The sequence below is a fragment of the Ambystoma mexicanum genome, chromosome 3p, assembly GCF_040938575.1.
Source record: "Ambystoma mexicanum isolate Mex_15411 chromosome 3p, UKY_AmexF1_1, whole genome shotgun sequence".
NCBI classification, from domain to species: domain Eukaryota; kingdom Metazoa; phylum Chordata; class Amphibia; order Caudata; family Ambystomatidae; genus Ambystoma; species Ambystoma mexicanum.
The window spans coordinates 408,994,952-409,283,309 of NC_090925.1; the positions used below are offsets into that span (position 1 = coordinate 408,994,952).

A 288,358-nucleotide genomic window follows, 5' to 3' on the forward strand; every position below is an offset into this window, starting at 1 on the left:
TACCAAAAAACGGAATCGTTGAAACAAAATAACATTACAATGCATTAAAGGGGCCACAATGCAATCAATATGTTTTGCAGGATGATCTCACACCAACTGCCTGCAACATCCCTGAAGGTTTTCATGTACAGTTTTCAAATATTTCTTTTTAAAATGTTACATGTACACAGTCTTCGACTTTATGTCAATACTAATTTAAATATTTTAATCAGACAATTAACAATATATTGCAAGGTCCACAATCGTTAAATAAACTTTTTCAAGATGCACTTTGTGAGATCAAAGGTGTTAACATTAAATTGTTTAACAATTTAATCAATGTGCTTTGAATTTGTTATGTACAAGGACTGTACTACTGAAGCGGTTGAAATTGAAGAGACCCATGGACAAGAGGTATACATAAGATATTGTAAAATATCATTTATCATCCACTTTAACTGTGATGTAACATTTAATATGTTCTAATGGTTTCCATAGTGACATTTTGTTATATATGTATATATTATTAAGCAGAAGAGCACATTTCAAGGTTTTCATACAACTTCAAAATGCTGTCTTTCAGCTTGACCTAATGGTCGGCAAATCCAATTTGACTGTTTCAAGGGAAAAAAGGGTACATAACAAAAGGTTATTAAAATAAAAATGTGTTGTTTATCAGTTGATTGATATTACATTTTCATGTTGTAATTCATATATTCTGTATGTGTGCTATAAATTATGCAAGTTGTTCTCTTCAATTAGAAGCCTAGGAAGAAGAGGAGCTTTCAGACAACAAACTAATGAGGTTGCTTGCCAACCCATTGTCACACGGGAGCAACTACATTTCGGGGCTCAGCATAGTCCTTGCAAGATTCAGTGTCATGATGCAGATGTCCAGTGGCTGGAATTCGAATTGAATGTCAGCAGTGACCCATGGAAAGCAACCCTGGTTCATTGTTACAGCACATAACGTGACTCAAAATAAACAGACAACCCAGAAGATGTTTCAGAATTGCTTGCAGAACCACTCATACAATCCTCACTCTCCAAAAAAAAGGAAATCTAAGAAAACATTCTTGGTTTCTCCTTTCCCCAATACGTGTGGACAAATCAGAAATGTCACACACAGAAATAACCTAAGCATCTTCGCTACTGATTGACGATTGTGCTTGTGATATGGAAACCACTCTTCCCAGTGTTGAGGACTTATCCACCACCATGGAATTGCCAAGTCAGTATACTTGTGCACGATTGGCTATTAAAGGAACAAACCAAAATACATTGTATTCGACTGCTGCCTGATCAAGATTATGAAAATGATTAAATGTGATCATAAATTGCGTAGGGGGATTTGTGGGGAGCCATTGGTGAAGTTCTCGTGTAGTCAAAAGCACCAACCTGAAGATCAAGGGTAGCTTCGTACTCCACCATAACTCATTTACATGGTCTGCTCAACCTATACTTGGAAAAGTGCCTGCTGGAAATGTACTTTGTCATCTGCTTTGTTGTTTAGCAGATCAGCATACAGTACAATTTCAGGTTTTTCTAACTTTGTGGGACTCGAGTTACTTTAAAAAACCCAGTACTACAAATATCAGAAGGATTTCTTGTTCCCCGCTATTAGCCAGGCATGGACACTCAAATAGATGTCAACAGACAATGCTCTGGCTTGCTGGTGATGGACAGCGTGACAGTCCAGGTTGTTCTGCTAAATACTGCACTTAGCACTTCCAAGACCTGCAAATCAAAAGAATAGTGAGTTCAGTCATTATGCAAGTATCTGAATGTACATCTTCTGTTGCCATGGAAAAATATGGTTTCATTAAATCCAATCACCTTCTGCAATCCAGAGGAATGCAAATAGACCTGAAAAGCACTGACAGGCAATAGCAAAGGCCATGTGAGAGCAGTCCCCAGACAAAACATCAATATGATGTATGGCATGTCGCAAAATCTATTCCGAAACAAATTACAGCTTGCTAGAAAACAAAGGCTACAGAAAACATTTTAAATTGGTGACAGTCTATCAGCAACCATCTTTGGTAGAGTTCAAAACCTTGTGATGTATCTGTTGATATTCTGCTTGAAGAATGGCGTTCATTGATACACCATTGTTCTAACATACACTCTTGGTTAGAAAAACATTTCCACAAAGGTGCACATGGACCATTGAGCAAGGCACACAAGAGTAGGAAAAGGTGGTTGGTTCCAGGCTCTGCTCCTCACAGAGCACCGAGAAGAGTGTGTATGACAAAACATTTTTGAGAGACAGGAGAGGACTCTCCAAGTTCTGCCACACTGGACATTTGGAGGTGTTCCATAATATGTGCCTAAAGTACAGGCCTAAAAGGTTGCATTTTGGCATAGACGGTATGGCGGACAGAACAGGACTGGCTGTACTTGCACACAACGAGAATGTTGGAAGGGAACAAGCAAAAACTGCAGAAATGTTCAGGGTGCCTTGCTACAACAAGGAGTTTGCCAAAAGAAGCAAATAGTGGGTGGAAAAGCCAATCTTCCAGAAGATGGATTTTGAATTTGTGAAAGATCCGACATTGAATGTGCTGGCCATGCAAACGCATGGAATTGATGCAGATTTTTTTTCCAGGGCCCAGTCTACGCCACGGAACATTGCAAACGAGGAATCATGATAAGTGGCTGCAGATAGCAATAAACCGAAGATTTATGTGCCACAGTGTTATGAACATGTGCCTGTGGCCTTTGCACATTTACATCTTACTGTGGAGGACAACCAGTCGCGCATGCATCAATGCAGAAATCGATATGATTGCTGGAATAGACCTACACAGAAGCCAGTAAGCCTTAGTCATTCGAGGCATGCTGGAATTTAAGTGATGTAAACTTTTTTTTCTTTTTATTGTTGCTCATTGCACGTGTTGTCCTGGCTGCAACAGTCCACCCAGCCTGGTGTGAAATTGCCTCTCCCCATCTCCCTTCCCAGTCAGACCGTGCCGTCTCTATATATTAACCTACCTGTTTTGTATTCAAGTTCTGTTTATATCAGAAAAGAAGTGGCCCACTTTGACCAAAAGAAACGGCCACACACTATTATTTTGGCATTTTTTCCAGACATTGCCCTATTGAAGCATAGGGAAATGAATACAGAGCCCGTCTGCACCTCACCTAAGGTCATCTTTGAAAGAATATGTAAATGTTGTCGGACCAGGCACATTGATAGTGTTCAAATGGAAGTTAATATTTTCATAAGTGAGATACTTGAAATATTTTGTTGTTTTTTTGTGGCATGTGTTTCCAAAACTAAACTCTCTCTGGCATTGTGGATGAAGGATTGCATTGTCAGTCATCCTTGAATCCACTGCACTAACAATTTGAAGGCCAACATGTGTTGAATATCCACAAAGGACTGATAAGATTCACTATATTGAAAGCTTATGTAGCAAAGTTAAGTTTCTATTACTGAAATCTGTCTTTCGAAGCGGTTGGTCATCCGCACCATAGGGAGAATAGAAACAAAAGACAAAATGTAAGCAAAGTTTTAGATAATATTTATGCAAGTGAGGATGGCAAGTGTGCTGTATGCTACATGATTAATGCTGTGACGGATGAATGTTCAATTTCACACAAATAATAGATATCATACATGTTAATTGTAATATAAATTGATAGTTAACATAAACATCTACTTTTTATATACAATTATAAATTGGGTACTGAAATATATTTTTGCATTTTCGATGTTACATAGTCATTTTATACAGATGTGCGCCTGTCATGGGTACAGTTTGCGCCGGTAATGGGTACAGTTTACAGGCAACTGCTTCTTCAACCGTAAAAGGACAATCATCATCAACAATGCATCAGTGATAACCATTATCTGGGACAATCGCCAGACACCAATCTGTCCTTTTGTGGTTGCAGTAATAAGGAGCAACATGGCAGCCTATAGGTTTTGAAAAGGTGCGGATGTGAAAGTGTTGCATTTGAAATATAAACCACTTCTTCTCTGTAATGGGACCATGTGCGTCAATCAGAAATCGGTGATGGAAGATAATAACTTTCTGTTAAGAATGTAAAGACTGGGATTAATCGATCGATGAACGGAATCAGCATTTTAAGAACACCATTCACAGTTAAATAGAAAATGAGAACCATGCGATGTTCGCTAGCTATAACCTCTATTGGAAAAAGTTACCCATGTTTTCATGGACTTAATGATCTCTTTTCAGCATTAAGTTAAAATTAAAAGTACTTGTTATGCTCCCGACTATTACTGTTTGTTTCCGTTTTTATCATTTTTGTGAAAAGAAACAAAAAGTTTGCATCTGTTGTGGAGGTGTGGGTTTATGTTCCTGATTCTGCGTTAGAGAACTTTATGATGTTGGTGATGACAGGGTACGTTTGGCTACGCTGTCCACTAACATCATTAAAATAGGTGAAGCTCATTGTGAGCTTCTAGTCATGTCAGCATTAGGGGCAGGTGATCTGAATTAGTGCTGTGAGCGCACCTGAATTTACGGCGATGGATCAACGGATAAGATTAGCACAAGATGGCAGTACCCGACCCATCGTTTTCGAGAAAAACCTGGGTAAATTGCATTGGAATTTTTTTTTATGAACAATCAATGTATGTTCTAAAATACACACCTGATCAATTGGGCCAATAATATTTCTGACCGAACTACCCCTTTAACAGCACAGAGAAATGTAAAGTGAAGCTATATAAAACATAAAAAAATAGCAATACAAATACAGATGTAACAAATGCTTAGCCATGTGCATTAAACAATCAAAGATGCAGAGACACACGGAACAAGCCGTGTACACACAATATACAGCGTTCTATATAGGATGTGTAACATACACAGGAATTTGCACAATCTCATTGAAAAGCTTTAATACAGGAGCAGTGCTTCATAATTAATCTGTAGTGGCAAGACAATACCTGTCTCCAGAGGGAAACTGCATTGCCTTCTCACGGCTGCCAACCCCAGTAGGCATACACTGAAGACGGACATGGAGGATAAAGACTTGCAATTTATAAAAAGACTCCCTTGTGAAACACATGATCTTGTCTTCGCTGATTCCCCCATCGCTTCCATGCTATGCTATCGATACTTGCACTGGGCAGAACTCAATGTGCGCAGCATCCGAATAGTGTCTTTAACATGTTATATGTGAGGGCCCAATCTTGAGGGCATCATCAGGGGGCTGGTCTCTCTGGACACAGGGAGCAAGGCGTAGACAGCTGGTTCCCCATCTCACTTCGGCAATCCCCACCTATCCTCCACTAAGAATGAAAAAAGCCAAATAGCTGTACTCTATTTGTATTACTTTTAAGGGTCATTTGTATTACTCAACATTGCATCACTTGACCATCAACAGGCCACAGACTGCAAAATGTCAGAGTGCATGACATCCCGATCTCGTGCGGTCACTTAGCCTGCCGTGTGTACTCACCTGGCCCACTACGTCCTTTCCCTGCTACCATTTTTAAAACTGCCACACATGTATTTATAAAAGAACATCTAAATGACAGAATTCTCAAACAGTGTCGGCCTTGAGCAGCACGTTCACGTCATTGGTCACCGTCCAGTTAATGCATTTGCAACCGTGAGCGGCTTGAAGTCTCCAGGCGAAAGGTTTTTTTGTTTTTGCGTTGGATAGCTTACCACAAGTGGTAGCACATTCCTAAACACTCGGCCGAAGGCAGTGCGTAGGGTGGTGGGGGGATAATTATTCACATTAAGAAGAATACGGGTTTTTCTCTTTATTTAAATTAAGCAATCTCTAATTGCATTCAAAGAGTAGGTAAAGACTGCAGCATACGACGTCTGCAATCAAAGACCCCCAAATACATTGTCTTGTTACCCTACCTCAACCTTCAACTTACCCCAAAATCAATACCCCACTGCTCTAGTCCTCCATCATCATGAAGTATAAACGTTTCACGTTTAAAATTCAAGAAGAGGCAACGTCCTGAAATGGTATAACAGCTAATTGTTAGAAAGTTGCAATAACCACTCCCATGTATAATTACTTATACCTACTTATGCTAAAGAAAAATGAATACTGCTGTAAAAACTACAAATGATAGCGTTACCGGTTTTTGTCATCCAGGAGTGTCCCATACATAGGTTCAAACAATACTCATTACCTACACATCCATTTTCCTCGTCCCAGTACTTACCTCTGAGGCCCCACCTCCCACACATGAACCCTTTTTGTTCTTCCTTGGAGGTGTATTACCTCCTACTTATCCACAATCTACGTTTTTTAAAGTCTTGTCGCCCGACAGGAACTGGTTTTGTGCCCAAGCAGGGCTCTGGGGAGCTTCACAGTGTCCCCTACACAAAGGTTCTCCAGCAGGGCAGCAAGGCTCTGTCATGTCCTGAGGGTGGCTCCAGCAGTCCCTGTGGGGCAGGGGCAGTCAGTTGAGCCAAAGTCCCGACCGCATTCAACCCTCTCGCCCCCCCACGCCTCAGATCCACTGAGGGCACGGCCTCAGCGTTAAGGCCCAGGCCATCGGGTCCAGGTATGGGAGGCGCACCATGGTGATTGTAGGACAGTTGCAGTTGGGTGTCAGATGCGGGGCTCCGGCAGACGCTCCTAGTTGCATGTGAAGGGGGTTTGGTGGGACCGCCTCCCCTCCATTATGTTTTGGCAGCCGTTCCGCTCTGAGGCTTGTTCGGTGTCCTTTCCGGTTGCTTGGTGCCAGTTCGGCCACTCACTGTCTATCCCCCTGCTAGCAGAAGCTGCTTGGTGCTGCTATCCTTTCTTGGCGTCTTGGTCCGTTGCCTGTAGAGGCCTGTTGCAGTGTCCTTGCTGTGGTCTTCTTCCGGAGGGAGTATGTAAGGCTAGCTGACTCTAGGGGAGTTCCTCCTTGCCGTGGGATTCTCAGAATTATGGACAGCTGAAATGAGTGGTTTGGATGCATTTGTGTTGAGGTTGGCCTCCATCGCTTGCAGAGTAGATCCAGTGTCGGTGGATACACATTCCCACAGGATCGAAAAGCCCTGAACGTTACAGTACTCCTGCAACCCACCTTGTGCATATGGTGGTTATTACCCTCTTACAGCGAGCCTTCCAGGAACATGTGGGTTTTAAAAGGTGGCTGAAGACCCTGTCTGGTTCCTCTTCATCTTCTGCGATGGACTCCACATCCTCTTCTTCTGTCCCATCTCGGACTGTGTTGTGGTGGAGTGGAGTGGAATGCCCGGAGGACAGGGTGGTTGCAGTGTTGTTGCAGGTCTGGGATTGCTTGTGGTGCTTAGTACCAGTGGTGGGGGGCAGGGTTGTCTGACCCTGCATTGGCAATATGTGCACACCACCCCTGGTGGTTGTTCCTTTCCGTCGGACATGAGACACGGAGTGATACCGAGCATATTGCCATGCTCTGGTTCATGGCTACCTCATATCCACTGCAAGGCACTGAGCCTTTTTCTCGACACGGGCCGGTTGCTGCCTTCCTGGCCAGTTTGGCTGGCAGGTCTTCCGTGGAGGCGGATGTGGCTGCAGTTTTGGGTCCAGGTTGCCGTTGGCATGTTCTGCTTGGACTGGTCTGTTTGAGTTTGCTGCTGGCTATCTGAGCAACTGTCTATGGTTCCTCTGGGGGGGGAACCTGTGCTTGGTGGGTTAACGAGTTGGCTCAGATTATGCATCCAGCACCCTACTGTGCTTTACCGAGTAGGCCTCTTCGCACACTTGTCAGTTGCCGGGGTGCGCAGCACAGCCATAGCAATGGAGACAGGCATCTCTAGCCGAGTGTGATTTCCATCTACATGGCTGGTTCTCAGAAGTTTCCTTAGGGACTTTGGAGTTACTGATCCCATTTTCAGGATTCAAAATCTTCTGTGGTACCCTGGAGGAGGGAGCCTCAAAGTGTTTGGCGGCCACATGTGCCAAAAGTTTAAGGCACCAGTCTTCCTCTTCTGTCAGTTGCAAATCTGTTGGAGCTCTCCACTGGGGGGCTTGGCGGGTGACATGGCCAGGTATTTTTGTTTTGTTCACACATAGAGAGGCGGAACCCTCGCCACTGCATTTACAGTCGGACACATTGCAGTCGAAGTTTATTTTCACAAGTATTCCTGGTTCCCATACCCTCAGAATAGTTCAGGTTCCTCAAGGCCCTATATGCCCTTGATATGTTTGTGACAGGAGTGCACTTCTGTAGGGACATACTACAGGAATGTATTCCCTTACTGCGGTGTGGGGTTTGGTTCGTGGCACTAGTTCTACAGGTTGCCTGCTCCTATGTGGCCATCCTCCTGTCTCACCAGCGATCTCTCTGGTTTAAGGTGGTGGTTGGCTGTTTGCTGTTCCAGGTTCTGACCTTTGGGTGCAGGATAGTTCGGAGTGGGTTTAAAATGTGGTGGCTTCTCTGGTTTGCTCATCTCCATTTATGGCAGATGCAACCTATCCCGATGGCTTCTCGAGTTGGTTCTCAGGGGTTCTGTGCAGGACTGTCTCCTGCAGGCCTGTATGTTGCATGAGCTTTGGGCATCACCTTTGGCCAATATTGGTAGTCCATCGGCGCAGGGCATCCTGTGCTTCCTTGTCCCTTGGGCTCGAATCATTCGTCCTTTGAGGGTGCATCTCGTAAGGCGTGGGTTCCCTCCTCCAAATCATTTGGTCCTCCCTTCCCTATATCCCATGGTTTCTGGCATGGTGGTCACGTGTGGGGTCCATGTGATGGGGTTTGGTTTAGCTCTCTCCTCGTTGCTCATCCTTCCCTCAGATACCAGAGGACTGGGGGGCTTCTCTGGAGTCTGTGCCAGTTCTGGGATACTGGGTTTGGGTGGACCTCCGATGATCCTCAAATTGAAGGGAATTGGCAGTCTTTTGCAAAGCTCTGCTATGTTACACCCAATGGCTCGCTGGCTGGGCTGTGCAAGGTCGTACAGACAATTTGTCTGCGATGGCCTATGTCACCCGGCAAACGGGGTGGTGGGGGGTTCAGTGGTGGGAAGCCCTGCATGCCTTGGCAGGAGCTTAGGATGCTGGTTGTTGCACCTTCTCTTGCCATTGGGGTGGTTCATGTTCGAGGGTGGCGACTCCCGTGGCGGACCGCATCTTCTGGGTTCTTCCCCAGGTCTCGGGAGATGGTCCAGTAAGGACGTTCTCGGAGCTCCAACTGATGTAAGGGGCTCCTGGTACTTCATTGGGCTGCCTGGCTTTAAATGGGTGTGGTTGCCAGGGTTGAGCATCTCAGACCAAGTGGCTGCAGCCATCTTCTTCTCGAATGGTCTGTCTCTCTGCCAGCTTATGGCGGTCCCTGGATGCATTTCATGACATGGTGTACAGGTTCTCACCTCCCCCCTCTTCTATGTGGGATTAGTGGCCACATAACGAGAGTTGAGCTGGTGAGAAGATTCCTGATGGGCGTGGCTTCTTCTCTGACCCCTCCTTGTGGGAGTTCTTCCTCCTTGCGATTGGCACCTGCTCTTCTGTTTCCTTCTGACTACTCCCGTTTTGCCCATTGCCCCCTTGTCTTTAGCCTCCTTCTCTTGGAACGCTTTTCTGTTCACTGTTGGTTTGGCTTGAAGGTCGGAGGACCTTGGGAGCTTTTGTGTGGGCCTCCCGTTCTTCTGATTTTGCATATTGCTCTGGTGGGGCGTTGTGGCCCAAGTTTCCACTCAAAATGGTGTCAAAATTCTTTTTGTATCAAGATAAGGTTCTTCCTGCTTTTCGGGGGCCCATACGCCTGGGGTGGAGGCCTGGCCCGCCATTGATGTGCGATGATCGGTATTGGTCAACCTTTCTTGAACTGAGCGATTTAGGAGATCGGGCGATCTCCTGGTGGCATTTGGAACTGCAGGGGCTGGGCGGTCGGCTTCTGTGGTGTCAATCGGTCGTTGGTTTATGACCGTTTTATAATGGCTTCTGTGTTGGCTGGATTGATGGTCCTTTGGCATGTTCAGGGGCATTTCGCAGAGGGTAGGGATTCCTCCTGGACAGCCACCAGAGTTTATTTTGGGGGCTCTGTTAAGCTGCATCCTGGGCTGACCCCAAAGCTTTGTGCCGCAGTACAGACTGTGTGCCGATAATCCCAGGGGTGGTTCCTTTGGGGTGGGGATTTTGTCATTAGGCAGATTGTAGCCTTGGGGTGGTTTCCTTCTGCATTGTGAGTTGGTTGTGGTTGCTGCTTCAGTAAGCCATCGTAGTGCATAACAAGCCCTTCCTCATGAGTTAGGCTTGGGTACACCTCAGATGTAAGTACTGGGATAAGGAAGAGGGACGTGGAGGTCATGCCCTGATCACTTACCGGTACCCTTTATTACTCCCAGTCCTAATCTTCCTCCTCACAGTACAGACGGCCCATCGCATCTGCTCGGGGTGTGGATGGTCTCATGATCTGACTTGGAAATATGAACACTGAGGATTGTGGGTAAGGAGGAAAAAAAAAAAAGGTGTTGGAGACGGGGCCTCAGAGTTAAGTACAGTGACGAGGAAGAGTAGGACTTGAAGTAACGAAGATTACTGTTAAGTCATCCGGGCATTACTGTGGTACGCAGTGCACAGATCTTTGAGAAAAGCTTAATTTACGATACTCTGATGCAAGTGTAAAAAAAAAATATATATAAAAAAATGCATAAGCATAAGGATTCATGCAGGTTTTACCCCAATTTGCGAGGAACTCACAAAGCTTTCCCTACAACTGACTCTGCCACCTCGTACTCTCTACGCGCCACATGCTGTGGTTGTCCCACAATTAGCATTTTTCTGTCCCAATCCCCAGCACCCTGTCAGTATACTATGTGTTTGCACAATCCAGCTTGTGATTATGCACCTCTATTGTACTTCTACCTGCTTCCAAAAGTGTTACCAACTCTGCACCCCCTCTGCCTGCTCCATTTCACATGGGCCATACCTGGGATTTTTTGCATTGACCCAGAATCTGTGGATTTTGGGGGTAATCTCTGACGAGGGTAATCTTCTCACAGCCTGGGTATATGCAACTTATTTGGTTACCCGTTGCAGGTTTTGAACACAGATCAATTATTGTTTCACATGATCTGTGATTACTAGGAATAACATACACAGCTAATACACTGATAGATTTTTCATACAAACTATGACTACGTGCATGGCTTCCACACCTCAGTGGGATATAAATCTAAAACGTCCGTCTAGGGTTCTATGTCCCACCCACAAACGACCCTTGCCATACCTTCTAATCAGGGAGTGGGGGAATTGGGCCAGAACAAGATGCACTCTGGCAAAAATGGTCTTTCGGAGCACCATTGTCTGTAGACAGAAGGTCCCATATTGAAGAAGCTCTCTGCCATTGACTGTAGAGAGTATCCCACAGACTGCATCCGAAAGTGTCCTTTGCTCAACAGCCCAAACTATGAAACTGTCCAAAGTTTTACACATTTTTCAGGCTGACTATTCTGACCAAGGAACTCAGCACCATAACAAGTGTGCATTGCATGCTCAGAAGGAATGAACACTTTAATTACCATAGCTCTCAACTCACCCGCTTTTGGCAGGTGTCACCCGCAAAAAGCATCCAGACACCCACCCATCCGCCAGCTCACCTGTTTCACCCGCCTCAGAGCCACAGACTCTGTTGCATACCTCACACAGGCTCAGTCTTACTAAATGAGCCAGCGCACAAGCTGTAAGCACAGAAGAAAGCCAAACGGAAATGTAGGGAACAGCCACACAGACGCAAGTCTACCAAGTCAGCAATGATAAACTTCAATTTTCTATGTTGTGTTTATTTAGCCTCATGTGCTAAAGTATGTTTTAGTATCTAAATATAATATGAGATTAATTTGTAACAAAAACATCACTCTTTACAATCAGCTGTCTCACTTGTCAAGCCCCCTGTACGCCCATTCACTTGAATGGGCTCTCAACCCCCCCCCCCAAAAAAAAAGGTTGAGAGCTATGAATTACTAACAGAATGTTTGATAAACTGGCCATTCTTATGTTCCCAAAATGCCTATATGAGGGCATGCACAACTTCGTTCCACCCCAGTCCCACCCACACCTACACCACAGGCAACCCTCCTCCAAACCCCTCGTAGGGAGGAGATCCCGGGTACATTTTGTCAATTACCAGCGCGGCTTCTAATCAACCACCAATTTGACAGAGTTCAAACACATGGCATGATTTAAAAACGGATCTCGCCGCACAACCCGGCTCCTCCCATATTGTTCCTCCCTTCCCAAAACGGTCTTTCGCTGCCTTAGGCAACTCGGACTCTTCCTCAACCATTGCCCCATCTCTCTGCCTGCCAGTGCCGTAACACAAAGCACCCTCTGCTATGCGCCGACTTCGCACAATCGAACACTGTCTCTTTAAGGTGGAGGGCAGCGGGTGGTAGAGCCGTTCCATTCCTTTATGACGACGCTGGGTCACCCTGAGGTCGCTCATTCCCCGGAGGCGGCAATGCCGCAGGGAGCGGCCCAGAAACGCCAGGCTAAATAAACGGTGTCCTGTATACAACGCAACTCAGAGACATCACGTGACATGTCTCACTCGTTCCCCTTACACGTGGGTCACCCATTCCCAACCAATCAGAACTTCATAGTGGCGTTGATAGAAACTTTTCATTAGCCGTTCTAGTTGTCACTCAGAGCGTTCTGTGATTTGGTAGTGGGAAGGTAGTGCCAGACAGGGCGTAACTCACGCATGACGTTATGTCTGGCACGCCCCGTTATCGTGGTTAGTAACGGGGCGTGCCAGACACAGTGGGAGCATGAAGATTTAAAGGGGCCGCGCTGTGAACTCGATAGACTCTGAATGTGCGCCATACATCAAGGTGAGAACCACAGGACAATTGGTGCGCTGTGTTTCCGATAGCTAACACAGCACTTTACCCATTGTTGTTATAATGAAATTGAGTAATTTTAAGCGATAACAGTAGTGTGCAGCTTACTGCCAATACAGGCAGTAGACTTTAATATGGGTATAATGAGAGCTCTCAAGTTCCCCAATGGCATCCAGTCCTGTTTTGGTTGGAATTCGGGGACTTGTAGATTTCCTACCTGTAAAAAGCGACACAAAAACTACAAGTGCCAGAATCCAAGTTGAAAAAAACAGCACTAGGTACCTTGACAGCCAACGCGAGTACTATGCCTTTGAACAATGAATGCTTCCCCCAATCAAATCCTGCTTCTGTTATGCGCATTAAACAACATATAACACATAGCTCTCAACTCACCCGCCTTGCAAAGGGCTGACTCACCCGCCAAGCCTCCTGCACGCCCATTCTTTCCAATGGGCGTCTCACCCGCCAAAAACAAAATCGGGTGATTTCACCCGCCTTTGCGAGACAAATGGTTGAGAGGTATGATAAGAGGCACCCACTTTTAATCAGGGTGGCCGTCAGAATGAAATGACCAGGAAAGTAGAGCCCTTTGGATGAACTGAAAGTAAAAATGTATTTAAGCTTCTTTGGTATGAAACAAACATGTCCCTATAGACATTTATGAGGCAACCCATACACAAAGGTGATATATAATTATAAACATGAATAAATAATCATATTCTCTATCTTTTGTGTTTGTAACGTGTTGTGCCTACTATGTGGAAGAATGGGGTATTTAATTCTTTTCTGGAATGTCGAATGTCAAATAGTTGAAAGTGAGTTTTTTTTAAAAACAAGGAAAAAACTCTGCACACTTACCTGATTTTGGCAATGCAGAGTAGTTTCAATGGTTGCCATTGGTTGTTGATTGTACATTTCAAAGTAAGGTGTACTCTGGAGTTTTCAATGGGGCTGTTCTGTGGAGGGCTCTATGGATGATGCAGACTGCTTCTAATTTAACCCGTTTGGCAATGGGCGTCTGTGAAGAGCAGACAAGGCGGGTGAGGTGTGCTTCCTGTAAGCAACTTGCATGAAGAGGCAACATGCATTGATGTACTGCTTGAAAACCCAAGTGATTGTTGTGGCCAACATTGGCTTTAGGGCAGTGCAGGTCCATCCTTGGCGGCCGTCGAGGCTCAATAATCAAGGCTGGCATATTGCGAAGCAAAAATGTTCACCATGCATAGCGGGCGGAAACATTTCTTTTCGCAGAAGCTGGCAAAAATCCTCGATTTAAATGTAGCTGATGAAGCATTTGCAGCTGACACCATTCCTGGGAAAGATGGAAAAAAATGCAACAGATGGTTTGAAGTGGGGTTAACAAGGGGCTAGAATGTTGCTTACTGTGGAGAAGAGCAACAATTTGTGGTTGATCATGAAATCTATGTCTTTTTCTGATTAGCGGAGGATAAGGAGCAAGTCTAAGGAAGGCGGCTAAAAAGCTTGCACAATACGTGGAGGCCTCTAGCTGGAATTACCTCAGCCGAGAGGGTTCTGTGGTGTGCATACAGTCGTTCATTCACTGGTGATAGTCAAGGATGAGTGGTTCCAGGCAGAATTTACTTTCCAGGCAGAGGGGGACTGAGGTGTCATCACCATAAGGGCATGAAAACAATGGAAGGCTAGTGGTTTGAATCTGAGGTAGACAAGAGGAACAGATTGAAAGAATTAGAGACAGGGCAGGCTATTGCGGAACGGGACAGGTAATAGGAATGGGGGTAGAGGAGAAAGGGGAGAGTGGAATGCTTTGGCACCTGTGAGTGAGGATAAAGGTTAGCCAGTGGTGGGTTTGATGCCAGTCATAGACAAAGCGCAATCCAAGAGGAGCTGCTGGTGATTGGTAATGAAGCCAGAAGTAAGATCGAGCAGGACGATGGTGTTAACAGTGTCCACATCAGTGGACGTCAGTGCTGGAAATTGTTTTTATTACCGGGGATCCCAACATATGCCAGTGGAAGGGCAAGAAAGTCAGGGGGGTGGGAGAGGTCCGTCCGGGGACGACCATTATGCTCACCATGCCACCCCAACTTTCAGCCTCGCTGAATATTAATCATGAACACCTGGAAAATAGTCCAGTAAAAAAAAAAAATTCCTAAGCATAAAAAGCTGTACTTAAATATTTCCTGTAGGGAGCAGTCTTAATAAGGGTTTTCACAGGAGTCCCTCTCAGAGTCTCATTTTGCCTTTTGGTTAAATATCTCAGTCCTGATCCTAAAGACCAGGGTTCTAAGCCTGGGACAGCAGGAGGAAAATAAAAGTGTAAATGGATTTCCCTGAATCTACAAGCTGTATGCAGAGAGACATTCCTTGCCGCATCAGGGAAGATCCGACCCAATGCTAGCACTGGTGGACACCCTAAGGCAACCATGATAGAAACCCCTGCCTTTCTAGCCCCATCTTCCCCCTTCATCTTATTTCAGTGCTTTCACCGAGAGTAAGAACCTTTTGCACACCGGTATTCCTCAATTCCCCTTATCCTTCAGCCCTATATTCTGGATGGAGAGCATAACAGCAACTGCTTGTCTGGGGCATCAAATGAAGCCATATCTGCGTCCCTATTTTACTTCTGGGCTATGCAAAAGGTAGTATTCCCCATTCCCTACTTTATTTGCACTAGAGAGATGTGCTTGATGTATAAATGGATGAAGGCTCGAGTGATAAACTACAGGATCTTTTCATGCTGTTTTGTATATATGTGATCGTTTCTGAGACCAGCATTGCACAGTTTCCTTGTGTGTGCAACATGCCATATCGGTGCTACAAAATATAGAGTTGATGTACAAGACTTAAAAGTAACTTCTCTGAGAACAATGCACTAGCCGTGTATGTGTGCGTATACAGTTCTGCAGCAAATCCATGTTAAATGTGGGATTCAAGAAATATAATTTTTACCATAACATAAACTAGCGCATTTAAGTTTACATTATGTTTTACATCCATTAATAATAACTCAAAATGTAGTGATTTTAAAAGGAAAGGAGCACTTTGAACCCAGAGCTTAACAGTATGTACATTTGAAAGAAAGTGAATGAATGGGTGTCCGTTCAGTATTTTGTGGGTGTGCTCAGCACACACAACTTCTGAGGCATTATACTTCCAAAAAAGCACAGAAGGTGTAAAGTTAATCACATTACATCATTCTGCATAGTTTAAAAAAAAGTTAATCACATATGAGATTCCCAAATAGCCAATATGGGTCTAATGTCACATGGGCATACTTGTCTGTTACCAGAGTCAAAAGTAGTTGTCTGTGTTAAGGTAACCAGACTCTCCTGAGCTACAAGCATATGGCCAATAGCTGCTTCTCTCATTTATATCATTCCTTGCATATGCATGTTTACGTACGTAAAAGAGTCGATTGAGCCACAGTTTACAAAGTCTTCTCTTTGTGAGGGCTTTTTCTCAGGTTTTTGAGTACACCCTGTCATCCATACTTATCTTATGACACAGCTCACCTCTCAACAAGCAAATATGTTCTGCCATCTAGTTGATGCTCCAGGAGTTCTTGACCATGTCCAGTGCACAAAGAATTCCTTGTAGAACTGGCATACCCAATCAAAGTAAATAAGCCTCCACTGAGCCGGAATAGTCTTTTAAATTCTGGAGGCCAGACCTTCAGAATTACTGAAACAGATGATTGACATTTCTCTGCTCGAATCACTATGGTATTTCATGAATGAATAGAAATTAGAAAATACAAAGGTCCGCAGGCAAGCTACTGTAAACGTACAAGATCTGGACCAGAATTAACATGAAGAAAAACACACTAACGTAAAGGTCTATCTGACATCAACTTTTTATTGCATAAAAGTATAAAACATAATCAACCAATCAGATTTTACAATGAAGTGGAACCAAATACATCTGATGTAAACATAATAATAAGAACAAACTACCAAACTGTAACCAATCAATGAATTCAAAAAGAAGATATACAGAAAAGGGACAAGAAAGTAAAGAAAATAGAGAAATTAGACTTAGTATAGAGAACCAATAAGCAATTTCTATTCATAATCATTACTCTTAATAAGGTAGCATATGACGACACCAAACTGTAGAAATATGAACGCATTAGCCACATTGATGGTCTTTCCCCAGAGACACTACAACCCAAATCTAAAATCCACATCACCCATAAACCTCTGGAAAACTTCCCCAAATGGCCCACAACTTTTCAATGTCTCCTGCATTCTTGTAGATGGCTTTCTCATAGGTTGAGACAGTAAGAGGTTCCCCCACCCATTCATCAATATTGAAGGAGCTGCTTGACTTCCAAGATCTTAGAATCATTCTCTTGGAGATCATACAGGCACGGGGCAACCAAGTAATCCTGCCAAAGGGGATTTCATCCAACACAGATATATCTCCTAGAATTGGTAAAGAGGCTGATAGGGGAACTGTACAGTTAAAGACCAATCCTAATCTTTTACAAATACTCTCCCAAAACTGCCTTGCCTTTGTGCAGAACCACATTAGATGACTGAGGGATCCTCTTGTTCTGTTCCACTTCCATCAGATTACATTCTGTATGAGTTGTCTCTTATATCATTTTACTTGTGTGCAGTAAGCTCTAAAGGTCTATCTGGTAAATGGTGGCTTAGTACCCAACCAGACATTATGAAACAAAGGTATCTTATGAAACCCGGATCGACTGGGATTGTTGAGGATGCATGCATCGGAAAATGAGCTATCTAGGAAGTGATGTCACAAAATCCAGAAAGACATCATCAGACTAAGAGACATTCTGGAATCCTCACTGGCTAAATGGTTGATGTATTCGAGGGCAATTGGGAAGCAATGTCACAAACCCTAGAGGGACAACATTAAACAATGAGGCATTCTGGAATCCACGTAGGCTGTGACTGTTGAGGATGGATGAATGGGATAGTTAGGAAGCAGTATCACAATGTCCAGAAAATAATATCTAAGGGGCGCCTGGCAGAGTCCTGATATGCCCAGGAGGGTACTTGTATAAATATAAAAAAAATCAGGATGTGAGACCCTCAGACAGTTAAACAGTTTTGGACATATTTATTTCAATCTCAATTCTCCCATTCCCAGGACTGTTACCAGGAATGCCTACAGCACAGCTACTCCGCCTTACTTCTGTCGGACGATAACACCCACGGACAGACCCACTCAACAAGTCTCCCCTGATGAAGGCCACTGCAATAACAAGCTCTAATCAAGCCCGAAACACTACAGTGTCGATGACCTGTGAGACAACTGTCTAAACCCTGTTTTGTATGTTTCTATATAGTGTTGTGTACACCATTTGTTAGATATACCCGGACTGAATAGCAGCCTCGGGCAGCACTTACTCGAACTATCTCACACCCAATCATTGTACTCACTTGTGTAATCTGTTAGGGAACTCTTCATCCACACTTTTGAGGTGGGTGCACAGTTGTACTTCCCTTTGTTGTATGAAATTTGTCTGTGTTACTTTCGTGCTTAGCGAAAGCAATGTAAATGTCTAAAAACTGTTTTGAAATTGAAATATGTCCAAAACGGTTTAGCTGTATGAGGGTCTCACAACCTGATTGTTTTTGATATTTATACAATGTCCTGAAAGACACCATTAAACTATGGGTCATTCTACAATCCACATTGGCTATGACTTTTGAAGATGCATGCACAGGTGCATGGGCTATCTAGGAAGTGATGTATCAAAATCCAGAAAGACATCAACAAACAAGGAAACTTTCTGCAATCCTCAATTATTGTCTTTCTTGATGATGAATACATGTTAAATAGGAAATCTGAGAGGTGATGTCAGAAAATCCAGAAAGACATCATCAAACAAAGAGACATTCTGAAACCCTCATTGGCTGCGACTGTTGAAGATACATGCATGGCTACATGGGCTCTCTATGAAGCAATGTCAAAAATCCAGAAATACATTATCAAACACTGGGACATTCTGGAATCCTCACTGGCTATGACTGTTGCAGATGCATGCATGGGTACGTGGGCGTTCTAGAAAATGATGTAACAAAATTCAGAAAGACATCAACAAACAATGGGACATTCTAGAATCCTCAATGACTGTGTTACTTGAAGATGAATACATGGTAAATCTAGGAGGCTGTGTCACAAAATCCAGAAATACATTATCAAACAATGGGACATCCTCATTGACTGTATTGCTTTATGACGCATGCATGAGGAAATACTCTGTTTAGTACACATTGTCTCAAAGTTCAGAAAGACATCATCACACAATTGGACAATCTGGAATTCTCATTTCCTGTGACTGTTGAGGATACATGCATGGTTAAATGGGCTATCTAGGAAGCAATGTCAAACATCCAGAAATATATTATTAAACAATGGGTGTGGTGGCAGAACAATAAATCCAGAAAGACGTAATCAAACTATGGGACATTCGGGAATACTCGTTGTACATGATTGATGAGAATGCATGCATGCATAAATGGGATATCTACGAAGCAATGTCAGTAAATCCAGAAAGACATCATCAAACAAGTGGGCATTCTGAAATCCTCATTCGCCCTGACTATTGAGGATACATGCCTGGGTACATGGGCTATCTAGTAAGCAATGTCAAACATTCAGAAATACATTATTAAACAATGGCACGTTCTGGCATTCTAATTTACTCTGATGGTTCTGGGTGTATGCAGGGTAGGCGTAAGTGTACTTCTTAGGCAGCATGTCACAAATTCCAGAAAGACATTGTGAAACAATGACACATTCTGGAATCCTCATTGTTGGTGAATGTTAATGATGCAGATAGGAGTAAAGAGAGATGGAATTGTTTGGTTTTACTCGATAGTGCCTTTGAACTTAACATCGCTTGGGTGTGGTGGCAGAACAATAAATGCTATGGCTGCACTGGTAAAGAAAGAGAAAGCACAATGTGCAATTGGGGCCATCAACAGCTACTCAGACATTGAGAACACTGCAATCTCATCCCAATGTAATGCTGTTCTTGTGTATGCATGTGCTATGGCATAATTGACTCACATCTTGGGTGTGCTGTTCTGTTTGCACGGATGTTGCTATGTCTGGAAAAGATCCGGGGGTACGCTAATATCAGAACTGTTGGGATCAGGGCTAGCTAGCCTTTTGGTTGTTGCCCCTGAGCTTCTATCCAGGGTCTTTCAACCTGTGCAGTTGATATGGGCCCCAAACCCTTGAGCACCTCCCTTTGACTCCATGAAAACGCAACAGCTTTTAGGAGGTCATTTGGGGTTCCAGCATCTTCTGCTTCTTGCAATGGCTGCTTTCCTTTGTAATGTTGTGCAAAGGCCAACAAAGTTGACACTAATAATCTGCAGCCACGCTGTCTCTTCCCCCTCCCTCGCTGTACCTAAGATGTAACTACAGAATGAAGCCTAAGGTGGAGTTCATGGTGTGCACGTATTTCCCTAGTGAGGCATCTGTGTTCAGACTCTATGTGTGACATTGAACATGCTGTTTCTGACCAATGGCTGACCTCTCCAAAAGGTGTTCAATATTTACAGAAATGTTGTACCCTGCTTTCGGCGCTTTGGCATGGGCCAGCAGGGAGAGTCAGAGTGGGCCAGCGGGGATAGTCAGTGTGTGCCAGCAGAGAGAGAGAGTGTGGGCCAGCAGAGGGAGTCCGTGTGGGCCAGCGGAGAGGGTCCGTGTGGGCCGGCAGAGAGGGTCCGTGTGGGCCGGCAGAGAGGGTCCGTGTGGGCCAGCAGAGAGGGTCAGTGTGGGCCAGCGGAGAGAGTCAGTGTGGGCCAGCGGAGAGAGTCAGTGTGGGCCAGCGGAGAGAGTCAGTGTGGGCCAGTGGTGAGGATCAGTGTGGGCCAGTGGAGAGGATCAGTGTGAGCCAGCGGAGAGGGTCAGTTTGGGCCAGCGGAGAGGGTCAGTTTGGGCCAGCGGAGAGGGTCAGTGTGGGCCAGCGGAGAGAGTCGGTGTGGGCCAGTGGAGAGAGTCAGTGTGGGCCAGTGGAGAGGGTCAGTTTGGGCCAGCGGAGAGGGTCGGTGTGGGCCAGCGGAGAGAGTGTGGACCAGTGGATATGGTTGGAGATTAATGAGATTCAGGGTGGGGCAAATATTATGCAAGAACAATGGTGAAAACAGGGCAATCAGCCCTTGAATTTGCATCAAGAAACATTCTCCATTATAATGTATGCACCACAGCTTTCCTCTAGTGCCCTGACTTCATTCTTCCACTTCCAGTATATTAGGCCTGTGTGATAAGAAATGTGCCCCTGGGGTACAAAAATGCACAGACTGGAACCGTTTATGCGCCTAAAACACATACTTCGCATTTTTCCCACTCACCTTTTGCGTTTGAAAACCTTAAACCACACCAGCTCTGTGTATTCTTGTTATTAACATGTGCAGGCAGTTTCCCCCAGCTGTAAAGGGGACCCAGGCGTAATTTTGCAATGCCCCACCCCCGCCCTGAGCATCTTCGGCCGGCCCTGTCCATAGGGTGTGGTGGGTCCACACTTGCTTCCACGCGCGGCGCGCTCCTTCCGAGCCCACCTCGGACTAAAGAATTAGGCACAGAATGGGGCCGCTCGGCCAGGGCTTTATAAGCTCGGGAACTGGAGCCCGCCACCCGCTGCGCGGGGCAGTATTGGCGCAGCGCTGAGTTTAGAAGGCGAAGTGTCCTGCGTAGAGGCATCCGCCGCGGGGCTTTGAGCGCCTCGGGGCATAACACGAACTAACACGCACGCACTTTATTCTCTCCAGCCATTCTGCCCCCCTAGAGTTAGAAGAACAAAACACTACTAGAATTGGTGTACTAGTTCATCGCCAGAAAACGTGTGGGGCGTAAAGAAATGAGTGTGTGCGTGTGGATGTAAGGATGTGTGCATCTCGATATACACGTGTGTGTTTTCACATTTTATGTCACTGAACTGCAAGCAATGACTCTGTATATCCATTTGGGATTTCTGGACGTTGCTGTGACCAATTGACGCTGGCACGGCTCTTGCTTTTGATCGCGAGTATTTAAGTGTGAGTAGTTGCGACTCAGAGAACAGCTCGCGGCCGTTTGTCACTTTCCACCGGGCGTCGTACTGAGCAAGCGCCCAGAGGTCTCGAGCTCCTGGAAGCGCTTGAATCTTCAAGGTCGGGAAGTTTGTGAGCATTTGTGTCTAGACTACTTTTAAATCTACAAGACCGGGATTCGTTTAGTTGTACGTAGGGTTGCAGACACGGGGGCAAATCGGAAAACCTGTTTTTCGTTCCCGTGAATTAATGCTATTGGGTAATCACTAGAAAGAGATTTCTGTTAAAAAAAAAAAAAAGCGAGAGAGCGCGAGCCGTGCTGGCTGCAAACCCCCAAAGTAACCGCTGCGTGAGGTAAGAAAAGACAGCTTTCTTTGTGTGGAGTTTGTCTCCGGGGTTACTTGAGGTTCCAGTCCTGGAGTTTCAGAAACAAAATAGAGGTTTTGAGGTCTGCGTCTTGAGGTCCAGTCTTACAGCCCCTCTCCACTAGCCTCGACAACTGGACACCGCCGAGGCTGAGTTCTTTCCGAGCTGTGACTGGAGGCGCAGGTGAGCGGGTGGGCAGGGGGCTTGGGAAGGAGGGGCAATTTCGCGTTGGAACCTTGGTTTAAGGTGAGTCAGAAGGGCGATTTAGATGCGTGACTGGAGAGACATGGGGAAGAGCGATTTGACATAGGCTGGTGGGGGAGGGGGGCAGGGTGGGTAATTAAATACTGCAGTCTGCAAAGATAAAACAGACTGAACGCAACGCCCCGGTTCGGGCTTGTGGACTGCCCCCCATCCCATACACACCCATTATTGACGACCCCCTTTCATGCGACTGTACAGACGCAATATCCCGCCACCCCACCCAGTGGCTATTCAGGTCGCGTGCGCCCAGACGGCACCCCCCACACACATACACACAGGGGGCTGTGGGTACCAAGTGTCCACTAGTGCAGACAGACTGTTCACCCCCCCCCCCACCAAACTTGGAGGTGTTCAGACTAAGTGCCCGCGCACCCCCACTGGGTCATTGCAGATTGCGCCCCCCACAGCCCTGTGTGCACATTGATTTTACCCCGTTTTCGCGCTGCAGAACGAGGGTCTCCCGAGGCACTGTACAGACTACATTCCAACTCCCGCCCCCTGCCCACATACCCCCCCCCCCTCAGGTGTAGCTAGCACTGACCGATCGCCCCCTCTCTGGAGCAGCACAGAATGACCCCGATAGGTGCCCGCGGTTCCGCAATCACCATAGGGCGCTGCAGGGTCCTGCCCCCTCCCACGAAGGCAACCCCGCGCCTATGCTCTGTGATGTCCCCACTGCTCCCTGCACCTGCCTGACATCCCGGAGGCAGAATCACAGCGGATGAACGCGGTGAGCTGGGGGGGGCGGGGTTTGGGGGCAATCACAAGGTCAGTCGGTCACTGTTGTGGGTTGTGGGGGCGGGGGGTCCGTTCCCAGACAGCAGCTCTTGTATGAAGCAGTACTGGGTGCAGTTCCATTGCACAGCGGGGGGCTTGGCACGCCACAGCAAGGGGGGCTGCATCCACGCACTTTCCGAGTTGATTTATCTGTCAAGCCTGTGTCTTTAGGGCGAAATGACATCACGTCTGACTAGCGTGTGTGTCTATACGCTTGTTTGTGTGCCTTTCATCTAGTCTATGGGGATTTACTTGTACGCCTGTCTGTTTAATGGACTTCAACCAAAAAAAAGTGTTGGGTGGAAGGTTTTGAATGAATCTGAACCACTGACACTGTTCTGGGCAACCTTCTACACCACCGTGTTTTAGCCCGTCTGCACCATTGTTATATGGACTTCATCAGGCAGGCTACCCAGCTGGTTTGTTTGTCTCTCTGTCCATCTACTAGACTGCCGATGTCTCTATGTGTCTATGTATCGGTCCATCTGTCTGGCTATTTTGTTTCTGTTTTTCCAACTTCCTACAGTCATCTGCTTGAGTTTCTATTTGCTGATCTGCACATCTATGTGCCCCTATGCCGCCCGTCTCTCTATCTGTATGTCTCTCTCTGTCTTTCTTTCTGATGTCTGTGTGCCTGCATTGGCGTCTGTCTATCTCCTTGCACATAGTCTGCCACTCTATTTTTCTTTCTGGTGCCTGTATGCCTGCATATCTATCTATCTATCTATCTATCTATCTATCTATCTATCTATCTATCTATCTATCTATCTATCTATCTATCTATCTATCTATCTATCTATCGTGTATTTTTTTCACCCTGCATATCTATTTACCTATCTATCTCTCTATATATCTATGTATTGTGTATGTCTTTCACCCTACATATCTATCTAGATATCTTAGTTTTGTGTATGTTGTTCACCCTATCTGTCTGCCCGTCCCTCTTTCTGTCCATATAGCTATGTCTGTATGTCGCTGTATGTCTCCTTTCTCTGTTTCTCGATCACTTTGTCTGTATTAATGTCCTAGACAGGGTTATCCAAGGGAACACTCTCTTTATATCTATGCCTAGCCAGCTTGCCTGCTTGTTTTTCCCCCTGTGTGGCTATCTGTCTGTGGCAGTCTGTTTATATGCCTGCCATCTCTTTATATGTTAGCAAGACTGCCTGAATATGTGTGTGTTTGTTTTTCTCCCTAGGTGTATACCTGCTTGCATCTGTTTCTCTACCAATCTGTGCTTTATAAATAATCCCTCTCACTGAATGTCTTTTAATCCATCTGTCTTTTATGCCCCTCTCAGTCTTTTTCGCTGCCTTACAGGAAGGTAGCAGAGAAGATAGCCCAGCAAGTTAAGCGCTCACCTCTAACATCTGTGTTCAACCTCCAGTTATCAAGTTCAAATCCCAGCAGGGACAACTCAAACTCTCATCCTCCTGAGCTGGAGACATTGGGGACCATTAACTTGGGTAATAAATAATAAAACCAGTCATTACAGTGCTAAGAAGCAGGAGGATTTCAGCATGCAGCCCTATTTGAATGTGTGATAGGGTTATGCTTAAGAGTCTGCATGTCATGTATGTCAGTGTAACTGCTTTTCTATGTCGGTCATATGTATCTATCGGCTATCTTTCCCTCCCTTTCTCTTGCCACACACGTGTCAGTATTTAACTGTCTTTCTGCTTATTTGCCTGCCTGCCTGCCTGCCTCTCTCTTGTACGTAAATCTGTCTGCTTTTCTCTCACGTTGTCTCTCTCCATTCCTCGGTCTGCCTCGCAGTCTAGCTACCTGCCTGCTTTCTCTGTATAGTATTCAACTGTCTTTCTGCTTATTTGCCTGCCTGCCTGCCTCTCTCGTGTACATAAATCTGTCTGCTTTTCTCTCACGTTGTCTCTCTCCATTCCTCGGTCTGCCTCGCAGTCTAGCTACCTGCCTGCTTTCTCTGTATCCCTCTACCTTTTTGACGGGCAGAAAAATATACACATTTCCAAAAGAGGCACTCTCGCAACATGTGTGAAAACTTTTCTAACGCTGCCTGCTAATGGTAGAGTTATTCCGCTGCTTTGTATCCTGGTGTCATGCCAGAAGGAAACGTGTCCCCAACCCCCCGCCCCCTTACATGAGAGTCCCGAGGAAGCACACTTGTAGATCGCAGCCCATGGAGCACGCACGGGAGCCGCCAGCCGTCTGACATGATGCAGGCAGATCCCAATGGGCGCGCACTCCGCACGCAGGGCGCGCGCAGGTTCACTTCCCGTTCTCTAACGAAGCTGAGTTAGCGAGGTGCACTCAAGCTCCAAGTGCTGTGAACAGCAAGGCAAGTGGCAGACACTGGCATCCGAGGAAAGCAGAGCACCGCCGCCCATCGTCTCAAGGGCGCCCGCCCGGGTTCCAGCCGCCGGGATTTCCACAGACTTGCCGAAAGCGGGCATCCCCGACTCTACCTCGGACGGATGAAAGGCGGAGCCAGGACGGCGTGCAGTCTATGCCCTTAAGGTTGCATGATGATAATTTCTGCCGCAGACGCATTAATTAACCGAAAGAGGTAGCTTGCCACCCGCCCCTTCCGATGACTTCTGTTCCTTTAATAACCCCTCCTCTTTGTGACAGGCAGTTTGCCGAAAGAATTACGCATTCGCTCTCCAACTAAGCCAGGGTGGGCATACAGTGGTCTATCTAGTCTTCTGTGCGCTTCCAAGTATCTCAATGCAATGCTGGCTATCTGTGGTGCTGTGTTCACATGCCTTCCTACTGAGCCGCATTGCCACCTGAGTTTCAGAGCGCCTAGGCCTGTCCGTGTACTGGAGTGCTGTGACAGCGCATGCGGTAGTGTTATTTGACACATGGAGAGGACAGCATTTTCATAGAGTGGCTGCCTTCCCCATCAGCCCTCCCCCGCCCCAAAAATCCTCTTCTAAAACACTATCCATGTAAATCGTCAACGCCCTATGCACCAATGGCCCATGCATGAAGTGTAGTCATATCTAACATATTTGAGGACCGCACCCGGTGACATTTGGGCTCAGCGTCAGGGCGATGTAACTGCTCATTGAAAGGGTTACTTCATTTTGCCCCCCTAGAGGCCCGTGCCACGACTTCACTGACACAGTGCATGCAGTTCGTCGGCAATCACTCGAAACACTGACCTCTTCCCAATCGCCACAAGGTCATGCACGAGATAGAGGGGCGCATTAGAAGTCTTCCACAGTGGTACCATGCATCGCGGCAAATGGGCAATGTTTTAGGGGGAACGAGCAAAGACGCGAGAAGACTCGTGGATAGGGAGACAAGGGATAGAGCGCTTGAAAAAAGCAGTTGGGATTTAGGTTGCCCATGGCTGATCTTTAATGCCCAGTTGCAATCAGAAAAAAAGAGCAGACGTTGCTGGCAATTCAATTTCAGGCAGTGGCGGTGCACGTCTCTGATCCAAGAGCACTGCGTAGGTCTGCGGGAACAGAGAGGGTGGGAATTTAAATAGCTTCCTGGCCTAAACTTGAAACTTTTAACAAAGGGAAGGGGGAGGCGGCTCTGCTCCTGGCGGATACCCAAGCCCTTCACCCTCCCCCTCCCGCACCCCCTCTCCTGGGTCGTTGTGAAGTTAAGTCAGTCTCCAGCAGCGTCCCCTTTAAGAGCCGGAGTCTGCCGGTGAGTGGCAGACGGGTCCTCCACTGGGCGGGCAGGAGGCGGGCCCGCCGGTCCTCGCACGTCACGGGCCGCAAGTCTGCCTCGCACATCCCCTTCTATGAAGCGGAATCTCCTTGGACTTGAATGAGGGGGAAGCAGAGCAGGACGGACACGGGGCGCAGGCACAAAGTAGCGAGGGCTCAGGCTGCCCGTTCTCCCCACCTGCCGAGGGGGTGCAGGCGTCGTCTCCGCTCGACTGAGAGGACACCCCGCATCACGGGAAGCCCCGCTCATTGCTCCCAGGACCGGGGAGGGGGGACAGTACATCCAAGAAAGCGCTGGCCGTTGTGCCCCGAACTGAAAGGGCACCGGGGACAGCCCTGGTCAGAGCTCTGTCTAGACTCGAGAGACACAGCGAAGCAAGGGCAGCCCCGGCGCCAGAGTGCACCCCTGCCCAGGGGCACACAGTGAGTCAGGGGCAGCGCTGGCGCTTTTTTTTTTTTTACCCAAGGACTGAGAGTCGCCGTGTGCCAGGGCTGGCCCATGCCCCAGCTTCCCCGGGGCCCCTGCTTCCCCTTCCGTTGGTGATGCAGGGGTCGCGCCCTTTCTGATGTGCTGCTGCTGCTGCCTCTCGGGCTCCGAAGACCTCCCGGCTGCTCCGCGAAAACTTCCCTTCTCGCCTCCCCGCCTCTTAAATGTATAACTTGATGGGTATGAACAGCACAGCCGCTGCCATTCAGCCCAATGTATCCTGTACCTGCAACTGCAAGCGCTCCCTGTTCCAGACCATGGAGATCAGTGAGTACCAACCCCTCCTATATGCCTGCATGGGGCTGTGTCTGAACGGGGGGCGGGAGGGGGTGATCTTCTTTCAGCTCAATGTCTTGCTGGCTCTTGGCCCTGAAAAAACTTTCCTACTTCTTCGAATGTTCTCTTCGGTAGTTTCCTCCGCAGCCTTGTCTTGGGATGGGGGCGCTACGCGGCGCTAGAACCGCAGAGAACTTGGTTCTGGGCGACGCGCTTTTTGTATTACTGGGTCTAGTTCACTTTTCCATTCTGCACTGGAAAATGCTTTATATCACCCATTCGGCTGATATTGTATTTGTTATTTAACCCTTGAAATTGAAGCGCGTCTAGAATCCCCCGAAATAAAACTTTCCCTGGGTCAAAGTGTGTTTTTGAGGGGCAGTCAGGAGAATGTGCTTTTGGAAGAGGGGGGGAAGGGGGTGTTCAAGGTTGCCTGTAGGATCCATGTTGGAAAGTACGTGTTTCAAGACCTTGAAGGAAAGCGCCTTTGTATCTAGTAGTTCGTCTGCACTTTTAAAGTTCAGAACACTCAAGCATTTTCTAGCCGTGCCATTTCTCTTCCGAGAATCCCCCAGTTTGCCCGAAGGGCTCAAGTCTACTCCACGGGGGGAGGCTGCCGGTGGTAAATGTGTGCCCCGGAGCTGCGTCGCGTTTGCGCCTCCTGATGGGTGTCTGCTGGCACTTTGCTGGGCTGGTCAGGTCGTTAAAAGTTATATGTACGGTCCCAGCGCTCGCGGGCAGCTGTGCGCCTTTGCAGCCTGTGTGTTGTGTTGGGGGCGAGACGGCGGGTCATTTGGTCAGGTTCACCGTGGGGTGAGCTGGTCAGCTTGATCCTGGGGCGTGGTCACCTGCCCTCTGTCAGTTTCAGGATTGGGGGAGGGGGCACCGCTCGCTGGTCACTTCCTGATTGGGGAATCGCTGTCTCTGGTCAGTGTTGGCACGTGTAGCGCGCGGCTCCGGTTGGTTTTAGGGCAGGGCTTCGCTTCATGTCCTTGCTAGTTGCCTGCTGCCCGAGCGCCGCGGGCAGTTTTTGTCCGAGTTGGGTTTTCTCTGGTCACTTACCGCACGGCATGATGTGCCCTTTTCTTAGCCTGGATAGCGTCCCGTCTTTCTTCAGAATTATATAGTAGGCCATGTCACCCCCTCCGTCCCCCATTTCCCGACATATTCCCTAGTAGCCCAGTTTAGAAGCATTGCCATTCCTAGTTTAGGCTGGCAGCCGGTGTCCCGTCTTGCCCGGTGTAGTTGCTATCCTCCCTGCTGGCACGGGTAATGATGTCGCATGCAGATTACCCTGATCGCGTAATGGTTCAGTTAACGGCCTTCCTTCTTTCTATCCCAGGTTATTATTAGTCTCTCCCCCTCCTACTTCCTAACCCGGGTGAGCAGCATTTACCTCCTGGAGGGCCGTTTTTAGCTGCCAGCCCTACTCATTCCTAGACCGGGTTAGTAACCCTTGCCTTTTTCAGCTTTGGCTAGCGCCAACCTCCCTGAACCCGATTTGGGCGCCTTCCTAGCGCTTGTCATCCCTGGTCAGCAGCCCTCTGCATCCCTGAGCTTTAGGTGGAAGCCTAGACCCTCGAGCAGGTGGAGTCATTGTATTCGCACAGGACCACGCTGCCCTGTCCCAACCCCAGTGGCACTTTATATATCCCTACCACCGCCCCCGGGTCCACACCAGAAGGGAACCCTTCGCTCGTGTCTCCTAGACTGCCTGCCCCCTTCCATTTAGTCCTCGCCAAACGCCGGCTTTCGGCGCTAAGCAACCGCACAGAAGTGCTTTCTATGTAAATAGTCCTTCCACGGCACGGTCTCGCCACTTCCAAGAATGTCCCCTCCCCCCAGTCTAGCCAGCCCGCAGCGCGAGCTGGAAGGCGGCGGGGGTGACTCACACGAGTGGTGATGAGATAAGAGAGTCCCGTCTGGTGCTCCGGGAAACAACACTGTGTCACCCGTGCACGGTTGTCGTGAAGAGGGATGCCCCGCCTGCGGGGCGGGCAATAGGTGCCGCAGGGTCCAACAGGTCGGATGAGAGCCCGTCTGGCCTCCGTGCACTTGCAAGTGCAACCCCAAAGTCAAGTTGCGGTCAGCCTCAGCGCGCCGCAGCACTGCGCCTCCTTCCCGTTTTCTGCGTGTCTGAAAAGCAACAATGTGTGCATGTCCGCGAGGCACACTGAATCGGGTGAACGCAGAAACGGACATGCAATCTCCACGTCACTGAAAACAAGACGCATCTCCCTTTCCCCTTGCTGGAGTTGGAAGTAACTCGCACAAGTGCGTTTTAATGCACATGTGTGACTGAGCGGCAATTAATTATAGCTTTGAGGTGTCCTTGGACGCAGCGGCAGGACAATGGGCCAACTTGCCAAATGGTGTTTGCCACAGGATAGACAACCCCAGCAATCTCTCTAATCCCAAGGGGGCCTCTCCAATGTACGGTACTTCATTGTTTCCTTGCTGGGATGCGTTTTACAATTCCTATATATTCAGCATTATGTAACAGCCGGTGACAACCCCGCCCTCCACTCGTCTCCCTTCGATCGACAGAGCCCCCTACCGCGTCAGCGAGACTTTGGTCCATCTGAGGGGTTATTTTCTGGAGAACCAACACCGCTGAATGGGGACTGGGGCAATCGCAGAGGACCGTGATGGAAGAAGAAAGATAATACACACACATTTCAGTGTTAAGACTCTGGGACCGCCACTCCAAATCGACCCTTTTTCCCACTTTCTGAAAAACTTGCACCACAGCCCGTGCAGAATTGCAGCCCCCAGTTTCCGCCTGGGCAACTAAACCCAATGGAATCTCTTGGACTCTTGAGAGGGGTCAGGTCATATCTGTCACAAGTGGGTAATGCTGTTGTTTTTTCACTGCACCGTATTTTATTACAGAGACAGTTTATTTTTTTATTTTTAGTATAGCTCCATGGCAACGCGTTCGTCTTGGAAGCAAGACCACGCAGACACAACACAGATTCGAATCCCGGGTCCGCGCTTAGAAACCTCTTTGGTATTAGGTGCGTTATAAAAAAAAAACAAATAGTTACACCATGATGGTGTGTTGAATTGACAAACCAAATGTTGGGGTATACACGTATAGTGGTGGTTTTGGATCACCAAAGCAGTGTGTCCAAGGGGAAAGAGACACCAGTTATCTAGCAGCCTGAAGCTGCACCTTATGGTCAATTGGCGCACCACTCTATGGCTTGTCGGGATGACCATCTAAATCCGCAGCATTCATTGCTGCCACACGCATTTGCAGTCTCCTCACTGTGCCCAGCAGTCAAGCAATAGTGCCGGATGAAGCCCACTGCCAGGCAATACCAGAGCAAGTCCTTTTCGTCCCTAAATCATGTGACCAAGGATGGCAAGGTTGCTCTATGCTCTCTGGTATCCCCTGGCATATATTTTGCCATGTCATTGAGTCTGTCGATGATGCCCTCGATCACCCTTTATCCCATGAGAACAGAGTGCCATGTCCCAAAGATCACCAATCTCATGAGTTACACCATCCCGTTCACAAAATCGGGGAGAACCTCTTCTAAGCCCTCACACGCCCCCAAGCAGACCGTATATTTGCAGTGTTCTGCTATACAGCCATTACATTTATATATTTAATGTGCATTTGTAAGGCGCTTCTACATCAAGAAATTGTTTCAAAGCGCCCACTGGTGGGAACAAGGGAACACATAGGCAAATCTACAACACTGATGGACAAGAGCGAGGCAGTCCTACTAGGCCTTGTGAGCATTTGGAGCGAGCAAGTGCAGAGAGCGAGCAGGGGAGGGAAAGGGGATGCTAGAGGTCCCCAGGGGGGGAAGTGCCAGTCAGGTGAAGATGGCAGTTGGGGTGTCTGGCAGAGATCACTTAGTAAAGAGTGATCATCTTTACCACTACAATAAGTGCAGGCCTGTGGGACTAACAGACCAGTTAGTGCTGGAGGGCAAGTGCTGGGAGAGGGTGCAGGCTGAAGGTGATTGGACGGAAGGCCAGTATTCATAAGGGACACACCCCTTTTGTTATCCTTTGAAAATATTGTCTTGCATTTCTCTGTGGTCATCCTTTTTTGAGACCCTCGAAGGCAAACCTTTTAGACCGAGTCATGTGTATACAACCCCTGCTCCTATATATCTTTAAATTAGCCTATTGAAGTTGCAATATTTAGAAATCAAGATTTTTAGTTTTGAGTTTTGGCTTTTGGCTATTAGGTGGTCACCTATAATCTGAAACTTGCATTACAGTACACCTCGGGAGAAATGGCATATGAGGGGGTGGGGCGGCACACACCGCTTGTACATGCTTTATTTACCCACCCATTGACTGCTCTTGACCATGTTATACCCTGCGGCTGTTCCCACCCACTTCCTGCCCATCCCCTCACAAAACGCACCCTCTTGGGGTCTCTTTGATCTAGCTTTATCCAAGCTTTACCATGAAACTTTGCGTGATCAAAGTGTCTGTCAGTGTTTTTTCAAAGCAATCTTCTGCGAGTTAATGACTTAATTGCAGCTGTAAACTCGATACTGCTGTAATGTCAATCGGGTCTGCCTTCAGCCACTTAATTTATAATCGCTATGCATGTCCTTGACTATAGTCCTGTTAAAAACAAACATTGGGAAATCCAATAGTTTTGGCTTGTGGTTAAGTATTATGCGTTTGCCAGGCACTGCTATCATATGCCCAGCTACTTGCACTGTTTCGCAGCTGCCACCATCGATGGCCAGTTAAATACTACTATGGCAGTGCCTGGCAAATATCTACACAAACGCCAAAACGGGTGGCATTGCCAGGGCTTGTTTCTAATAGCCATGGGCATGTGGGTTTTTCCAAAGCGTCCTTTCGCTCTAGGCGGTTTGGAAAGAAAGGCGAGGTTTGTGGTCTCTACTTCGCTATGCTCTTTGCTGAATAACTTAATCTCCCTCGCATAACCTGTTGCCATCTTCCCTGTAGGGCACAGTGCGATGGATTGTATGCATGCGCCTGTAAAAGAGTAAGCCCTGTGTGCCGCTGGCAGACATAAACTCCATTTAACCCCAGTTCTGTTCAGGCAAAGCTGGGCTGCATGTAGCCTCATTTTTGGATCCCTGATGAATGGGGCTTTTATGCTCTTGGCTGGGGCTGTAAAATGTTTCCATGCTGCCCCCCCCCGCCTAGCCCGCAGACCCTCCAGCCTACCACTGTACCAGACGTATTCATTCACCCGAGCCAGGAGGCTGCTGGGAACACATCATGAGCCCACACGTGTGCAAGCTGCATTAGAACATACCTCTCAAAACCTTACAGCCTCGGACTTCGTAAGAAGACTTTCCTTGCCGTGCACTCTTGTTCTGAACCCTCTGCCAAGCTGTGGCATACGGTTTTAGCAGAAGGGCACAACCTTCAGTGTGAAGTGTCGCATTGCATAGTCGCTGGAGGTTGGGAGAGGAGTGTTGTGGAAATGTATACATCCAGCTACCAGTGAAAAGTTGTTGGGTAGTGACTTAATTGAGGAATTTGTCTCCAAAAGACTTGAGCTCGTATCCCGCTCACCCATCTTACCCTAGTGTGTGCTCTTGTTCAAAACACCTCATCTCTCTGTGCCTCTGTTTCTATACCTGCAAACAATGAAACTACATCTAAACCGGACAAACGGTAGATTTACCTTAGCTGTACCCTAACTTGGCGTTAACATTTATGACCAAACTCTAACCATTGCTTGTGTAATAAAATCCTGCAGCTGGCACACTTTAACGCCTCACACTGTGGTGGAAATTACTCTCTCGCCGAGTGGAGAAAGTGCATCACCTAGGCTGGACAATGTGCATCAACGAGGGAAGGGGAGGTGGATGAGGGTGGAGACGGTGCACCACCGGGAGTGTGGGGGGTGCACCACTGAGGGAGGTGAAGAAGATGCACTGCCGAGAGAGGTGGATTTGTACAACAGAGTGGTGGATGGGAGTGGCGATGGTGCACCACCAACGGGGTGGGGGGGAGAAGGTGCAGCACAGAGGGAGAGGTGGAGGTGAGTGGAGCATGTGCCCCACCAAGAGAGATGAATGTGCACTATCCAGAGAGGTGGAGAATGTGCCCGGTTGAGAGAGGTGGAGGGTAAGTGGCAAATGTGCGTCACTGAGGGAGGTGGATGTGCACCGTCGAGAGAGGTGGCATGTGCCCAACCGAGACGAGGTGAGTGGATAATGTGCACCACAGAGGGGGGTGAATGTGCCCCGCTGAGAGAGGTGGAGAATGTGCCCCGCTGAGAGAGGTGGAGAATGTGCCCCGCTGAGGGAGGTGGTGAATGTGCACCACCGAAAGAGGTGGAGGTGAGTGGAGCATGTGCACCATCGAGAGAGGTGGAGGTGAGTGGAGAATGTGCCCCGCCTAGGAAGGTGGAGGTGAGTGGAGAATGTGCCCCGCTGAGGGAGGTGGAGTTGAGTGGAGAATGTGCCCCGCTGAGGGAGGTGGAGGTGAGTGGAGAATGTGCCCCGCTGAGGGAGGTGGAGGTGAGTGGAGAATGTGCCCCGCTGAGGGAGGTGAATGTGCACCGTCGAGAGAGGTGGAGAATGTGCCCCGCTGAGAGGTGGAGGTGAGTGGAGAATGTGCCCCGCTGAGGGAGGTGGAGGTGAGCGGAGAATGTGCCCCGCTTAGAGAGGTGGAGGTGAGTGGAGAATGTGCACCGTCGAGCGAGGTGGAGAATGTGCGCCACCCAGAGGTGGAGGTGCACGCTGGTGTATTAATGGTACGAGGCATCGAGCTGCGTTTCCAGAGCCACTCCTCGGAGCAGACCGGCTCGTACGTCTGCAACCTACTGTATGAAGTTTGTCCGTCGAGGTTCTGTCGAGGGCTAGACTGATGCGACGTGTGTTTTTGGTGGGAGCAGTCGCCGAATCCTTTTGCAGGAGCACGCACTTTATTTGTAGGCCAGGCGCCGTCGGCCGAGTATGATGCAAAAATGAACGAAATAAACCCATATATTTAGGAAACTGCTGCCATGAAGAGACCTGACTAACAAAGCCCCGGATTGCCTTAATTAACCAGCTGAAAGCGATACATTTTAAGATAATTAACTTTACAAGTGATGGGGTTGGGGGAGGAGTGTTTATTCCCATAATGCCTTCTAGTGTGCTGGGACTTGGCCTCCGCAGTGATTTCCCCCCCTCCCCCCCGCCCCCTTTCCTCCAGTGGGGATTACAGAGGGAGCGCACAGTGGGCTTTTTGTTCGGGCTTGAATGGCCTGGCTGGGCCATTGACTGTGGAGGGGTGTCTGACTTGCTGCCTCGCCAGCTCACAGAAGGTCCATATGAAGCGCGCCAGACGACAGCCCCCAGCAGCCAGACATGGCCCAGTGCGGGTCAGGGGTGAGTCTGGTGTTTGCCCAATCTGGCCGTGGCTCATTATGCCACTCTGAAACAATGCCAGGCGAGACTTCACTTTACCACACACACGATGTGTTTTCCGATCGCTCTGCTAATTCGCGGACCCGTGAGCTCCCATCGCCCCCTCCCGCATTTACTTGCGGAGATGCGCCTCGCTCCAGCCCCCATGCTTAATCATAGCGCGGGCGACTGTGGGCTTGCGGCAAAGGAAAATGCCTCCCAGAATAAACCGCTATTTATAGCCGGGCTTGAGAGGTCCACATATTTTTTTTTTTGGAAGGAGCCTTGTGAATGTCCCCCTGGGCACGTGTCTTTCCCCTTCCCTGTTCTGAGAGGTGTTTGACTTTTTTTTTCTGAGTCCACGAGATATCTCCGGTGCGCAGTTGTGTCCAAAAGGCGTTGAGCATTTGAGTGGGTTGAGTGCGCTGCCTGGTAGTCTAAAAACGGAGTATCCTCCCGAATGTGCAACTGGTCAACCACGCGTTATTTGGACGTTAAAATCACTCCGTGTTTTAATGACCACACGTTGTCAACCCGACATGTTTCTGAAAGGCACGACGATGGAATTATTTCTGGTGTATTTTATTTCTAAACGTGATATGCCACCATGGCCATTCTCCCGCTCTTGCCCAGGGTCCATCTTCAATGTCCTACTTTTTTTTCTCCCTTTGTCTGATCCCAGAGAGCTCTTTTAAAGTGGCATCATCGGTCATCACGACTATATGCCCCATGTCCACCCCCCACTCCCCATGAACCTACCTTCTTTTTTCAGCCTTTACTATTAACCCCTGGTGCTAAGTAGCATGCTCGGAGCAGCATAAATGACAGAGAAGCACAGCCCCATTCAGTGTGATATCAGTGACGGCCGGCCCTGTGTGTGGGCTGTTATTGACTTCCCTTTGCATTGTAGGTTCCACCTTAACACTGCGGCTACTATGAGTGGAGTCCCACTTTATGCCCCATTTGCTATGATTTTGATCATTTCTGCAGCACAAAGCACATGTTCTTAGAAATTACATGTTATGGTCCAGGGGTGCTTATTTCTGTCAAGTTCGGACGGGCGAAAGGCAGAGTTAAACGTGACCTGAATACCCAGATCTGAGGAGTGGTTTTTCAACCCCTTGCAAGAGGTTGTCATAAAAGGCCTATTGAAAGCTGAAGTAACCAAATGGCTTATAGGACAGTGGATCAGCCAAAACCAAAAAACGTGTTGGACGGAATGTTTGGAATTAACCATGCCTACTGGTAGCAAGGCCAAAACATGTCTCTTGTTGCTTGTGTTCTTGTACATCAGTGATGTGGCAAAGAAGTTCAGCCTGGGCTGCTGCTCTAGCCTTGCTGGTGTATGGTTTCGCTATAGTAACTGCCCAGAAGAATGGAATGCACCGCTACCCAGAGCAATGGCTGTCATTAACTGAACCTTCCAACAATTACTCTTCAATGTTGCATGTTACCCTGTGTGACCTGGGTATGTCCAGACTTGGAACGCAAGCGTCCTCTGCCTACGGTCCTAAGCCACACCTCATCTCTCAGGATGTGCAAACATGCGTGGGTTGCTTGTGATCTCGTGCAGAAGGGATGGCTGCAAGCTGCTTGACTGCTTCTTTTGGTGTGGGACCAAGCCAGACTTGCAAATAATGCTACACCAAGCTGGAAAAGCTATGCAATGGAAGGCTGCCCAGAGCAGTTGCCAATAGCTATGATAATTCAGAACTTTCCATCCATCACATAGGGTTTTTAGGGTACGGCACAAGCCTCTGTGATCACTGTAAAGAGTGGAAGTTCCTTTTTTTTTTCTTCTTTTTTTTTTCAGGAGTTAAAGCCAGTAACTCCATGTTCTTATGTGAAGATTAGGGTGCTATAAAGAGGGACAGAGCTGTTGGTTGATGAAAGGTTGTGTGCTGTGGATAGATCTGGTTTCTCCCATTGGGCAATATTCCCCAGCTGTGAAAGATCATTTGGGGGTACAGTTAGTCCTTGGTGAACGTTTCATTGTAGCCAGCCTCATGTCTGATGGATATTTGCGGTCGCTTCCACTGGGCATTGCCCCAAAAGATAGTAGTCCAATGGTTCAACCTGTGCGCCACCTGTTCTGATGTGCAACAGGCTTGTACAACCCATCTGCCGGAAACGCCTTTTACACTGAAAACTGCCAGCCCTATGCACTTACGAAATCTGCACCAATCTCAGCATTGCACGCCACCAAGAAAACTCTGGCTGCAGCACCACTAATGCTGTTACTCCCATGTTGAAGTCACCCCTGTTGAGAAACTGGCGCTGCCCAAATGACATCATGGGTGCTGGCATGGCATGCTCCTCCAAGAAAAGCTTTTCCGGCACCAGACCTTCTAAAAACATGGACCCAGCACGCTGCTGGTTCGTACTTGGATCCTACCTGTGCCCTGCCTGTTCCGATGTGGGCATGCAGTAATGCACAACATGTGCTAAGTGACACTAGAGCATTTGTTGAAGGGTACTGCAAGTGCGCTGGCCATTGTAGCCGAGCAGATTGGCGACCTGCCAAACCGAGCATCCGGTTGGCTGAATGTTCGTCGCAGATGGATATTCGTGCAAACAGCGATTTGTTTCTTGCTGTGCCCAAGAGAAATGTCTTGGTGTTCGCTCCAATGGAAGTTTTATCAGACGTAACAAAAATGTAGACCACAGGCTACTGCAGCTTTTGTGGGAATCGTCCACTTCAGTTACTAAAACTAATCGGGTGCGATCTAGCCTCTTCCCATTTAAATTGTGTTAATTTTATTGGTTTTTTATAACGTACCGGAGTTCGGTTTCTGATGCGGGATTCGAACCTCTGTTGCTCTCCATGCTCTTGCTTTCAAGACCAGCGCGTTGCCCCTGTGCTATCCTTCGTTCACTGTCCGTTGTCTCATCCCCACGCTCTCTTTTCAGGCAACCCCTCTCTAAGTAAATCTGTACCCCTAAATCACAGTGGAGACCTTGCACAAGAACCCTGGCATCATCACACACCCCTCCAGACAGAAGCTGTGTGGTGTGGGAACTTCTGACCTTATGCCATTGGCTTCATTTCAGCACCCAACCACATACTGAAGCCATCGGGTGATCTGTACTGGCTCCACCCCATCCCCCAAAAGCCTAATTTATGTCAGAGGATGCCACGGGATGGCTTCTGCAGACACTTTTCCAGGGTAAATGCTGAAGGCATTAGATTAAATTAAGTGCCATTCACGAATGCGTGAATTGATGTATTTCTGTAGGGATTCACCCAAACAAAATGTTCAGGAAAAAAAATATACTGAGCGTGTGATTTGGCTGAATTTCGGGCGTTAGAAAATTCGAATTGCTGAAAAGTTCGACCAAATCACGCAAAAGGGCTGCAGGGGTGTCCCTGCACCCTTGCTCAATATATTGTGAGCGGAGGTTGCGGGGGGGGGAGGGGTGGAGCACCCTGTGGCACAGGTTCCCGATCATGGAAGTGAAAGGGAACAAGTGTTGCTGGGCCCAGCGAGTTGGAAGAAAGGTAAGTAGGGGGATGGGGGGTGTGACTAGGTGTGTGAAGTCAGAAATGTTAAGGGGAGGAAAGACAGAAGGTTATTTTGAAAGAATAATCCCTCAAACATTCCTACCTTGGTCTTTCAACCCCAATCCTTTCTGAACATTTATTGTTTATTCTTGCCAGTGATGCATGGCAAGACTAACAAGTCTGTGCAACGTGGGGTCACAGGTTCAATTCCTGGCGAAGACTGACTCCCTTTCCAGTCCCGTTGAGTATGCTTCCAGTGCTTCGAATAATCCAGGGATCAAAATAAGGATTTGATGTGCAGGAGCTGAAAGCAGCTCCTGGGTGTTCGGCATCACGGATTAAGCGGGAGCTACCTCTGGGGGGTCCAGGTGCTGTAGTATAGCGTTCTTCAAATGAAACTCCCATATAAGTTGAAAACGATAACTCTGTCAATTATCTGTCAATTATATAATAACCAGTTATGCTTTAAATGTCTGCTGATTCGATATGCTGGACTGGGGCTACATAGGGGAAACACTGCAACACTACGGGATTGGGCCAAACGTCCGGAAATGGACACTGGCAAACTACCAGCACCCCACCACAAGCCTGAGGATCAACAGAGTAATGTCCTCCAGGATCAAGATCACCAGAGGCACCCGTCAGGGCGGCCCCCCTGTCACCACTTATCTTCACCCTATCAATGGAGCCATTCGCCACAAGGATCCGGCAGAGCCCTGCAGCCCAGGGTCTCAAGTTCAAGAACAACACTAACAAAGCGGCCCTATACGCCGATGACTTATTGCTGACACTATCCCATCCAGACACATCCCTGGCAGCGCTATGGGTAGAGCTGAACAAATTCAAAGCGGCCTCTGGGTTCTCAATCAACCTCAAATCAGTAGCATTGGCCATCAACATTCCGAGAGCAGTCTCCCAATCCTATGGGCCAGATCCCACCTAAACTACCTAGGCATCCGCCTAGCTAAGCGAGCAGAACGTACCAACAAGCTGAACTTCCCGCTCCTGCTGAAAGACCTGCAGTCGGATATGTCTCACTGGCAAGACCAAGTGATATCCTGACTGGGAGGATCACAACACTCAAAATGAACTTGATCCCCAGACTACTCTACCACTGCCAGGCCCTCCCCGTAGCTATCCCCAAAAAAGCTAAACAAAAACTTCAAGCGAGAATGCTAAAATTCATCATGGGGGAGCAAGAAGCCCCGGGCGACCAAGAAGGTCTTACTCAGAAACCCCGGGTCGGGCGGCCTGGGAATCCCCGATGTCGAGAGGTATTGCCTAGCCGCACAGCTCACAGCGGCATTCACGTGGCAACAAGGCACCAACATACCCCGTTGGTTGAAGCTGGAGAGGATTGGAGCCAGCACCCGTTAGAAGCCCTCCCACACATCACATGGCCAAAGCACCCTCTAAACGGCAGACCCCCTATCGTCCACGAGAAATACGCTAAACTTTTGGAATTGGGCAGCCAGGAGGTGGAAATGCAGAGGCACAGTAGGCCCTCTCTCTCTGGTCTGGGGGAACCTGGACTTTACCCCAGGAAAGGGGCAAAACACCTTTCCCAAATGGAAAGCAGGGGGCCTGAAGCATGTAGCAGATTTTTATGAGGGGGACACCCTACTCGCCTTCTAGCACTGTAAAAGGAAATTCCAGGTACCAGAGGGCGAGCGGTTCCACTACGCCCAAATTCGACACTGGCTATCTCACGACACAATGAGGACGCATGGGCACAGGGAACTCACAGCTCTGGAACAAACGCTAACAGCAACCCCACCCAAGGGGGAAGATCTCAACCCTATACAGGTACTGGACAGATCAGACCCCGAAGCCAAGGAACCCTACATGAAACGGTGGGAAAGAGGTCTGGGCGAGACACAGGAGAAGGTCAGTTCCCATTGACTGGCAACCTGGCGGATCTCTCTGCACGCACCTGCTAATGGCAGCCAAAATTTCAATCGCAAAACTATGGAAACTTCCGGAGGGCCCAGCAACCCCGGTGTGGTGGGTAAAGTGCTGTGACATTGTGGTAGCGTAGAAAATCACCTCCATCCGCCAGGGTAATAATATCTGGGACCCCTTCTTTGACTTTGTACATAAATTCCTAGGCATCGCCAGACAACCACTGTCGCTTCGATGGCTGACAAACGGACTAAGACTAATTTCACCGCAGCCCATCTACACGGTGGCCCGACCAACCGCGCTCCTTGAATTAATGCCCTGGAACACTGACACGAGATGGCTGCAATCCCCCCAGACCACCCCGGAACTCCCCCACCCCCCACAGTGTTTATTTTCACCTCAGTTGAGGTTTTGTTAATTTTCTTGTTATGTTACACCTTAACAGCATGACACAAAATATAAAAAACTGTTAGATATGTTGAAAAAAAAAATGTCTGCTGATGTGCCGTAATACGGTGTACACATTCCCAGAGTTAATGTCACATAGTTATGTTTTCATGGCACCAGTTGGCCTGGGGAGCCAAAAGTAGCTCTGGGTTGCTATTGGGATCAAGCCAATCATTCTCTTCTAGACTGTAACTAGGAGCTAAATGGCTCCCAGAAATGTTGAACCCTGCAATCGTAGAATACCTGCTCATTCTCCATTTGAAATGGGGGCAGGTTCTGGGTACTGAATGCCTTTTTTAGGGCCTCCAAAGAGGGCCCTATAAGACTGAACCTGCACCACACCACTCTCCCCCGCCACCACTTCCCGGTATGAGTGTGCACACTTTCTGAATAGTACAAGCTGTCCTTGTCATTTGATGACCACCTCTTCCCTGGTCACTGCCCATGTATCAATTTGGCACTGATAACTGGCTTGGCTCTTTTCTGCTTCATCAGATGTCTGGGCAGAGGTAAGATGCTCTAGTTTTGCAGAGATCACTAAATGAACTCGGATCAGCCCACACTTTCATGCAAAGGGGAACTTGCTTTATGGCATTAAACGCTGCATACCTTCGCCCCACCTGATGAAGGCCCCTGCCAGATCCCAAAGTAGAAACTTTCTGTTCCCTGCTCTTAGTCGCTTGGCAGGGCAGTGAACCCGCCCGAAAGATGACCGGATCAGCGCATGGCCCAGGATGCTCTCATGTCCAGGGGTGGACTGGCACATTGGGAACTCTGGCGATTTCCCGGTAGGCTTCTGCATCCCGGGCTTGCTGAAAATGTATAACATGGGGCCACTTTGAAAATTATTTCTAGGGTCTCTTTTGGTTCCAGTCTACCCCTGCTCGCGCCGGTTAAAGGGGCAGAGAGAAAGGGACATTAAGATGGGGCTTGCAATCTGTGGAATGTGAAACTCCTTCACCCTGCACACTTTGCAGTCTGCAAAAAACGTTTTGTTGTTGTGGACTTTCACGAATCACAGCTCCCAACTAGTGCCATCTCATGCTTGATGCCAGGATTTATGACTATGGGGGAAAGTCTAATATCGCACGTGAAATGCAGCCACTTGGCACCTGTGCAGGCCCATCCTTCTGCCTGCTGCAGATCTCAGCTCCTAGTGGCGGGGAGCATGCATTTTCAGATTACTGTTTTCAAATACAGGATCGAAGCCAGATTTTGCTCTGTGCAGACCGACGAGCCAATGTATTAACCCACTGCTTGGTGCTGGATGCTGTTGGTCATTAGTGGGCTCAGCTGGTGGCAGTGGGCAAGGGCGGAAGTAACACTTGACACACTTCTTTGGATTTATCTGGCCACATTTATTTACAGATTGTAAACGCAACGAATCTTTAAATGTGACCCTTCAACATTAGAATCCGAAATAAACACCCAAGCACTAATATTTGCAAGCCTTACGCTTTCCACCCCCTGGGCAGTGAATGGTGTTGAGGCCCTCGGCCCTGCCTGGCCTCCCCATGCCCTCTTTTGGGGGCAGTAGCAGGAGGCCCTTGCTCGTGTCCATACCAACTTCCTCCTGACCCCGGCCCCTGAGATCCCTACCAGCCCGAAACACCCCCCTCCCCCATTCCTCTCCCCAGTGAAAGGCAGCCAGCCTTCACCACTGGCCTGTACCGGGGTCCCTGGAAAGGGCAAATCACTGTCCATATGCCCCCCCCCCATACCGTTCATGTAAGGTGGGTGGATGAAAACCTTATCACTTCCAGCGGTGCTGTGGTGGGAGTGGAGTAGGGACTGGCAACGGGTATCTCGTGGAAGAGGAAGCTGATACTGCCCCTCCCACCCCCAGGCTGCTTTTTAAGGTGCAGATCTCCCGCTGCCAGACCCCCTCCCCACCTGCAAAAAGGTGTCCATCTGCCCCTACAACCCTGCCTCCATCCTGGTGCGCCAAGCTGCTTCCGGCCAGACTCCCCGCGTCACAGCGGTGCACCGCAGAGTGAGGGCAATGTCTGGACCCCGATACTGGGGGGTGGGCCTGCCCATACAGCCCACCGTTGCCACTACCTCCCGCCCAACCCAGCAGCCCCTCCATTTTGGAGGGGTCTTGCCTTCGTGGGCTCAGCAGGTGGCAGCGTGCAAGGATGGAATCTGGCCACATCTATTTACAAACTGGAAGTACAACCAATCTTTAAATTTGACCCGTCAACGTTCAAATCAGAAAAAACACCCACGCACAAATGTATGAAAAGATTACATTTCTGACTGCATACTTTCCGCCCCGCCCCCCTGGGCAGTGCATGGCGTGAAACCCCCCCATCCCCAGTGAGAGGCAGCCAGCCCTCCCCTCTGGCCCATCTCGGCCACAGGAGTCTCTGGAGTCCCTGGAAGGGGAAAATCACTGTCCATGTGGTGCAACACCCGCTCCTCCCCGCCCCCCAACCCAACCTGCGACAGGGGCCCGGACCTCCCCATACAGAGAGAATGAAAGACATGGAGTTCTTGCAGAAAAGTTCGATACCCTGGTATGACGGGTGTACCCCATCCTGGTGAACTTATCATGGGCCCCTCACAAGTCAATTGGCCACATTTCTAAATCGTCTGAAGCAGGATGCCAGGCAGGCCAGTTAATTGTTTAGCTTCTTGCTGAAATATTCAATGGGTGTGCTGACCCAGGTAAACCCCACCTTGTCCGTGGGATGATCTGCGATCATGCTATTGTTACTCGTGAGCAGAACCGGGACATCCACAAATACGGCGACACCAAACTCTCCCTCCATTCTTTGCACCCTAAGGAGACCAGATTGTTGCCCCCAATTCCAGGTCGGGCAGCTGGCGTTTTGTTCTTTGCCTGGTTATGAAATGCTGGCCCTGTGAGACTTGCAGCCCCCACACACCCTCATACTGATCCAACTAGCGGTGGCATCTGGGCACTTCAGTAAATAAAATAGGGCTGTGGTAGTCCGTCTGTGTGCTGGCCGGCCTGTGCCACATTGAGCATTGCCCCATCTGCCGGCTGGTCTCTCTGTAAGAACGACACCCAGCGTCGCCCAGCCCAATGGAATCCCTGAAGTACTGCTCTGCAGACCTGCTTCACACTGCTGCCCCAGGTGTAATGGCCCCGCAGTGGGGTGGGGGGGGGTGACTGGGGCACACCACAGTTGACCCGGAGGGGTGGGGGGGTGGAGCGCTGTTGCGGCCACATTTTGTGCTACTGTTGACAGTGGGCCTGTTCCCTGCTCCACCAGATGCCAAGGCTCAAGGTACCACAGTTTCGCTTAAGACCAGTGAGGCCCCTCCTGCCCCCACTGTACCTGTAGAAAGCATGTTACGACCCTGGTGCCCCTGACGTGTCGCCTCCCACCTCTGCACCTACTGGAGGGACCCATCCTCTCCCTCGACTCGTCTGCAGCGTTGCTGGAATTACAATTAATATGGACTGTTTGGCTGCTGTGGCTTCCCTGCCACCCCCCACCCCTCGCCCCCTTCTTCCCTACCTTCCTTTTCTTTAATTAAGGAAATGCCTCTCTGGGAGGATCCGGGGCTGGCCATCCCAGCCCGACAGTTGTAGCATTTTCTCCAGGCGCACCCCTCTCGCCCCCTGTTACAGTCTGCCTGCTTCCCGTTGGGACATTACCCTAACTAGGCCTCTATACTGTTTATTTGAAAACTGAGAGCTGCAAACCATGCAGCGTCCATCTTCCTTTACAATACTAATCCCAACTACCAAATGAACTCAACCCAACTATTGCCAGTCCCCCTTCCCCCCACAACCCCCTTAATTAATCCCTTTGCACAAAGTAACTATTACACTGGGCATATGTAAATCACAGCAATCGGGGTGAGAGGTCACACATTCATTTCATATTGTTTGGCAGCAAAGTACCAACAATGTTTCTTAGGTAGCAACGAAAGTCAATTACAAAGTGTTTTAGACCCTTTGGGTTTAATTCACGTATTTATAACAAATGTGGGGATAGAGTACCCAGAGATATTCAAATTCAGTATCTAAAATATGCAATACAGGTAAGTACAACCCAGTCAAGTGGACTGGATTTCGATCAATAAACATATTTTGCTTTCATTCAACGACCTTTTGTGTTTTACAAATACAATGTGAACACAGAACAAATTTCAGCGAACATATCAAACGTGTATCAGTGTGTAGAGTCAACACTGACTCAGTAATGGGATCGTCGACACAATGGTGTTTCAGCCCAGAGACCAGCTGTTCAGTGAAGCTTATGTATAAAGGCCTTCATCAGGACGTGTGGTCGATGGTAAATCAAAATCCTGTGTTCTCTATCGTAGACTATCCTGTGCTATGGTAAGTCTGGTGTTCACTCTTACGTGGATAACAACTGGCATGTGAGTTGCCAAAAAGCAAAAATGGTTGTGAAAGGGAGATAATTACCTCCGGATTCTACTTCTGGTGTGAGTCTTGTACGGGTATCTGGTTCCCGAAGTAGTGGAAAAAGGCAGATGTTCCAAATATCTGCTGTTGACGTACGAAATTGATTCATGAGAAGTGACGTTCGTCCTGCTGTCTGCCGTGAGCGCACTGAATGCAGTCAAGAATTACACTGGGGACATGACCTAAGAAACAGTTCAAAGCCTTCTTTCTACTTGATAACACAACTGCTGTATTCCTGAGTCCACAACCCTGTCTACTCCCCTACCTGTATTGTGTCCATGATCTGGGGCTTGGACTGAAAACCAGGAAATGGCACCCTTCCCCCGGTCCAGGGATCTATGATCGGGGAGGATGCAGTATGTCTGGGTAGGCAGCACGGCGGCAAGGCAAAGCAGAGCAGGGAGGCAGGGATCAAACAATGATCCCTTGAGGCGGGTGTAGTGCAGGAACTGGCGACCAGTATCCGGAGGAGGAAGACCATGCTTTCCCCATACTCGGGCCGCCCCTTAAATCGCAGATCTCCTGCCGCCGGTCCACCACCCTGATGCCCCACATCATAAAGGCATGCTGCAGAGGGGGGTAGGGTGCGATGTCCGGATCCACATACGGGGGAATGGGCATGCCGTGCAGCCCGCCTTCATCCCTCCTGCCGTTGCCACCATTAACCGGTAGCCCCTCTATTTTGGAGGGGTCTTGCCTTTGGAACCTCTGGTAGTGAATTCTTAGCATCCCCATGCAGTGATCCGTGCAGAACTCCCATGCAGGCTGAAGAGCCCTGCAATTGTGCTGGAAAGTCCCACCCTCCCGCTTCTCTCATTATTTTTTCTTTCCTAAAAGTAGCTTCTTGCCCTGAAAAACTATGAAATGCTCTGCTCTTGGGGATTATGGGCCAATACTGCTTATTGAATTCTGCTGGTTTGCTTCCATTGAATGGCCACTTTAAGAGCCAAGCCTAATTTCATGAATGAACGCCTTGAAATAGGTTAACTACCAGCCTCTGCGCAACCAGAGATGTGCATTATTATCTTGCAAATGGTCCTTAAGCAACCTGCTGCCTGAGTTTTGAAGTACCTGAAATGTGCAAGTAACCAGACAATCTTTATCCCATGGCACTATCCACCCCGGCATTGGACTCTGCGTACTCTACGGCTATTTTATATAAAGTTTTTCTTTTTTCTTATTGCTTTCTGCGCTATTTCTGGCATTTTTTGTAATGAATGATGCCATCCATCTTTTTTTCAACATTCAATGCAGACCGCATCTGATTTCATGAGACAAACTAGCCAAAAGTTGTACTCAGGTTCGCATACAGCTTAAGCCCTTATTTATTTTGACTTTAAAAAAAATATATATATATATAAAATGGCTTTGAGGCCTTCTGGTAGAGGAGTTTTAGAGCAGTTACCCCTGTAGGTACAAAATGTTACTGGTGGCCTTGATGCCTGTCTTTTCTCTGTAAGCATATATGGATTGGAACCCCATGTGGTGGAGAGTTAAGCAACTACTGATTATCTGACACTTGATCAAGGCCCATGTTCACCCGTCGAAATGCAGGCAGACCGAATTAAGCAGGGGACACGTATTGCCAGCAAGCATGGGTTTGAAATAATTGATGTCTTGAACTACAAACCCCATCGGCCCTAGTCAGCATGGTCAGTGGAAGAGGTTATCTGAGCTGCAGTGGAAAACGTACGGAGAGCCACAGATTGCCTTCGGCTGCCAGAGAGTATGGAAAATAGGCAAAGATTCCACAGCTTACCCAACGCATAGGTCACCTGATGAAGGCTCGTGGTCTACTTCCGAAACCTGTTAACACATTATCGTCTTGTCACTCTTCCTGTCAAGAGTTACGTGTTTTACCTGCAAACGTATCAAAGAAAAGTGTTATAAAAGACGTTGGGCCAATCATTGGCTTCCGTATGACTGGGACGGCGCCTGCGTTTCCGCGAGCCCAGGCGGAATTCATATTTAGTCATTCTGTAAACTGATGAATCGACTTTGCATGACTTCGGGCAGCCCGAGCCAGCAGTTGCTTTGTTCGTTTCATTTTCCTTTGTAATTGGAGTCTAAGAGCCCAAAGGTTTGGCTGCGTGGAAAGCATGATTCATTTATTGGTGTCTGTGCGGCCCAGTTATCTCCCAGCGATCCCAGAGCGCCGCAGACAGTCACGTGATTCATACCCGACTACGCATGCAAACCAAGAGCGAGGGACAAGAAGCCTAAAAAGAGAAATGGGACTTGGCAACAAGTGAACCAAGATGGAGGGGACGGGGAAGAGAAACTCTTCATAGAAGTGGTGACCGCACGTATGCAGTCCCTCGCTTTGACCTAGTAGTGCGGCCGCTCAGTGGGTTGTTTCCGTAAAATGCTGATCACACGTTCAGATCCCCGTAAGCAAATACTGCCATCACCTTTCATCTTTTGCAGTTGGTAATGTGTACCCGTGAATGTCTGGGTGATGAGCATATCCATTAAACCTGTTCATTTTGTGTTGTGCTCGATGTATCTGGTGAATAGTAATGTTGAGCAAGTCTCTGTACTTGACGGCAGTCCCCGTATCGAGCCAGAGAGATCTCTTAACTTTTTTTTTTAAATCATAGGTGCTGTTTAACATGCCCTCATGGTTCCATGAGCCTGACCTACCTACCCATGACCACCTCCGAGGCCCTGCCTGTAATTGTACTTGTGCCATTGATTGCAGTCTAAAGAGATCCTCTAGTCCCGGCTTCTCTGAATTGTTAAATTGGGAAACTTGCCCTCGAATGTGGGGAGCGCAGCCGACCCCATCATTAGACGGTACTATATAAAATCGTTATATTTATGAATGCATTTCTGCTGACTGCGACCAAACTAATTTAAAAAAAAAGGCAGTGTGATAAGGTGCTGCAATGGTGTCGCTCCTCCTGAATTGCACTGGGCCAGCTATTCGGTACCTCTGTTGTTCTATGTTGTCTGTCTACGATTCTGCTGGAAACCCTTGCAAAGTGTCCCATTAGACACTATGTAAATATGACAGTTCAGCCATGCTCTTTGCCGAGGACTAATCTGGACACAAACCGCATTTGACATGGTTCGTGTCTGAGTCTGCAGCCAGTAGCCTTTGATGTCTGCATCATGGGGTTTGTGCCAGACAGACCGCAAGGGACCAGGTCTCTGGTGAATAAAAAAATAAAAACTGTCATAAGCTTGCGATTCGTGCCTAAAATCATGTGGGTTTGCGTCCAATGCTTACCAAGCCCAACCTTCTCCCTCGCCTCAATGTTGTCTACCTCGGTTGGCGGTGAACTTGTGTCTTAGGAATCGCAAGCACTGGTGGTATCAAATCTTGAAAACAATTAGTTGTCTCCTTAATTCCTTCCAGTGATTTGAGCTTTGTTCGGTCGTGTTGGGGATTTTTGTTCCTTGTCTCGCATCTTCCAACTGTTTCAGAATAAGAAAAAAGCTATTCCCTACAGGCGAAAAGGGGTGTGTGGTGTTAATAGGCTCATTTTTGTGCCAGGTGGTTGTAGAGATTTGCCAAGAACCTATCAACCACCACTGTTTTGACTCCTCTCAACCTCGGATGGCTCTATTCCTCAAGGCATGGGCTTTGTATCCGATTGTGGCCGGTTTTGTTGCACCAGCAAAAATGTGACCTAATCTGGGTAAAGGCATGGAATAGGTAGTTGTGTTGGTTGCCACTCTTTCAATAATGGCCGTTGCCATTGTAGACATCTGCTGTGTGTGGACTGTGTTTTAAATGGCACTGGAAAGGTGGTTGGTGGGCTGTAACCTTTAAATTCCAAGATACTTGAATAATCTTGTACATTTTGTGATCCTGGGCAAATTACTTCATCTCACTGTCAAAGTTCAATAACTGCAAATAACGAAAGCATGTTGAGTAGCAACGTGTTCGAAGGAGCACAATCTCATAATTTGAATTGCCCATATTGACACTAAATCCGAATTTTTATACCTTAGTGGGCCAACTTTAATCTGCTGACGTGGCACAAAGCATTAGCTTTCAAAGTCCCATAGACCTTATATCAAATGGTGGTCACCAAGCAAGCTAGCTGGTAATGTATCTTTTAGACCATCATCAGACCGCAGCTGTAGAGCTATGGGACTTTGAAAGGCAACACGTTGCTATATTTTAGCCTAATATTTTAATTTAGCCAAATGAAAGAGATCAATATTTCAAATTTTGGGGATTTTCAAACTGGATTAACATGGCATCAAACCTTTCTTTGCACACATTTCTTTCCCTACTTGAACCCGGCCCCAGCCAGGCCCCACCTGAAGTCAACAGACAAACATGCAATGGTTGGAGATTTTGAGTAACTAGATCTACCCAACTATCTAGAGATAACTACTCGCATTGCGACCCTACAGTCCCATACATATTCTATGGGTAGGAAATGGGGATGGCCGATGAGTGCTCAAAGCCAATACTTGATCATTGATGGCATTGAACAAGAATCACACAGACCCTGGCATCACATCAACGCACCCAACAGATGGGTGATGGGGCAGACTTATAGGTCTTGGCCTGAGGCCGCCTCCCCCGTCTGTTAAATGATGTATACTTGGAGGGCACCCACACTTGTCTCTGCAGTATGATAGGCTGACAGTAAGTTGCCACACGAGTGCAGTGATCTGCCCAGGATTTTAATGGGGCAGGGCGTTTTTTTCACATTTGCAGGGCACTCAAATTTGGAAGGCAAATTGTACTTGAAGGGGCAAAGTGCTGCCCCCTGTGTTGGGGGTCATTGGCAGGTCACTGGGTGTACCTAGTTTCTTTTCCTGAGCAGACACGGGCACATATTGCATAAACCATGGGTTTGCCTAAGGCAAGAGTGCTTAGCTCCTTAATTTTCTATTTCTTAATTTTTCCGCTATCCCTTCTGGAACCCTCCATTCTACACCGTGCGTGTGAAGGGAAGGCACTTGGCTGGCATGTAGGTCAATAGCCTGTGGAAAAGAACCTTTACACCCATTGTGACCATTTGGCAGGGTTCTTGGCGTTGCCTTTAGGCCCTTGTTTCCTAGATCTTGATGCCCCAAGTACCACCCCAGTGGTTGAGGTACTCCCCCCCCCCCCCCCATTTTTTCAGACCCCTAAATAAATAAATAAAAGTTCAAATGGGATGCAGCTCTACAGATAAGGGCTGTATCGGCCACGTTTACTCCCTAAAATATTGGCAAATACTTGCTAAACATAGGGTGTAAAAATGGTTGCAACAACAAATGGGAAAGACGTGTAGAATCTTGCACCCTTGCTTTCACCCTCACAGCTACATGGATAGGTTTTTACCAGTAGTGCACGTATGCCCACAGGAAGAAAGTACTCTTTTAACTGCCTGATTGTAAGAAGTGTAAACGTATATCTCTTTAATGTGCATGAATAACTAGATGCAAAGAGATGCATATTAAAAAAAACATTGTTTTTCAGTTAAAACATATTTTTACTCGCTGCTTATAAAATACTCTCAGTCGGAATTGGACTTGCATTTTTACTCATCATTTTACTCCTAACTTTAAAAAATAGGGAGTAAAATACTTCCACTTCCAAATCGTTAGCACAGATGGGAAGTTACAAACCCTGTCCATGAGCTCGAGACTCGATGGTTTTGGGCCAAATACTCTTGTCGCTGTTGACCCTTGTAACGAAAAGTAGAGCAGAGCAGCAACAAGTTAATGCCAGCATAATTTTGTTTCAATACGTTGCGCACTGCAAGAACCAAGGCCAGATGTGCTGCCCCTAACTCCCAAAGAAGACAAAAGACTGGTAACCAGTATATCTGCTGTCTTGCTCCTCATTCTGGCTGCCAACCGTAACACTTAATAACATTCGAAAACCATAGAAGCAACAGCCCACACTTGTTCCTTTGGTAAACTTCCAGGAATGTTGCTGTTACCAATCACTTAAGCCCCAAACATGCACTCTGTGTGGATGATTCAGCAGCTTCAATCCTCACCAGTTATCGAACACACACACATGATTTTGAGTGAGTAGCGCGCAGGCCGCGCTTGCTTTATTAAGCTGCTGCTATATTCTAGGTCATCCATAACTGCAAATTAACAGCATTATATTTATTTTGCATTTGGTGCGTGCGAGCCCACAGGCCACTGGTTACATTTGATGACCATGAGGGTAGCAAGTATCAATGAAGCGTCAAGTTGCAATGTCAGGGCGCCATGGCGGGATAAAGGAGTCAAAGTGTCATGGCAAGTGGAGGAATAGTCAGTTGAAAAGCCACGTCTCAAATTGTTTCCTGAAGTATTTGTAAGCAGGTCCTGTTTTGAGTATGTTCTGAGTATCTATTTTCTGTGCTGAGCTGGCATACTAGCTGCATCCCAAGTAAGGAATACGTTATTATTCTTTGCTCCCGGTTCCAAAACTATATGTCACTTAAACATCACTCCCCACACCCCCTTTTTTACTTATCACTTTTATTTGACTCTCTCACGTGTTTATTTTTTGGGACACTTCTTTCTGTGGCTGGAGAGAGTTCAAGCCCTCCCACCCCACACCCTCTGTCTCACCCCCTCAACGTTCCATTGCATCACTGAGGTACTTTACTCATGAGTGCCATTTCTAAGCTAGTGGCTGTGCTTCACCCATGTGGTTTCTGACAGCACCTTCTTATTGAATGCACCCTGTAACTCCCCTACTATTGCCCTAAAATGGGGGAAGAAGGGAACAAAGACAGAAATTATTACAGTTAGAATAAACAAATTACCACATTGCTTTTGATTAAACTTGCTTTAGGGTGGGTGGGGTCTCAAAAGAAATACCACAGCCCCGAAAACTAGGTTCTGGGTCCACAAGACCTTTTTTTAAAGTGGCCTTGCAGCCCCTCCCATACCTGCAAGAGTCATCACCTGATTACACCACATCTGGATACTCCCCAGGACCTCATTATATTCTGGCCACTTCTTCACCCTTCCACGCCCTCCCCTTTTAATGAAACAGGACGTGGGAACAGTGCCTCCGGTAGAGGGCTACACTGATAATATTGTTGACCACCATAGCTATTTATTTAATTCAGGCAGCATTCCGAGACCATGCATATTTCAATCCGGGTTTGGGATCCCGCTGATGGTGGTTCTGTTAATTGAAAAGATTTTTTCCTGCAGGTGCGTTATTTTATGCCTTCATTGACGTTTGTCTTCCCTTTCCCATTCAAATAACCTGAAGGACTGCGACTTTCTTTATTTATTTATTTTATTTATTTATTTTTGCTGTCATCCCCTCATTTGATCTCAAGATCATTACTGTGATCAAAAATGCTTACATGTGACTGGTGTAAGACTTTAGGGTGGTGGATGTTTGGCTGAATGCGTGAGTTTTATGTGGTTAGCAGCTGATTTTTAATTTTTTATTTTTGTGTTCCAGAATCACTTGTATGGTTGCAAAATCTAATGGAGTGGTGGCCCAATGGTGGACCAGGTGCACACCATAAATGGCTGTTTGCCTATTCTGAAGCACTATTTCCTTCTAATGGTGGGCTTGCTTCAGATGTTGTGCCCCACTAATGGAGACCATTCTCATGGGTGTGTCGACGCATTGGTGAGGAACGTCTTCCTACAGTACAGCTCCTCCACAATTTGGGTAGACCAGGCCTCTCTTGGGTGTAGGAGTGGGAGTGCTCTGGGGGAGACTAGGTGTTGCAAGTTGTTTTATTTTTTTTGGTTCATCCATTTGTGGAGGTGGCACGATTTCTGTCTCTACATTCAGCAGTCTCTGATGCAGCCTACATTCAGCAGTCTCTGATGCAGCAGTACTAAGGTGAATTGAGGTCCGCGGGGAAGAGTAGGGCAGGGCTCAAAATTGAGGGGTGGTAACTGGAGGAATGGCCCTAAGTACGTCAGGGCTATGAGCTAGTTCAACACGATACAAGGGGTAGAGGGGTTGTCCTGACGACTGTATTTCTAAGGTTTACTTTCTTAATGCTGTAAACCTGCAGTTATTCTGTCATGTAACATACATTCCAATTCATTCTGTATGCAATAGTACTCGAGCAATTGAGAGCGCAGACAAAAATGGAAAATAAGTGGGGGGGGAATCCAGTTTACTAAAGGTGGTTTGTTTCTGACCTTCAAAAATCTTTAGTAGCTGAATTGGCAACAAAATGTAATTATACAAAGCTAAAACCAGATTTGTGCTTTGAAATTTATGTATAACCACCGCCTATAGTGACTAGTGATAGTTCATATACAAGATACAACCAAACAGAAGGCCATTAGTAGTGTCGCAATTGGTTGTATATAGCCAGGCTAGAGGGTGACCTAACACATGGTCTGAGGGGAGCTTGGAGCTCCTGCTTGTAGCCTAGAAGAGCCTGTTTAGCTTGACACGAATAGCTACTAGGAGCTACTTTTGGTTCCCCAGGCCAAGTGATGCAGACCAAACGCACCTATGTGTTTAACTGTGCATTTAGGAAGATCTATAAATTAGCATTAGGACTCAACTATATGACATTTAAAGGGACAAATGTGTGAGAGCTATAAACTCAATATCCTTTACCTGAGGGGTGGACAATGTTTTCAATGGCAGACAAACTACTAAAAATTCTGTTCTGAATGTCTGCTGCATGCAGGCTACAAGAGTGAGCATTTCGGACAATCCAGAGGAATTTTGTGAGTGCTGCAATTGGCTGAAATGCCAGCCTTTGCAGCCAATAACAGCACTTACAATGTTCCTGCCTCCTGTTTGCCACAATGTTTGCATGCTGGAATTTTGTGTTGCTTGAATTTCTGTCATCCGATTGGGTAAAACTCAGTTCACATCTAAAGGTGGATGCGGGGCTCATACCCATATTCTCCGCTACTTGGAATCCGCCATTTGTAGCAAGGGTGTGCAAAATGGGATTTTGACTCCATCCTACCTTTTTACTGAAATGGTGTCCCATACGAAAGGGTGAACAGGCAAATCCAACCAAACGTACAGTTCAGGATAGATATACAAAGAATATGGTGTCCTAATGTTGGGACTCCCCTGTCCCCTGCACACCTTTGTGCTGTTTAAACAGGCAACAGTTAAATCTCAGTATCCAGATGTCAATTTATTTGAGTTCGGGATGTAATGATTCACGCTGTAGGCTTTAGAATTTGTGTAAGCTTCTTTACTTGTGTAGAACACAGCCCTACGTTTTTCAGGGGGAGGGGCTTCTTCAGGAGCATAAACTGTAAACGTATTACATTTTCATTCCATTAATGTTTAGAAAAGGTCAGGACAAGTTTACAAATAGGGACACATTTACATGCCAACCGACAGCCCATCTTAATGGTACTAAAATCGGCAGTGTCGCAAACAAAAAGAGGTAAATCACCATGTGTAGAAAGTCACACTATTGGTCACACCACCATTAGTGGGAATAGATTGCACCTGTGAATTTCATACCAAACATCCGAGAGGCAGCCTAACACCAGCTCCCCTTACAGAGAAAGGGGTATCCCTAGTATGTTAATTCGGAGCCCATACCCTAATATTAGATCCATGTAGTCCCTAATCGAGAAAATAAAGTGGAAGGCAAGGGTCCAGAGACGATATCTGTTCAATAAAAAATAACTGACTGAAGAACAAAATCCATGACAATAGATCCAGTGATGGGGCACCAATTGACCCAACAACTATAGTAAACCAGGAGAGAAAAACCTAAACGCAGAGTTTTCCTAGAATGTGCACCTGGTGGATTCCAATGATAACCTAAAATTCAGCAGTTCTTGCCCTTCACACAGGGAACACACGTGAACCACACGTGAATCAGGATGGATAGCCAGTTTTCCATCATGTGTCTGCCATTATTACATAATGGAGCCACCAGAGCAGAGACTCCAAAGTACTCAATACTCTATTCTGAAGCTGCACACAATAGAATATGTTCTGTGCCGTGTGTGTTAATTATGCAGGCTGTATATGACCATGAATCAATGCAGCTTTTTATTCTCTCCCCATGATTCCGGGAAAGTGTGTGCTAATTTGTACACCAAAGGCTCAAGTGTTCTATTTCAGGCCAGCTCAAACCCTGTGCACCGCATATGTGTGTGGGGCTTCTGCTGTGATTTGTGCTACAAATTGCATCTTTTCAGATATGAAAGGTCTAAGCCCCCACCCACAACAAGGGAAATTGGCTGTCCAATCCGCGAGGCTTGTTGGCCGCGGTTTGTCGAAAATGCCAAATTCAGGATATGTCAATGCAAGCTTCCAAAAAAAGAAGCAGCCCTTCATGCAGCAACTTGCTGTGGATGTGAAATCAGCCAGAGATGACTCAGAGTGAAGCCCATCAGGCAGCTTTTTTGTGTTTATTTTTTTTATTTTATTTTTTGGTATTTATTTTTGGATGTGCGCAGGCGGGGCAGGGAGTTTACCAGCAGCTTGAGTGTATGCTTCTTGGACCTAGTTAGTCCCTTACCCATGCAGCCATGTGCAACTTCAAACACATTCCCCCCCCCCCCCCCCGTCTCAGCCCCAGAAGGAAACCCGCCTGCGATAATAAACTGGAGTACCCCAGCCAGCCTGGGTGAGGGAGGACATGCTGCCTCTTCACAAATACCCCTTGTCCCTCACACAAAAGGTACATATTTTTGGAAGGTAGTTCACCATAAAGGAATAGCGATGGCACAGAGCAGGTACATCTGTAGCAGTCTTGGACTTTTTTTTTCTTTTGTCTTTTCCTAATTTCTCACCCTTTCAATTTGTCTGCCTGTTCTTGTTTGGTCTTTATTTTTCTCTTTGTTTTCTTCCTTCCACCTCTGTTTTGCTTCTGGCCCGCATTCTCATCGCTCTCGCACCCCTCTCAAATGGTTTTAGCAGGCATTGTACATGTTCCTGCTCTGGTGCCTTATGCAGGAAGGTCCCATCAAGTAGAAAAAAAGCACCCGCTGCTTGCACCCCCCTGCCCCCCCCCCCCGCTTGAAACTGTCACCTTTCTTGGGACCAAAAGTTGACAGCTCTATGAAGGTTTTAAATGTCAGTGTGGAAACGGTATGTGTGACTTTCATGTTTCCCAAATGTATTTTTCACCTTGCACTGCATATGATTGTATATTCACCACACTGGACGTCGCCCTTCAGATTGTATATTCACCACACTGGACGTCGCCCTTCATTGACATTGTGTCTTTAGTGTGTGTCTGCTATTGGGTTTAGTCCACTCTGTTCCCTGCAGCACCTGAGGTATAGGTGTGTGGGAGGAGGGCTTGTGGAATTCCTCCAGTCCTGGGAAAGTACTCCAAACACAGCTAAACCTCTTACCTCCAGCTACCAGAATTACAGAGCTAACAATCTGGTCTGACCTTTCTACCCACTTTTCCTACCCTGTAATATCCATCCCCACTTTGTCCTCCTCACTGGGCCCTGCAAAAAGTTCCACTTGTGTCCATCATGGGGGTGGGTAGGCCCTGGAAAGCTACTTGTCCCACAACCAACAATTAACCTCCCCTTTGGGCCCAACTGCCCAGCACTACTTGTCCTGGCCTGGCAAAATCCAAAAGAAAACACTTGCCTTCGGGTCTGGCCCTGAAGGGGGTCAGTAACCGCCTTATATAAGCCGGTGGAGAGAGGGCTGGAGGTGGTTGGTTACTGGCGGTGGTGTGCTGATGGGGAAGGATGTGGGGGCGATGACAGCAGAGCTCAGGAGGCACCTTCCTCAAGTACCCTTGTCTTCCCCCCAAACCCCACCCCCCCCCCGACTGTCCTCCACCTGCTCTATTTTCCCACCAGTGGGGCTCCTGGCCTGTCTTGCGCCTCCCCCGTCCGTCTGCATACACATGCACCCCCACGGGGTCTGTTGACTCCCTGGTCCAAAACTGTGGCTCTGACTGGTATCTCCCCGACATCCTCCCCTTTTTGGCCTGGCTCCCACTCCAGTGTCAACTGTAACCCCTACTAACCATTTGGCACTGGAAAGAAAGTTTGTAAGACTACAATTTTACCCACATTCACTGCAGGCAGCCGACGCGAGGTAAAGCCCATCCGGGCCCTGCACACCTCTATTGGTGGCAACTAGGCCCCCAGACCCCCGGCGCATCCCTCTCCCACCCCGCACCCTCTTCCGGATTCCCGCTCCCCTCCCGCCTCCCAACCCGCCCATCCCCGCTCTGATTGGGCCGTGAGCCCTGGCCCAAAGGGTCTAGCGACCCTCCTCGCGCCGGCCCCTGCATTCACTGCAGGCAGCCGACGCGAGGTAAGAAAGCCCATCCGGGCCCTGCACACCTCTATTGGTGGCAACTAGGCCTCCAGACCCCCGGCGCATCCCTCTCCCACCCCGCACCCTCTTCCGGATTCCCGCTCCCCTCCCACCTCCCAACCCGCCCATCCCCGCTCTGATTGGCCCGTGAACCCTTCATCACTGGTCCTCCCAGGGCAGCCCTCTGCCCGGCAGCCCCAGCAGCTAAGGGCGGATCCAACAGAGGCGGCTCCAGGAAGTGTCAGCAGGTGTCCGCAGGGGACGCCAAGGAAGCCAGCAACCAACAGACACCACCAAAACCGTGAGTGTGGATGGGTAGGGGAGTAGAGCAATCACTCCACTCCAGAAAGCCCACGCCACTCTATCTTACCACCAAATAACATAGATTGCCATAATGTTAGCATGTCCACTCCTAGACAGAATTTGTGAAAGTTAGCATGTCCACTCTAGAACTGTGCAAGTTAGCATGTCCACTCCTAGACGGAATTTGTGAAAGTTAGCATGTCCACTCTAGAACTGTGCAAGTTAGCATGTCCACTCCTAGACGGAATTGTGAAAGTTGGCATGTCCACTCCTAGATGGAATTGTGAAAGTTGGCATGTCCACTCCTAGACGGAATTGTGAAAGTTGGCATGTCCACTCCTAGACGGAATTGTGAAAGTTAGCATGTCCACTCCTAGACGGAATTGTGAAAGTTGGCATGTCCACTTCTAGACGGAATTGTGAAAGTTGGCATGTCCACTCCTAGACGGAATTGTGAAAGTTGGCATGTCCACTCCTAGACGGAATTGTGAAAGTTAGCATGTCCACTCCTAGACGGAATTGTGAAAGTTAGCATGTCCACTCCTAGACGGAATTGTGAAAGTTAGCATGTCCACTCTAGAACTGTGCAAGTTAGCATGTCCACTCCTAGACGGAATTGTGAAAGTTACCATGTCCACTCCTAGACGGAATTATGAAAGTTAGCATGTCCACTCTAAAACTGTGAAAGTTGGCATGTCCACTCCTAGACGGAATTGTGAAAGTTAACATGTCCACTCTAAAACTGTGAAAGTTGGCATGTCCACTCCTAGACGGAATTGTGAAAGTTAGCATGTCCACTCTAAAACTGTGAAAGTTAGCATGTCCACTCCTAGACGGAATTGTGAAAGCTAGCATGTCCACTCCTAGACGGAATTGTGAAAGTTCGCATGTCCACTCTAGAACTGTGAAAGTTAGCATGTCCACTCCTAGACGGAATTGTGAAAGCTAGCATGTCCACTCCTAGACGAAATTGTTAAAGTTGGCATGTCCACCCCTAGATGGAATTGTGAAAGTTAGCATGTCCACTCTAGAACTGTGAAAGCTAGCATGTCCACTCCTAGACGAAATTGTTAAAGTTGGCATGTCCACCCCTAGATGGAATTGTGAAAGTTAGCATGTCCACTCTAGAACTGTGAAAGTTAGCATGTCCACTCTAGAACTGTGAAAGTTAGCATGTCCACTCCTAGACGGAATTGTGAAAGTTAGCATGTCCACTCCTAGACGGAATTTGTGAAAGTTAGCATGTCCACTCTAGAACTGTGAAAGTTAGCATGTCCACTCTAGAACTGTGAAAGTTAGCATGTCCACTCCTAGACGGAATTGTGAAAGTTAGCATGTCCACTCTAAAACTGTGAAAGTTGGCATGTCCACTCCTTGGCGGAATTGTGAAAGTTAGCATGTAAAAGTTGCATTTAGAAAGTGTGCCCTACAGCCTCTCCGTCAAGCTTAGAAATGTGCCCAATAGCCTCTCTGGTAAATTGAATTTAGATGTGTGCCCAAGATCCTCTGTGAAAGATGCATTTAGAAATGAGCCCAATAGCCACTCTATGAAAATTGCATTCAGTAGTGTGCCCAATAGACACTCTGGAAAGCCGCATTTAGAAATGAACCCAATAGACACTCTGGAAAGTTCCATTAGAAGTGTGCCCAATAACCTCGCTGTGAATTTAGTAGTGTTCCCAATAACCACTCTGTGAAAGTTGCTTTCAGAAGTGTGCCCAACAACCCCTCTGTGAAATTTAGAGGTGTACCCATTAGCCGCAATGAGTTACATTTAGAGGTGTGCCCAATAGCCTCCCTGGTAAATTGAATTTAGAAATGTTCCTAATAGCCTCGCTGGAAAACTGAATTTGGAAGTATCCCCAATAGCCTCGCTGGAAAATGTAGTTAATAGTGCGCCCAGTAGCCTCTCTGCGGAAAATTGAATTTAGATATGGGCCCAATATCCTCTGTGAAAGCTGCATCTAGAAGTGTGCCCATTAGCCACACTGTGAAAGCTGCATTTAGAAGTGCTACCAATAGCATCCGTGAAAGTTGATTATAGAAGTGTATCCAATAGACACCCTGGAAAGTCTCAAGTAGAAGTTTGCCCAATAACCTCTCTGGAAAATTGAACTTAGAAATGTAGCCCAGTAGACGCTCTGTGAAAATTTGCATTTAGAAGTGTACCCAATAGCCTCCGCGAGTGTTACACTTAGAAGTGTGCCTAGTAGCCTCGCTGATAAACTGAATTTAGAAACGTTCCCAATAGCCTCTGTATGGAAAATTATACTTAGAAGTTCGCCCGGTAGCCTCTCTGTGAAAGTGATTTTAGAAGTTTGCACATTGAAAGAGCATATAACCATTCTTACCACACCCCACGCTTACTCTCTCCTTTACATCACCACTCAACTAGAACACAGAGATACTATGACACCATTCGGTATAACTGTTCCCATACGAACATCCACCGCTTACTCCACATCATTCTATGTAAACACTGCTGGTCTCACACCCCCAGCCAGGCGTTCTCCTCAGGCCTAACGCAGCCACATCCGTTCCGGATAAATCCTGCCAGAACGAACACATTCTCCTGATCTCTCAACCACCACACCTACCAATAAGAATCAGCTATTACTTTGTGTACCGCACGAGCTGCACACATATCCGGTGCACACACGCACCTTTTGACTCTCCCTACTCTCTCTACTGATCTGAACTTCGGTTCCCAAGGGCGTTCAACCTACCAGCGCCTTCAGACCATACCAATGGTATATAAGGCGCTATATAAGTGCAAAATAACAATAACAATAACATCCATGATCTGTTTTTAATTAAATTGAACAATAGTCTATTTGGAAGCAGTAGGCCTATTTTACGGTTCCAAGACCCTAGAGCCTCCTCCTCGTCAGCCTCAAATCTTCCTCATTGCTTCTTGAGTTCAGGAAGGAACTCAAGACCCCCCCCCTCTTCAAGGAATGGCCCCACGCTAACACCTAGGTCCACACTACCTGAGACTGGGTGATCTGATCCCCACTGTTTCCTCCCCTGGTTGCTTGTAGACTCCTTGCTAACAAATTGCCCACTCCATCCCATGTTAGCTCCCACTCCCTCGTTTCTCTGCTCCCCCCCCACCATGTTCTTCACCCTATGATTGTAAAGTGCTCTGTTGCTTCTCAAAGCTAGGTCTGTGCTCAATAAATTCCCAAATAATTATATTTTAATTGTTTTGAGCCATACGGTAAGTTAGTTTTGTCTGTCTCTATGGAGGTCCGGATGCCGCTGGTCAAAGTTGACCAAGGGGTTCTGATTTAATGGAGCATGAGATTCAACAATATGTGATGCATGTGTTATATATGCCATGTGCTGCAGTACACCCATATAAACTCGAGAGTCTGTATTATCGGATCTCTCCCATCATTTTTTGGTACTGACCTCTTAACTGCAGTATCTTCCTGCATGGCAGTGCAGAGGTTCTTTTCATGCCATGTCACGACACACCCACAGATCATAATCCAATCGTATATTTCGCATGGGATCAGTTGGGGGGGGGGGGGGGGGCACGAGCTATGTTTTGAACTGGCAGAGGTGTTGTGCATTTAGAATATGTCACTACCAAACCCTTTCATGATCTGAATATGGCACATGGTCTTGCAGTTCTGTAGGATATTTCCGGCTTATGTTTCAAAAACTCCAATAATCTTCACCAAAAACAAGGACAGCAATAAAGTTTGCAAGTTTAATTGAAAAAAGGTATACTTAACAAAAAACTCCTGTACACTTCAACCAAAAAGTAGAGCAAAACTAGTACAGTTCGTTCATTAACAGCAGGGGTACCAACCCTCCCCCTCATCCCCCCCCCCCCCGCAGAATGTTCACATTTCATCAGAGGTCAGTGTCAGGAGCACAGACAGTTCGCTACAGCAGATGTCTATCCGTATAGATTTCCTTTCTACCATTAGCCATACCAGGAGTCCCTGAAGCCAAAGCCTAATGGGTGCAAAAAAAGTTACAATTTTCTATTTGTGCAATTGCATCGAAGTCCATTGGCATCCTGCAGAGAAAGAGCTGGCATTGTGCATGGCGGTCGCGAGAGCCAGAGGTGATATTGCACAGTATGTTGGCTAAAGCAGGTGTTAAAGGGTTTATTTTGGAGTGATGGCTGCTTTTTAGCTGATCTCCACGGTTCTCAGACCCTGGAACCCAAGTCTTTCAGAATCTGGATGTTAGTTCCAGGAGGCTTGCGCGGAAGGACTCTATGCCGCCATATGACGGGAAGAGCAGACCTGCTGCAGTTTACAAAATAGGAAGTCCCTCTGTCCTTTTGTCTATACTAATCCCCCGAGACCCATAATCCAGTGTTTCAGTTTGAGTGGCTGGGTGCACCAAGTAGACCATGCAAAATAGTTTGTGTTTTTACAGCCTGTCTGGAGATGCAGGCATGTGATTTATGTAATGGAACCCTTGAAGACTGGGTGCCTGAGAGAAATGAGCACATGAATTTCTCGCAAAAAAAAAAAAATTCAAATAAAGCTTGAAACAAAGTTGCATTTTCTAGTTTGTCTGTGAAAAAAAAATGTTGGCTAGCAATACAATGGAAAGTTAAGAAACGTGCTTGCGGAAACAGCAGGAGTCTGCTAATTTTCTGTTTGCAAACAATGGGCGGGGATGTTCACACTGCACTGTAGGGTGGGCCAACAGTGGGGTCAGACATGGCAGATCCCCCTATTCCTGGAGTTTTAGCAAAGGTGCAAAGAAACTGTTTGCACTTTTAAATAAGTGCACAGGGCATGGGGGAGCCACAGTATGCCTTTATTTAACAGTCACCAACATTGTTGCAGTGGGGTGTGCAGTATCTGCTTCCATGTTTCTACTCCTCCTAGCCTGCGAGTTTCTGGGCCTGTCGTGTTATATTGTTACACCTTCTTCATGATGATGATGCAACATGTCCTTCTTGTTCGCCCCGGTATCCCAGGTTGGCATTGCAAGGTGCTAGACATTTCCCAGTGCAGTATTTAAAATCTGGGGATTCAAATCTGACTTCTGTGTTTTTTACTGTCAAAACGATAATCTGGTGGTGGTTCCATGACCAGCCCTAAACTTAATCTGAATGGATCGTACAAACTCTGACAAGCATTGCAACAGTAATGGGATGATTGTAGACTATTGTTCTCCATGCGTCCCCTAAACTGTATTTCCCTTCTCCAGCTAGTGCTCTTGGGTTCATTCTGTGCCAACTGCTTTATGACTTACCCAGTAGTAGGAAGGCTTACCAATTGCAAAAAAAGGTTCCATTCAAACCTATCAACATGGACAAATTTGCCCCTGAAATGACTAGACCTGCACCAAAGTTTCTATGAACAAAAATATTGTGGGGATGGTGGGGGGGGAGTTGAAGTTGAAGTGTATGTAATATTGGCTTTGCATGCCCCATTCCTATCAATGCCCGTCAAATACTTTGCCGAATCGACATGCCTTTTACTCTGGTCCTCTGCTCTTGCCTGCCGGATCTCGGGTGTCTTTGGCAGGTCTTCCCTTCTCCACTGTTGTCCACATATCTCTCCTCCCAGGACTCTCCTGCACATCCCCTTCCCTGGTCCTTGCTTCTTTCATCATAGGATTCTGTGTCACATTTCCATCCTTTTTGCCCCTCATACAAGGACACGCTGCTACCCATCAGCATCCTTTCACCCCAGGTCCCGCCTCATTAGGAATTCTAAGCTACACCTCAGCACCCCCCTGACCCTGGTCCTTGCTTATTTCATCAGTAGACTCTTCACTTAACATCCCTCTGTCCTGACCATTGCTTCTTTATCTCCACTTCACATCTGCATTCTCTCAGCCTGGTCCTTGCTGCTTCCATCTTAGAAGTCTCCCCTTCACATCCCCCTTGCCTCTCTAATGCTCGGACAGTGTTTCACATCAGCGCCTTCTCCGAGGTCCCGTCTCCCCTATTTCGGCTGCCTGATTCACCACACCGTTCCTCCACCCAGTTCTTGCCTCTCACATGCTGAATCTGCTTCACTGTCCACCCAGGTCACTGCCTCTCATCCTGGGACCCCTGTTCTCATAATGTTTTGCCCTTGCTACTTTCCATCTGATTTAAAAGTAATATTGATATCCTTGAAGGAGACGCACAATTCTTCAACAAATCGAATGGGACAGTTTAGAAGGTAAGAAACCGTGAAAATAAAATGGTGCGTTGGGTTGCTATATTGGCAGGGGAAAACAAATACCGTTTTAATATCCTGTAGACTCAGAGCGGTGCGCACTAGTTACAGGGCCTCGGAGGAACTAAATCGAGTCCAGGCATATGGTCCATTTGGCGTGTCAACAGCCCAACACACCATTGGGGTACTTTAAGACTCGGCCTGGAATAGCTGCTCCTGTTATGTGGTGACATCCTATGCCTGCAGTGTGCGTTTTCATTTTTTTTTCTGCAAGACCATCACCTGCCTCCAACTTCTTAGACCGTATAGTATCTAATTCTGATATTGTGGAGGTTGCATAAGTGCTACTCGCTCAAAGGCCGAGATGTGTTTGGTTTTAAAAAAAAAAATGTTTTTCCTCCCACAGTTTACGTAAGAAGCTGTAGTACTGTAACCGCCCCTCTGGCCTTCCGCAACCACTTCCTGCAATTGTGGAGTTTTTTGTGTCATTTGCAAGTTTGGCATCCTGGATGCAACCTTTTTTTATTTTGGGTGATTCTAGCAGGTTGAGAGACTGGTTTTGTGAGTAGGCAGAAGGGGAACAAGGTGAGATTTCACAATGTGACAGTTAGTTGCAACTGCAATACAAACATGTGCCAAACATATTTTTTCTGCTGTTAGATTGCTGCCAGCTGCATAAAGACTTCCCAACTCGGAAACTGTCGCCAAGGTGGAATTGTGCAGCATTTAAAACCCTTCAGTTTGTCTGCCCCTGGTCACTGTGTTGGGGGATGAGGGGGGACCCAACATCTTTGTAAAGCAATATGTAAACCGTGACCACAATGTTTCCTATTCGTGGGCTCTCCCTTTGGAATCTTTCAAAACCATAGATGGTCTGTTTTGGCCTGAAGCGGTAGTGCTAGGGCTTTCGGCAGTGCAAAGCCTGCTCCGGAGCATAGCTAGATAGTTTGGAGTAGTTGGGTACTGCTTGAAAATGAGGGACTTTCTATTAGGCTCTGGAACCCTCAGCTAGAGTCTTGTCAGGTTGTGTGGATTGCATTTTAGTTGGGCGGGGATGGGGTTGGGGCAGTGGTTCTAATGTTTCTCATGATATCCTGCCCGTATGAAAACTTTGGGTGTTATTTTTCTTTGGATGCCAATGTATTTTGTATTGCACAGTTTAGATTCTCTCACCTTGAGCAACCTGGTTGCATGTGTTAAGGAATGCTTTGGAGAAGACTTGTTTCAAGGTCTCGGAGGAGGATTGTTGCCACTTTGTCTGCTCTGCTGGCTGGTGTCCACCCATTTTCTTTTCACCAGTGTGAAGAACCGTTTGGATTCCTTAGCATAGCTGTGAAAACCTACCTAAACTCTGGCAAATGGTCGTGACCAGACTGCTTAGGCGTGGTTAGGAGATTTGTGGAAACAGTGTCCAGTGTGCACTTGTGTATTCTGTTTGGAGTATTCCTGGAACTCCATAGCACCGACATGTGTTCTTCCCGGTGCCTCTGAGTGCTATGGTTGGTAGATAATGGTTGATCGTACAAGAAGTTCAGAGATTTGTCAAAAATTGCCATATTTGCCATGTCCCCCACAAGTCTGGTCAAAGGACCCCCCAACAACACTGTGTCCCATTCACTGCTTTTAGCTTAACATGGCTATCAAAACTGTCTCTTGACAAAGTGTTCCTTTTTTTGTTTTTCTGTAAAAAAACAGTGCTCCAGATAAGATTTAAAAATGGGAGTATTTGACAGTTTTAAGTTGGGTGTAAAATCATTTTTTAGTCGATTCCCGATGTGAGTAGTTTATAAGCGAGTTAAAACGTTTAACTGTAAATCAAAGGTTTTTGCGCTAAATATTTCTTTGCACCTAGTTTTTCATGTACGTTAAAAGATACTTTTTTACCTCTTCAGATAAGGCAGTAATAATGTTTTTTCCTCTTGCATTCTGCATGCTACTGGTCCAAACCTATCCATGGAGCTTGCTTTCTAGGTGAAAGCAGAGGCACACGCTCCATCGTTTTCCTTTTTTCCTTTTCTCTTTTTGTTTGGCGGTTGGGGAGGGGGGGGTTATTTGCTTATTTTTAGTTTGTAAAAGTGACCGCTACTCCCCTTATCTGTAGGGCTGGTAATAACGTGCGCTAAATCTCGAATAATGGTGAGGGGAGGAGTACACATGTTGAGGAGTTCAGAGAATGAAATGTGTGGCCCACTTTCTCACGAAATTCCATAGGAACCAAGATCGAGAAAAGGGGGGGGGGTGGTGTCATATGAATGCTAAATAGCTGTTAAATGTTCAATAGAAATAGATTAAACTCCACCAACCTGAGTCAAGATGCAGCAACTGCAGTCCGAAGGGGGCCGAAAGAACCCCCCTCCCCCCCCGACACCCTGCAACCCCAAGTCTAATTAAATGACACGAAGGAGCTGCGCACCCAGGGAAACCCTCTGGGGAAGAAAACCCTGGTTCTTGGGTGATAACAGCAGTATCCCCGGGATGTTGCGTGAAGACGGGAGTCTGCCGTCTGGGGTTCCCTTTAGTATAGCAGTAGAATTGCAGCGTGGGGATGCTGGAGACTGTTAGCTGTCATATGGATTAATCTGAAGGAATCTGGAAAGCCGGTACTGTAGAAAAGTGATATAGACAGTTTTAGTTCAGGAATAAGCTGTGATAGATGAATAGTCTCTAGGAAATGGCATCAAGAATAACCTGTAGAAAGGGTTCTGGGTGGCTCAATAATGCAGAGTAGCGACTTGAGCTCGATTTCCCCCAAGCTCTTGTATTTGTGAGAGATGTTCCAAAATGCATGCCCTGGCTGCAATTTCGAGGAAACGTTACTATGGTCCGCCCAGTCCATCGGGCCAAAACTAAAGAAAAGCCACAAGCCCTTACCAAAGGCGGGTAGTAAGAATCCCGTCCAGATTTGGAAAACCAACGTAGCAATACCTCTCGGAAATGACTGATCAAACACAAGGAACAACACGTACCCGTCTGCACACAGGACGCAGGTAAAGGAGTCAAAGGCACTACGAGGACAAAGGTAAGTACAATCACAGAAAGGTACAGAGGAAAAGACTCCAGGATCACACTAGCATCGTACTTACTGACTTCTATGAATGTAAAAGTAGCGACGCGTCCTGTTGCAGGCATCCGTTGCTGATATGCTGGCCACACAGACTGCTGGGACGAAAAAACGAGTGCGCGCACAGAACCAGAAGGAACCAAAGCAGCGGCCATTTTGGGAGAAACAGGAACAGGAGAACCATGAAAGCAAAAAGCATCACAAGTGGGCACACAGGCCCGTAGCAGACCACGTCCCTTTCTGCAGGGAACCATGAAAGGGGGGAGCCTTCAACAGATTATAGAGTCCTGAGCAAGTTAGTTTATTCAAAATGGCTGACCATTTTTTAACCAGTGAAGCATCTTTTCTCATTTTAAATCGGCCCATAGATAAGTTTGGCCTGCAGGTCAAATGTTTGAAAAGGATCACCTCATCCTTTTAAGATTGACTTATGTACCATTTAGTTGGCTAACTGGATTCAATTGGATTTTTGTGTGGTGTTTTGTGTCTGAAATATGCTGTGCTCTGACTGACCTCCCCAGGTACAACTGGACCCTTTTCTCTCCACCTGTACAGTCCCTCAAGGCTCTATCCCCTCACCCTGACTTTTCAACATCTACCTGACCCCTCTAACCCATCTGATCTCCGTCACTCCTAACTTCCAGTGTTATGCAAATGACACTCTGCTCTCCTTCAAGCTTCCCTCCTCTGCCTCTCTCATTCCTGACTGCTTGTCTGCCATTCAGACATGGTGCACTGCAAACGATCTCTGCCTTAATGCCAGTAAGACAGAGATCCTTCTCAATGGGACCCCTGCTCCCTCTTCCCCTCCCACACTCTGGCAGCCCTCCATGGGCCCTCTCACCTTACCCTCCTGTGAAGCAAAAAAAAAACCTTGGTTTCATCTTGACTCCCCTCTCTCCTCACATCACAGACCTTGAAATTCCATGTCTCCAGAGCTCTGGTCCTCTCCTGGCTGGGCTACTGCAACAGCCTCTTTCTTAATCTGCCTAACTTCTCCCTTCGCCCCCTAAAACAAACCTGTAATAGTACTGAGATTTATCCTTGCCTCAAGACAGGGACTGCATCTATCCAGCCCTAAAATATCTCCACTGGCTCCCGGTTCCTGCAAGGATCCAGTTCAAGACCCTCTGCATCATCTACAAGGCTTTGTGGAGCCTGGCACCCCTCTACATCCAACTCGCTCCCCCTAAACCTCACTCCTAAAACCCTTTGGTATTCTAGCTCCAACTCTCTGCAGATCAGGTGCTTTTCCAACAGAGAATGGAGGTCTCTTACACTGACATGAGCGAGACCCAGTATTCAGCAAAGGGATTCCTGGCCAGTGCACGGGGCTGGGGACCAATTTACATATATGCAAAAGAGACGATTCCCCCTCCCTGCTTATGAGCTCAGCTGGTGCCCATGTCTATCACTGCCTTTTGTTTGGGGGGAAATGTGCTTCCCCCAAACCCCATCCCACTAGACAGCGACAATGCGAGCTTGACAACACATCCTTGTTATGTCTGCTCCCTGGCTGACCCCAAAACCCAAGGGGAAGAGGTAGAGCTCAAGCGCCATGTGAGTAGGGGGCTGGGACGACTGGGGCTCTGAGACATGACGGAGGAGGGGCGCTGTGCGAGGCAGGTCTCGGGTTGCACCGACTCGCTCGACGTTGTCCACTGAAAAACGGAGATTCAAAGCCTGCCATTTAACACCCTTAAATGAAGTGGGTTTTCTCCAAGCCCGTGCATCCTTTGTCGGATAGTCCCCCATAGCCCCACGTGGAAATTAGGACATAACAGGGACATTTGACCACAAGCGGGCCCCTCTGATTGGTTAGCTAGCACATGTTGGACTGCACCTTAGACGTTGAAGTCGGTTCGTTCGATGTCCACCAGGGCTGGCATTCCCAAAATGCGTTTTATTTTAAAGAAATGCCCGGTGGATGACCTATTGTGTCGTGGAGGACCTTGAGCCATCTGGCCTTCCTCGCCAGAGGGTTTTGGGGCATGTGTGCTTGATTTGGGAGAACCGGAGGGCGGGGTGTTGAGCGTTGCTCTGTTGTAGATGAGTATGTTCCTGTGGGAGAGGGGGAAGCTTGGGTCCTATCGCTGCCTGTTTAATGGGGGAGGGTTCGGCCTCGCCTCAAATTACTATCCAAGGCGAATAGGCGCGAGCATCTTGGCAGAAATTAACGTGTCGGCATGACCCCGTGACTGGCCTTTTAAACCTAAAAGACAGTTGGAACTTTGGAACTGGGCAGGAATGGCACTGCATTTCAGGTGGGCAGACTCGACTCACCCCAGAAGTCTTCCCCCGCCCCCTCCAAAAAAAAGACGGGTCCGTGTGGAAACCCTTGGATTTCGTCAAGACGGAGAATCTAAAAGGCCGGTGGGGTTGTGGTTCGAGTCAGTCGCATGTCTAGAGGCCGTTGTTTGCGACCCTGGCCTGTTGAGTTATCTTACAATTTTCCCGTGGACGTGGAGAGTTACCCTCACCCCCCCCCTCCCCCAACCCCGCTCCCCCGCCTTGCCTGAACGGGAGTGTGACACTTGGGAGAGACATTCCTTTCACACCGGCCTCTCTATGTATCGGCAAGGATTGCGGCTTTTCGTACAAAGCAGATTTCGCGGGGGTGGGGGGGACTTCTATGAACCCCGGAAGGCTCGTTGTCGGGAAGACCTGCCTCTTATCTCGATCCCGCGGCAGTGTAACGGGGGTGATTGTGGTTTTTGGGGGCGGTGTGCTTGTCTGCACAGGAGTCATTTACAACGCTTCCAGCCCATCTGTAACGCAGTCTGGAGCCCGTGCAGCTGGGAGGTCAGTGCGGGGTCTCCCCTCACCCCTAGTGTTTGGGGTCAAGGGAAGTTGGGGGGAGGACACGGTGGCAGCAGCTGGCGCCGTTTTTAGGCGCCTCTCTGGCCTTTCTTATGCAAACCCCGGCACTTACTCTGCCTTTATACGAGCTGGGAAGCGAAACGTCGCTGCCCCCTTCCCCCCATGCGCAAGCCCCGGGCAAGATGTTGAGTAGTGTGGGTATCGGGGGCCACGGTGTGGCGGGGGGAGGGGGCGGCGTAGGTGCCTCGTCTATATACTGGTCTCCTACACAGATTGTCTCATGCCGCAAACTGGAGCAAGAGCGGGCCCCCTCTCCGGGAAGCCACACTTCAAATTTTCCGGAAGGGTGCCTGAACTTTAGTCCTCACCATTAGCTGACTATCGTGACATGGGTGGGCTGGTGTGGTGCACGAAAAAGAGCCTATGTATGGCTGCTGGGGTCCTAAAATGTGCTTGGGGTGACGGGGCGGCTCCATAGCACCTAAAGCATTTTTCCATCTTGACCTGAAGAAGCGATTAGGAAAGGCATGGCTTTTCACCCAATGTTTTAAGCATGCCCCTACCCCCGCAAATGCCCATTGTTTCGTAAGGCTCTCTGGCTCGCTTGCTAATAAATGCGAAATATTTTCATTCATGTGTTTTGGAAGCAAGACCACACAGCAGCCCAGGTTCGAATCCTGGTCCCGCGCGTTAGGTTAGCAGCAAAGTCTTTCCGACCTGTGTTCCGAGGCCATCACTTGAAGTCTACCTCTGTTCTTATAGAGAGAGGTTACAAGACTATTTAATGTACCACACGCTGCTGGTGTGTTTAATGTCTAGGGCTTAGGGCCAAAATTCATTTTTCGGTGGGTGCCGAGGCAGGAGGGCACCTGCATACCAGGGCACATTAGGACTTAAGAAGGGCCTGTATCTTATTGCCCGCACCTGACTTGTCCAATTCTTGAGCCTGAAAAAGGGCTTCACCAGCACAGATAACCCTGCATTCTGTGTTGGGAGGAGGATGTACGTTCTTTATACCCTGCCCCCGATACTGAGGCAATAGGATTTATGGATCCCCCCCTGCCCCCCCCCCCCCTTCATGACATGCCTGCTGGGGAAAAGGGGTAGTCTGTTCAAGCATCCCATACCAGGACTCGTACACCCCCAGTGCAATGTGCTTCTGAAAGCTACAACAGAACAATCTCTTCCCACACCCCAGAACCGAATGATGCATGCATGATGTTTGCCCGTATGCAGCGCTGTACCCCACTTGAGTGTCTGCAGATTGTGATTACTTCTACTAGTCTACACAGAGGGATTCCCCCTCCACCCCCCCAATGTGCATTCCCACACAGAACCTGTTGGGGTTTTACCCCATATGCCATGCCTTCTAGCCTGCTTGACCCTTTTGCACCCGTGCATAACTCAGACATTTGCAGCACAGCGCCCTGAGTTGATTATGTTCACATGGCTCGTCTTGTAAGTGATCTGAATGTCTACCTGAACCAGATGCCGCCTCTCCTTATGCCACAATCCACTCCATGCCCATTTTTACCAGACTGACACACGTTTTCTTAGGCGGCTGCTGATAAGTTAAGACCCACTTTCTGGTTGCATCAAGATGTTGCACATTATTGAGTCTCCATCTCTTGGTGTTTATGCTATAATTAATTGCCACATCCTTGCCAATGACTTTTCAATTTGGTTATTGTTCTTGATCATAAAAGGTCTGCTGGATAATGGTGCCAGGCATTTACCACCCATTCTGAAAAGTATTTCTCCTTTGTACCCCCAAGTAAACGTTTCTTGAAGCCTACCTGTCGAAACCTCACTACCATCCTTCTGACTCCGAGCTATTTAAATGCCTTTCTTATACCTGCTTTTCCTCAACAATTTAAATCCGTACTGTCCTAGCATCTCCCCTCAGAAGTTCCTCCATGGAGACCTCCTTCCTTCTTCATAGCCATCATGGATTCTTTGTAGCCCTCCTTCGTACTGTCTTAGGTCCACTGCAAGATCTAATCCTCTGCCACTGTGGACACAAGACTGGGAGATCAGCTGCTGGCTTCCTTTAATGCCAGCATGAGCCTAAAGAACTGGACATGTGCATTTTGGAAGTGTTTCATGCTCTTTTGGATACACTGTCACCTATTTGGCATGCTTTGAGGTTTACCACTAAGTACTTGTAAAGTAGGGTGCTCTGGTTTCCATGCATGTTTAAGGATCCCCAACGTCTTTGAATACATTGGTTCCAAGGCACTGGTATCCTTTCAACAAAATCAAATCGCTAGTGTATGTGGTGTTACATATCCTTTAACTCCTCGACCCCCCCCACCCATTCACCCTCCCCGCAGGAAATGTGATCCTATCGATGCAGTGATTATCAGTAGCCTCAGCCGTTGACCTTGATAAAGAAAATGGAATAAAAGTGTACAACCAAGAACTGCAAATTCTTGCAGAATCAAAGAAGTAACTTACTGCCCAAATAATGCCTGTGATACCACGTGCTGTGCCATGGAATGCCTGGCCAGCAGTTGCATTGCTGGATCTTCTGGGATGGCATGGCAAGAATAAGTGCCTATATCGTTGTCCTCCTGGGAGCTGGTGATGCCAGTAATCGGGACCCTGAGCTTAGCCCAGGAAACAATAGTGGTCCCAGGTGTCACCTGGTGAATCCCAAAGTTGTTCTGCTTACTGGCTCTGGCAAAATCATATGATCTGCTTGCTGCAGATTCTTGATTCTGGACACAGGGCACCACTAAAGCACTTGGCGAGAGTAGTCCTGTGTTTTCCACTTCGGATCAAAGAGATTTCCTTGCAGGACATTGTTGCTGAAGCCCGGTGCTGCAGGGAAACCATTTGCTGTGCCTTCTCCTCCCAGTCTTTTCTCTGATGCCGGGGACACACCCTGGAGGTGCGCCACCGGTCCCAATTCCTACTCCTCGCACGAGGGACACCCCTGCAAGCCCATGCTATCCTTTCTCCAACCCCTGTCATTACCCCGACCTCCCTGACCCATTTTGTTAACATTGTCAGTCCACTGCCGCCACACTTGTGGGTCTCCTGTTGCAGGTACAAATTTGTGCACATACTAATCCCGACAAGCTGCTGCGTGTGCAACACAGCCTGGCGTGGAAATTGGTTTTTCAGAAAGTTTCTCCTGGTCCACTGCAGTTTTACCACCACATTTACTGGTGGATGGAGATGCGAAAAGCAGGCTCTGCATATTGACTTGGGACCACAATGGGCACCAATGTGGCTGCTTTCTTGAAAGCCTCCCTCGATCTCTCAAAACCAGATACGAGCATAGCATTTTGACCATACTGTACTATTCAGTTACATACCACAAAAACAATTATTCAAGGTGCGTGTGAATAGTAAGTGTCACTAGGATCTGATGTTAACCACAGGGCATTGACTGGCTGAGTTGGCTACACGAGGATTTAAACCATCTTAAAACACTTGCCAGTATCCACATCCATTTCAAAAGTGTTCTTGAACATTTAGATACCTTATACCCCTTTGAAGCAGACCCATTATGGTAACCCATATGCAAGTTATTGAAAATAAGCTATCAATCTTAATTGTCAGAGAAGACCAACGTTTAATGCCTTTCCATCATACATAGGTCTTGCTTGCATCCAAGGAAGAGTTTAGGAACCAAAGTCTTTATGGCAGGGGTCAAAATGTGCACTAACCATTGTTTAGTGCAAATTGACTCTTGGTGAGTAAGAAGTGGTGTGCTGTCTGCATGCATAGAATTGAGGGGGCAAGCAACTTTTTATGGCAGGCTGGTAGCGTCTAACTTGAAATGTCCCCCCTGGTTTATGTTTGGCTTTCCACCACCTCGTCAGATGAGCAGCGCACCACAGAACGGTGCCCCAGCTCACCACATAACTGAGCCCTGGCGCAGGCAATGATTCGCTAGCACCCCACTTTTTGACTCGTTTGGGACAGTGACCCCTCGCCGTTAACTTTTTTTTTCTTTTTTTTTTTTAAACAGTGATATTGCCATGTCTGGTGCATATATATTGTCAGCGTATACCTCGCATTGAGTTGTGTGCAGCTCCTGTCTTTGCAAAAATGAAAGGAGGGTGATGCAGCATACGAGGTGGAGTCCATAAACGCATCCACTTCTAGGCTCACCTTTTGCTTGGTGGCGATTTCATTATGATGGTTCTTTTTCAGGCAGCCACTGAAAGATACTGGACAGTGATTTGGGTTATTTGGGTGCAGGAGTTAGGATCCATTTGTACCAGATGTCATGTGGCCGTACCCAGCATTGAAGTAACATGCAGGGCTAATCACAGCACTGTCCTTTCTTGCACAATGACATAACCACACAATTGTGTTTTGATAGGTTTGTTTTGGTAACATTGTGTCACTGAAGTTGAAAGATTGTCATTCCCTCGCGTAACCGACCATAAGGATTCATCTCCACCTGTAACATGCATGTGCCAGGAAGAAGTTGGCGCCTATTTGTCACATTTCATATGTTGCAGTTTTCGCAGTTAGAACAGTGCTTATTCCAAGCAATTAATTAAAAATGTCTTCATGGAAAAACGAACCTTTCCATTCCATGTTGTTTTTGTGTAGGCTGGTAATTTCTTCCAGATAACCTCACATCTGCGCCAGTGCAATTAAAGTGGGAGTTTAGTCTATGGAATGGATGCTGCCCTGTGGGTTAGTGCTGTGCAAGCACTTATGGTGAACTTGGAAACCTTCCTGCATTTTTACCAAATGTAAAAAAAAAAAAAAATCCATTGCTTTGCTATGCAGGTGGTGTTGGGTTCTGGAAGGAACCCTGTAATGTTGTCCTGGTGCGTGGATACCCTCGGCAAAATACATCTAAAAGATTCTCTGAATATCCAATGTTGAGGGAAGAGAAATCGGGTACGTGATGATGATTGTCCCTGGGACCCAGGGTTTAGTGCAGTGGAAAACCCAGGTTTAGGTCCTGGTTCTAACATCTGGCAACTTGGCCACAAAACCACCTCTTCACCCAAATATTGCTGGTGCACAAGGTTTTCAGTACTGGGCCTTTCATTTACAGATGACTGTGTAATTCTGTGCTTATATTCCAATCATGGTCTGTCCTTAAGTTAGTCCATCACGGTATAGTCTCGGCTGCTGGTTGAGACAATGGAGAAGTACAATTTCTGCAATCCGTTCAGAGGGATGTCATGACAATGCTCCTACTGGTCCAAGTTAAAGAGGCTTCTTAACTATGCATGCACTCCATACGGAGACCCAAATGCTTTGTGCAAATGCTCATCAACCCCCTACTGCAAATGCTCTGACCAAAGATCAGAACTTCCAAATGTTAAAGGTATACAGGTTAAAACGTCGCCACTGGAATGTATGCCCGGTGCGTCGCCACTGGAATGTATGCCCGGTGCGTCGCCACTGGAATGTATGCCCGGTGCGTCGCCACTGGAATGTATGCACGGTCCATCACTCTTTTACTTCCTGCCAAAGATAAACTCAACTTCATGCCCTTCTGTGGAAGTTGCAGGAGTCCCCCCTATAACGCAATTTCACTTGGGGTACACATGTTTCCAGTTCAGAAAGGCTATTAGTTCTGTGTTGAAGCAAGGCAACCCCAACACCTAGAATGCATTAGGTTGTTAATTGTTATAACTTGGAACACAGCGTTTCCAAAGGTGTAGCATGTCAGGTGACCTGAACACCCTCCCAACCACATCTGATTACAGTGGCCTGAGATTTGAAGTGATGGCTAGGTCTTTCGGGAGAACGGTTCCCCAATATGTAGATTGTCTGTGTTGCGGTTAATGGAGTGATGTCGTTAAGACATTGTATTTTACACTTGAAAAGAAAATATTAGAATGTGAGGCAGTCCTAGGTACAGTCATCTGAACACTAAACAAAAGTTGAACATGTAATGGTTTTAGAATCAAAATATTACAAAAATCAATAAAATGGACAAACGCGGTGTAGACCAACTCAGTTGATCTGTTTACAAATTGGCACTCCCAGTTAACCATCTAATTAAGCAATAATACCATATTCTGAGGGCCCCTTCCAGGTGGTAAAGACCCAAGCCAAGTGAGGGGCTAAGCCAAGTTTACCACCTAGTAATGTCCAGAGGAGGGGGCATTATTGCAATTAGTAGGTCCCACGCAGTGGGGGCAGAGTGTTCTCTTTAATATTATTTGGGACAAAGGACGTATAGCAGCCGTTATTGCCATCTGCCGTTGCATTGTCTGAATTCGAATTGCCAACATTCAAATATTCTAATATAACTGATATTTACTGTTGGGTCAAAAGTTGATTGCGGAAATATCAAGTTTTATATTGTGCTTCCCAAATTCTGCCTCCTGTTTCAAAGCAATGTACTAATAGCTGTTGAAGTTACCCAATTCAACAGTAATCCATGTATCGCTCACTGGTAGGATGAAGGGCAGAGGTGTCCTTGCGGGATTCAAACTTCTGAAATGGAGCCTGCTCCCATGTCAGATGTGAGCGTTTAGCCCATGGGATGTCTACCTGGGCAAAGGTGGCAGTCTTTCCTTAAGTCTGCACAGGTTTGTATCAAAACCAGGAAAGGGACAAGGCAATGTGACTCCTTTATTTTGCTTTCGGATCTGCTAGGAGAGTTTCATTCTTGAAGTGTAGATCTCCTGATCCTCTGTGTTCAGTTTCCACAGGCAATTGCTGACCAGGCAAGTAACCTCAAAGGTAGTCTGGGCTTTGTAGGACCACCACTGCCAAATCTCAAAATTGCCAATATTTAATCAAAGCGTTGGGCATTGGTGATGTGTCTTGCTGGCGAGTAAATCAGACTTGAAGGTCAATCTCAGCAGTGTATCCTAGAACGCACCTGCATCTAGCATAGACTAAGCCCACGTTTCAATTCCATTGAAGAACTTGAAAATGGTTTATACAGAGCCCAGTCGCGGCGTTTGTGTTTTTGCATAGTGAACTTTATCCAGCAATTTTAGTAGTTAAAAACTCCAAAAGACCCTCGATGAATTTCATCTTTTGCATATCCGCCCTCAAAAACGTGCCCTCAGCAACTGAACCATTTTAAGCAATTTGTCACTGGTCACTTGTATTTCATTAGTTGAGGGCTAGAATTGCACGTGGGTCTTGGCAGCTGGTCTATAATTGTATACTATTTCCTGTTCGCTGCCTGGGCTCCACACATTCAAGCCAATCCTTCTTTGAGTTTTTTTTAAATATTTTTTTTTAGGGGGAGAATGTGCACAACGGCCTGTGCACCAACACCAAGCACCCGTTGATGTGTTTTTCCAACCACTTTCTTTTCTAGGCTGTGGCTGAGTGGCACTCTGACTCACCTAAGCGGAACGTGTGATCGGATAGGCCAGGGCACGGAGGACCCCAGCTCTAGACACGCAGAAATGCAAGATCTAGGACCCTCAAATGTTGGTCACGTTTACTCCCTTTGGTCACGGCACAGTGGGAAATCCCAGCTTGTCGGCAGCTTTGGTGCACAAGACTTAAGATTTTGCATGACAGGGACTGGAATCTTCTGGCCCAGTCTTACTGTCAAATGTCCCTGCATCAGAAATGGGACAGAACAGCTGTATAGGCGACATGTGGTGAGCTTAAAAGAAGGCTCACAGCTGTACTTTTTTCACAGCACCAAGTCACTGGCCCCTTATTCTGCAAACCTGTTTTCTGAGACCCTTGGACAGCATGTTTCATTTTGGTCCCCCAGCAGTCAGTGCTGAGCGCTCCATCTTTCCATTGCTTGAAATGCGGTCTAATGGAGTTGCTTGCCCGTGAAGTAACTGTAATCTAGACTCTTTCACGCATGGAAGGCTACCAGATTTTATTATCCACCGCACTGCATGGTGCCAAAAGCAATGCAAGAAGTACTTCTATATCCATGAGGTGTGAAGAGACCCTGACCAATTCCAGACCTTCAGCCTCTGGGTGGTTGTCAAAAGGCAGATGGTGGCTCCATATTTTTAAACTGGCATGCCCATCTACTTCCTTGCCAGCCTGCCCTTATTTACACGAGCCGCATTGGCTCGCTGACCTCCAAGCGTCTCCATTCCGAGGTCTGTAGTTTTGGCTTGTCCTTAGAACAAGTGAACAATAAAATCAATCTCCATACGTGAATGTCGTTCTTCTGCTGCAGAAGTAACAAGGGGCAAACAAAATGTGAAATCCTTGCACAGACCTATTTTGCACCTCATTTTTGAAGAGCGTGTCTCAAGCTATTCATATTTCTTCAGAAGCGCACAGTGGAACCCCAGGCCCCATCCTGGTCTTCATGTTCACTCCACTTCACAATCTTTCACTTCATTATTTTGCTAGGAGTCTAAAATATTTCCCACCTTGTGAACACACATTTCAGTCATTCTAGCGCATTCTCCTCGTTCATTACTTACCTAGATGGGTTAGGCAAGTATCTGAAGTGGCTGAGATTCACTGTCTCCATGGGGCAGCAAGCTAAACGTGTCTTTGACATATTGCTCCCGCACGTTCGTCCATTCTGGTTATTTTGTATTAGTTTGGTGGGGGTTTATCCTACCACACCCTACTGTTGGAGTATTCCCATGCATACGGGGACAATACTGAGGCGTTGGCATTTTACGTATGATGTGAGGACCGGACATTGGAGGGGTGGGTATGTATTTAATTTCCTGTCCATGAAGAATGGGGTCCAACTTTCATGTCCAGGCAATAATTGGGCATTGTCTGTAGGACTTTCACACAGCCACAGGAGGGAGTGGGCAGCGTATGTACATCAACCTGGTAATGCCACCCACATCTACCGTGGCTGTCGGAGTGAGAATGTGCCGAGTGTGGACATTTTCCAGTTATCTTAAACTGTACTCTGTGGGGGGTACTCGTGATGCTGTCGGGTGAGTTGAACGATCACTGGCACCCTTTGAGTGAGCTAGGCACTGGTCTGCTGCTATTTAATGCCTCTGGTGTAAGACTCAAAAGAAGCATACAGTATAGAAAGGCAGACAGGCTAGCATCCATTTAAAAGGTGTGCACTTCCTCGACTTTCACCTATTGCGGTTCTGTAGAGTACTTATTTTTTTTTTTTGTTTTTTTTTTAGAATGTATTTTTTTTGGGGTTTTTTTTTTTGTTTTGTTTTTTGTGTATTTTTTTTTTTTGCTTGCGTGTCTTTGGATACTCATTGACACACATAGCTCTCGTCTAAACGGGCAATGGTGCAACCTTGTCTAGGGCCAATTTAGCCCATCTAGATTACCTGGATTCTGGCCTGGATAGCTTGGTGATTTCAATGAGAAAATTGGCATCAGACTTTTGACTGGGTTTGTGGGTATGATGGGAGAGATCTGTTACCTATCCATATATATCAAAAGGAATCGAACATTTGACGGAGGATGTCTTGTTCTTTGCTGTCTTGTTACTCACTGAGCGCTCGACACATCCTGAATGCTTTAATGTGGAATTAACATGCAACAGTTCTGCAGAGTCCCCTTTCACCGGCCAATAAGGCTCCTTTAAAAACAAAGAAGTGCCTGGCTCAGCATGGTGATAAGCTGTAGCTTCTTCTGCACCTTTTTTTTTTATCTTGATCCCTACCACACATTGCTTTTCCTATCCAGACTATTGGTTTAATTGAAAGCCAAGGATTGGAATTATGGGGTACTGGTGAACTGGAGAAACCTGAAGTACATTTTAGATAAGTTGGATTGCATAGGTGAGACAAACCGATTGAGCGGAACAAAACGAGGTAAGATTGCTGCTTGGGTGATAAAGATTGTGGTAGCGCCATTCCAGCTGAGTGGCCTGTCACCCTAAGGAAGTTTAGGGCTCTGGGCCATAATGGCCAGGTCTGGCTTGTCGCTGGGTCTGCAACTTGTGACTCTCCAGATGTTTTGGACTAGAACTCCTGTGATCCTTTGCCATTGACAGTGCTTGCTAGGGCTGGTTCGAGTGATAGTACACGCCAAAGGTTGCAGACCCCTCCCTACACCAAGGGCAAATGTAGCATGGCAAAAGCACTCGCCCTGCAAAAAAAGAACAGCTTAGATGACTGCCAGGAAATGGCAGGCGGTTTCCAGGAGGGACATGGCTCAGAGCAAGGACCGATGAAGCCATCAATCTGATTGGTTGCTCACACCCAGAAGGCGGGGAATGATGGGCGTTGTCTTTTTTTGTGAATTCTGCAGCCACCAAGGTGTTGAAGTTGTTATTGCAAAGCAACTCATATAAACGAGCAAGATATTGTTCCACGCAAACATTGTCTTTGTTCTTGCCTGTGCCCTCTCGGCAGAGAACAAGATGTAATCACGTCTCCCTAAAAGTGCCGAGACACAAATAGCTAGGGTAAAAAAGACATAATAAGCTGAAATTGTCACAGCTGGCCTAAAGAACATTTCAGAAAAAGACTCCAACTGCTTGTTGACGGGTTCCAGCGAGAGTTACAAACATGCCCACGATGAAACGCATATATTCTGAAAACCCTATTTTTGTCATTTTACTTTTTGCCTGCTCTCCCTTTAGCTCTGACAACTTGAGTTGGTCGACGAACTGGTTGTGCGCACGGCATCTGTAAACGGCCATTTTGTGTCGGCGCTGCTCCCTGTGCCTTGAACGCCCTTTTGTTATCTCTGTCTAGACAGGACACAGACGGAATATTTGCTCTGCATTTGACAAGGTTGAATTAATTTACAAGCCGATTTTTTTTTTGTACTTGGCGTTTTCAAACAAATCCCCAGTAAACGGCTCTCCTTTCCCCCAGATGAGGTCGCTCCAGCGTGTCTTTGCCACTTACAGTCGGAGCTGGGAGAAGGCCCTGCAGCCGGGGACCGCTTTAATTGCGCCATTTTATGGCTGTCTAGACACCATGCAGATCTGTGCGTTTGTGGTTTTAAAAAAAAAAGTCAGGTCCTCTCATCTGGCTACACTCACCTCGCTGGTAAACATAAATAGCTTCTGAAAGAGCCACTCCACCCTTCCTAAATGTACGTTTCCAGAGTATACATTGGCAATATCGTTTTTTGTTGATATTGCTTTAGCGCTGGTATGACAAAATCATTTAAATATTTTTACATTTGTGTATTAACGGATAGAATGTTAATTTTTTTTGGTTACTGATTATTTTGTCTATGTAGCAAAGTTGTGTTAACAGATATCATGTCTAGGGAACTGCGTCCACCAAGCCCGTTGTTGTTTCCCACTGACTCCCTCACTTGTGCCACATTGTAGGGTTGCCTTTTGTTAACCCCTCTCAGGTCCAAGGTTGGGTTTATTAATGAGCTCTTTAGGCAGATGACCTCCAAGGGCTCATCTGTTTGTGTATTCATTTTCAGGGTTATAAGAATGAAATGCTGGAGCTGATTGGCTGGACTGAGTGTCGGAGAAGGCAGGAGCTAAGAGGGGGAGGAAAAATATGGCCTCAATTTAAATAGGTTCAGGGTTTTGGTTATGCAAACTAGATGCATTAATTATCCGCGTTGCTATGGCAAATACTTTATTGTTAAATAGAAGAACATAGAAAGGGGACAAAGCAGTCTGTGTATGATTCCCTGCACCCTCCTCATCTCGAAAGAAAGCACACAGCAGAAGTCAACTCGTGCTCTTTTGGCACCGGAAACAAAAAACAATCTAATTTTTTCCTCTGGTTTTTGATAGTTTGAAGGGAGGGTGTTGGAGTGGAAGGGCGAGAATCCTGTCCCAAGAGGGTAAAGGATATGGCAAGGAGAGCCAGGTTGGGGCCAGGTGGAGGCTCTAGCAGTTCTAGTTTGTAAGCCAGGCCCTAACGGCCACAAAAAATAGTTTCATACAAAAAAGGACTTGCATTTGGGAATCGCTATATATCATTGAAAAAACTTTGTTAAAGGGACATTATGGTTACAAGTTAAACCGAAATCCCCCAGAGGTTTGCCAGTTATGATAAATTAAGCAACCGTAACTCGCGCCACCACGTGCACTGCTAAGACTAGCAGCCAGGACATCAGTGATGACATTGCATTTGAAATTTTTATAAACTCCCTACAAGCGTTTGTGTTTACAATATGCTTGCAAGATGTCACGGGTGACTGGGAGAACTCAAACTACTTAAACTATTAAAACATGTACTCCTCTAAACAAAACATATTGGAGTGTTTTTAATACAGTAACCTAATACATACACCTGGGCAATCGCTGCAGCATACACCATAGAAGTACAGCATTTTTAAACTGAAACCCAGAGCAACAATGCATAGAAATCTGAGGCACATACAAATAAACTCCAGTAAGGAGGAAAGAATCAACATCACCAGAAAATGACAATAACATTGGAGTTCATCATGTATACAAATCCATTGTGTGTTTGAGGCGTGCTTATTTTCCCATGTATGTGCAACATGAGCTGAGAAAGTCACATAGGACAAGGTTGACGTCTGGGCATCTAGCACCTTTTGAGTTTTAAAATGTCCACTGTCAGTGAACACAAACCACTGACCTAGATATGTCTGAACAAAAACAAGTGGGCCAGATATGTCATCAGTGATGTCCTCAATGAAATTGTGATGTCATCTTTGATGTCCTGGGTCTTAGTCTCAGCAGTGGACGATCGTGGCATGAGTTACTTAGCTTACCATTACTGGCGATTTCTGTGCAATTATTTATTTACTTGTAACCATAACGTCTCTACGTATTTTCTATTTTTTCACAATTTCATAGGTTTTTACCAGTGCACGCTAATTTGCTACACCTTCCTAATATCATACTCACCCCCAATATATCATTTTCAGCAAATCTAGAAGGTTTTCAAGTAAAAACCGTGCCATTCCCGAACTCCTAGTAACATTTTAAACACATATCCGCTTTCTACAGTATTTTGTTCACATCACGTGACCGCATGCACTGCTTCGTGGACATTTTGAAACTGCGTTTTCAGCCGATCTAGAAAGTTTCAAGCTGCAAGTTTTCCTTCCCCAGCTCCTAGACCCATTCTTACTAATTTTCTATCTGCAATCCAGGAGAGAGAACCTGCTTAGAACACTATTGGCACACCTGCTATTTAACTTCAAAATGGCGTCCGCCATGGCCATCCCATCTCCCCAGTGGCCACCACCAGCTGGAGGGCCTGGAAAAGGGAGAAGGCGCAATGATGCAGAGGAGGTTCAAGAGGACCAGGATGATGAGATGGAGGAAATGCCTACCTCCAGCACCCAGAGAGCATCATGGGTGTGGTGGTCCTCTAAGACTGTATGAGAGGTACCAAAGGCTTGGGCTACCCATGTTGAATGCATGGAGTGTGGAATCGTACTTGGTCACGGACAACACGGGCAGTATTCTTTTGGTACCGCCTCCATGCACTGCCACACCCGCTCATACCGCCCAGGTACTCTGAGAGAGGATGCTTTCTCAGGAAGTAGTAGGCTGGCTTACTCAACCGCTACTGCCACCCAGAACCCTCTGCATTCCACAGGATGTCCACAGACCGCAAAATTGACCGCGCACTCGGTGGCACCTGCACACTTTCTTTTTTTTTCTCTTCACCTATAAAACGGCTCCATATCAACTTTAATCCACTCCCCCACCTTTCCAGACACTCTTTTGGCCACCAAATAACCCCAGGTGTGTTTTCCAGACTTTTTGCTCACCAGTGTCTGCGGACCCAACATGGTGACTGTTTAGAACATTTATGACCCACCTCATGTTTTTCAGCATCCAGTCGGTATGCTTTTTTTGGTGTCTGCGGACATGGAGCCACCCCCTGATTTGCCTAGAGGTGTCCGTGGACGCTGAATCAGGAAATGAGCCTGGAACCGGACCCAGGTTTTTTAAAATTATTATTTATTTATTTTGTAACCTACTTTTAGACAATTTTTTTTCTGCTGGACTGATTTACATCAAATTTATAAAAGCATGCTTTCGGGACCAAGCCGCCGCTCCTGGCACAAGTTTGGTGAAGATCCGTCCACGGTTAGTGAAGGCGTGAGCAGAATTTTCTATTTTATTTTTTTCCAATTTGTGGCTGGGGATTTTTAAAATGTTAGGACCCCTATATAATTTTGCCCCGCCCCCGCCCCGGGTCAAAGTTCGCAGAATCATTCTGAGGGGGGACACATACTTTTTTGCAAAGTTTGGTGAAGATTTGCCCAGGAGGCGGGGTGCAAAGTTAGAAGCCGCCCAAAAAGTGCTCTTTCTGTGAGTTGAGAAACTCCACCATAACTACAAGGTAGCTACCGCAGGCCCTGTAATATATATTAGCAGCACTGCCCTCAAAGACCATTTTTTTTTTCCAAAACCTTTTTGAACTCACCTGGTGTGAGTGTTCTCTCTCTCTCCCTCTCTCCCCCTCTCCCTCTCCGCATGTTTTCTGGAACAGTTCAATCAAACAATTTTCAGACCATTGGATCAGTATTATTGGTTAAAACTACCAGCAGCACAATGCACTTAGTTATCGCACGGGTGTACACCGGCTCCAAAAACCATGCCACACTCAGTCTGCCAGGCATACACCGGAGGCATTGTCCGGTCTGCCAGCCCTAGCGTATTGTTACCCACTCCGACTTCAGAAAATACTGCCTTTTAGCTCGGTCTTACTTTCAACGTCAGTTGAGGTCTTTGTTTTCCCGACTCTTCTTTGAGTTTGTACAGTGCTTTGGGATTAAAGATCTGCCCCTTTTAATTCTAGCTGTAACCCCTTGATGTTGCTATTCTTCTCTGGGCTCTTGGGGAGTGGATGCGGTCTAGTCACATGTCGGATGTGCCAGGCAGGACCCAATGCAGTGCTAATGTTGGGTTCCATGGTGGGATGGCTGCTTGCCTCTCATGGCTTGGCTATTTAAATGATTCCTCCCATAAAGGAGTAAGGTGATGCAGCCGATAGCGTCACTCAAAGTAAATGCAGAACATTATGTTTATCAATTTAACGGGCATACACAACTAATCCACATCTCTCGTTTCTATTCCTTCCCACCTTTGCCTTTCTATCTCTTGCATTTATTCTGTTGACCTCTTTTAGCCTTCAAGTTTCTTGGCCTTTTTCTTGCCCCTGGTCTCACTTGTGCTAGTTTTGCCTTGCCATCCCTCCTGCTTTCTCTGAGCGCATATATTGTCCTTTATATTTCTTGCCTTCCGTGTATTGCGCATATGCGGTATCCCTTGGTCACTTTATCACTCTGTCCATCAAACAGCCAATCGCCATTTATGTGAGGGTCTCACTTAGCACCCAGCTTTTGTTCCTGCATAGCTCTTGGTCCCTCTACATCTTTAGTTCCCTGTCCTTTTGTATCTGCATCTCTTAGCCTCTGTATGTCTTGGACCTGCTGCCTCTTGTCCTTGATATCACCAGCACACTGTCTACCTCACATCTTAATCTGTGAGTATCGCTTGACCTCTGCATCGCTAGACCCTGTGATACCAATCACCATGCCCGCCTCACATCCTCATCTAGATAACGATCTCTTAGTGTCACTTGACCTCTGCATCACTTAGCATTGATATCCCATTTTCCCGCCCTCTTCCAGTTTGCTAACGCTTCACGTTCTAGAATTCTAGATGGGTCGCTATCCATGAATGGTGTCTGTTCCGTTGAAGGGGTTCCAAATGACACCTGATAGACAATGAGTGAACATCAAGTTGTCGATGCCTTTTGGAATGATGAAGTGGTAGAAGTTGTGCAGTTCAAATCTACACATCTAGAATATAATGTGTATGCTCCTCCACCCAGTGACCCTTTTTCAGACCCCTCCACTGTCTGCGTACCAGCATTTCGGGGCTTTTATAAGGGAGGCATGATGGACACATATACAAAATAAAACATTATCAGGTGCCCTCTCTACAACCCAAAAAGGAGAAAAAAATACCTGACCCGGCAATCCAGTATCCCCCCTGCTGTGATGTGGCAATTCCTTATGAATTCCATAATCCTGTGCCATGACGTCACAGCCGGAGATGCAGCATCCAGAAAGGAAACCAAGGCGAGTGGTTCTTGTGGAAGCAATAAAGAACCTGGGCATTGTACCCCCCCCCCCCCGGATATAATTTCCCCTCGCATTCATTGACACACCAACTGCAAGCTGTTCATTATTTACGTCCTTTTTTGCTTGCACAGTACCAGCTGTTTTCAGGCATTGTGCCCCCCGAGCCACCAATGGGGCCATCCCAGCCCTGCAACATGCCTACACAGGCTGACATGACTTCTGTCTGTGGGAAACCCGTGATGGTGGGGGCAAAGAGGGAGGGAGAGGGTGGCGACCGCGCCTGTCGTCCTTGTTTCTCTGGGGGAGAGGGCGTGGGAGAATGAGAGAATTTATTCTCATGAAGCAGTGTCTCGTGGTGTTGACCTTGCTGAAAAAAAGTTGTAAATTTTATGTGCAAAGCAGTCATAAATCTGTCTTTCTCTCTGTGGACTTTATGTGCAGACTGAGAAACAGCAGGCATAGGACAGATGTCCTTCTTGTGATTTAGTAAACAGCCTCAACTTGCAAAAATTATATATATTTTAAACCACTTGGTTACTTTCTTGCATTTTTTTTTTTGGGCAATTGTGTTAAAGGAGTTGTTCACAAGTAGCACACATGATCTTCAAAGTGATTCTGTTATTTTGTTGAACTTTAAATTTAATTGCTTGTTTGAAACAAGAATTGTATACAAATGTGCGGGGCCCCATCAGAGTATCCATATGTTTGAAATAAGCTTATATAAATAAATCCCTCTTATATTACCCGCTTTCAAGAGACCATTGGAACTGACCAGAATAGTAGCTATTTGCTAACCTTCAAATCCTACAGGAGAGCAAAGTAAAGTGCAAAAAAACAAATCTGCTCCATAACACTTGCAAATTCCAATAGGTCCTCTCTTTAAATGTCAATGAAAACATATATGTCAAATTGCAGGTGCTGTTGCGAAGAACACAGCTGCTTGGTCAATGAGTAGGATTTTATTTGGTTAACATTAATCTATATTGCTACAACACTAAAAGTGGGAGGACTGACAAGAAGCTAAAACACAATATTTGTATTCATCGTAACACCAAAGGAAGTAAGATGTCCTTTTGCCAGCATTGACAGCCAGACTACAAGGCAGAGTCCTGCCTCAATGAATATTTCTACTCTTTTTAGGTCTAGTTACTCAATTTTTCAGTGCTGTACCCCCAAAGAGAAGATGGAAGTACTTTGCATATTGATAACCCCTGTCCTAATCCCTGACCATTGGAGCGGCCCAATTAGAATGGTGCCCCTTGGCCTGTGCATTAAAACCAGACGAGTCCCAGATGCCAGCCGCCTAAACTAAAGCACATTTTAGATTTGCCCTAAGTGCTAGAGACCCTGCAGTGTGAGCGCACAGGGGGAGAGCCCCACTCAAAGACATGCCACCATGGAAGTGCCAGACTGTTCTGATCCGCACCGAACGCTTAACGCCCGACTATGCAGGAACACATGAGTCCCGGTTCAGTGTTCTTGCTCAGACTAGATGAATTGTCTGACCTGTCCGTATTGGATTGGCCTTGTGGGTGGACTGTAACAACATGGAAGTTCACGTTAATTCACCGGCAGGGCTAAAACATGACTGTAGACGTTTTGGAGTGCACAGCTTCCCATTTTTTTCAGAAGAGGCGTTCTCGCCAGTTCTCAAACATGTTTCGGTCTCCCTTGAATAAGCATGATGACCTTAGCATAAGGCAACAAGCACACCGTCCAGAAGGACCCCACGCTACAGGAAATTTTAAGTTGCACTACTCGTTGCATACATCAAGCGTGTAGAAGGCAGCATTTACATCCTACCTGTGCAAAGCACATCCGATAGTCGGCCTATACACAGCACACCAGACAAGCCACACTGTATTAGGAGTCTATGTATCACCCACATCGAGCAAATGATACAAATTGCGATGCGCTTATGTCTGCATGTTGGACTGCACCAGGTAATAGTAATAGACTGGAATCAAGCAACACAACTAACTGTTGCCTGTAAGCAGGACACAAATAGTGCTGTGTGGACATGAAGCAAATCATGCAACTAATACTGTGTTTACAGTCTGTGACTGCCTACACGATGTATGCAAATGTGCATTTTTCACCATTTGGCTGGTTACCTGGCTCTACAAAAGCACCTACGACACAGTCCACCTGCCATATCTGCCTACTCTAGCCCCACCATTGTGCACATCAGCAGTGACGGGTGCAAGTTCTGCTACTTAAATGCATACAAAGTCGGACCTATTGACTTTGTCGGTGCTTGCTTTGTACAGGTAGTGCCTGGAGCCCCGGAAAATGCTGGGACACAATTGCCTTGTGTTCCACATGTATAGGTGGCTCGGGAGCAGCCATTGTGCTGTTAAGCGTGTTGGTGGATGGTTCTTTATACAATGGGAGTGTGGGGGAAATGCGCGCCCTCCTAGGTTGCAGAGCAGTTGGAGCCAGCCTCAGGAATTCCGCTCCCACAACAAAGGCCCTTGACGTCCCGCAACTTCTGGCCGGGCTGCGCGGCAGCAGTTGCACTGAACTTGATACGGGAAACGGAGGCACACTCCATACATCGCAAGTCGTTCAATGGTGAGAAGATGCTAAGGCAGGCAGGTGCCTCAGAAATGTAACGATGACCACGCCATTTCTACTACAGACCAGCTTGCATGTATATGGGTGTTCTGAATCCCTAACCTGCCCGAATTGTGTAGCACCTTTATTAGAGGGGAGGGTGGTATCGCAAGTCGTTCAATGGTGAGAAGATGCTAAGGCAGGCAGGTGCCTCAGAAATGTAACGATGACCACGCCATTTCTACTACAGACCAGCTTGCATGTATAGGGGTGTTCTGAATCCCTAACCTGCCCGAATTGTGTAGCACCTTTTATTAGAGGGGCGGGTGGTGCAATTAAGCAGCTGGAGGACACGAAGGTGAAATTGCTGTAGGACTAGCTGGATCGGGTAGCCGTGTTGGGGCTGGCTGAAGTGGGGGTTTCAACGAGGGTCAAGGGTTTTTTTTCTTCAGAGATGGATTTGAAGTTCGTTTTTTAGAAGTGAAGGAGGCAGAGAGGGCAGACTAGTTTAAGAGCACTGTAAATGTAATTTCCAGTGACTGCACACAATCTGAAACACAACTGACCGTTGTGTGGAAAAGGTAGCTTTTTTTTGACGCCCTATTTTTAGATCTAAATGCTACCCTGGCTTCAGTACCTTGTAGACGACACCTAACCTTAGATAACAAACCTCTCCCATAAGGTCCCAGCACCTAGGTCCGCTCTTCTCATGCTTGCCCCCTTCATGCAGTTCACCTTCCAAAGCCGCATCCAAGCTGAAGCGCATTTGCCAAACAAAACAAGAGGTGATGGCTGGAAAGTTTAGAATGAATCTTAACCTCTGGCATTTCTCTGGGCAACCCTGCAGACCACCATTCTTCACCTGCCAAGACATTAGAAAGGGGTAAAGACCCAAAGGGGCAGTCCAGCCGAACTGCTTGGTCACATCCCTTCTGCGGTCCCTTTACCAACTCTGTTCTTTCCAAAGTCGATCAACACCACGCCTCCTTTTTGCTATGCGCTCGGCTCCCTTTCTCAACCATGGGCTACCCTGCCTGCCCAAACAAAACTAACCAATCCTTCCCAAACGTTACCCTCACATTTGCTAAACCAAATTCATGCACCAATGCTTTGGGGGAGCAAGAGGGGTGAGATGAAGGGAATCGGATGAGCTGCAGCAAGAAGGGCGGAAATTGATGGAGGGTTATGGCACCTTCCAGTGTAAAACCTAAATAAATACAAATATTAGGAAATAGTCCCTATAAGACCCCATCCAATATGGCAATGTGTCAAGCCCCCCCCCCCTGGGAACTACCATTACCCCGAAGGGGTTGTCCCTCCCTTCCCTTAGGCACCACTTAGGCAATGGGGGTGTGAACCTAAAAATATTTCTAAAACTCTTGGCGAGCCAGAGAAGTAACTTCCGTAGACCAGCATTCATTTCACAGGAATAATAATCTGATTGGAGAAAACGGCTGCTTCCTAATGTTGCTGGACCGAAAGATGTGACCAAGTTGCAGTTTAACCCTCTACTCTTAAGGTGTGTTCGACCTAAAAGTGAACAAAACAGGCGTAGCAAAACATCCCATTGAAATGCCTTGCACTGGACTGATCTGTATGCCCTGTTATTAGAATGCCTCCTTGAGACGTTTGGTTACCCATTGTAGTATCCCCCTACCTTGGAGATGGACGGAAGTTTCATATATGTATCTCCTTTCTTCTGAAAAAATCTAGACGCCAGCCTAAACTCAAAGTTGCATTTCAAAATTCTATCTGTCAATTTCTGATCTCGGCATACGCCATCTTGGTGGCTTGGATCTGTTGCCTTGCACGGAATACAATAAACTACCCCATTGGAGGACCTCCCAATGAAGTATAACTCTAAAATGGACGAACAAGTCTAAGGACGATTGCAGTGCGAAGAGGCCTTTTGATGGGAATTATAAAAACCTTTCTTCAGGTGTGGGCGTAAGGTCACCTGGCCTGGGAAATGCTTGTTAAAGATGGACAGTGGGTCAAGCAGGAGCTGTGTCAATCTCTGATGCAGGAAATTCTTTGAAGTTGGGGCGAGGGGGGGGGGTCACTAGTCTCATCCATGGCACTGTGCTTTGGTCTTTAAAATTACTCCTAGAACAATAGAGATAAAAATATGCCAAGTGTTGTCAATGTCTCTTTGGGGTTGGGTCTTGCCCCCTTGCTATGTAGAAGGAGCAATATGCACCTTTGAAACAGAAAGGTGGGCCACAGGTGGGGAACTTGCATCCTATGGCATCTTTCTATGTGCTCTGTACACATTCTGGTCCTGTTTGGTTATTCATTGCTGCTGTTGGCTATTGCTTGTGAAGAAACCAATAGCAACACTAGAAGCTTGCTTTTTACCCACCACAGGACAGTGCTGCTTTATGTAGGAAGAACCTAAGCAACTTCAGTTGAACTTGTTTTGTGTGTTCTGTGAAGAATTCAACCATCCACATGGGAGTGTGTGCTCGCCTGTTTTTTTTTGTTGAAGTTTTGTAATTAAAATGAATGATTTGAGATCAACCTCAGAAAATGTATGGAGCAAATTCGCCCACATTTTCCTCTGCTCACCGAACAAACAGTCCTTTGTACTCCGGTGGGACACAGCCTACAGGCGCAGTCCTCCCTGTCACATTTAGCTGGAATGTGACAGCCACAGGTACATCAAAGCAACCCAGGAAGGGGGAAGACCACACCTTCCTCCAGCCTAATTAAAATATCAAAGGATCCACCCTCTCAATTGTCTAAGTTCTGCTGTTGGCAGCGCATACTGATGAGAGTTAATTGAAGCAGGCCTGAGAAGGGAGTTGTTTGCAGAACTGACAAAAGGGGCCAGGAAATCCAACACCGCTTTGCAATGTGTCAACTTGAAGCTAGCTCCCACCACTCTGTTTGAAGGGCAGCAAATTACATGTTTGGGACAACTGTTTACAATAGACACCCCCTGCAAAGAGACCCGCTTTCAGAGGTAAGAACTATGTGAAATGATGGAGACAGAAGTTTGTTTGCACCACAAACTGCAAGGGAGACTTGCGCTTTGATCAAGAGTCGGAGAGCTCAATTAACCAGAGAGACCCTTTGATCCACAACAGACAAGAAGATGGGTGGGACTTAGTAGTACATGTTGTTACCCCTTACCTTTGCTGTTGCAAAGCAGTCTGGTTATGACCACACACATCGGATTGTTGGTGGGGACCCAGGATTGGTTCCTTAAGGTAGGCTTAGCCTGCACCAATCACTGGGGCCCATTTGGCTTTAAAAGAAGTTTGAGCCCCTTGACAGATCATCCAATGACTTTGAAAGGAGTAAGATGGACTCATTTGGACCCTGTCTGAAGGTACAGTCTGGCTTCCAGCTTCCGCCAGTAAAGAAAGGCCAGGATTTCCATGAGGGAAGCAAGATCCCTCCCCCACACATCTCCCATGGAACAGAGGGAGATATCGGACTCCAGAACCGGCACCCGGCCAGCACACAGCGTGCCCTGCTAGATTCTGCCAGCAAGTTTTCCAGGTGGGAAGTGCCAGAGAGTCTCTGAACAAAGGAAAAGGCCATTGCCTGCAAACACTCTCCTACGCTTTGGGCTGTCTGCCTTAAAGGAGGACATAAGCCCTGCGAAGAAGCTAGGAGTGCCACAACAAGCATCGGCTAGCATCCATCTTTTAAGGCCATTTTCAAGGCAGTCGAGCCCTCGAACCGCAACCGTCTGCACCACTGACTGTTGTCACGCTGCAGTCACTAAAGCTGTCCGAGACGTCTCGACTAGCGTTCCAGATACGCCAACCAGCACAGATACAACTATTCTTGACCCAGAGCTGCCGTGTAGGCCAGCCTGCAGCCGTCAGTCCCGCATCGCTTGCCGCCTGATAACCACAGCTGTCTCCCGTCTTGAACTCTGTTGCAAGAGTTGCAAAGCATCCTGGAACCAACTTGGCGCTGTTGAGCATCAAGAACATCTCAAGCACCATATACATTGCTGTTCGTCCCCCTGGTCCTTCTCCGAAGGCCCCTTGCTTCTTGGTGCTGAAACCAAATAACCTTGAACAGTTTGATTGCTTTACCGACTACCCTCCTGTCAGAACTGGTGTGCATCCCTTTCCTTCATGAAACTGTCCTCTGTGTTCCTTTACAGGGTGGGGTTGTGTTTTGTAATGTGCTAGAACTGTCTGTTGTAATAATAATAAAGTAGATATTTGTATAGAACCATGACTGGACAGTCCCTTTTTATCATTGGGTAATTGTATTTTTGCTGTGTTGCAACTAACCAACGATCCACGACTTGCGGAGATGAGCCTGCCGTTCCTTCCACGTTACCAAAATTGGACAAGGGTTAATCTTAATTTGTGTTTGCAATCTGTTTGGATCCCTTCTGGTGTACTAGAGGTGTGAGGCTGATTGATGGTTTAGAAACCAATATTCATCCCTGGATCATTGGTGCCCCGGATGTTGATTCTTCAGTTTCTGATTGAGGAAGAGCTGACCTGCTTCCGGTCCATGCTCTTTCTTCCCTTTGGACTGGCAGGACAGTGGTAGTTCAATTAAGACCAATCTTTTCTTGCTCAATTTTTGTTTTCGCAGCTTCTCTGCTGCCTTAGATGGTTTTGCACTTCTTAAAGAAAGGGTACCCCATACTTTACCCTTTTTGTTTTTCTTTTCTTTTTGGAGTTCACATTATTCTTTTAATACAGAGGTTGTGAAGTGCTCTTCAACCTATGTAGCAGACTCGCATCGTGTTGCTTAGTTTTCTATCCCTGGTTTCCTATATCTACCATATATCGCAAAATATTCTAAAAGTGGCTTGGAGGAAACTAAGAGCCACATGGGGGATGTAAATACAAGAATGAGCAAAATGAAGCAGGCTGGGACTGCAACAGAGCCTATGCTGTGTCTTGTCTTTCCCTGCCCTGTATGCAGGGAATGCTAGGGGTGTCTGAAATGGAATGCTGTCTGTGAGAATGTTATGTTCTGAATGGTTCTGTGAATGGGTTGACTCAGAGGATGCTGGTGGATGTCCGTGCAACTTACCTTCTATGTCCTAAATGTATTCCTATGCCCTGTACCCGGAGCTGGAACTCAGTAAAGATGTTTCCTGCTCCTACACCGGTGTCGGTGTCGTACTTGGCCAGAACCCCAACTTAGCAGCCTCTCGATCTTCTCATTTGAAATGGGCCTGGCTCCTTGGTGCGGGAGGAAGAGTGCATTTATTGTGAGCTTTGCAGCGCACACGCTAGACTGCCATTGCTGGCGCCCTCAAGCTGTCGCCTCCCTCCGGCTGTGCCATATCCAGCAGTGTTCTTATCGCCTGGTTGCATTTTTATGAAATTGATGACTAAGCATATATTTCATTATTTGATGCAGAGACCAATAAGCCAGTATCGTAATTATTTGTAGTTCATACCTGCCTACATTTGAAAATCAAAAGTTCCTGAGATTTATGCTACGCCCACAGCCACACAAGACTCCGCCCATTTGCACACAGCCCTACCCACACGCCCCTCTCACCTGTCAAAAAGGTAAACTCGGTTGTTGTAGCCTTCAGTTTGCTTACTATAGCATTGAAAATAATTGATTCAATACTATAGTAAGCAGAATGAAGGCGCCGCCGCCGAAATAATAGTGCTTTCAATCCATGTAATTGGATTGAAAGCAGCATTATTTCGGCTGCGGCGCCGCCTTCATTTTGCTTACTATAGCATTGAATGAATGATTTTCAGTGCTATGGTAAGCAATATGAATCTGGCAACGCTGTCGTAATAATGGTGCTTTCAATCCAATGACATGGATTGAAAGCACTATTAGTGGTACAGGCAGTGGGCACGAACATTTCGCGCTGTTTCCGGGTCCTGTCATATTCTCCACCTGATTGGCTACCGGCAGCAGCCAATCAGGTGGAGAATAAGACGGGATCAGAAAGAATCTCAAAATTCCTGAGATTCAAGGGACTTTAATGGAGACCCGGAGAAATGCTTAAAATTCCGGAGTCTCCAGAAGAATTCCAGAGGTTAGTCAGGTAGGCTGTAGCTACTTATTCTCGCCATCCCTCTCCCCCCCCCCCCTCTTCCTTTAGCTCTCCATTATTTGGGCACGCAACAGGTGCCCCAGACTGGCTGGGAAGCATGTCTGTGTGGAGTCCTACTTACACAATGGACGAGTGCAACTGGTTTATAGATATCCAGAAAGAGCCAGTGCTTGACTTTTTCAGGTTTTATGGACCCACTGAACAGGCCTACAGCGCAGTTTTTACATTTCATGTGCAACTCCTGCCACGTCCTCCCATCCACGAGGTGCTATGCGGGCCAGCTTGAGCTGTTGCGGCATTCACAGCGCAGGTAATTGTAGTGCATGAGCAAAGATTTGGGAAGCCCGTGGTGTTGCAGCTGGAAGTCCCTGTGGTCCTGTTATTCCCTTCCCACGCGCTGGCTTTTTCAAGCGACGACAAAAGGCTTTGTGATCCTGCGCTCTGTGCTGCGCCCATTTCTTCTGTTTGTGTGGAGGCCTTGCATGTTGAGCCACAGCACGCATTCAATAAGTTTTAAGTGAAATGTTTACCATCACCAGGTGTTGAAGCTTTTTTCTGGCTCCATGAGGGCCCACCACAGCCCCTATGACAGCGAGAGGTATAGAATTCGTGCAGGTGCGAAAAGGAGGCACCTGGTTCTTTTTAAGTGTTCACAAATATGCCAGACACTCCCGAGAGTGTGTAATGCCACCTGTACCCAGCAGTGTAACAAGAGAAGCGTGTTTATTGTGAACCTGCAGCCAAGATGGCTCATTAGGAGCCGCCGTTCCAGTTTCCGCAAGGCGTGGAGGCCTTGTGAGCAGCACCTGTAATAGTAACCAACATCCACGGTGGAGAGCACACACTGCCTGCCTCGCCGTGCTCTGCACGCTGAGCTGTAGGGCTGGCTTGGCACTAGGGACCTTGGCGAGCGGCAGTAGTGGATCCCGGGGTAAGTGCTTGGCAGTTGAGGTGAGAAATCAACTGAGTAATTGGCAACTCAATTACTCAGGAAAAGAACCAAGTCCATGTTCGCTGCCTCTGGCTTTTTTCCTAAAAAAAATGTACTTTTCCAGTTACAATTTCGTTAAAAATGAGCCTCATCAGAAGCATGGCAGTGTTATTGCTGTCATGTGTTTTATTTAAAAATGTTGAAATCCGGATATTTTTTTTTGTTTGGAACATATATCTGCTGTTGAAGAGCGCTTTCTGTGTTACCCTTCTGGCGACTGCTTCTCCCTGTGAGTCAGAACATGACTATTGTGGTTGTCTATCAACTCCAGGGCTCATAGAATTTCCGCAAGACTTAATGCTGAAACGGGTGACGTCTGCCACCTGAACCTCAAGCGCCCATTAGTTCAGCACTCTGGGCCTTTTGTACCAACATATATATTTTTTAAATAAACCATGCTTGTCTCGAGATTGATACTCCATTAAAGTTCATCGGGCCAACTGGCGGGCCATGACTGTTGGCCCTCTCCAAAGTGGGAGACTCTTGCTGTATGCGTAAAACAGAGCGGCTGAATCGACTCCCTGTCCAACAAGCTGTGTAGGCTCCAAGCCCTTCTAGAATATGTGGTATTTGTGTTGCGAAATGTGACCTGGACAGAAGAAATGACCACTGATCAGCACTGCCTCTTGTAGACTGCTTCATGGAAGAAGTTCTCTTCCGATCACTTACAGAAAGATCGACATGTGACGGCTCATGTGGATAGGGCAGCAGACTCAGTTGATTTATTTCCTTTCATAATATGATGTTCCTGCATGGTCTCCAGCTTTACCCTGAACCCTTTGCCACTGTGCCAGGCTGTTTGGCATTCTTTTAAACTATGTTCGATCCCCTAACCTCTTGGCGTTTACTGCTTGCATTTTGTATCATTTCCACAGGAGACATTGCAGCTCTTTTCCCCTTGGCACCTTCTATGGGAATCCTCACGTTCTTGGCGCTCTTCTGAAATGGTCTCTTAGGTTGTACTAGGTTTACTGCCTTTAGCAGTTGAGTGGTTCTTGACATCAGTATTTTTTCCTTTTGCTGAATTTGCTATTACGGTAAGACCCTTCCTCTGTCAGTGGTCCAGGGAAGAATATTGCTTTCTAAACAATCAACCCCACACCTCTAGTACAACAGAAGGGATCTGAACAGATTGGAATAAAAGTAAATTATAAGACCTTGTCCAATTTTGGTAACGTGGACGGAACGGCAGGCTTATCTCTGCAAGTTCGTGGACCGTTGGATAGTTGCAACACAGCGAAAAGTCAATTATTACCCAATGATAAAATGGACTATCCAGTCATGGTTGTATAAAAAATATCTACTTTGTTATTACTACAACAGACAGTTCTAGCACACAACAATTACAATCCACACTGTAAAGGAACACAGAGGACAGACCGTTTCACAAAGGAAAGGGATGCACGCTGGATACTGAAAGGATGGTAGTCGGTAAAGTAATCAGTCTTATGGTTTAGAATATTTGGTTTTCAAAACCAAAGGGTCTTAACTGTCTCTAGGGGCCTTCAGAGAAGGCCCCATGGGGGCAGAAACATAATGTACCTGGTGCTGAAGAAGTTTGATGCTCGCAGCGTCGAGGCGGTTTCAGGGCGCTTCGCAGCCCGTGAGACAGTTGGTGGCGGGAGACAGCTGCGGGTGCCAGACAGCAGGCAGTTCGGCAGGCGAGGCTGGACGGACGTCTGCAGGCTGTCCGGCGTGGCAGCTCGGATGCCAAGAATCATTCTTTCTGTGCTAGTTGGCTGATCTGGAATGCTGGTCGAGGCATCTCGGATGGCTCTGGCGACTGCGGCGTGACAAGTCAGCAGTGCAGCCAGATGCGGTTCGAGTACTCGACTGTCTCGAAATTGTCCTTAAAAAGATGGACACTGGATGATGCTTGTGTGGCACTCCTCTTAGCTTCCTCGCAGGGCTCGTGTCCTTTCAAGGAGGGTGTTGGCAGGCAACAAACTTGTCTGTAGTCCAGAGACTCCCTGGCACTTCCCACCTAGGAATCCTGCTGTTACAACCTAGCAGGGCACGCTGTGTGCTGGCTGAGTACCGGTTCTGGAGCTGCTGAATGGGTCCTCGGAGTCTGGTATCTCCCTCTGTTCCCTGGAAGATGTTTAGAGGCAGGATCTTGCGTCCCTCTTGGAACTCCTGGCCTTCCTTTGCTGGTGGATGATGTAAGGCAGACTGTACCTTCAGCTTGGTTGCAAATGAGTCCTTGTTACTCCTTGCAAAGTCTTCAGATCTCATCAGTGAGGGGCTTAGCCATCTATCTTTTAAAGCCAAAGTCCCCACCAACAATCTTCAGTGATGCTTCAGCTCAGAATCGGAGCGCTTGGCAACAGGCATCTTCCTGTCTGCTGCACATCAGTGTCTCCCTAATTAACTGAGCCCTATGTGGCGCTTGATCACAACATGGGCCTCCTTTTGAAGTAGGGGGTTGCAGGTAGACGTTTGTCTCCTACAATTCGCATACTTCCCTGCTAAGTGGTTCCAGGCAAAACATTCACAGCCCTTTCATACCAAGGAGGGGTGTTAGTACCAAGCTGACTCATTACATAGAGGTGTTGGTCTATGGCAGGCTTGTCCAAACTTTTTGAATGTGGGGCCGAAGCATTAACTTTTTGTCACCCGGTGGGCCGGCGAGCCAAAAGTCAACACCCTTACCCAAAGCAGTATATTCAAAATTGATGGCGTGTGACCTTTGACACAATAGCATCACAGGCAGTGATAGCCATGCAGTCCCAAAGATAGCTTTGGGTGTCAGGGACAGTGATCAAAGGTTAGTTTCTTGTGATTTCTTCCACCAGTGTGTATGTGTTGATATTTTTCTGAAACAGTGGGGGGTGACCGAGCGTAGCAAGGGAGCTATAATGATTTAGGGAGGGTTTTGGGGGGTCCCCCCCAACGTTTTATTTCCAAATATGGGGCTGAAATGGTGTATTTTACAGCAGGAAAACTGGCCAAAAAGCCATAACTTTACAATCCGTTCTAAAGGGGAACATGTACATTCCAGGTTACCAACAGCAGACAAGAACATTGTAGAACACACTACATTTTAATGATCAATGTGTACACAGTGTTGTAAAACAGCACTGTCACTGATGTAACACATTGGCATGCTGGTTGTGCTCAAAATATGCCGCTGTAGCAACATGTTTATGCTGGTTGTTCCCAATTTAGGCAGCATTGTCCTGTACAAAGCATGATTGATGCTGCCTGAGGATACCATGGCACTGGTGATTAGGTACTTCACTATGCAGATAATAGTTTTGACCAGTGTTGCCAAGTAAATATTCTGTATCTATGTTGACCATGTCCCCTACTTTTGCCTTTGGCCCCCTCTGTGCCCCTCCTAAATTTGATTCCTGATGACACCACTAGATTGACCAACTATGGATGCCCTGATGCCCCCTGCAGTAACAGACCCCCCCCATGGCCCAGAATTCGGGTTTACAGACCCGACAAACATTCCTAAAAAAAAAAAAATGCACCGGGCCTGTAACTGCCTCTGGTGCCCCCTTGCAGGGGGCACCAGAGGCAGTAACAGTGCTCCGCCACACACGGCCCGGTTTATTTATTTGTTCGATGTTTGTCGGGTCCACGGACCCGACGAACATCGAACAAATAAATAAACAAACCGGGCCGTGGCCTGCAAATAAATAAATTAAAAAAAAAGAAAAACTTACCAGGCCTCGGTCACAGGCGTGATGCTGGGGGGCCGGGGCTGGTGATTCACACGAAGCTGACTGGAACAGGAGTGTGAAGGTGGTGCGCTCGCCGTACCTTGCATGGCAACAGTATTTCCATTGGCTGTTTCTCAGCCAATGGAAATCACAACCCATGCAGCTTGTTCTTTTGGGTTTCCTTTGTTTGTCTGTTCGGCCTCGCGGGCCACATGAAATGGCTCGGAGGGCCGCATTGTGGCCCGCGGGCCTTATGTTGGACAACCTTGGTCTATGGTCTTCATTGTCCCTTCCTGCACCCAGGCCTCCCTGAGCCCTGCTAATTAACATTCTTCAGTATTCTGCCACCACCAGCAAGGTGTAACAATGGAGATGCAAATACATGGGGGGGGGCTTGCAATGCTAATCAGGCTGCCCATGGCCAATAGCTTTTGATGTACCCACAGCTGTCCGGTGTCAGCTACACATGACAGGGGAGGGCGGCGCTGGTAAGCTTTGTCCTCCCAAGAGTACATGACTATTTTTCTGCTGTGCAGTGAGCATGAAAAATATGTGCAGGAATGGCCCCACATATTTTCCGGGGTTGATCTCTCATCATTCATTCTTTTAAATAAATAATCAAATAGCCCAGGCGAGCGCACTCTCCCTGTGTGGATGGTGGAATTCCTCACAACCTCATTGGGAGGAAGGGTCGGTCATCCCTCTACCACTATGGTTTCCCAATGGGTGGGTATACCGGGGGCAGGACCCACACCATAGGTGCTTTTATCTGGGAATTGTTCTGGATTAATGGGAGATTATAGAGATTTATACCAACTGCATTGTTTCTAGGCAATCTAGTAATAGGTGGTCGTTCATACGGGACTCCTGTTGAATGTGGAAGGATTTGACATCGAGCCCACCACAGCAGAATTTAAATGTGCAGGTTGCAATCAACGCTCTGCAGTGGCGACTAGCCCACGGAACTGTCCTGCAGGCTTCGCACATATAAGATCGGTTGGACCTAGAGAAGCTGCCTTGGATGCGATCGTCCCAAAAAGAGGCACGCAAGGATTATTTTGATGACCTGGGATTCCTTGTGTAGGTCCTTCCTGGACCACCTCGCTGTTTCTAACTGGGTTAGATGGTTGTGGGAGAGTGTGGGGCAATGAGCAATGCAAGTAGGTTGCTACAGAAAGGTGAATGTCCCTGTGCTCTCGGCCATGAGCTTGGGCGCGTCCCTGTTATGAAAGGTGCTCAACTCCTCAGAAATACGCATGTCAGGGCTCCTGCCCAGCACCATTGTAAACAAAAGGACACCAGCAGCTTAAGGACATGGGTGGCCTGGCCTATAGGGAACTCTGGAGATTTCCTGGTAGGTCTGTGCACCCTGGGCCTCTCCTTGTGGTATTTCAAAATGTTCCCATCGGAAAAGAGTTGGGCTTGCTGAAAATGTGTAATATGGGTCACTTGGAAAATTGTTTCCAGGGCCTCCTTTTGGTTCCCAGTCCACCCCTGCTTAAGGACATCTGCGTAAATGACAGTTTTCACCAAAACATGTTAATTGGGGCTCTGTGTAATGCCTGTAATGTATGCACATCTGTTCCTCCTGAATATTAGTGAGGAGAAACCTGTCAGGATTTCGGCCTTTGGGGCCTAGAGATAGACAATCCAGGCGTAGACGGTTAAAAAACCAATGGTGTGAAAGATTGTCAGGAGCAATGGCAGTAAGATTTCTTCATAAACTCCCACCCATCAGTTTCCTTGGTTTATAGTCAAAATGTCGAAAAAAAATGTCGACAAACAAAAATGTCGACATCCTATACTTATAATGTAAAAAGTCATTTTTTCGAAAAAAAAATGTCACTTTAAACTATCAACACCTCACCCAACACCCCCCCACAACCCCCACCCCTCATACTCAACACATTCTAATTATATATTTATTTATTTTTTCAATAAATAAATAACCAAAAAGAGTATCATTTACTATTGTGGGGGGGGTCCCCCCAACCCCCCCTCACCCAACACCCCCCCACACCCTCCCACCCCTCATACTCAACACGTTCTAATTATATATTTATTTATTTTTTCAATAAATAAATAACCAAAAAAAGTATCATTTAACCAACCCCCCCTCACCCAACACCCCCCTGCCACCCCCCACACCCCCCCAACCACCCTCCCACCCCTCATACTCAACACATTCTAATTATATATTTATTTATTTAATCTTACAATAAATACAAAATTTCGAAAAATGTCGACATTTTTGTTTGTCGACATTATTGTTTTTCGACATTTGTCGACATTTTGACTGTCGACATTATGACTGCACACCGTTTCCTTTACAGTTGAACTCCTAGTTCGCTGTGTTGCTTAAAATTGTATGGCCCTGAGAAAGTCGCTCTAACGCGGTGAGTCATGCATGGAATTAACCAAACGTGTGCAGGTATAAACATGCCACTTGTGGGGTTTCTACTCATGTAATGGAAAATAAATGTTACACCCATGAACTGTGTTCTGGTGTTCTGCAGCTGTAGCAGCACTGGGTGTTACTAGAGTGCCACCGGTTGGGAGGTGGGAATACCTGTGCCAGAGCTGCTTCTGCCATTCCATATGGCTGTAATTCAACGTTCCTAAAAAATACTGATGCATTTCTTGTCCCATGTGCGAGGACAGCATATTTGTTGCCATCTTGTGATGTAGATTTCACCTGTATTTTTCCTTTGTCGCCTAATTGCCAGTACACTGCATTGGGGGATGTGAAAGCCCCTCTCCCTCCTCTATATTGCATCTCCACCCTTCCCCCCCCTTCCGCCTACCCAAATGTCTGCCTTTCATGAGTCTCGTGTTGGGAGGTAGATGTCGGTGATCACCTGGTACATTTTTAAAATGCCCTGTTGTGGTTCCCGGCGGTACAGAAACCATAGGCCCCAGAGTCCCCTAGGCAGTGGGTAGATTCTGCCAGACAGCATCGTCTGCAGGGGGAGGGGCAGCCGTGGCGCACTGTCTGCTCCTCCGTCTGGCTTGTGTGTGAAAAGAAATGCAGATCTATCCCGGCATTTAAACAAATCCTGTCTGCAAGATGGGGAAATATGATTAACACGTGAAACACAAGCCCATTGTCTGGCTGCAGAGCAGAAGCTGAAACCGATCGCCTTGTTGCTGAGAATGGAGACTTGCACCCTGCTGCCTGGGATTAGCGTGGATCGGTGTCTGTGGGTGCTGCATGCTCCTGCCTGCGCCCACCTGTGTGGGTGAGCGTGGATAGGGTTCTTATTTTTTATTTTTTTTGTTGTGTTAATTCACTAGCTTTTGTCGTATAGAAGGGCTTATGTGGATGCCATTTGCCTTGAAACACTTGTGTATAGGCGCGTTATAAATGCCTTATCATATCCTATTCCAGCGACGTGTCGTTGGTTATTTCTCTGGTGGTGTAGGTAGGTGTGCGGATGTGTGTTTGTATCACCGAAGTGCGGTTGTAAATCGAGACATTTTGTGCTGGTGTTGTGGATCTATTTGCAGTCATTGTGTGAGACTTTATATTGGTTGTGTGTTTCGGTATCTCTTATCGGCTTGGCTTTGTCGACAAGTGTGCCATTTAGGTCTGAGTGCAATGGGGGTGCTTGTTGGGGGGGGGGGGGTGAGGGTTCAGTCTCGTTTTTTGTATTTGGTCGGCTGTTATGTAGAAGTGCATTGGTTTGGTGGATGTCTGTATTTGGCTGTGCAGTTTCTGGAATGTGGGTAGTTTTGGGAATGTGTGTATTTGAATAGAGAGTTTGCTGAAGAGTGACTCCTTTTGTGCTATGCGTGACTGTGGTCGAGTAGTTGTGTACTTGTATGGAAGGAGTACCATTGGTGATCTGTTTGCTTTTGTAATCTGTACATAGTCTAGTTTTATATTGGTGCCAGTGTACCAATGTGCTCCTGTGAATACGGGTGGTGCGTGGCGGTGCTTAAGCCAGAGTTAAATGGCGGTGCTAAAGGTGAGTTTGTCTTGGCACTTGAGAATTGGGGGCCACCTATTTTGACATCAGTTACTCGGACCGGTTTCCCAGCTGGAGATGGTTCTTGGGAGTGAGACTGTATATTCCAATCTCCTTATTGTGGTTGTGCTAATGGAGCTTGGGGGGGGGGGGGGGGAAATGATTCTTATTTCTTCGACTGGTTTGCTCCTGACTTGCTTTTTTGGGGGTGTCTTAAGGTACAGACCATTGCTGAAGTCTACTTATTACAGATTTGAAGGATCTGCCACCATGGAAGTCTGGGATTGTGGGGGCTGAGGGTGTTGCATTGGGGCTTCTTAGTCGAAAGAATGTTCTAGGCATGTATATTTAGTTCATGGTGCAGTTGTACTGGAGGCGATGCCTTACATTTGAGCCTTGTGTAGAGAATGCTTGGGTGGGGATGGCTGGGTACTGTTGGGATTGTGAATGTTCGAACACTGCATTGTATGTGGGGAATGCTTGGGAACTATGTTGGCCAAGAGGAATGTGATCAGCATGTCCTGTGTTTGAGGGAATCTTAAAGCATGTGTTGCGTGTGATAAATACTTGAGGCCTTCTCTGGAAATTAATTTGGGTGTTGGGTGTCTGGGGACCAGGGTGAAAGTTAGTTTCTAATCCCAGCGCATGGAAGGGATTCATGATTTAGAGACTGGTGTACATTTGTTTATTCTAATCTGCGTGCATTGGGCCTGGGGTGCTCTTGTGGTGTGGTTGGGATGTGGGGGGAACGGGAGTGACTGCGATTCAAAGATGTAACCTAAACTATTGATGGTTTGAATCCAAAATGTGTGCATTGTGTGACTTCAGTGTCCTCCTGATTGTGCATAGTTTCCACAAGGGAGGGAGGAGGGGGCTGTGTACCTTCCAAAATGTGACATTGCCTTTATTGTGATAGTCATATTCCCGCATGATCTGCTCTTTCTGGCTCCAGCAGTAGGAAAGTCAATGACGCTGCAGAACCACCCGTAAGAACTTGTGCTTGAAGGGACTGAGTGCTGCAGCACGCCACACCAGCCTAGAATAACATTTTAGAATAAGAGGAGCGGGAGGAATGGGGTGGGTGTCTTGGTCCATTTAAAAGCAGTTAATTAAAATATGGGCGATTTACCCCAGCCCCCTTCACTCCACCCACCTAAGGGGCATAGAAAGGGAGCAGAGTCTAAGCTGGGGATCTTGGTAAAACATTTGAGGGCAGTGAGTCCCAAACTCCCTTGAGCATGATGCTGTTGAGAAAAGATTTCGGAGATGAATATAGTTAATTTTGCAGTTTGCAATAACAACCTAGTGGCAGGCCATGCACTCGGAATCGGGTCAGTTTCGTCATTTTCTTGGTGGGGGAAGGGGAGGGTGCCGAGACCGACTTTCAGAAATTAATTTTAAGGAGCGAGGTTGATGCTTGACCACTTCCCTATTGCACTTATATGTACTAGATCTCAGAATGCTTCTGTTCCTGGGTTTCTTTACATGGTATTTTCCAGGATTATTACAACTTTGTTTTGATTTTGGCTGAGACAATGCAGGATAAGCTCTCTGTGTTTTAATGGCAGTAAGTTGAGGGGGAGGACGTAAGATTCCCCCGATTTACCAGAAAAGTTTTTTCAGGAAACTGTACCAGTGTTAAAGAGTCGGCAATCTGTGTGCATGTGGCAATGATAACCACTGTGGCCGGCGCTTCGGTATATTACACGAGCCTGACATGCACTGAAAGACCAAAAACGGAAGAGACAAATCAGCCTTTCAAACAAAAGTGCACAAATTGTCTTCTCTCGCCCGCCAACACAATCAGTCGGACACACTCGATTCTTCATGGAAGTTCCAGCAAAATGTTGCACTTTCAGGAAAGATCTGAATATCTCGATACAGTATCTTTTTCTCCAATGAGACTATGTCGCCAAGTCTGGGACCAGGCCTTCTATCCAGATCATGCCTACACACCCACAGGTCCTGTGGCAGTCCGTTTTGAGGGCCACCAAACACCTTCATAAGGGCCACGCAGTCGAGAGTAACCTATCGCAGTGAGCTCTGACTGTAATCCATGCACTTCAATCATTGGCTACTTATGGGATTCAAATTGACTGCCCCCCCTATAGTTCTGAAGCACTTGTGAGGTGACGTTCAGGCATTATGATTTATTACAGTGGAGCTCACATGCTAGGAATGGAATCTGCCAGGTGCCAGCATGCAAGTTACCTTGGTTAATGTATTGGGGAATCTTACTGGTTTGGGGAAGACACTTGCATTTTCTGGAAGACATTGGAAGTCTGTTCTCGTGGCAACGCCTAAGAGGAGATGTTGTGTAGTTACTAAATTGTCATCTCTGGAAGGATTTGACATAGGCTCTAATCCTAACGTGTTTGCTTGAAGTTGTACGATCCTTTGCAGATCTCTGCATCTCAGCGCCCTGATCCGCATACATTTGCACAGACTTAAAAAGCGGTCGTTAATGCTATGATATTAGCAGAGTTTCTATCAGCCCAGGCGGCAAAGCTGTTTGAGATGATGATTATAAAGTGCAGTCCAGTCCCACTGCGCAGAGAGATATTTCGTCGAAAGTGTGAGCCGAAAGCTGCATCATTGTTAAGCTTCGTTTGACAAGTACATTTCTGAAGTGTGGGGTGCACAACTTTTGCAACGTCTATACCCCCGATCAGAGGGCCTGCGGAATGTCAAGCCCCCATTGAAATGAGGCAGTGGGCTCGAGCCCTCCGAAGCCCTGGATAAATGGAACGGCATGCTCTCCGAGATCCTCAGGCGGGACGCAGGCTGGTCGGAATACCAATGAGGCAGTCCATTCCACTGGGCATAGGCAGCGATCGCTAACCAGATAGATGCCATTTTTAATAGATTTCAGACCCTTTCAGATCTTCATACCTTTTTAGTGGGCAGCAGGAGGCCAGACATCCATCATTTGAGCCTGTCATTTTGGAGCCTTCATCGGGAGTTCAGGCTGCATACACCTACATTTGGATATGGATCAATACATGTGTGCTGTTCGGTACAATAATCTGCGAACAATGTTTTCGTAATTAATGCGACTGGTATACCCAATAAATTCACATAATGGTTTTGAGTACTGGCCAATTTTAGTACTTGTGTGTGAGAGGAGGGGGGGGGCACTATTCGGTCACTGGCCATTTTCATGTATAACGTGCACATGCGCAGAACAAAGCCATCCTAGAGGTGAGCGCGCAGTGCCTAATTTTATGTGTTCGTGGTGTGGGTGGGCAAATTGCAACCTCCTTTAAAGTACATATAATGTTGATTTATAAAAGTCTGCTGTTGGGAGAGCAGAATTTGTTTGTAAATTCAGACATCCAATTGATTGCTGGGAATTTCAAACGTCATTTTCACTGCCAGGCAATTCCGGGTTTCTGATCATTTGCAGGACAACGCGCATTGCAACAGAAAGTCTATAACTCAGATTTTCAATTGGTCAGCTCGGAGTTTTCAGTGCATTTTTTTTGGGATCCGGAATTCATAATTTTCGATATCATGATGATCGAATTCCAAATGTGTTATGCACTGTTTAGCCCTTTTGCCCACTTGCCCGAAGCATTTTGTACTTTCTGTAAGCCGGGCCAGCGGTGGCAGTGGCCGCCTTTTTGAAGCACAAAATAAAAAGCGAGAAGACCCCACAACTGTGGGGTCGGACACTCCCTCAATCCACTTCTCAATACTGTCCCTTTCCTCGTCCAGCTTTTCAGTATTACTTTTCCTTCCAATTGACCCCAACTTTTTACTCCACATTTTTGAATAATTGTCACTAATAGTCCTGGAAGGATCACTGAACAATAGCAGGTTTACTTCAAGAATTAGTAGATGGTCTAGGCGAAGTTTATGCTGCCCACAATGTCAGCCCATCGCCTGTGTCTGTTGTGGTGTGGGCTCTTGGTACAATGTATTTAGGGGAAGCAAGAATGACTCTTAGACCCCTCTTTACAGCCTGTAAAGTGTATGTCAAAATTGAAGCACTTTTGAAATCTAAGGACACTCTCCATAGTCCCTGGTCCTGTGCGGACTCTTGCTGAGGGCTCTGGCACTCGAGGGCACAAAGGTGTTCTTGAATACTGCAAAATCCCTCCTGTCTCCATTAATGTGTTGCTTCTGAACTTTTGTATAATTAACAAAATAAGGGCGCGACTCTTGGCGTACATAAACTATTTGGCAGACCAAGGGGAGGAGTTGGTTTGTGCTGATATTCAGGATGTTCACATTATTAAAAGCCCGCTGCAAATAACTCGGATAAGTTTAAGGTCGAACATGGTTTATAGAACCGATTGTTTTAAACAAAAACCTATATAACAATTTGTGGAAGAAATTGTGCGATTCCGTCTGAAGAATTCCAGAAGGTTACTGGGCAATCTATGCCACTTGGGGAAAGAGTGCAAACTGGCGTGCCTGTCCCTATGCTGGAAAGTGACCTTGTGCTGCAAAACAGCCCACCTGGCTCAAGTGCACCTGCCCCCATTTTTTAAAAAAACTCAAAAATAAATAATCTTTCCCCATGTTTGGAAAATGGCGCGTCAGTCCTTGTGTTGAAAGTGGTGCATCTGACAAACATGTTAGAAAATGGAAAGCATATTGCCTTACTGGAAAATCGTTAAACTGTACCTACAGTAGAAAGTAGTGTGTACCACCCTGTGTTGGCTGTAGGTGTCTGACCCAATGTTGGAAAATGGAAGCGTGTTAGTTGCAAGATTGTCCACTGTATGGGTATAGTGTCTATACACCCGTCCATTCACAGATCAGAACATGGCACATTACCTCTGTGATGCAAGCAGTACATCTGTCTCCACGTTGGAAGATGGCGAATCCCAGGACACATCTGCCTCCGTGTAAGAACATGTGATCTTTCAGGCAAAGCGTGGCTTCACTTCATGAAGCCATCGCCCTTGCATGTCCCTAGGTGGAAATGGGCACCGTATAACACTGCTACAGGCTCCCAGGCCATGGAGGCCACGTAGTGGTGGGACATTATTTGCACCGTTTTTACAAAAAAAATAACCACCGCTAAAGATCTTCCTAAAACACTTGGTAAGTGCATAACCCAACTCTGAGACAAAGGACTGCCCTAGATCTTGGAGGCCAAGGCTTTAGTAGAGAGCTGCGAGAAGTTAGGCTCACGATTTGGAACCAGTCCTACATTGCCAGGCATTCATTAGTCCACAAAATAATTCCTTTTTTGCTCTGCTGTGACACTTCAGCCAGGTCGAAGTACAATGTCAAATTAAACCTAGCTGATCTTGCTGGAAGGCAAGTCCCCCAGCGGGTGAAGTCTACAGCATCCATCACACCTCCCTGGGGAAGCATGATGGCAGCAACAAGTGAGCTAGATTTTCCATCCAATTGAAAAGTGCCAATGATCAGGAGGGGTTCACCGCCAAATGCAACGCCACTTTACAGGGTATCAAGGCAGCGATGAGCGATAATGCACACGCTGCATACCGTACATGTGCGAATAGCATGATTTCTGAGCTGTAGTCTCCATCCCACATGGGAAATCATTGCGTGTTGACATCCCTAGCTAGGCCTAGGGAAAGTGGTAGATCTTTTGCGAGTAGTGGCTGCAGTGGCCTTGCAAAATGGAACAGTGAAATCTGCATACATTGAGTTTGTGTTGATGGCTGAATGAGTAGGGCCGGCGGATAAAGCATGTATACCTAAATGCCACTCAAGGAGAAATCTCCATGTTTTTTTTCCTTTGAATTTGGTTGGGTAAGTGGTTATATTTTAAAACATAGATGGGGTGGGGGTAAGGGTATGGGATATGGGGGGGGGGAGAATCTCCCCCTGGATAATAGAAAAATAATTCAAAGATTTCACCTTTAGGTGACATGGATTTGGAGAAATCACATACCCTCAAAGGTGACTGAATTGGATGTAGCCCCCAAACATGCAGCCCTTTTTATACCCAAGTTGACCCCTCACCAGGAACCTGCCGACTGACTCTTCTTCACGCTGTGAAGCTGCGCTATGGTGTCTGGGCGTGAGGGGGCGCACAGGCTCTTTAAAACGGGATTGTGGCCACTGCCTTTAATAGAAAATATGAGCAGTTAAATCTTGCAGCAGGGCGGGCATGGAAACCATATTTTTGCTATAGTTTGTGGGGCAGTGTTTACCACTGCTCTACAATAAACAGGGTGCTGATTTGCCAATACCACAAACCAAGGAGGACTCCTTCAGTGCTCTCTATAACCAAGCTGCTTGGGTGATTGGGCAACAGTGGGCGGCTAAGATACATTTGCCAGCAGTTTCCCGATTTACCGCTTCTCAACCTTCCGGTCATCAGTAAAGTGAACTGGAAGGCTAATACTGGCCTTATCCAACAATGGAAGGATGATTCCCCGTTCGGATTGTGCGTATCCAAGGTCCTTTGTGCTCTATAGTAAAACTGTGCGGTTGTCCCCATCTGTCCGTCGGTGTATGCGCCTGGTAGGCTCAAGTATTTTTTATGACCCATTAAAAAAACTCGGATTTTTTTCTTTCGTTTTCTTTTGCCAGTCTTTTGATTACCATCTGTTACCTGTTCTGTTAAACTCCAAACCATTTGCATTATCCCTTTATCCCTGCTGCTTCATCCCTGGATTTTCTGTTGAGGCCCACTTTGGAGAGGCCAAGAGTGAGCCTGGAGTCTGTTAACTCCTGTCCTGAGGTGTTGCTAGGGGTGTGTGTGTGTGTGTGTGTGTGTGTGTGGGTGGGGTGGGGGTGTGTGTGGGTGGGGTGGGGTGGTGGGGAGCTGAGGGGCCTATAGCCCTGAATCTTTTGGTTGAAGCCCTGGATCGAAGCTCAGGGGTTACAACCAAAGGACTTGCTAGCCCCGAGTCGCGACATTAGTGTAGCCCCAGATCTTTTCCAGACCTAGCAACACCCCGCTGATGGGTTTGATGTACAGTGGCAGTTGTGCGAGTAGCTTGTGCAGCAACTTGTTGGGAGTTGCCAAACTTAGTGGAGCCTCGTGATTTGTAGAGGTTTCCTTGGCCCAGAATTGGGTGTGTTGAGAGAAATTGAGACTTTGGCCATGCTCTGAGGCTGCCCGGAGACGGTGAGCCATGTATGAGAGGTGAAGGTTTGATAATAGACGTCACAGCAACATGGCGGCGGGTTGCTGCACATGCGAGATACCACTTAGAGGCTCAAGAGCTCTTGATCCAGGCTTATCACCGCCATTTCCAAGCACTCCCACTCTGGAGCGCCTAGAGGCAATGCACTGTTTTCTATACAGGGATATTCCCCTCGTCATTTATAGAACATAATTCTCTGAATTAAACCGGAATGCAGTGCACCAGGCTTTTCAGAAACGCAACCAAATGGCGACGTTTTCCCCTTGAAAATATATATTCGTAAACCGTATCCGTGGCTGACTGTACTCTGGAGTTCGAAACCTCTGAAAAAGGAAGCGAATGCGGCCTACCTGGCTTGCCAATGTCTGCTGGCAATGTAGAACAGCGAACCGGTACACGCCGCGTTTTTGAAGAAATCTCCTCACTGCTGCCAAGTGGGAGCTATTGGAGCCTGGGTCATCTTGACAAGGCAGGGCAGTCGGAGACAGAATGTACTTTCTTGCTGCAGCGCACGCAGCCTGTGCCAACCGCTGGATAAACGTCTCAGTCATTGCAGATGAGAGGGCTTCTGCAGGCCTGGCATGTCTGACCTTTTAGTCTCGCTTAGTGGGGTTGGATCCCACTGCTGAAATTTGCATACACCCCGACTATGAGACCTACTTTCAGAGAGTCGGGAGGATATCTCTGGTGCAACGCATTCGGCTTGGAAGGAAGACCACGCATAGCAACACGGGTTCGAATCCCGTCTCCTGCTTAGAAACCGTTCCCTGGTATTAAGCGTGTTTTAAAAAAACAATTATAATTATAGCCCACTCACTCTTGTTTCTTTCTAGGGGAGATGAACTGGTTGACATACTTTGTAGGAATGCAATACCCCTATTGCAGAGAAAGAAGGGTAGTTGCAGTAACATCCCTGTACTTTCCTAAAGATCATGTATGAAAACTGCAGTTGCATGTTTTGAGCCACGCATTCCGCACTTTCATCCAGAACCTATCACTGACCACTACCAGATATCAGTCCACAGCAGAGTGCCTGAGGACATTTAATCACAAGCAACTCTCCCAAAGGGCGCACTGACCCCAAAACCTCTCCAGACACTTCGATGTACGCTCTAAACCGCAACTGCCCACCAGGATTGGCACTAAACTCTCTACACCAACCTTCTCAACTTCTACACTCCAACCAGCTGTGTTTAGACAACTGTCCTACTGCAACATGACAATCTAAAATAATATCCCAGCATATTTCAAACAACCGGACACTACACCTCACAACCACCACAGCCCCAGTCAATTCACCCTAGCGCTAGAGGCACAAAAGCACCCCCCCCCCCACCTTGCACACAGATGCCTATGTACTCCCGACATAACCCCTAAGCAGCAGACCTACATGCACATCAGCACAACCGCAAAACTAGATTTACCTCGCCATCCACAAACTCAATCTGTCGCACCTCTTTCAGATCTGCCAGAGCGCCCAGAGACCATGCAAATGGGACCAGCGTAGTAGACAGCATGGCATGTGTATGGCTTGTTATCTGAATCCCGCCATAATGGTTTACACAGAGAAAGTACTGTTTTTGTTATTTATTTTGTCAAAGATCAAATTTGACCAGTGTGCTAGCGCAATTATCCTCTGAAACAATCCATAAGGATGAATGCTCCTGTAGTGTAACTAATGCTCATTGATTAAAGGATTTCACGATAATATTAAACTTGTAGAAAGGAGGCTTTACTTCAGATGTAATATTGAGTCGAAGGGAAGAGGATTTATTCCTAGCTAAACAACTTTGTTCACCATTTGAAAAAGGCTGTATACTTTGTACTGGAGAAATGGGGGCATAGGTCCTCTGCCTTGCACACTAAACTGGAAGTGATCAATGGTGATCCGGAGAAAGTCTCACGTTGGCTGAAAGTCTTGTCTGAACAGGTTATCCTTTTAAGGTGTATGGTCTTTCCCATATCGCCCACTCTTCGTTTGGCAATTCCACAGTTTTGGGCTGTGGTAGTTGGCATTCTACCACAACTATTTTGAAGGTTCCATTGCAGACAAGTTACTTAATCAAATTGAAATTCTTTGAAGGTAGGTGTGGGTTCGCTGGCGAAGAATTTTGGGCCAGTATTTTAGGTGGCCCATTGAGTGGTGCAAAGGATCTGTAAGGTTATTTGTTATGCTGGAAACCAAAGTAGCACTTTTGGGTTGGGGAATGTAATTGTTCAGGCTACTTTGCTTTTTGAGTGAGCTAGAGCTGTTAAGTGGTTTTCTTTGATGCACCAGTGCGTTCCATTACAGTAATGGTAAGTGGGGAGGTACCAATGATTTAATAAGGTCCAACTTGCAGTGTAAATCCAGGAACATCAGGATTTTCTTATCAGAAAATTGCCCTTTTGATACCATGTTCACCTGTGACATGATGGTAATGTCTGCATCAAAGAGGTTTTATAGTGCTTGGGAACAGATGGATTGAATACTCAGAGGGAACCCATAAGAAGAGACAGGTGTTTGTTGTGTACCTCTTTTGTGACCATTCAAGCTGAAACTAGATGTACTGATAGTATATTAAACAATAGCTGTCCTGATTGCCAAGCTAAATGGCACTCTGGCTACGTTTGCTGAACCCCCCCCCCCCACCCCTCCACTTCAAACCCCCTCCCTCCCCGCCGTACCTGAATATAGGCGGGTGAGTCGTCTTGATTGCCAGGCAGGCAACACCCGCGAAAAGCGTGTTACTTGAGAGCTATACCTCCTTGGCAGTGTTCAAACGTTCGAACGAGTGGTAAACGCGACCTCTGCAACGGCTGCAGAACCCACTGAGCTATCACTTCCATATCGATTGCGAGACCTTTCCCACTCGTGCTCCCCCCCCCATACAAACCTCACCCCCCCTGATGTCAAAGACTAGGCCAGACTGTGAAGTTCAAAACCAAGAGGTGCTGGGGACCAGGCGATGCCGCTCCCGAGCGAGCGCGTGAAGGCAGCAGGGTCTGCTTGTTGTAGTGGGGGCTGCCGCCAACCCCCCTCTGCTTTATAGATCAAGACACCCCACCCTTCGTGTGGTATGCCTATTTATTCTCTAAAATGCAAATGGCCGCCCTTCCCATAAGGAGCTCTTTGTAGCGGCCACCGCTCTCAGACTGGGAGTCGTGCTCCCTCATACCCTGAATGTGCCCCTCCACCCCTCCGGCTTGTTCTGGTACGCAGCCTGGCCGACCCCCGCCCTCCGGTGTCCCACCACCCCAGCTGTCCGCCTGCCAAACTGTGCAGCCGTCTAGGAAGCAAGCGAGCATGCCCCCTGGAGATGGCAGTTAACTAGAAGACAAGTGGATTGTCTCTCCGTCGCCGGGACCCCTGATACCTTTTAACCCCTCGCGGCTGGGAGGGAACAAAAGCCCTTTAGAGGGGCTAGGAGACAAAGGCACCCATCCCATTTCGGTCATGCAACAAAAAATGGTAATAAAAGTTGACTGAAAGGCAAGATATTCTAACGTGGCCGAGGGGCAGCTGATGGCCTCGCACGTTCTCTCACTCAGGGCACCTCGATGTGAATTCCGGTGATTGCCTGCACAGGCCCAGGCCTCTGAACGTCCAGTCCAAGTCACTGGAAGCTGAACCCCTCGATTTTCCTGCGTGCCAGTCTCCCGGCACGACTCCAAATGCATCATTGGCTGTCTAATGCTCACTCTCTCTGTGTTGGAATGGATTATCGGATCTCTGCAGTAGGGCGTATCCTGTGGGTGGCTGGAGGCTTCTTTTTTCCAATGGGAGCCTGGGAAGCAGAATCCTATGTGATGTTTTGCATACCGGTGTTGCTCCTAAACTCCATGCAGCCTTACTCGGAGCATGTCTAGCATTCGAGGCTCTTCCTGGGGCATGTATCGAAGATTTCTAAGGGAGAAGACCATTTGGCTCGGGGATTTAAGGCATATATCTCATAATGCATCTTGTGCGTGGATGCCAAGCCCCCCAGAGGTGTGGGGAATCCAGGGGTGGGAAATGGGGATCGAAGTCTCTATTCCTTAGACGCCCGATGTTTGGACTTTTCAACCAATGCGGTCTGCTGGTTTACATTCTTAGTGTTGGGCAGCACATTGACCCTTTAATACATTTCTTGCATAACACATTTATATTAAATGTTTTGGAAATCGCTCAGCAGCATTTCACTATTCGTGCAGAGGCATCGAACAAAGCCAAGCCTGAACTGCCTTCTAAAATTTGGGGGACATTGGTTGAGCAGTGTCTGCACTTTGCAGTGACAAGTAAGGCCATACAGAGATTTGAATTGAAAATGGAATTTTTGAAACTTCACCCTGATCCACAGATCTCCAAAAATCTTTAACCCAAGAAAGGATGTAACAGCCAAAACATTTATAGCGGGTTTAAAAGTGTGTTGAAAAACCCATCTACCAGATATGTGACAGTACCAGTGCCCTAAAAAATATGGGACCGAATTGTTCTGCCTTCTGGCCAATTTGCATACCCACAATGCACTCCTCAGTAGTTCAGAACTGGAGGTGTACTTCCAGGGATGCCTGCCGGGGTGTGGGAGATGCTGTGTGCTTATTCGATGAAATAACCTATTTTGCTAATATATGTATATTGTCTTAATATATTAATGCATCAGCTTATAATATTTATATATGTCCTCTGTATAAATTGATCAATTTATTATGTCCAACTACTGTTTTAAGACTACTTTATCACACAGTTTCTATTAGATAATGTTGATCCATAGAACACTATCTACAACACGCCCTTGGGAGATCGTGGGGAGGGCTCACCACCTGATGTGTATCGGCGTCTTTTATTTTTTTCTGACAGAATGCCATCTAAGTGCAGAATAGTCCCTGCTTTTTAGTAATGCGTTTATGTGGGTAGATCTCTGAAGTGTAACTGTTTCAGAGGCCACCTTCAACACAGGAAGTTCCTTCCCTCCCCAATCTAGGTGTCACTCAATGGACTGTTTAATGGCTGTTCTTTATTCTGCCCTAATTATGATCCATATCAAACCCCTTGGATCCCTCCCCCCGAGCTACTAATGATCCAAGAACCAAGCTGGTGTGCAGGAAATATATTAGTAATTATTTGGATGACGGGCAATAGAAAATCACACTAAAATGCCACACACCACTTTATGCGTGGCACAACACAATACATTTCTCTCTACATAGATCACGCACACAATTTGGTTGGGGAAAACTCAAATCGCAATATTTTACTTTATACAAATTTCAAAATGATCATCAATCCTGGTCTCTGAATAAACGCATGGTGATTTAGCAGTGGGTTTTAAGATTATTTCTCTCCCCCCCCCCCAACTTTGGTCTGTGTTGGGGAAATAAGACAGAAAAATTAGGATGATTTGGGAATTTTGAATTTCTGATCCTCCACCTCCCCCCCCCCCCCCCATCCACTTAAAGGTCTGTGTTTGGGAAGCTGAACAGAAAGATTGCCCAATTTAAATTAGACTATAGTTTTCAGTACCCACTGGTAATGAGCTTGTTAATTTTGAATTTTTAACAAAAATTACCTTGTGGTGTTCCAAGAGGGATTAGTTAAATTAATATTGGTTTAGTTAAATACGTTGAGCATCTGCACCGTCCCGGAAGGGATTTAAGGCCAGTAGATTTCCCCCACCTTTCGTTTTGTAAAGGTTTCCAGTCTACTTACTTTGAAAACCTCTGTTTAATGTTCAAGAAAGCTGCATTTCAGGTTCATCTGGAAGGGCAGGGGTCTGGCCACTCCACTCTCAAGGATAGTGCCCAGCTCTCCACCATAGAACCCAGTCCACTTGTAGGCCCTCCCAGCAATGTACAGCACTGCCCAGATGCAATCTCTTCTGGTGTATCCTTGTGGCTATCAGATGGTAATTTTCAACCGCTCTCCCTGATGGTAATTGTTCTCCTTCCTTCTCTCATAGTGCACCCACTTTATACCAGTGATGATACCATTAATTCACAACATTGAGAGTTTCCCTGCAAGAGTTCTCACACCGAGGATTTTCCTGTTATCCTGTTGCCCTTCTCTATCCTCCCAAATCGAGCCTCTCTACGGATTGGTTTAAGATTCTGGAACAGACGTATGGCAACTACCCTTTACAATCCCCTTTTTGTTTTCTTGTCCTTCTTTTTGGGCAAAACTTAGTATTTTTAGCAAACTTCATAATGTACTAGTAACTGCCATAATATACATATATATTCCATTTAGCTACTCATGGGGAATTTAATAAAACGACCGCCAGGTCTGCACTATGTTGCATGGCTGTGTGGCAATGTTCTTCTTTTTACACAAAAAGCATAATTACTATGAACATGTAATATACTCTCCACATTACTAATTTTACCCTCCACCAGATTGCCAACTCTTAAATCTGGGACAGGTTCAGGGAAGCCAGTAACACCTTTTAGCACACCATTACAATTCCTTATGTCCCAGGTGGATGAATTTTGATTTCAACAAAATCGCCTGGAAATTACACACTTTTAAAAAATGTTTTAATTAAACACCAATCAGGGAAATGCTGCTTATGGTTGCTGATAAAAATGTCTGAATGATAATAGTCTTTAACTTAATAGCAAGTCTTTAGGTTATGCAAATTGGAGCCCTCCTGTCTCCAGTGCCTTTTGCCTCTATGGGCCAGTGTTTTCATAGTCTTTTTGTTTTAAGTTAGTAGGCTGCAGATCATAAATGGAGGATGCATTTGCTAAAGAGACCCCCACCCCCGCAGACATCTGGCATCCTGCCCTCTTATCTTAAGGGGAGGACCACCTTTTGATTTCCTGTATGTTTTTCAGAGTTCAGCCTTGATTGCAGCCCTTGTTTTGAAACGTACATTCTGGTAATGCACGAGCTAAGCCGTCTGCCCTGCACAGATATGAGCTTTCAGAGACTCCAAGCCTGGGTTGACACCTGATTTTCAACACCTTCCAGGCAGGCCACATTGTATTGCCATTGTAAGCCAGGCTTTCAGCAGGGTGGTCCTTTGCGAAGTTTGTCCAACAAGCTAAAAAATCTGCCTCTGCCTAGAGGAACTTTTTCATGGAAACAAAATGGGCTTTTCTTTTCAAATGGTTGCCAATATTTTGCATGTGAAGCAGGATATACATGACATTTTGTCAACACACACCATCTTTTCCATTACATCTTTGTTAGCAGGGGTACATTTTACCCATGCAAAGTCATTTTGGTGTCCATGTTTGAAAATCCAGCTTTTCGTGTGAAAGGAGCCTTTGGATTTCTTTGGCCACTGTGATTTTAAAAAGGCTGCTTTTCCTTTTGTAATGACAGATGACCCTTTTCACATAGCACATCCTTGTGTTACATGCAGAATGCCCCACAGTCTGCCTCAATGGACCTAGTTTCCCGGGGCCCTTATTTTTAATTTATTTGGGGGCTTTGATTAATCCCCACAAAAGGTGAAGTCTGCTGTTCATATCTCCTGTTCATATCTCCCTTCATAATGCTTCTGCTAAAAAGCATGGCAAGCATGTAACACTGCGGAGCTTGTCTATTGACACTTCTCAGCAGTGGCCTTGTAGTTTGACAACATGGCATACAAAATGACATGTGCATTCTGCTGAAAAACAGATGGAACCCAAAACCCCAGCAGCCAGGATATACCATTAACCATGGGCAGCATGATCGGAAATAAAAAATGTAATGGCATGTGGTCTCTGGGAATCCACAATTCTACCGGCCAAAAGCGTTTGTCATTTTATCAGCTTAGTTTCTAGTGACCTTACTGTCAGTCAAGGCCTCCTGTGTATTCACTGTTGACAGTTTCTCCCAAAACACGCCATTTGCGCTCTACCACATCAAAAGCATTTCGTACCTGGGAAATGTCACTTTTCAGGAAGACATGAACTGCCCCCAGGAATTGGTGAAAGGTAACGTGCTTCAAAGGACAGACCCTGCTTGCCCAACCAAAATCACACTGTGGTGCTAATTAACAGAATATATATATATATATATATATATATATATATATATATATATATATATATATATATGGCAGTTGGGAGAAGAGGGTGTAGAGAAGAATAGCCAGGAGAGAAGCATCAGTCTCTAGAAGGGCCCCACCATCTTGGATTCTCCCAAACTTCCTGTACCCCCTCCCCACTTTCTACAGACAAAGAGAACCTTCGGCAGACCACTACAAAAGAGTAGCTACTATTGGACCCCCTTACTGGAAGAGAACCAATTCACTGTGAAATCACTATCGTCCACGTTGAATCATCTTTGGCTCCTAAAGGATTACACCTAGAAGGTTCTGCTCAAAGCCTGCTTCCATAGTGTTGTAGACCAAGACTTCCAAGGAAAAGACCATTCTTTGCCCATAACCATCACACACAAACATTTGGGTGACCTGCTACCTCGTCAAGGCCTACTGCATGCTTGGACCACTGGTACCCAGGAGCATGCTCACTGAAGGTGAACATCCCGACAAATGCCCCAGAAACCTTCCTGACTGCGAAATGCACAGCATAGGATTAATCTAACCCATGATGATACTGGGCAAGGTCCCCTAGCAACCAAAGGACCAAGGAAGGGACCAATGTCTCCCCCTTCTTCCAACTGCTGTGATGCTGGTTTGTGCACTTTCAACGCTGTCTAAGCTGCTGCAAGGGAACAGCAGAGTCCTTTTTGACCTCTGCTCCACCTACTCCTGCATTGGCGTGTCGCACAATGCCATGCTGTGTTTGCATCCAAGACTTCTAGCGTCCCCAACTAGGCACCGCTTGCCTGGTTTCCAACTTCTTCGGGCTTCAAGACCTCCTTGCTGTCGTTACATGATACTTTGTTCAGCTAGTTAAGCCTGCTTGAAACTAAAGGCATGTTTTCCTTTTTCTGCACCCAAGACAGCCGACTGTTCAAGCACCATTGACCCGACATTGCCTGCTGTTTTCCAGTGCCTGGCAAACAGTGTCTGCTGCGAAAAAGCGGTGTTGGGTCTCGTGGCCGCTGATCCCCTGCTCTGCCAAAAGCATCTAGACCCCTGTATCAATGAATAAAAGCCTGAAAAGCAAGAATACATTTACTGATGGTAAAAACTATCTCTAGTGATATTTAACACCACAATGCCTGCATTCTGTGTTTTCCCCATATAGGAATGCTTCATTGTTTTTATTAGACGTGCCTGTTTTGAGAGTGTCTCATCTGTTTTTATAGAACCTTGGTTGGACATTCTTTTATTGGTACCACAGTGCTGATTGTTGTTTGGACTGCTTCTGGGCTAGTACACATCCCTAATGAAGAGTATAGCATGCCCTCGGCCCATGATACCTTTGAGGGAAAGGAGATATAACAGTTGGGCTGTGCCAGTTTCACCTTCTGATTGGAATCACTTCAGATTTAGTAGTCATGTGTGGCTGAGTTGGATTTTACTTATCCCTGTACTGCTGCAGAGCAGGAGTAATGCAGACACACACACATCACCCCATTGGTAGTATATTTCCCTCAAATCCCATTGGAGCCATCATGGTGCACCACCGATCTTCAATTGACTGCCACTACAGCAGAGAATTGATCTATGTATTATATCCGTCCAAATGGTATTGTGTCTGTCCATGCATATACCTTCAATACAGTGGTTCAGTGTAATTTCAATTGTTCTGTGTTCACCAAATGGCAGTACCGTCTGTCCATGCGTATATCAGTAATTAGTCATTCTAGGGTAAACCACTGATCTGTGCCCATCCCATCATAGTTCTGGTCTGTCCATGTGTATGCCAAACATTGAACTCTTAATTGAACATGGTCTGGTTGGGGTGTATCCCTGTAACTCCTAATGCCACTATGTCGATGATTATAGACCAATTAGTTGAATTACTTGAGCGTAGAGTTGATTTGCATGTTCACATTGTAGTGTCCATCTGTCCATTTGTACTCCTACTAAAACAGGGCCTCAGTTTTCAGTTGTGCTGATCATGTGGTCTGTATTTCCCCATTGTGCTAGAGCATTAGTCTGTATGCCTCCACCTCGGGGTTTTAAGTGGACCGAGTCTACCTGTGCCAGAGGCCTACCAGTCTCAAAACTCCTTCAGCCAGGTTGCTGCCAATGCTCCCTCAGTCCCACACGTGTGTGATTTTGGTCACCAGCCTGTGCATGCGCAAGAGAACTGCCATGGGAGAAATGCATGCAGTAAAGAAGTCTACCTGTTGAAGCAGGACAGCCAGGACACGGTTCCCAATGGACAACTCTCCACATTTGCGTAGAGGACCCAGACTTTGCCTTTACTTTAATGGTAGAGTGGTTTTTATGAATGAATAAGCAGTACTACTAGTGTGCTTTAAATGCTCTGAAATGGGGCTTGGCACTGTCCGAAATATGTAAAATATATAAAAACTAATGTCTGTTAAGTTCTGGAAATGCTCTTTGATTTTATACAAAGCACCAAGAAATTTATATTGGTGTAGTTTGTCCCCCTCCCCTTTCCCATAGATGCTCTCCTGGTTGATTTTCAGGGTTTGCTGAAGAGGTCAGAGATGAGTTAACACTTTGAGGTCTGTCTTTGCCAGGCAAAAGCACATTTAAAAGGATAACACCTTTTTAGTTTGAGAAGAGAATCGAGAAGACTCTGTAGAAGGCATCACAAAAGCTGCTGCACTGCTGAAAACCAAGTCCATGCCTATCTGGACAAAGATCAACATCTACAAGGCGATCATCAGACCTGCCCTGCCATATGCCTCACCAGCATGGATGACCTGCCGGGAGCGACACCGGATGAATCTTCAGATAGTCCAGAACAAGGCCCTGCGGATAGCGGCTGGAGCTACACTTGTCACAAGGACAGCTGACCTTCACAAAGAACTGGACATCGAGATGTTGGATGAACGGTTAGAGAAGCTGAGCAAGAACTTCTGCCAGACTCTGCCACCACTGCAAACCCTTTCGACCGCTACCTGCCACCCATCACAGTGAAGACCCTGTGAAACCAGCCTTACTGTTACAAGTCCACACAGACCATGAAGAAATCCACCCCACGACTACACACTCAACCCGAGAGGGTGGAGTAATGAGCCTCGGTATCCAATAATCTCCGCCGATGGATCAAATCTGTAAGCAAGAAGAAAAGCTCGAGTTTGAGAAGACTAGTGCTTCCAAAGGGAATATGTGCATACTATAACCCTTCCTTGCAGGAGGTTAATGGCTACAGATTAACACTGGACAAGAAGATGGCAGGGGAGCTGACACCATAAAGGAGCACTTAAAAGCTATTAATCGCACTGGACCAGGCTTATTTCTTTACAGAATGAAGCGATTTTCCCCACGGCTTGAATCAGAAAAGGATTTATGTTCAGAGAGCAGTTTATTTGGACCAGAGGGAGTTTTATTTACTGTATTCAGACCGGATGCACGAAACGAGACCCGTGAGATGGCTCAAGATCTGCTAACTGGCTCCAAATAGGTTTTCCAGGCCTCCTAGTGTTTGGGGCAAGCAGCCCTTGCCTAAGTCACTTGCCCCTCCTTTAGTCCACCCCTAGCATAATTTGACCACTCTTCCTTTCCAGATCGACCGATTTGTGCCCCCCCCCCCCCTCCATTGCCCCTAGCTATTTCCTATACCACTTAAAGCATGGCTCCAAATCTCATTGTCTGTAGGCCCACAGATGTACATCAATAGCTGGACTCCCACCAGCGCCGGGCATTGATCGGCCTCTCTCCACACCAGTGGCGTGGATATGCCAATAATTGGACTTGCACCAAAGCATAGCATCGATCTGTACTTTTCCACACCCCGTGTCTGTCGGTCCGTGCCTAGACCTATCGTTGAACCCATATTAGACCACAGATCTATATCTGTCCACAGCATAGTTTCTGGCCATGGATAAATCAATAACTGGACTGGCATTGGAGCAGAACGCAAAGATGTACTTGTCCACGCTGCTGTGTCGGTCTGTCCATGCGTGGACCCATAATTTGAGCCAGAACCGCTTATTTTTTATTTATTTTTTCTGCTCTGCCGCCTTCATTGCCTGCCAAGTAAGTGTTCAGAGTTTATTAGCAGTGTCGCGGTTTCGTTTAGTTTTGCTTTTCTGTTATTTTTTGTGCTAGCGATTGCTGCGGTTTAGTAAAACGCCGTGAGAGGTAGTTGGCATGGGGGTACCATCAGGACTTGCTGGTCCGACATTTTGTGTTCACTTACACTGAACTATGAGCTGTCTGTTGAAAGCGTACCATCAGAAGAAGGGGAAAACGGAAAGTCCCCGAGGAGCAGAGTCAGCAGAAACTTCGCTTTTAGTTCCCGCATCAAAACAGCATCTTTCCTTCTGTAGCTTTGCATGCGGATCGGATTGATATATAAAAAAAACACACGGTTGGAGTCGTTTGCCAGGAGAAGCCTGATTTTCCTCTGTGTAATGTATTCAACATGATTGCGCAGTTTGATTAAGCAGTTGTCGGTCCATTTTCCATTCAGCAATAGCCTGTTGTGTTTAGCTATGTCTGTATAGTGTCAATTTTAAGCGTGAAGCTTTGTCTACGTTGTACCAATTGCTAACAATCCTAGTTTCCCGGTCTAAACACATTTGTGTGGATTTTCGGCGCATCGTCTTCGAGGGTCTCCTTATCACTGCCCGTCAGAAATGAGAGCGATCAGAGTAAATCTGGGACTATGGCATTGCGGCGCTTCTGTTGCCCTCCGATGGAAGCGGCTGGCGAGGCCCTGTCGTGTCCGCGAGAGACCTGCTACCGCCGCCGCGCTCCCCCCATGGCCGCCCCTCCCGCCGCCGCAGCAGCCTCTTGCAGCCAGCCTGTCAGACAGGTGAGTGTCTGAGCCTCGTCCTCCGCAGACAATTGCGCAGCGGTTTCTTGGCCGCCTGACAGCATGAGTGTGCGTGTCTCGCCGCCTCTGCTGCATGCCGAGCACATCCTTCGGCAGAGGAGGAGGAGGAGGAGGAGGGCGGCGGGGGGAGCTTTCGCGCCTTCCCCACCGCTTTCTGGCCACAGATGAAAGGCGCGAGTCGTATTTCTGACGGAGGAACGGTAGATGGAAAATCGCATTCGTCTCTGGTGATTTGGTTGACCATCTCGGTGACCCTCCCAATGCGAGGCAGTAAACTCATGCCCTGCTGCGCGCCACCGTAATAGGATAAAGGGGGCGCTTTTCTGTATAGAATGAAGAGGTAAACGTGAGGTCACACCCTGCCCGGAAAGGGACGGGTGTGAGATTGCAGAGGAGACGGGAAAGTTGCTTTTTAAGCATGTCTGTTTACTATGTGGGGAAATGTGAAGATGTTCTTCTTGATTTGTGCCTATGGGAATTTCCTGGGACAGACGTCAAGCATAACCAGGGCCACAACGGAGCAGTTAAGAGGGTCCCATCATTGGAGCTCTCCGGTATTGTTTTGATAGGAGGAAATATGCGAAACCTCCCAGGCTGGTGTTTCGCGTGAGCCCGAACCCCATTCCTTGCTTGTAACTCGGTTCCCCTCTTTTCCTAGCCTCCTGTACCTTTAGATTTCCATGCTGCCACTTGCATTCGCTTTCTCAGGGGCAGCCCGTTTGACTTGGAAGCAAGACGACGCATAGCATACCAACACAGGTTCGAATCCCGGTCTTGTGCTTAGAAACTGATTTCCGGTATAAAAATGACAATTATTATAACATTATAATGTATTCCCTCCTTGTACAACGCTGCCTTTGCTTATCAGCTAGGTTTGCTCCCTCTGAAACCCAATACATGCTTACAATGACAGTGGTGGGTCCACACTACTTTACTGCAAAGGTCAGCCTCTCTCAGCCCCCTCCATCCCCCAGCAATGCCTCTGGTCAGATACATTTGTACATAATCCATGTGTTTTTGAAAATCAATATAAAGTAGTCCATTGGTGGTGTCCCATCCTTTCAAAGTATTCTTGGCTGGTTACGCAAAGGTACACAGAGGTTCTACTTGGTGGTCAGTCGGTGTGTTATCATCCTCATTATACTTTTCTCCTCGGGCATAAGTGCACTAATGTAGGTTTTTATGGCAGATGTATGCATAGTGCTTCCGTCCTAAGGAAACCTAAATGCACCAGTTTTGCCTGATCAGTTGCCTCGTGTGATGATTGCCAAGGAGTCCCCCACCACGGCTGGGGCAGGCCTTCATACCGCCTCATGAAGAATGCCATTTTGGCACCTGCTCACCCTTTCAATGAAGCATGGTTTCCTGGGTATGGTCAATGCAATACCGAATAGTGCTCCCCTACTTATGGCATCATAGGCAGATGTCTAGAATTTCTTGTTGTGTAGAACAGTCCTTGCAAAAAACACCCAACGTGGGTCTGTCTTTTCTAAACTCTAGCGAGATTGATTTTAAATGTGACCTTTTCCCACCTCCCAGTCTTCCATTTTCCACCTCTGGTGGTCCTCACCTGTTGGCATTGTGTTCTCTTTCGTAGTGGGGAATGTATCTCCTTGTCACCTTGTGGCATGCATCCTGCACTGCGCCAGGGCATATTAAGTCACCAAAGGTCTCCGGCTCTGGTTAGACTACCCATGCCTTGCACAATTCGCCCTATGAACTTGAGTTACCTCTGATCTTCCTTTTTAAAGTCTATTACCAGAGCGTCTAGAAGGGTTTCTAAATATCTGTGTGGCGGGATTCTGTTATCCCTTGTGATGGGAGAAGGACTCCAGGCCTGCCAAGCAAGGATGGATCTTGCACCAGGATGGAGGAATGTTCTTGCTTGGGGACTAAGGGACATAGCTACCTGAGAATTGAATGGTTGTACTTGTAGGTGGAGGAGGAATTATATACTTACAGCAAAGGAGCACCACATAAAATATAGCAGGCAAGTTGCAGTCTTTGAAAGGGTGGCCTGCAAGGACATTTGTTGGTTCTGCACATCAGGCAGCACCCCCTACCACCCCTCCCCCTTCTACAAGAGATGACTACACCATCCAGAGCTTGGCCTCACCCAATACACACTTTAACACGTTCACCATAAAGTGAACACTGTTGCAGCTCCCAGCAAACCAGAATGAAGAATAGAACTTGTAAAAATCTGTCTTGTTTATTTCCCTTCCTCGCTGGTTCCTTCCTTGTTTCCTTCCTTCTGTTTGTTTGCTTCCTTCCCTCGGTTTCCTTCTTCCTTCTCTCATTTGAGAAGAAGCAAATGGCACACCATTCTATATGTTCTTGACCTTTGGGGATGGTTGCAAGATGCAAACGCCATGCGCTCTTCCCACCATATTAGGCAAAGGCACAACTGATAGAAACCAAGCCAGCTGTCTGCTCCAAGAAGCAATGTAAATTGCAGGCCCTGTGCTTAAGTGCTTAAGTCTTAAGCTTAAGTCTAACATATCCTAAATGACACCCTCCCAAAACTCCATCCTTGTTGCTACCTTGTGAAATCAGCATTGCTGTATGTTTTGAGTGTACTTTTGATGCTGCTGTGTCTGGAAAGCATAGTTGGATATCTTTCCCTGGTGCCAACCAAGCACCGAGTTTTCCAGTGTGCGTGATCATGGGATGCAATACTTTTGAGGTCGATCCACCATGTTTTGCCAATCACTCAAAGCCTTCCTTTTTGTGTCTTTGCAGCGGAGCTGGAGTTTGTACAGATAATCATTATTGTGGTGGTCATGATGGTGATGGTGGTGGTGATCACCTGTTTGCTGAACCACTACAAGCTCTCAGCCCGATCCTTCATCAGCCGGCACAGTCAAGGGCGACGGCGAGAGGAGCACCAGTCTTCAGTGAGTACCCTCAGCCTGTTCCTTCATTATCTCCCCCACCAATGCAGGGAATGCTCACCCACAGTTCGAAAGAAATCTGTCTTCAAAAGGGTAACTAGTCTCGAGTGCAAGCAGAACTTAACCGACAAAATGCTATTTGTAGGGCAGCTTATGTAGCCCTAGCAATACTGGTCTTTTGGAAAGTCTTCCTGTTGCCCTATAAGCTAGCTCTGCGCAGCCATTCCCTGCTGTGTTCCTTAAAGTCTGACATGTTCCGGCAAGGGCCAGAACCATAAGTGGAGGTAGCTTATGCTAACATATGAAACGCTGCACATATTGTTATGAGATCACTCGGTCAATTCTAGCCCAACAGGAGTGACTAGGAATTGCTACATAAAATGCACTGTCCTCGCAAATTGTCCATCTAAGTAGGGCTTTAGGAAAGCACAAGAATCCATTTTATTTAGTTCCATTTTTAGTTGATTCCACCCAGCAACCCATTCCCGGACATAGACACAGCTGGAAGGTTCTAGTGTCTGTTAAACGTGGTTAGCGCAGTGCAGCTAGACAGTTTGTGGGAGCTGGGATAATTAAAAAATGATAAACAAATATGCCTTTTTCAAAATATAGTTTTTGCTCTAGATTGTGGACGATTCCTCAAGATGACAGCAAGGGACACACAATTAGGCTAAATGAAGAAACTGGCGCTAGAATGCGAGTGTCCGGCTTCCTTGCTTGGAGATTTAAACACTTGTGTACTGCATAGGACATTTTGCATTCAGATTAACGCCTATACTGACTGCGATTGATGCAGGGGTGGACTGGGAACTAAAAGTGGCCCTGGCAATAAAGTTCAAAGGGGCCCCATATAAAACATTTCCAGCAAGCCCAATGCTTTTCCTATGAACATTTGGAAATACCACACACGAGGCCCTGGGTGCAGAGGCCCACCAGGAAATCGCCAGAGTTCCCTATAGGCCAGTCCCCCCTGGATTGATAGTGCTGACTAGTCCACATCTCATGGAAGATGGACCGACTGGCTCGTTGCATACTTGGGAGGGTGGATTGCAGGAGGTGACATGGACAGGCTGTGGACCGATGGCAGACTGAAGGAACTGGCCAATAGAGAACTTGGAGACCCAAGCCCAACATGGTCACGACAAGGGTGATGGACAGAGACAGACCCAGTCCTAAGTTGGACTGCTTTTGTTCCATCTAAAAAGAAAAATAGACTGGGTAGCCTCAGAAGCTGTCCTATATTTTTTTCTTCTTTTTTGGGGGGTTAGGGGCTAGAGGGGGCAGGGAGAGTGGGGTTGGCAAAGAAGAAGCAGCAATTCGTCATTTTCTGAGTCATTAGAAAGTAGAATGCTGCTGTGGGACACTGTCGTGGAGCTTCATTTCTAAACCTCAGGGCCAAATATGTATATTCCCATGACTGGCAAGCAGTGCTGCAAGGGTTTCAAGTGGAGATTCTGGTGCAGCAGATTTTTTTTTATTTTTCAGGCTCTTAAAAGGAGACCTCTGCGGATTCGTGACTAGTGAGGAGAATGCTGATGTTTCCATCCCACCAGCCTGCTAAAGCTGTTTGTCATCACAGCTCTTTTGTGGATCCTTTAACAGTTGGTGTTCAATTGCAAGCGACAAGCTCCCAGAAAGAGCTTGGGAAACAGATGGCTGAGATCTTGGCTCAATGCCTGGGACGAAAGAACTACATATTAATATGTTCATTAATTTACCATTATAAATAACTCTCTGCCACGCCAGGGATGTGGCTTAGAGTAATACATTGGAATCGCAGTCCAAAGTATCCATGCTCACGGGTGAGAGTGCCAATGTTTGGCTGCATTCCAAACTCCACCTCTGTGGCAGGTAGTCCTTGGATGATACAAGACCACATGGTGCCATACGCAAGCAGCACCTTCTGGATAAGGGCTGACCCTAGACGACAATGTCTGAAGGGAATCTTCTGATCCATGGTCTGCAGTTGGTCACTTGGTGACTAAGCAAGAAGGCTCATCTAGTCCATTTGGTGCAGAAGACATGGAGTCAACTGGTCCATTGGCGACCATCAAGCTGTCCACCATGCTTGGAACGGTTTCTCAATCTGAATTTGACCTAGACAGCATGGTGTCATTCACAGAGCATCTGTGGTTATGGATGGTGTTTGAACCCTTGGTGTCCCATGGAAGCAGTGTTTTCTGGTTGACACATTCGTCCCCAGTCAGGGAACATCTATTCACGTAATGCTGTTCATTGTGAAGATGCCTAATTTTTGAAGGCGATCGAAGGCCGTGTTGCCCTGTGTTAACTTCTGGTTCAGTGCACTACTAGAGAAGAGCATCTTCAGAACTGTGGCCAACTCATGATGGCACAAGCGCAGTATCTGAGTCTGGACCAGTCCTAGAGCAGGAAGCAAGTGCTTTTCATGTTTGTCAATGGCTTGTAAGTAGCCTACTGTGAGTATGGGCTGGATATGTAGTTTGTAGGTGCAATCCTCCTCCCAGAAGGTTGTTCCTTTCCACTCTGTAGGAAGAACTCCAGGTTTCAGGATGTGGCTTGGAAAGTCACACGCTATATAAGTCCTTTTTCTGTGGCGCGTTCTTCTAATGGAACATGACTCTGCTGGCCTTTTTCCTGCACCCGTGGACCCTCCCCATCATCCACGTTCCATCTGCTCCTTTCTACTGTGCCCCCGCTCCATCTTTCTACCTCTTCAAGGCTCCTCTGCCACACTTCTTCTCCCGAAAAATTATCTTTGAGGAACAGCAGTGTCTTGGTTCCCTAACTGTGGCGGTGTGCTCTCGTGGGGTACACACCTATGAACTACTCCCTCCCTTGCCACCTCTACCCGCAACTGCTTGGTATCGGCGGACCCCTCTGCCCAGTCATGGGTGCAATGGAAAGGTTGTCTGCATAATAGAAGCTGTGAAATAATGACCGGGTACCCACACCTTGGTGCTTTGCCAAGGAGGTCTGGCTGTGGTGTGCCTTCTGGCTATGCAACACGCTGAAACGTAAAATGGTGTCCCAGGTGAATAGGGCCTCCTTTTTCGATCCCCAGTAGCGTTCTGTGTCCTGCCAGGCTTTTATATGCGATTGACTTCAATAAATCCTCTCGAATGATGGAGGGCTTTATGACACAATTCTGGGATTTGGACTTTGTGGTGCATAAAGAATGCAGATCGGAGCGATCTAAATATTTAGTTCCATATTTTCATTTTGTCTTGTGTTGGCCAAGTACCACGTTTTATTAGCACAAACATGTAAGCTTCGGATTCCTTTTACTGAGGAGCGTCTCGCACATATGCAATGCCAGTCCCTCCCTTTCTTTGCCTGCCCCGACAAGTACTGAAGCCACCTGCTCAGCAACAGTGTATTCTTCCTGTGCAGCTGGGCATCTGTGTTGGTGGGTTGTGTGTGGTGAAGGAACACCTGGAGGTTCTTGACATTGCATATCTTTTTATGTAAACCTTGCTGGTCGATTCCAGCACAGGTGTAGGTGTGACCTAGGGAAATTGACGTTGGGTGATGAGCAACTGTGTGAATGTAGCTCCTTGATATTAGTTTTGGTCCCAGTAGGTAGAAATACTCCCCTTCAATGACCCTACAGCATGATCAGTGCTAGTCCTGACTGGGGCCTCCTCGACCTTGCATACACCTCATTTGTCTGTGCTTTTTCCATCGGACGGTGACTGTCCCCCTTTCTGACCCTAAGTGTCTGGCTTGCATCTTTGGGGCCTTCTGTGCACACGCAGGCTGGGTGATGTAGCTGATTTCACTTGGAGGAAGTCAGTTGATTACATGACCTTGAAGTCTGGAATGAGAGCATAAAGTAGTCTTCTATAGAGTCTATCTGCCGTATTAATTGGTTTTGCTGCGTTTCTTGGGTCGCCAAGAAAAGAGTGAGGAGTTTTTTGTGAGTAGCCGGAGAAGAAGATGCAAAACCTGTGATGGTCAGAGCCAACTAGACCCAAAAACCCAAAGCACTGTAGCCTATCGCACTCCTCAAAATCAATGGCTAAAGCAGTGAGCTTAGTCGTGCGTGTGTGTGCGTGTGTGCGTGCGTGCGTGCGTGCGTGCGTGTGTGCGTGTGTGTGTGTGTGTGATATTCTTAGGATGGTATGTTAGTGTTCTTTCGACATGTTAATTATACGTCTCGTCAATATGATGAGGGGAGGGACTAAATTATCTTGTATAGTTGCATTTACTAGTTAAAGCAAAGCATTAAACAAATCTCTTTAGAGAATGAAAAATATCAATTTCAATCCCATTTACTACGTGCTTCACAATTAGCAGAAGCAATGGAGTACAATTTAACAGAAACCTGGAGGTATACTGACATATATGGGGCAGGGTTAAAAGGGATGGAGGGAGGAGCAGAAATAGCCAGGGGAGGAGATGAAGGATGGGGGAGTGCATCCAGAACCAACCAGCTGAGGATGGTGGGCACCCTGCATCCAGATTCTTCAAGGGGAGAGGGGCTCCCAGAACCAGCCAGCAAAGGAGATGGGGAGGTAAAGCGGGGTGTGGGGGTGGCCGACTTGCACCCGGAAGTGGCTGGCGGAGGAGAAGGCACCCAGATCCGATGAGGTGCTGAGTAGTGGGGGAGAGGGCATTCAGGCAACCAGAGCCAGCCACGGTAGGAACATTTGGGGGGGGGGGTGCATCTGGACCCAGCCAGGGGAGTGGGGTTTGTACCCTACATCCAGATCCAGCCTGTTGTAGAGGAGAGGGGGCACCCAGAACCAAACCAGCTGGGGAGTATGGGGCACCCAGAGCCAGACTGGGGTGGGGCACCCTGTACCCAGAAATGAGACTGAGGGGGCACTCGAACCCATTGGGGGATTGGGAGGGGAACCAATAACCAGTCTTTTGTGGTGAGGGCACCCAGACCCAGACTGGGTGGAGGGAGCACTCGCAGAATCCGCAAGCGTTGGGGAGGCAGCACCAGTCGGGAGAGGGGTTGGGGGTTGCTATGGGAGGGGATGTATTAATGAAGTCATTTAGGCAGTCTATCTCAGTTGATCAAGGATGGAGCAGCGCAACGACGCCCTTTATTTAATTGGTTGTGCTCCATGTCCAGAGATGGGAAGCAAGTGTCGACCAATGATGCAGACTTTGGAATGGCATGTTTGTGGGGGCTGTCATGCACAAGAGAGGCTGTTCCAGCCAAACCGCATAGGAAAAGGCATCTGTTCATAGAAGCTGTACTTCAAAAATAAATGCATTTAAAAAACATACTGAAAAATGCAGGCAGTTATTCTGGCTCTCCATTAACTAGTATTTTATATAGCCCAGTGAACCTTTTTAGGGGGGCATTCCAAGGAGTTCTCCTTCTGGGAATCTCTACACTCTTATTTAGCATTAGGCAAGCGCCCTGGGCCATTGTTTGTGACCTCTCGTGTGCCATTTCTCTGGTTAACCACTTTAATCAGTTGGCATGTACAAAGTGGAGGCGTTGCGCGCACTTTGAAGCATGTTTGATTTGGTAGGGGTCATACACTCAGTTGGCATTGCCAAGGCACCTTCTTCTTGTCCCCCCATTGCTATGACTAAATATTGGGCATGCCCAGCCACCCGCCCATGCCCTCTGTGATGTAGACTGTGTGTGGTTGTGAGTGAGCACCCGGAGAGCCGTTGCATTAGCCATATCCCCCTAGCCCCCTGCTGTGGCCGTTCATGCGGAGTTGCAAAGTGCCAGGGCTGCACCGACCACCGTCACTTCTACAGCAGCCCCTCTTTACCATGTGTGCTGCAGGCACGGATAGCGCACGAAACCTCCTTGCACACCAGCCGATACGCACTAACATGTGCTTGGAAAGGGGGCCTGTGCAGAGCAGCGCCTTTGCTACAGTAGGTCATCTTTGCCATCTGTGTGGCAGGCTGGCATAGGCCACTGACCAGCTTTAGATACTGGTAAGGACAAGAATATGGCACATGCATAGAGCTAAGTCCTTGTCTATTTTTGCCTTCTGATTCAGGTTGGGGGGGGGGGGGCAGTCGGCAGGCAAAACGCCTTGACGCCAAGGTTGTATTTGGGGGCCATTTACTAGCACAGCACAGTCGTATGGCATTGCTCTACTGCCCTACCCTGCCCTTGCCATCTTTGCAGGTTCGCTTGAGGCAGGTAACCGGCATTGTACCATGGCACTGTGACGATACCTTTTTCCTTGTTCTCTAAGCATGCTGGCATAAGGCAGAACCCTGCACCTGCTCCAATACCCTTTATGGCAGTGTAATAATACATTGTTTTCCTCTGTTGTTGAATGTGGCAAGGCAGTGGATACGAGCATGTCCATCCCGCTCTTTTGCCCCCTTTGCCCTTATTGGTGCAGTAATGATCAAAGTTAGAGACTGGGTACTGCCCGTCCCTTTGCCCTGCACGCTTTGATTGGGGAGCAGGGCTGCACAGAGCTATGGCAGTCTCCAGTGAATGCCCTGCCAAAACAGTGGAAGCTGAAATTAGGGGAAGAATTAAACCACAGATGGGTTGCAGCGATGTGCCAATTCCTTTCTCAAACGGTTTAATTTGCATTTCTAATGCATAACGCCGGATCTGTACGCATCCGCCACTCGTTTCTGTCAGCTTAAACAATTCCGGCTCGAAGCTTGGAATGTAGACCACCTCAATTCCCATCCTGGAACCACCTCCCCATTCTATGCCCGTACTCCAGGTTTGTTCTGAAATCCCAAATGTCCATGATCCAAGAGCTGGATTAGGTATACAGACCATGAGTTCTTTCCCATCTGACGCATGTCCCCTTAAGGATCTGCATGTCTTTGGAACAAATGCCGCCAGCCTTTTAATGGCTTTGGGTCTGTCGGTGAACGTACCCATATCAAAATCCATTCTGCACCCTATTCCGTGTGGCTTTGTTGATCATCAGATGGTTGAAATCTCCTGTTGAACATTGTCTCTTTTCTGTGGGTTGAGGACATCCATATTGTTCACACTACAAGTTGAAATGTCTCCTGGCTCTGAAACTAGGTCTTATTACCTACTCATTTGCCGACATCAGAAAGTTGAGACTTGGTCTGATGGTTTCAAGTTTTGAACCAGCGTTACACTAGAATGTCTTCCTTGTGCATTGAAGCCGATTTCTAAAGCGGTCAAACATGTTTGCTACGTGAGCTTTTCCCTCCATGCACCTATGCTAATAGTTGAAGGAGTTTGGAACATACACGAATAAACTTTGATACCTGCCATTCAAGTTCACTTTCAAGCAGTCTTGGCCAACATTCAGGCGGATGTTTGTCAGAATAATTCATGCCTACAAAACCATTTCATTGAGAGCCCTGGCTTTGGCATTGTAATGCATCCTGGTGTCCAGTTCGGTTGCTTTTAGGATGTCCTGCACCATTCCTTCCAGCGGCCTTTAAGTAGTGGGTCCCCTTCATTAGTACCAAGAACGCCACACATTGCTTTGGAGTTGTTGCCAGGGTGGAGCTGTTCATGACATAATTACTGTCTCTTCCAATTGGTCTAATAAGTTGGTGCATCTATTGCATTCCCTCTGCTTTGCCAATCTAACACCTTATGCGCTCCATCAGACATGTGATCTTCTACTGCCAGTTGGTTATTACCCATCATGGATGTCTCTTCTATTGGTATTTATTGGTGGCAGTGAGCACTGTGTGTTGTGTCAACCTACCTTCGATTTCATTCTCTTTTTCAACTTTAGATCTATTCCCTGTTTATTCTTGATGCTTGTGGGCTTAGATGTGCACACTCCATACACGTAGCCCGCCACCCCCCCGCCACACACCCTTTGTTATTCAGGTCTTACACCCTGCAATGAAGAGGCAGCAGTGGAAATGTTGGAGAGATACTTTTGTGCCTGGTTGGAGAAGGCCATTATTGAGGAGAGTAGATCAGGAAGTCTTTAGTTGCATTGATAGATGAGAATAACTACACTTTGTAAGAGGATTCAATTCAGCACTACAGCCAAGTTAACGCCTAGTCTAGAATACTGAATGAAAACCCTTATTGATATATCTTTAGGTCCAGTTCATGCGTTCTGGATGACTACCCTTGTATAACACCCCTCTCTTGGAATCCCCCTGACCCCACTGAGCCAAGAAGTAATTCTGTTTTGCAAGTTTAAAAGGTTTATTTGATAAATTAAAATATATATCACACTTTTTAATAAATTAATAATTGAATATCACACTTAATCTGATATGGTAAATATTAACAACGGAGAATCTGGCACTAGCACACTTCTTTAATCACTAATGAGTTGACATGAAATGGATAAGGTAGCACACTGGTAAATAGGAACAAAAGTATAATGTGGTAGAGGATGCTTTATGTAGGCTCAGGTGGATGCAATATTCAATGAATGCAGTACAGAAAATACGCAATATGATTTCAACCAAACAATGTAATCACTTTTCTCTGGCTACTCCCCTCCCCCCTTGATGCAAGGCAAGGAAATGGAAGGAAAACACACAGTTCTCAGAAATGCAATCAACTGTAATTCAGTTCAATCCAGCAAGCTTAAACAGAAGTTTGAAAACACAGGCAAATGCTTTGATAGGTGCTAGCAATGAATGAGAAATATGCTGGAAACGCTCTTAATTCCCTTTTAGAGGTTCAGGATGAGTGGTATCTAGTTAATATTAGTCCAGGCTCACACTAGCAATGATGCAGGGATAGTTAGCAGGTTAAACGAATTTCTGGCAAATGAAATCAGGCAGCAGCAGTTTTTTACATGTGAAGAAATTGCAAATCGCGGCAAAATTCGCGGATGCGCCGAGCGCTATTACAAAGGAACCACAAGGACTATCTCTACCGTTTTGGGGTCCTAGGAAAGCCTGGGATCTCAGCTTCCAAATGAAAGTTATTGCAAGTCTCTAGCCCAAACGGTTGCGGAGATATGAGTAATTTAGTAAAGGTCGTTTTTGGTTTTGTAAATTTTAAACGCACACTTTTTCAAAATGACAAATTTTACTAGAAATGACAGGTGACAGATAGGAGGCAGTTCTACTTAGGTTAAATAGATTGAATTAGATGAATTTAAACTAAGAGATGTGTTCTGAGTTTTGCTAAGTACTCACAAGAGATTTTGAACAGGAAAGCGACTTGGTCACGATCTTCAGTCTGGTCAGGTCTTTCCGGATTCTGCTCACAGCGCCTGGTCTGGTCTCGGCTAGGCACAGCACTGCTTTCTCTCTGGTCTGGTCTCTGCTAGGCACAGCACTGCTTTCTCTCTGGTCTGGTCTCTGCTCTGGATAGATTGAAGTCTCTAGTTTGGCTTTCTGGAGTTTGATGGAGGTAAGTATGGATTTTTCCGGCAGGGCTTCCAGCGGCAGATGAAATTGAATGTCTCTATGTGTCCTGACTCTCTGCTTTTATCTGTTTCTTGAGAATGGGTGTGTGTGTTGCATCACTAGACTTGCCCCTCTCATTCGTCATTGGTCAGGCTTCCATTCCTCCGCTTGATTGGCAAACTGAACTGTGAGTCAGATTGATGTCATTTTATGATCTCTTGAAACAACCTCCCTTATCATCTGTGCACCCAAATATATATATGATCAAAATCCATACTTCAGAGTTACACAGTTGTTTGAAATTACATATACATGGTGTGGCTGAATTTAGCCATGTCTATGTCCAAATCTGCTCATTCTCGGAGCTTGCATTCAAAGAGTGTACATAATTGACTTTTTAACTGCTTTTTCAATTTCCGACATGGACCCAACTTTACATACATGTGTGCAGGGGGTAGGGACATTAACTGATGAAGTTTCAGATTTTTAACATGCACACATTTAGAGTAATATCCACTTTTCCGCTAAAACCCCCCTGAACATACCACCGGTTCCTACCACGTCTTAAACTGTGGGCAGAAAAATCACAAGAATTATGGTATCATTTATAAAATTTTCACATGTCCGCACTATGAATTATCCCCCTTTTTATAAAACCATATCCTTGCTGCAGGGGTGTGTCTTTTCAGGTCACATGGTACAGAAACCAGTCTTTCCAGTTTCTGCCAAGCCAGCTTGCTTCTCACAGGCAGTGCCCCTCCCAGCTTCTCCAGGAGGAAGCCACTTTTTACGACGTCTGTAATAAAAACCTTTGCCTGAGTGGAGAGGGCTTTGTTCACTCTCTGGCAGAGCACAGGAAATTCAATTATCAGATAGATGGCATATCCTTAGTGTGGGCAGCAAAAGGAACATTGGCCTGGGAACATAGTTGTGACTCAAGTTTCACTCCTGATGGGATCCGTTGCTAGGCAAAATCAAGTTCCTTAAGCCAGACCTTCAGCTAACTTTTTGTTGCTTTTAAAATAACTTGTAATTTTACACATGCAGCTAGAATGCTGATTCTAAGTGCAAAACTATGACATTTCAACAGTTACAAAGGCATGTGACACCAAACATAGGTCACTCATTTAATTTAACATTTTCGATTTTGGTGGTTTTAAATCCAGTTGCAGTTAGGCTTAAGCTGCTGACTCCATAGCATTTTTGTTATAAGCATTGTTTTTGGGCTCTTCATTTCCCAGATTTTGTAGGCACACAAAACTCCATTCTGCCAAATGTCTGCTGGTGTTCAGTGAATATTTTGCACATGTTGCAAGGTTTGAAATAGGCATTTTGCTTGCCTTCAGAAAAACACACAGTGGGTTTTAAAACGCCGGCTTTTGGATAGTGGTGAGTACTGGTACTGCACCCATTTTTGGGATTTTCTTGGATTAATGCATTCTAAACAGGAATGGTTCTTACATGGTAGTAAATCCTTGCTTAACATTGTTTTGATGGGGCTCCTTACAGTAAGATGGTTATGTGGAACCCCACAAAAAGGGTTGAATCTTTAAAGTGGTCCAATGAGTCACGATTTCAGCAACTTTTTGACATCAGTAAAAGTGGATTTTGTTAACAAAGACCTTTCTTTACCCTGGTGGGTGGCAAGTTAGGTAACCATTTTGGTGTGCGCACAACTGCGCAGCTTTCCTGGATTTCGGCGCACATGTGGGTTTTCCGCCATCTTGAATTTCCTAAGCCCACAGCACCAAATGTTGTAGCAGGGTAGCTTAAACGTGGGTCAGGACACCCTACAACTTGTGGCAGTATGGTTCCCAATACATGGTTCCAGGAGGCGGGATCATTTTCAGTTCTAGCGATGATAACGTCCGGAATGCACAACATAGGAGGCTATTTCAATTGCTGGGCGGCCTGCCTGGAGTACCGATTCTTATGTCATGGAATGGTTAGCCCTGTACTTAAAGTGTGGGATAGTATTGTGAATTCGAAAGCCTGTTGAATCTGTGCTGCTTCTTGGTTTTTCTGCATCCTAATCAGGCCCCCTTGGAAGCACTGGGGTCAGATTTCTGCACTGGGTGAACCATTCAGACGTGCAATAAAACAGTGAGGCCCCCATTGTCTCTCAAGCTCCTCTGTTATTACTGAAGTCCACGGGATGACCTAATGATCTGGGCATGGCTTCCCATGCCAGTGGCGACCAACTGTACTAGCATTTTAGTGGTGCTTCCTCAAAAGGCTGCTTTTTGCCATGGTTAACCAACGCTGGAAGTGGGCCTCCTAGCTAATAAAATAACATGGCTGTCCATTTATAAGACGATTACCAAAAATTCGAATTGTCTGCTGCTGCTTAAAAAGGTATTCCTATTTTGCAAACCCACTGCACACGAGAATGCTACTCTGGCAGAGTTGGAGCCACCCAACGGCAGTTAAGTGCTATCTCTGCTGCATGGTCCTGTGCAATCTTCCAGGTAGATGTGCCTGTAACAGGCCATGGGAAGATCTTACCAAGCCATTGATAGCTCTTTAGCATCACACCCGATGTCTCGCTTACTTGAAGTGTATTCTGAGTTTTTCAACTACCAAATTCTCAAAACCAATTGTCAAGTTTGTGTACTAGCAAAATGTTTTCAAAGCTCAACGTTTTTTTTTTTCTTTTTCTTTTACGTTTAGGAAGGAAGTCTGTGGCCTTCAGAAAGCACAGTGTCTGGAAATGGAATACCCGAGGTAAGGACTGAGAAATAAATCGGTACACAATAATGTAAGGAATTGCTAGAACCACCTCTGTTTGGTTCATCACTTGTCCTTCAGGGTTGTCCTGTAAGGTGGTTGCAGGCTAGTATTCATGCAAAAACTCAATGTCCCATGTAGATCTTATCACTACTCTTTGCATGTTTATGTCGAGAGGTCTCCGGTTCTAGACCCAGATAGCAATGCTAACACCAGGTTTTCAGTATCCCCACTGGTTATGTAACTGCCACTCATTTAGATTCACTGTATTCAAGTTTATAGTGTGTGGATATCCCAAAAACATGTGGTGATTGTGGCTCTGGAGCGCTGGATTTGGAAATCCCCATGTCTAGTACTTTCTCTTTTGACTCTACTTCTCGCCCTACCAACGTTTTCCTCATCTTATTACCTGTCATGTATTTATTTACGGGATTGGTTTCCATTTTCAACAGTTTCCGGGTTAGTACCAAAGCGGGCATGCAGCAATCTATGATGGCGCCATTATATCTAATGAGTTAATTGCTGAATTGTGAGTTCCTAGTATTGGGGGCAATATTGCTGACGTGGGGGGGGGGTTGTTTAAGCGCGGTTGGCCCTCTCTTGTCACGAGACTCCTTATCACTTTAGACCTCAAGCTTATTATATCATCACGTTTGTATAGAGCACCCCATTACGGACACAATCGTTTATACGCTCTGAAGTAATTGCTAAAAACCCATCTACCACGTGGCCCCATTGTGATAGCCTCATTGCTTTGTCATAGAGGTGATCATAGAACATGTGGGAACAGGGAACCTGCCCCTCCCCCCCCCTCTGCATGTAGTGTTGCTGCTACCATAGGGTTTGATGTTGCTCACTGCAGGGTAGCTTGATGGTTTATGGCGGGAATCTCCATATGATCATACAAGGCATAGGCTCTGTGCTTTATTGCTGTCCATTGGGTTGTCTAGTCATTCAACATCCTTTTGTCAATGACCTGCCTGTGATATCTTGGGAACTACTAGCGATTTTACTATGGACAGCCAAACTGCACAATGTATTCACTTCTACCATAGCACCGGCAGTGCCAATCGTGGCTGCAGGATTCGAAGAGTTGGTCTTTCATGAATGTATGAGATGAACATGCAAACGCGGCTGGGGTTGATAGAGAGCATCAGGGAAGGACCGGTGCAGCTCTAGACACGGTAGAGCCTAGGTGCACAAGTCAGTGGGGAAGAAGCGCATGCATCACTAGATAGTACTAGTGATGTGCAACGAGGCCTTCTGCCAATTAGAATCAAAAGGGTAAATGCTTGGAAACTAATGCCAATGAAGCCCTCGAGTGATGCGGATGAGATTACAGGTACTAGACGGATCATTCACAGGAGTAAGTGGTTAATGATGTCACAATGTAAGATCAATGATACTTGTGGTCCTTTACACATAAACCTACACAGAACAACGTTTAAACATGGACAGAAAGTCCTTGAATAACTGACCGGCTCAGAAGCAAGGTTAAGCCACAATACAAAGCTGATCCACGGAGAATTCCATCAACTCAAAGGTTAGCTCCCGGGAATATGCAGCTGGCAAATTAAAAGAACTGGTTAATGAATAAACAAGAGAAAGCAATTAAGAACAGCACCAGCTGAGTGAGATACCTGGGGCTGGACTAGAAGCGTAAAAAAAAAAACGCTTGATTGCGCCATATGCTAACAGGCAGGAAATCGACATAGTGCTCTAAGGTGCGACCTGAGAAAATTCAAAATATTAGTCAACAGTGCAAACTCTGAGCCCGTACTGGGATCCGGATAACAAAAATGAGCATTGTAAAAGTCAGACGAGGGGAAGTGCCTAACTTCAATAGGAAACCCAGCCGGCTCAGCAAATCCGTAGCAGTGGTATGATATGACCGCATGAGGCCTGGGATCTTGCAGCTGGAAGGCTCGGGATTAAGGAAACACTAGCTTGGAATGCAGCGCTTCAACAGGCCTAAGCTAACCGAGGTCTGTCTGGGCAAATCTGTGAAGCAGATCCATGGTGAAGGAGAGCAGAGGAATAGGAACAAAGGTTGTGTGGTAGCAACAACCTGAAAGGGCAGATCATGTTGCAGGTGACCTGAGGCATAGGTGTGAAACCTCAGGGGGAGCAACAGAGCCTAAGACGTCCTTTAAGAGTGAATATCACAGACATGCGCCTTGCTCAAACTAAATTCAGCCTTGAATCTGGGTAAAAGCTGGCAAAGACTGTCGAGATGAATTTTATAGTAGGGCTCAATTCTGCACAGAATAATTTTCAGCAGGGCTGCGGACATTTTTTAAATTTTATTTGTTTGTTAATTTTGTCTCCAGGCAACCAGTACGCCTGCACATGACTGCCTGCTCGGAACAAGTTTAGATTCCTGACCACTACATGCATTCATGTTGACATGCTGCAAAACTAGCACATTCTCACCCTTCCGATTACGTCCAACAAATGGACGAGGTGGTGGCACTCTATTTTTAAGGACTTCACAAACATGTATGCGACAAAGAGATACAAAAACTTCTTTGGACACTGTGAGCTGCTTCTCCAAGGTCCTCTCGGATTCTCCCAAAAGCCCAGTACTACTCCAAGCCAAAATCAAAGCTCATAAGTGATGCAAGATTTAGAAAATCTCGGCACAATTTGATTGGTGACTATAACTGTCATTGTGCCACTGTTTATCTCAGTACTTGATGGTCATGATCACGTGGCATCGTCTTTGGTGGGCCTGTGAAGCTTTTCAATTGTGTGTCCGATTCAGACTCTGTCTTCCAAACACTCCTAGGGATGTGTCTTGAAGCATATGTTTGTCTTTTATAGGTTATGTTACTGGGTCTCGCTCTAGCTCTATTGTTGTCATTCAGAGGACCTCGTATCACTTTGGAACCTGCAATGTTGAGCGTGAGGTGGGTTAGAGGGAGGAGAGCAGGGTTTGCTATAACTTCAGGCTGGATTTTACGTGTGTGTGATTATTTTTGTGTGCAGTATGCCATATGATTTTGTTTGCTGTTGGTCATCAGTCAGCAGGAGCTCATTGCCTGTATGTGGGTTACCCTAGGAGCAGGGCAATGTGGCAAGAGTAGGGGATCAATGCTGATTCAGAATGCAAGCAGGCAAGCCTTCCTAACGCCATGTTTCTATGTTTTTCAGCAGCACATTTACACCCCACGACCGACCGACAGACTTGCAGTGCCATCCTTTTTGCAGAGGGATCGATTTAGTCGATTTCAACCTACATACCCTTACGTCCAACATGAGATTGACCTTCCTCCCACCATCTCTCTATCGGATGGCGAGGAGCCCCCTCCTTACCAAGGCCCCTGCACCCTACAACTTCGAGACCCAGAGCAGCAAATGGAACTCAACCGAGAATCTGTGCGGGCTCCGCCCAACAGAACCATCTACGACAGTGACTTGATCGACAGCTCCCTGTATGGTGGGCCCTGCCCTCCCAGCAGTAACTCTGGTATCAGTGCCACATGCTACAGCAGCAGCGGGAGGATGGAAGGGCCCCCGCCCACCTACAGCGAGGTCATAGGTCACTATCCCGGAACTACGTTTTACCAGCACCAGCAGAACAATGGAACGCCCTCCATACTGGAGGCAAGCAGGTTCCACACACAAATAAATGGCCTTGAGAGCACAATTGCACGGAACAAAGACAAAGAGAAGCAAAAAGGGCATCCATTTTAGAATTTCAGACATTTTAAACACTCTGCACTTCTAATGAAAAAACAAACCTAATTGGGGAAATGAACAGGTCAAGTGAGACGTTCTTTTCCTGCTTTCCACATATAAATATTTACTTGTTATGTCTGGTCTGACTGCACAAGCCAATAAGCTTGCAACACGTTTTATTTGTTGAGCTGTGTCTTGAAGTCCAATATTACAATAGTCTGTTTCTTTTTTTGTTTTGTTTAGTTGAGCCGTGTGTGAATGCTTTTTGTTTTTTGTGATCATATTTCACTTAACTTTAAAGAAAATAACTATTTGCACAAAAAAACATTTGTTTAAAAGATCTGCAATATATAAATATATATAAATATATAAAATAAGAGATGAACTGTAAGTGTGAGGGCAGGGGTATTTTTGTATTAGAAGAGGCCTATAAAACGTTTTTTCGTTTTGATGTTTCCAGAGCTAGAAAGAAATAATGGCGAATATTTGAGTGCCAACTCAAAAGAAAAAAAGTGTTTCGTTGTACAAAAAAACAGGGGTTTAAAGTTATTTATATAAATGTTGAAATTTTGCACTATTTTTTAATCGTAATTTGTCAGTGCTTGTGTTGGAAGCCTCTATCACATCTGCCACAACCTGTAAAAGAAAAAAGGAAAAAAAACTTACGCTGAAATGTTGGATGCTTGTGCGCAATGGGTATAGCAGCAACCCCGGAAGAAATATCGGAACAAGACGATATTTATATGCAAGTTGTTCACACAGAAGAGTCGCCAAAGCCTTTTTTTCCCTTTTGTTATAAAGCATATTTCTGGCTCTCTCATTTGCATTTGGTTGTTAAACATTCCCCTTGAATATGAAACCTGACCCTGTTTGAGTCGGTTTCTTTTGAAGGCTTCTGTATTTTTTTCTTCTTTTTTTGGGGGGGTGGGGTGGGAGGGAAGAGAGACAAAAGTGCTACATGATTCAACCACTGCCTGTGGTGTTTTTTGGCCTTACCCATACCAAGGGATTCTAGTTGTGTGGATCATAATGTACGATTAGTGGTATTGATGAAGTACTGATGAAGGAGGTTCAATGTTGAGTAAGTTGCAATATGGGTTGTGGTGGCAGGCTGACTCCAGGCTTCCAAGGCACCAAAATAACCAGTGCAAGGCTTTCGGGTTTCCGCACAGTGCATGATGGTACCTGTAGTGCATAGGATCTTCCATGAAGAACCTCCATTGCAGCTTTCTTAGAAGGCTTGTAATGGAAGCATGATTAAGGAAGGGCCTTGTCTCCTGGTGACCTGGAGCCATCTTGCTAGCCTAACCAAAGCCCTGCTTTCCAAAGGGATTCCTCCCGCTTTGCGTACTTAAGGGGGGGTAGAGGAAGAGCTTTGGGAAATCGGGGTCCCACGTCTGCCTTTTTATTGTCTTTTTCCTGGACAACAGGAGTGTATCTCGCCTGTAGTTTTTTCATATGATTAAACAAATTCCAACATCTTTTGTTTGGAGGGTAAAAAAAAAAATTGACGTTGTATGGTCTTGTCTTGCCTGTATTTGTGGTTGAAGGTTGGGTGTTTGGGAACTGTGATTTGTAAGAGATCCAACTAAGATAAATATTCTCTTGAGCAACTTGTGACCAGAAAAGTACGATTCCTGCCATGGTCATCTTGTTGAACTGTGCAAATAATGTAATTTTGAAAAGCAATGATTGACGCAGTTTGCCAGGTTAAATGACTGATGCCCTCGCAATATGAGACGAGGGCTCGAGGGAGCCTCTTTTTTTATTTTTTTATACATAGTTTTTATAAGCGGATCCCCAGCCCCCAAGAAGAGGCACATTTATTAATATACTTCTCAAAGGTAATGATGTATTTGGCTCAGGCAAATCTCTAAATCGCACTGGTTCCAGGTGTGCATATATACAAAAACTAATCTGCAGTGTGGTGATTGCCATTCATTGGCAGCTAGGACTGTGCGCCCAGGTCCGAATGGCTAGATTGTCTAGTTGCCTCACACCCTTCACCGAGAATGCCGGATCGACATGTGCACGTCTCTAACCTGGGTTTTTCAATGCAATGTTTGGAAATGGCCTCTCACAAAGCACCGATGTATGATGTATGCACCCTTCAATCCCACATATCCCCTCCCTCCCCTGGACGCTCTATCCCAGAATACAGTGTTGCAGTTTTAGGCGCAGATGGATGGTCTACTAGAATTGAAAAGTGAAGTCTATTATTTTTCAGAAGTGGTCCAAATCTGTTTTTGCGTGTTTTCAGTGCGAATGTAAAAAAATCCCAAACTCAAGATATTAGCCCACTATTGTGTCATGGCCCCTTTTTCATGCGGAAATCAAATTTTCTGCAAACTATTAATTCCAGCAGGCCCTCTGCTTTGGCTTTCTGAGAGGCAGGACTTGTTTTTTGGCAGCCTGGCATATGGAGTAAGAATCCCTATTATCTGGGTGGGGGATTGCTTCAGCAAGTAGGGCAGGGCTGTGGCGCACTAGGAGATGAATGGGCAGGACCTTACACAGAACCTAGTTCTGAGTCAAAACGAATTCCACCCCGTCTAGCTTTACAGCTCTATATATTTCTGCACAGGATGTCCCTTATTGGAGGAGGGAAACGCAATCTGACCACATAAGGGCAATAGTTTGGTTTATTTGTAGACGTTTGTGACCTTGAAGGATCACTTCCTCGTTTTGTAAAAAGCAGCCTAGAAACCGCACTGCATTTACATCAAACTATATCTTGGCTGGTGTGACTCCAAGACTCATTGTGGATTGCCTGCCAGATGATACTTGAGCCATGTCATAAACTGTTCCGCTTGAGGGGGGCGGCCTTATAAGATCGGAGACCCTTTCATTCGGAGTGCACGGTTGCTCTGCTGCCAATGCAAAGCGTAAGCAAAGCACTCCCAGTTCAGAAGAGCAAACCTGGAAAGAATCTCTACTTTTAGAGAATCCCTGCTCTGCCCTATGCTAACCCAGTTGCTTTCTAATATGCCTTCAGGAATCTGAGAGCTAGCGGACATAAACAATGGTGGCCTTTTCGAAATGCTCATGCAGTGACATCCTTCAAAAGGAGTGTTACTCGGCTGTGAAAGTTTTGCCAAAAATTGACGAAGAATTACTTGACAAGGAACCCTTCTGATAGCCTTTTTTTCCCCTGCATGGCTGCTCTTCGATGCACTTGATCATTGGGACTTGTCGAACAGAGTTGCCACTTGAATATGTAGCTGTGCAAAACCTGCAGAGGTGATGGCTCGCCCCTCCCCCTGTAATTGCTGAAAATCTCGCTGCTCTCTCATGACACTCCAGACAATTCCTTGAACCTGGCTGCATTTCTATTGAGCCTACTTAATACCAGGTGCCTCCAGTGACACTGGGTATTCGAAATGCTGCAAACGTTTTGCAGCATGCCAATCAAAACCCCGTTTGTGGGTGCTAGTGTCGAATTCGCTTATGTCAAGTGGTATCGAACTTGAAAAACACAAAGCTCAATTGCTGGCTTTTTTGTTGTGGAAAGGAATTTTGGGTTTTGGGTTCTCAAAAAAGCAATGCCATGCTTCCCTCCAACACATTTCTTTTCCCTACTGTATTCTCATAACGCTTCTTCCATTAGACAAATTGTTTGTGACAAACCTGTAGCGTTCTGAGGTATCAATAGGAATTATTGGAAATTGCATGGGCAGAAAGCCTTAAAATGGTGAGATTTTTTTGTTTGAGCTGAAAAATATGGAACTAAGATGATCATTCGTGGAACTCGCATTCCTCTGGTCTGAAAACCCCAAGGCCACGGCAGAGAGCCAATGCATTTTTTGTAAAAAAGGATTGCCTTGGCTTAGAATGTGAGAAATAGTTTTCAGAGGCATGACTTAACCGCACCCCCAGCAATGACTCAGTGATATTGTTTTATGTTGCCGAACCAACCAATCCTCCTGTTGGAATAACCATTATAAAACTTCCTATGATTGGCCATCCATCGAAGATGTCTATCTTTACCTGTCAAGTGACACTGAGGTGCGTGCAACTAGAATCTGGGATTTATCGGTGAAATTTCATATATGTGCACATGTACTGCTTTAGGACTGCGTTGATAAACAACTTGCTAAATTCTACCATGCATATGTTTTGTTGTGTTAAGAAAAACAGAATGGAGGTTTGCTGGCAAGCACGTGTTTCAGCACAGTTTTGGTGGGGATTGACAAGACTCCATTTGCAAACATAGGCACATGACTGCATAACTGAAATCAAAGCTATGTTGCACTATTTGCACAGCCTCAAAGCCCAAACCCTCATCACCATCCTGACAATGCAATGACTCGTGTTTTATATAATTGGGGGGGATGGGGTTGTTGTCCTTGTCTTGTTTACATTTCTCATAATGTTGAGACTGTCTTCTTGTGTGACATATTTGAGAGGCTAAGGCGATGCCCTGCAGGTTGTGTCCCTTGTGCATTTGATGTTGCTGTGGAGGGGCTGTACCACTGTTCCTTGGACAGTTAGGATGGCCTAAAGAGACCAAACAAATCAAGGGGTTTATGTTCTGCCAAATGCAAATAATAATGATAATGGGGGAGGGGCGGGATTTGGACCATAGCGGGGAACTATTGCAAACGTAACCATTCTGCATCCTGACTTGTGCTTAAGTAGCTCTCGGCCATGCTCCACATTCCCACAAAACTGCCATAAATGACTGATATAAAGGCAATAACTACGGTTTTTAAAGATCTTTTCTATTACTTGAAGAAGACAATTGAACTTCTGGTGAGGATCAATGCATGACGTCATCCTGGCTTGCTTAGGACACTTGAAGTTTCACTCACTGTTTTGTCTTTGCTTTAACAGCTATTGCCAGGCAGGGCCTGGGCCCGGCATTTCTAGGCTGCATTTCTGGCAATGCAAATAGCTTTAGAATCTATTCCCTTCACTTTACAAAAGGGGAAGAGTACAGAGGTGGGGAGGGGGGAGGAAGGGGTGGAGGAAACTAAAGTACAAAGTGAAACTGTTTAGAATGCGTCTGTTAGTGCATCTTTTCTTTCTATGACAGGTCTATTTAGTGCCTTATTAAAGAAACAGTAACCCTTCCCGGAGAGGTGGGGTTAGGGGGACCTGGTAAGAGGTTGCTTTAACCTCTCAAATGTGGAGTGGGGGAGCATTAGTACTTAGCATTAGAATGATCTGGCTCGCGCACTCTGTTGGCCACCAGCTGTGCCCCTATGACTTTCCTCGTTGGATGCTGTTTCTTTAAAATGTCCCCTCCACCATAGCCAAGTCAACGTGCCTAGCCCGTGTAAGGTGCCCCCCGCCCCTACTTCCAATTATGCCATTCATGCTTTTGGACTCTTTTTGTAAGATTCTGTGAAAATATACCTGACGTTATAGCTAGAACAAAACACGAGGATGGTTGTTTCAGAAAAGATCTGGCAGAAATGTTACATGTACCTAATGATTTCAAGAGCAAAACTGCTGGACATGTCCTGGCGTTGAACTGTTGAAACACTTGAAAGGATTTTTTTTTAATTTCAAATGAGAAGACTTTCACAAACCTGTGAGGCAAGCAGGGACTCTCTGGTATGGCTACTGAGACTGAGGCTGCAAAGTCACGAATACCGCTAATTCATAAAAAGATGGGCTTTTAAGACTTTAAATTGATGGTCTGGCTAGTATTTTGATCCACCCCGTTTTGGAGACTCGTCGGACCCTGATTTGTGCAAACTAATTTATGAGCAGAACTCTGAGCAAGCAACAAAGGGTAAAACGTCTGCCCACAGTGGGAGAGGCCAAACCAGCTTTGGGAGTGGCATTGCCTTACCTGACTGCCCTCCGAGACACGCCTTCATGCCTTCACAAGTGACCCGCCCGGTGCTCGCCACAGCTGTGCCATTGTTTATTCTTGAGAAATGCACTCGGCCCGCAGCTTTGATGCCTTGCGCGTTTGTACTTCAGTAACAGGATATGCCTGTTATGGCTAGGGCACTGTCTGGTTCCATTGCCTTCCGTCATGCGTACACTCTTCAGGCATTTTGAGGAAGTGAGTCACGGCTCTCAGGAAATGTCCACGTGGGTATAGCAGAGCAGGGCGAGCTCCCTTCAACCCAGTCTCCAAGAGCAAGGTATGTGGGACAATAAAGTGCGGACATGTGATGGCAATGTCCGTCTTTTGGCTTCGGGGTCCGGACTACCAATCAGTAGTTAGCTTCCCTGTGACCATACACCTATTTCTGTCTGCCCACAAATAAGAAGCCAACAGTTCTCTTGCTGCCTTGGTCAGCTAACGTTGGCCTCTTGTTTTGTTTTCACTAAGGATTTCCAGATGTGTACTCAACAGTTGTGCCTGGTTTACAAAGCGTTTTTCAATGGGTTCTTTGTAACTCGGACCCAGTGTCTGTTGCCCCTCCAGCAGAATGTTTAGCGAGTCCATGGAAACGGCATAGGGTCACCAGCCAGCGTGTGTTTTCTGGTTTGGGATTGGTCAGAGCTGTTCTTGGGGTACGATTCCATTTTGTATATGATGTCCTATGCATTTCAAGTATGAATCTCTTTAAAATAAATAAAGTATGAAAATACAATGCTGTATTCCAAATGAGCCAGCGGCTCTGTCCATAACGTGTGTTCAGGCACAGTTTGCAAGGCATGCCACTCGCCCAGCCCCTAGTTTGTGTAAATATGGTAATTTTCATAAACTAAACCTTTTAAAGGGACTTCAGGTCTATACAATGTAGGCTTCTTCCTCAAAATGACCGAAAGTTTGTATTACACGCACCAATCTAATTAGTTTTCCAATTGGAAACGACAAAGCAAGACTGTTGTATGGAGCTTGGTTGAACAATTAGGCATCTGTTTGCAATTCTCCATACATATTTGTTTAAGTCAGTAAAACGCATTCTATTCTGCTACTGCTTATTGAGCCGCCACAAATGTTGACTCTTCCGTTTCCAGCAGGACTGTCCTCTTTGGCGGTCCTTTCATTAACACCGACTTGCAAATATTATGTGGAAAGCTGAGGTTTTGTCATTTTACCTAAACCTAAAATATCTGATACTCCATTTGTGACTTTCTATAGTCCAATGCATATATTTTGAAAAGCAATAAGAAACTGGGGAAACATCTTGTTGCTTTGAGAGCAGACCCCAAAATACGATTTGCTTTGTTTGAAGTAAACTAGAGAAAATCTTAGTCCCAACATACCAAAGTTGTACATCTTTAAGAATCCGTCTAAAAAGAATGGTTCCTTGTACCAAATATGCAATTTTTTTTTTCTTTTTTTAAAAGTGAAGGCAGAAAGGTTTACAAGTTCCTTTTGGAACTCATTCGTATAGATGACTGGGTACGACCATTTCTATGGCCCATACTTCACAAGGATCTGCAACCGGCGTCTCTCCTATTTGTTTTGGACTCTGGCTTCCACGTTCCCTGACTTTGACGATGCTGGCTATGATTGATCGGAGTTGTAGTCCAGAACATTTGGCGAGCCAAAAGCTTCAGATTCCTGCTTTGTGAAATCTTTGAGTGGAACCCGGAAGTGTCTGCCCTTTTCATTCCATGCTGTTTACTGATCCTCTTGCCTAGAAGCCATGTGCACCATATTTTACAATTTCCAGCACCATATATTATGCATGATTTTTAGAAGTGTTATCCCATCTCCTGCTCTCTAAAAAATATTGGGGGCCCTGAATCGCGCCCAAGATAGATTACCACTTTCTCATTTACTCCACGAGTGGAAGTTCTTTTCAATCTGTCTGGAAATGTACCTGAGGGACAACATTTCCTGGGCAATTGTCATGGAAAGCACCTTGGGAAGTAAGTTGTTTTTGTCCAATGCAAGAACGGTATGTCATTTTCTAAATGAGAACGCCTCCTTGAGTTTCCATTGGGTTCGGTGATGGTACCAAAAAGAGATGATCCATCCCAACTAATTTCACTCTTGGGCTGTGCACAGCATTACTGTGTTTAATAGGGGTATTAAAAAAAAAGTCTTGACCATTTAAAGTATGTGTATTTGCCTTGCATTATCAGTGTGTATGCTCTTAAAACTTCCCATATGTTTTTATAGGTTACAAAGAGGCTGTTGATGTTCCTAACAGCAAGGCTCGTGCACTTCTGTTTGTCTTGCAACCTAGATCCAACCCCCCCACACACACACACACCCTCTTGATCAATCCAAATAGCCCAGTTTACTTTAATATGGAGCCTTTTCCTGGGAAGACTTTTTGTGTGTGTGTACTAAAATAGTAATTTGTGTTCTATAGCCGGCTAACCACATGCTTGTGGACTTTGGGGGGTTGCCACGGCTGCGGTTTCAAGTCCAGCTTGTTTGGAAACATTTCAGCCAGAGTCCGTTTACCACCTGAAGTGCTGCTCATACCCCAATGAGCCTCTTTGTCCCCAATGCCTGCACATGCATTTGAAATGGCTAATCGGAGTGAAAAATTAAAGCTGTATTAGTAGACGCTCCTCCCAAAGGTGAGTCCTTGTGTGTCCACTCTTGCATGCCCAAATCTTTTGCTTTTCATACCCATCTGTTTGATGGGTTTTCAAGCAGAAATATGGGTTATAAACCTTGTAACTCCACTCGGTTGCATTGGGGTCTAGAAAATAGCTAAGTGGGGTATCGAGATTGACCCACAAATGCCCTAGGCATGTCTGAAATGGCAGTAGTTGTATTGTCCTGTGCTAGTCCGTTCTCCATTTTTGTCTGCTCACTTAGCTCTCCTATGACCCCCGTCTCCTGCTATTCTGAGAACAAAGGATTTCTTGTTGGAAACAACTAGCCACGATTTAAAGTTGCTGTAAGTGGGCCCTTTCTTATAAAATGGCAATGCCTGAGCTGTCTGATCCAAAATTGACACATGGTCGGAATTGGCTAGAAGCATCATATTTCATTTGTTTTCTAAAATTAAATATTTTGCTCTATATTGTTTTCATCCATGAAATGCCTATGCTTACCATTGTAATGCAAGCCCAGAGATTCTGCAATACTAGACCCAGGCGAGTGCATGACTACTGAAACAAAGTAGCATTCAAATGGCCAGTGTATCACAGCGGTCTTGCTTCAGTAATGTGGTGCAAGGCGGACATTCATTTAGAACTGTGTTGTCGCTTTGAATACGATTTTAGCCATGCACAGATTGTGTTTCTTGTTACTTTTTTCCTTTTTCAAATCGCTCCAGGGAGGTCCAACCAAAAAGCACAACATGGAGGGGTTGGGTCATGAGAATTTAGGCAGAAGAATTGGAATTCATACTGCAACATGAGGAAAGAGCATGGTGACTATCTTTTTGTCTTATTTCATGTCATTCTTGGTTCCTAGTTTCTGGGCTCCTTGTTGAGGCATCAAGACCAGTGCAGCGAACCAATCTGCCATTCATTTCCGCGTGATCAAGGATCAAAAGAAGAATCTTCCGGGCAAGGGCCACCAGTTGATGAGACAAAGACTTGATCTGATTTTCTGTACAGCTTTGCAAATGCCACATTAAATATTGCTTAGGATACAGATTCCAGGGCTGAACGTTGAGCACACATTTGGCCAGCTTTCATGTGAGCTGGCAAACTTGGAGGCCTGAAATCTCTGCTAGTGGCATTAGCACTCTACTATTTTAGAATACCCTAAATTAAATATCGCAGTAAAATAACCGATTGGCACAAATAATGAACAAACCTACGCAATGCTCTCATTGTGACGGCTTACGCAGCGGGGTGCCATTGTAGCCTCTTGTCTCAAAGCCTACAATCTCAAAGAATGGGATTAGAAATGTGGTTCCTCGTCTTTTCCCGCAAGCTCCCAAGGTTTGTGTTCGTTTGGTGCGGTTTTGACGCTTTCTCCGCACACCTCACAAGGCAAGGATGGAGAACGAAACTCCAAAACTTGGATTTTGCAGTCAATGTCAGCATGGATAGCCGCAGAGACTTATGATGTCGTAGAGAGCCTAAGGTGTATTCATTCTAAAAGGTTTCAGAATGAGCTTTCACAGAGGCCAGAGCACATGTATTGGTGGGGGTCATGGTGTATAACGTGACGAGGCCTGGCCATTCTGCTCCTGCATTGTGTCATAGTCCGGGAACGCAGAACTTAAAGTAAACGCAATCCGTGAGTGAGGGCGTTCATCAAAAAAAGAAACTGGACGTGGGCACACACCCTCTTGGAATCTTAGTTGCCTAATCGTAGTCCATTTTTGGTGCAAACGTGATTGTTAAGAGAAGTGGAGAAAAACTGAATGCTTTCTGGAGACTGACGTTTTTTTTGTTGTCGTACGAATAAGACTATAAATGACTGAATTGCACTATATGCCGCAGAAATATAGATATCGCGAATGAAGAATAAAAGCCCAATGTGTTTTACTAAGTGATCTGAATGCTTCCCGACGTTTGGTGGGAAACGAATGCAGGGCAAGAAATAAGTGAATTTTCATTCCCTGCTGCCTGCGTGACCTGTGCATCTGGGCATTTCTTTTTCTATATACAAAATAAATTCGAAGGAAAAAGGACACAAAAACCTTTGTTTTCTGGAAATGATGGTTCAAAGTTTGCTGTACTATACTAGTCACCTGGGACAAAATTGCAGTCCCGATTTGCTTGCCTTATAGTCGCACTTCATAGTTTCGGTATGTTCTGAAGAGTTTGCTTTGGAGTTTGTATCCCGAGTTCTGTTAGTTTGAGGATTATGTACAACTATTTACCGCACATTCAATGCAGTACTTATCTATATTTTGCAGTTTTGGTATAACTATGTACTCTGATGCCAAGTTACGAAGAATTATGTTGTAAGCGCTTACTGTGTAAAAGTAATTGGTAGTGGCGACTATGTCCTTCGAACAGCTGCAATACTTACAATAAATTTTACAACACTTTGGAAGGTTGTTTCACTTTCTTTCGCTTTGTGATGCGAAGTGTAAAAGTGGACCAGCATCTTCCTCTTTTCAAAGCACTTTCTCAAATTTTGATGTAATTTTTACGAAGTTGATGTCGTTTCCAATCATTATTGCTCTTAGTTAAGTGGCCGCACTGACGAGCCAAATTTATAGAATATACACTATGGTGCTTCTGTGAAAAAAGTTTTTAATCGCCTGGTGTATTTGCATGCTGTATTGCTTTCTGAAATTTCTATGTATGCAAAGTCGTCTATGTATCCGCTGTTCTCCAGTGTCCTGTCATGGTCGTGAGATTTTAGTCTGTTCCTTGATTTCAGAAGCATTCGCCATCTAGGAGCTGCAACTTTAAGGCCACAACAATTATTCCCTCCCACCTCTGACTCCCCTGATGTCATCTTGGAACAATCCACCCCCTTTGGATTGGGTGGAGGAGATTTCAATGGCCACCAGACCTGGCTGCCTACCAGCTTGCCTTGCTTGAATCTGATATGGTAAATGTCTCCTGCCTTGTGCCTGAGCAAATACAAAAGTCCTAGGAATGTCCAGTGGGAGTGGGAAAAATCGATTTTTCTTTTTGTATTTACATTTTTTTATATCGCATGTTTTTTTTTGTTGAAGAGTTGCAATTTTCAAAAAACCTACAGACTTTTATATGCAAGTTGCAAGCAACCACTGGGACGAGTTACTTTGTAGCCCCAGAATTGTGTAAGGGAATCTCTTGAATCCAAGGCTGGGCTGAAATCTCACACTGAATGACTGGTCACCCAAGAGTTCTGAACATATACCTGCATTTGCAAAGATGCATACTGTGTGGTCAAAAAGGTGTTGCAGCTTTAGTTCGTTACGAAGCATTCCTTATTACATGCATTATTGCACCAGTATACCGGGCACCGTGACCCTGCCTTTCCTTGGCCGCACTGACGCACAGTCTGCTGAGTTATCTTTCAATGTTGTAGCCACAAAAGACTCTGAACTGTTTCATTTGATGATTAAAGTCATAAGCACAGATCTTTGTGTGATTGTGTTTTTCTTTCTTCTATCATCAGTGCATGACCATGTATTCATGTATCTGGTCAGTGTTTAGTGTTAATCGAGTTAAATGGTAAAACATGCCAAAACCAACATGTTCTCACAATAACATCAAAAGAAGATGAAGCCTACTTATGTTCTAACATGACCAGAAAGACCATTAAATACTTCCATCTAAAATTAACATCTCCCACTCTTCCTAGCTTTAAAGTACATTGATAATTCAGACATAGCAAGGAAAGCACTTTGATGAATTCAGCGGTAGCATGTCAGCCAACGGGGCAAGGCAAAAAAAAAAAGATCTAAAGATCTCCTGAAGATGAAATGGCTAATTCTAAGGTTCTGGATTTTTGGAACCATGAATAAAGTAAGCCAAAGGGCTATATAATTTGTATTTTAGGACCTTTCCAAACTGAGTAAAATGGCTATTCCTCAAGGTTTGCGTGATCACGATTTTTGGCAGTAACACAGCAATGCACTACTTGATAAGTAACAGAGGACTGTAAAATCCCATGAAAGAAAGGTAAATCCCGCCAAAGGAAAACTGCTCGATGGGAAGTGTACAGTTGGTCAAATTGAGCAAGTGGTTTGTCTGCATGTAAAGGAAGTTAGCCAGGTCAATGTTCAGAAACCTGGCCCGCAAAAATTCACTGATCGTTGGTCCCATGGGACACCCAAACCACACTACAAATGTTTTGATGTTTGGGAATCCCAAATTCAATTGTAGGGTGGCACCATACTAATATTCATTTTAAAGCAGCTGGGCTAGAAAATATGCCCCACTGTTCTTTGGGGGTCTGCCCAAACCATTTGTTGGGCCCTCTGCAGGTGAGAGACTGCTTCCTCTTCAAACCTATCAAAACGCCGAAAAATGTTTGATTTGAGAGCCACTTCACATCCAGCCGAGAATTCAAGTGAATGAAATATTTGTTACTGTTTTTGGGGAGGACTAACAGGTATATTTGAAGCTGTGTCAAAGGATTGCAAATGTCTATTTTATTTTTTGAATGCATATCTCTTTAACGTCCGTTGCTTTCTCAGTTACAATCTGTGCAGCGATATTTCTTTGCATTTAAAAAAAATACCCTTTCTTACATCATGTTTCCCCTGTCGTGTAAACTTCCCCTCAATCCTTCAGGGACATAGACATCAGAGGAGGAGACGCTGCACCTTCTACTAACAAAGTTCTGTTGCTACGATTATCACTTAAAACTACTACTACTGTTTCTTATAGCAGTATGATTACTACTGACACCTTGACTTCTTTTCATATAACCAGATTAACTATTTGTACTACCAGATATAGAATTGTGTGGGGGGGGGGGAGAAGAGTGCTAGTCAGTATTAGTGTTTGTAGTAATATTATTAGTGCTAAGTGTATTACTTGTAGAAGTATTATAATGGACAAGGGTAGTAGTAGATGATGTACTGGCAGCAGTTTAATTGCCAATAGGAACACTAGTAGGAATACCTGCAGTAATGCAACTAGGGATGGGATTAGAGACCTTCCTCAGTAGTACTCCTGGCTAGTAGTACTTATCGCCATAGCGATAGTAGGAGTTCTGATAGAAAGAATACAATTAAGTAATAATCACTTGTTATTCAACTAGTGAGTTCCAATATAAGCTGTTGTCGAGGTATGGATTCTAGTAGTAGCATTAGTGCACAAGAATACAAATTTTGCACTTGAATCTTGGATAACGTTAGTTGGCCTCATCTAATCCCCAAACAATCCTGAAACTGTTACCCCGCCCTAGTACAATAACATATATAGGCTTTCAAACACGTTGATTCTAATGGAAAAAGAGGCATATTTTGGTTTCAAGTGAACATCTCACCTGCAAAACGTCACCAGGGAGGAGTTTTCTTTTCCCTGACCCCTGAAACACTGCCCCCACATATTCTGGAACCTGTGCGATTTACTATTCTAAGCTCCAGTCCTGGAATATTTGGGGAAAGTGTTTGATTTGACTCAGGATACAAATTTGAGTAAATGCCGCTACCTGGTGACATTTTGTTTCGCCAGATTTTCATTGGATTCCCGTAGTTTGTGACCTCATTAGATAGGATTTAACTTTTTGTTCAATGGAACTCTATAAGGCAGTGGTCTTCAATCATTTTCATGCTGAGCCCCCCCCCCCTCTAAGTACTTGGCTTGGGGCACCCCTCTATACACATGGGCTCCAAAATAATACTTGGTTGGCAATGGTTATTGTGTGCTGGCGTAGTATGCTGCCCCAAATGGCGGTGTGGGCACCAAACACTAAATTCTTTCACAATCATATTGCTTGCAACAACGCAAATTAAATTAGAGGACAATTATCTTTGAACACAGCATTCAGAATTCTTTGCTAGAATACAGAGGACGTGACTAAAAATAGTGTTGGATATTTATTTCCCACAAAGCAGTTAAGAATGCTGAACTACAGTAAAGTTTGCCATGCAAGTGATGTTACAATTCTTTTCTCAAGTACATCAACCTGCACATTGCAAGTTTGACTGTGACATATTGGAGAACTAGTGTGAAGGGTGGGTCTGTCTTTCAGCAGTCAGCCTGTTGTCTACCTCTTGACTGATATTTTGTCTTTAGTGCTGAGAATCCAGTCTCCTATAAGTACAAGTTGCTGAAGCTTAACTGTACATCGACTGCAAATTTGGATAAAGCTGGAAACTCTGCAGACACATTTAGCCAAAATCCACCCAAAGAATTATTTTTGAATTGGCTCTCCAGTAAGCGGTCACTTTGAAACTCCATCACTCCATCTGGAGGAGTATTGGGAGGTGGGCCCCTACATCTGCTTGCAAAGACTGAACTACCCAGTCATTCAGGTTACAATTGTCTTCTGGAAAGTATTTTTCGAGACGGTCTCTGAGAGCAAGTAAAATGTTTCCTATTATTTAAGCGACACATGAAAGTTCATACTGCGTCTCCTTAAGAGCATCTGCTAATAATGGAAGCGCATCGGTAATGCCAAAATCAACCCTCCTCCAAACCTCCAGCTTATTCTAGAATTCTTATATTTTTGCATCCATAGCAAATGATGTGGTTACTGTGCCCTGCAGGGAGAGGTTTAGAGAAATAAGCTTTTCAAAGATGTCGCCAATGTAAGCCAACGGTGCAAGCGAGCATGAATCGCACACAGGCTCTGCCTTTGTGTGTTCTAAACCCAGTAATAAGTGTCTCATAACTGCAGTTTAAAACCTTTCCACTGGATAGAACCTGACCTTTGTGTGAAACAATAAAGTTTCATGTTCTGCTCCCATTTCTGTACATAATGTGGCAAACAGACGGGCTCTTGAATGTTGCATCTTAATAACATTTACAATCTCTACAACAGAAGTCAGCACCTCTGTGAGGTCATGCCCCATGTTATGCACAGCCAAAGCTTCCCGCTGTATCGTGCATTGTGTTCATACAATATTTGGAGTTGCTGCCAGCACTTTTGCTTTTAACCATGCTCTAGCACCACACATTGAAGGAGCAGCATCCGTGCAAATACCAACACAGGCATCCTACTTTGGGGAAACCTACGACGTTGTTTACAATTTCAAAGAGTTCAGATGCACTTGCTCGGCCCTGGATTGAAATAAGAAATCCTCCAATATTTCTTTTCTATAGCAATACCTCACATCAAATTAGCTTCTTTTGAAACGTCAATGGCCTCATCCAAGTGTTGGGTTAACTGATTTCAAGCGTGATATCAATTCTGTGCTGATATCAGAGGACAGGTCAGTGATGCAGCAGCAAATTGTGGTGTCAGACATAGGGATAGTGTTGCATTTCTCTGCTGCACCGTCACCAAGCATTACAAGGTCCACAAAAAGAATTGAGAAAATCACTTTCTCAGCATCTGTAAAAGGCTTTTTGTTTTTCCCCAGATAGTATGAAATGTGGTAAGCTTTCAAAGCATTTGTTAAAAATGTGGCCTCAATACTTGCAATGTCTTTTTGTTTATTGTATGCCTTGCAACTGCCGCACAAAGAAATCCCTGGTCTGTTTTGCCAAATCAGCATGTTTTGTTTCCAAGTGCCACCTTAATTGTATTTGCTTCAGGCTGCCATTTGCTAATGTAGCGCCAAATGCCACACATTGCGGCCTAACTTCTCCAGCAACTGCAACCCATGTGAACCCAAAGTCCAAATAAGTCCACCTTGCCTTCAGATTTTCATTTGAGATTCCTACCATCTTTGGGCACTAGGAAAGGATCCATTTCAAAAAGGAGTCTGTCTGTGAAAACATTGCAAACCCCCAATTTGGGGGTTCGTTCCCGCAAAGTAAAATGTAGCATGTGTGAAAAGTTTGGGGTTACGGGAGCACCACTCGAAGAATGGTTCAGAAATACTGGTTGGCTAAAAAAAATAAAAATGCATCACATTGATACAAGCCTCAGAAGACTCCCTGTTCAGATCATGAAGTCCTAGCTCGGATTTCTTTTTGAAGTGTGGTCCCGGACCAGGTCAGAGAATAGCAGAGAAAACCAAACCTGGATGCACATTGCACAGGGCTGATATAAACCTTCAGCACATCTACCCCCAGCAATGGTACATAGTAAAAATAAATCTTGACCTGCCTGTGCGACTGGGTCAAGTGTTTCACTGGATTGGTCTTGCTGGGACACAGATGGTTGGGTTGATGCACTGATGTTTGGAGCAATGCTGCTGCAATGAAAATTAACAGTTAGTCAAGGAAACATGGGTCTACCTGAGACTTCAAAATTAATATTAGATGAGCAGGAGCGAAAACCAGCTCTTGGGTTTTATGCATCAGCCAGTAAGCAGAACCTAATGCTGGGGAACCAGGAGAGAGTACACTGTAAATGCAACTCCCACATGAGATAGACTTTCAGTACTGCCCCCCGCCCCCACAAACTGGAATCATTGGTTGTGACTTATAACGACACCTTTAAAATTGCAACAGGTGCATTGCAAGCATCCACAGAGTTTGAAATTGCTCTGAGGTATTTAGCACCTGCTTCATTTCTAGGAGAGCCTGGTTAGCCTGAAACCAACAGGTACCAGGAGCTACCTTTAGCTCCCCATACTAGTTAATGCTTTACAAACATGCATGTGCGATGTTAGTAGTTGAGAATGTCAATAAAGGCAAATTAGGGCACATCTATTATACATTTAAGCCACGTGGAACATCCCCCAGTGTCCCTCTCTTTTCATGGACCCCTTGGAAGATGTGGTATCCATGGCCTCCAAGGGCGAGCTGCAGGGTTCGAAATTGATGGGAGCTGGGAGCCATTTAGCTCCTGCTTATATCCTAAAAAGGCCTGGTTTGCTTGAGACCAAAAGCTGCTAGGAGTTACTTGTCGACCCACATGCCCATTGACTAGGAGCAAAACATTGCTATGTGAATTTAACTCTGTTTGGTAGAACACTCTACATTGGGGGCATATCTCTGACATTGGTAGCATAAAGGGGTGTAGAAGAGGTTTGCTTTTTATGTGGAAGTTAGTTTTGCTGAACGCCATGTGCTACCTCTTCATTCCCCACTGGTAGCTCCTGTGGACCGGATAATGCTGGATACACAGGAGCTGAGTCTATCTTAATTTTCAATCCCTGGTATGAGGGAAGTGGGGTGCAGGGGCACCCAAAAAAACAATGATGTGGTCCTGCTTGCCTCCTCTCCCATTGTGGCCTCTAAGGTGGTTCTGTGGAGGGAGAGGCACAGGGAGACCAGCAAAGTGGTGCCATCGTCCCCACCCCATTGGGGACGGGACCCTGGGCACAACTTTGCTGGTTCGCCTGCACACCTCCCAAAGACCCACTTGGAAGCCATGGTGCACACAGCCTCTAAGGTGGGTTTGTGGGGTTAGGGGGCTGCAGGGGCACCCAAAGAAGTACAGTGGTGGAGTGCAGAAGGACCGGTGTTATGATATCCGGCTCCCCCCATGGCAGATTGCTGGAGCTGGTATTCGGAAATATTTGCTGAAAACCAGTCCAGCAATCTGCCATCAGGCAGCCGGGTGTCGTACAATGCCAATCCCCCTGCACTCCACCATTGTTTCAGTCCCTGCTCGCCTCCTCTCCTCCGTGGCCTCCAAGTTGGGGGCGCAGGGGAAGAGGAGCACAAGGGGACCCGCATTGCAGTGATCCGGTCCCCGGTCACCTCATCTCCCCTGTGGTGTCCAAGGTGGGTCCACGGGGCGGTAGAGTAGGGGGACCAGGAAAGGGCAGATTGCTTTGCTGGTACCCCCATCACATGCTCAGTTCAGTGCGACATCAAAACAAAAATGATTTCTTTTGCCATGCATCACCACCCTCCACCCCCGGCATGTGGCTGTGCCCCTCAAAGGGGGGGGGGGGGGTCGGGTGAGCACCACAGATTGAATACGTCTGCTATAGGGAGATGGGCACACTTTGGTCTTCCAAGGTCAATACATCCAACTTCAAGAGTGTCGAGTGTAGATGGGCATTCATCAATTGAAGCACATGCTCACTTACCACTAGTCACTTGAAGTTTCACTCAATACATAAACACCATCCTGACAAGACAAGCAAGGTTGCATAAATGTGTGCTGAGGCTGCAGTCAACTAGCATGCGAGTAAATTACCACTTAATTGAGCCAAGTTTCAGTACTTCATTCTGACAGAAAGGATGCCAGTGCAGTAGATATAAGGCTTAGTTCTCTTTCAGTATGCTTTGCTAATGTTTTGTTTGAATTCACTTATGATTGCATTTTAATCTGTTTTTTTAAACCTTTGTTCTATACAATTGCATTTTTCCTTCACTGGAATCACCCCTTTGGGGATGATGTCCAATAACCCCACATGTACCATAAGCGTCTCATCAGAGGTCTTTATTAATAATGTTATATGAACTTTCAGGGTCTTAAGTCTTTTCTCCAAACATCTAAAATCACATTTGATTAACAAATATACGCAATCGATTCCAAGCAGAAATCATTAGAACTGCATAAATAATGGAGACTCCTAATGAGCCAATCAAAATGGTCGAAGTGAAGATCCATCGTAGGCATTCTCCTTGTGTAATACAGCCACAGACTTTCTAATGTGAGAGATATCAGTGAGATTTGGAATAAATGTACAACATTCATATCCTACAGGAGCACAAAACCCCTTCCCTTTGAAACCAAGATGGTGTCCACAGCCATTTAGTTCTGCAGTGCCATAGTGATTCTATGTCATGGGTGATCAATGAAAGGGAAATAGAGCTGTCATTTGCTACTTTTTCTGGACTCGTGGACAATTTCAATATCATGCATAATGATCTGGTTTAATATTATGTTTTATGTAATTTTATGTGCATAATGATTTTTAAAGTTGTGGAACGTCCTATATGGATTAAACTCAATAAATATTATTACTATTATTTTTAAAAATATCTTGTGATTTAGCTGCTTAATCCAGGGTTAGGCAGCCCAATCTTAAATGAGTATTTCTCAAACAGATTTCCCTTTTCTTCGAAGTGTTGGCAGCTTAGGGGAGTGGCTGATATCTTGCAGAACATATCTCATGTAACAACTCCCACTCAAATTCATAGGCAGTTAGCTATAGGATAAAGTCCCAGAGATAAAATAAGTAGCATAACCATTGTTAACAAAGGAGAATCCTTTATCCTAAAACAAAGTAACATTGCTAACTGCACTGGTGCTGGCAGATGGAGAATCTATATTTGCTAGTGCCATTGGACATAGAATGATGATTAGTGTTGCAGTTTGTGTTTTTTCGACAGTTAAAGTTTCTACATACAAACGTTACGACACAAAAGCATTGAGAAAAAAAAGTTTCTGATGCATTTTTAAAAAATATATATTTTTAGTGGGGGGGGGGGGTTCCCCCCCAACCTGCCGTTTTCTTTTTAAAAACACTTTTTTTCTATACAAAACTAAAATAAAACCTGTAACATGAAAAAAATGCATTTGAATGTTATTTTTTCAAAACTTTGTATTCGAAACTTTTGTATGTAGAAACTATTGTTTGTTATGCACAGAAGGCCTATAGCAGGCAAAGACAAGCATGTTGCAGCAGGTATCTTTGTAAGCTAATATGGAGGAGAGCAATTCAAAGGGCATGAGAAACCCATCTGTGAATAAATTACTAGAACAGGGTTTAGGTTTGTAATCTGTGGAAACCCATCTCCAATCACTGCGATTACCCTCTCCCTAGTTAAAACATACTGAAGCCACAGGAACCCCTGTGATTATGTCAGGACTCGTGTGGGACATGGGTACAGATTCATCAGTCAGAAATAGTTTGAATACAGGCATACTGCCAGTCAGCATGTAGGAACATGTTCTTGCTCTCTATCCAGGATGTGCCTGAGAGACCTGTGATTCATAACCAGTAATAATGAATGATTCAACAGTTAGAATGAGTGTCCCCATCGGAAAGATTATAAAATTAATCTTGACACAGTCAAGTAGTAAATCACTTCAGGTGGAAAGCTCTTTATACTGGATTCCAAGCACAGTTTGAAAATTTAATTTGCTTACACAGGCTGCCAGAAAGGTCACATGTTGAATACAGGGTTAGAAGTAAAAAGAATAATCGTGCCAACAGAAAACGTGTTGATGAATGAACAGAATGGTTAGCAGTGTTGTGCATTGTCAAAGATGCCCATACAGGCATATCGGGACCAGGACCTCATTTACGAACAGGAACATTCCTAGCACAATTGTAGAAAAGCCACCATTACAAAGATTGAATTGGCACACATTTATAGTTTATGAGCTGAAACCTTGCTTCTTGATTTTCTTTCAACTTAAACTTGCTTGAAGGGTTACCTAGTACTTCAAATGCAAAATATTCAAACGTCTAGTGTGATCTACAAAATATTTGAGTGTAGGTAGCTTTCCATCAGTGTGTTGTCTCACTTTTCCGTCCTCTGGGTGGACAGAGTTTATATCTCCCCCCGAGTGGCTGAATGTGGAACTTGGATACCAGGAGCAGATTGTGGTTGCTGTCCTCCTGCTCTTGAGTCAGTATTTACTGATGACAATGCACAACTTCCTGAAGGAGTTTGCTGAGCCTGCGTTGAAGCAACAGTATTATTTTGTGCAGGTGTTGAAGGCATGGCTTCCATCTTTGTAGTGCTGTGCACAGAAGCAGAGTTGGGTGTGGGTGATCCTGCCAAAGCATTCCTTCCAAGACAGACCAAACTATGGGACTCCTGTACAATCCCTGTTGATCTCTTGCTTCAGATAAAGGCTATATATTTTGGAGGCATGAACCCACGTTGAGTGCCCCCGCACTTGATCATGGCATGCATGGTAAGCAGCATCTGATGGGGTCCTTAGCACTGTGGCTGTAGCTCCAACTTCCTCTGATGCACACACAGGTAGACTGGGTCAAAGTGGATGTCAGGGTCCAGCAGCAGTTTCTTTTAATGCTTCCTTCACCTTCAAATATAGACATGACATTTTTCACAAGCGATGTAAAATAGTTCACAACAGTTATCTTCCAAGATTAAATCCAAACCTTTTGGTGCCAAAGGGAGGGCTGTAGCCATATTCAAACTGTCCAGTAGGAATCTCAGTTGACAAAAGTACATGCTTTTTATTGGTTATTTCACATATGCAACAATATCTGGGGGCAGGTCTTCAGGCCATTGAAGGCCAGTTTGTTTTGTACATCTCCGACAGTCTATTTTCGATATCACCATTGCAACTTTCTACTACTCCACTAGATTGGGGATGGTGGGCACAATCAAAATGCTAAAAGAGGTTGAGGGCTTTGAAGAAATCTCTAACCACCTGCACAGTGATGTGTGTACTTCTGTCACTATCAATAAATGCAAGAAAACCAAACTGCGCTATGAATTCAGTAAGAGGTCTTTTGGCAAAAGTGACGGCCATCATTTTCTGTGTGGATTAGTTTCTACCCACCCCAAAAACAAATACTACTACCAAGCAACACTCACAAGTAGGACCTTTGGTAAGCTGCATAAACTCTAACCAGGCATTAAAAATGGGAGCCTTTAAAGCTTTTCCAATATTGTGGGCCAAAAAGACCAGGCAGTTACTACAGTAGTTCTGGGCCACTGTGGGGAAGTATGGTGCTAACCCGGCTTAATTGACAGAATATGGCAATCTGTTTAGAGAAGGGAGAAGCAGGCTGGACGCTACTAGGTGGGTCCCTGGTGAGCACCAAAGAGTGTCTGAGTAAAATGTAAAATTCGTCTTGGACTACTACTCCTTTTCAGACCCAGCTGGCATGTCCTGCAGTGCTGCCAGACTATAACAGACTATAAAGAGTTGCAATCAGTGGCCTTTCCGCTGAAATACAGATAGGGACACTGTAAGCAACCAGGGGGGCTTCTAGGGCTGCTGTTCACTCTAAACTGTTGGAAGAGCATTGTCATTAGCAACATTGTGCCCCTTGTACTTTCCAGTCGCCAGTTCAGAAGATAACAAATGAACTTCAAACAGAGCTGAAAGGCACATTTTAGAATGGAGTAACTGCTGATGTCAGCTGGCCATGTTTCCACAACATGCCTAACTCCTGAAACATGCCATGGGCATAGTGGGAATTGGTCTAAATCCTGTCCGATTTCCCTTTAGACAATACACAAACATGGGTAAGAGCAATACAGTTAGCAACCTGAGCCGAGTGAATATTTGGCAACAGATGCCTCTAGAACCTCATGCAGCATACCATCTGCATACCACAAAATAAATATTGCCCAGATCAGTATGTAAACAAAAGCATCAGCAAACTGAATAATCTCTGGATTTTGCAGTGGTACATCTTTTAACTCAATTCTGGGAGTCATGAGCTTTTCAGTCTCCACCAAAAAACTTGTGAGAGGTTTAGAAGCAAAGAGGCACAATTCAGAATAGAGCAATGGTTGACTTTCACCTCAGCATCAGAGATCAAAATCTGTTCATATTAGGTTAAGCATACATTTTTAACGTTTGGTCTTGCCTTTCAGGATAAATGCTAGAACCGTGTGAGGCGCTACAGTAACTGGGTGCCCCAAAAACAAGGTATCCGCTTTCTCTACTAACAATGCAGTTGCCACCAAAGCAGTAAACCAGATGATAAACCTGCAGCCACATGATCTAAGGCAGTACTGCAATAGGCAATAGTGTAGTGCTTGTCACAATGCATTTGAGTTAACGCTTTGAGGGAAAAGCCTTCATGTTCATTACAAAACTGAGTGAAAGGTTTCTGATAATTTAGCAGACTAAAGACTGGAGCCTGAGTCTTGCGTCTGCTGCCTCAGAAGACCAGGGAAGGGGGTCAGGATGGAATCCGGTGTGAGGTTTGGTAGGGGTTTAATAATTGGGGGATAGCCAATTTTCCAGTAGTCGGTGCTTCCTTGAAATGATCTTTTGTTTTCTGGTTCAGGTAGGGGGTACTTGTGGAAATGCATTGACTTTTTCTTTAGATAGGTGTCTTTCTGAGATAGCATGACCTAGATAATGGACTCTGGGTTGTCACAGTTGAAGCCTTGTGTCCCTTCAGAGCAAGTGTATGTACAATACAGTGGAGGTTAACAGTTTTGGCCAGCTAGTCAGCCAGGTCATTCCCAGTCTTATCCAGACTCTCTATCTTGGAATGACCTTTGATCTTTTGCCAATAGATGGTACTCTTTTTAGAGGTCACCAGATCATAAATGGACTGGATGAATTTTCCATATTTTAATAGTTTGTTGGTAACACAAAGCATGCCTCTATTCTTCCAATTGACCAGGTGTTCCACAATCCCATTCCTGACATAGTCCGAGTCTGTGATTATCTCCAATTCTTTGAGTTGATGGCGTACCGCAGTGAGGATGTCTTGATATCCAGTCATCCACTCCACCACCTGACTACTTCGTGGTCCTATTTTGTAACCAGCAGAGGGTTCCAGGGTATCATTAACCCATGCATTCCCAATGCCAGCCACCAGTTCTTTTTCCCCATTGTTGACAATATGGTAGGCGAACCCGTCCAAATAGACTGTGGGTATGCTCTCACAATTGTCTTCTTCTTAGGCCTTGTGTGGGGGGGGGGGACTAGACACTGTTAGGGGTCAGAAATATGAAACAGACAAATAGATCGTTTTTCTTAGTAGCCATTTAATAAATGTGTGATGAACTCCTCGCTTTCCCTAACCTAACAAGGATTTCCCTACCTGTCAAACTAATACTAAAATAAACCTTGCTAATATCAGAAGGTTTCTATCCCTCACACCTATACATACAACCGAATCATATGTGGCGTGGCCTGAGCCCATGGAGTAGAGGTGTCTGGACAGAGCTCCCGTCATTATTCTGCTGCAGATCCTTTAAGCTACAGACCTATGGCCATATATCTGAAGACAAATGCATCTGCTGATGTGAGAAGTGATTCCCCAGCCTTACAAGGAAACGGTGACCAAAATCGGAACGGCAAGGCTGAGGAAATAATTTTTGTGGCGGTGCCCCGGAGAGCTGGAAATGGCGGCTGCTGCCGAGGCTCGGCGGTAAGAGAGAGGCGATGCTGAGACTGGTGTGGAGCTCCTTGCGCCCAAAGCAGCAGGAGACGAACACTGCAGCACGTGCTTTAATGAGTGCTCCTGAGATCACGGAGGAGCGAGAAGTGCAGATTTGTACTGCTCCCGCTGACCCAGCTTACTGCGTGGAAGACTGGAGCCGGCTGTGACATCCCTAACCGAGCGGAGCAGGAAGCCCCGAGCCCTGTGGCGGACCAAGTAAGGCTGGCACGCCATCTGAAGTGGGAGAGCAGAACAGGCATGTCTACTGCCGGACGGACACCGGAGGCTGGAGCTGGGGCGGAATGGAAAGCGTCCGCATCTGAAACTGAGACCCCGCTGAGCACCGGGCCGTGAAAACGGCACCCTGGGGAGGAGGCACATACCACCGGGCAGAGGATGATGCCCTGCCATAGCCAAGTACAATACGAGAACTGGGGCGCGACTGCTGTGGTGGAGCCGCCTGTGGCGAGACGGGCTGCGGATGAATAATAGCATGGATGGAGGGTGGTGAGTCACGAGTGACAATACGAATCAGAAGGCAACATCTACTGCAACGTGCTGTACCTGGGGCAAGCTACCTAAAACTGCACAATAATTAACAAAGCATCACCGGGATACATCACATTGCCTCATTTTGACCTGTGTAGCTTGGTTAATCCAAAACACGCTGATTCCCAGACCAGAGGAAAATCCCACTGGGACCGCCTGGAAGTTAGACCCAAAAAGGCGGACACATGAAGGCGGACATGAAGAACAGGTAAAGGGAAGGTGCGTGCCGAGATGGTGGTGTCGGTAAATGACATAGTGGCAGAGGGCACGGGGCACGTGTCATTCCACACAGTGAACACTGGGGCATAAAAGGGAGGTGCAATGGGACTGGCACTTGAGGGGGGACCAGACACAGAACTAAAAGATCTCAGATCGCACACAAACGACACAACGCAACCCCCTCCTCAATAGCAAGAGGCACGCAGGAGAACAGTGCCGGGAATGAAGGTGAAACGACGAGACACACTCATACGGTATCACCAGGGGCAGAAACACCACTAACGGGAAGATCTATGGGCAACGAGGCAAAGCAGACATGGGGTGCAAGTGGTACTGGGTCAGGCACTCTCTGGCATCGGCCGCAACTTGGGAAACACCTAGATAGGAAAGGGCATACGGCTGCAACTGGGGAAATAAAAAACGAATAGCCAAAGTGAAGTGGTAAGGGCATGTGACATTCTTATTCGGTTCCACACTGGGCCAGCTGAACTTGCCAGAGGTGGGCTGCCATACCTTCATTTGGAGTAGACTAGCCATGTGTTGAATGGTGCAAAATCTTGTGTAAAACAGGAAATTGCGCAGCACTGCACCCATCTGTGCAACACCCCGAATCACTGACTAGGCAGGACTCTCATGCATGAGGATACATAACCTTGAGCTGAAACTGTGTACCACTGCCCTTGGCGCAGTTGCAGCTGTGCCAAACAGTAAATAACCCGGCCACAGACAAAGAAGATCTGGCAAAGAGCTATCACCACTGGTGCTAGTCTCCTGCACGTCCAGAAATGCACAGTCAAGAAGAATAGGCAATAGACCGCAGTTAATAGCCCACCCTGGCACCCACAGAGAGGGGTGTGTCCCCACCCAAAGGGAAAAAGAAAGCTACAATAATGGACTCCTTCGCCGCAGTCAAGCCACGCAAACCTGAGATGAGCAACGCTGGGACACAGAACAACCAGACGGCCTGGGAGGATGCACTAAAGAAGGCCAAGTGCTGGAAGCTATAGCGGCGCTGCAATCATTTATAGACACGAAAATTGGGGAGGTGAAGTTGGATATGCAGCTTATGCGGCAAGACATTCACAACTTGGCGGAAAGAGTGGCTGGCACAGAGACTGGACTGAATGAAACGACGGAGACCACAGGAAGAGTGCAGGAACTTGAGAGGGAAACTGTGGCGCTGGAAGCTGGAAGGATGCGGAAGGCCGGGGCCGACGCAATAATGTGCGCTTTCTTGGAATTCCTGAGGGGCTAGAAGGCCCAAACCCTACAGAATTCATGGAAACTATTGCTACAAGAGATTGGCACTGGCAGACTCTCACAGGGATTTGAGGTTGAGAGGTCCCACAGATCCTTGTAAAAAAGACCACCGCCAGGATCCCTTCCCCGCCCAATGATGGCAAATATCCTGAACTTTCGGGACAGAAATTATACTCAAATTTTCTCGAGAAGGCGGGGAGATTATCCGGGACCATTCCAAAATCGCTATATACCCAGACTACATGCCGGCAGTCCAAAGGGCAAGAAACTCTTTTGTCCCGATTAAGGCCAGGCTTAGACAGCTAAACCTTAAATACATGTTGATGTACCCATCCCTGCTGAAGGTGATATATAAAGGAAGGGCTGTCTTCTTGGAAACTCCGGCAGCAGCCACCATGTGGTTGGAGCACAAAACTTGGCCAGAGGGGAAGAAACTGTCTCATGAGTTGCTCCCAGTCCAGTGGAGGAGAAGGGAACTGGGGTGCATGGTACATCTCCTGAATATTGTTTTTTTTGGGTTAAATGGAGAATGCCTAATGCACACTGTGGACGTGTTAAGTAATTAAGTTTGATGGGAGGGCTGTTGGACCGCCTAACCAGGGCTAATCGGTCTAACCCATGAGGTGATGAGTGCCAGCCTGTTGCAGACATGACACTTCCCGCACACAAAGACCCAGATGGGACATAACGGTGTGGGGGCACCAGAGCGCTGCAGGAGCATAGCAGCAGCTGGGTGCAGTTGTTTAGTTACGTTTGTTGTTAGAAATGTTATATGTACTTATGCAGACATGCAACAACAGGAGTGGAGAAATGGTCTTTCACGAGAGCGATCAGTGGAGTGTGGTTTGGCTTATTGGAATGGGGGAGGGAGTCTGCTGTTCGCTCGGGGAAAGGACAGCGAATGCACAGGGGGAGTCGGGGGAAGGGACGCTGCAGGACTATGGCCGCCAATATTAAGGTACTAGCATGGAACATCAGAGGGATGGGCTCCTACTTGAGGAGAAACCGGATCAAATCCTTTTTGAATCTGCTTTATTGCAAGAGACTCATCTCATGAAAGACGAGATGGCTAAGTTGATAGAATACTGGGGGGATTAGAGGGGGGGTGGGCAGGGATACAGAGCCTCGTACTCCAAACATGCAAGAGGCGTCTTTATCTGGATAAATGCTATGGTACCCTTCTGGCTACTGGGGATGGAGGCAGACACAGAGGGCAGATACCTGATACTAAGAGGCTACATTGAGCAGACTGAAATATGTATAGTAAACTCTTACTTCCCCAATCACGGGATCCCAGTGCAGCTCAGCACGTTGTACATCAAGATTGCCCCATATCGGGAATGTTTTTTTATTTGGGGGGGGGGGATTTTAACTGCGTTAAGGACCTAGACAGATCTGGCCTACGAAAGAACCGGGTGGCGGCAGCCTCAGAAACACTGAACTTGATAATAGAGAACCTAGACTTGGCTGATGTATGGAGAGTGCTACACCCCACACACAGAGGCTGTTCTTATTTTCTTCCGCCCCATGGTCTATACACCAGAATTGATTATATATTTGTAGGCAAACACCATCTGCCACAAATGGAATCAGCCCAATATTTAGGAAGGTCAGTCTCAGACCACTCCCACTCCTCTTGGATTGGAAGATACAGGAACCCAGACCCCCCATACCGCAATGGCGCATGTCTACAGATGTGCTTACAGACTGGGTATTCAGAGAAGGTCTCAGAAACAAATTAGGTGAATACATAGAAAAGAACGTGGGTAGCGTCCAGACTTGGAGTACAGTGTGGGAGGCATTGAAAGTAGTGGTAAGGGGGAGGTCATTGCTAGCATGTGGGGTATAAGAAAAACATTGAGAACAGATTTGGAGTGCTGGGAGGAGGAAATCCAGCAAATGGAGGCTAACACCCAGGGAACTAGAGAAGAGGAATCGAAACTAGCAGAGGCTCAGCGCAGCTGCCAGGAGGCTTGGGGGAGATTTTCGAAATTTGATTATGTGGCAAAAACCACCAGGGCACATGCAGAGGGGGATAGACCGGGTAGACTGTTGTCATGGCTGTGCAGAAGGGAGCACCTGAGACAATTAACAACAGTATTTAAAGATTCCGCAGGCACAACCTATAAATCACAACAAGCGATTAACAGAGTTTTCATGGAATTTTACTCCCGCTTGTACAGCCATGGCACCAAGGCTCCACTGGAGGACATATTGGGTACATTGGAGGAACTAAGACTACCTTAAATAGGCAAAATGCAATGCAAGTCACTATAAAGAGAAATAACTGCAGAAGATGTGAGCAAGGCAATCAAATCATTGGCCGCTAGCAAGACTCCTGGCAATGACGGACTCCCGCCGGAGTTCTACAAAACGTATGCATCGGCTTTGACCCCCAGTCTTACACAAGGTGTTCAAGGAAGCATACGGTGAAGGGACACTGCCAGGTAGCATGAGGGAAACACTAGTAATCCCAAGCCAGGAAAAGCCATGGATGAGTGCGACTCATACCACCCACTAGCAATGCTAAATTATTATGTCAAGATATTGACAACCATACTGGCAAAGCGACTATCATAGGTGGTTTGGGAAATGGTTTCATACCAGGTCGTAGCATGGCTGAAAACCTGTGAAGACTGCAACATATTATGACGCAGACATCGGACTCCCAGGCACACTATGCAATAATTTCATTAGATGCAATAAAGGTGTTTGATTTGATATACTGGGAATGGCTACTTGCAATGCTTAAGGAGTTTGGGTTCAGTGACTTTTTTATTAGGTGGGTAAAGATTATATATACAGCACTAGTGGCCAGGGTTAAGTTGGGAAGGGTAGTGTCACCGTGCTGGGATATTCAGAGAGGAACGAGACTAGGATGCCCACTGTCGCCCATACTGTATGGGTTGGGACTAGAACCAAAAGCAGTCTACTTTAGGAAACCGTTCTTTGAGGTGGGAATTTGGGTTGGAGGATTTAGCCACTTCATTTCATTATACGCGGATGACGTACTATTGTACTTGAGGGACCCGCATCTTAATGTGCTGGTAATACTAGAGGTGTTAGATAACTACGCAAAGGTATCGGGAATCTGCTTCAGCAAGGAGAAATCTTGTATTTTTTCGCTGGCAGGACTGAGGCGGGTAAGTTTAGAAGATCTTCTGAGGGTGGGACTAAAGTGGCAATTAGAAGTGTTTAAATACCTGGGAGTGAACATTAGAAACACACCAGAGTTGATGCACGAAAGCAACACCGCCACTGTGGTGAAAAGTGTACAGAAATCCATGAAGTTCTGGTCTAAACTGCCACTATCAGTAATGGGCAGAGCGGATGTCACCAAGATGATTATATTGCTGAGGTTTCTATACTACTTTCACAAAGTGCGCTGTTATATCAGGGCCGCATTCTTTTGACTACTAGAAGTGCTACTGCGGGAGTTCATGTGGGGCACAGCACGGCATAAACTGTTGCTGGCCAAACTGACTCTCCCACACATGGAGGGAGGGATACAGTTGCTGGACTTGGAGAAATATTATCTACCGGCACAACTTAGCTTTGTGGCCAGATGGCTCTCAGATGAGACCACATCAGAGTCTGCTCTACCGCGGCAGGTGGTGGCTCCAGCACAGCTAAAAGAAGTATTTTGGGTGCCACTATAATGCCTGGGGAGTGCCCCCATGATTGTAATGCTGGGAAGGAAAGTGTGGAATAGAGTCAAGGTGCTAATGAATATTAAGCAGCCCTACTCACCCGAGACCGCGATAGCCGCTGATGTTTGCAAAATTGACACAGATTTAGCAGTGGTGAGATACTGGGAAAGGTGGGGTATATACACTTGGGGAGATGTGTATGAAGAAGGCGTGTTCAGAGGGTTTGAATCACTGCAAGACAAAGAAGGGTTGCATGTGGGGGCAATTCCTATAGTGCCAAAATGTTACACAGGTGGCTAAAAGGCTAAAAAGAGTTGGGATAAGTGACCGGAAAGAACTGGAAGCAGCCCCCTTATTGACCCTAATTTATAGTTTGAGTGACGGCTGGAGACCAGTGTCCAGAATATACAGTCACTTGGTGGATAGACCCAACCCCATGAATGAGTCTTTAAAAGCCAGGTGGGAGACCGATCTGTGAGGAGATATAACTGAGAAGGAATGGGAGAAAGCACTGATATACTACCGAGAAGTGTCTAGAAACGCTAGATTTCGATTGATTCAACTCAATGGGGGTCATTACGACCTTGGCAGTAACGGGTTAACTGCGCCGGTAATGGTGCCGGAGCCGTCAACCCCTTACCGCCCCATTACGAGTCTGCTCGCGGGACACGGAAAGGGCGCCTGGTAAAACCAGGCGCCCTTAGTGGGTCCCGCTAGCAGACCAGGGAGCTAACAAGGCTCCCTCCCCATTCTCATTGAGCCCTATGGGGGCTCGAATTGGGATGTATCGGGTCCGGGTCCCTTGAATGAGGAATAACTGGGTCCTCCAAGGTTGGCATGGCCCGGTAATTCCTCATTCCAGGAACCCGGACCGGGTAAGGGGGTAACCATGCCGCAAATTGTGGCATGGTTACTTCCAAGGTCGTAATGACCCCCAATGTCCTATATCGTATATATATAACACCGCTCAGGTTGGCCAGGTTCAGCAGTACCGCTTGTCAACTGTACGCTTGGTGCAACGTGGAAGTGGCCAGGCTAATGCACATGTTCTGTTAGTGAAGCAGGTGCAACAGCTCTGGGGCCGGATAGAACAAGCCTGCAGAAAGGCCAGAGTAATGCGATATAAGTGGACACCAAGGGAATGCTTACTTGGCATCTACCCCAGAATGAGTCAAATCAAAAATGTGTTCAAATTCATGGACATTGTATGCATATTGGCTAGAGCTATTGCCATGGTGTGGAAGGCTGGTGGTGGCCCGCACTACGTGAGATGGTATAAGGAGTTTGAACATTGGGCTGAGGCGGAGACCAGGATATGGGGGAAGCGGTATTCAGGTATGAAGAAAGTGCGAGTGATGCATATGATGCCTGGAAAACTTTGATATGGGACTTTTTCGTCCGTTTTATGATAAACCTCCTTGAATGCACACGCTACCCACATGAGAAATCTATTAAAAACTGTGAATGATATAAATGGACTGTGCTCCCCCTGTGGCTACCCCACCTCCTAGGTAGAAGGATAGTAGTCCACCATACCCCCAAGCAGCAGAGGAAAGAAGGACACTGGTAGTGACCCTCCATCACCATGTGAAGGCGGTTTTTGTTTGTTAATGTGTTATTATGTTAATGTAAACAGTTTTTGCAAACGTGGAAAGCAATGGCAATATGTGATTAGTTGTAACCCAGTATCTGTTTATATATGCCAATAAAAAGAGTTTAAAATAAAATAAAACGGAGTCATACAGGTATCATATGACTCTTTAAACTCAATAAAATAACAGTTATATTAAAACAGACTTTTTAAAGCTGTATCCTTCGAAACGGGGTCAGATCCCCCTCCCCAGGATTAATTCAGGATATTTTTCATCAAAGTTAAAATCTAAACAGTTCTTTTCAATAGCCAAGATCTGCTCCAAATACAACAGTTATTTTCAGTCCATAAGTCTTTCACTTGGCACATGGATAGTCTGATTTCTAAACATGATTTAATGGTCTTCAAAATGATTTTCAAAGTTCCCATAAGCTCTTGCTTGATGAAACAAAAAAGACTCCACACCTTCAATCACTATTCAATATAATTTCTCTTCTTTGAAGAATAATCACTTTCACATTTCTTCTTCATAAACAATAACTTTGTGTCAGGATGGTTTTATCATAGTTCATCATAACACATATTTGACTTTCCACCGCAACCTTCTACCACACTGCAGCACTTCAATTATATCCACAAAACACATTGTGTATAGGCGCATTATAAATACCCAGTAAATAAATCTTCTTCCAGGTCCACTAACCTGCCAGGACTAACCACGAATAGTCCCTTTCCTGGCATACTCACCTGCCAGGAGGAAACTCATATCACTACTATAAGTACTGTGTAGTGAGGTTTGTTTCAGACTTTCCACACTTAGATACTCATTGTCGAAAGTTAATGAAAAAACTGCTTCTTGAAAAAGTATTTGACTTTCAACAACAACAGGGTTCACAACTTTATCCACAAGTTTACAAAACACATTTAAATGGTCTTTCACACTGATATGTTTGCCACATGCAATGCAGGTTATATTCCTCTCCCCCTTGATGATCTCTACAAGGAGGGATCTTCTGACATCAATTAGCTGCTGGTAATTTTTCTTTCTTGGGTATCCCTCATTAGGAATGCTGTATCCCCGTTTATTTGCAATTGCCTTTCTTTGGGTTACGCAATACTGGTTGTTATCTTGCCTTTAGATTACCTTCACTTTGTTCCAATATTGCCCCTTTTTGCTTTGGCAATGCCGGTTACAATATTGTTTTACTCGATCTCTTTAGTACAATAGTTTGGTATTCAATAGGGTTGCTTTGAACCAGTGGTCTATTGCAGAGCCCCGCGGGGTTACCTAGCGAAGGCCAACTCACTGTTCTTTCCTTGCGGTTCCTTTTGGCCTGCTGCTGCTTCAACTTATTCTGTCGTTTGGACTGTTTGGGCATCTGACAGCTCCGGTCACACTCCTGTTGCTTGTGCCTCCTGGAAAAGGAGCTTCCTCTGCTCCCTGCATACTCTTTTGAATGCCACCCACCGGGGCAGGATGCAGAACTAGGAGAGCTGCTCTGTCCTATGGAACAGCTAGTCACAGCACCACTTCCCATTGCACGTTCTCTGCATTCAGGATTTCCAGTTCCTGTGACTCTCAGCACTGCGTACCACTGAAAACACTGCATCAGTCCCAGATTCTTCTTTATTCTGCTTCTGCTGCTTCCTTCTTCTAATGGCCTGCACCTGAAGGGGCTTTCAAATTTATTTTAAATCCTTCTCTGGTGTGGGTCATTATAACCACTAGACTGCACACTACATTTTTCTGAAACTCTGAGACCCTCTTTCTCGTTTCAGTACTAAGAGCTTTATGGGACTTGAAGTCCCTAATGTTTTTTGGTTTTATTGAGTTTTTTTCATGTTAAGTCACATTACCTATAAACAATTACAAACTCATGGTTACAGAGCAAGATCAGAGACTGCAGAACAGTCATGTGGATACCTTTCATAAATTTCTTGCCATCTAGCTACTGTAATTCAACATGACTTTCCCTTTTCCCCCTCCACTGCCCCCTCCCCCGTGTAGGTCGAGCACACATTCTCAGAGTCGGTGCAGTGTGTGTCAATGGTGGGTCATAGTTTCATGAATATAGGGATTTCCCTTGTGGCAGGTGTTCGTAAACTTAGCGCATATTCTGTTCTTTGTTTACATTGTCATCTTGGGTATCAGTCAGTCTGACATTTGGCTCGCTCGAGAGGTATTTGTTTGTAAAGTCCATCCATAGGGCTTCGCATTGTGATGCTCTCCCATGTAGCGAAGTAGTTATCAGTTCCATTACACATATGTTCGAGGCAACATTTATCTATTCATTTTTACTAGGGGCTGGTTTAGATTTCCATTTTGTCACAAGTATATCTCGGGCAGCTAATAGTAGTTGGGGGGGGCCAGACCTCTAACCCTGATTCAGTCGTCATTGTCTTTCTGAAGGCCAAACAATATTAGGTGAGGATCTGTCACTCTGGAGATGCCATCTATTTCCTTAATCCATCCCAGGACCTCGTCCCAAAACACCCTTATTCGAGGACACCCCCACCACATATGCCAGTAATCAGCATTTTCCCTGCATTCCCGCCAACATCTTGGGTTTGCTGTTTGGTACATTTTAGAGAGCCTGAGGGGGATCATATTGCCACCTGTGTAACAGTTTAATTGCATGTAACGTGTATTGATTGGAAATGGATGTCTGTGTTGCTGCTTTACACATTGTTCCCCACACCTCCGGGCTAATCTGTTTGCCTAGGTCCCTTTCCCATTTGTCTCTTATTGGTTCTGTAGTTCCTACTCCTGCTTCTATCAGTTCTTTATACATTGCCGATATCAGGCCCTTCATTTCCGTCCTTGAATCTAAAATCTTCTCAAATGGGGTAAGGGCTCTCATCAGCTTAGTCTTCCATACTAATTTCGTTGGGATGCCTTTTATCTGTATATATTGGAAGGTAGACAGTGGTCCTATTCCCAGGGCCTCTGTCAATTCTGGGAGCGGGATAAATGAATCCTTTTTTTTGTAGTTGCCCCACCCTCTCTAGGCCGGTCTCATACCATTTTTGGAATCGTTCTACGTTGGGAATGTGGTCATTGATTCCAGGAGACCATAGGTGGCTCAGGGGGAATGGCCATGTGGTGATTTTATTCATGTTATTACCCTTTTTCCAGATATCCCATTTAGTGCACACCATTGGGTGGTCTTTGAGTCTACGCTGGAGCCTTTTCTTGGGGGACCAGAGCGATTCCAAGACTGTGGCTGGTGAAAGATAATGATTGTCCATGTGGATCCATTGGGTGTCTTTGTGATTACCTAGATGAGGGATCAGAACGCGAAGCTGGGCCGCTTCATAATACGTTTTTAGGTCGAGGAGCCCAACTCCACCCTTGGCTTTGGGAAGTGTCAGAGGGTCATATGAAATCCTTGCCTTCTTCCCCTGCCAAAGGAATTTCAAAATGGTTTTCTTGGTCTCGGAAAAGAATTGTTATTCTTTTTAACATAAAAATCTTCAATTTTATAATAGGCCATTAAGACCGTGGGATCATTCGGGAAGTTGGTTAGAGAGTTCTCACAATTCTCCTGACCTGAGTCCTCTCCCATGTGATTCTCATGCAGATCACCACCACCAGGGCCAGGATCAGGTAGTGGCTGCTTTTCCATGGCCACATGAGAAGGGTCCTAAACCAGGTTCTTTGGGATGATAACCTCAGATTCATCACAGTACACCTCCAGATTGTTTTTTTGTCACTAAACCTTCATCCTCAATACAGTTTTCTTGAGCACAATAATAAGTCTGCTTGTTTTGGCCATACCTGACCTCCACATGAAAGCTTTGCATTGACGGAATCCAGAAAGAGATTCTCCCCTTTCCAACGATACTTTGTGTGACAGCATTGCTGGTCAAGGATCGGGCGCAGAGCGCTCGATCCGTGGCCAGCAATGCCACTGGACTACAAGGGATTTGTTTTGGGAGTGGTGGTAGGGGGGTTGCTTACTAGGTAAGCGGCCCCCTCTGCCCCAAGCCCCCAAAGCATGGTGCCACAGCTCTGGAGACCCCTGGGGGCAGTGATGATCTGCCCCCAGGGGTGAGGATAAAAACATTTTTTTCGAAGGAAGGGGGGAGTTGGGAGGGGGTTTGGGGCCCACTAGCCACCAGGAATTGTTGAAAAATTGGTGTTGTTGGAAAGGGGAGATTCTCCCCTTTCCAACAACACCATTTATGACGCCATTGCTGGTCACGGAATGGGCGTAGAGCGCTCGATCCGTGACAGGCAATCCCACTGGACCACCAGGGATACGTTTGTGACATGGGGGGGCGTTGGGAGGCTGCTTACAGTAAGCAGCTCCTCTCCCCCCGGCCCCCAAAGCATGGGGCACATATCTGATAAACCCTGGGGGCAGATGGCTGATCTGCCTCCAGGGAAGGGGGCACCTGCATGAGGTGCTCCCGCCACCCATTTGGGATGAGGGGAGAGAAGGCCCCCAAAAATTGTGGGACAGGCTCCCCAGTGGGTGGGGCGGTAAGGTTTGGGCACCCTGGGGCCAGATTGCACACCAATGTGCCTCCTGCGCCACGGGGAGTTGGGTTACCAAAGGAAAAAAGGGAAAATGGTGGAAAGCATTTTAGGGGGGCTGTGGGGCACCCGAGAGGGACGGGGAATTTTCTAATGGGATGGGGCATTGACCCCCCACCTGCAATGGAGTGGGGGCCATGTCATGCAGCCCTCCCTGGGACCAGATATCTGCTCCTAGGAAGGGACGCCTGAGCCCAGGGAGGAGTGCAGGACAGCACCCCCCTTATCTGCCCCTGGGGAGGGCTACATGAGATGCGCCACCCCTCCAATTGGGGTGCAGGTGGAGAGGTGCACCCCCTTCACATTAGAAAATTCCCCAGCGGTGTAGGGTGCCCCGCAGCCCCCGTTAAAGGGCAGCCTGCCATTTTGAATTATTTTCTTTGTTTACTAAACTTGCCTTGGCGCAGAGGGGCACCTTGGTGTGCCAATCTGGCCCCGGGGTGCCCAGACCTTACTGCCCCACCCACTGGGAGGCCTGTCACACAATGTTTGGGGGCCCTCTTCCCCCCACCCCAAATGGAGGGGGGTGTACCTCACGCAGCTGTTTGTAGGAGGCCCAGGGAGGCCTGCATGAGGTGCCCCCGCCTCCCATTTGGGGTGGGGGAGAGAGGGCCCCATAAATTGTAGGACAGGCCCCACAGTGGGTGGGGCGGTAAAGTTTGGGCACCCCGGGGACAGATTGGCACACCAATGTGCCCCTCTGCGCCAAGGGGAGTTGGGTTACCAAAGGAAAAAAGTGAAAATGGTGGAACACATTTTAGGGGGGGTTTTGAGGCGCCCCAAAAGGACAGGGAATTTTCTAATGGGATGGGGCATTGACCCCCCCACCCGCAACGGAGTGGGTCCCATGTCATGAAGCCCTCCCTGGGACCAGGTATCTGCTCCTAGGAACGGATGCCTGAGCCCAGGGAGGAGTGCAGGACAGCCCCCCCTTATCTGCCCCCAGGGAGGGCTACATGTGATGCGCCACCCCTCCAATTGGGGTGGGGGTGCAGAGGTGTATCCCCCTTCACATTAGAAAATTCCCCAGTGGTGTAGGGGGCCCCTCAGCCCCCGCTAAAGGGCAGCCTGCCATTTTGAATTATTGTCTTTGTTTACTAAATTTGCCTTGGCGCAGAGGGGCACAATGGTGTGCCAATCTGGCCCTGAGTGCCTAAACCTTACTGTCCCACCCACTGGGGGGCTTGTCCCACAATATCTGGGGGCCCTTTCCCCCCTCACCCAAAATAGGTGGCAGGGGTATCTCATGCAGGCCTTCTTGGAGGCAGATATCTGCCCGTAGGAAGGGGAAAATGGGGTTTCACTGGGGGGGATGAGGTTCAGTAGACCACCAGGGATGGCTTGCAAGGAGGGGGGGCATGTTTGAAATGTTTTGTTTACAGCTTTTTCTACGTGAGCAGCTGCAACGTTATGTGAGTACTGTTTTTTATTCTATGGTTAGGGCCCACTGTCAGTGGGGTGGGTGAGACTGGGGCTGGATTGTTGGTGGTGTGGGTAGGAATGAGCCGTCTGGGCAGATATGTTGGTGGGCTGGGACACAATTGCAGGGGCAGGCCACAAATTGCCCCCCAGGCCAGCAGAACATTGATGTTTCCCTGGGAGCAGATCCCTGCCATGTGGGTTGTCCGTCTGCAAGCCCAGGCTCCACCTCTGGCTGTGCTATGTTACAGATGTCACCTCCGGGGAGGAATGGGGATCCTGCCGGGGCTCCCTGGAGCTGCTGCTGTGCTTAGGGGACGGTAGACCCACATTGTGCATGGATTTCCAAGGCCAGGGACATCACCTCCAGCCAACCTGGAGTTGCAGCTGGGCTGCATTACAGCTTTTCCCTTCTGGGAGGTATTGGCACACTGCTGGGACACCCTGGTGGGGAGAAGCTGTAACAGTAAAGACGGCGATAATATCCCTGGCCTTGGGCACCCTTCTCTCATGTGGGTCTTTGCTGGGGGTTCCGGGTAATAAATTCTGCGCCGATTTGCGTAACTCAGACATATGTGGATTCCCACAGGTGTTTTCTTTTCAGAAATGCATGGGGTTCCCTGTTTTCCTTGCTGGCTTGGTCATCCTAGGCCCAAATCTGTAGCTTGCCCACATGAACAAAATGTGCTTGGAGGTACCAGTGGGTTACCCTTTTCCTTTTGCGCTCCCGGTAGGAGCACCCACACATGTGAGGTACCGTTTTCATCGGGACACCTGTGGGAATGCGGGACGGTAGGCCATGTGTCGTTGGCGGCATGTTTCAGTGGGTGAGCTGAGTGAAATGTGTGGAAAATGCGTTTTTTTTCCACCAGATTTCTGACTTTTTCGGGGTTTCTGGTAATACATTCTGGGCCGATTTGCGCAAGTCAGACCTCTGCGTATTCCCACGGGTGTCCTCTTTTCGGAAATGTATGGGGTTCCCTGTTTTCCTTGGTGGCTTGGACACCCGAGGCCCATATCTGTATGGTGTGCCTGCCTGGAAAAAGTGTGAAATTCAGCTGTCAGGACAGACTTGGGGGCAGGGGCCTTTTAGGCTTTCCCCTTGACGCCCAGGTAGGTGCACCCACACATGTGAGGTACTGTTTTCCTCGGGACACCTGATATGATATGGCATTTGTAACGCGCCTATACACAAGTGTTTCAAGGCGCGACGAGGCAGGGAGGGGGGGACAAGGGGAGACAGACAACGATCCTACTAGGCCAGGTGTCATTCAGATCGCGCAAGTGCATGGGTAGAGGGGAAGGGAAAAGTGCAAGGGGGAAAGGGAGAGGGGAAAGTGCAGTACAGGGTTAGTAAACTACAAGATAAATAATAAGGGCCCGCTGGTGGCAAGTGCAAGATAAGTGCAGACAAGTGCTGGGAAGGGGGGCTGTAGGGATACAGAGACAGTCCCGCAGTGCAGGGGTTGCCAGGGAGGCAGTGCAGGGGAGAGTGGCTGGGCCAAGGACCGAGATTGGTGAGTGGTCCGGTTGCAGATTCAGTGAAGTTTCAGTGATTTAGCAGGGGAGAGGGGGAGAGAAAGCAGAAGCAAAGAGGAAGGTTTTGAGGTGCTTCCAGAACCGGAGATGGTTCTCCTCAAACTTCAGGGAGGCAGGAAGGCTGTTCCAGAGGGAGGCCCCTGCTGCGGAGAGAGATCTCCCACCCAACTCGTTGCTTGGAGAAGCGGCTGACCCTGAGGGAGTTGGAGGCGGATGAGCGAAGAGCTCGAGAAGGAAGATATTTAGGAAGAGGGAGTTGAAGGTATTTTGGCCCAAGGCCAAATTTGTGCCATTTGTGCAAATGTCTCTCTGAAATTCTACGCACCTACTTACGGAGCAGTATTTGAAGTGGTATTTGTCTGTGTGCTTTGCCCGAGTGCCGTAAAGTAGCACTGGCTGTGCCGGTTCGGGACGTACTACTGGCTTAGCAACGTCTCTTTTCAGTACCTGCCTATAACTTTCCTGAGCCATTTGGCGGCTTCATCCTTCGTAGCCATCTTGCCAGCTGGCCCTGAAGCTGTGGTGACTGCAGGACTTGGTCCTTTGAACAGTGCTTCTTGTCCAACGACTGGTTCTGTTCCATCTGTGCTGTCTTCTGGTTCTGCACTCTGAGATTCATCTAGTACCTATTTGGCTACTACTTTGCCACCAGCTTAGTCCCTAAACTCTGGTCTCTTCTGTGGAACCTGTCTGGTTGTACCTGGGGACTGCGGGGGCTTGCCATTATTATTGGCATTCCCCTTTGACCTAGGGATTGTCTATCTGTCTAAACAACAGCAACTCAAATATATCATGCGTTCTGGTTTACGCAGTGGGGGTGACCCGGATTCGGCTGCCACTCAAAGCCTATTAATGGTACCTGCTATGGTCCATTCCACGGATTTCACCCAAGTGGGTAAGTTGGAGCCAAGGCTGGGGCGATCACCTTCAACTGCTCCAACCAAAGAATGCCTGCTTGCATCTACATCTTATCTGATTACCCCCTGTGATTCCATCCATGTGACACCACCTAGTTTGAATAACCAGGAACTGTGGGTGAACCAACTAGCTGGCCAAGCCCATATATTCCACCCCCTGGTTCCCTCCCTGCAGATAATGAGTCCTTTCAACGTATGTCGTTCAGCAATGCCTCATCGCATGGTGTACATCAAGTCCAATGCCATCTCTCCGAAAGAGGAGTGAGTGTCCTTTGGTTTCAAACACCTTATTCTACCCCCCGGCCCAAAACCTATATCAGGCCAATGTGTTATGGACCACTATTTCCCCAAGTCCATCATCACTAGTACTGAACTCAAAGCTTTACCAGCAATTACATGCAAAGCTATGCTAGACCATTCAGTCATGGTAACTCAGCCTAACTTTTCAGGCATGAAGGGCCTCACAGACATTAGCATCATTGATGTGATGGAACAAGCTGAGGCAAATCTGAAGCCTGACTCACCTTCTTCTCTTCGGCACATAGCTGGCTATGATGAGGTGGCCGTGATACTGGACTCGCCAACCCCCCTGGTGGAGATACTTTCTGGAATCTTTCGTGATTCTGATCAATTTAACTATCCACAAATACCACCAGTGGGGTGGCAGGAGGGGTCGCTCGATTCATCGGCACTCTATCATACCCTGAGGAAAGTTGATGAACGTATTTGTTTGATACATCCCACAGTATCGGCCTTAAATGTTGTTTTAAGCTCCTTTGTCTCTTTGTACGATAATGTGTGGGCTGAATTGAAGTCAACTAATGTGATACTCTCTGAGGTTATGTTTAAACTAGAGGAATTGAGAGTAGAGGTCTGCCTGGGGCTTGCGGGGAAGGGTGGCATGGAAATTGGAAACACATGCCTCCATGCCCACTTACTGCAGGGAGCCGAGCAGGTGAACTGTGTGCCGGCCTCTCTGGGTGCTCCGGACTCGACAATTGTCAAAATTTCAGATGACACTACTGCAATTGAATCCCCTACTAATTTACCCCCAGATGTGCATGTGGTCCAGTGTTTGCCACACAGTATTTCTGTCCTGTCGCCCGTGGTGGAACACGATTCCCCAATCCTGGCCTAACTTTTAGTAGCAAAGAAAGTGGATTCTATGAATCAAACAGATTTCAGATGGGGAAAGTCACCCTAATAGAGGGGCTGCTGGGGAGGCCAATAGATTTGGGGCATCTGAGGCTCTGAAGGCCCCTGATTCTGGTGAGGCCCCATGTGACTGTTCTACAACAAAGGTGGCTCCTAAATCCTCTGCACTTAAAAAGTTTACTGTATTGCCCCAACCTTTAATTCCCACTTTAACTCCTATCTCTCAAGGTGGGAACAATACCCCCCTCGGGGAATCACTGAACAAATTGAGTCAGTTTGGGGACCCTGTCGGGGGGGCTTTTATCTCAGGCGAGATACAGCCCAACCAGAGGAGGGATAGCTTATCTAGCCCTCCCCGTGCAATGAGGTTGAGAGGGTACCATCTTTACCTGGTATGGCCGGGGCACTGAGTGAGGCCACAAATTGAGTATGGGATGTGGGGGCGGTAAATCAAGATACTTGGAGCCTGATGTCGATATCCCTGACATTACTACACACCCCCGAATCTCGGTTGGGGTAAGGGATATTCTAAAACGACTATCTCCCCCTTAAATACTTGCCTCTGCCACAAAAGATACATATGGGTAAGCTGGAAAAGCTCCCTCTGAACAGAGGGCCCTCTAATAAAGGGAAGAAAGGCATCCCATACCAAATCCAACTTAGTAGCACCACAGAGCCAACTATCAACATCTGTCTGAACCGTGCCCATATTTTGACCATCTGAAATAGTACCACTTGCCTTGATGGTATCTAAGGATATCCAAAGAGTTTCTTTCCCAGTGAAGAACCAAATGGGTGTGAGTATCATCGATTTGGCATCTCCACTGGTGGGGGAACTCATCCTAACTCAGATTGATATCCAGAGGGTGGAGGAGGAGAAGAGGTCTATTGGTCGCGAATGGAAAAATCTACTATTTCCTCCCCGGGTAAATCAGGCCCACAAAATAGGGGGGTTAAGGGGGGACAGGAGAAACGAAGGATGTGGATTGGGCAACGATAATCTCCTCTCTGTGGCAGAAATTGGTCCCATGATCAGTTTCTTGGTGCAATAACCACGAGGGAAGATAAACATTTTTTGGTTAAATATTGGAATTGCCGAGGTAACTCACACCTCTTGACTGATCAGGATTGCGTTAAAGAACTAAGATCAGCCAACTGTGTATGCCTACAGGAGACTTGGCTCATCTCTGCCCCTATTCTAGATGGTTTCACTATTTTCACTCAACCCGGGAAAAAAAGCCCTGGGGGTAGACCGTCGGGGGGATTGTTGACAGCCATTGATAATTCTTGGGGGTTGACGGGGCCAACATTGAAAATTTGCCTTTTGGGGCCCCTGGCAATTGAACTTTTTTTGGTAATGATAGGGGTATAATTCTCCTTATTAACCATTTAACTGCCATGGGTTCCCCCCACCCCCGTGCCAAGGCCTTTTTTGGGTATTTCGGTATGTTGCCATTCAATGCCTTGTAACTTTTTTGTTACATGAGATATCTCGGCCAAATTTGGCCCCTTTTTCTCCCCACATGAAGGTGGTCGTAAGGCCACCCAGGAATCCTAGGTTGCTGTAGGGGGTGAGAGAAAATAGGCAAAAAGGGTGAAAATGTTGTGTTTTTTCAAAAAATGCCAATAAAATGATGTACAAAGAAGACTCTGGTTTTTTCCCTTGTAAGAGCTAGGAACAAATGGTTTGCTGTGCTGAATTCCCCAATTGCCTGGCTTTCAGGAACAGGTTGAGTGGAAATGAAAAAAAAATATCTTAATGTGGTTATCAACCATTTTGTGAGAGGTAGGCGATTTTGGCCCTTTTTGCCAATTGGACATGCATGGACAGAATGGAAGAAAAGGGTAGGAAAGCCGAATTGGAGGACAGAAAGGCATACATTTCTGAAAAGTAGACAAAATTCCAGGTTTAGGAAGGGGTGATGCGCAGGTCGAGCAACAATTAGGGAGGGGAGAATGCCTTAGATTGGGGAAACTTACCGGAATATTACCGGAAAAAAAAAGTTTTGTAGCGTTTCACAAAACAAGCAAAACCACAAGCCAAACACTGAGCCATGGTACACAGGAGTTTAATGCTTACGGCCTGAACAGACGTACTTAGCATGTGTAAATCAGGAAAACCAATGTGGTGACGAATGGCAAGCATACATTTTTTGAAAGAGAACAGGTAGACCTTTTCAAGGGTAAGTGACTTGTGCAGGTTACAAAAGTATATGGTGCCTAAAGCAGCGACTAAATGTAGGGCACATTTGGGAAATTAAAGGGTTGTGTGACAAAGGGCACCAGCAAATGGGTCAAAACGTTATGAAAACCACACAAACACAACAAATGCCATACCTTCCCGCATTCCCACATGTATCCCGATGAAAACAGTACCTCACATGTGTGGGTGCAGCTATCTGGGCGCCAAGGGGAAAGCCGAACACACCAATACCCCCAAGTCTGTTCTGACAGCTGAATTTCAAACATTTTCCAGACGGGCACACCATACAGATATGGGCCTCGGGTGTCCAAGCCACCAAGGAAAACAGGGAACCCCATGCATTTCAGAAAAGAGGACACCCGTGGGAATCCGCAGAGGACTGACTTGCGCAAATCAGCCCAGAATTTATTACCAAGAAACCCCGGCAAATTCCGAAATCTGGCGAAAAAAAAACGCATTTTCCACATATTTCACTCAGTTCACTGACCAAAACATGCCACCAACAACACATGGCCTACTGTCCCGCAATCCCACAGGTGTCCCGATGAAAATGGTACCTCACATGTGTGGGTGCACCGACCTGGGCGCCAAGGGGAAAGCCTAAAAGACCCCTACCTCCAAGTCTGTTCAGACAGCTGAATTTCACACTTTTTCCAGGCAGGCACACCATACAGATATGGGCCTCGGGTGTATAAGCCACCAAGGAAAACACGGAACCCCATGCATTTCCGAGAAGAGGACACCCATGGGAATCTGTAGAGGTCTAACTTAAGCAAATCGGCCTAGAATTTATTACCCAGAAACCCCAGCAAAGTCAGAAATCTGGTGACAAAAACACATTTTCCACACATTTACTCGGCTCACCCACCGAAACACGCCGCCAACCACACATGGCCTACCTTCCCACGGTCCCACAGGTGTCCCGATGAAAATGGTACCTCACATGTGTGGGTGCACCTACCGGGGGTGCAAAAGGAAAAGGGTAACCTACTGGTAACTCCAAGCCTTTCGGCACAGCACATTTTGTTCATGTGGGCAACCTACAGATTTGGGCCTAGGGTGACCAAGCCAGCAAGGAAAACAGGGAACCCCATGCATTTCCGAAAAGAAGACACCCGTAGGAATACGCAGTGTTCTGACTTGTGCAAATCGGCCCAGAATGTATTACCCAGAAACACCGGCAAAGTCTGAAATCTGGTGGAAAAAAACGCATTTTCTGCACGTTTCACTCGGCTCACCCACCGAAACATGCCGCCAACCACACATGACCTACCGTTCTGCATTCCCACATGTGTCCCGATGAAAACGGTACCTCACATGTGTGGGTGCACCTACCTGGGCACCAAAGGGAAAGCCTAAAAGTCAGCTACCTCCAAGTCTGTTCAGACAGCTGAATTTCACACTTTTTCCAGGCAGGCACACCATACAGATATGGGCCTCGGGTGTACATGCCACCAAGGAAAACAGGGAACTCCATGCATTTACGAAAAGAGGACACCTGTGGGAATATGCAGAGGTCTGACTTGCGCAAATCGGCCCAGAATGTATTACCCAGAAACCCCGGCAAAGTCTGAAATCTGGTGGGAAAAAAAACGCATTTTACGCACATTTCACTCGGCTCGGCCACCGAAACATGCCGCCAACCACACATGACCTACCATTTCGCATTCCCACATGTGTCCCGATGAAAACGGTACCTCACATGTGTGGGTGCACCTACCTGGGCGCCAAGGGGAAAGCCGAACACACCCCTACCCCCAAGTCTGTTATGACAGCTGAATTTCACACATTTTCCAAACGGGCACACCATACAGATATGGGCCTCGGGTGTCCAAGCCATCAAGGAAAACAGGGAACCCCATGCATTTCCGAAAAGAGGACACCCATGGGAATCTGCAGAGGTCTAACTTGAGCAAATCGGCCCAGAATGTATTACCCAGAAGCCCCAGCAAAGTCAGAAATCTGGTGACAAAAACACATTTTCCACACATTTTACTCAGCGCACCCACCGAAACATGCCGCCAACCACACATGGCCTACTGTCCCGCGTTCCAACAAGTTCCAATAAACTATCAAGGACCACATCGACTCCCTGGCTCCTGCCCTGGCTGACTTCTGCAATCACCCCTTCGCCTCTGGAGTCTTCCCATCCCCCCCCTTAAGCACTCCCTTGTGCACCCTCTTCTTAAGAAACCCTCTTCCAACCCCTCCTGCCCGGCTAACTATCACCCAATCTCCATCCCTCCCTTCCTGGACAAGCTCCTGGAGAAACTCGCCATCTCCCAGCTTAATCTCCATGCTGAATCTGTTGGTAGTCTTCATGACCATCAGTGTGGCTTCAGAGCTGCCAGAAGCACAGAAACTGCTTTCCTGAACATCAGTGAGGACCTGCTCTCGAACCTTGACTCTAACACTCTGTGTGTTCTCATTTTGCTCGATCTCTCTTCTGCCTTTGATACTGTCAACCATGCCATCCTGCTCAACCGTCTCCGTGATAACCTGGGTATCACTGGTCAGGCCCTGGCGTGGCTGACCTCTTTCCTCTCCAATCGACCCTCCCAGGTCCAACTGGGGTCCTTCCTTTCTGACATCTTTTTCTCTACCTGTGGTGTCCCCCAGGGATATAACCTCTCTCCCTGGCTGTTCAACCAGTATCTGGCACTCCTTGCCCACCGCATCACCACTCTCTGCCCCAACTTTCAGTGCTATGCGGATGATACCCAGCTCATTTTCAGGCTACCCTCAGCCTCCTCTTCTCCTTCCCTCATCTCTGTCTTTCTGCTATCCAGGAATGGTGTGCGGCCAATGACCTCTGCCTTAATGCCAGTAAGACTGAGATTCTACCCATAGGCACACCCATTCCCTCCTTCCCTGCAGCTCTCTGGCCGGCCTCTCTTGGCCCTCTTCCTGCTCCTACCTGCAAGGCAAAAAACCTCAGGGTCATCTTCGACACCAAACTCTCCTTCTCTCCTCACATTTCTGACAAGTCACACTACCAGCTGCACCTCATCAGAGGTATCCTTCCTTTCCTCTCCTTCCCCCAGAAGCTCACTGTCTCCAGAGCCCTGGTTCTCTCGAAGCTGGACTACTGTAACAGCCTCTATCTAAATCTGCCTGCCTCTACTCTCCGCTCTCTGCAACTCATCCAGAACAGGACTGCGAGACTTGTCCTTGGCCTCAAGCCCAGGGACCGTATCTCTCCAGGACTGAAATCGCTACATTGGCTCCCTGTGGCTGCGAGGATTAAGTTTAAAACCCTCTGCATTGTCCACAAGGGGTTAGGCCCACCCAGGTAGGCTCACAGGATTAACAGGACAGCTTACCCATTCTGGGAAAACCGTCGCGTACAGTCAGATCCACCAGCGCCACCGGAGATCACTGGCGCTTAGTATTTAATACACATCTGTTCAGCCCGGATGGAGGATAGGAGATGTAGATCGCCATCCGGTGCACAGCAAGCAGCAGTCCACACGCGCCCTTAACTAGCGCAGGCTTCACGCCGCAAGGGCGTCAATGCTGTATTTTTATTCCTCACTTCCTGGTTAGGCGGAGCTACGCGATCCGATCCTCTTAAGGCAACAGTGCCTTATTTCCCTTGATGTTTTGTAGATTAAAGACAGCACCGTGGTATACACAGCACGAGGACCAAATGCTGTAGTCTCAGGAGGCTCTTGGCAGGGCACAGGGGACACAGGGCACACGAGACACAGGACACAAGAGACAGTCTCACTTTGAGCAGCACAGCCAAACAGCAGTCCAAACGCGCCCTTAACTAGTGCAGGCTTCCCATATTTGAGATCAATAATTTGGCTTTTCTGTAGTTGCTTCTCTAACTGCAGGAGAGATTGCTGGGTCTGTTCAGCCAACTGACTTGCCTGTTTCAGGCCTTCAGTATTTTCCAGCATACTGGCACCTTTATATTGCAATCCCTCTTCTATTAATTGCAAATGGAAATCCAATTTAGCAGAGAGTTTGGTCATTTTAATTTGTCCCTCACTGGCATTTTGGTCATATAAATTAGCTCGAGAGCTTTGTGGAAAATGACACCATCATGCCAAATGTCAGTGCCTGCTAATGTGATTTCTTGTACCATTGAGGCTTGCCAACACTCTGCCTCCTGCTCAGGCCAATTTCCATGAATGAAGAGATTTCGTAGGAAGTGTTTCCTGCCATTTTTCACTTCTATGTCCCCCATTTTGAGTTTGTTTTTTACGCAAGTGTCCTAGAAATTCTCTCTACACAGGAATAAAAACCTTATGCTTCTTCCTGCTATATTTCTCAGCAATCAATCCCAAATCAAATTATCTTTCCATTGACTCAGCACGATCCTATTCTTCTCGGATACCTCCGTGATATCTCATGGGCCCAGAAAACATTGGCACTTTAACAACTGCATTTAAAACCTGCCATGCACTTCTCTGACTTTGCACTAAAATGAATAGCCTGTTAACAATGCAAATTGTCATAAACTAAAATTAGACAGCAAGAACCTGGATGAGCCCCCAGTTTCTGTAGAGTATATTTATGCAGTGACATTCATTGCAGCCCCAATTAAGAGCACCCCGCCAATTGATAATTTGATCAGATTCTTGACTAACTCTGCCTTGGTTGCATATAAAACCACTGTAATCCCTACCTCTTCTGCAATATGCAAGCCAAGAACCAGGCTGGTGCGCAGAAAGAATATATGTCCAAGGTTCAAAATTGAGGGAGCTGGGAGCTATTTAGCTACTGGTTATAGCCTAGAAGAGCCTGGCTAGCTTGACACCAATGGCCACCAATAGCTACTTTTGGCTCCCCAGGCCAACTGATGACATACACACATTCCTATGTGAAGTTAAATCTCTTTATTTGGGACAATCGATAAATATTAGGACACATCTATACAACATTTCAAGCATAAGAGATCATAAATAATGGATAAATGATAATGTTGCTTCTGATGTACGAAACGCTATGTACTAACTCCTCGCCCCCCCCCCCCAGTCCTATCTCCAGGTCGCAGGTCAATGCTGGATAACTTAGAGCTGCTTTTAGCATCTGCAAATCCGATCCTAATTTTGATCCATGTATGTTTATGCTTTTTAATGAATAGCTCTAATCCTTATTCACACAATGATTGTTAAGAAGCATGCCACTTCACCCTGTGGCACCAACACATTTCCTTCCTGGCAATGTTACTCACTACAAACAAGTTGAAACCGCAATTTCGTTTTTATAGCAATCAATCACATACATTATAAGACACAACCACATGTTCAGTTTCCATTCCTGATATCTAGTCCCCCCCCTTAGAGCCTTTAAATAATCAATGGGGGGGGGGGGGGGGGGGAAATAGCCCAATCTTTCAGTCTGAGTGTACTATTTTAGAGATTCCACGTAAGGTGAATGTGATGTTGCAGTTTTGATCCTGTCCCTCCCCTGGTAACATGTAAAAGAGAACACAGGTCTAATGATTACTCAGATAAATGGGTTGCTCACAAGAATACCCCTAATCTGGAGAGAATGAATGCAGCACCCTGGAACAGGACATTTTTGCTATACAATGTGTTTTAGTGTGGCCTAACTCAAATGACATGTAGCGTCTTTCTGATGGACATAAGCGATTGACATACATAGTGCATTAACCTCTGACATCCCTGAACACTTTCTATTTCTAATAATATTCTATCGCAACAAACATTTAATGGAATCATCTTCTCAGTAAATAATGAAAACCTTTAATTTGCCTGCAAGGAATTTGCTTTTCTGCACAGCACAGACACAGAGGTTCACATTGGTATTAAGACCACTTTTTTTTAATGCAGGGTCCGAGGAGTGTTGAACAGTTTGGAATTTAGTTTATGAATGCACCCATCCACTTTATGGAATTTATGGGCCCTAAACACAAATAAATACATACAAAGAATGTAATATCACAAAGCCAGAAAGATATCAATGACGGCACATAGCAGCAGCATTCTTCAAAAACGTGTAGAAACACAAATATTAAAATTAGCTGAAAATAACCAGCAACTAGCACCAGAACACATGTATTACATTACAAAAAGATCCCCGCAGCCAATTGATATTTGTAACATTATAGAAATATAATCGCAAGGGTGTAAACCTTAGTTGTCAAAGTGCAGATGCATGTAAACAAAGTGCAAGTGCATAAAAAGTGCAAAATATGTACAAGTCGTAGGCATTGAAGTGCAACTCAATGCACATATTGAATGCCCATGATCAGTAGTTGCTGTTCTCCATCGTGTGTTCACAATATCTGACGAGCTACAAAGTTTGGCTTGCATGCAATTACACAATTTCAAAAGATATTCCGGCATTTATCTAATCTTAATTTCCTTCCCCATGCTCTGTGGAGGTACTTTGCCCCTGAATTAACTGCCAAGCTACCCTTTGATTGGCAACATGGTACCATAGCTTGGGTAGTAGTTCTAGTAGGTCTAGCTTGGAATAGGGGTTTCAAGTAGTTTCTCCTCAGGTCCAAGTACTTAGGGCAAATCAGCATGAAATGGACGCTACTTTCAACGTGGTCACAGCAAAATAGACCTATGTTACTATTCCATTTGTTGCTAATTTTCCCCACAAGTGGAATGCCTATTTGCAGCTTTATGTATAGCAATCTCATGGACGCACAATGTCCAGGAACTCCTCATATCCTAATACATGCTGATGTTCCCAGTACTTCCTTAAGTTGGCCGTTTGGTCAACTAGGTACAAGACTTCTGCTTCTGCCTTGGCTGAGAATGCGTTTTTTGATGAATGCTTTGTATTTGTGTCCGTATACTCTGGCAGATTGCAGCATTCACTCTGCCCAATACTAGAAGTTTGTTCTTAATATGTACAAACCAGGGGAAAGAGCCCTCCCTACCACCTCCTGATTGGGCCATGGCATCCTCCACAGCTTCTTTGCACCTGTGCAACTTTGCAACTTTGCAGTGGTCCAAACCCTTGCCCAATAGTACACGGGTTTGAACTTGCATAATGAGTCCAGTCTCTGCAGATGTAATTCCAGGTAGGCAGGCAGGTAAGGTGCATTCATAGGTAAACCTAAGATATGTTTAATTCATTTCTTCTCAATTATTGTCAGGCTACCACATTGACATCACCCCCCAGTTCAACACCATAAAAGGCTGCCTGCCTAGCTTGTGGTTTGTATGCTTCTATAGAGACCTTCACTGCCCCATTGCAATGTTCCTGCATGAACCTTCTTATGGCCCTACTGTATCTTGCCAATTTAAGCACAGACCTTGTTATTTGTGCATTCCACCTACAGTAGTCTTTAACCCCTAGCCCTGGATAATCGGAACTGTCAACCTGCTCTTTTGGCTCTCCATTTAGCTCTAATCTGATCTTGGCCTTTTTCTTTGACATATTCCCACTAAAGACCATTGCCTTTGTTTTTTCCTCCATTAATCGTCAGTCCGTTATCTGTATAAAACTCTTGTAAAGGCATTTAATTGGGCTGTCCTGGAGTAAGTGACATAATGACCGCGTCATCCGCAAACATAATAATTGGAAATTGGTCTCCTGCCAAGGTTGGGACGCTAATAATGTCTCAATGATACCATTGACAAACAAACAATCATATTTTTGTTGTATTGCCCTTCAGGTTCCACCTGACTACTGCATCATTATTTGCGTCGAGAAATTGAATGACCCATAATAACAGCAGTGGTATGCCCAAACTTGTAAGAGTGTTCCACAACCTGGACCTTGAGACCCTGTAAAATGCTTTTTTCAGATTGATGAACACAGAGTACAGATGTATCTTCCTTAATATCACAAATTTATCACACAAGAGTTGGATACGTAAACTTTGATCAATTGTGCTCATGCAACTTTGAAAGCCAGCTTGCAGGTCATTTATTACGCTATTTTTCACTATCCAAGTTCCCAGGTGCCCCAGAACTGATCTGGCAAATCTTTCCAACTGCATGAAACAGGGAATTCGGCCAATAGTTCCATGAATTTTCTCTGCCGCCCTTTTTGTATACAGGTACAATCTCGGCTTTTGTCCAAGAAGGGGGAACAGCTGAGTCTGAGAGCTGTTCGTTTTGCTTCCTCTGCGTGCTACAAGCTGCTGACTTTTGCAGTCTGTTGTCCTGCTTTACTGCAGAAACGCTGGGCTATCTGTTCAAAAACCCAGCGGACCCCCGGAGCAGCGAGGAGGCAGATGAGTTTTGAGGAGTATGAGACGAGGCTGAGAGCTGTTCATTTTGCTTCCTCTGTGTGCTACAAGCTGATGATATTTGCAGTCTGTTGTCCTGCTTTACTGCAGAAAGGCGGGGCTATATGTTCAAAAACCCAGCTGACCCGCGGATCAGCACGGAGGCAGCTGAGTCTTGAGGCTGAGAGCTGTTTGTTTTGCTTCCTGTGCGTACTACGAGCTGCTGACATTTGCAGTCTGTTGTCCTGCTTTACTGCAGAAAGGCGGGGCTATCTGTTCAAAAACCCAGCTGACCCACGGAGCAGCGCGGAGGCAGTTGAGTCTTGAGGAGTCTTTGGGAGGCTTAGCGGAGGCAACAACAATGACCGGCCCTGCCACCGCTAAAGTCGGGGCGCAGCAATCAATAACACAAAATCCTTAAAGCTGTGGGATAAATACCAGGCTGTGATAGAATGGTAGCCTCAATGGGTCCACAAACAAGACATTGGACAGAGAAAATCACGTCTGCGGAAGTCTCTACACCGCCAGATACCACCTCCTTGCCAAAGCCGCCCCTTTCTCCGTGCAAACTGACGTGATCAATGATAAAACTGAAAAAGGACCTCAACGCAGCCTTGCAGGCGAGGGAACAAGCGCAGCGTTAAAGTGGGACTTTTTGCGAAGCAGCAAATAAGCAGGAGGAGGAGGGACGGGATGTATCAATACACGTGAGAGAAATAAGGTGCAGTCATACAACTACCCAGCAGACCACTGTCATTCAACAGCAGGATACAATCGGCCCCGCTACACAGCCCGAAAAGAAAAATACATCTAACAGTGCTCAAATTCAATCAGTCCGAGAAGATACTACTAGTGAACTGGTGGACCCCAGCCCTTTAAGATGAGGTAGCAATACCCTTGAGATGGATGGGGATGCAGAAGTTACTCAAACATCAATAATCAAAATGACTCGGGTAGTTTGCAAAAAGAGAACTGTTTTAATATCAATGATCTAAAACAGGGAGTGCAACAGACATCAACGGACGTCTCACCGTAAAATCTCTCAATACATCTTTAAAAAAAAGCATTCTTTTATAGCAGAAAATCGTCATTGATGATGTCAACCTACATATTTACTAATGTCATCTTACGTGGCAAACTACAAAAACCTAGTGGCTATTGTGATAGGTTCTTAAGGAACATCTAAGCATACGATCCATACTCGCCTGAGAGAGTGAAGAAAAGTGATAGGTTTCTTAACATCAGGTGGGACAACTAAGCCCTCCTCTTAAACAGGTCACTATGAAAGTCACTAAATACATGACGTCCCATTGGCTACACAAACTATATGAGCCTTAATCACACGGTTCCCTACAATGGGTTGGCACTCTAACCTCCATCAATACTTTTCCACCTACGTTAGCAGCATGCAGGCTGGTCTTCCAGGTGCTGGTGAGCTAGGATTAACCATATCTTCCCGCCAATTAGCATATCCATCTATCATCACCTCAGTGGTCTGCTGTCAATGAAGGCTTCAAACTTGTCCTTGGGAGTGTTCTTTTGCTCTGGAGAATTCAGGGGAATGAAGGCACGCTCTGTCCTCATGCGTAGGTGTGGTCATCATGTTCTTCCAACTTCATCCTTCCATGTAACTGAAGACCACAAAGTCGAGCTCTTCCTTGTTTTTGTCCATGTCTTCTGAACAGCAGTTTTATTCTTTCACATAATTTGTATCAAATGTTTGCTCACCCCAGCCTGATATATCCTTGGCTTCTTGGGGCTCGTCCAGCCTTGCCTGTCCGAGTTTCACTCCTGTTAATTTGTTCACTTGTTTTAAACTGCGACACACTGGAAAAGAGGCCTTCCTTCTCTGGTTCATCTCTGCTATAATATGTAGTGGAAACATTCCTTCTTTACTCACTTCAATATATATGTTAGCGCATGCCGCAATCTATTCACTATAAAGCTAGCCTCAAGAATACTTTGTCTGCTTGCGTTTCTTTGCATCTGTACACGTGTAAAATAACTTGATATCATCATCGTTTCTGTAGCATAAGTTTCTTCATCTTGATCCCAAGATGTCACTTATCTTTGACACTTTCTCGATGCCTTATAGAATATCTTCATTCTCTTGTCTCTGCATCTCTTCTATGTACATCAGTCTGGCTTCATGTGTTGTTGGTGGTGGTGACGTCACCATTTTGCTCTTTCATTCATTGGTCCTGCTTCTGGGATTTCATTCAAATGGCCTTCAAACTGTCTCATATGCAGCTGTGGCTTTCTCAATGGGAACCTTGCCTCCAGGACTCTCCTCAGTATCAGTATTTTCACTGGTACCGCGCGTTTCACACACTAATTCTCTACATATAGGCAACATGGGCGAAGTGGTTGAGGTGGGGGTACTTGGCTCCTTCTCTACACTAGGAAACTAGCAAGTGATTTCAATCCGGCACACACCCAAGTCAATGCCTAGCGTGTAATGCACAACTGAAATCCTTATTTATTTTTGTCTAAAAGTTATTTTATTGTGAACGATGAACCAAACATATCATGCCCCTCTCCTGGATCCCCCTCTCCCCCCCAGTCACACTGAACCAGGAATCAGGCTGGTTTGCAAAGTTAAAATATTTATTTATGAATTCCCAATTTAATCACACTATGTTTTAAGGGGTATACAATAATCACCAATGGGGTGATGAAACAGTGAATAATCTCTTTAATACACAAGGAGTAATAATAAGCAAAACAATTCAGCATAGAAATAATACTTTTGTGTGTGTGTTCAGATCAAATAGCAGTGTGGTTACTAGTTCCCCCTGCACACCCCTCAACCCCCCAACAGGCAATGTAAAGAGATAGTAGGAGAGAGAGCAGGTATTCAGGAATGGCAACAGTCAAACAAAATATCAATCCCACTTTCTCCCCCAGCAACACAAGAGAAAAACAGAATTGATTGGCAAGCAGTCAGAATGGTTTTAAAGTTATCTTGAGAATGGATTGGGTAAAAAGACTAAATATGGTTTAAATTGCTGAAATTGTTTAAATTCTTATGGGAGCCTCTTTGGATAGTTGCACACAAACACTAGCAATGATTTGATTCTAAGAAACAATGTGAAATCTTAAAATTAAGGTCGGAAGCAATCAAATGCTGTTTTACACGTGTCAGAATTTCCCTAAAATGAAAGATAACGTTACTGGCATTAATCCATACCAAGCAAATATTTTTAGAAACATTTGCAAATAAAATCCAAAATAGATTAGATACTGAAGCTGAGGCAACGGCCCAATGGCAGACCAGATATTACCAGGAACAATCAAGCGGATAAAGCCCTAAGGACAACAGTGCTGATTGAAATGATCTCTACTAAACAGCAGCAAAACACCCTAACTAGAGATATGATCCTGGAGCAAGGGTTTATAAAACAGCGAGATAACATTCAAATGAAAGAGTGCCAAACCCACAAAGAACACATGAATACCAAACCAATAAATTAGATAATATGTATAACAGATGACCCAAAATTAACATCTTGCTCCAAAAGTTTGACAGTGGAAAATACAGGAAAAAAGATGCCAGACTCTCAACGAAATTATATAGTTCCTGAAAAACCTGCACCGAATATAGTTTTGAGGCAAAGAATCCGGTAGATGGCCCAGAAAGACTCACAACAATCTATACAATCATCAATCCACAGTGAAGAGTCATTTCTGATATTTGATCATACTAAGAAAGATCATAACATAACACACCGGGACAGCGAAAAAAAACAAGGAAAAACTGTGGAAAAAATCACAAAGAAATCAAAACCAAAGAAGAGAGGCTCCAGGGCTTTCCTAAGAAACTTATCAACACCAATGATGGTGAAGACAAAGCTACAACAAAAACAGGGAAATTATGATACACAAACAAAAAAGAACCGGTCATAATACAGAAAGACTATCCAAAAAGAAAGACCACGGAGAAAAGAGATCAACATGAGCTCCTGAAGAATCTTTCAACTTACACTGCAGCTGACAAACAAACTTTAATATAAGAAACCTTCATTGAAGAAGAATCACTTTATATTCTCGACGAATATGTAGAAGGTCACACTATCCACAATGATTTTGTGGACCTCTCTTGCGAGGATATTTCAGATATAGATTGACATGTCACGTGAAGAAATGCAACAACAAGCGATATAACACAGGATGATGATCAGTCTTGCTATCATACTAACCAAAGTGGCGTAAACACAAAAAGTGAATACTATAGATCTACAAATCCAGAAAAAGAAAAAAACAACTGAGGCTACCAACCTTTTATTGATCCACGATGCAAATATACAGCAAACACGCTAAAGATGGAGAAACTGGACCAAATTAACGATGGCTTAATCTTAAATAGAACCAACTCTCTCTGATTAGTACATGTGATACTGCAGTTACAATCCATTACATCAGAGGATATTAAATTGGTTGAATTTATGCAAGAGAAAATAATGTACAAAGTACTGATTCAGTTCAGATCCTGACGACTCGTACAGAGAGTGATGGAAAAATCGAGCCACTTCCGTGACCCAGTCTTTAGCTGCACATCAAATTGGGACATGATAACAGAAACCTTACCAACACTTGATGTCGCACAACAAGAACATACATACTTAATCTCGGGACGAAGACCCCAATACCAGAACTCCACCCTAACAGAAACAACGAGTCCTGACAAAGGACTGAGAATAATTCAAAGAATGGGAACTAGATCGCCAAAAAAAGGGGGAAGAACGACGATGCAGAACCGACCGACCCAACACGTATCAGAGAGGCGAAAAATACACTCAATGTCACGCCTCGGCACCGTTCCACACTAAGACCCCGTGCTTTATACTTACCCCAGGTCCGACAGCGGAAAGGGACAGTTGGCAAGACTATTGCGCTTCGCCGTTCCGTTCGGTATTCTGTGGCGCCATTCCTAATGAAGTGGAGAATGCCCTGGAGGCTGACGACTACCGCATCAGCCAGACAGTCTTTGAACTACGGTTCCCATGAAACCTAGGGAATCCGTAGTCCATGACATCACGATTGCCTCCCTCATTCTGCTCCACCTCCTCATTGATTTAAGCGGCTGTAACCCGGAGGACGCTGCTTCTGTTTGAAAGTTACTGCCGGCGTTGAAGTTCCGTCTTATCGCCTTGTTCCTGAAGCTTGTTGTATTATTGTATGTTCCTTCATACTACGCTCCGTGTATCGAACCCTTTTCTGAAACCAAGGACTGCCTGCCTGCTGATTCTGTTCACTTATTGCTCGCCCGTGTACCGACTTGAGGATTGCTGTAAGGACTGCCTGCCTGCTGATTCTGTTCACTTATTGCTCGCCCGTGTACCGACTTGAGGATTGCTGTAAGGACTGCCTGCCTGCTGATTCTGTTCACTTATTGCTCGCCCGTGTACCGACTTGAGGATTGCTGTAAGGATTGCTTACCTGGTTCCACCCTTTAAGTGCACCTTGGGACGCCTTGCAGTTGTGCACCCACCCGGATCTAGTGCGTCCCTCGTTCCGCCCGGGAAAAGCTACCCAACTAACATTTCCCCGTTTATTATTTTACACTGTCGTTGTGTTCTGCATCCTGGAGTATAAGGAAACTTCGACTTCCTAGGGTAAGACCTTCAGTGCCCTTAATTTTGTTCTCCTTGTTATCTACACCTCTTAGGTTGTTTCCTACATCCTTGTCTAGAACTCTAGGGGGGGACCAGGGCGTTGTGGGTTCAGGACACAGGGACTGGGTTGTTCCAGTATTATTCTATCTTATCTCCACTTAGTGGTACTACTGTTATTCCAAGTGATTAATCGTGTGTTGTTTCTTGCAGCTGGGTCCGTGGCGGCGTGTTTCTCCCCGCTCTTTCGGGTGATCGGTCCCTCTGTCTGGTACAATAAACAGCAGTGGGTCATATCATCAGGAAGGTCGTTTTTTCCCTCATAGAGAGGAGGCTCGGGTGGAGGCTCCAACCCGAGCTCTTCAATCAAGGCACCGTCTCGCCGGTTTGGCCTCCTGTCTTGTCCACTCCCGTTCGGTGAGTAACAGAAATAGAAGCCATGGAAGAGACGGACCCCTTGGTTGCTCTGGTCCGTTTGGTATCCGACTTACGGTCGGACATGACGGCAGCACATGATGCCTTGCACCACCGAATTGATGGTTTGCAACACTTCCCCCCTCCGTATACACTGGGGATAGACACGTCTGGTGCCACTGCTTCTGGTTCCGGTGTCTCTTCGGCCTCCACGACGGGATTCACGGCAGCCCCTGTTCTCATGGCTACTCAGTTTCCATTGGCCCCGCCGGAACGCTTCACTGGCGATCCAAAGCATTATCGGACGTTCATTAATCAATGTAAACTGCACTTCCTTTGCCGCCCTGCAGCCTTTCCCAATCCGACCACGAAGGCGGCTTTTGTCCTCTCGCATCTAGGAGGGACGGCTGCAGCCTGGGCCAATCCGTTACTCGAGTCAAATAGCTTTGTCTTGTATGACTGTGATGCTCTCATCACTGCTATGAATAGGGTTTTTGATACCCGTTATAAATCCCAAGCTACAGACTTAGAGTTCCTGAACTTACGTCAGGGTACTTCTTCTCTGTTCACTTATCTTACCAGGTTCAATCAACTCGCAGCCGAGACTGACTGGCCCGAGGAGAAGAAGTCAGCAGTGTTCTATAAAGGGCTGTCTGAAGAGCCGAAGGACACCCTAGCCACAGTACCAGTAGTCCCTATCGTATTCGGTGAACTTCTGGACTTGGTATTACAGATTGACGCTAGAAAGACTGAACGGAAAGGAGAACGTAAGTCTACCACACCAATGCCCCCTCCCTTGGATTCTGTCAGTCTTCCTTCCTCTGTTCCGGAACCCATGCAGGTGGGGGCCGTCCGAGGTCCTTTAACACCTGCACAACGGGAGCACCGGCGATCACATAATTTATGTATGTATTGTGGATCGGCCGAACACTTGCTAAGCGATTGTCCAAAAAGACCCAACAAAAAGGCGGGAAACGCCAGAACCCGGCGATAGATGGAGTCCCTACGCCGGGGGTACACTCTTTGGACTCACACGAGGTCGCTTTTGCCCCAGTCAATCTGCCGGTAGTCTTTACCATGACTCCTGGCGCTTCATTCACATCCCTCACCATTATTGATTCCGGGGCCACCGGTAATTATATGGACTACGATTATGCTGTAAAAAACAACGTACCAGTTCTGCCCAAAACTCAACCCGAAACAGTACATGTAGTTGACGGTACGTCCTTGATTTCCGGTCTGGTTACCCAGAACACGTCCCTGCTCCGGATGCAGACAGAGGAAGGACATGTGGAGACCTTATCGTTTGATTTAATCAAAGCTCCTCAGTTTCGGGTCATTTTGGGAATCCCTTGGTTACGACACCATAACCCCGCTATCGACTGGGCAAACAGGGTGGTTCAGTTTCCTTCCCCCGTTTGCAATGAAAAATGTTTTCAGAACACAAGTGTGTATCCAGAATCATCCTCTCAGGCGTTGGTAGCGTCCATGTCAGTCATCGGGGCCGTTTCTACCTCTATGCACATTCCTTCGGAATACCTCTCCTTTCGGGATGTGTTTGATAAAGGGGGGGCGGATCGTTTACCACCTCACAGACCGTATGACTGCCCTATCGATCTGGTGCCGGGATCTAAAATCCCGGTTGGGAGAGTATATTCTCTTACCATACCCGAGGACAAGGTACTGAAGGAATACATCGATAAATCTTTGGTTACAGGGTTTATTAGACCCTCTGAGTCACCGGCAGCGTCTCCCTTCTTTCTTGTCCCTAAGAAAGAGGGAGACCTTCGTCCTTGTGTTGATTATAGAGCATTGAATGCTATTACAATAAAAAATCAGTACCCCCTTCCACTGATTTCGGTCCTTTTGGATCAACTTGGTACTTCTGTCGTCTTTACCAAATTGGATCTCCGGGGCGCCTATAATCTCGTCAGAATGCGTGAAGGGGACGAGTGGAAAACGGCGTTTAAAACCCGGTATGGACTGTTCGAGTATCTAGTGATGCCCTTCGGACTCTGTAATGCTCCGGCCACTTTTCAGGCCTTTATGAATGACATCTTTCATGACTGTCTGGACCAGTTTGTTGTTGTTTACCTGGACGACATCCTAATATACTCATCCTCTAGCGAGCAACACACTGAACATGTACGCCTTGTATTACGACGACTTAGGGAAAACAATCTATTCGTCAAGGCGGAGAAGTGTGTATTCAGCTCCACTGAGGTCGAATTTCTCGGTTATGACCTAACCAATCAGGGCATCAGAATGAGCCGTTCCAAAGTTAAGGCGGTACTTGAATGGCCTGTCCCTGCCTCAACCAAAGCCTTGCAGTCCTTTCTAGGGTTTGCAAATTTCTACAGGCGTTTTATCCACTCGTTTTCATCCATCTCAGCTCCTCTCACTGCTCTGACAAGCTCTAAGAAAACATTTCGATGGAACGAGGAAGCACAAAACGCCTTTGAGGCTTTGAAAGCTGCGTTCTCCACCGCTCCAGTGTTACAACATCCCAATCCTCACTTACCCTTTCTAGTGGAGGCGGATGCTTCTGGTTCCGCCATTGGGGCGATACTGTCTCAGCGTTGTCCTGACTCAGGGGAGGTCCATCCAGTCGCGTATTATTCCAGAAAACTGACCCAATATGAACGCAACTACCCCATCACTGAAAGAGAACTCTTGGCCATTAAGGATGCCTTCTCGGAATGGAGGCACCATTTACTGGGTGCACGTCATTTGGTCACAGTCTTCTCTGACCATCGAAGTCTCCTGGCGTTTAAATCAATGAAATGCCTCACCGCTCGGCAGGCCCGCTGGCATCTTTTTTTTACCAGTTCAATTTTACCATCACCTTCCGACCGGCCCGGCTCAACACATGTGCCGACGCATTGTCGCGTCTGGATCACAACCCGGGCAGTTCTGCATCAGACCGTTCTCTATTGTTACCTTGTAGAGTGGTTTGTGGCTGCACACCCCAGCCTTCACTTCGTTCCCTGGTCTCGGAATGGGTTTCCTCACATGCAGAGGAATGCTTGGCCCTCAATCTCGATGTTGTACAGGGATTGCCATACATTCAGGGTCGCTTATACTTGCCACCTGGTGAAGCACGTCTCCGCGCCCTGGAATGGTCTCATGACTCATTGATAGCGGCCCACCCGGGTCAACAAAAAACTCTGGACTCTTTGCATCGTTGGGCATGGTGGCCCTCTATGTCCAGGGATGTGGTTGACTATTTGGCCGCTTGTTCTGTGTGCGCCCAATGCAAAATATCACGGTCCAAACCAGTGGGCTTATTGCAACCGCTTCCGGTGCCGCACAAGCCGTGGTATATGATCTCCATGGACTTCATAGTGGAATTACCTCCGGTGGACGGTTTTGATACGGTCTGGGTCGTCATTGACTATTTCACCAAAATGGCACTCTTTATTCCTTGTAAGGGTCTGCCTTCAGCACCAGCGTTGGCATCTTTGTTCCTCAAGAATATCTTCCGATTCTTTGGCCTACCATCCATCGTGGTGTCGGATCGCGGCCCACAGTTTACCTCGCATTTTTGGAGAGCCTTAACTGCTTCTTTACACATTGACGATCGGTACAGCACTGCCTATCACCCCCAGACAGATGGGCAGACTGAGAGAGCCAACGCTACTTTAGAACAGTTCCTCCGTTGTCTGTGCCTACGCTTTCAGTCTTCCTGGTTATCAATGTTGTTGCCCGCTGAGTTTGCCTATAATAACTCTTTGCACTCGGCTTCTGGGGTGTCACCTTTCTACGCCATGTATGGGCAGCATCCGCGATCTTTGCCTTTGGACCCTTCTGTTCCCTTGGACAATCCGGCAGCCCAGGCGTGTCTTCGAGACATCAAGTCCATCCACACGGCAGTTTGTTTGCATCTCCTTGCTGCCCAGAATAGGGCCAAGAAATATGCTGACCGGCATCGGAGTCCTGCCCCGACATACAAGGTGGGCATGAAGGTCTGGTTGTCGACACGCAACCTGAAAATCCCTGGTAAACGCATGCTTTTGCCCAAATTTGTGGGTCCCTATTCTGTCGCTGATATGATTAGTCCTGTGGCAGTACGGCTTTCTCTACCCGCCTCATGGAAAGTACATCCGGTTTTTCATGTAAGCCTCCTGAAGCCCTGTCCTCCTGCTACTCGCTTGCCACTCCGTCCTTCTCCCGTCCGAGTACTGAGCGAGGTTGAATACGAAGTGGCGGATATCTTGGACTTTCGGGGGTCGCCCGTTCTACCTAGTTGACTGGAAGGGCTACGGTCCTGAAGACAGGTCCTGGGAACCGCTGCATAATATACATTGTCCTGCGCTCCTGCGCTCCTTCCATGCGCGCAGGGGGTTGGTGCCGCCTTTGGGGGTGGATGCTGTCACGCCTCGGCACCGTTCCACACTAAGACCCCGTGCTTTATACTTACCCCAGGTCCGACAGCGGAAAGGGACATTTGGCAAGACTATTGCGCTTCGCCGTTCCGTTCGGTATTCTGTGGCGCCATTCCTAATGAAGTGGAGAATGCCCTGGAGGCTGACGACTACCGCATCAGCCAGACGGTCTTTGAACTACGGTTCCCATGAAACCTAGGGAATCCGTAGTCCATGACATCACGATTGCCTCCCTCATTCTGCTCCACCTCCTCATTGATTTAAGCGGCTGTAACCCGGAGGACGCTGCTTCTGTTTGAAAGTTACTGCCGGCGTTGAAGTTCCGTCTTATCGCCTTGTTCCTGAAGCTTGTTGTATTATTGTATGTTCCTTCATACTACGCTCCGTGTATCAAACCCTTTTCTGAAACCAAGGACTGCCTGCCTGCTGATTCTGTTCACTTATTTCTCGCCCGTGTACCGACTTGAGGATTGCTGTAAGGACTGCCTGCCTGCTGATTCTGTTCACTTATTGCTCGCCCGTGTACCGACTTGAGGATTGCTGTAAGGACTGCCTGCCTGCTGATTCTGTTCACTTATTGCTCGCCCGTGTACCGACTTGAGGATTGCTGTAAGGATTGCTTACCTGGTTCCACCCTTTAAGTGCACCTTGGGACGCCTTGCAGTTGTGCACCCACCCGGATCTAGTGCGTCCCTCGTTCCGCCCGGGAAAAGCTACCCAACTAACATTTCCCCGTTTATTATTTTACACTGTCGTTGTGTTCTGCATCCTGGAGTATAAGGAAACTTCGACTTCCTAGGGTAAGACCTTCAGTGCCCTTAATTTTGTTCTCCTTGTTATCTACACCTCTTAGGTTGTTTCCTACATCCTTGTCTAGAACTCTAGGGGGGGACCAGGGCGTTGTGGGTTCAGGACACAGGGACTGGGTTGTTCCAGTATTATTCTATCTTATCTCCACTTAGTGGTACTACTGTTATTCCAAGTGATTAATCGTGTGTTGTTTCTTGCAGCTGGGTCCGTGGCGGCGTGTTTCTCCCCGCTCTTTCGGGTGATCGGTCCCTCTGTCTGGTACAATAAACAGCAGTGGGTCATATCATCAGGAAGGTCGTTTTTTCCCTCATAGAGAGGAGGCTCGGGTGGAGACTCCAACCCGAGCTCTTCAATCAAGGCACCGTCTCGCCGGTTTGGCCTCCTGTCTTGTCCACTCCCGTTCGGTGAGTAACTCTCAAGACCACAAAAAAAGTTGCGACCATAACAACTACAAACAAACAAGAACCGGTGCCTTAAACTATGTTTGTGGAACACTAGAGGTTCGGCATGCTTGTTTAGAAATGATAAAACAATGATCTATCAGAATATCAGATAGTATGTCTTCAGGAAACATGGATATATAATCAACCAATATGTGATGGATATCTGATATGTATGAATCCTGAAATAATTAGAGCTAAAGGACAGCCGTCTGCTGGGTCATTAACCTTAATAAAAACAGAAGCAAATTTAGAAGTTCTAGAAACAAATAATCCACATTCCTGGCTCCAATTTGCCATCTTGTAACATAAAGCCCTGAAACAGCAACAGAGAAATGAGGAAATGAAAACGCAAACCAGAAAGAGAATTGGGATTATGAATACGTATTGGAATATGGTAGCCATCAATGTTGATGTATTTATTGACACAGTGCTAACAACTCTTGATGCTGTGCAACTGAAATACAAACCTCTAGAAAATATTTTGTGCAGTGAGTTGAACATAAACTTGGTCTATCCTAATGGAAAGAAAATTAAATTTAGAAAACTACCAATGAGAGCACAAATGTGGTCGAAAGGCTTAAACAGAAGAAATATGATATTGATAAATGGAAGACTAACAGACGATATACCACCCAAGCCAACCTGGTCAAGAGGTACATCGGCCGCATTCTTAGATTATATATATATATATATATACTGTTCTAATGGATAAAAACTTAAAAACAATGAATATTCCTTCAAAACATAGTGATCATCATAAAATCTCCATTACATGGATGACCAATCAAGTACTTGCGATTAAAGATTTACTACCGCGCTTTGAACTTAATACTGGAACGAACAGATTACGCATCACTGATGATCAAATTGAGGGTTTAAGAGACACATTCCATGCCACAAATCTACATAAGATAGTGAAACTTGATTATGAATGGTTGCTGATACCATTTAAATCTAACAATGGACATAGAAAAAATGTTAGAGTGAACCATCCTCATGTCTACAATAACCTAATCGCTGAGAAAAAACCTAACTGTGTTTGAATCTAAAAGATGCATTTAAGCTAGGACGAGAAGAGGGTATACATTGTTCTAAAGCCTTAAAGCAACGCTACAGAAGCTGGATAAAAACTATAAAGGTGACTAGAGATCAGAATGATGCAGAACGCATGCTTGAAGCAATGAAAAACAAAAAACTCTAGAGATCTATAGAATCTTCTTAATGAAAACCATCGTCAACAAGAGTACCTTATCTTAGACGTCCCTGAGTCAAAAACTCAGAAACAATGGAAAAACGACACCAGAAAACCAAACAAATTGAATTTTAGCTGTGACTATGAAGAAATAGTTAGACATATTATCCAACTGAATACCCCTTGGGCCCCTGACCCTGATGGACTAAGTAACACCATTCTCAAACAGAAACCAGAAGCATGGGCAAGCTTATGCATACAGATATTTACCATCATTTCAGATAATAACCACCTCGCGATAACCTGGAAAGCAGCTACATTGATACCCATATTTCAAAATGGAGATAGGAAACTACCAAGCAACTATCACCCAATGGAATGACATGATCCCCTGGGAAAGGTCTCTGCTTCCCTACTTCTTCTAAGATTACCAGAATGGGCAATAGCTACTGGTAGACAGGACCCACGACAAACAGGCTTCATTAAGAAAGTAGGTACGAACATCAACCTAATACTTTTAAACTTCTTAAAACTAGAAGCCATAAGAAGAAAAACATGTGTCCATGCAGCATTTTTAGACCTTCAATTAGCATTCAACACTGTAAATATGTTGTAGGAAAAACAAACTCTTTGGAAATGCCCTAGGGACATTTTAGAGCCGATTAAGGCGCTCTATACAAATACAACAATCAGAGTAAGATTGACCCAAGATGTTGTACTGTCTGCTGAGATAAAAACTTGGAATGGCCTTAAACAAGGCTTCCCTCTTGCAGCAACGCTTTTCAACTTATACATCTCAGATTTAGCAGACAACCAACTATCTATACTAGCAAATCTCCCAAAACTGAATGCTACTCCATTACCACATATCATGTATGCGGATGATCTGGTGATACTAGATAAAAATCAAGTGGGGTTACAAAAAAGACTGGATAATCTAGAAAATTATGTGAATGTGAATGACCTGACGATTAATATAAAGAAATCTCAAGTAATGACCCTGGTGGATCAGCAAAGTCAAAAGAACAAACCATTGACAATCTTCTTAAAAGGAGAAAAAATAGAGTTGGTAAAATCAGTGAAATATCTTGGTATATGGCTGAATCAGTTGGAGATTGAAAAGGACTGGCCTGATCATCTAAGAATTACATCTCGCTCGCATGCCCGACAAACAAGGCTAATTCACAGGAAATATGGTATATTCTCAATGAAGCTGATAATCACATTTTACAGACAGAAGGTGGTTGCTATCATAACATATAGCAGTGAAGCGATGCTGAACTTACCACATGAAACATGGCACCAGATGGAAGGGATTTTTGGGTGAAAGGTACTAACTTTGCCACCTGCCTATCCGATGCCACGAATCCAATTTGAAATGGCTATTCAATCAATAGAGTCCATTACAAATTAGAAATATCTTGATCTCTTTAGGAAGACCTTGATCGAACACCATATCCCAGCAATTGATATATTACGACCCAAACTCAAAACTTCAAATGAAAAAGTCTTAAATATATGGAAAGAGACATGTACTCAAATATTAAATAATGCAGATTCAACAATTGAAATGCTCATAAATCGACCTCAGATGGTGAAAAAAAGAATCCAACAGAATGATTGGATCCAAACAGTACAAACAAAAAAAGTACAGTACCATTTAGCTTTAAACTGAGATATAGAATCCAGAGCCTTGAACCAATTATCACTATATTTGACCATCTTCCCAGCACGAGAAATGAGAGACACATTCATGCGGCTACGACTTAATATATTACCTACACAGGAAGTCCTGGTGTTTTCAAAACAGTTACCGGATACAATGATATACTGCCAATTTTGTCAGCAATTGAACCAAATAGAGTCAATCCAACATATTATTATTGAATGCACAGCCCTCAAAGATAAAAGAAATGTGTTTGCAGACATGCTCCCACAAGTTATGATTCAATATGACTCAAAAGAACGATGGTCACTGATAATATTAGGAAATAATAAACTCTTGATCTTTAGGATCATCCAATTTCGGAACAGTGTAATGGAGCCAAAATAGGATATGACCTCTATCTGAGAAGAACAACTGAACTATAAAATCGAAGACCATTGTATGTGATTGGAGATTCTTGTATGCACTTTTGAGATCGATTTTGCTCTTCCTGACTGCCAAATCAACCAAGAAAAGTATATTTTTATCAATCTTATTAGATATGATTAAGGAAAAAGATTTTAACTAAACTATATCATTTAATTTAAAAAAATTAAAAAAGAAGGGGGAAATGCATTTGTTTCTAATACTGCATTAAAATGCTTAGTAAAATATAGTGTCCAAATAACTGGTTCTCACATGTATAAATCTACAGGGACTTTGTCCGCCCTGGAGCTTTGCTTGATTTTCTGGCTCAGGAGTGCTTGCCTTACTTCCTCTTAACTGAGCACTAGAGCGGCTGAATCTGGTAGACCAGATTCCTGTACTATGTCAGAAAGCTTTTGCTCATCAAGGGCCCTGTTTTCATTATACAATCCCTTGAAATGTTCATGCATGCTGATTCTGGAATGCAACTTTCAACAAGATCTGGTCTGTAGGTCGTCCTACCCCCATTATTTTCCAGAACGTTTGGGAGTCTTTATTATTAGTAGCAGCTAATAGGGTAGTCCATGCCTCCTCCACGTAAGCCTTTCTCTTGCTCTTTTTTTAAATTCTTATAATGCTCCCGGCCTCCCGCAATGCAGCTGCACCCCTTGTGGCTACTTCCTTTGCACATCTTACCAATGCACCTTTGGCAGCCCGGAATTCCCTGTCGTACCACAGTGTATTGTTTATGGAAACTTTCTTGACTGTTCTAATGCTCGAAATAAAGAACCCACCAAGTCCTTCTGTCAGTTTTGCAATGAGCCAGTACTATACCTGTGCTTGCACTCGGGTCCATTGAAAACAAATCTTGCAAGACCGGTAATATGTTGTCATAGACTTTGACTAGTAATTTATCTGTGTTAAGTCTCGCCCATTTTATTGACCGCCTAGCATGCCCCACCATAGAAAGTGGTATGTTACATTCCCCAGCTCTCCTCTGGTTTACCCCAAATAGGGAACTGTCAGCTATCAATACCATTGGATAGTGATCACTTTCCATTTTGGGTATTACTTCAAATTTCTTTAACAGAACCCATAATTCTAGGTTGAATAATATATATCTATCAAACTACTACAGATGCCACCTGCAAAGGTGTTGTTTGCAGGGATATCCCCCAGCAGCCTGCCACTGCAAGCCCTCATGTTTGATGCCATTCATACACCGCCCACCTCTTCAGCATTCCAATGCTTTCTCTTGGGTTTAGGTGCTATCAGTGCCTCAATTCCCCATACAATGTCCTCATCCTCACAGATGTCTCATTATAGCCAATGGCTCAAATTGTAGATTGATGCCTGCCGCAACTATATTTCTGTGATTATGCTGATGACTCTCCCTCTAGATGTCCACCCACCCCCTCAAGAGTGAAAGGATACTTTCCCCTCCCACTGGATGCTGCAGGTTCTATATGTCAAACAGTAGTACTTTGGTACCATCTCTCAGTTTAAGATGTAACACAATTAAGTCCCTGTAACAATTATCTATTAATTTTATTGAGGTGAACAGTGATACCTCAACACAAGTCGGGACCCCTCCACTTGCCCCCCCCCTTTGCCTTGAGTGGCCGAATAACAAATGCAGCATAACCTTGTAAGTGCAATGCTTCGGTTGGCCATATCTCCTGCAGACATATTTCATCATAGCCTCGAATAAACTTTACACATTCTTCATCATTTAAATGTTTCTTTAGCCCGAAATGTTCCGGGAAATTATACGCACCTCTGACCCTGTCGAACCTCTATCAGTTTTACATGTGTGTTCTTTTCAGAGCCGTGGTGCGTGTCCTGCCAAGCAAAGTTCTCAGATAGACCATCCGGCCTCTGATTTTCAGAATGTTGAAACGAGTTCAAAATCTGATGTGCCTGATGCTCTATCTTTGGGTCTATATTCGGCCCTCCCTGTGAGATGTGGTTGTGAGTTCCTTGGACTGGATCAGATCTAAGATGTTTTATGTTGGACTTGTTATATTTTGGTCTGTGTTGTTCTTTAGTCCTAGCATTGCTAGTCTTTACCACAAGGTTTAGTATCCCACTGTTTGGTCTATCTACATGAGAGGATAAAGCCTAAATCCGAGGGTTTAGCCGTATCACTATTTAGGCCTTGGTGGGGGGGCCAACAGGTGTTCTATGCTCCATGATAACCAGCCCCTCTAGGAATTCATACCCTGCTACTTCCACTCGTATGTAATCCCTTTGCTGGACTCAGGTATGTTTTTTTTTATTCCTCCCTTCCCTCCCACCCCAACCACCCCACTTACCTTACGCCTGCTTTGTCCCTGGCGTGGGACGATGGCAGCCTCCAACCGACTGGAGGCTTCCATCGTCCCCCGCCGGGGACCCGGGTACATATTATTTTAAATTTTTTCCCCTCCCTTTCTCCTCCCTCCCAACTCCACTTACCTTCTTGTCTTTTTTTTCGGGAGCGGTCATGCAGGGGAACAGAATTGTTCCCAGTGCATCCACCCCTGATGGCCGCCATGGAAAGGGAAAACAGACTCTGGCAGCCATTTTCTTGGTAATTTTTGTTTCTGTCCCGAAAATGCGTTTAGTGCCCCGGCCACGCTAATCTTGCGGGCCGGGTTACTAAAAGCAAAATGACCCTTGCTTTGCTCGGGCCTATAACTATGGGCCCCGGGACATTAGCTGAGTCGGTAATGCCCCCGCTGCTCGGGTCATATTGCTTAAGAACATCCCTCGGTTCCCTATCTCTACTTCCCACCTTAGGTACATTCACTAAATATACATAATTCTTACCGTTCTATTGGGTACGTTCCTGGGGGATTGTGAATTTCCTTACCAGTGGGCACAAATCTACTGGCTGATACAAAATGTACAGGGGACCTATTTGCATAACATAATGAATTGCCCTGTCAACGTTTTCAATAACATTAACTAAGGATGGCACGTCTATAGTGCTTTCAGTACCCTTAGCCACAGTGACAGAGTACCTTTCCCTCCTGACATGCCCCGGCTCATTAGGGCCCTTAACTCCCCTACTTTGTGCTTGAGACTATCTAAATCCTTACGTAGGGCCACACTGTCTGCTTTGAGAAGTGTGATGATTGATGCATTAGTCTGCATCCTTTGCACTGTGATGGGGTCGAGACTGTACAGATCTATGCCCCTTCCTGACCATGAGGGGTGACCCCCTGCAGGTTGACTTCCGTTGGGCTGTTGCTGTTGTTTACCAATTCCCCTTTTCTACCCTCCATATCTAAAAGAGCATACCAATTCAGGATCGTCACCTCTGTAGAGTAAGATAGTTTAATACTATCTAATGGGTCGGTGCTTTTAGATATGACCTCGGATGTTAGTTCTTCCCCCCTCTCCAGCTTGTCCCTTGGATCACGGCTGGTCGCTTCCACTGGGATATTATTGCTCTTTCCGCCACACTGGCCTGGTGGTTTAGGAACCTCATAACAGGGGAACATTTTCCCAAATTGAAGGAGGGCAGGAAGTGAAACCTTGCCACCCTTTAGGCTCCTCTTTGCTTGCTCCCTCATGTCAGCTTCACTCACTGGCCTATCTCATGATTATGTGGCTATTGACATCTTGCGAAGCTGCAGGACCTATTGCCAGTAATCAGTCAGCAAAATTGGTTGCACAATTCGATACCTGCTGCTTCCCAAATTTACAGGCTTCAGATGGAGAGCTAGTATAGTACCCTGGTGTTTCAATATCATATAAGAGGCTAGCAATCTCACTAATCATGTTTACCTCATCAATCTGCCTAGTGAACTTGGCTGATCTCTTCACCTCTTTACCATTGGAGGGATATTGGGTTTTGTTTCTTTAGTCATTCTCCCAAGTCGTGTAATATTGGCTTACTTAGAGCTGAATAGAAATTTGATCATTATCAAAATAATAGCCAATATAATGCTACAATCCCAGTGTGGTGATTGTTCTACCTACTTCTGCCCCCACACTAGCGAGCAAAGTTGGGAGAATCCGGTAACCCTAGGGAATCCTTGAAACCCTGAAGGAAACCTTGAAACCAATGCCACTGCAGCCAGCCAGGTTCCTGAACCTTTGTTAAGAATTTGATGAAAAAAGTACAATTTAATTGCTTGATACCAAGCGGGTTAAAAATAGAATGCTGCCACGTGCATACCATTAAAAACAAAAATCAATTAAACTAATGCCTCCCCAAGAGTCAAAATCTGTCGAATTCCATTAATCCATAGATTTAAAAATGCCCCGTTAATCAAAGTCATCCGCAATACTGGGGAGGACCAGGAATGAACAGTTTCAACCGTCTGCATCGGCTGATAAATGGCCAGTGGCTTAATCTGTTTCCTCCCCAAAGCAATGTTAAGCTGACCGACCCTGGGAAGAGGTGGATGGCGCCTCAGCCGGGTATCGCCTCGGTGAACTGTCCAGTGTTGGCAGGGAGTGTAGGCATGATATAACTTTATATGGGTTGCGACCTGGGTGTGCCGAGATAGATTATACAATGTTAAGGTGACCATCAGGGGCAAGCTTGGAGGGACCAGAGCGAGACACGCTCAACTGCTCGGGGGCAGCCTGGGTCCTTCTCCCTTCCCTCGCTCTGTGCCAGCCCCACAAGTATGGTTTTCTCTTACTGCCAATTAATCGATTTGTCAAGAAGTTACAAAATCTTCACAGAGATCAAGGCATAATTGTTCTGGCAGATGTAATGATGAGGTGAAGAGTGTCTGACCTCTGTGATTTGATGCGGGATGATTTCTCTTTGCCTAGGCACAGCTTTACGTCTGTTCTTATGGTTCTATGTCCCTACATCGACTTGAGTTTTTTAAAAATAGTTTTTTTCTGACAATTATTTCAAATACACTCATCACATTTTATTTTTTGTATTTGGGGGATCCCTGCCAAACCCCCTTCCCTCTATTATAAGCCCTACCCCGACCCCCTACGCACCCCTTGTAACCTCTTACAACCCTCTCCACCCATATAGTTCAAAGAGTTATTTTGTAACTTATTTTATCGAAAAAGATTATTTTGAAAAAAATTATTAGTGAGGAATCAACGCAATAACGTTCTTATGAAGAGAAAACGGTGCTTTTAAATACTGCATTTTTTTTACATTAGGCTTGCTTCAATATCTTGCATTAGATACTATAGATGTCGTCCCATCTTCATTTTAGCTGATAATTACACATTGTTTTTCACTTGTTAACGGTGCCAAATCCTTCATTATTGCATGCCTTTGGACTACTTCTGGCAATGGAGTTTTCTTTTTGTTATGGTACTTGTACTTGCAGGATGCCCAGAGTTCTCCGCAGCAGTACATTTTTTGGGCAAAACTGCACTCCACTGGATCAGTCACATGCTGTTTGAAAAAGGCATGTACCTTCTGGCCATGTCAGGCGAACACAGCGGACAGTTAATTTTCCATCTCTCTGCCTTTTGGCCAGATTCTTAGCTTGATGCAGTTCACTTGTATCCTGCGGCAGAAAATACCCCACAACATGGTAGCATTTTCAGACTTATAAAGATATCTTTTATTTATATAATTATTATGGTATTTATTGAGCGCAGATCTAGCTTTGAGAAGCAACGGAGCGCTTTACAGAGGTATACACCAATACAGATACATAAAGTAGTGCTTTACAGAGGTGTACAACATTACTGCGCTTTCTGCCAGAGATGCAGAGTTTCTCCATGAGGTAGCTGGGTGACTTGAGGGCGACTGCCATATAGATGATGCAGCAAGACTTGTAGGTGATTTGTGCTTGCAGTGGGAGCCAGTGAAGGTCGATGAGGGCTGGGGTGATGTGGTTATATCTGCATAGACCCTTGATGAGGCGTGCAGCTGCGTGTAGGACACTTCTCAGGGGAACAATCTGGGATGCTGGGAGGCCTTGGAGGAGTGCATTGCCCCCATCCAGGTGGGATAGGACCAGTGCTTGAAAGGTAGATCTAAAGCTGTCCAGAGTAAGGAGGGCTTGACTTTTCACAGGAGGGAGAGCTGATACCAAGCTGTCTGAGTTTTTTTAAGCTATGTGTGTCTTGAAGGAGAGGTGTTTGTCGATGTGGAACCCGAGGGACTTGGTGCAGGAGGTGTACTTGAGTGTGTAGCCCTCAGAGCTCATGGTTGATAGCCAGATCTGTATGTCTGAGTGTTTAGTTTTGTTGGTGTGGAATAGGAATTTGGTCTTGGAGGTTAAAGTTACTTTAAAGCTTAGGAAGCGCCATGCCAGTGGAACATCAATTGCATAATGGGACCATGTTTATTGTTATATTTGTTATGCTTTTGTATTTAATATGATGTTTTTTTATTTATTTATTTATTATTTGATACGGTTGGTAAACCAACTTTTCAAATATTGAACCTTCAACAATACAGTGTGATAGCAAATTAACGAAATTAATCCAATACATCAACAAACTGCACAAAATTACAATATAAATTGCAATACTCATCATATTCATGATAAATTAACAATTCCATTTTTCATACACAAGAGAAAGACATTTCTCTCACTTTATACTCTCAAATTCCAGGCAATACTATGTCTATAAATTGCACAATGGCAATCTGAACAGTTACTCTCGAATTAGAAAACAGCAGGTTCCAAATTTGATTATGATCTACATAATTCTGTACAATGAGTTTCTTTCCAAAACATTTTGCCTTTATGACCTCTAATGCAGTGCACTCAATTATAAGATGCTATAGAGTTTCCCTCTGATCCCTGACCAAACGGAAGTGACAATAGTTCTGCTCTTTTGGTATTAATCGCCTTCTACACAAGATATCTCTTGTTTCATGCTGATTTAATCAAAATTTTAGTAGTTTTCGACGATGTGTGATGGAAATTTTACTGAATAGTCAGCTATCACACCATACCTTTTGGAGCCGAAAGCATTGGGATTGAAATCCTTAAGTTTTGTACACAGTGCCATGTTGCCAATCCAATCATACTCATAGATCTTTCTTTTTGCACGATCTGGGATGGTTAACAAGAGCTCAATTGTTACTGCGGCATCAGCTGCTGCATTTAGGGAATGGTGCCGCCACTTTATCGATAAGCCATCATTAGCTGAAAATATATTGTGGGCTAAAACATTTAAGAGAGATGGCTTCTCCAACCCTTCTAATAATTTCAGCAACATGGCACACTGCTTCCATAATACTTGGGAGTACAGAGAAGCTAAACCTAATTCAAATCGCAGTAACACCAAAGGTGTCCCGGGTGACAATGATAAAACTGCTTTCCAGGATTTTGCTTCCCATCTATCCCAAAAGAAATGGTCTTGCGGGTCAAAAGCCTCGACCCCATACAATATAATCGGAACTACTTTCGACTTGTAAAAGGCTGTCACATGTTTTAGTGAAAGCTTCCTAAATTTTCTTAAAAGTATCTTTGACTGTGAGATCAAGGGACCTAACTTAGATTTAATCTCACACATTTGAATTTTTTGAGTTTTATGATGTTCAATATAGACTCCTAGATACTTGTATCTTGACACCACTGACAGTTCACATTGAAGTAGAGACCACCTTAAATTATGTTTCTTTGAGTTTTTATTGCAAATTAAAATTTGCGATTTGGCGGTGTTCACAATTAGGTTGTTGGCTATTGTGTACATTTCTAATTGTTTCAGCATGTTTTGTAGCCCAATGGGTGTCTGAGAAAGCAAGACCAAGTCGTCTGCATATAATAAATATGCTATCTTCTGGTGGCCGATACGAGGCGCATCAGTAGTGCAATTCGTCAATATAAGACCCAAGTCTAAGATGAAAGAATTAAACAGAAATGACAAAAGGGCACAGCCCATCTTCATACCCCTGTATGTAAGGATTGGGGGTGACAATTTGCCTTCCAAATTTAATTTCACTCGCATAGAGGTATTCATATGTAATTGCATCACCAGATTCATCAGGGATGGTGGACAATGATGTTGTTTAGGTTTACCTACAAGTATTGATCTGTCTTTCGAGTCAAATGCTGACTTAAAATCAATAAAACCTAAGTACAATGGACAGCCACCATCCACTTGTTTTGATTGAATTATTGAGAGGGCCATGATTTTGGGGATCGTTCCCATTCCTTTTACAAATGCAGACTGGAACGGATTTTTGAGTTGACTATCGGACACCCACTTATTGAGCTCCTTCAGAATAAGTCTGCAGAATACTTAGCTCGGAGCTTCTAACAATGATATTGGACGATAGCTCTCGGGTAATTTGCCATCACCTTTTTTGTAAATAGGTATAATGATCGCTTCAGTCCAAGACTTTGGTAGTATTTGGTGTTGATTAATGGCTGAGAATATTTTGAAGAGAATTGAGCCCCATATTTCCAAATGTTTTTTAATTATATAATTGGATATCCATTCAGGGCCCACACCTCGTGAATTACTCGAGGTCATGATAAATTGTTTTATGTCGACCAGGTCCAATTGTAACGAAAACTTTGAATTTCCCTGGTGTAAGGTCAAAGGTTGAGAATTAAGGGGTAGTGTGTATAACTGCTCGAAATGGTTCACCCACTGGTGTACTTCTACCACTGAAGATTACATGTCCATTTGGTGATTATTGGTAGCCTGATTTAGTGAGGCCCACATTTGTGATATGATTATCTGTGCTAATGTGGTTAACATATGCACACCATCCCTTTGGTATAAGGTTGCTCAATATTCCAGGCGCCAATTATTGTATGTTAAACAAGCGCTTTTGGTGAGGACCGTTCGGACAGACGGAGCAAGCCTTGCTAACCTTCTTAGTTCCGCACGATATGCGGTTTTCCTGATCTATAGGGACCTATCAAACGTGTGCAAGTGAAACCTTCTTTTTGAGTCAAAAGATTTTGATTGACTAAAGGCTTGTATCACATCACTATAGATGAGTCGTTTGCCGATTATCGTTTTGGTTAGAATCACAAAGAAGTTGGTTAAAATGGTTCAAAGCATTCTCCGTCCATCATAAAGGATTCCGACCACAATTGACAACCAGACAACCCTTTTTCAATGCCTGTGGCTTATCCACCTTGGTTCGTACACCAGAATACCAATTGGCACACAGCATATCATGGTCACTCACCATTGACGGTGACACCTGAAATGCTTGCATCTTGGACCATAGTACGAAATTCACATAGACATAATCAATTGTAGATGAAGAGCTACCTCTATGCCAAGTTGGAGCTGAAGGCACATCTGGGCTAATGGCTCCATTCAAAATGTGTAGATTTCTAAATGAGACTAAGGAATTCCATCGCACCAATCTCTCACATTGTTGCCCTTTGTTTTTTCCAAAACAGTTCAAGTTCAGGTCCCCAGCCAAAATAAGGTGAGTGATGGTTTTATCTTCATCCACCATATCGAACAACGCATTCAAATCCTTAAAGAATAGGTCTGTGGTGATGGCTACAGGATTCTAATAAATATTGAAAATCACGTATACGCCACCATGGATAACCGCCCTAACAAGTAGCATATAGGGATATGGAGCTGCCCAGAAATTGGACAAAAAACCTGGTCCGTCTTTCACAGCTACTACTAGGCCCGCAGATGGTCTTCCTACCAACGACTTTAAGGCAGGAACATAATGGACCTGATGTTCAGCCCAAACTAAAGGTGTAATTAGCCACGTTTCTTGCAGGAGGGTTATATCAAACTTGCTCAGCCCACTCTCATCATTGTTCAGGAGGTGCTTGAAGCCTCGAGAATTCCAACTGGCCAATGACAGAGAGTGTTGATCTCTAGGGTTGCATAGATAATTTTGATTTAAATTGCAATTCAAAGTACAAGACCCCCCTCCTTGCAACAATTGTTTGTTATTTGTGTAACTCGAGGGCAAGGTTTTAGACTTGGGAGCACATTCCATGCTACTTGATGCTGATGGACTAGGCGTACTGTCAGTTTCCCCACTGAGTACAAAAGCCAGGTCGAATAAGAAGCCTTTTGCTTGCCAAACTAAATTTTGAATCGCTCTGGATTGAGTCCAAATTCTAACAGCATTTAAGTTCTGGTTGGACATAAATTCTACCAGAGTTAAATCAGCTGATGTGATGTCCTGTAATGATGGTACATCTGAGAAAATTGCCAAAATGGCTCTTCGGTTTAAATCATACTGGGTGCAGGGAGCTGGTCTGCATTTAAGAATCAAAGAGCATAAGGCCGGTCACATTCTACTTTTTTGGTCTCTATTGATCTCTTGTTTTCCTAATGAAGAACCAGAGGGACCAGATTCCTTGCCTTTCATGTTCATTCCCAATTCACCTAGTGTATTTTTAATACGTGATAGTACTGTGTTGGAAAAGTCACCTGGAATGTTCATGTGGGTTGGCATTATTGGCTTCACACTAGTCATGAAGTCACTTGTAATCGGGCAATTGTTGTCTATGCTAACCGGAGTCGTACTCAACGAGGGGGCTACCAGATCACTAGTTCTAATTCTACTTGTCTCATTATTGAATGTCGGTTGCCTCGCAGCATTTTCCAATGTGTTAGATCCATTATTAGTCAAACACTGCTGAGCAGCGGAAGCCCCCAGTATCAGAGGCGGAAGATGCTGACCATGCATATAAGCATCCACTGCCTTCCGTATTTCTTCTCTATGTCGCATTACCTCCTCTGTGCAAGATAGAGTGGTGGCCTCATTTGCACCAAGCTGACTACTTTCAGTCGTTGACAAGGATTTTAAAGGGCCAACCTGAGACTTCAGCTGCGCAATCTCAATTATCAAGGCATCTAAAGGGGGATACTCTTCCACCACCCCTGCACCAAGATTTTTAATAGGCTTCCTTGACTTAGCGCCTTTCAACATCTTATATTTCTTTTTAATTCCATCAGAAACACTTACACTTGGTTTTTTGCTTGCAACATTTGGTACCGAAATGGATTTCATGAATCGTTTAGCAGTGGCTCTCCCTATACTTTTGGGTGACGGTTGATTTTTTTGGTAGCTTCATCTGTATCTTTTCAACTGTGTTACTAAGTACTTTCTTTTTCAGAGCCACACCCCATGTCTCGTGTTGGACACTTTGTTATTAGCACAATTAAAAATTGAGTACACTTTTTGGGCAGATGTAGACTTCGATGGAAGAGCGCACTCAGGATGCGAATTACTTATCACAAGTGGACTCAATGCTCAAGTTACAGGTGCAGAGATCACTTCGTATATAACAGAGCCAAAGCAGGGTAGAATACTAGTGTATCCCTGATTTTGGAGATTGCCTACAGGCGGGCATAACACCGTTGGGGGGGGGGACCTCTAAAAATGTTTGTGTGGCTACTGAACACATAGATACTTTCCCCCTCCCACCAGATATGGACAATAGTTCATTAATTTAATTTCCCTGTCTCATGACTTTCTGATCTAATGAGCATACCAAATCTCTTAGTGATTGAACAGCCAAATTCAACGCTTGTAAAGTAATATTAGACTGAAGGATAACTGGTGCATTCAAATCCCAGTGGGTGCTGGTCCCACGCGAGCACACCCCATGGCATAAGGAAGTGTTCGTGCCCAGGGTGCACACACATGGACCAGCACTCACTGACTCAACTGATACAGTCGAATCATCATCAAAGCATTGGGAGGGGTCTGTGAACATCATAGGTGTGGTGGACAAATTATCCGACATACATTTATCAGAGAATGCCGACCCATTCATATCTAGATCAATAATGGCAGCAAGCCCTGCTACTTGTGCTAAACTCTTTATGGCAATAGGAAGAACCATTCCTTGAGTTAACGAGTCTAACAATGCTGTATCAGAGATGGATAAGTCATTCAAGCGAGAGCTTTGGCATGCAACATCAGGTAATTGGCTTGGTGCTGTGCCTAATGTGGGGCGGGCAGTGTCAGGTGCAGGACTTACCCTTGTAAAATCAACACTACAAACAACCCGAGTCATCTGTGTCTGAGCACTAGCCACGCCCCTCTTTGCTCTATGGGCTGATAGTGAGCCGCTGCAAAACATTTGAATGTCCCCATACACCATCATGCCTTTTTTGGCCGGACACCGAACCGGAGTCACACAATGCTGGATTGACAATCCCATGCCATTATGAGTGGTGGTGAGCAACGGGGATTGAGTTTGTAAAGTCATTCCTAATTTCGTAGATCTGGTCAGCATAACAGCCAGACCAATTTATTCCTCTTTAACCAAGGAGCACAAAAATCCCAGAAAGACCACGCCTGCCTCTTTGCCTCCTCTACAACCTTTTCACAATAGGCAAGGATTAGCTAAAACTTATGCCATCATATTATGATTGGATTCTAAAAGTACGAAATGTAGATAAATAATGTGCAGTGGCTTGGAACGTATAGCAAAGAATCGACTGGGATCAAAGGGTCAAGCCCCACAGTCTCCCGCCGCTAACTATTCACGAGCACACAATGCCCCTAGTATGAATATGTAGGTTAATGAGCTGATCAGTTTATTTACTGTCTTCCAATTGCTCTTTTTCTTTTTCTCTTTTCAGACGCATGTGGCCATACTAACACGCCACATCAAAGGGCCTCAGCAATCTCTACTTATGTAGATCACCAGAGTAGCACACTTCTCCCTTATCAACCACTTTCAATGCGCTCCTCCAGCGCCTAACAGCCGCACAACAGTCAGCTCCCTTTACCCCGTCGGGCCCTCAATAAATGTTCGGCTGAAGTCACATGATCAGTCACGTGGAGTCGCTTGGTACCGCCTCCTCCAGGAAGCAAAGAGAATCACAGCAAGAGCTGCGGTCAGCTCGCAGTGCTTTGTGAAAACAATTGAAAGCAGGTAAGCGTTCCTTTAGTGAAGAGATCCTTCAATGCACAGCTAAACACGCCGCTCGGGCGGCTCGAGCCTCAATAAATGTTCGGCTGACGTCACGTGATCAGTCACGTGGAGTCGCTTGGTACCGCCTCCTCCAGGAAGCAAAGAGAATCACAGCAAGAGCTGTGGTCAGCTCGCAGTGCTGTGTGAAAACAATTGTACGCAGGTAAGCGTTCCTTTAGTGAAGCGATCCTTCAATGCACAGCTAAACACGCCGCTCGGGCGGCTCGAGCCTCAATAAATGTTTAGCTGAAGTCACGTGATCAGTCACGTGGAGTCGCTTGGTACCGCCTCCTCCAGGAAGCAAAGAGAATCACAGCAAGAGCTGCGGTCAGCTCGCAGTGCTGTGTGAAAACAATTGAAAGCAGGTAAGTGTTCCTTTAGTGAAGCGATCCTTCAATGCACAGCTAAAATGATGCATTTTTACAATTGGTTGTGATTTTACTTTTTAGGGGCTTTTATACATTTTTACATATTTTATCTATGTTGTTTTCATGTACCTTTATGGCATGTTGCAAAAATAAAGTCATTGACTGACTTGTGTAAAGGTGTCTGTCTTAGTACCTTTTATTAACATGTCAGTGTTTTTTTGTGCTTTTTGAAGGCAGGGATTGAGGGATCACACTGTGGGGCTTATACAGCGTGCCCTGCAATTTGACAGCGGGCATCCACTACGTGTACACTTTCACATACATGGGCCCCCAGTCCTCATTTGCACGGCGGAGTGTAAAAGGGGAGTGGAAGAAGGCAACGTACCCGCTTGTATGCCACCCTTTTGTAAACCACCTTGCAAAATGAGTAAATGCTGCCTGCCATGTATGCATGGCAGGCAGCGTTTACAATGGATTCTTATGGAGCCCATCTGCTTTTTACTAGTGCAAAAAGCCAACAGACTCCATAGGAATATCCAACATTTGTGCCGGCATGAACCACAAAAAATGCTACAGTATTTGTAGGGCAGAAGGGAAGGGCCAGCAGAAACATTCCGCTCCTGCTGTCCACCATACAAATCAATTCAAATGAGCCGTGACGGATATAAAAAGCGTAAAAGTCTTATGCAAGGTTTTTACACATTTTATTTCCATTACGTAAAATTAGATCAAATATGAGTTACTTTTCCCCTCTACACCACCCCCCCCCTCCCAAAACGCTTCGTTTTACAACAGCATGACATTTTCATATTGCCATAAAATCTATAGAATCCAAATGCTTTTTATATCAGCAAAAAGCCGGCAGATTCCATAGGAATCTGTTGCAACACTACATGCCATGAGTGAATTGCAGGCAGCCTTTACTGGCACTGCATATTGGAAAAGGGAGGCGTAAAGGTGGTTTTGCCAGCATTTCACGCCTCCCTTTTACACTTGAATTATAAATGACGAAAATAACTTGTAGGGGACTTCTTTGCACCTAAGTGAAAATGTAACAGGTCCACTCTGGGCAGTATTTGCTGCAGAAACCGACCTCTATTGTGTTTATAATGGCTATCTGCTCACCTAGAAACAACACATGGTTTAACTAAATTAGTAAAAAATGTTGTCAGTTCAAAGTCGATTTCCGTCCTAGCCTTAACACCTGAACAAAATGGACGCGTCAAAAATCAATCGGTTTATCGCGAAATAAAATCCTCTTGATTTCAGTTCCTCATGTAAATGGAGCAGTTCTGCCCACCCCCGTTGTCACCCCGCCATTCCCCGTGATATGTGCATCGAGATCCCATGGGGCCCGTCTGCCCTTTGCCCTTTCTTGTCAATGTCGGCTGCTAGTCGAGTCTGGGAGGCGAGCAACCTGCCCTGTCATGATATCCGCATCTGTCCCCTCGCGCCCAGCTGGAACTAGCGGATACTCCGAGTCAGCCGAGAGGTGAGGCAGCGGCGCATTCCCCGCCAGTCTCCCGGGGCTGCTTCTCAGAGCCTGTCTGGTGGAGCGCTCCCTCCCGCCTCTGCAGGAGCAAGCTTTGCTCAGAGCAGACACCCATCTCCGAAGGGCACGAGGCTTACTCGCTCTGCCTCTCAACCCGGCAGATTCCGCCTCGACCCCTCCCCTCGCTTGTTCAGCAGCCGTGGGTAACGCTTAAACGGGGAAGAGGGGTGCACATACGTGTGCAATTTTAGGACAAGACAATGCACTTTGCTATATCACTAAATCTAAATGCATGATGTGTTTTTATATGTTACTGCATCAGAATACAACAAACAGATCAGTGTACCTAGGGCTCAATTCAAAATGCACATTTTTCACTTGTGCATGCACTTGCTGAAGCACAATTGCAACAATTGGGAATAATCCGCAACCACATACACACTCATTTTAGATTGACTTCTGCATTAAATGGAGGCGTGACAGCAAGGCATTTTTCTTTGATATCTTGGGACCCGTGCGCTGCGATATTTGTTTGCTTACATTTATTGTCGACCAATAAATGAAAAAATGCAGTGCTTTGGCTGCCAGTATATTTGAGCAAACGCTATCCGCTCAGTACACGGAGCTGTTGTGCGAGTGAAAGCTCCATGCACTAATAGGTTGCTGTGTCCCACATGGGTTGCTTGTGTGAACAGCTCTCGGGTGATAGTGCATACTTGCAGGGTGCGGCTTGATATTGGATATGAGCCTTTCCAGGGTTCCATTGGCCTGAGGCCATGATGGGGTAATCCTCTGATGTTGAAACCTTAGTCTACAAGCATAGCAAATTCTCGTCCACTGAAAGGCTGACCATTGTCTGACTTTATCATTGATGGGATTCAATAGTTGGCGAACATCTTGTTGAGAGCTGGCATTCCAGAAAGGACAGCAGTAGAGGAGATCATGTGCACCTCCGGGAAACGAGATATTTTGTCAATGGCCACTAGAACATATCTGCCATTCATCAGCTGTCCAAACATGTCGATCGCACAATTTCAGGGACAAAAGTGCCATTTTGAGGGGTTCCGGGAAAGTACAAGAGGCAACTGACTTACAGATGACCAGAGTTGCCTGTATTTTGTCATCCATGTGTGGTAACTATACTTTCGTTCTATGCTGTCTTTTGGTGGAAATGATTCCTTGGTGCCCTACATGTGCCAGACTAATGAAAGGGTCCTGTAGTCAGGGGTGGACTGGGAACTAAAAGAGGCCCTGGAAATAATGACTGGGGACCAAAAGAGGCCCGGGAAATAATGTCCAAAGTGGCCCCATATGACACATGTTCAGCAAGCCCAATGCTTTTCCTATGAGAACATTTGGAAATACCACACAAAAGAGGCCCAGAGTGCAGAGGCCCACCGGGAAATCTCCAGAGTCCCCAATAGGCCAGTCCGCCCCTGCCTGTAGTGCCGCGGGAATGAAAACAGAAAGGGGTGGAAAACTGATTACCCCTCTCTGAGCCCAGACGTCTGTGATTGGTGACACCCTTCTTAGGAGCTAAATAAATGACAGTTGATCACTAGACCGGTCAAATTTTTAATACTCTTTCCACCCCGAGACACAACATTTTTTTTCAAAGAAGTTACACAATTTATTCATTTGTTTTATGCCTTAAAACATAGCTTCGTTTCCACAGAATTGCTTTGTTTCAAAGAACTTACAAGCAAAAATCTATACAAAATATTTATACAGATAAAACACAATTCATGAAAAACGAATGAAACAGTGGGAATAGGGGGTGACCTATATTCTTGTTATTACAGAGTACATTTTTAGTCCAAAACCATTTGTTACACAGAACCTAATACATAACCAACCTGCTATCTAATACAACACAGGGGTTTGTATGTCGTTTTCTAACTTCTGCAGGAGTCTTTTAGTATATTCACGGCTGTCATGACTTCCTCCTGCATTGCCCTAATAGTTGCAGCCCCATCAGACAACCAAAGCATCTACCACTACCACTGGCAAAGGGAATCCTCACACCAGCATGGTCGTGCCTTCTCCAGGTCCTCTTCCCTTAGCATTGCCAATATCTCCTTTGCCATTCATGTCTCCTCTCCTTTTCCTAAGCCATTGCCCAATGATTATCCAACCTCAGGTAACCCCTGCTCTGGCTGTACCTGTTGGCAATGGGCAGTACAGTCTACTTCCACAAGCACGTGAGGCACACCATTCTCCAGAACCTGTCAATTAACACCTTTGTCTTCTGAGAAGGGACCCCCTCTTCCTTAGCCAAAACTCTCTTTGAGTGACACACTCATCACACTTCATGATTTCAATTTCTTTCTAAGTCCTCAAACTAAACAAAAACATTAAAGAAAAGGGGCTTGGTCACACAGACGGATTCACGCAAGTCTCACACAGACAATTGCAAAGGTTTATGGACACACGCACAGACACAACACAAAAATGATCTCGGTTTACAAACAATTGGGAAGGTTTTAGGCTTCACAAACAAGTGGAAATATCAACGGGAACAGTTTTTGCATTTCTTTTATTGTTTCGGGGTAAAAGACAAGTGTAAGGAACTCATGGTAGCAACTGTAAAGACAGACACAAGTGATCACAGTTCAAGGGGGTTTATTAAACTGTATGCAGTTTGGAAAAATGCCTAATCTAAACCTAAATCTAAGATGGGAGCAAGCATTGACCATCAATTGAAATTAAGTCAGTCCTTGTGGAGTCATGTCAAATAAAAGGCCCTATACCAACAAACCTATTGCCAAACCTTACAACCAATACAAAAAGGGCATGGGATAGATCTTAAGAAAAGAAAGAATATGTCAGGATGTGTTAGCCTGGGTCTTTCTTCCCAGGTTTTGAGCACGGGTTAAGGTGGGATCTTGGAGCACAGCACACACTCAAGCTTTCCCAGCACGAGTCGACAGTTCCACTTGCAGCTATCAGGACCATCGATGGCCAAGTCTTGTTTCTCTTGAAAGTCTCTGGCCTTCCAGTGCCTGAACTATTCAACAAAATGAAATTTCGTTTCCTGGTTTTGCTTAGGGTGAGGGTTCTTCACTCCTGGGTCCCCCTCTTCTGGGTGTTGACCCTTGTTCCTTGGTGTCTTGGGTGATCGGTTTTCACCCCTCGGTTCTCCCGCTTCCGGGCTTGGATCCTAACACATTTCCTATTGATATTAAGGCCTTTGGGATGTGGTATCTTGGTCCTGCAGGCCTGATAAGATTATCAAGAAAATCAACCAACAAACAAAAAGTTCTGGTCTACGTATTTCTCAGGTGATGGTCTCACCCTTGGGTCCCCCCTTTTCGGGCGCTGACCCTTCACAAATTGAATTCCACAAATCAAATAATAGTCATAATAGACTTTGGGTGATGGCTTCATCCCTGGATCTCCTTCGTCCGGGCTTGGACCCCTCTCGACTGTTAGCTTCCCACCAGCCGGGTTATCTATGGCTTTTCCAGCATTTGCTAATCTTAAGGTCTTTTTTTAAACAGTTCTAGTGGCCATCCCTCGGCCGGGTTCACTCTTGTCAACACACTGTTTCTTGGGACTTTAGACTTTGCCCCTTCTCGTCAGCATCCCTCTTCCGGGTTCACTCTTGCCAACTTCACCTTCACATTCACTTTCAACACAGGATTCACTTCCCTTGCTTTCTCATGTAGCTGGATTCACTTCCCTTGCTTTCTTTACAGTTCGTACACCAAAGGCTTTTGACTGTACAGGGATTTTGCTTGGTCTCCTTTATGACCACTTTGACCTATCCTGGTGCCTATCCTATGGCCTTGTGGTTTCTGTACTTTTACTCAGCGGGGATCAACAAGCATATCTCGAGTTGCCATCCACATGGTGCCGGTTCCCTCTACAGCTGGTCTCCCTTCAACACTTTTACAGTTCTTTGAACTTGGTTCAATTTGCCACTTTGCCTCTTTCATTCACCACACCCCGGTTCTTATCGGCTCACCCCTCGACTCACTGGCAGTGATGAACCGATTGGCTTTCCTTGTAACCGAAGTCAAGAACGGCAGCACGGTGGCAGGAGTTTCCCTTCCTCCTGCTTATCAGCGTCGACACAATCTGTGTACCATTGACATCTGCTGCAACCCACTTGGGCTATTGTCATAGGCCTTACGATTCTTTCAGAGAAGGGTTTGCTGGGTTTTGTCGAAGAGGGCAAGGTTGTGTCTCTCCTCGTCAGCCTCTCGATGGTTGCTGCCTTTCTCCACCTCTTAAATTGCCGGGTCAGGATAGCTGTCTCATTGTGAGGTCTGCCTTGCCTGTACTGTGCTCTCTTGATCCACCTATTATCCCTGTGGGGAAGGGAAAGGGCTGTCGGGTGTGTGTGATTTTGATCAATTGCCTGACCTTGCCTGATCCTTGTATTGGGACATGTCAGGTAAATGGCTCTGGTGTTAGTCTGCCCTCTGGTGTATCGTTCAAAAGTGTTCCTGTCAGAAAAGGTGGGGGGGGGCAGTGGTTTTGAATGTCCTATGTGGTAGGATGGAGAAAAGGTGTTGAAAGAAGAGGGATACCGCATCGTACCTGTGAGTGTCCCACTCAAACACCCCAAGGACCACCCTCCAGGGGATCCTCCCTCACTGGTCTGCCCCCAGGAACTGGATCCATTAACGATGGCTGTGTCCTGGACACCTGGATGACAGAGCCCTGGGGTTTTTCCAGGGAGACACCTTCAGGTTTCTGACACAAGGCAACGGACGAGAGAAAGAGTTTTTTCTTTGACTTTAAATAAAGGGTTTTTGAGGAATACATGAAAGGGATTGGGAAAACATTTATGGTTGTTATAGTGTTTGGGGTTGTACAAATTGGATATGGAAATGGAGAAATGAGAGGGAAAACGTTTTTGGGTGTGTTAGAAAACATCCTATGAAGGAAAGTATACTTAAACTCACAATAAAAGACACCCAAACTTCACCAGAAAAAGATGTGAGCCTGCAATGTACTCCTCTACTCTTACAGCCAAACGAAATAGAAAGGATAAACTGAAATTGACCTGGGTCTTGTGTCAGACTACCAAATCTTCCCAGGTTTGGTAGGGCTCTAATTTGTCTGCCAATTTCTCTTCCAAGGTATTCAGCATTTTTGATTGGCCATTGGAAGTCTCACTTCTCCTATCAAACCCGTACACCAGTTTGGGCACTGTTTTGGGATGCCGGCAAATTCTGCTAGATCTTGTAGGGCCACTGACTCCTGGCCATAGTATTCAGTTTGATGCACAAGATCGGCCAGGTGGAAGTTCTCCCGGCCTTATCATTCACTACTGTGTATAATTTCATTACAGAGTGAGGCTTGAATTGTATCCATACAGAGATGGCACGCACTGAATGAGAACCTTATAGATACATAGGTAGTGAAGTAGTTTTATATAGTGCCTTTTTGGCAATAATGCTGGTCTCATTGTATGTGGCTCAGAGACAGGTAGTGGGTGGGGAGTGGCACACTAGAAAGGCAGGTGCAGAAAGCTGTGGTGTTAATGAGTGCAGGTCAGAAGCACCTGGTAACTGTGTGCTGGTATGGTTTGTTTTATGTTTGGGTGTTATATGCTGGAGTGGATTTGCCATAAGGACTGTCATTTGGAGTGGAGGTTATTATAGTAAATGGAAAGGGCAAGAGTTGATGTTTAGTATGAAAACTCTTCTGGGCCGTCTGATGGGGAATGGATATGATGTTAGTTTTAAATATTTTAGTAGGGAGTAGTTAGTAGTTAGTGATTGAGAAGTAATGCGGGTAGGAGCAGTGGGAGTCCATGTTCAGTCACTTCTTTAGGTGTGGCTGTCGAGTCCTTCCTTTGTTTCAGAGATTGTCATTTGATATTAAGTATCGTAGGACAGAGATGGGGAATCGGATGATGTATCCCTTGATTGGAATTGTCGTTCCTTCAAAGAGCGATACAGCAGACAAGTCTCCATTGTAGGGTGTTATTGTTTGTTGATCTATGCACCTAGTCACTGTAAGAGCCGACACATAAACAGCTCATATTTTCCTGTTGTGCTAATTTTGGTTATTTTATTTATTGTGCATTTGTAAGGCACTTATACAGCAAGTAAATTGTGGTTCAAAGCACCCACAGGGCAAGGAGGGGGCATGGGAATGAAAGGCAATTATAACAATGAAGAAGGAAAGAGGCGGACCTACTAGGCCTTTTGAGCATTCGGAACATGCAAGTGCATAGAGAGAGGGGTGGTGAGGGGGTGGGGGTTAAATACGTGCAAGCAATTGTTAAGTGCCAGTTAGAGATCACTAGGTAAGAGTGGTGAACTGACAAAAAGCAATAAGTGCAGGCATGTGAGATAGCATAGGCTAGTGGGGACCCAATGGCAAGTGCTGCGAGTGGGCTTAACCTGAGGGCTATTGGGGAGGCTGGGCCTGGGGGGTGCACCCGGCCCAGAAGGACACATATGGGCACTGGTCACCAATATCAGCGACTGTGGGGCTAGCAAAGGAGGGAGATGGGGAAGGAGGTGGTGAAAAAGGAAGTCTTGATGAGCTTCCGGAACTTGAGGAGGTCCGGCTCAAGATGGAGAGGAAGGGGGAGGCTGTTCCAGAGGAGGATGCTCTTCCGCCCCCAACGCAACCCGCCCGCAGACTTGTACTTTGCTGGTCAGGAAACAACGATGCTGGTAAGATTACTGACAACATTGCTTCAGGACCGGCAAGGTTGTAATGGGACAAAATATGTCTGGAAGTTGCGCTGACGTAGGTGTCTGCAATGGGAAGGCCAGGGTTAGTGGTCAAGATGTCTTTTTTTAAACTCTTCCCTTCCAGAGAGGGAGGATAGTTGATAGCATAGCAGTTACAATAGATAGGGGAGATAGTGAGTGCCATAATGGTGGCAGAGAGATAAGGGTGGAAAATAGATGATAGACTGCAAAGCATGAACACAAACTCCCCATGTGGCCTAGTAGCCAAGAAAGCGAGGGAACAGATGCAGTAGAAACAGTTGAGTGCCAGAACAGTGGTTTGAGTTGTTAAAAACATACCAGGGTTCGAATTACCCAGAAAAGCACAGAAATGCAATGCAAAATGGGGTGCAGAGTTGTTACAAACGCCAGGATTTGAATTACCCAGAGAGCACAGAAATGCAGTGCACAATGGGGTGAATAGTTGTTACAAACACCAGGATTCGAATTACCCAGAAAAGCACAGAAATGTAATGCAAAATGGGGTGAAGAGTTGTTATAAGCATCAAGATTCGAGTTTCCCAGATAAGCACAGAAATGCAATGCAAAATGGGGTGCAGAGTTGTTACAAACACCAGGAATCGAATTACTGAGAGAGCACGGAAATGTAATGCAAAGTGAGGTGCATAGTTGTTAGAAATACCAGGATTTGAATTACCCAGAGAAGCACATAAATGCATTAAGGTGAGGGATGAAGTGAGGAATTAGACAGCATAATGACATAGGCACACCAAGTTTCAACATCTGTGTGAGTTAGTAGAACAGCATAGCAGTGATCAGGGCATGACTCACAGGTATTCTTGGTGAGAAAGAGGCACCAATTTGAGGGGTAGTAAGCTGCATGCTTGGAGGCTGTCCCTTGAGGTGGGTGGTGTCCATGATGTGCTGTGGGGAGGGATAGAGTAAAGGGGGGACCCTTCCAGCCTCGGACAGGCTCAGACAGGGAGCTTAGTGATGGGACCTTTACAAGGGGGATGGCACAGCTTGACGGGTTCCCGATTGGCTATTAGTCATCCAGGCTAGCCAAATGGATCCACTGTGGTGCTGGCTGTGGGAGCACTCTTGGAGGCCAGATGGAGTGTGCCATCTTGAAATAGGTGCCATACAATGGATTTTTCAAAGCCCAACTAGACTCTAACTAAGGACAATGGGCCGGCAGTGAATTTAGATAAGGCTTATCGGTGAACAATGCCAGGACGCGGTTCTCATTGTATGTCCCGAAACTCCTGGCACTGAACAAAGCAGTGGAGCAGAATTATAATGCGCAGTCCTTAACGCAATATACCACCATCCTGTCTCAATTCAAAAATAACATCGCCAACATTGGCAGGCAGTCGATTAAACACACGCATGTATTTGATATCCGAAAGTCAGGGCTAGACGTGCTGCCTATCCTAAGGAGAGAAAATCAATTCTAAAGTTATCCATTGGGCCCTCACATGCTGCCTTAAGATCGGCCAAATGCAAGTATCACAATTGGCTACAAGGTCGTAAATCGCTCCTATTCCAACATGATAGTGAGGCAATGTTGAAAGCAGCGGACTCCAAAAAATTCAGCTGAAATTTGGGCCCTGATCAACAATCTGAGCACGCACCATCAAACTGATACACAGGCTAATGGTGAGCAAGAGCAGCAATGTTTCACTTACTTTACACAGCTATATACTGATACACAATTAGATACCTTTGTGTACAAAAGTAGAACTAAATCTAAGTGGCTAGTTGAATGCTCTATTAACATCATTGAAGAATACATTAAAAAGGCAAGTGGCTCCCGGGCTGCTGGACCCGATGGGTTAAATAACATTATGTTAAAGACCAACTCTCATCTATGGGTGACCATCTTGAACAACATATTCCATCAAATTCTAAAGATGAAAGTTTTACCTTCATCTTGGCAAACACCTTTAATAGTCCCCATTTTTAAGAAGGGAGACCACTCATTGCCTCAAAATTATAGGCCGATAGCACTCTTAGATACGCCAGGCAAAATCTTTGTGAAGTTGAGTCTAAGAGACTTTAATGCGTGGGCATTATTGAATAAACTTCGCGACCCCCAGCAATCAGGTTTTGTAGCGGTAATGGGTACCACTATAAATGTGTTGTGTTTAAACCCACTAAAGTTACAATGTCAAACTGTAAAGCAATCATTTTTTTTTGCATTTGTAGATTTACATTCTGCATTTGATTCTGTGTCACGTGTGTTGCTGATGTCAAAATTGATCAGAGATGAGTGTCCCCCGTCATTATGTGATATCATTTATAGCTTCCATTCAAATACTTCTATTCGTGGCCGATTAACGTTGGATGGTTTGCTATCTTCTTCCATCCCTACTTTGTGTGGCCTTAAGCAAGGGTACTTGTTAGCTTTGGCAATATTTAATTATTTTATTCATGATGTGAGATCAACTTTTGAAGTAGTATGTTCCGACTCCCCAAAAATCGATGGAACCACAATCAAGGCATTAATGTACGCAGACGATTTAGTTCTGGTATCAAAAACGCCCATTTGGCTTCAAAAACCTTTAGGGGCTTTGGATTGTTATATAAACCAAAATGAACTCAAAATTAACACAGCTAAAACACAAATTGTTCTTTAGACACCAAATAGGCGATGTAGAAATTTGATGTCATGGTCGATTAATGAAATTAGATCAGCCATTGTCCCGAGTTACATCTATTTAGGTATGGTTTATGAGGGAGCAGTTATAGCAAGGGGACATATGGCTTGCATTGAGCGTAAACTAAACAGAGCCATATCTCAAGCCAGGGTCATATTACATCGTTATGATACATTTTCATTGACTCAGGCATTGCTGTATTGGAAACAAAAGGCAACAGCATGCATACTGTATGGTCTTGAAACAATAGCTCCTTTACCACCTCTTATCTTGAATAAGATTGAAGCAAAATTTTGGAGACAAATATTACAACTACTGTAATGTACCTGGCCCTTGGCGTCGGTATGAACTGGGGATAGTGTCGCTCAACACAGGAGATTAAGTCCCGTATTTCGAAAATGTCTTATTTCTACTAAGTTAGATGTTATGCTTAAGACCTTGTCTGCATATTTGTTTTCCAGCCAACACAAATTTGTACAACTGTGGTTAACAAACATTTATCACATCCTTGTACATGCTGATGCCACAATTTGATTGCTGTTGTTAAACCCAGGTAAGGCTGAGAATAAGATCTATAGTATGGACTGGATTGATAACAGAGAATTTATACTAACAATATAAAAGCGCTTCCAGTCATACGTTTCGTGAGAAATTGTTAGCCTCTACGGAACAATATCTATGCAAATCTCCACCATCACATTATCGATCGTCCATATTAAGATTCCGTTGCAATTTATGGCCAACTAGAGATCTGCTGTGTTTACGTAACAACATCCCAGTGGTTGAAAATATTTGCCGCTTTTGTGAGAATCATGATTGTACAGAAACTTCTGAAAATCTGATTGTACATTGCCCTGCTATTATTGGGTTGAGAGTTGTCCATTTAGCTAAATATGCTAAATATCTGGGCGCTCTAGAGGAACAAAAGTGCTGGTCATTTATATTGAGTAACTCATATGTTCCTATTTAAATTTCCATTGTGCAATTTTTAACTGCTTTGAAATTAGAATGTGTTTCAACTTAAAGATTTTATATTTGTATATATCAACAATGGAAGGATGATAAGTGAAATTATGATTTTTAGTTTGTAATTTGATTGATTGGATGAATTATATGTTTATGTTTGTATAAGTTAATAATTGAATGACGATATTTTTGAGAATTTTATTGTAAATTGAAAAGTTGATTAAATTCAGCTGATTCAATAAAAAAAAAGATAAGGCTTGTGCAAGAAAGAGAAACAGTGGCACAAATGCTCCCTAAATAACAGGCACACAAAGCCCAACTGGGTTTACCTGCGATCCTCGTTGTTTTACTTGAAGGAGGCTCCTTGTGTGTATCCTCGTGGCGCGGAGGCACAGCTGTGAGGCTGGCAGTCCCTAGATGTAAGATGGAGTCTTAATTGCTTTTAGTTAAAGTAATTGGTTAGTTGGTTAATTGAAGCTCATACAATTCAGCTAAATGAAGTGCCATGTATTAGGTTTTTTTCTGAATGTCAGGTGGTTTACTTCCAGGTGAAGATGTTTGATAGGGAGTTCCATAGTTTGGTAACCAGTAGGGAGAATGTGGGCCTTCCTTGTTTTTTGTGTGTAATTTACCATGTAGCGCAAAAGCAAAGTTTGCAGTGTCCTCTGAGGTGTGCAATTCTGGAATTTCCTTGTGAAGGAAGCTGGACCCTCTCCATGGTAAGTGAAGTGGATGATGCAGAGGGATTTAAAATGTATTATTTGCTTGATGGGGAGCCAGTGGAGCAATCGATGTGCAGGGGTAATGTGCTGGAAACCTTTCATCCTGAGGAGTCTGGCCACCATGTTTATCACAGGGATGATGCGCCCAAGGAGAATCTGTGAATAGTTCCTGACAAGGAAACCTATTGTACCTATATTAAACCATCTATATGATAATGTTCTCTTTAAATTCTGGACGCTGCACTTGCGGTTGAATCGTCTTACAAACCGTCAGATTTTCACGTTTTGCTAACAAGCGACGAGGTTAACCAGGCGTTCAGAGACTCAATGAAGAATAAATATACAATATATTATGTTGAGCTGTAATACTGCCCTGATGAAGGTTTTCACCGAAATGCATTGGCACTAACACCACAGTATTAGGGACAATTTTCGATGGATGCTCTATGTGTTATCTATTAAGAAGATTTTCATCCAACAATTCAGAAATGTGCATTAAACATTTTCTGTTTCACATTCATTTGATTAAGAAGTTTCTGTTACTATGAGCATTTATCCAACAAACAGCAACCATTTATTGGGGCTAACTGAGAAGCGCCTTTCCTAACGAAGTGGATCCACTTTGTTTTTTGGAGAATATTAGAAGTCATTTTCAGCCATAAATGGTCTTTTCCCCTTTTCCAGAAACATCAACATTTTCTCTACATTAAGCATGTCATTTTAGTCTGTTTTGAATTCTATTATCCTGGTTATCTTGCTTCAGTGAATGAAGTAATCGTTTTAACGCAGTAGTTAGTGCAATACAAATTTTGCTTTTATTGGTGATAGTGTAGGATAGTTTCTCGTAGTACATTGATAAGTGTCATATACACTTGATGGCATTTGTGCGTCTGGTTGGTCAGCCGACACGTGTTTCGACCCTGGGGGTCATTATCAAGGCTGAAAAATATTCAAAAATCATGTGTTTTGTGACATTTGGTGACATAGGTTATTAAGGTACATGAAGAGTGGTGTTAAAGTGAAGTGAATTGATTGTGACACATTGTTTATAGTGAAATGGTACATACAATCAATGTTATGAGGTTTGCATTCAAGAGGGGGAAGAAGGAGGAGAAAGAAAAGGTAAGTTAGCAAGGAGAACGTTGGCGGTGGCAGTCCATGAATGGAGAATTTTGTAGTGAGGATGATAGCCTCTTACCTAATGTCAATGTTCTTGAGCCCCCTGTGGGGTCCTGGTTCCGTTATGATGGCTGTTTTATGGGCAGGCGTGGCTCCGGTTGGGCCCTGAAAAGCAATTGGATTATTGTTAGGGGGCCAGATTGCCTGTGGGATGATTGGGCATGGGCCTGGGTAGGCCATTGGATTATGGAGCCCATGTCCGGTATTCAAGGATCAAGGTTTGGTTGTTGGGAGATCCCAGGTTCAAGTGGTGTGAATTTGTGAGTGATCTGAGTGAGGTGTTGCTCAGAGGGGGCAGTTGGTGGTTGCCCTGGTACAAATTGTGATGGTGGGAGTGCCCAGAGGGGTGGGGATGTGGGGTCCCTTGGAGGAGTGATGTTGTGGCGGTGCCTTGGGGTGGGGTGGTCCGGCTTGGTTGTTGAGGGTAGGGAGTGCCAGGTGGAGATGCTCCCAGCCGTGTGGATGCACACGGTGGTCGTGGTGGGCGGGGGCCTGTTGAGGGAAGGCAGGGTCTATGCCCGACAGCTGGGAAAGTTTGGATGGGCTAGTGAGGGCCGTGGTGCACTCGAGCTGAGTGAGTGGTGGACAGAGAGTCTGTCCCAGATTGAGCTGGAGCAGCGAGCTTGTCCTGGGGAGGCAAGCCGTGCTTAGATAACTGTTGCTCAGATACCTTATTGAAGGTATTCGGTCAATATGAAGGAGCGCGGTGTCGGAGCATGGCTCTTGAGGGAAGGACAGCATTGGAACTCAGCCTGCCGTCCGTGGCGGTGCCAGTGGCTGAGTCATTTTAGATGTGTTAAACATGGCCTCAATAAGGATCATGATTTCAATGTTTTTCTGTAACTAATAAAAAAATGTTCACCCCTGTTTTTCTACCATACCAACCACAATTCCTCTGGACCAAACTATCACCTCAGACCCAATTAGGGACTTGAATGGCCCCAATGGCCTTGATCAATCCACCGTGCCCACCACATGGTGTACTCCACAACCATCGGATTCAATTGACTGACAACAGATGTCACCGCAAGCCGCCGCCCCATCCCCAGACCCCAGGACATAGCCCTCTTCCAGCTCGCGATCCCCTGGATCACACCGTCCTTGCCCACCCACATGGGCCACCGTGTCAACCAAGACACTACCCCCCTCGTGCAGGCACAAGGCACACCTTGGGTCTGCCGGCCCACGCGTCCTCTCGCGCCACTGCCCCACAGCATGCGCACACGCACATACAGGGACACTGGTCCCACGCACATGCGCCGTAGTCACACTACGTGACTCGGCACATACACGCAAACGTATACTTAAGAGGCGGCACACTGACAACAGACAGGAGCCGCCAAGGACTGGAAAAGCACCAGCTCACAGAGGTAAGCCCCATTACCCCCCCGATCACTCATCAATCCCTAGACTCAGCCACTGGCACCGCCACAGACGGCAGGCTGAGTCCCAATGCTGTCCTTCCCTCACGAGCCATGCTCCGACACCGCGCTCCTTCATATTGACCGAATACCTTCAATAAGGTATCTGAGCAACAAGTTATCTAAGCACGGCTTGCCTCCCCAGGACAAGCTCGCTGCTCCAGCTCAATCTGGGACAGACTCTCTGTCCACCACTCACTCAGCTCGAGTGCACCACGGCCCTCACCAGCCCACCCAAAGTTTCCCAATGGGCTAGCGCGCTCACCGAAGCTGTCGGGCATAGACCCTGCCTTCCCTCAACAGGTCACCGCCCACCATGACCACCGTGTACATCCACACGGCTGGGAGCATCTCCACCTGGCACTCCCTACCCTCAACAACCAAGCCGGACCACCCCACCCCACCCCAAGGCACCGCCACAACATCACTCCTCCAAGGGGCACCACATCCCCACCCCTCCGGGCACTCCCACCATCACAATTTGTGCCAGGGCAACCACCAACCGCCCCCTCTGAGCAACACCTCACTCAAATCACTCACAAATTCACACCACTTGAACCTGGGATCTCCCAACAACCAAACCTTGATCCTTGAATACCGGACATGGGTTCCATAATCCAATGGCCTACCCAGGCCCATGCCCAATCATCCCACAGGCAATCTGGCCTCCTAACAATAATCCAATTGCTTTTCAGGGCCCAACAGGAGCCACGCCTGCCCATAAAACAGCCATCATAACGGAACCAGGACCCCACAGGGGGCTCAAGAACATTGATATTAGGTAAGAGGCTATCATCCTCACTACAAAATTCTCCATTCATGGACTGCCACCCCCAACGTTCTCCTTGCTAACTTACCTTTTCTTTCTCCTCCTTCTTCCCCCTCTTGAATGCAAACCTCATAACATTGATTGTATGTACCATTTCACTATAAATAACGTGTCACAATCAATTCACTTCACTTTAACACCACTCTTCATGTACCTTAATAACCTATATCACCAAATGTCACAAAACACATGATTTTTGAATATTCTTCAGCCTTGATAAAGACCCCCAGGGTCGAAACACGCGTCGGCTGACCAACCAGGCGCACAAATGCCATCAAGTGTATATGACACTTATCAATGTACTACGAGAAACTATCCTACACTATCACCAATAAAAGCGAAATTTGTATCGCACTAACTACTGCGTTAAACCGATTATTTCATTCACTGAAGCAAGATAACCAGGAGAAAACCTACTTTATCCACTTAACAAATTGGGGAACTGGCTAAACCCCAACAAACTTCTGTGATCTTGCGACACCAGAACACTCATTAGACTCGGACAAGAGCAGAGTTTAGCATAGGCTGGTTCCACATCTAGAGCCAACCCAGATCCTTGAATTCTATTATGGTCACATCTTTTTGTTTTTCATGAGCATTTAAAATCTCCACAGCCCATGGGTGTACTTCAATTGAATTCCGTTTTCACAATTTATTGATTTCCTTATTAATAGTACTATCCTACACATTGTATTTGCAGCTGTCTTAGAAAAGCTGATTACTTTCACCTTTTATTTATATATTTGAAACCTTTTTCTCCCACTGTTACTGTGGAAATAAGGCTCTTAAAATGAGCTTTTTATATGAGTGTTACAATGACAAATTCCAGAATTACAATATTTCCAAACTCGTTTACCGTTACTGTCACTCATTGTAGTGGTATGCCAGCATGTTATGAGTGTGGGATGCAGTGTTATTATCCATTATGGAGGAATTACTGTTAGCTCTGAATCTACCATCGATAATTCCTCCATTTCTCTGGAGGAAAAACCTACAGCCAAGTGCTGGATGGAGGTGTTTATCCAACTTACCAAGGCACAGTAAAAATGGTGGAAAATCTATTAGATCTACTGCAACTGCCATACTCATAATTAGGCCCAGTATCTTTCCAAATATCTGTGAAAGGAGAGGGAGGAAAGAGATGGGGGAAGGCCAGTAAAGGAAGCAGGACGATGGCAGTAAAACCAAGGAGCATGCGTATGCCAGCTAGAGCTGACCAAGTATTCAGGGCCATCATGGGGAGGGTACAAGGGGGAAAAACTGCCCTGCGACTCATGTGACGAGGCGGTGATCTCATAGGACAGAGGTACACCCTATCAATCCAATCATGGCAGTTATGCGCAAAAACCTATCAACTCATGTATGTACTCTTTTCAGTACACACATTACAGGTGGTTATTGATTGATTGCTGGTGCCATCAGGCTGGTGCTGTCCACTCCCTTGGGCCATTAGCACCTCATTCACCTCAATTAGCGCTAAAACCTCAATCATGGCTATATCACAGCACTCAATCATGGCCATATCACAGCACTCAATCCTGGCAAGACCAACTATGTACAACAAAACAAATTACTGGCAAAATAAAACCCACTAGTTATAAAACTAACCTAGCATCATTATGGGCCAGATCTATTTACGATCCCTAATTAAAACCATAATGCGCTAGTTGGTAGAGGTGGTTAGGTAGTCTAATTAGGACAGTGAAACCAACCTGCTGAGGCTCATATCGCGGCACTGGCATAGGATGATTCTGTGATCCTGGACAGATCATCTTATTTAATCGTATCATTGTAAAGTACTGGGCTGTGGTTGGTGAAAAGGTTTACTTTCCCATATTCTGGAGGCTTTCTTAAGCCCATCGCATGCTCTTTTCTTTCATCTAGGGCATTTGAGTAGAAGAGGTCCTAGACGAATCTTATGTTTGTTTTACATTGATTAGGGCATGAAGTCTAAGCGTAATTCCAAGCCATGTAGTCTTTAATGTGAACACCTAGTGTAATACATTTGAAATATATCCAGGCATAGGTTGGAATTCACAATTCAGTGCAGAAAATAATGTTCGGTTTGGACTTCTGGGCTTCTCTTTGTTATGGTGCATGCGAGTACAATGCGTCAACAAAGTCTCTGACTGTATTCTAACAGCCTGAGAAGTGATCCAAATGGTCCTGTTTATGATAGACAAACACTAAATGTTCTTGTAAATAAAAACAATAAGTAAGGAACTACTGTAAAATACAATGCTTCCACACAGCCGGATATGAGGGAATTAAGGTTATTTAGCAATTAGCCATAGCGTGATGGAATGCAGCTCAAAACTGGGTGAAAGGTTGAGGCAATTTATTGCTGACCTTGCTTTAGACATAAACAAGCTCTTTGCTTCTGTTAGACGCTGGGCACTGATAATGAGCCAATAATCTAACCAGCTTTTAGCTTCTGTTAAACGCTGGGCACTGATAATGAGCCAATGATCTGAACAGCTTTCTGCTTCGGTTAGATGCTGAACACTGATAATATACTAATAAGGGGAGTTGACAGCTTATGCTAAGATACTAGAAAGGGGATTACTTCAGATGGCAGAGTCCGGAGATTAGCTGTCCTGATGGAGCTGGCAGATGAAGACAGGAGGTAGACGGAAGGCTTGGAGGACAATCCATAAAGAAGTGTTAGGGCCTTTATCTTCTATTAAGAAGGGAGGGGTTGATGTGCCTCCTTTTTACCTTGATTGATTTTAAAGCCACTAAATTGGCTTTTTAGCTTTTTTGAGGCATTTTAGTCCCCAAAGGACTTTGACTATTTGCATTTGAGAAGAACTACTTTTTTCAATATTTTCAATGTCTCAGGAGGATAGCTCAGCAGCAACGTGCTTGCCTTGGAAACAAGACGACACGGAGCAACACAGGTATGATCCCCGGGTCCGCGCTTAGAAACCTCTGGGTATTAAGCGCGTTATAAATAACCTATCATATCAATGGAGCTGCATGGGGATTAACTTTACCTAGAGGAATCAGCTCACCACCTATTCACAATTGACTAATATTGACTGACACAAGTGCATGCACGCTAGGCTTTACACTCTAAAAACACTCACTATTTTTGTTTTCTTATTTGAATGGTAGTTTGCACCTACTATGCTTCTTTGGTTGAATAGATACTTTCTCTGCCTCGTGACTCCTAAAAAGTTAAAACCTTATTTGCCTTGTGTTTCCTAAAGCTCATCTGCTTTTAGGAGTGCTCTTCCCATCGGACTACATTTCCTAGCAACCCTCAGAGCCAGGCACATTTGCGCTGGCGTGTTCAAGCCAGTTTGCGTCGGGTTGCACAGTCCACAGTAGAAATAGGCCCATGTGTTGAGGTATGGATTCCCCCCAAAAGAGCAGAGATTTGGCACAATATTTAACCATGAATTTCGGTGATTGTCAAAACCCCAACATCTTCTCGGAAAATGCATTTCTCCCGGCAGGTTGCTGGCTCTCGTAATGCACCCTCAGATAATGCAGTGGAAGGATCAGTTGGTCTTTGTTGTACTAATTCAGTGCCTCTGCATATAGGGACAACTTGCCCCTCTCCTGCAGAAATAGATTCCTTGCAATGGTTCCATACACTCCTTCAATGCAGGGCACGACGAGAACCCTCCGCTGACTCCTGATATTTCTAACCTTTCAGCTAATGTTAGTAACAACTCTACATCCCTTTACCCAAAGTCTGATCCTTCTGAAGCAGATTCTACTCTCCACCATAATGAGTCCTTCATAGAAAGGCCAGGATCCCCATTCTGCCACAATGCAGAACATGAGAAAATCCCTCCTCCGCTCCCTGAGATCTCCAACCTCTCTAGCTAATGCTAGTGACAGCTCCCCACCCCTTAACCTAAAGCCTGATTCCCCCCACAATGTTGCACACAAGAATTCAGAATTAGCTACCCTGTGGGTTGCTCTATTGAACATCTGCTCCCTGTGAAGCATGCAGTGGAACTTCCTGATTACATAACCAACCACAACTTAGTTCTCCTTACAGAAAGCGAAACATGGCTTCAGGAAGTGGCTGCTAATGCCGCCACTCTGGCTACTCCAGCGGGATACAACCTACCCAGGGCCAACTCAGTTGGTACTGGGGGGGTTGGGAGGGTGGCACTCTTTTTAAAAAAATACACCTAATGTTCACATCTGCAAAACTTTGCCTTGCACTTTGAAACACTTGTATATGGTTTCCCTATAAATACAATAAAATTTCATATTGATTACTCATAGGCAACTTGAATCTCTGGGCTTCAAATGAAAAATATTCTGATGCCTTATCCCTTACTCACTCCCTCAAACCTTTAGGTATCAGCCATAATGTGGATGACTGCCACTCATCAGGGCGGTAATATCCTTGATGGGATCTTGAGGTTCAAAACCAAAACATCCTCTCTGATGATCGATACATGCCTGTGGTCTGACCATCATACAATTTCCTTTTATTACCACCTGTATGTTTGTCACATGCACCCAAGTTGCATAAAAGAACAAAGCTAGTAAGAAATCTTAGGAATATTACTCCTAATACTTTGGCAGATACAGTCACCCCCTACCTTGATAAGGTTTCACCCCTTGGGTGTGCTGACTATCTGGTATCTCCCTTCCGACAGGTAATTGGGAAGGCAGCAGACATGCTAACATGGTTAAGAGAAAAACCTATAAAAGAGAAAAACAGAAGAAACATCTGGTTTCCTACAGAGATCATTAAAGCCAGAAAACACAAACAAGCTAGTGAAAGGATATGGTGAAAAGACCTGGTTTTAATACTTTTTGTAAAGACAAGGAATCGGTTCTCCAATATACGCAAGCTATTTTGAAAGCCAAACAGACCGTCTATGATGATATTATCTGTCAAGCTAAATCAAGCTCAAGGGAGCTCTTTACCATCCTAAGGGAGCACGAAGGAGAGATAAGGGACCCACAATTGCCAAAAGAGACTCCTGGTGCCAAGAAATCCAGGATGAACTGATAAAAAAGGTTTCAGGCCATCAGCAGTATATAAAAGCATGTCAACTGACCCTGGAGTGCCTTCATGACCCTCCAGCTAAACTACCCACCCAACACCTTGAAGACCAGCCTTTGTTTTCTTTCTCTTAGGTCTCTGAGAGAGAGGTTCAGATTATTTTAGCTGGCATAAAACCTACTTCTTGTTTGATTGGCATCTGTCTAGCATCTGTGATCAGGGAGTCTGTCTCCCTAATACCATGGATCACCAGTATAACAAACGCCTCCTTTGCGGAATCCCATGTTCCAGCTACACTGAAGGAGGCTTGGATCACTCTTCTCTTAAAAAAGACAAGCTCCACCCTGCAACTGCCAGTAATTCTAGACCCATTACTAAAGTCTTCTTAAGATTCTGGACAAAATAGCCTATATGCAGTTGCAAGAGTTCTTAGAAACACACTACTTGTTGGGTTCTCCTCAGTCAGGTTTTCGTGCTAGGCATGGAATGGAGACAGCACTGCTCGATCTTAAGTCCAATATATTGAGTATAATCGACTATGGGCGAGTCGCACTTCTGATACATCTCGACTTGTCTGCTGCATTTGATTTCAAGGATCACTTTCTGTTCATAAAAAGGCTGATCGAGTCCTGCCATTTCTCTGAAAGTGCTGCCTCCTGGATGGATTCCTTCCTCTCCTCCCGTGTAACCAGGGTTTCCAAGCATCACCCGTCCATCAGACCAGTGGTGTTCCACAGGGAGCATGCCTCTCCCCTATTTTATTTAATCTTTACCCTTGGCCCTTTTTAGACCTATTCAACAGCATAGGCGTTTCCTATGCAAAGTACGTGTATAACACTCGGGTCTTGATGGAACTCTCAGGGGACTACATCAAGGATACACAGATGGTAAATGAAATTGTTGCCTCAATCCAATCGTGGATAACAAAATCATTGGCAATGGATAACAACAAGATGGAGCTGCTGATCCTTGGCTCTGGGGCACGTTTAAAGACATCACATGCCTCTTACAACTGTTTTTGTAATGCTTGCTGATCAATTCCACTATTCCGCCACGTTAAAACCGTGGGTATATTTTTCGATTCTCAGCTCACGTTCAACAAACACACTGCATATTTACAATCTTCTTGTGCCTAATTGAACTCTGTAGTTTGGCAAATTTGCCCATATCTTTCTGTGGGGAATCAAGCTCTGATTGCCACTGTACTGGTCAACTCCAAATTAGACTACTGAAATAGTCTCATGTCTTGCATGTCTGCTACCAACATCAACAAACTACACATTTCCCAGAATGGTGCTGTTCATGCAGTATGTGGGCCAGGCAAATATCATCATACCTCCGATGCAAGACGAGACCTACACTGGCTTCCAGTGAAAAACAGGATACTCTACAGATCACTGACCATAAATCACAAATGCCATAACCCCTTAAGTGCCAAGGACGAGATTGCTCGTCCTAGGTGCATGGGGAAACCCATTAGGATAATTTTTCTTGGCAGTTAGTGGAGCTGCACCCAAATATCTAGCAGCTTGCATTCTGAAGGCACTGGTGAAGTGAGTCCACAAATCTAACAATACACACCTCTTATCCCTCCCATGCTATACTACAATCTCCAGAAATAAGGAGGTGCCAGCTTTGACTGCTGTGCACCTCATTCATGGAACAAACTCCCTTTCACCCTAAGATCTATTCCCGTCTGGAACATTTAAACAAGACATTAAAACATACCTTTTGACAGAGGAGTAGACTAATCCTCTTAATTGAGCATGACTACGAGCATCCTACTCTGATGGCCTGGACTCGATTCTTCCCCCTTTATTTATGTGTGTCCTTGCTGTGTCCTGATTTTTTGTGCACTCTCAGGTCTCCGGGCATGCAGCGCTATGTAAAAAATTAAGTAAAGGATTGGCTAACACCATGGTCACTTTCAATTGACACTGCATCCTTTTAAAAAAAGAAACCTTTTTGCTGTTTTTGCCAAAAGAGAGCATGGTGATTCCGATAAGTGGTATTTAATGGGTTTTCCAATTGGCTGGGATATTTTGGAAATGTTTCTTAGATTGTGAAGACAGCTCCAGGTATCCAGTCTTCTCTTGCACTCATGTACCTACCTTCTAAAGATAGTGAGTATAAGAGGTGTTACCCATCTTTAATATCACATTGGGAAAGAGGTTAGGTTTTGAAAGGGCAGGCAATTTTATGAGGATTCCTAGCAAGACCTAATGAGGTTGCCTAGAGAGAGCTAATGAGGCAGGCAGTTAATTTTAAGGGGTGCTATGAGTGATATCTCTAAGAAATTAAACTTGTAGGTTCTTGGTAGTGGAACATGAGTCAGTGATCTATAAGAATTTACTGATATGTGTTTCGACCATACAGGTAATTTTCAAGGCATTTGAATTATAATGGCAGATATACCGCCTGGTGATTTATGTGGGGGAGGTTCCCCTTTGTTTGATATTTTAGCTGAGTTCACATGCTTGTGGCATCGCTTGTCCGCTAGTACAGCGTTGATTCACGGTCTGAGTCCTAATAAATTGCCAAATCATGTTCCAGATATCACTCATAACACCAACTAAGTGTCCAGTGCGAACATGACAGGCCCCAAAACCGCAATTCATATCTCTAACCAGGGACAGTAGGACACTGTCCCCAGGAGACTACATCACATGCTGCAGGGCACCTTATATATTCACGTGGCAGCGTGGCAGTCCCATAGTTCTAGTGTCCACTTCAACAGTACCAACAGTTAATTTTAAGGTGGCTATGATGTCTCTGAGAAGGTCGATTAGTCTTGATTAGACCTTGAGGCAATGACAATGATTGCTGCATATTCATTAATAACCTTTTGCATATTAAGTGGGTTGTGTGTTATATGAAATTGAATGATGATAGATCAATCTAGGAATATGTATGGGGCTAATCCACACACATTTTCCTATTCTCACCTCACAATAAACACATAGGGGGTCATTACGAGTTTGGAGGCACCCATGGCGCTATTAGCGCCATGGCTGCCTCCAAACCCGGGTCTGGGTCCGGTCTGGCTGAATGGGGACTTACCGGGACATTCCGACCTATGCGGACACGGTAAATCCCCATTCAGTTTACCATTCCCCATTCCCACTTGAGCCCCTATAGGGCTCAATGGGAATGGGGAAGGCGCTAATAACGGGCCTGCAAATTGCGGGCCCGTTATTAGCTCCAAGGTCCCTTAACGGGACCCGCAGAGAATGGCTGGTCAGACCAGCCGTTCCTGCTGGGACCCGCTAAGGGACCTCGGAAAAGCCGGTAAGGGTTTACCGGCACTGGCATCATTACCATTGACCGTTATCCCTTACCGCCCAACTCGTAATGACCCCCACAGTCCTGTGTACTCTGGGTGGACACAGGCTATAGGTGCAGTCCTCCTTGTCACATTTAGTGGGAATGTAACACCCAGGAGAACATCAAGGCATCTCAAAAGGGGAGGGCAATACCTTCCTCCAGCCATGGCCAGCCTTATTAAATAATAAAGGCTCCATGGATCTGCCCTATCCTTTGTTGGCCCTGCTGGTGGCACTGATGCATACAGATAAGAGTTAATTTAAGCAGGCCCACGAGAGGCCTGGTCGCAGGACTAACAAAAGACAGAAAACCCCAACACCTTTGATATGCATCTGAGTCAACCTCAAGCCAGCTCCTGCCTCTTAGTATCAATGACGCTGAGCTCTCATGTCTGGTACATGTATTTACAGTAGGCAACCACCACAGTGGAACCCCATTCAGAGGGTAGGAGTATGTGATTTGATGGGAGACAGAAAGTCTGTTCTCGCCACAACTTCAAGGGAGACCTGCCCTTAATCAAGAACCACAGAGAGCTAAATTAACCAGAGAGACCCTTTGAAACACAACAGATAGGACAATTGGTGGTACTGACTAGTACATGTTTTCACCCTTGTACCTTTCCTGTTGCAAACCACTCTGGTTATGACCTCACTCATAGGGGCGTGGTCTAGATTCATGGACTGAGGACGTACTTCTCCTGAGCTCCTGCCCTGATCCTGAGACCGATCCTCGCAGGAACTCCCAGCCCGAACCGAGGACGGAAATAAGCATACCTCCAGCTGTCTCATCCGAGCCTGCTTCGAAGAGGCAGAAGTCACCAGATATAAATGGACCCCAGCAGAATGCCTCCTAGGCTGCTACCCCAGACTGGCCAAACTCAAATATGCGGTTAAGCTGATGGACTTGCTATGCATAACAGCCAAAAGAACTATCGCCATGGCATGGAAACGGCTGGCAGGACCAAATCAAAGGGCATGGCGCAAAGAATTCGAAAGATGGGCGACTGCCGAAACAAGAGCTTGGGAGGACAGCGTGGCTAGATCTACGGACGAGTCAAGCATGGCCCTTGCTGCTTGGAAAGACACCATGTCTAGACTGTTTCACTCCTCGGATGATAAGCCCCCCTGAACCACCTACCGGCCCTAGCACAGGACCTGAATGATTGCCTAAGACATTCGAAACCAAGCCCCTCCAGCATTAACATTCTCGGAAAGCCCATACCCGTGCCCATGTTGCCCGGCCGCTTCCTCCCCGCTTACAACCTCATCAGTCATCACTCACCCTTGAATCGGAGATAGTTAATGTTTCTATTGTTTATGTTCATGTTATGTAAAGTTTGTTGTTTGACCACAAAGGCTGAATGTCGCTGGCCAATCGGTCACCTTGAAATATGTAACTATAACGAAAATGCCAATAAACAAATTTGAAAATAAATGACCTCACTCATAACAGAAGATTGTTGGTGGTGACCCAGGATTGGTTCATTAATGTAGGCTTAGCCTACACCAATCACTCAATCCCATTTGGCTTTAAAAGTGGGTCGAGCCCATCTTTTGGCAGATCAATTGAAGACTTTGCAAGGAGTAACAAGAAGAACTCATTTGGGCCTTGGCTGAAGGTACAGTCTGCCTTAGAGCTTCCCCTAGGGAAGGACGGCCAGGATTTCCAAAGAGGGAAGCAAAATCCCTCCCCTAAACATCTCCCAGGGAACAGAGGGAGAAACTGAATACAGAGGACTGTCCAAGCAGCTCCAAGACCGGTACCCAGCCAGCACAAAGAGTGCCCTGCTAAGCTCTGCAAGCAATTTTGTAGGGGAGGGGAAGTGCCAAGGAGTCTCTGAACCAAACCAAGGACAAGGCTGTTGCCTGCAACACTCTCCTCAGCTTTGTGCCATCTGCTTTAAGGATGACAAAAACCCATTGAAGAAGCTAGGAGGAGTGCATTGGCAAGCATTAACCAGCGTACACCTTAAAGTACATTTTTGAGCCAGTCAAGCTCCTCAAGCTGCAACCAACTGTACCACTGACTGTTGTCATGCCACAGTGGCTAACGCCATACAAGATGCCTCGACCAGTTCTTCAAACTGCCAATCACCACTGAAACAACGATTCATGACCCCGAGCTGCCATGTAGGCTAGCCTGCAGCCGTCCATCCAGCCTCGCTCACTGAACTGCCTGCCTCCTGATACCCACAGCTGTCTCCCATCTTGAACTCTGTCGCAGAAGCTGCAAAGCACCCTGAAACCCACTCTACACTGTCGAGCACCAAGAACCTCTACAAGCACCAGGTACATTGTGGTTCTGTCCCCCTGGTCCTTCTCCGAAGGCCCCTAATGAAAATGTATGTCCCATTGCTCCCTTTGTGCTGAAACCTAGTATCTTTGAACTATTGTGATTAATTACTTTACTGACTACCCTCCTGTCAGGATCCAGAGTGCATCCCTTTTCGTTCTTTGAAACTGCATGTCCTGTGCATTCCTTTACAGGGTGGGTTGCATTTTGTAGTGTGCTAAAACTGTCTGTTGAATAATAATAAAGTAGATATGTGCATACAACCTTGACTGGATGGTTCCTTTTATCATTGGGTAATAATTGTATTTTTGCTGTGTTGCAACTAACCAACGATCCACGATCTTGCAGAGATAAGCCTGCAATTTCTTCCACATTAAGGACAAGGCGGTTTATAATTGACTTGTGTTTCCAATTGTTTTAGATCCCTTCTGGTGTACTAGAGGTGAGGGGCTGATTGATGGTTTAGAAACTGATATTCATCCCTGAACCAGTCACATTGGTGGCAAGCGGTCAGATCAGTTGGAGTCTTCCGCACAGCTTAATCACCCAACGATAAATGTACAGTTGCAGGCAACATTTAGACACTGCTAGGTGTTTGTAATAATCATGGATCTTGACATGGAGACTGTGAAAGGCATGACAAAGGATGTCCTGCCTGTCCTATGTCAAGAGAGGGGGCTTCCTCACAGTACTAAGGTTAATAAACCTGATCTGCTGACCAGCCTACAAACTTGAGTAGAAACGAGGGCAGTTGGAGTAAAGGTCCCAGGGGATGGGCTAGGCCCCGTGTATGTGAATGGAATAGTCTTTCAAAAGGGAGAGGTGAAAGATGACTAGGAAGACGGCATGAGCAGTGTTTCTCACCAACCATCCCACCGGGTGGTAAGCATGGCTTCTCAAAACTCTAGAGTGGCAGTGAGGTCAGGGGCTCGTGCGGCATCCTGCAGGTCCCAGGCCTCAGCACAGTCTCTAAGTGGCCCAGTAATTGTTCCGGCTGTTAAAGAGGTAGCGGCCTGAAAGTTCCTGCTGGAGGATAGGAGACTAGGGCTAGAGGAACAGAAACAGCAGGACAAGTTCAACATAGAGCTGTGCAAGCTGGTGCTTGAAGAAAAGAAAGAGGCCAACAGATCCACCTCTAGCAAAAGCAGCAGTAGATTCTCAAACCAGAGTGGTTGGGATAAGCCCCGCTGGCACATCCCCAAAGTCTTAATCCAGGCATACGATGTGGGGGAAGTATATTTTTGACTCGTTTGAATCACTCGAGCTTGCTTTTCAGCTACAGGAGGTGGAAGACGTACTATGGGGTGCAGCCCCAACGAGTCGCTTACTGACAGCAGAGATTGATGCAAAAAGGCCCGTTTATGAGAGCATGAAGGCTGCCCGCTTAAGGAAGTTCTGTAAAACCCCAGAAAAGTATCTCAAGAGCTTCAGAGAGCTTGAAATGAAAATGGGTAGATATTTGAAGCATTCACACACTTGTTGAAATATCTGAGAGGGTGGGTGTCTGGTAACAAAGTTCACACATTTAAAGGGATGTATAATTTGATTGCGTGTGAGCCTGTATTGAAGAATTGTGCGGTTGAACTACACCAGCATCTTGTGGACAAGACTATTACAGACCCCACGGAGCTTGCAAAGTCTGCTGACAGGTTTGCGAGTACTCGAGTGCAGAAAAAGGCTCAGGCGAGCACACCCAAACTGGAAAGAGGCATCTTCAGACAAAAAAGTAAACAAGGATGGGAAGAATATAGGTCCAACCCACTACTCTTCAAAGTCAGGTCCCCAAAATAATGAAGGAAAATCCCAAAACTTGAGTTCAGCTGTACACACTGAAAAAAGTGCAGGCATCCCTAACAGTGGGATGCCTGCGTTCTCACCACCCAAAGGTTGTTTTGTGTGTAAGGAGCTGGGCCATAGGAAAGGGGATCCTGCTTGCAAAGGCTTTCCCAAGCAAGCCATAGTGAATGTTGGAACCATGGAAGAGGCCATCATTAGTGTGGGCCTCTCTGAGGAGGACTTCCCACTAGGCCAAGGAGTGGTCAAATGTGGATTGGTTACACTGAGTGGGAACATTACTGGGTCTACAGAAGAGATCCCAGTTCCCAATAATACTCAATTCTATTTAGAACATGTGTATATCAATAGACACAAAACTACTGCGATCCAAGACACTGAGGCTAACCTCACTGCTGTCATCCGGCAGTGGGTACAGTCAGGCCAGTATATCGATGGGGCAACAAAATAGGGAGCCTTCTATCCAAGTAAACAGGGTTTGCCCTGACACTCAAGTATTAACAAAAATAAGGGCTAACACATCCGAATAAAAGTGCATTACAACATGCTTCACACTCATCCCAAAAGTTAAAGTGCAGATAACCTACAAATCCACACACTTAAAAAGACACGGATAGGGCGATTGTCTCACTAAAGCTGCCTATTGATGTACTAATTCTAGGCCGTGCTGGTGTGCCGCTTATCTAAAAGTGGATGGAATAAGAACCAGAATAAGGAAAGATATATTATCTTCTGTATTCTTCAAGAATTTCTATTCTTGATGGTTTTATTCTCTTCTCCTCTTCGACCACTCTCTATCATTCATACTTAAAAAGAGAGCAACTATGGCCAGGTTCAGCTGTCTATTTCTGGTCCAACTCAATTTATTGACCTATAGAACATCTCCCTACAATCTCTAAGGTATAAAATAGTGTTTACTATAACAACTACTTTCTGTGTTGGAACGAAGACACGATGGGCATCATCGCGAGTTGGGCGGTAGACCTTAAATGCAGCAGTAACGCTATCAAAGCCGCATTTAAGGGTCCACTCAATCAGGAGTCTGGCAGCATTTACCTCCAGCTCTAAACTGGGGGTAAATGCACCAATTTAACACCCGTTTTTGGGTGCAATTAGTGTGGGGCTATTAGTGTGCGCTAATTGTGGCAAAAATGCCCCATTGGGTCCAATAGACCCAATGGGGAATACCCATTACTGCCCAACCCTTCATCCGGTGCTAATAGCACTGGACCGGTTGGCGGTAACGCTATTAGACCAGGAGGTATCTTGGCAGTAATATGGCCGGGATACTGCCCAACTCGTGGTGATGCCCTATGGGTTGTGTCTCTTCTGGCCCTTGATGGCCCATAATAAGATCAGAGCAAAACTGTGCACTTGCGTTAATATGATGGTACCGTTATTACAGTTGTTTGCTGTCTACCAGTTTCAGTGGTATGAGTTTGCTAGAACCACTTTCTTCAGGACAGTCTTCGATTAAAAGTGCAGTGATATACTTATTAGTCTCAGGGGTTTGATCGACAAGTGCTTTATTTTTTACCACACCATCCTCAATTGCCATGTGTGGAGCCTAAAGTCGTGGCCCCACAAGAAGGAGAGTACAGGGTCACAGCATTGTTGTAAGAATAAAAAAAGTAGGAAATAACACGTGTATTTGTGTCTCCTAATTGCACAATTCATTGTATTGCATTAGTGTCGTATACACAAAGTCGACAACTATAGTTATACATGATTGAGGGAGATCACTAACGTGAATGACAATCGTCTGCTTCTCCGACTGTTCAGACTAGGGCTGCTAGGTCCAACGTTAAAGAAACTACCACTGAGCTGTGCGTTATTCTGTGTCCTGTTTTATCTGTCTATAATGCCGGAAAGACAAAGAGAAGACAGGGAAGAGCAATAAGTGGCTCTGATCAGTTGTCCATGAGGCGACTACGCCGCCTGTGTTCTCTTGATGAGTGAGAAATTGACTCCCTCTCAAATTCCCAAACCATTCCCACTAGCTGTTGCCCATCCTCACCCTTTAGATTAACCTTGCGTGTTTCTTTATAAGCGCCGTCAGACGGTCCTCCCCCTATGTTCGTCAAACCGGCATTTCAAACAAGAGTCGCTTGCTGTCGGCTGTGTATTATCCCTTACCAGTCATGTGACCACCAGGGCTAAGGTTGAATGCGTCCGTGCCTGGCGTCTCACAGCTTGTCACACGCGTAAATCAGGCAAGTCAGGCATCTTCTGATAACGCTTACCTTGGAGTGAAGTAGCTGTAACTCAGTTAGATCTGGCAATAACAGAGCGTTATCAACTATAGTTTTGCGTGATGATACAATCGCATCCGCATGACGTCTTCTCCATAGTTGTTCAATTAGACTGGATGTGGTGGTAAATAAGATTGCCACTAGTTCTCTCTGGTTACTTATCTGGTGCCTGTGTTGCAGTCAGCTATTGGAGGTGAATTGGCATGGTGAGGGAATGGGAAGGAGATAAAGGGAAATAGGGTCTGTTGTGTACTCGACCAGCCTGTCTATTGGTAGATCACATGGCCAGTCAGTACATTGTTGCCCTCTTTCCATAGATGGCATTGCAGCTTTCTTAGGTGTAGATGTTCTCAGTTTCTTTTGGAGCATCGCCATGGTCTGCCAGGTTAGGGCCTCATTTGAGCCCACCTGGTCTGTGTGGAGACTCAATATTCAGTTCTGTTCCCTTCTCAGTAACATGGATTGGATATAGCCTCCCTTCCAGAGACAGATCATCTTCTGAATTATTGTCCATTGTATGTCAGTGGGTGCATGTCAGTGTTGTTAAAAGTGTGCCACTATGGGCGCATGTTCACATCCAAGTCTAATGCATCACATATGTTCTTGGATATGTTTTGTTATCGGTCTACTTGTCATCCCAACGTACCTCAACTGACATTGGGCACTTGATTAGATAAACTACTTTTGTAGTGTTACAATTTGTAAAAGACTTTTGTTTCCAAGGTGTTCTGAGATCTAGATCTAGAGTTTTTTCAGCATGTTGTCAGAGGACATACATCACACTGTCCACACGGGAACTGTCCTGAGGGTGTGTCCATATCCCATAGTTTACCTTAACGCTCAATCGGGTCAGGTGGTTGATAAGATTGTACGTAGATGCTTTCTCTTTTTAATTGCAGATCTCAGTGTAGGTAGATTACACCCCTTTATATTCTGTGTGTTTAGTTTTGTGTTAACTGTGACAAAATGTACTGAATCTGTCCATTTTCTTAATCACTATTTTAAACTTTGTTTAACAACCAACAATAAATTAAATATTAACTATAGCTCTGGTTTTTCTTTGTTTCTCTATGCCCATGTCACACAAAAGTGATAACAATGTATCAAACGTGTTTGTCTGTTTGTTAAGTATAGTGTAATAACTTCGCCAATCTCAAACCGTCAAGCAGGTTAGAGAGGGGTATCCAATTATCTGTTCTTTGTTCTTATAGCTTTTGTAACCCTCCTGTTTGAGAATTGATCCCCTGAGATAAAAAAATAGGGAGCGTACCTTCCATATAGTAATGGTAGATTGGAAAGGCCAAAATTTTATATTGGGCATAATTTGAGGATCTCTCTTTTAATCTTATTCGTCTTGTCTGAATGGCTGAACACTGCTGTAATCGGCTGTTTCCCGCCTAACATCTTGTATTGTTGCAACGTGATGTCTCTAGGAATATTCTGTGCTCATTTCTTTGCATATTTGATCATCTTGTCAGGGTATCTCCTTTCTCTCAGGCCACACGTCAACATGTTTGCCCGTGTGTCATATTCTTTAAATGTTGAGCAGTTCCTACTATATCTCAGAAATTGCCCAAAAGATAAATTATCTCAAAGGCTTTTAGGATGGAAACTGGAATATTCCAATAGAGAATTCCAATCTGTTGGTTTTCGGAAGATGGTGGTCGTAAGGCTCCCATTTACAGCTTGAATCTCCACATCAAGGAAGTGAATAACCTCCTTACTTAGGGTGTGGGAGAATTCGAAATATCTATTTCTAGAGTTGAGCCATTCAATAAATTCGGCAAAGGTTGTGTCATCTCCAGTAAATACAATCAGTATGTTGTCTACGTATCTTGGGCATAGAGTGATATGATCTCCAAAGGGGTTCTCTTGTCTGTAAATATGTTTATTCTCAAAATCTGCCACATATAAATTAGCAAGCGAGGGTGCAAATGTTGTCCCAATAGCAGTGCCAGTGCGTTGTTGGTAAAAATCCATCGTTGTACACAAAGACATTTCTGGTTAGTGCAATCTCTGAAACTTGTAAAACAAACAGTCTTGGGATCTCCAAGGCAGGTATTAGATCTTGGAGTACCTTTTCAATTATCATTAGTTTCTCCATCTGTGGAATGTTTGTATACAATGATTCTATATCAAGAGTTATCAAGAACTGCGTTTGTGGATTAAATAGTAATCCTTTTACCACATTGAGTATACCTGTGGTGTCTTTTAAATGAGAACGCATCTTAGGAACTTCAGATTTATGTAAAAAGTCCATGAATTGGGATAGCTTTGCTAAGATGGAGTTAATGCCTGCCACTACTGGTCCTGGTGGTGGTGAAATGCCTTTGTGTACCTGTGGCAACGCATAAAAGGCAGGAATCTTAGGATGTTTGGGGCATACACATTCAGCCTCTTTTTGGCTGATGTGTCCTTTGCACAGTGCCTTCTCCACTATTCCTGTGATCAATGTTCTTAAGTTGTTTGTTGGATCACATGGCAATTGCTGGTAATTATCTCTTTTACTGAGTAAAGATGTTACCATTTGGTCATAATCTGTGGTATTCATGACAACAGTTACACCCCCTTTGTCAGCCTGCTTGATGATATCATTGTTGTTAATCACATTTTTCAATGCTACATGTTCTATGTTGGATATATTCTGGAATGTACGATTGGGTTCTTTTTCAATCTCTTCCAATTTTTTGACTATAGCCTTTTTAAAGGTGATGGATTCTGCAGAGATGACATTCGGGTAAAACATGGATTTTGGATGTAGACAAGTAACGTCTTTTTGTTGTTCAGGCTCCTCCCTATTTTCTTTCTCACCAAAATATTGCTTTAATCAAATTTTATGCATTAGTCGGTCTAGTTCTATCCTTGTTTCGAAGGGATCATAGTGTGCTGAGGGGATGAAATTTAGGCCCTTTTGTAGGACTTTGAGTTCCTCATTCGATAACGTATGAGTGGAAAAATTGAGCACTAATAGTTCATAATCTTAATAATCCAGATGTCCCTCCAAGCAGCTCCAGAACCGGTATCCAGCCAGCACACAGCATGCCCTGCTAGGCTCTGTAAGCAAGCTTCCTAGGTAGGAAGTGCCAGGGAGTGTCTGAACCAAACCAAGGACAAGGCCGTTGCCTGCAACACTCTCCTCAGCTTTTGGCCGCCCGTCTTAAAGGACTACACAAGCCCAGTGAAGACGCTTGGAGGAGTGCATTGACAAGCATCAACGACATTTGCAAGCCAGTCCATCACCTTGAGATACAACTGACTGCACCACTGACTGTTGTCACGCCAGAGCGGCTAACGCCCTCTGAGATGCCCCGACCAGTGCTTCAGACCAGCCAACTAGCACTGAGATAACAATTCCGGACCCCAAGCTGCCGTGTAGGCCAGCCTGCAGCCATCCATCCAGCCTTGCTCACCAATCTGCCTGCTGCCTGATACCCACAGCTGTCTCCCATCTATGTCGCACAAACTGCAAAGCGCCCTGAAACTGACTCTACACTGTCGAGCACCAGGAACCTCTACAAGCACAAGGTACATTGTGATTCTGTCGCCTGGTCCTTCTCCGAAGGGTCGTAGTGACATTTTACAACCCATTGCTCCCTTTTTGCTGAACCCAAGTATCCTTGAACTATTGTGATTATTTATTTTACCAACTAACCTCCTGTCAGTATCCAGAGTGTATCTCTGTTCCTTCTTTGAAACTGTCTGTCCTCTGCATTCCTTTACAGGGTGGGTTGTATTTTGTAGTGTGCTAGATCTGTCAGTTGAATGATAAACTACATATTTGTATACAACCTTGGCTGGACAGTCCATTTTATCATTGGGTAATAATTGTATTTTCACTGTGTTGCAAGTAACCAATGACCAACGACCTTGCAGAGATAAGCCTGCCGCTCCATCCATGGTACCAAAATTGGACAAGGAGGTTTATAATTGACTTGTGTTTCCAATCTGTTCAGATCCCTTCTGATGTTCTAGAGGTGTGGGGCTGACAGATTGTTTAGAATTCAATATTCATCCCTGGACCACTGGTGCCCCGGAAGTGGATTTGTCACAGTGTAGAGTGGCAATAATGATAGCAATGTTTCTTTATTAGTTCTTTCTCATAATTAAAAGATTTACATTATACATGAGTGTAAAAAGCATTTATTGAGTGTTCATTACTGAGAATTTTGAGAAGCATTTAAGCATGAACATTATGTATGGGGAATCTATTTCAAATTATATGTATTGATGTGTTATAAATGGTGCATGTCTTTAATAAACATACAAAGGGTTACTGGAAGGTTTGAGCAGTTGGCCATCAATACAAATATATGTGGCATAAGTAAACCACTCCTGTGCAGATGACTGAGAGCAGCCACCCACTGCAGTGGGTTGATTGCTTGCTCTGTTTATTGCTGCACAGTGACCTGTGGTAGTGAGACCATAGACCTGTCTGTCAGTGAGACATGGTTCACAGCCAGCTCTGTCACAAGCTTTGACACTCTCCCCACTGATGGCCACAAGATCCTATCTGCAACCATGCCCAATCTTTCCAGAGGGGTTGTAGCCCTGATCTTCCCCGAGTGGATTCCTGCCTCTGTCATTCCTACGCATGCCTGTTCCTCTTTCGAATGCCTCATCTGCAGGCTCTCTCTATCTCCTAGCCATTCCCTTACTCTGGCTACCATCTATCGGCCACCTGGTCAGATCTCCTCCTTCCTCTCTGAGTGGACGGACCTCTCCTCTTCCCTCCTGGTCTCGACCACTCAACTCCTCCTTCTTGGAGACTTTAACATCCACCTGGATTCTTCCTGTCTTTCCTCTGGACTCTTTTGCGCCCTCTGCAACTCTCTCTCACTCTCAATACTCCCCTCTGGCCCGACTCTCTCTGCAGGGCACAATCTGGATGTTCTGATCTCTACAGATCTTCCCCTTTCTATCCCTCTCACCACTTCTCTCTCCTGGAGTGATCACTTTCTCCTTTCATCCCAGCTCACTCTCTCCACCCCTCAGGCCAAGCCAACTTCAGCACTGCCACCGACCTTCTCAGTTATCCTACCTGTGAAGCCTCTGTCAGTTGAGGCTTTCACTGCCACTTTCTCGCCCCCTTACCCCTTCGGCTGATTCACACCCTGACACAGCCCTTTCTATGCCCCACTCTGGTATGTCTGATACTCTTGATGTTCTTGCCCCTGTCATGAGGATTCGCATGAAGCCCAAAGCCAAGTGCTTGTCACCTCATCACCCTTGAAATCAAGTGCAGGGTGGCTGAGAGGAAATGGCATGCTTTCTATACATCCTCTGACAAACTGGCCTGCCACCTGCCCAAAGGCAATACCGGCTCTCTGTCCTCACCAAGAAGAGAGCCCTCATCCAAGCCTGCCACTCTGTGACATCCAACAACTCGGCTGATCTCTTTAAAATCTGCAGGGAGCTAGCCAATCCTGCTGCAGTCTCTACCTCTCCTGTCCCCTCCCAGGCCCTCTGCACGGCCCTGGCTTATCATTTAATCTCTTAAACTGTCCTCTCTCTCTTGCTCTTCTCCTCCTCCCTCTACTCCCTGCTCTTCCTCTTGCCCTTCTCTGGCCACACCTCCTCCCTTCTTCTCTGCCTTTCCCCTGTTCTACCCAGACGAGGTTTCTAGACAAGTCTGATCTATGAAAGTCTTGTCAAAACAGGTTCTCCCCTGTTCCTCTAAAACCATCAAGTACCACATTGACACCCGGACTCTTAAGAAACCCTCAGCCGACCCCTCCTGCCCTGCTAACTACCACCAAATCTCCATCACTCCTTTCCTGTGAAAACTCCTGGAAAAGCAGGCCATCTCCCAGCTTACTCTTCACACTGAATCGGTTGGTTGTCTCCACGACCATCAGTCTGGCTTCAGAGCTGCCAGAAACATGGAAACTGCTCTCGTGAACATTCGTGAAAACGTGCTCTCAAACTTGGACTCCAATACCCCTTGTGTGCTCATCTTACTTGATGAGCATTGCTGCTCTCTGATACTTGATGACCATTGCCACACTCTGCGCCAACTTTCAGTGCTATGCGGATGACAGCTCATTTTCAGGCTCCCTTCCACCACCTCTTCTGCTTCTCTCATCTCTGACTGTCCGCTATCCATGAATGTTGTGCCACCAATGATCTCTGCCTTAATGCCAGTAAGACTGATATTCTCCTCATCGGCACACCTGCTCCCTCCTTTCCTATCGCTCTCTTGGGCCTCTTCCTTCTCCCACCTCTGAGGCTAAAAACCTCAGGGTCATCTTCGACTCCACACTCTCCTTCTCTCCTCAAATCTCTTACGTCTCTAAGAAGTCACACTACCAGCTGCACCTCCTCAGAGGTATTCTTCCTTTCCTCTCCTTCTCCTTCCCCCAGAAGCTCACTGTCACTAGGCTGGACTACTGCAACAGCCTCTTTCTAAATTTGGCTGCCTCTACTCTCCGCCCTCTGCAACTCATCCAGAACAGGATGCAAGACTTGTCCTTGGCCTCAAGCCCAGGGATCGTATCTCTCCAGGACTGAAATCTCTGCACTGGCTCCTAGTGGCTGTGAGGATTAAGTTTAAAACCCTCTGTATTGTCCACAAGGCATTCTGGGGCCTGGAGCCTCAATACCTTCAACTCTCTCTTCCTAAATATCTTCCTTCTCGAGATCTTTTCTCATCCGCCTCCAACTTCCTCAGGGTCAGTCTCTTCTCCAAGCAACAAGTTGGTGGTAGATCTCTTTCTTCGGCTGGGACCTCCATCTGGAACAGCCTCCCTGCCTCCCTGAAACTTGAGGAGAACTATCTCCGGTTCCGGAAGCACATCAAGACCTTCCTCTTTGCTTCTGCTTTCTCTCCTCCTCTCCCCTGCTGAACTCCTGACTGAAACTGCACTGTTCACCTGGCTACCCTTTGATCTCAGGCCCAGGCCCCCCCTGCCAGCTGCTCACCTGCACTACCTCCCAGGCAACCCCTGCACGTGGGGGCTGTTTCTGTATCCCTACAGTCCCCACCAGCTCTTGACACTTGATGTCTGCACTTACCCCTGCACTTGCCACAAGCTGGCTGCACTTTTACCTATCGTTTTTATTTATTCTATGTATTAATTACTGTTGAAACTATGTACTGCACAGCCCCCTCCCCTTGCCCCCTGCACTCTGCCTCTCCCCCTCCCCTGTACTTGCGCAATCTCAATGTCACCTGGCCTAGTAAGATCGTTGTCTCTTGTCTTCCCTCTGTTCCCCCTCCCATGGCTCGTCGCACCTTGAAACACTTGTGTATAGGCACGTTATAAATGCCATGTCATAAATCATAAAATCATAGAGGATTTAATTCGCTTTGTATTTATCTGTGGAAAACCTTTAGATTTGAGACGCCTGTGGCTGAGAAGACATTTTATTGCTAACAACATTAGGTTCATCACAGATGCTTTGGACTTTGTCTTGTCTAGTGTTAATGCTCGTTTTGTTGGTGATCTATGCAAGTATATTATTTCCTCTTTTGAGCAAATGGCAAGGCTATTTTAAGTTCATAATCAATCCTTTTTTTTATTAATACCTGTACTGTATATTTAATCATGATGGTTTTTAATAATTCAATTTGTATTGTATTTAAAGTTTTCTTATGAATGATGAGAACCGAAAATAAAGTATTTATCTTTCTTCCACCCTAAGGCTGGAGGGAAGGCTTTGCGAGGTAGGGGTGACAAAATTCACGTCTCTGGAGAGAGATAGCTGAATGTCAAAGGCCTCTGGTGACCTAATTTTGAACAAAAAACTTTGGGTTTTTTTGGTAGCATTTCTAAAGTTCTTCTTTACCTTGTGTAAAGCAATATGCAAGTCTGTGTCAAACAAGGTATATACCAAGGTAACCTTTCCACACATTTTCTTTTCTTGAGTGTATTTAAACCATTATAAGCCACCAATTGCATCTTTCTGTATGGCAACAACTGGAAACCGATGGAGTTGAGTGCCAACATTTTATGGGAGAGTTAAATCCCAGCTGCACCACTTAACCATGGTGTTTGATCCCTGCCAACACATTTAATGTCAACATATAACCTGTCAAAACTTCCAATTTCTAAATATTTTAAAATTGTCAGTCACTAAGAGTGAGCTAAGGACTGGGAGTAACACAGACAAAGGCTCTGCCGGTGGGAGTTTAAACAAAGAGGACGTGACTCACAATAGACACAGACCATGGGTGTGTCTCCCTGGCACACTTGTAAACAAATGCAATGGGGTGTAAGTACAATGGGCCTCATTACGAGCTTGCCGGTCTGGATACAACGGTACCGGTAAGCTTGCCGGTATCGTTGTATCCGGACTGGCAAACTCTGTGTTGTGCAGGTCTGACCTGGCGGAATGAAAGGCACCCGCGAGCACAGCATGCCTGTAGCACAGGCACCGTTATGAACGGTGCCGGTGCATCAGGCATCCCCATTCCCATTGAGCCCTATGGGTCTCCAATGGGAATGGGGATCACTTGATTCTGGCACCAGCGAAAGGGCAATTACCGGATCCGGCGGGGCTGGAATACCCCAGTAATTGTCCACTCGGCAAGTTTGGAGATAGCCTTGCCAGTTTTACCGGCAAGGCTACATCCAATCTTGTAATGAGGCCCAATGTCTCACCAGGTACCTCACTCACAATTGACAAGATTAAACAATTAGAATTCAAGGGTTCTAAGATATATTATGTGCACTGAATTAATACACAGGTTGTTTCTTATTCCGTTCCATCTTATTTAACCTAAGCAGGAATATAAACCTCATAGGATTTGTAAGACATATGATACAAACATAGGTCGCATATATGAAGCCTTATTGTCATCATAAAGCCTGTATGCTCAGCCGATACATGTTTCAAGCAGATGCTCATCCTCAGACCTGAAATAACGGCTGCTTCTCCTGAACTTGACTGACAGCTGTCAGGTGTTGAATTGTGTCGCCATTTAGTCGTGATGGCAGGTGCCCGCTTGACAACTCGGTGGCCTGCTCTAGAGCTCTGTGGCGAAAAGCCTGTAAACTCACCCCACACTGTATTAGTGTACGTGTACGACCTGTACTCAGGATGGTGCAGTGCAGTGTAAACCCTGCTGGTGACAGATCTGATAATTAAATTTGGTGAACAGCGAACATCACAAAAGTCTCCCGGTGCGCGGTATGATAGCCGCATCAGAGTCACTTAGAGGCCGATTCATGGAATAATTAGCGCGGCGCAAGTGGGCAAAAACGTGCGAATCGCAGTGGAATAGCGAAAATCGCAGTGCAATTGCGAAAATCGCACGAAAAGCAGCGCACGTCGATTCATGGAAGGCCGTGCGCGAGAAAACCAGCGGATGTGCGATAAAAAGTGCGCGGCGCACGTTGGCGCACAGGCCATCTAACAGCGTGCGCCAGGTCACTGCGAAAATCGCACAGGCCACAGCGAAAATCGCACATAGCGCGGCGCACGCAACAAAAGTAGGCGGAACACGGGCGTAACACTCGGAATGGGGAACAACTTGCCAAAACGTGGGCGTCACGGGGGAAGTACAGGGCACAAGTGCGCGGAACGCCCACACGCTCGCCTACAACACGTATTCATGGAATAGAATAGGGGAAAAAAGCGCACGCTCAAACCAGCGCACAGGCACAAACACGACCGCCACAAGAAAGCAGGCGGTAGCGTCTCTGCGGCTGTAAGAAATGTGCGCCAAAAGGTGCGCCAACAAATCGCACCTATATACTGCCATGATGAATGTCCCATACTGTGGCCCTCCAGGAAAAAAGACGTGCAAAGGGGTACCCACAAACACGGACACCCGCTGACAAAAAATACGTGTGCGTGTATACCGGGGTGCGCGGGAAGTCTAACACGCGATTTCAGCAGGGTACGTGCATCACAGGGGTTCGCGTGAAGTTTCACACGCGATCGGGTCTGGGGGAGCGGGCTACGTGTATATCAGGGGTTCGCGTGAAGTTCCACACGCGAACAGCCTGGGCGCGTGTATTTCAGGGGTGCGCGGGAAGTACCACACGCGAATAGCCTGGGCGCGTGTATTTCAGGGGTGCGGGGGAAGTTCCACACGCGAACAGCCTGGGCGCGTGTATTCCAGGGGTGCGCGGGAAGTTCCACACGCGAATAGCCTGGGCGCGTGTATTCCAGGGGTGCGCGGGAAGTTCCGCACGCGAATAGCCTGGGCGCGTGTATTTCAGGGGTGCGCGGGAAGTTCCACACGCGAACAGCCTGGGCGCGTGTATTTCAGGGGTGCGCGGGAAGTTCCACACGCGAATGTGCGCGGGAAGTTCCACACGCGAACAGCCTGGGCGCGTGTATTTCAGGGGTGCGCGGGAAGTTCCACACGCGAACAGCCTGGGCGCGTGTATTTCAGGGGTGCGGGGGAAGTTCCACACGCGAACAGCCTGGGCGCGTGTATTTCAGGGGTGCGCGGGAAGTTCCACACGCGAACAGCCTGGGCGCGTGTATTTCAGGGGTGCGCGGGAAGTTCCACACGCGAACAGCCTGGGCGCGTGTATTCCAGGGGTGCGCGGGAAGTTCCGCACGCGAACAGCCTGGGCGCGTGTATTTCAGGGGTGCGCGGGAAGTTCCACACGCGAACAGCCTGGGCGCGTGTATTTCAGGGGTGCGCGGGAAGTTCCACACGCGAATGTGCGCGGGAAGTTCCACACGCGAACAGCCTGGGCGCGTGTATTTCAGGGGTGCGCGGGAAGTTCCACACGCGAACAGCCTGGGCGCGTGTATTTCAGGGGTGCGGGGGAAGTTCCACACGCGAACAGCCTGGGCGCGTGTATTTCAGGGGTGCGCGGGAAGTTCCACACGCGAACAGCCTGGGCGCGTGTATTTCAGGGGTGCGCGGGAAGTTCCACACGCGAACAGCCTGGGCGCGTGTATTTCAGGGGTGCGCGGGAAGTTCCACACGCGAACAGCCTGGGCGCGTGTATTTCAGGGGTGCGCGTGAAGTTCCACATGTGATTTGACAGTGTGGGTCCTCCCAGGTGTACCCTGTACACCCTCCACGGCCCCTGCAGGCAGCCCACACCACAGGGGACTACCCTGCATCCCTGGTCATGTCCTGCAGGCAGCCCACCCACCATGGGCATGCCCCCCAGCAAAGGCACATGTCTCCTTGAACTAATGAACACCAACTCATGTCCCCTTGCACCCCCACCCCCCAGCACTGTGGGGCACCTGCCAGCAGGCCCCCACCCATGTCCAACTCATGTCCCCCACCCCCCCCCCACCCCCCAGCACTGTGGGTCACCTGCCAGCAGGCCCCCACCCATGTCCAACTCATGTCTCCCACCACCCCCACCCCCCAGCACTGTGGGGCACCTGCCAGCAGGCCCCCACCCATGTCCAACTCATGTATCCCACCACCCCCACCCCCCAGCCACCAGGGTCACCCTCCACCAGGCCCCCACTCATGTCTCCCACCACCCCCACACCCCAGCACTGTGGGGCACCTGCCAGCAGGCCCCCACCCATGTCCAACTCATGTCTCCCACCACCCCCACCCCCCAGCCACCAGGGTCACCCTCCACCAGGCCCCCACTCATGTCTACCACCACCCCCACCCCCCAGCCACCAGGGTCACCCTCCACCAGGCCCCCACTCATGTCTCCCACCACCCCCACCCCCCAGCACTGTGGGGCACCTGCCAGCAGGCCCCCACCCATGTCCAACTCATGTCTCCCACCACCCCCACCCCCCAGCACTGTGGGGCACCTGCCAGCAGGCCCCCACCCATGCTGGTGACAGATCTGATAATTAAATTTGGTGAACAGCGAACATCACAAAAGTCTCCCGGTGCGCGGTATGATAGCCGCATCAGAGTCACTTAGAGGCCGATTCATGGAATAATTAGCGCGGCGCAAGTGGGCAAAAACGTGCGAATCGCAGTGGAATAGCGAAAATCGCAGTGCAAGTGCGAAAATCGCACGAAAAGCAGCGCACATCGATTCATGGAAGTCCGTGCGTGAGAAAACCAGCGGATGTGCGATAAAAAAGTGCGCCGCGCACGTTGGCGTACAGGCCATCTAACAGCGTGCGCCAGGTCACTGCGAAAATCGCACAGGCCACATCGAAAATCGCACATAGCGCGGCGCACGCAACAAAAGTAGGCGGAACACGGGCGTAACACTCGGAATGGGGAACAACTTGCCAAAACGTGGGCGTCACGGGGGAAGTACAGGGCACAAGTGCGCGGAACGCCCACACGCTCGCCTACAACACGTATTCATGGAATAGAATAGGGGAAAAAAGCGCACGCTCAAACCAGCGCACAGGCACAAACACGACCGCCACAAGAAAGCAGGCGGTAGCGTCTCTGCGGCTGTAAGAAATGTGCGCCAAAAGGTGCGCCAACAAATCGCACCTATATACTGCCATGATGAATGTCCCATACTGTGGCCCTCCAGGAAAAAAGACGTGCAAAGGGGAACCCACAAACACGGACACCCGCTGACAAAAAATACGTGTGCGTGTATACCGGGGTGCGCGGGAAGTCTAACACGCGATTTCAGCAGGGTACGTGCATCACAGGGGTTCGCGTGAAGTTTCACACGCGATCGGGTCTGGGGGAGCGGGCTACGTGTATATCAGGGGTTCGCGTGAAGTTCCACACGCGAACAGCCTGGGCGCGTGTATTTCAGGGGTGCGCGGGAAGTACCACACGCGAATAGCCTGGGCGCGTGTATTTCAGGGGTGCGGGGGAAGTTCCACACGCGAACAGCCTGGGCGCGTGTATTCCAGGGGTGCGCGGGAAGTTCCACACGCGAATAGCCTGGGCGCGTGTATTCCAGGGGTGCGCGGGAAGTTCCGCACGCGAATAGCCTGGGCGCGTGTATTTCAGGGGTGCGCGGGAAGTTCCACACGCGAACAGCCTGGGCGCGTGTATTTCAGGGGTGCGCGGGAAGTTCCACACGCGAATGTGCGCGGGAAGTTCCACACGCGAACAGCCTGGGCGCGTGTATTTCAGGGGTGCGCGGGAAGTTCCACACGCGAACAGCCTGGGCGCGTGTATTTCAGGGGTGCGGGGGAAGTTCCACATGCGAACAGCCTGGGCGCGTGTATTTCAGGGGTGCGCGGGAAGTTCCACACGCGAACAGCCTGGGCGCGTGTATTTCAGGGGTGCGCGGGAAGTTCCACACGCGAACAGCCTGGGCGCGTGTATTTCAGGGGTGCGCGGGAAGTTCCCCACGCGAACAGCCTGGGCGCGTGTATTTCAGGGGTGCGCGTGAAGTTCCACATGTGATTTGACAGTGTGGGTCCTCCCAGGTGTACCCTGTACACCCTCCACGGCCCCTGCAGGCAGCCCACACCACAGGGGACTACCCTGCATCCCTGGTCATGTCCCGCAGGCAGCCCACCCACCATGGGCATGCCCCCCAGCAAAGGCACATGTCTCCTTGAACTAATGAACACCAACTCATGTCCCCTTGCACCCCCACCCCCCAGCACTGTGGGGCACCTGCCAGCAGGCCCCCACCCATGTCCAACTCATGTCCCCCACCCCCCCCCACCCCCCAGCACTGTGGGTCACCTGCCAGCAGGCCCCCACCCATGTCCAACTCATGTCTCCCACCACCCCCACCCCCCAGCACTGTGGGGCACCTGCCAGCAGGCCCCCACCCATGTCCAACTCATGTATCCCACCACCCCCACCCCCCAGCCACCAGGGTCACCCTCCACCAGGCCCCCACTCATGTCTCCCACCACCCCCACACCCCAGCACTGTGGGGCACCTGCCAGCAGGCCCCCACCCATGTCCAACTCATGTCTCCCACCACCCCCACCCCCCAGCCACCAGGGTCACCCTCCACCAGGCCCCCACTCATGTCTACCACCACCCCCACCCCCCAGCCACCAGGGTCACCCTCCACCAGGCCCCCACTCATGTCTCCCACCACCCCCACCCCCCAGCACTGTGGGGCACCTGCCAGCAGGCCCCCACCCATGTCCAACTCATGTCTCCCACCACCCCCACCCCCCAGCACTGTGGGGCACCTGCCAGCAGGCCCCCACCCATGTCCAACTCATGTCTCCCACCACCCCCACACCCCAGCACTGTGGGGCACCTGCCAGCAGGCCCCCACCCATGTCCAACTCATGTATCCCACCACCCCCACACCCCAGCACTGTGGGGCACCTGCCAGCAGGCCCCCACCCATGTCCAACTCATGTATCCCACCACCCCCACACCCCAGCACTGTGGGGCACCTGCCAGCAGGCCCCCACCCATGTCCAACTCATGTCTCCCACCACCCCCACACCCCAGCACTGTGGGGCACCTGCCAGCAGGCCCCCACCCATGTCCAACTCATGTATCCCACCACCCCCACACCCCAGCACTGTGGGGCACCTGCCAGCAGGCCCCCACCCATGTCCAACTCATGTCTCCCACCACCCCCACCCCCCAGCCACCAGGGTCACCCTCCACCAGGCCCCCACTCATGTCTACCACCACCCCCACCCCCCAGCCACCAGGGTCACCCTCCACCAGGCCCCCACTCATGTCTCCCACCACCCCGACCCCCCAGCACTGTAGGGCACCTGCCAGCAGGCCCCCACCCATGTCCAACTCATGTCTCCCACCACCCCCACACCCCAGCACTGTGGGGCACCTGCCAGCAGGCCCCCACCCATGTCCAACTCATGTATCCCACCACCCCCACACCCCAGCACTGTGGGGCACCTGCCAGCAGGCCCCCACCCATGTCCAACTCATGTATCCCACCGCCCCCACACCCCAGCACTGTGGGGCACCTGCCAGCAGGCCCCCACCCATGTCCAACTCATGTAACCCCACCCCCCCCACCCCCCAGCACTGTGGGGCACCTGCCAGCAGGCCCCCACCCATGTCCAACTCATGTCTCCCACCACCCCCAGGAGTGTGGGGCACCTGCCAGCAGGCTCCCACCCATGTCCAACTCATGTCTCCCACCACCCCCACACCCCAGCACTGTGGGGCACCTGCCAGCAGGCCCCCACCCATGTCCAACTCATGTATCCCACCACCCCCACACCCCAGCACTGTGGGGCACCTGCCAGCAGGCCCCCACCCATGTCCAACTCATGTATCCCACCACCCCCACACCCCAGCACTGTGGGGCACCTGCCAGCAGGCCCCCACCCATGTCCAACTCATGTCCCCCACCCCCCCCACCCCCCAGCACTGTGGGGCACCTGCCAGCAGGCCCCCACCCATGTCCAACTCATGTCTCCCACCACCCCCACACCCCAGCACTGTGTGGTACCTGCCAGCAGGCCCCCACCCATGTCCAACTCATGTATCCCACCACCCCCACACCCCAGCACTGCGGGGCACCTGCCAGCAGGCCCCCACCCATGTCCAACTCATGTCCCCCACCCCCCCCCCCCGCCCCCCAGCACTGTGGGGCACCTGCCAGCAGGCCCCCACCCATGTCCAACTCATGTCTCCCACCACCCCCACCCCCCAGCACTGTGGGGCACCTGCCAGCAGGCCCCCACCCATGTCCAACTCATGTCCCCCACCCCCCCCCACCCCCCAGCACTGTGGGGCACCTGCCAGCAGGCCCCCACCCATGTCCAACTCATGTCTCCCACCACCCCCACCCCCCAGCACTGTGGGGCACCTGCCAGCAGGCCCCCACCCATGTCCAACTCATGTCTCCCACCACCCCCACCCCCCAGCCACCAGGGTCACCCTCCACCAGGCCCCCACTCATGTCTACCACCACCCCCACCCCCCAGCCACCAGGGTCACCCTCCACCAGGCCCCCACTCATGTCTCCCACCACCCCCACCCCCCAGCACTGTGTGGGACCTGCCAGCAGGCCCCCACCCATGTCCAATCCATGCCCCCCTGCACCTGGGTCCCAACATTCCCCAATCATGTCCGTAATGCCCATCCTCCCCTGCCAAAAGGCCCAACCAACTATCACACCCACCCACATATCAAAGGCAATTACATGTTACACCCCCAATGTAAATAATGCAATTTAACACATGTCTGTCACACACAATGGCTGCAAGTGAATGACAAAACACCCAACATGACATGCCTGAAAGCAATGAGATGATACGACACATTGAAGATTAAAAAAATAATATGTATTGAACAGCAAATAAGAAAAAACACAAAGCAAATCAAACAAAACAAGATGAATGTCCAAGAAAAAATTCTGAAAAATTAAAATAAGCCAATTAAGAAGATCATCCTGGGTCCATGAGCCCTACCAAATTAAACCTAACTGACTACTAACTAAAAAGTGAACTATATACAAAAAAGTGGTGCATTGTCCAATCGCAACCAAAAAAAAATCAAAAAAACAAAGGAAACCTAACCCTAACTATACAACTATATACAAAGGCAGCGGGCTATTCGGACGGCTCACTGGTTGTTGTCATGGGCCAGGGCATCATCGAACTCCTGGTCAATGGCTTGGAGGCGGGCATGTTCCCTGGCCCCGAGGTCCCGCAGGGATAACGCAGTGTCCAGCTCAAACTCCCTGCGAAGACCCTCGAGGCACTCAGCCCGCCTCAGCGCCCTCCGCATGGAGTCCTCCGCCCTGACCATCGTGAGCCGTTCCTCCTCTGCCCGCTGCCGCTCCGCACCTATCCGCTGGCACAACCTCTCCCACACGGAAGCCACTCCCATTCCAGGGTTCTCCTGCCCTCCGGCCGATGCCTGCACCCCTGATGTTGATGGCCCCGAGCCATGATGCCTCCCACGTTGAGCCTGCTGCTGCCTCCGACGCAACTGCCTGTGCCAGCACGACGGCATCCAGGCTGATGGAAACCACCGACGCCGTCGTGCACGTGCCCTGCCCGATGATGCCGTCACATCCTCCATCTGCTGGGGTCCAGTTGCTCTGGTGTCCACCCCTGCTGGATCTCTGACTCCCGACTGTGGCAGGGATGGGATCCCCACCGAGCTGGCTGCATTGGTCGGGGCAGGTCCACAGGGGGCCCTGGTGGCATCTGGGCTGGAAGACGGCAAGGAGAACGACTGGTGGATAGCCTGCACAGAGGAGGAGAGGGCCGCCACATTGGCCAACACATGCAGGAAACCCCCGAACATGGCCGATCCCAATTGGGCCACGTCGGCACGGTGCACTTCGTGATGACGTGCGTGCTCCTCCCGGGAAGCACGCACGGCATCACGAATCACAGCCGTGCGCATCGCGACCCCAATCAGGACCTTCTCCGCACGGCCAGGGGTTCCCACGTCCGCAGGTGGAGGGGAGTCAGGTGACATGGACATCCCCTCTACCTGCAGACAGGCCTGGGACGGGGCATCCCTGCTGGTGCATGGTGGTGCACTCACAGGGTCAGGGACAGCGACATGCACAGGCCCCTCCACGGTGACCTGTGCTGCCTCCTGCCCCTGGCCCTGGACTGCACCACTTGCACCAGCAGGGATGCCCCCACCAGGCCCCATGTGTGCCCCAGTGGCGGCCTCCTCCTCCTCTGTGCAAACCACCAACCTGGATGGCTCCTCACCGTCTCCCACCGTAGCAGGCCCCTGTGGGGGCTCACCCACCCCTTCCGCTGCAGCCGTGGGGGCATCCCCGCCGCCTTGCTCCACAGCGCCGTCTCCGCCCTCTTCTTCACTAGCCGCTGCGTAGAGGGAGACAAAGAACACAAGCATCAGGGCACTGTACAATGGTCCCCTAGACAGGAAGCAATAGCAGATGAGCACCACTGTCAAAGTACACTTCCATCATGTCCCTCCACAACACATGGGTCAGTCCAGGCAAAACACACACAGTAACAGGCATGGTGCATGCCATGGACATTTCCATGCATGTCCAATGGACTCTAGAAACATTCAATGATATGTAACTCACATGCATCATGCCTCATGCCCATCACATGCACACACTTCACCTCAGTCACATCCATCTGGCCCCAAACACACCAAACACAGCGGTTACAAGGGTAATTTGGCTGCTTTACTGAATCTCTGCATTGTCACACACATGTGTCATGCATCCATGGCATGCACAAGTCACAGACACGCAGGTCAGGCACACAGACATGGCTACCATATATGTACCTGGCATCAGCACCCATCCCTCACCCCCACCCATGTCCAGGTACAGAGACTGGCATGCTCTCATGTTCAAAATCTGAATAGGGCTCCCCATGCGGCATTTCAACACATGCAACAACCATGTGCATCACACATCACTGGTCGCACATGCATTACCATGATGTCCCTGCACACATACATGCATACATGGCCTATGGCACACATACAGGCAAGTATCATAGAACCAGCACACCGCAACATGCCCTGTCTCACACAGTAATGCATGGACACTTACCGCTCAACTCCAGACGGGCCTCCCTCTCAAGGATCTGGGCGTGGAGCGCTGGGCGTACGCGTTCCAGGACCCTCATCTGGATGGAACTCATGCGGCCCCGGCCCCCCTCCACGAGGCGCCGGGCCTTCACAAGGGTCCTGGACCTCAAGTCCTCCCAGCGCTTCTTGATCTTCAGGACGTCGCGGGTTGCCACCCCCTCCGCGTTGATGGCAACCACACAGTCGGCCCAGATCCTCTGCCGTCCTTCCTTGCTGGCGCGGGACGATCCAAAGAGGGCATCATACTGCCCCAGGACATGCTCCACCAGGACACCAACTTCGGTGACAGTGAAGCTGGTGCCCCTCTGCCCCTCTGGCCTGGGGTTGCCACTGGTGCCAGATGTGGAAGTGCCCGACATGGCAACCCCAGAGGCAGGTGTGGGTGGGCAACTGGGTCCTGGGGCTGGGCTGTGGAGCGATGTAATACCATTCGGGAGTCTTCAGTTCCAGCAGGGGTGGACACAGCAACTGGACCCCTGCAGATGGCTGATGTGCAGGCACCAAATGGCAGGGCACGGTGGCAGCAGGCAGGCAGGCAGGCAGCAGCAGATGGCACGTGGGAGGCTGCTCGGGGCACTGGGGGGCAGTAACTCGGCCTTCTGGGCAGGAGCGTGGGCTTCCGTGTGTTTTCGCGTGGCCAGCTTGATACGGAGTGATTTGGCACGTGAAAATCCTGCACGTCAGCGTGAAATCCGAGGAAAGGCCCTTAGCGCGTAAGCGCGTCAGCACGCATACGCGATTCTATTGGACCAGAGTCCCTCAGCGCGTAAGCGCGTCTGTGACGTGACCCGCACGGGTGTTCCCCTCTCAGCACGTGATGACGGGGCACACGTGGAGATACTGCACGTCAGAGTGTCATCGCGTGTAATTGGACAAAAGTGCGCGTACACGCGATTGGCCTATGTACGTGTATTTAATGGGTGCGCGGCCACTTACACACGCAAGTACGTCAGCGAACCTGTATCACGTGGTGCGTGTGAATTTCCGCACGCTATTGGACTGGGAACTGGATTCCAGGGGTGCGCGGGTCACACGCTGTATCCCGTGGTGCGTGTGAATTTCCGCACGCTATTGGACTGGGAACTGGATTCCAGGGGTGCGCGGGTCACACGCTGTATCCCGTGGTGCGTGTGAATTTCCGCACGCTATTGGACTGGGAACTGGATTCCAGGGGTGCGCGGGTCACACGCTGTATCCCGTGGTGCGTGTGAATTTCCGCACGCTATTGGACTGGGAACTGGATTCCAGGGGTGCGCGGGTCACACGCTGTATCCCGTGGTGCGTGTGAATTTCCGCACGCTATTGGACTGGGAACTGGATTGCAGGGGTGCGCGGGTCACACGCTGTATCCCGTGGTGCGTGTGAATTTCCGCACGCTATTGGACTGGGAACTGGATTCCAGGGGTGCGCGGGTCACACGCTGTATCCCGTGGTGCGTGTGAATTTCCGCACGCTATTGGACTGGGAACTGGATTCCAGGGGTGCGCGGGTCACACGCTGTATCCCGTGGTGCGTGTGAATTTCCGCACGCTATTGGACTGGGAACTGGATTCCAGGGGTGCGCGGGTCACACGCTGTATCCCGTGGTGCGTGTGAATTTCCGCACGCTATTGGACTGGGAACTGGATTCCAGGGGTGCGCGGGTCACACGCTGTATCCCGTGGTGCGTGTGAATTTCCACACGCTATTGGACTGGGAACTGGATTCCAGGGGTGCGCGGGTCACACGCTGTATCCCGTGGTGCGTGTGAATTTCCACACGCTATTGGACTGGGAACTGGATTCCAGGGGTGCGCGGGTCACACGCTCGCCTAGAACACGCGCTAAGCATAAATTGCGGACTTTAACAATAACAAGCTCAGACGCCAGGATGAACATACCGTTCCTAGCAGCAGTGGCAGTGGGCTACCAAAGGAGGAGGAGGAGGATAGTCAGGGCCAGAATATTCACACCCAGAACCAGCCTTTTCGGGATGCCTGATGACCAGGTGTATGGGAGGTACAGGTTTCCACCACACATCATACTGGACCTGGTGAGTGAGTGGGAGGATGACCTCACATCACCCACCCTGTGCTCCCAAGCACTCAGCCCCCTGGAGAAGGTCCTCAATGTACTGCACTTCTTAGCCACTGGATCATTTCAGCGGACAAGTGCCATAGTGGGTGGGGTGTCACAGGCCACCCAGTCACGCTGCCTACACCAGGTCTTGAACATCATGACTGCACGCCCATCAGTCCGCAGGCACATATACCTGCCCAGAACACCTGCAGAAAGGCATGCTGCCGCCCTGGATTTTTACGCAGTGGCACGATTCCCCAAAGTGCTAGGTGCCATCGACTGCACCCATGTGGCTCTACGTCCCCCCAGGGCATCTGAGCACATCTATAGGAACCGCAAGCACTGGCATTCCATCAACGTGCAGGTAGCATGTAATGCCAAGGGAATCATCACCTCAGTATATGCCAACTATCCCGGCTCCACCCACGACAGCTTCATTTACCGAATGTCCACCCTAAGCCGGGACCTAGAAGCTGGGCGGCATGGCGATACATGGCTGCTTGGTGAGTATGTATGCCACTGCACATGCATGCATGTTGGATACTGAGCAAGGTCACAACCTCACCAATGATACCAATCCCCACCTCCACAGGGGACAGTGCCTACCCTCTCAGCCCCCACATGATGACGCCAATTCGGAACCCCACCACGCCACCCCAGGTAAGATTTAACACAGCCCACATTACAACCAGGGGCATAGTGGAGCGCACATTCGGAGTGCTGAAGTCACGCTTTCGCTCCCTTGACCGTTCTGGCGGGCAGCTGTTGTACGCTCCCCCAGTAGTGTGCAGGATCATAGTGGCAGCATGTGTCCTGCACAACGTTGCAACACGCCGGGGCCTGGCCGTGGACATGGTGGTGGCCCCACATCCCCAACCACATGCACAGCCGCTGCGCATGGGAGGGGAAAGGGCACGGGGGGAGGCAGCCCGTACACAGCTAGTGGCTAATTACTTCACATAGAAATCACACCCCTGTGGAGTGCACACTGCCCTGGCACATTCCATCTGACAATCAATGATGACTCAACCTGACACTGATCCTGAATGTCTGGAGAATGAACCGGGAATTCCATGTCAGCCTGAGATTGTTCACCTGGAAGTGTCACAATGTGTGCATCCCTACCCACACAGACACCACCAATGCAGTTTTGTGAAGTTACACATTGAAGCAGCTAAAATGAATACCCACTTGCAAAATGCAACAAGAGGACAGTGCCATGTCAGCCAACCCAACCCCAGCACTGCCACACGACACACCGTGCCATGTCATGCTAATTGCAGGTAAACAAAGTAATCCCCACAACATGACATCACTCTCACTATGTACAGTGGCACTATTAGAAACCTGCAACACCTGAAATGCTCACAGCAATGCCGGACCAACAACATACTTGAGCACGTAGTACCATTAACATGACATCAAAAATGTTACATATTAGTAGTCTCACCACCTGGAAATGCCTGCACTCCCACCACTACCAACTGTGCAGTGTTGGCGCCATGTAGAGTTGTAGGTGCACTGCTGCCAACATGGTCCCCATCGCCAGACTAGAGGTCCTTGTGTGGACTTGAGGAAGGGACCTGCAAATTGGGAGGTAGACACAGAAGAAGAGTTACACATCAATGCAACATGCAGTGTACAACACAACAGCAATATGCACTATGAATGTATACACAGTATTGACTACAGACTGGCCACACAGCTCATGGGAGTCCAACGTCACTGTGTAATTCACTGTCACTTGGGCACACCCTTTGCAAGCCCATGGAAACGGGAAGCAGGAGGGGTGTGTGTGACTCAAACCCAAGCATCTGAACCAAATACATTACAAGCCTGCATGTGCCCAGCCACAATGCAGCGTATGCCCACAGGAACCACGGAAGCCAACACATCGAAGCCAACACATCGGAGCCAACACATCGGAGCCAACACATCGGAGCCAACACATCGGAGCCAACAGATCGGAGCCAACAGATCGGAGCCAACAGATCGAAGCCAACAGATCGGAGCCAACAGATCGTCCCAAAAAAATTGGGAATAAAAGAAATCAAAATAAAAATAAAAATAAGAAACAATCAAAAATGGCCATTGATGGGCCCGGGGGGGGTTGGGGAGGCCACCCAGGAGGTCCGAGGACAGGATGCACACCAGAACCCACCTGCGTGGATCCTGGGAAGATAAAACACCTCCATGGGCTCATGGCCCACACGGCTACCCTATTGTGGGAGTATCACTGCTGTCGCTATTATCACCCTGTGCAGCTGCATCCGGAGGTGGTTGCACTATGGGAGGCAGCCCACGCAAGGCCCTAGTCTGCTCCTCCATGGCTGCAAGCATGCGGGTGTGGTAGGTCTGGTTCTGGAGGATGAGTGTGCGGAGGTCCCCATGCAACAACTCACGGGATGCCCGGACCTCCGCCCTTGTTGCCTGCATCTCAGCTGAGAGCGTACGGGTGAGACGCTCCAGCTGCTGTTCTGTCCTTTGGTGTGTTGAAGCCTCAAGCTCAACAAGAGTCGTCCTGAGGTGTAGGAGCTCCTGCCTCAGGGCTTCCCTGTGGCCCTGGGACTCAATGGAGATGGCCTCCTGCAGAGTCGCCAGTGCCGCCCGCCTGTCCCTGTTGGACCCCAACATGTCCTCCCTGTGTGACTGGCAGATGGAGTCGGTTGCCTGCTCTAGTCGCTCCATCAGCCTTTCTGGGGGGACAATGGAAGTGGCCACCCTATCCATGGCCTGAGCCATCATCTCGGATGATGCAGCCTGTTGGGTAGCCATACCGTAAATGGATTGCTCCCATGCGGTATTGCCGGGTGGCGTAAGGCCACCACGTCGGCGGGCACCACACCTGTCTGGGGCAAGGCGAACTGCGCCTTGCTGTGCCGGCACTGCCTGAGGCTGCAGGACTGCATTCCCCCTCTGATCTGCTGGCCCAGGAACAGGATCAGATGTCGCGGAGTGTGACCCTGCATCCGTAACCACCGAAGGCGTAGCTGCCAACACTGACATCCCCATGGAGGGTACTGACCCTGGTGCAGGTGGGTGAGACAGAACAGAATCCCTCCCTGGAACACTCACCTGCGACGGCACGTAGGTCTCATCCGAATCAACACCTGAGTACAGCTCGGGGGAGGTGCAGCCAGAGACACCCCTTGAGAGCACGACCTGCAGCACTTGTGGGTTCTCCCCCACCACCACACCACGTCCCTCACTGGTGGTTGGTCGGCCCTGGGACACCTCCTGGGTCTGCACCATCTCCACAACCCCAGCAGTATCAGGTGCGTCTTCCCCTGCAAAGACATGAAAACAAAGTAATGGAAACAGGCATTAGCACCATGGCACACATTGAGGGCTGAGAAGCAAGAGAACCAGTACTTGATTGACACATGTCCCACATGACTAAAACCCTCCCATGCATGCACCCTCACTGCGTATGAAGTGCAGGCAAATGGCACACACTGATGACACCAAGATGGAAGATGAACAAATTTTCTGCATGCTGCCTGGCAGTGGCATCACACATTGGCCTGTGATTGGCAGGTGAAACACACATGCCATCACACAGATGGCATGTACCATTGCTATTGAGTGAAGATGGAGAGGAGGGCAGCACCTATTCATTCAGTCCAGTTCCCGCATGTAATAGCTTTTCTGATTCTAACAGGTCAGATATTTCACCTGGAGCTGCCAGTCTGAAATGGTCAAATTGCACAGGGACATGTGTGTACAAATGATATCCAGGTAACAAAGTCACTCCACTTTACCATACCCATGTCAGACATGTGACTAGTGGACAGCGACATGCCTAGTGAAAGTGGTGGAATGCAAACAAACTGACTGAATGAACAGTGAAAAATAAGCAAATATGTTGTGTCAAGGTGACACTTCAAGGGCAACTGGCGTGCAGTTGTGCTAGATGTCTACTGTTGGCAGAAGGGATACTGCTATGGCCAAATGCAGCTGCGCAGGAAGTATTGCATGAAGCACATGGCTGACCCATACGACTGAGGCGCACACACTCTCACCTGGCACCCAAACAGAAGCCCTCACACACACACCATGCACATGGATGACACACACATGCATGTGCACTCACCGGACAATGCCTCGTAATCAGCCAGATCTCCCACGCCTTGGATCTGTTCCTCCGTGACGTAGGTCCCAACGACTGACTCATGTGGAGTGAGTTCCATGTCTACTACTGGAGACCCACCTCCAGTCACTAGAGTTGCGGCATGACTTGAGGCCAGCTTACTCTTTGCCCTGCGCTTTAGGTCATTCCAGCGCTTATAGCAATCATTGGCTGTGCGCCTCACGATTCCAAGGGCACTTACGATGTCCGCAACGGTCTGCCAGTGTGCCTGGCGTTGTGCAGGTGTGGTCTTGGATCCTGCAACAATGACCATCTCGTTGTCATGTCCGGACACATACTCGACAAGTGCATTCAGTTCGTCATCCGTGAAGCTGGGCTTCCTGGACGGGCCGGACTGTGTAGCCGTGTCTGGGGCATCAGCCTGTGCCGGACGAGCACTCTTCCTCTTCCGCTTGGAAGGTGGTGGTGATCCTGAGTGTCCTGCGCCGCTCTGGACACTAGGGGCAGGAGCCCTGGTGGACTCTGTATCAGGAGTGTGGGATTGCACACTCAGCATGGGAGTTGGTGCAGGCATTGGCTCTAGTGTGATGGTGTCAGGGGGAATGTCAGCAGCATGGACTAGGACCGACACTGTCCTGGCTGGGTGTGTGAGGGCTGGGGTGGATGGAGCCGCAGCTGCCCCTGCAGCCACTCCGCCCTGCCTCCTTGGTGCAGCAGATGACCTTGCTGCCCCAGATCCACGTGGCATGATGGCATCAACGTGCACCAGCGCACGTGTCGTAGCCCTGCTGACCTGGAAGTCAGCCATGGAGTCAGCCAGGTCTGGTGCCACAATGGGCTGGTCCAACAAGGGCTGAGCATGGATGGTGTCAGCCACTTCAGCCTCAACGGGAGGGGGGGAGGGGGGGAGGGGGGGGGATGATGGGTGCCCTTGACTGGTCCTCCACACATGGGGGGACAGGCTCACCCTGCAAGTTACGACCACGTCCCCTACCGGATCCACCACGGCCACCACTTGTGGCTCTTCCACCTTTGCCACCCTTACGGAATCCTCGCCTCCCAGCCATGGCACTGATATTAATGTGCGTATGGGAGTGGCTGTAGACAATTGTCCTGGGCAATTGGGGGTCAAAGGGGTTGGGTACCAGATGGTAATTGTACCCTAGTGCTCTAGCACGGCTGATTGTAACCCCTGGGGAAAGATGACGGGTCACGCAACGCACAGGAGGCCCAAAAAAGGGAGATGACGTGCACGCAACCCCTCCTAGACCACGTGTGCAGAAAGAAAAACCTGCACTACGCTGTGGCACCCAGTAACACAAGAATGAACGTATGCGTGTCACACGCAGCCTAGAATGACCTCTGAAGGGGTAGGCTACACACGGGGCAAGCACAGAAGTTGGATACGTGCGTGACTCACCGTCTGCCAGGTAAAAGAGCGTGAAGAATGAGCGCGTTTGGCTGGCTAAACCCCCGCCAAAAGAAGATGTGTACGCTGTCTGAGAAGACAGGACAACAGTAGAAGGGGACACTGTTTGAGGGAACAGGCCCAGGTAAACCAGTAAAAGAGAAAAAAGAGAAAAAGCTGTCAGAGGTAACAGAGAATACGAACTGGAAACGCCGTGAAGTAAATCGCGTGTGAAACGACAAGAAGTACAGAATTCACCCACTCGCTCTCCACGAAAAGCACATACAAGGAAATGGTGTTCTACATGTACCTTATATACAGGCCCACACGTACAGCGTCACTTACGCGGCGTGTACGTTCACCAATCACACGCTTTGTCACTCCTGCGTGTAGATCCATTTTCACCAATCACATGCTTTGTCACTTCGTGTAGATCCATTTTCACCATTCACACGCTTTGTCACTTCTGCGTGTAGATCCATTTTCACCAATCACACGCTTTGTCACTTCTACGTGTACATCCATTTTCACCAATCACACGCTTTGACACTGGGACGTGTCACGCAACAATTTCCTGCACGTGCAGGTGACTATAGGCGCGCATATGCTGTTGACGGGTTTACGCGCTAAGGGCCTTTGCTGACGTGTGGGATTTCACTCCCTATCAGGCTGTCCACGCGTTCACACACGAGAGACCACGCTCCTGGCCAGGAGGCCAAATTACTGCACCCCAGAGCCCTGAGCACGCTCCCACCTGCCATCTGCTGCTGCCTGACTGCCTGCTGGCCACGTGCCCCACAGTGCTGGTGGGTGGGGGTGTTGGGAGACATGGGTGGGGGCCTGGTGGAGGGTGCCCCTGCACTGGTGGGGGTGGTGGGAGACATGGGTGGGGGCTTGGTGGAGAGTGCCCCTGGTGGCGGGGGGGTGGGGGTGGTGGGAGACATGGGTGGGGGCCTGGTGGAGGCTGCCCCTGCACTGCTGGGGGGTGGGGGTGCAGGGGGACATGAGCAGGTGTGCAGGGTAGTCCCCTGTTTTGTAGGCTGCCTGCAGGGGCCGTGGAGGGTGTACAGGGAACACCTGTGAGGACCCACCCAGCCTAATCGCGTGTGATGATTCCCACGCACCCCTGTAATACACGTACCCTGGCTAATCGCGTGTTAAACTTCCCGCGTACCCCTGTAATACACTTACCCTGGCTAATCGCGTGTTAAACTTCCCGCGTACCCCTGTAATACACGTACCCTGGCCAATCGCGTGTTAAACTTCCCGAGTACCCCTGTAATACACGTACCCTGGCCAATCGCGTGTTAAACTTCCCGCGTACCCCTGTAATACACGTACCCTGGCCAATCGCGTGTTAAACTTCCCGCATACCCCTGTAATACACGTACCCTGGCCAATCGTGTGTTAAACTTCCCGCGTACCCCTGTAATACACGTACCCTGCCTAATCGCGTGTTAAACTTCCCGCGTACCCCTGTAATACACGTACCCTGCCTAATCGCGTGTTAAACTTCCCACGTACCCCTGTAATACACGTACCCTGGCCAGTCGCGTGTTAAACTTCCCGCGTACCCCTGTAATACACGTACCCTGGCTAATCGCGTGTATAACTTCACGCGTACCCCTGTAATACACGTACCCTGGCCAATCGCGTGTTAAACTTCCCGCGTACCCCTGTAATACACGTACCCTGGCCAATCGCGTGTTAAACTTCCCGCGTACCCCTGTAATACACGTACCCTGGCTAATCGCGTGTTAAACTTCCCGCGTACCCCTGTAATACACTTACCCTGGCTAATCGCGTGTTAAACTTCCCGCGTACCCCTGTAATACACGTACCCTGGCCAATCGCGTGTTAAACTTCCCGCGTACCCCTGTAATACACGTACCCTGGCTAATCGCGTGTATAACTTCACGCGCACGTTACCCGCTTTGCGTTCCTTGTTTGGCAGCCCTGTAAACTGGTCCAGGGTTAGCGCAGCCCTTTGCGATGATTTAGCGATTTTGATGGCTTTTCCTTGCGCGAGGGTGTTCTTGGGGGCGTTACTGGCGCTGCTGCAGGGTCGCTGCGATACTCTGCGCCACGGCTGGTTTGGGAGCATGAAATCCATGAATACGCTGTGCGCGGAAATCGGTTTTAGCGCACGTGCCTGGCGCAGTCAATCGCACGCGGACACTCTGCGCCAGCCGCTTGCGACACTTTTCAGCGAAATTCTATGAATTACCCTGCTAGAGTGATTTACTTCTCAGGATAAGCTCTTCAAACAAACCGCACTTATAGGGCAAAAAGCTACAGTGTTTTTTCATAGATTATTTAAGTGAGAGTGCATATATTGAAAACCACAAATTCAATTGTTTCTTGACTCACGCATGGCCAGTGGTGGAAATGGCAAAGAATTGGTGGGGGATCCCACAAGGGACGGTTTGGGGCGGAGTTTGGGGGGGTGGTGCCCGAGGAAGCGGGGTTAAGGGTGGCGGAGCTGGCAGTTGGCATCCAATCAAAGGAAATATCCAAAATAATAGTTTAAAGCGGCGCTATTTCTTTCATGCTGCTTCTTTTCCAAACTATATACCAGTTCCACTTTAAACCACTTCCATGGCACTGATCATGAGTTACTTGACTATGCGAATGATAGTTTTGACCAGTATTGCTGAGTAAATATTCCTTAAAATGCACAATTTGCATTTCATTTTATTAAAAAAAACTTCCACTTGGGTACTGTTTAAACACAGTGATTTCTGTTCGCCATAAGCAACGTTTTCCTTTGCTTGAACCACACCCAGCACAGCTCCTCTCTGAAAGCAGTTAGGTGGCTGCATCGTGTGTGATGTTAAGAGGGGTTTTTATTTATGCAATGTTTGTCGGATACAGGTATCCGACAAACATTGCATACATAAATAAATAACTGGTTCGTGACTGAGGACTGTAACTTCCTCTTGTGACCTCTTGCATGGGGTCACCAGAGGAAGTTACAGTTTGGTCGCAGGCGCTTTAAAAAAAAAATGTTTCTTCTCCCCAGCCGCAGAGCAGGGGTTTGGGGCGGCTGACTGTGGCCAGATCCTGAGATCCGGCTACACATATGGTGCCGGATCTTGGATCTGGCGAGAGCCGGCCCAATAACCAGCGCTGCGCATGGCAACACTACTTGAAAACTAAGGCCCTCTTCTAATTGCTTCCTGCACCTTTCTGCTAACATCTATACAAAGAAGATAGGTTCCCAGTTAGGGAACTTCCGTCCCCTGCATAAATTAACATATAACCTGTATCCAGTGCCAATGCTATGATATGTGTACTTTCCTTGTTGCTTCCAATCTGCCTCCTATACTCATGTTTTGGATCGATTGTGGAGTATAGGGACCATGTTCATGTGGCTGATATGTATCCTGCAAGTATACTGTTTCATGCCTTCCTCGAGGCTGCTGTTGTTGAACTGAGTTTGGTACCTATGCAGTAACACAAATCAATTCCCTCAAGTGGAGGGATAATGTTGCCTTTAAAATTCCACATGTTTTTATTCTCATTCTAGCATGCATAAACGAAGGTAGGTGATTTTAAGGGATATTCTATGCTTATTTTTATCGCTTCCAGGAGAAGACATCATGCTCTGGGTTGTGATTGGGATGAGGGGGTAGTAGCATACAGAGATTCTTGGATGCCTTCATATTTTTGGTTTGAGAGGGTCCCAGATGTGTCTGGGCCACAAAAGTCCTTAAGATGTCCTTGTGCAAACAGGGTTTTTTGTTGTTTCACTTCGTCTCCATAAAGGGTATTTCTTGACACCAAGTTACTGTGCAGGTATCACTCAGGTGGTTCACTCGTGTGGTCCCTGTCCAGCAGATGGGTAATGACACAAAGAGGAGGGATAGCAGCACTGCTCTACACCATCCCTGTCACGATTGATCCTGTGGTGAGTAGAACCTGAAAATGGTTGATGAATAGAGGTAACAACTCCGGAGACACACTCATGATCAGATGCATAATTTGTCCTCAATCCTTTGCAGAATTGTCATTTATGTGGAATTTTAATCTGAGGTTGCTTTATCATGTCCCTTTTATAATTAAAGGAGAGGTTCTCTCAGGAGTTTTAATAGACCAATCAGCAAAACATCTATTTTGGACGATATATCGATCTATTATATATTTTCTTAAATGCAACTTACTGTAGATTTCGACATATTAATGTCAGCGAACTGCACGGGTTCCAAAACGCAATCTTTTGATACCAAAAGTTAAAGCTAGAGGTACCAGTAGAGGAAGAAAAGGAAATGGAGATAACAGAGAGATATCTCCAGAAACAGTAAGTCAGGAGTGATAGAATGAGATCATTAGAAATACAAATACAGAGAGAGAGAGAGAAAGAGAGAGCGAGAGAGAGAGTGAAAGAGAGAGCCAGGGGAGGGAGAGAGAAAAGGTAAAGATAGGGATCACAAAAGAGGACGACTAGTAAATGGAGGTAAAAGAGAGATAGCTCTAGAACCCAACAGTCAGTCAGGAGTTATCAAATTAAATGTTTAGAATGAGAGGGACATAGAGTTAGAGATGTATCGCTTGTGATAGAGAGAGATACAAATAGCTGTGATAGAAAATTAAAGACAAATAGAGAAGAGGGAGAGATTGTAAGGCTATATAGAAAGTGAAAGACAAAGAAAGGAAAGGTGGGCTGTGGCCAGAGAAAAGGGGTTGAACTTAAACATGGATGTGAGAGAGATATAAAGAGATTTCATTTAACTTTTGAAATTGAAACACATTCATAACAATAAGTAACATCCTTATGTGCTTTGGTAATGCACTTAATTCAATGAAAATGGATTAATTTTAAAATGATCATGCCTGCACTATTCGACAACACCAATATTGGTAATATTGTTTTGTGGACAATTGGCAGGGCTATATAACCATGCTAAGTTAACAACATCCAATGTAAAAAGAAAATCCAATTTGTTTTCATAAATAGTGACAAAGAGAAAGAGCTATATCGAGAAATATAAAAAGAATGAAAGTTTGGAAATGCCGAAATGGAAAGTTGGAGAGACAGATTTAAAATTAGTTAATGAGATTAGGAGACCCGGTTAGTGAGCGATTTGGAGAGAAAGTGAAAGAAAGAGATAGAAATCGAGAGAAAGTGAAATAAAGAGAATGATTGACAGATAAGGAGAGAAAGACATAGGAAGACTGTGATAAATGTATAACCAAAGAGGAATAGAGGAGAATGAAAGAGAAAGTAAGAGAAAGAGATGAGTTATACATAAAGTAAGAGAAATGAAGGGAGGCCAGACTTAAATAGAGTGAATGGAAGGTGTAATAATAAATAAATACATAGGGAAGTATATTGACAAGGAGTAATAAAGAATTACATTTATTTTGGGATAGTAATTTACATGCTCATGCTGAATATAAAAAGTAAGATATAGTAAAAGAACTAGAGACAGAGACAGAGGAGGGACGACAATATATGCAGAGATGGTTCAGGCAGATAGAGACAGGCGTGACACAATGATTTAAATCGATTCAGGATTGACCTAAAGGGAAATGTCAATCATAATACAGCTTAGTATATAGAGATACATGGGGTATACAAGGAAGAAGTGAGAAAAAGAGAGATAAAAGAGATTTTGATAGCTAAAAATATTAGAGAAAGAGAGGGATAAAGAGACAGAGATAAAGAGTGAGTACGACAGAGATAGAGACAGATACAATCTGAGAGAAAAATTATGAGATATATAGAGGGAGATATGATGTAAAATACAGAGAAATAGAATCAGGGTGAGAGAGAGAAATAGAGGCAAAAGGATCCAGTGAGAGAAAAAACAAGTCAAGATTGAAATTCGATAAAGTGAGTATTTGAAGCTGGTGGTGTAGTTATGGTATTTGTCCATGTTTTTAATCAATCCAGAAGATGCCTCTGTGATTTTAAACTGTGATATACCAGTAGGTTGCGATTCTATGGGAGAAACAGGGAATGGTAGATCTGTACATTGCACCAATCCTGTTGATGGCATAGGTTGGGTGAGTGAATTAGCAAGTAATGATGATGTCTCTTCTGTTGGGTCTGTCAGATGAGGAGGACATTGTGTGGTGTAGCAATGTTCCATCATTATTTTCCATAGCTCGCTGGAGATATTCAGATCAAATTCATCTGAACATTGGGACGAGTATTTGAAATCTCACAAAAAAGTTCCTCCCAAGTCACTGCAGTTTGACTAGCGACATCCTGTGTAAGTGGTGTGGTCGGAGTCTTCATATTCTTCTTCTTCCTGGTCCTCTATTTGCCATTTTAAAAAAATAATCTAAATTCTAATTTTAAAAATCTATAAATATAAATGTTACAATAAATAAAATACTACTAATGCCACAAAAACAAATATAGTATATATTTTCAATAATAATTTGTATTTACCCTGTTTTTTAAGGAATTCGGGAGCAGTCGACCTTCCTTTGCCCATATCAGCCCCAATCTACAACGGTATTGATACAATCATTGTCAATTAATTAAACAATGAAAAATAATTAATGATCATGATTTTTGAGTTAAAAATATTTCAAAATCATCATCTGTTTCAACGGATATCAATACTTATAGGAATACTTAGACTAGCACCTAAAAAAGAACACATTAATTAATTGTATATCGCTATCATAAAACTACTGCTATCCTTGCATGTTGTCATTTGTGCCGTAATCAAAAGTTGCCGTCTTAATCTCCACTGGATTTAAAAGAAAATATTACGCAGGTAGGATAACACCATACATTCAAGGTAACACCATTTTACTCAAAATAGGCACAAACAAATTTTCACATCATGTATTATAATTGTCACTTTAAATTTAGTAACTGTGCTCCTTGTGTTTCTTCCAACTCCACCCATCAGTAGTAGACTCCTTTTGCATCGCAATGCATTAATGAACTATATGAGAAATTATTGCTATTTTGAACAGTGAGTTTGTTTTTAATTTAATATGTGGTTTCTGACATATTCAGCTATATCTGCTACATTATGCATAGTGACATTCATATTGTTCTACATATCACAATCATGGACAAGGGCAAAGAAGAATTAACTAACAAACTGTTCACCCTTTGTGCTTTTATATGCTATTTAAGGATGAGTGGACGTTACGGTGTAGAGGTACAGTCAGACATCCTAACTCAAAGCTGTGCCCCATGTTGCCTATATGTTGGGAACCAGAGATAATGGCATGTGCAGTTCCAGTTAGTATACCAATACCGCAGAGAACCTTTGAGACAAGATATCCATTGCGAAAACCCTACCTAAATACATAGAGACACAGTATTCTTTGAGATGAAATACCGAAAGAAATGTGCATTTGAAGAAAGAAAGGAACCTAATGACGTCACATGAAATAGGGGCTGACATATCTAGAGGTTGAATGAAGGGAAGAAACGTAAAGCATTCTCTAAAAAATAGAGAATAGATGGTATACATGAGCAACATTTTGGGCTTGAGATGAAGATGCTCATCTACAGAAACGCTGATGAATATGTAAATCAGTTTACACATGTAGAGTTACAGAAACGCAAGTAGGAAAAAGTATTCATAAGGCTGGCTACATAGTGAATTAGATTGCTGCGATGCGCCAATGTATATGCATAGGAATGTGTATAACCTTGATATTCCACAACGCACTTTAGGAGGCCCCTAAAACTTTGTGAACAAGAAAAAGACTTTCAAATGAATGGTGCAGTTGGAAATTGCTGATGGCAAAGCAAGTTTCAGAGAAGAATGGGCTGGCCCAGAACCAAGTAGATAAAGCTCAAAGTGAAATTGATGCCTGTCAAAACGGCTACAGCGAATGTGAGAAAGAAACACGCTTCTGTGTGAGGCAGCATGAAAAAACACTAAAGGTTTCTACAGTTCATCATTTAATAGGATTAAATGCTGCAAATGGCTCGGAAACAGTGGTCTCCAAGTCACATGGGAGAGATCGAAATAGCTGAGGTCAGGCTGTGCCGAAACTAGATGACAGAGTGAAGCTATACTCCCTTTATTTACCAGACAAAGTCAACAGTTACACAGCCAAGTTCAAAAGCTTAATTGTCTGATAGATTGAAGAAGTTTTGATAGATGGTGGGTTAATTGGAGGGGAGGCATGATCATGCCGAGCTTCCATGCACCTGGAATGGTAGCCTGCATGCTGCTAGCGTTTGGAATATTCTAGAAGGGAACAAGGATGCCAAATCAATCATAGTGGGCCATGTAATGAAGAGCCTTATAGTTTGAAGAACCAATTAATCATCCTGTATTTAGTGACAACAATGATGACCAGTTATTAGGGTGGGTTTTGATGCCTACCTGACTTAGGTACCCAATCATAACCATTGGCTATATAGAACGTATACCTATATGTTCACTGAGAGCCAACCACAGGTACTCAAACGTGTTGTACTTTGCCACATAGTTTGACGTCAGTAATGATGAGTTTTTGTTATAAAAGAGTTGGTTTTATTAAATGTTTCGAGATCGAGCTGTGTGGCGTCGGATGATGCCCTTTGTACTCCCTGTTTTAGATAATTGATATTAAAACATAAACGCACTTTGCCAAACTTCCTGAGTCGTTTTTATTATTGATGTTTGAGTAACTTCTGCATCCCCATCTGCCTCTGAGTATTGCTACCTCAACTTAAAGGGCTCTTAGGAGTACGAGTTCACTTGGTAGCAGAGAGCGAATGGTTAAAGGCCCATTGATCTAGTAAACTTTGGGGTCCCGGTAATATCGGACGTCCTCCGCCATTTAGCTGAAAGAACGTGAAGCTCCCTGTAGATAGCGGTTAGATTAAAGAATAAGTGGGAGGACAAGTGGTCTGTTGTGGTGAACCGAGGAGTTTTGAGTCTGTCTACCATGGCGTTGCAGCAGAGGAGGTGCCTACCTGCTACTGATTCTCTGCAGCTTTCTTTAACATCATTTGAAGCATGGTTCGCATGAAGAGAAGTGGGAGAACAAGTGGTCTGTTGTGGTGAACCAAGGAGTTTTGAGTCTCTCTACCGTGGCGTTGAAGCAGAGGAGTAGCCTGCATGCTACTGATCCTGTGCAGCTTTATTTAACATAATTTGGAGCGCAGAGCACGCGCGGAGAAGTGGGAGGACAAGTGGTCTGTTGTAGTCCGTCGTGGGCAGGAGATGAGGAGTAAGCCCTTATACTGCCGGACCTGCATTAAGCATGACTATGCCCTACGCTCTTTTTGGACCTCGGATGTACAGCTGGTCAGCCCATAAAACATGCCGGTAAGTGAGAGAGGGAGCCAGCTGGGAGAGAGACTGTTGGGGGTTAACCCCTTTGATCCTTCCCGTTTAACTTCAATATTATTTCTAATATTACCCACATGAATTAATAACACCAAGTTGTACATTTAAATTTTGACTTTTATAAGAACGTAAATCAAGTGACTCAATCCACAGATTTATAGGCGACCCTGGGTGACTGTTAGACAGAGACGCCGTTTGTCTGTCTAAAAAAGGAGAGTGACAAAGATCAATGTCTATCCGGTATAATCTGAGGAGTGGACCACTTGTTGATGATTCTAGAGCACAGCAGCACAGCATGGAACTGCTCGTACACTGAACAAGCAGTTGGCCCACAAGCAGTTCATCTGGGGCTACCAAGCGTCAACATCTGTTGTGGAGGGCTGGTTCTGCACTAATTCATCAAGAGATCGCTGTTCAGGCAGCCCCAATGGAGGAAAGTCCTGTACAAGAATTAATGAACCCCTTACTTACAAGAGCGCACAACTTTACTCTGTCAGCTACCAACTTGAAAGGAACGATTGATAGATTCTTTCAGAGGCGTAGACACAAGAGTACGAGTGCACTCTACACAAGTGCCCAACGGTCCCAGCTTCAGGACCTAAACACCATTGTTGAGAATAAGCAATCTCACTTGCTGGGGCAGGGCTTGGACCTCTCACGAACATCTAATTACTCGCCTACCTTGATGCAAAATCCCCTGTATCTAGGGAACGTGCTTAATTCAACTGAGGAGTCAAGAAGGGAATCTATGGCTCCTTCGGAACTAAATCAGAACTTACCAGCGAACATAAATAATACTGACCAGCGGACTCCAAGTGAAGCTTTGAGGGGAGGGGATTTTACCCTTCCAGCCTTGAACTTTGTTCTTAATTCTCTGGTCAAAGTGTTCGAACTAATGAAAGGGGACATACAAACACACACCGGCATCCTCATGGAGATGGCAAAGGACATTGAGCAGTTTGAAGTTTGAAATGGACTCTATAACTGAGGGTCCCTTACCTACAATAGTTGAAATAGCAGATGACACCCCCTTTCTGAGTCATGGAAGAGTTTTGTTGCTTAGCCCAGGCTGTGGAATGCATAATTTAAACGCCCATAGCATCATCAGAGGAAATAACTGAGGCACCTCTACTGGAAGACACTGATACTACAATACCATGGAGAGAAAGCTTGCAGCAGACATACAAATGATGGAGAAGGGTAAGGCGCAGAAAACAAAGGCTTACCCTGCCTGCATCCAAGTCAGTGGGTTCACAGGAGAAGTCGTCGAAAAATATGAAGGGGAAAAAAGCAAAAAAATCTAAAGTCAACAACTTTGTCAAGGGGCTCAGTGGTCAGGAAAAATAAACGGAGGGAAATGTTGACGATCAGATAGAGGAGCAACAAACCAAACCCCTAGATTCCAAAGCCCCGGCTGCAGCCAAGCCAAAGAAAAACAGAAAGAAAAAAGCACTCATGACGCCAGAGGACGCACTGTGCTTAAAGTCACCATAGGCATCCAGACTGATGCTGTGTGGGGCACGGAAACAAGTCATGGACTTTTGCACCAACAAGAGGGTTTGAGATCTGCGACAACAAGGAAATTACTTAAATTTGTCTCCAATTTTTTGACCTCTTATTAAATTGATTCAAAAAGCTATTCCCCATCAAGATCCTGGCTTAAAAATAGCTCCAATTTTTAATAGGACAAGGAAAAAGGTGTCATTAACCTCAGGAACACCTGAAATTCAAACTGAATCCCTTAATGACAAAAATAAGAAGTTATCATCGCAAGCTGAATCTGAGAAGCAAGGCCAACCTGAAATAAGCCAGGAA

The 288,358-nt window shown here is 46.5% G+C and overlaps 1 protein-coding gene across 7 annotated transcripts; it reads left to right on the top strand.

Annotated features, from left to right (window-relative positions):
* The first annotated feature begins 22,124 nt into the window (after positions 1 to 22,124).
* PMEPA1 (prostate transmembrane protein, androgen induced 1) lies at positions 22,125 to 153,057 on the top strand. 7 transcript variants are annotated; one of them, XM_069651086.1, is made up of 4 exons: positions 22,125 to 22,288; positions 125,379 to 125,533; positions 137,456 to 137,509; positions 140,666 to 153,057. In XM_069651086.1, exons 2-4 carry the CDS (start codon positions 125,420 to 125,422, stop codon positions 141,206 to 141,208), a joined length of 711 nt encoding a protein of 236 aa, XP_069507187.1. In that variant the 5' UTR covers positions 22,125 to 22,288; positions 125,379 to 125,419; the 3' UTR covers positions 141,209 to 153,057. The 7 variants fall into 7 exon arrangements, with proteins under 7 accessions (XP_069507187.1, XP_069507181.1, XP_069507184.1 ...); XM_069651080.1 differs by lacking the exon at positions 22,125 to 22,288 and adding an exon at positions 24,458 to 24,612 and having other exon boundaries at positions 140,669 to 153,057; XM_069651083.1 differs by lacking the exon at positions 22,125 to 22,288 and adding an exon at positions 24,470 to 24,612.
* The last annotated feature ends 135,301 nt before the right edge of the window (positions 153,058 to 288,358 follow it).

Bases quoted from the DNA above. Each gene is read 5' to 3' on its own strand.
- PMEPA1 (XM_069651081.1), top strand. From the start codon at position 27,463: ATGTATAACTTGATGGGTATGAACAGCACAGCCGCTGCCATTCAGCCC. The intron at 125,534-137,455 runs GTGAGTACCCTC...TTTTACGTTTAG, and splicing joins GAGAGGAGCACCAGTCTTCA to GAAGGAAGTCTGTGGCCTTC. The intron at 137,510-140,665 runs GTAAGGACTGAG...TATGTTTTTCAG, and splicing joins CTGGAAATGGAATACCCGAG to CAGCACATTTACACCCCACG.